The following is a 288358-nucleotide window of genomic DNA, read 5'->3' on the forward strand; positions in this document are numbered from 1 at the left end:
TTTGTACAAATCCACACATTTAGGGTACCTGTGGACTTATACAAAAAGTTTGTTTAAATATTCTTAAAACTGAAAGGTCAAACACCAGTTAGAAAAAACAGAAATTAAGGTGGCCTCTTGCACCTTAATTTAGCAAACCTGCACGCATGGAAACAAATAGCTCCTGCATTTATGTGTCCGAGTTGAATTTCCTTTAGTCTAGTAAAAGGTAAAAATCACCTTGAGAAAACATCTCTCATTTCTTTTAGTCTGGTAAAATGCAAAAAAATACATTGATAAAACATCTCTCTCATGCACTAAATCACATTGTTAGAGCCAAGGAGCACAAACAGCTAAACCTCATTTCTTCAGGAAACCAACCTACAATTGGTTGATGACCATGCAATTAGGCGCTTGGGAGTTTAACACTCTTCATTGTTAAGCACTTTATTTTGTAATCTTAAAAATAAATTAATAAAGTTTGCATTTTTTCCCCTTAGGAAGAGACCAAACCCCATCAGTTTCTTGACAGTTTCACCATTATGTGACAGGCACAGGGATCAGCAACCAAGCTGGCACAGGTAAAGCTGCAGCACAGGCACCTACCCTTTGCAGTAACCAACACGAGATGGAGGTTGCCACCAATGTGCAATTGATTTTAGAAAAGGAAGTAAGAGACACTCACAACAGCAGAGTACGGTCACAGGAAGGAAACTAAAACTGTGGGAACAGCAATTCTTACATTTTTTTCAGGTAAGCTTCGTAGCAGCCATCTCCCCACAGCACTAGTTACCCAAAGGCGTAATCCACAGTCAATTCTGCAGTTACTCAGGGAGAGGAACTGTGCAGGATTCACGAGGCAGAGAAAACAAAGGCAAACAAAACACACGAGTGCTACAACACCAGCGCTGGATGACCAGCCTGCCAAAGGCCCTTGAGAAACCAAAGCATTCACCACCTGCACAACAAGAACCACCACCGGCTGCTTCCTCTCTGTCCCTTAGAGTTTCCAGAACATTCTGGGTTGCTAGGCAGACTTCGTCTCAGAGATGCCCACTGTGCACGGCGCCCGCCGTGTTCAACCAATCCCGCTCGGGTTGGGGAAGGCGCGGGTTTTTTCGATTGGTGCATTCGGACCCCTCCTTTCCCATGCCTCACGACCACTGCCCCCGCCCCCCCCGGGCCTTCCGCGCCCATTGTCCGTCGCTTGAGGCAGCGGCGGTGTACCTGCCTTCGCGGCGACGGCCGCTGCCGTTACCGCTCGTGAGGGGAGAGGCAGCGGGGAGTGCCGCTAAAGGAATGTGCCCCGGCTGCTCCCTCTCCGCTCCTCCGCATCCCCGAAGGTGAGACAGAGGAAGGCAGGCAGGAAGGGAGAGGCTGTAGGCATTTGGGGGACGGAGGGATGTAAGCCCCCTGGCAGTGCTGTTCTGCGGGAAAAGCAGAGCATGGAGCAGGGACAGCCTTTGTCACACAGCCTTTTTCCTTTCGTGTCAGCCTGTCATCCCGTTGTGTGGGAACACAGTGCTAGAGGCATGTGCACATGCCCAGCTGCCATGGATTGCTCTTGCTTTTTCTTCTCTGGCTTTTCTCTATGGCGTTTCTGGGGCAAAGAATTTTTATTTTAGGAAAATTCATACAAATGTTAAGATTCCAATGGTACCTCCTAAACAAGAAAGGAGAAAATATCCAGTCCACGTATAAGAAAGATAGTACTTTCAAAGGAAAAGATTGCCTTTTGTCCCTCAACGCAGGCAAAAGCCCACTTTAGGAGCTGCTTGATAAACCTTTTGTCCTGTCTTGTCTCCTACTCTTCTCTCATCCCCAAAATCAGAGAGAAACACGCAAGCTGGAAACCTTTTAACTTACGTAATTGAAACTTGCTGAAGTCAAAACCAAACAGAAGTAGTTTCTTGTAGAGAACAATGCCAGAAAACTTTAATGATAGGTGACTATGTCTTTCCCTGAAGTAGATTTCATCCTGCTGAAAGATGTAGCAGCAATGACAAGTGACCAATTCTCTTAAAGACTTAAAACTATTACTTGAATCCGTGAGGAAAAAAGTTGAGAGAAGGATAAATAGAGAAGGGGAGGAAAATCAGCAGGTGTTAGGGTTAAAGTACAGATCACTTGAGGGGATTGTAACTACTTGGCCTCTAAGTGAAACTTAAAGGGATTTCCAAGGCATTGGTCCCAGTTTTATGTTTGCCCATTAGATGTAAGCTCAATAGACTGTGAAGAAAGGAAGCAGAGAGGCTGTCCAACTGCTTTTTCTATCAGAACAGCAACAGTGGGGTTAAAAGATCAGTACAGCCTTGGGTGGAAACATGGAGTTTATGAAACTAGAGGAATTTCAAACCTCAAGTGAAGTGTATGATTTTTGTCAAATATGCCAGTGCAGAAGATATTATAAGGTAGGGCTTGATCAGGCAATGTGCAGCTCAAGAATGAGGAAATGGCCACGCCACTTCTTGGCTGCTACTCAGTACTGAGAGGACCAGAAGGCAGACAGCTACTCCGAGTTAAGTCAGCCTTCAGACAAACAAGAAATCCGATTCCATCATTCTGCAAACATGCAGCTCTGGGGGTTCACTCTGGCCTGTCCTTTCATATTTGTATCCCTGTAGTTGAATAGTTCAGAGCCACAGAAAAGGGCTCAGTGTAGAGCCATAAGAAGGGGCTCAGTTTCACAGGTAGACTTTTCCTGAAAATTAACAGGGCTTAAGCAATACTAATAGATAGGTAATTGTGTAGTTACAATGGAATCAGCTAATTAAAGTGATGCCAAATGGGAAATATCCACTGTTCTGTTTTGGCAGGCAACACAGAAAAAATTACCCACTGCCTGTATGTATCCCTTAGCCATTTATACCTCTAATTCCAGACCTTTTCTCTGTCTGAATTAAGGATTAAAATCTCTTACGAAAACAGTGTTAACAGGAGAAAAGCAAATGGGAAAACTTAGTTTTGAGATGGCAGTTACATTCTGAAATTAGTCTGGGAAGTGGTATCCTCCCATCCTGATCAGATTTAATCTTTACAGTTCTTCAGCACATGCTTGTTTATGGCAAAGCCCAAGTTTCTTTTCACCAAACAGTGAAGTCAGAAACCAAATTAGAATAAATTAATATTTAATTGCTTTTTATGGTGCTAGCCTTCTAAAACAAGTATGAAGGAGTAAATGGGATTCTGTCCCATCTTCAGACTCAGTATCAAACGTTTACTGAATCAGGGGTACGCAATTTGTTGAGGATTACTGAAGATGCAAAAAAAAAGTAAATTTATCCCGTCTTTTTGCTACTTAGAGAATATTTGGGACAAGCATGGTGCTGTCCTGCTTTCATAGAAAAACAGAAATTATTTGACTGGACAACAGCTCCAATCTCTGGGCTGTGCATCCTACTCATCTCCACTGGTGTGAAAGATGGAGCAAAGACAGAATAGATGAGAAAGCAAAAAAAGTAAAGACATTTATTCAGTAAGTTCACTCATTTTTATGAAATGCTATGGTTTTTATGAAAACATGTTGTCATGCATTTTTGTTATGCAAAAAATTTGAAGTATGATTTTTTTCATCACTTATATGATGGGGAAAGGGAGTGATCACCGTCTGTTTTAACTTGTAGAGTTTTTAGCAGCAAGAACAGTCTCTAGAAATAATATGATGAAATTAAAAAACCCCAAACAAAACAAAAAAGAAATCATTTAGTGAAAGCAGAAGGTATAGGGATAATGTTGAAGAAATACTGGAAATCCATTTTCTCAAACTTTTTAAAGGTAGCCAGACAAGCCATTAGTAAAACTAATGTAAGGCATAATCCTACAATAGCAAAAATGACTACATGACTTAATGCATCCTTTCCATTTTTCTGTCTCCCACAATTCTTTTGATAATCTTATCATTGTGTAACCATCACAAGCAGCATCACCAGAAGTAATGGTTAGCTATTCTCAGACCACACTTAAATTATTCACAGCAGCTATGTTTCCATTTCTCTGACTCATTCTTTTAGAAATAACAGGAAGTAGAAAACATGGAAATGGAAGAGTTATGACATTACATTTTTAGAAAAACAGAAAGCTAAAAATTATCCAATCTATTATTTCTTTTCTCAGCATTGCAAGAAACATTGTCATCTTACTGAACAATGACCCACTGAAGCACTAAAAAAAACCCCCAACACCAGAACTTGCTCAATGCTGGACAGATCCATAGGTTATTTTCTGCTACTCTTTTACAGGAGAAAGGAAACAAGTAAAGATGAAGCTTTGCTAGGAAAGAAACAAGACTACTTTTTAAATTTTATTTTAATATTAATATTAATCAACATCTACGGTAAGAGTACCCCCAAAAGGACAATCTTGGCAGGCACCTTTTAGTGCATCTTGAACAGGAAGAATGCTTTTAAATGTCACACCCCTCCCACCCTCCCCAAATACTTCAGTACTACTTTCTGCTTTAAAAAAAAAAAAAGTTATCAAAAAAAGGATAATAATTTCAATTTATGCTTTTTATCAGAGATCTCCAAGTAATTTACAAAGGTCAGTTTCATTATCCTTACTTTAGGGAAGAGAAGGCTGGGGCACAAGGAGAAAAGTCTTGGCAAAGAGTTCCAGGCAAAGAACAGAATTGAGGTCTGAACCCCAAAAGCCTACACACCAGCTCTCACTACCGTCTAGAAACTGGGCAGGTTTAAAAACAGAACAAGTTCTCCGCAATGCATTTCACTGTCCTCATTATTTTTATTCCTTTTTGATAGTATTATAAAACAAGACTGTAACAAATAAGTAAGTAAACTGATATTTCTAGAAGGTACAAGAGAAGGAGAAGACAACAAACATGACAAGGGGATGGGGACTCTACAGCCCCTGTCTGCCACAAGAGTTTTCCCTCTGTTGGAAGAACTCGTCTAAAGGTTTTGTAAATTGGCTTCAGGGCTGCTCCCCCTTACAGAAATATAGAAAAATACAGGGGAAAAAAGCTTCTAAAAGGATGATCTGGCTCAAGATCTCTATAGTAATAGACTATTGGACAGAATGTCTTACACAATCTTCCAAAAGCAACTCAAAATGACTTGGAAACAAGCCAGCTGGACTGGAAGCTGGCTGAAGAACTGCAAACAAATGGTGATGTTACACATTAATGTATCAAGTTGTCTGCTCAGACACCAGAAAGAGCAGTGTTCTGTCAGGTCTTATTTAAAGCATTGCTCTGCTCTGGAAAGTGACAAGATAAAATGGCACCTTCTTTCTCAACAAATCTGATCTATATATGTATCCAGTCCTATCTAATTAGTGACAAAAGTTTATTCCTATTATTCCTGCAGAGCCAAAATAGTTTAGAGTTAACTGAAGGATATTGCTGCCAGTACATCATTGAAATAGTTTGGTAGGTTCCAGTCAGTTACAGTTTACAATAGGGGTTACAGAGGTCCCACTAGGGGCTTAATTCAGCAAACGGGCTCTTTATTACCAGTAGTAATGCTTGAAATGGGAAAAAAACCAAACCAACACCTGTCTGACTCTTTGAACACAGGCGGAGTTTTCCAGACTGGCAGCCAGCTCCCTCTTCTTGAGGGATAAGTACATTCAGTAAAGACTCACCAAGGTGGAACAGCTACGGATCCCCATAATACTACATTTACCAAGAAACTTCACAGTGAACTGAAATAGCAAGCTTGTTTGTGATTAAAAAGTGGCAAGCTATGGGAGTTCGTCCCCAGGGCTAATGAACAAATGCAAAATGATGACCTAAAAGGGAAGTTAAAAAACCTTCACAAGTTTAATTGGCCTTTAAGCATCATTTCAGAATTTCAGTAATTCTACCCTTGAATCCTCTTAAAATATTTTTAACATTCAATTTCTTAAAGTGTACATAAGCTGCTTTAAACTAGAATTATCTTAAGTGATAAAAAAGAATATACATTGTGTTTGGGCACTCCTTAGCCACAATGCTAGTGAATGTCTTGGAAACAGTATCAAATTCAGCAGGTGGTATTGATCTATCTTAAAATAAACTAAGCTAAATAATAAAATAGTGTAAGCTAAACACATACAACATTAAAGGCTGTAGCATACCACATATAATGGATTTCTTGTGGTTCATGAGTAAGCGTCAAGTATTGACTGCTCAGAATAGAATCTAGCAGAAATTAGGGATGGACAGGAGTCTCAGTAGACTCCAAATGCTAAAATACTGTGAATTTCCAAAAAGTAAACAGGAAACTTCCTTACAAAAGAACGAAATAAAATAGAGTGAGAAATAAAGAGAATAAATTAAACAGTGGTTTCTGGTAGATTTTGATACAATGACTAAATACATCCTAATAGCCATATGGCTGAATTTTGCACTTTAAATCAAGTGACATGCTTACTTCTATTACTTGAAAATTAGTCCTAAAATCAAGATCTTCTTTCAGAAATCCAAAAGACACTGTCAACTTACTCTAAAGAACACCAATTTTCTTAATTATAACTGAAGCCCAGTAAATTCACCTTATTCTCTCACTTTGTTGCTTGTCAGTGCCCATGACAAGAACCGCATGGTATAAAAACAAGTTGTTGTCACTGAAAATCAGTAAATGTGACTAAAGAAACAGATACAATGGGTAAAGATGCTGCAATTTTTATAACTACTTGTCAAGTGAAATCACACTTTAGAACACCTCACAGTGATGTTTTAAATATCTCTACAAATAGGTACTTCCATTGCCTAATTTTTCTCGTTGTTAAGGATTTTTTCCCTAATGTCTGATTTAAATGTTTCCTTTTATGCAGTAATTTCACGCTATTGCTCCTTATTATGCCATTTTCAGCCACTGTCAATAACACAACAGGGATTCTTGCTGCTCAATTATTTGTAGACATTTATGTCCCTATCATAGTCCACCTTTGACTCCTTTTCTCCTGGTTGTGCATATCAAAGTGTGGTTCTGTCTGCAAAGTGTAAAGTGTATATAATGGGATATAGTATTTATCATCCATCATTTGCCTTTGTACCAAAATGATAAAAAATTTGCATGTCAAAAGCCTTTCTCCCACTTCTCCAACTGCTAGAGCAGCAAACAGTCTGGTATCTGAAAGTCAAGCTGTGTTCCTTCTGCTTCAAACATCATCTTTCTAATAAAAGTTCTACAGTAAGACCCAGCTGCAATTCTGCTGATGACACATGCAACAAAATATATACCAGCTCATAGTACCATTGGCTCGACAGTCATAACAGAAGTAAAAACGAGATGCCGCTCAAGTGATTGTGAGTGACTTGAATTAATCACCTGCGACAGAGTGATGTCAGTAGCTTATGCCCAATATCTAGCAGAAGTCTTTCATTTAGATGTAATTTCTGGAGCTTAGCATTGTGTACAAAATATTATCATTCTAGAATGTGGAGTACATAATCTTAAAACTTTTTCACAGGTTTAAAGTAGTGATTCATATTTTGCTATTTTCTATTGAATTGTTTTCCAAAAGTCTTAAAACTGTCATTAAATGTAGTTCCTTCTTTAACATGAACTCTCACTGTGGGATTTAGACAATGTTCTTCTGACATGTGAGGGAAAAAAAGAAAATTAAAAGCTAATCATGAGTTTAACTGAGTAACAGCTTGTTTATTTTAATCCATTTGAGAGGTATCCAGAATTAAACCCCACAGTATAGAACACAGGTCCTTGCATAATCTTTCTACCAGGGTGAAAGTTGCCAGCAGCCATCCACAGCTAGTGTTCAACCCATGACAAAATGGTATTTCTCTTCTATAGGTCTTAGGGGCCCTGCGTTGTCTCCCAAATTTTCCCTTGCACATCAGTGTATTAAAGAACTAGACCTCCTATCCATTCTGTGAGAAACTGTCCTGAACACACGATTGGGAACATGGTAATTTGTGCGATTGTCTAGTCCATGCTAAATATATCAGAAGGTAGGTACAGACCACACTCTTCTTGCAGTGAAAATTCCATGTCCTCCTTGATTTCTTGCCAGTCTAAACATAGATTCATCTTTTCATGGAAGCCCAGAAAAAAAGTCCTAACTTTTGTAGAGCCACTACCCTGACAAAAGCGCTCTCTGCAAATAAGTGGGCTTACATTCATGCTGTGTGATGAATTAGAAAAATTTTATGTAACATTGTATGTCCTGCAGGGCATTTTTTGTATGTTTAGTGTGAATTTAAGCATAAGATCAGCATGTAGGCCTGATGTTGGTAGTGTTATTAGTTACAGAGTCACCAGACTTCTCAAAAATCATTGGCTTTGATTAGATTTGTGAAGTTAGTCTGGCATTGATTAAGGTCATACAGGAAGTAAGTTATTGAAGGTTTGCTGACTTGATTGGACTATGGCACAGATAGTTTAATGCAGATTTCACAAATTACATTTAGTTCTTATGAAAAGTGAGCATTGTTTCATTTGAACTTACAGTATCAGGGTTGGCTCTCCCCTACTCTACCCACCAATGTCTAGCAATATAGACTAAATATTAAAGTGTGGAAAAGTTTGTGGCGTTTTGTTTCGTTTTTAAGTAAGCACTTGGCTCTGGATTCTGTTTCTTTCTGTTTCTTTTCCAGAAAGAGTTGACTGTAAGGAGTTCAGAAGTCCTGAAAGCAGCTTTCTATTTCTCTGCCTATCCATATGCAGTATAAAGAGAGGCCAGAACAAGCACAAAGCACAGTGAGTAACAGAAGAAGCTTTTCTTTGGAGTTGTCTTGATACAAACGTTTTTCAGGCAAAAATGAGGTATTGAAACAAGGGAAAATGATAAATTAGGACTGGACTATGTTTCTTTTGTAAGGACAGAATTTAAAAAAAATGCACAAAAGTGAGGTAAGTTGAAACACACAATGGAGCAATGACTTAGACTTCTGAAAGCAATAAGCAATTTGATTCAAAACAGAACAATTAATAGACTTTGTATGAGAAGACTAATACTTAAGGCTGAAATACCTGAAAAGATTAAGGCAGAAACAGCAAAACATGTAAAATGAAGAGCCCCTGTGATAGTACCTAAAGTGCTTGTACGCTTAAGTTTGTCAGTGCACAACAACATCATTAGGCATGCTAGAAATCTGGTCTACCTATTCTTTAAGAACATTGAACATATGATGCCACAATGTATTTCTTTATTACATCACATCATGCTCAGGCTGACAGGTTATTTGAAACAATTGTACTATTTTCAAAATGCAGAGATGGAAACCTTTCCAAAAGCTATCTTCTCAGATTATTGCTTTTTAAATATATTTAATAAAACCCGTTAGTTAATGGAGACTGTAAATGCACTACTGAGCTACTCTCTATTTGTGGTATTTTAAACTTGATTGAAAACAATTAGCAGACGAGAGAGATGCCTGTGAGCATTCATTAAAATGAGGCTTGTGGATTGTGACTGCTGAATTTCACTGTGCATCTGGAGCTGTTTACACTGATGGCACAGTTTTCCGTCATAATAAAAAAAGGACTGTTCCCTATAAAGGTTATGCTGGCAAAAAATAAAGTGTATTAAATTTTTTCAAAACTTCCCATTGAAAAAGCAGCAGCTTGTTACCCATGGGGAATTTCTATATTGGATGACGATGGCTCATGGACAATTTAATTTGTTGTTTAGATTAACAGCTTGTAAATCCCTCTCCTATAAATAACATGCAGTTGTAAAAGCTGACTGCTAATGAGATGATTGACCCTAAAGGTCATACTGGCAGAATCCCCCATTGTTTGCTTAAGGATATAATTTTCATTTCATCTGACTGAAAACTGACATTCAAGCATAATGCGATGAGAAATTAAACAAAAGTATTGCATTACTGGATGCTATTGTTTTATCTTTGAGAAAAAAAATTGTTAGCTTGGACTGAAATTCTACCAAGGCAGTCAGCTGATGAATATGTGGCTCTCAAATGGACTGTAGGAAGAAATGAATACTCTGAAAAATGTCTAGTGAACAAGTACAGTATCAAAAGCGAGCATGTTCTGAACTTGAACATTCAATTTTATTTTTCATTAAAACGAAGTTCAAATCCAAAACTCATCTCAAAGTGAGATGAGTAGGGTAAGGAGGTTTTATTAAGGTTTTGCTTGTTTTATATTAGAAATTTTTGTTGCTGCCTGCTTTTTTGATATTGAATGGATAGAAGAATCTTAGGCAAGATTTAAACTTAATGCACTAGAGGACGAATAAAATGGACAACAGTCCTAACTTGAAAACGATTAATACAGTAAAAATCTTTAAACTTGCTTAACCTATTCTATGTACACAGTAGTCTGAAAAAAGCACAGAATTAAGTATGAGGCTGCTATGTTACCTTATACTTTCTTAGTATCTACCATAGTAGATGTACTCATATTTCATTCTTTCTTCTGCACTCTGAGTGAAACTCATGCAAAAGAACTCCAAATTAGTCTAACATTGTTTAGCTTCCACCAGCTGTACATCATCTCCAGCATTGCTTGTGTGATTTCAACTACACACAACTCAACAACTGGAGTTGTGAAGAGTCAAATAAAAATACTAACAAAGTTATCTTTTGGGGCAAGATCAAGATCCCTCTTTAACTTAGATTAGCATTAGGAGCTGTCAAAAATTCTAGACATACAATAATGTGTCATTACAAAATAACTACTTGGAGAAGTCTGGTATTTAACTTATTTGCTCCGACGCATCATTAGTTCACATACAGTTTAGTTACCATTTACATATAGGGAATATTTTGGGCTTTTGTGTCAGTGTGCATCTTGAATCATGAATTACTTGGTTAATGTCTAACAGTATACCCAAAAGTGAAATATTTAACAAATACAGGAGAGAACATGCATTACTCCTCTGAGTTAATCCAGTAAGACTAAATAATGTAAATGAAGTGTGCAATACATTATAATTTTCAACACATTAATTTGGGATAATCATGATGATTACATAACCAGCTATCTGATCAAGACACACATGAACAGATCTGTAATAATACCTCAGATACATCAAATATATTGACAGGTATCTCAGTACTTTTGTAAACCTCTGATATCTACTAAGGAAAGCATCTCCACAAGAAATACTGTTAGTATTCATATATCGTTCTTATCAAAACGTTAGTTATATAAAAAGCTCAAAATAATACACCACTTGTAAAAAGTATACTGATTTTACACAAGATAACTTTGTGCATTACTCCAGCTTCTGGGTACACATTTGAAAATTCAAGGTACTTTAAAAGGGCAATCTCTGCCATTTAGTCCATAGCAAACGTAACGTATACTAACAAAAAGACTAAAATTAGCACTAATACTCACAAATCAATCTGAAGAAAATTATAGGCTGTGTGTAGGTAGATGATACCTCATTTTTATATTTATGCATATTCAAAACTTAATAAAAGCTATGTGCTCTACTTGTCCCATTTACATCTCTAAAGGTTCAACAACAGGGTATTCAGGAATTCCAAGGTCTCCATGGCAGTGATATGGGTTGAGCATCTGTTCCCTCTGAATAAAAAGTGATGACCATATTTTTATTCTACTTGGCATTGGTTATCTTTGAGTATAGTCACAGCTCAGCTCTTTATAAGATCTTCACATTCCATCATATTTTCCCCCATTCTTAGAGGAGAAGTGGAGAGGTCATATTAATTGATAGGAAGAAAAAACAAAGGTTGCTTGCTGGACAGAAGAAAGAGTGAGGATTACAACAGTTTTCAGAAAAGATCTGGTTATACCCTTCAGTTTCTGATTAACAAATAATGAAATATTCAAATATCCTTAAGTTTCATTCTACTTTGGAATCCTGCACTGACAAACAAGCAGTATCAGCAAGAATGAGTCATCATCTGCTTAATGTTCCATTCTTAAGCCATTTTATCTTTTTTTTTTTTTAATGAAAGCCAGTTATGCTACTCTGCAGACATCAACCTAATATTCAAGAATTTAGTTTTCCGTGTATATCAGGGCATTTTCTATAGCATCACCTGTTTGTACTCTCCCATAAGATCCATGTTCTTTTTAGCCTACAGCACAGACTTGTACCATCTTAGTTAATACCGATTCAAACAACACAATTTTCTAGTGTAGGGAAGCTGTCAAGGAATAATGAGGTAAACATCATTTATCCACTATAGACCCTACTATTTGTCAGTTTAATGAAATGGAGACTTTTTCAAAGAAATCAAAGACAAGGTAAGTTTTGTGATTTGAAAAAATCCCAAAAGTAGTAGTTAAATGTTAAGCATCTAACACCCAGCCCCACAAAAAGTGATAAAGCATCGCAATGGTAATTCCAATTACAGATGCTTCAGGATTTGCCAGATTCCTGTACACAAACATAGTGTTTAGAGATTACCCATCTAGAATCATTCCATTTTTTTGTCTACTGATCAGCAGCAGGGCTGCTGATTTCCACTGGTATGTTCTCCACATTGGCATTTTGTTTAGAAAGTCTGTAGAGATGCCTTGAATAGTCATAAGGCTATTTTATTAAATGTAATTCCTAGACCCTGTTATCAATTTGCTTCTTAGCTTCCTGGTGTCATGCACAGCCAAGATCACTCATTGTTATCATTCTGTTTAGGGCATTACAGTTCCCTCTCTGAAGACTGCTGCTTATGATTAGCTAGCTAGCACTGGAGCATTCATTGGTGTTTTCTACTAAAAAGGCTAAATTTTTACTCCCCTTCTCAATCACCAAAAAAAGCCACAATCCAAAAACCAAATCTTGGTCTTTGCATGAACAAAGGCTTCACTGCAATGTTTTCAACAGCCAACATCAGTACAAGAAAGATGTCATGCTGTCCACACAACAAAGCTGAAGCTAAATGACAGACCCCATCATCCAAGCAACATTTCACATTACCGCTTGATACATCCAGCCTTTATATATAATTACTTTGCTGATACAAGAGGTAAAATAGTGTTCCTCCATCCTCTTTTCTTTCTCCTTAATAAATTAAAAACTTTCTTATTTAATCCTTTAAAAAAAAAAGAGAAGATGACAAGGAGTTGAGGAGGTTAAGTGGCATGAAACTTGTATTTTGCAGCATAAGACTGCTGAAAAGGGAATTAAATATTTTTTATTTCCTTAGAATTTGTCACAGTTGACACTTCCACTGCTGCAGAAACATGGAAACAAGGTTTTGTGGACTTTTGTTTTGGGGAGAAGAAGTAAAGAGCAGCAGGTGAAAGTATTGCAGGCAAACATACAGGTTTTCACAAAAGGGTAAAATCTATCACTTCTTCCTCACATTTGACTTCCAAAAAGTTTTGTGTTTTCTATCAAAAGGCTAAAAAGTTTCAACTTTGAACAAGTTTCTGAAACTTCACTTGTGAATTTTAATGGAGCACTGATAGTAGTTTCCATTCCTCTGCTATTGTGAATATACTGTATACGTGCCATTTTTCATTCACTAGCCACTTAATTAAGTATCTGCATATGTGTTTGGAGTGATGAACGTGGATGATTGCATTTATGCTAGTACAGGAAACAATATATAGTATGTTTGTTTACACTGTCTAGGAAACCACAAACTGCTATGCATTATATTTATGGCAGAGACTTATGATTCAACAAAGTGCCTGCAAACAATACTTAAATATCTTCAATAAAGAGCAATTGAAATCTTTAAATGACAAGAATTAATTGTTTAATGTTACTGGAGAGCCCAGAAGAATTAGCAACTTACTCTGTAGAACTAATTGTTTAATAAATATGAGAGACGGCAAGGTGCAATGAGAAAGAATTGAACACTGGATTAGTATGACATACTGGTCTTATGATCCTTTGCGGTACCAAAAATTTACATGAAATTCCAAGTCACCAGAGCTTCCCTTTATCCTCCAAAATGGAAATTAACTCACCTTTAACTTCTCTGTCCAATGTATATCTGAAGATGCTCCCATGTCTTAATCATACCAGTCCCTTCCTAGCAAACATTGCACCTCAACAGTTTCATATGGCAGTACTTGTAGACAGGAGTATATAAACAGAAGTACAATAGAAATTTCACTCATATCACAACTGTAGGAATATGATTTCCTTGTGTAAATGCAAGTCAGATCAAGATGGGGGTCATATGCCAGCTGTGTAGGCACATTGATGGTAAGTAGAAGGACCCATCTAGTAAGTTGAGCTTATTTTAGTCACTCCACTCCTACCAGTTGGAAGCACTGCTTTGGCTTATAACAACTCAGTAGAACAGGCAATTTCAGATGCTGATGTGCAACATAGCTGTGCAAATACTGCGAACTGTTCACAGAGCTGTTCTTTGCTTTCTTCTGAAGGAAAAGTGTCTACCAGTTAAATCATACTGCCCATGGTCATTTGGGAGCAAAAGCTGTCCAGCTGTTAGCACTTTTTAGAGTTCAATCTGTTAACTGCTTGTTGCCTGCTGAGGAATGCATGATCATTCTCAGGTCAGAGGTTGGATTTCTAGATCAGAATTGAATACTAAGAAACGTAAAAGAGCACAGTAAAGGCATTTAAGGCTCGAGCATTGTGTATCAATGAGAAAGTATCTGTGGCTAGAATAATTTTACTTTATTCATAGGCTGGCAACACAGGGTAATACTCTGTCTGAAAGAATTGCACAAAGGATTTTATTGGACTAATCGGAGCCCCTGGTGAACAGACCTAATTACTAAACTGCCATGGAAACATCAGCACAGTTCCAGGTGATCGATAACTTTTGTTATTTCCAAAACACAGAGAACAAGGAGAAGGAAATATTTAGATAAGAAATAATGCATAAGTGTGAGGGGAAATTTTATACCTTTAAAGTATGTTGCTCTTTTATGGAACTACTGTTATCTCATCCTTTCATCCATAATCATCATAAAAAGCAAAACAGAAGTCATCTGCAGACATTCTCTTCAGGCCTACTGTTTTCCTTAAAACACTGAAGGAAAAAATGCCTAGGACCTCTTATCATATGGGACAAATAAAATAGCAAACAAGATGAAAGCAAAATTGCTAACGGGGATTGTTACACAGATGTTACCAGGGATCAATGTCCATATGTAGGCATGATTACTCTAGTAGAAATTGAGAAGCAGGATATTAGGCAAACCCAGTGATGTCAGTTCTTTTCACTGGCTTCAGCTGGCTCTGGATTACAACTTCACTTCACTGAAATTACTGCAGATTCACATTGGTGTGAGAAATGGTTAGGAATCTGGATGGATAGTTTATGGAATGTCATTACCTAAAGCCTTCTGGATCATAACTGTTACAAAAAAAGCTCGTCTGTCTAAAAAGCCACCCTGTTTATTTAGTTGACAGCCTGACACATTATGTTGTAATAAAAAGGAAGAGTAACAGGGTTGTCAAGCATATTGCATTTCAAGGATTTGAATGAGAAATCTGCAAACTTTCGTCCAGTTTTACAGAGAATGTGTTATTTCCTTTCACAAGACACACCCTTCCATTTTTTGCCAAGATAAGGCCCCCTGTATTTCCTCCTTGCAACCCAGCTGAGAACAAACCATAATGGCCATTTGTCCAAGATCTCCACCTGTCAAAGCCGCTCATTCAGAAAAGTAGTGCCTTGCTGTGTATGCCAATCAACTTCAGAGCATACGCTCAGCAGGGCCAAACTACCCAAGGGTACACCACACTCACAGTGCGTGCAGCGCAGGGCTAAGCTAAACATCACTGACGTTTAGAATCCTCTCCCCTAGTCCCAGCTCTCTCAGGAACGTGAAGAACTAACCCATAATAAGTACATTTATTCCCTAGCTTGCGGACAGCACATTCCGAATTCAGGGCATGCTCAAATCACTACTTATCTCTATCTGCTTAGATCTAGAAGTACAAACATATCATTGAAATGTAAAATTTCTGAGCATGGGAACAGCAGCCCGTGCCACATGATCTCCACTGAGATTGCTGTAGAGTGAATAAAAGCCAAATTCAAACTAATGTCAGAAAGAAATTATTTTAAACAGAGCAACCTTCATCTTCATTTCATCTCACTGATGTGATGCAGAAAAGGCCTTTTATGAGGGAGGGATGATTCTAAAATTTTTGAAGGTTCATTTCAAAAGCTTTTTGAATGATTATCCAAAGCATCCCTTTGGTATAAAAAGCAGGCCAGAGTAATTTTTTCATCTCTCGAGACTACCATCCCCTTTTGGACTACGTAGAAATGCCTTTCCCACATAGTACTTCCATTCCACTCATAGGTACCTCACAGGAGTACGGAGACATGCAAATTATTAGTTTACAGACCAAAGAAGATCAGGATTTTGAACTGAGTAAGAAATTCTAGATTGGTTAATTTAAAAATATTACTAAGGAATGAGGCAGCTCACTCATCTGAATGTCGAGAAATCATTAACTAATCACACTGACATTAGACTCAATGGAAGGTTCTTGTTCAGTAGAAGATGAACAACATCACAACTACATTAAAAGAAGAGATTGTAATCAAATGACAGAAACATGAAAACTGGTATTTTCTGTTACACTTTCTTCAGTTATAGTGTATTCTGTTAACTTGTTCAAGCTACTGTATAGACTGCTTTAATACAAATGGGAAAGAAAGCTATCCTGGTCTTACAGGACATGCATAGGTTTTAGGTTAAGGTTCCTAGTTTATTACATTTTCTGTGTGGTCTTATACAAGTCCTTTAGCGTCTCAGTTCCTTAATTTGTGCAAGGTGGTTAATAGCACGTTGTTACAACATAGAGGTGTTGTGCAGGTAACTGTTAAAAACCGAAGCATTCAGCTACTACAGTAATGGAAACTAAGAATGTACATTAAAGAGACAGAAGTATACACCTCCCCTTCAATTCTCTTAGACTCTTGATGGAATCAATCTCTCAAGAAAAAATTCTTACAGTGTCTTGAAATCCTAGAATCTCTGAAGTCTGGCTATTAATTAAACTATTAATGTGTTCTTTCTCTGTTCCACTATGGAGGCAAATAATCAGGCTAATGCTTTAGGAACCTCCTGTGAATAACAGAATTTTTTTTTAACCTCCATTATTATTTTGTTTCTCACCAATCTAGTATCATTCGCTCCTTTTTTCCTGCTTTTCTACCTTTCCACTAACCTCAGGCAATATAAGGGCAAATTGCTCATACTCTTTCTTTATTGATGAGATAGACTTCAGAAATTATCTAGCTTGAATGTCACATTTTAATTTTTTTTCAGAGACTCTGTAATTTAAAACAAGTTCATCTTCTGTTCTTTTCACACAGATATCCATAAACACAGTACCAGTTCCTGAAAAGGACACTATTTTGGCACATAACATGCCTGTTTAAATGAATGAAGTTATGATTAAAAATCACTTATTACCCAGAACTCAAACATACCTCAAAACATGTGATGAACAGACAATTCATCTATACCATACCAAAGGGGGTTATAATTAAAAAATGAACTGACTAAATGGTATTTACCTTAGTAAAATACATGTACCTTCTTGTCAGAAAACAGAGTAGAGGTGGGAGAGGAGAGAATTGGCAGGAGGGTTGATTTTTTGTTTCTGGCCACCCCATATTAAATAAAAAGTTTGGCATGCAACACATTCCACAGGAACATCATCAGCAAAGCACACAGACATAAGTCAGGAATATTTTTTTAGAAAATAGCACATAAAATAAGACAGGCACAGAGTAAAGGGTAATGAGAAATTGACCATTGTTCTGAAGTATCCACTTGGGTACTATATAAATCCTCTTTATTGATCCATGTATTACAATGACAATTCCTACTCAAAAATTCAAGTTATTTATAGTATCATATAACTTCTTTAAGCTTATTGCATATTTTTACAAAACAAAATCTGAAAGCCCTTTTTTCTTAACTCTCAAGAGGAATTAATCTTGCAGGGGACTAGATATTTTATTTCTAATCTTTGCCTTTTGTGGTTTTGATTCTAGTGCCTTTCTTTACTCATACTTATTAATATGTTCAGTATTACAGTGAGAGAGCAGAAAACTCATACTCTGGTCCCCTGATGAGACAGAGTAACACTTTCTGATAAACCTGAACTCATTTAGGCTACATCTAAATAGATAGTCCCAGGAATGCATCCAAGGCTCAGTATCCTACCTCCATATACAGTTCTTCCTCATACAGTGATTTTTATGAAAAGACATTCGAGACTCACAGGGGGAAGGAAACCACTACAAATTTTGGACTTAAAGTTCTAAAACTTGTACCAGCAGGGGATTGGGTCTCAGGAGGTCCCCTCCAAACTAATTTTTTCTATGATTCTATGGAAAATATGAGAATGCTCTCTGGCATCATGCTTCTGTGATAGTCACTGCCTGCTAGACAGCTCTGCAGTGTGGATGCTCATTCCCGGCTCAGTCAGTATTGTCCACAATGTGTGTATCACACTGAAGGATTCATTGGCAATCAAATTCAGGATTAAACCTGTGACTTGAAGAAAAACTTTGAGTTATCTAGCTCTTTTTTAGCAATTATACTAACATTATCAGGATCACTGTAGTTCTCTCCCTAATACATGTAGAAATTAGTGGTGATGGGGAAATCCATCTGTTCTGGAAAATGGTCTCCAAAGAAAAAAAATATTACTACGTTCCTTTGTTGCTGTGAAATTCTACCGAACTGGAAGAAAATAATTTCTTTACCCAATGCTGTTTCTCTGAAATTGACCACTAAGGATGGTTCCTTTTTTAAAAACAAGACAACCTCACATATCTTTCCTTCAGTTTGCAACAGGCAAAGGAGCTGTATAAATATCATCAAATCAAAGAGATGAAATACTGCAACATCAGAAAGAAATACCGTAAGATGTTTGATTGCCTTTCACCTTTGGGTGAAAGGCAATCTGAAATACAAAATTCTATTTAAGGCATAGTGAGATGATCAGACGTATATTATTGCTCAGATCATGTGACTCTGATGATGATTCCTTTTATAACAAGAAAAAATAACGTTGCTTGTGTTGCAGGTAAGAGCAGTGAAGAAAATAACCTGAGTAGGTGTATAAGTTTTCTAATAGTTACCTCACCAGAATAGAAATGCTGAAGAACTGTATAAGCTGGACCAATCCTGTTTGTAACGATTGAATGTCAGGGTGTTAAATGTCCATGTTTGCAGAATCTTTTTCAAAATTTTGATAATTTCTTTGTCATTGTCTCCCATATTCCACACACATACTCTGTCTCATGTTTATAACATATTTGGGAGAAATAAATTCTGGGTTTTTATTCTCATTTATACTGTTTTCTGCTCTGCCACTCATCCCAGAAATCACTACATTCCCAATCTGATTTGGGGTTTACTGCATACACACTAAAAACAATTATACTCAGACTCAGATTGCAACACAGTGATTTGATTATAAGTGACACCTTATGTTTTAGCTGCTCATTCACTTTCAACTCTTGTACATTATTTGAATTCTCACCAGCTGACTGGTACAATTTTGAACATTTTCAGCTTACACTGCACTACAGAATTGTAAAGCCATTGGGTACAGGCATGAAAGTTACAATGATGTATGAGACTGCCAACACAATGGCAGTAGCCTGCAAGTTTGAAGCTTATTCTCTATGTTTGTGTCCTCAGAGAAAATCACTGCAGTGCTGAGGGCCATATTTTGTGGGTTTAAGTGTTAATTAAGTGGTGTATAGGTCTCACTCTGGTTCCCTGCACAGGGGAAGCTTTTACCCTTTGAGCTAGGTGAACTATTCACAGCAGTAATTTTTTTTTTCTTTTTTTCAGCTGTACCCCTTTTTCATCATTAGTCCTTCACAACTTCTAGAAACTTGTTTGAATGTGTTACGTAAAGCATCAAGTGCTATGAATACAAATGACATTCTAGAAGCACTTCTAAGTATTCATAATTTGAATTTCAGCTTTCAAGGAAAAATGTTTAGGTTCCTAGGACAAATATAAAAATGATTGCTACACGCTTACGTGATCAGGTATTAGGTTAGATCAGGATGTGTTGTATTACATCTGACTTAGTGCCTCAGTTTGTTTCTTGCTGACTTTTGTGCTTCACCTTCCACCTAAAAGCAATCAAAACAAATGCCAAAACAAAAATAGGCAAATTAGCCCTTCTCAGTCTACAGCACTCATGCCTGGTGCAGCTGGCACTTGCTAGGACTAAGCAGTTCATTATCCCTTTACTCAGTAGTGCATTCCTGTCCTGGTTTCGGCTGGCGTAGAGTTAATTCTCTTCTTAGTAGCTGGTACAGCATGTTTTGGATTTAGTGTGAGAATGTTGATAGCACACTGATGTTTTAGTTGTTGCTAAGTAGCGCTTATCCTAAGTTAAGGATTTTTCAGTTTCCCATGCTCTGCCAGCAAGTAGGTGTACAAGAAGCTGGGAGGGAGCACAGCCAGGACAGCTGACCCCAACTAGCCAAAGGGATATTCCATACCATGGAACGTCATGCCCAGTATATAAACAGGGGGGAGTTGGCCAGGAGGGGTGGATCACTGCTCGGGCATTGGTCAGCGGGTGGTGAGCAACTTCATTGTGCATCACTGTTTTTTCTTCATTGTTTTTTTTGTTGTTGTTATATTAATTTTCATTACAATAATTATTATATTTTTATTATTATTAGTTAGTATTATATTTTATTTTACTTCCGTTATTAAACTGCTCTTATCTCAACCCATGAGTTTTACTTTTTTTTCCCAATCCTCCTCTCCATCCCACTGGGAGGGAGGAAGGGTAAGCGGCTGTATGGTGCTTAGTTGCCGGCTGGGGTTAAACCATGACAATTCCTTACTCACAGAAATCTCTACAGTAACATATCAGACTGTATGGAGCCCTACACACTTCCTCCTCTACCTTAGTCTACTATATAACAAAAAAGTTGCTTAATTCCCACCCAGAGTTTGTGTGGCTAGGTCCACTCTCTGAAATGCTTATTCAGCCTACTGTTTTGTAGTCTCATATGAAAACAAAAAATTAGGATGAAGAAGCATTTAACAGCATAACACTAAAACCTGGAGCACAATCTCTGTCTTCCCAACTTTTCTCACACCCTGTAAACCTCCTGTTCACTCTGAAGTTCTCACATTTTTTACCTGTCATGATTTCCAACAATTGAATATATCCAAGCTCTCCATGAGGACTACAGCTCCCATAATTCCTTGTTGAAAAATAAATTGATATCAGGCCATCAAGTTTCATGATCCATATGAAAGGACCACTTGCAGCAATAATATGTGTTCTCTTAATAGAAATAATTTTCCAATGACTGTCAGCATATGTATTTGTTTCCACAAAGTATTCCACAAAACACACTGAAAATATTACTGAAGTAAAATGCTGTAGCCACTGCTCAGTTTTCATAAGGAGAAGCAATAGATTTCAGTTTGCAAAAGAGTTGTAGGTATATTGGTCCTTATAATCAGGTTTGAATGATGTAGGAGAAACACAAGAACGTTCAGCAGTAGAGACATGGTTTTCAATGTAAAATGTAACTTTCTATCAAAAAAAAATTACCTGAACTCTCATTATATCATCTCCTGAGTGGAGAATAAGGATTTTATCCGTGTATTCTGTTCCACAATGTAAACATTTGGTGTAGCATTTCTTGGGGCTAAATCCAGCACCCCTTGTCATGCAAAGCTAGCTAGCAGACATTGATTTCAGTGCAAGTACCTTTTGGGATTATTAGAATCTATATGTGGGAAATGAAAATGAAAATTAAAACTAGACTGAATCATTCTGAAAATTTAGGAAAAGATATCTGGGTTTTTTTAATTATTATTTTAAATGTCCGTCTTTTTTCTTTCTATTCTCCACTAGAAGTTGGTTTGTGATAACAAAACTCTTCATTATGTGCTCATTCGACCATCATGATAACATAAGGGGAAGTAAATTCTCAAAATTAATAGATTCTGTTTGTGTCACATTAGTGTTGCAAAAAACCCCACTCACCTAGTTCTTTCATGCATCTTTAAGTGATAAAATTTATTCAGAAACAGAAACTGTGGAAAAACTTGAAAAGCAGTTATCAAGGCAATCACAGGTTCATAAGATAATACTTTTCTTCCCTATCTGGTATTAGCACACTGCCTGAAAGGAAAGGGTTCTTACTAGAGTCTGAGTCAAAAAGCTCTCAAACTGCCACATGGACAAGACCAGACACAATGCTAAATTTAATTAATTAATTAAACAAGCCAAAAGCATTCATGAGGATAGGACAGAAAGAAGAGAGTAATGTAGTCTTCTGCTCTGGTCAGATATTAGGCTGGGTCTATAAAATCATGGGCTGAAAATTTCCTGTTTGTTTTGTACATTATAAAAAAGAACCAGCAGACATTATGACAGTCTAAATAAAGCCCCTTTATCATCAAATGTTACTTTTATTTAAGGAAGAAATATTATATACAATAAAATAAATGGCTGCTGTTTCATGTGAAATAAGATGGTTGGAAAATATCCATTAAAAACCTACAGCATTTGATGATTCATACTTGACCTTTTTCTGCAAGGATTAATTGTATCTCCTGCTCTGTGTTGCAATGACATTTTACCTAACAATACCCTGCCTTTATTTGGTATAACAGGTTATACTGGGTTGCTACAGCTTGAAACAGTTAAGACCTGAAACTGCAGAAGTTGAAAGGAAGCCAGTGCTGAATGGAAGACTGTAAAAGCTGTCTTAATACAAAGACTATATAGCTACATCTGCCCCTCTGTAGATGACAGGCTCTAGGCCACCTTCACCACTTTGCCATGGAACTTACCTGGCAGGAGGCTGGGATAACCCGCTGCCTCGGATAACCTACAAAATAACCATGTGCTTGATAGTTGCAACAAGACCCCTTGGTTGTGTGAAGGAGGGAGGTCATATATATTGCTGAAATAATCTGTTACTTACCTCTAATCAGCTGTCCACTTGCCTGTATCTCACAGCTGAGACACTGGACCAAGACTTTGAATTCAGCTCTGGATTCTGCTTGTGCATGTGTTTTTGAGTACAAAAACCTATTCTTTCCTTGTCCATAGGTTTAAATCATGACATACTTTTTTGATAAAATATAGGAAACTTATTCCTCAACAATGTCTAAAGAGACTGAGGTATTCCCTTGCATGTAAAACTCATACCAACTGCATGTGAATACAGGCGTACCAGTGTATTTGAAAATGGGTCCAAAAGTGGTCACATCTGTGGCTGAAAATGTGGGACTGCTGGAGCTTATTTTATAGGTGATTCAACTGGTTTTGCATTGCTTCCAATTATATAAATCATATTTCAGTTAAAAAAATGCACATCTTTTATTTTCATATTAATTGTTAAAACTGCCAGCTTGTGAAATTTGGCAGAATGAACTGTGTCAATGTTGCCATCAGTGAAAGTTCCATTAACAAAGAAATGACAAAAAGACCCCTCCCCTCCCTCCCCAACATAAGACCTGTTTTAAAATTCAAAAACCAAGCTGTTATGAAGAGCAGGGAATTGCCTTTTTTGCTGTTAAAAAAATATTTTAAAGGTAAAATATCAAGGCTAGACTTAGACCTAACACAAAGACCCAAGTAAGATACAAAATGAGGACCCCTTCCAGAATCATCCATCCTTTTACCATCAGTTATCTATGCTACCTGCCTTCTGTCTTACTGGCTGTTTATTCCAAACTTCACAAATCAGAACCTTTCCACATCAGTAAAGAAACAAATCTATGTGTTCATAAGCACCATGGAGTGAGTCTATATACAGGTATCTCCCACAGAATAGCTGGAACTGTGTTCATTTGATGAATAGGAATTTGAGATGCCAGTATTGGACTTTAAGTAGTTCGTTGGAGTGCACAGAAAAAGAACAGTTCTATTTTGTATACATTGAGGAGGATCTTTCCCTGGATATATGTGGCGTGATGAGAACTCCCTAGAGGAACATCTGCAAGATTTTTATTTTGACAAGACTTTGAGGAGAGGATACTACTGCCCTCATACCATAAATGCTTTCTCCATTCATGTAATAAACCTGATAACCTCTACTCATCCCTTCTGTCTGTCTGTGATCATCACACAGAGTTCATTCAAGCAAGCATCTGAAATAGTGGAAGGAGAAGAAAGGGAATTTTGTAAATTATTACATATCCCCTCTGAAGGGAAGGCTGAAATCTTCATTTTGTTCATTTCACTGGTTTAATTTTTGCAATGTGGGGGGATAGGAGGAGAAAAAAGAAGGAATAGTTGTGTCGCAATGCTAATGAGCACATTTACATAGCTCTGCTAGAAACTGTGCTTCAGCTTGCTTTTATTAGCCATTTTGGAAGATGTCTTAGTTGCAGTTGCACAAAAAGCATTGTCAGGGCTTTTATATTTTCTCATTTAGAATACTATGACATTATTTGGAAAGGGACTAGTTCTGCAGCACATAAGCCAGTATCAGTATTGTATCATACAGCAGCTACACTCATTTTGCAGTGTGATTACAAAACCCATCACAGTGAATTATACAGCAAGTTAAATTGGTTTCCACCTTCTGCAGAGCCAGAATATTATCTTGCACAAATAGTGTACAAATGTAGAAATAATACAAGTCCAACTTATCTGAATGATAGACTACAGAAAGCTTCCACTGCTCACTCTATCTGCTGCTAATGACACCTGCTACATTCTGAAAGCAAACTCTAATAATGGTGAATACTCCCACTTTTTTTTTTCCTTTTACTAAGCTTTAATTTACTAGGACATCCTGCCACTGCTAAAAATTTTCCAAATCTGAAAAATAATTTTTTGAGTAACCTCTTTTCACTTCTCTTGATCAGAAATACTTGTGAATGTGTGTTGCTACTGAACATTCTCTTTATTAACTAAAAAGCACCATGATTGGCTTTAGATTTTTCAGCGTAATTTAAAAGACAGAAACAGTCCTTTGGTATAGGTAAGCCAGACTGTTCACTGTAAGTCTTCCTATGAGAGGTTTTTATATTGCTTCTAGTCACGCTTCTTTTTTTCTTTATGCAGCACTTGAACTCGTTCAAGTAACAATACAGTCCTCTGACTACATCTGAAAAGTCAGCCACTTGCATACAGGTGTTTGTTGGTTTTTTGTTTTGTTTTGTTTTAAACACAAATAGGTTAATAAGAGAGAAGGAAGAGAGCTTGGTGAACTTAACTATCCTGGCCTACCTGTTTGTTTCCAGTCACTGAACACACCAGTTGAAACCAGCTGAAAAAGAGCTATGTGGTCTTAATGAACTTACTTCCTAACATTATGTTCCCAGTATTATAGCTCAGGATAGGTCAACTGGTGGAGAAAGGGGCAGGGAAAAGGAGACAAACTGTCAAATAGCTCAATTAACACTGAAATTATACCCCAAGAAAATCCTATACAGAAACAGACCACCTGCCAAGGTTTCCTCCAGTTGGACAGACCTTGGAGAAGCTTTCTAAGCCAGTTTATCCATTTCTAGAATTCAATGACCATGCAGGCTGTTAAAAAAATTTGCCACACACATATGTAGGTACATACAACTGCATGGATATAGTATAATTGATTTATTTTTCTCTGCATATTAAAATCACCAGATCCATCTCTAGCAGAGCTGTACAAATGAAGTTATATCAAACATACCATTTTGCAGACATTCTGTCTGTTCTCCAGATTGAGAATTGTTACTGCTGCGCTGTGACATAGTTGATGGTATTTAGAGTTGACATAGTGTTAAATGTTTCTCCTGTGATCAGCAACTGCTGATTTAAATGAAAATCTTCAGCCATTTTCTCTCCTGTGTATTTCACAGTCATTTCAAATTCATCATAGACAAAAAGGTATAAATGATACTGGGTAAAAAATGTATTGTGTCTAAACGAGCTTTCCATGATTTGATTTCAAGGTCACAGCACACAAATAGCATATGCTTTCAGTACTGTAAAGGACAACATGTTGAAGACCTTTAGTCATCTGAGTTATAATTAGTAAACATGTACACACATTCACTTCACAGTACTTGCATATTTAAATGACTGAGCTGAATTTTGTGTCTGGACAATGTCCAGGCCAAAAACTTAGAATTCCAGCTTTTATGTGTGGGATGATTTACTTTAGCAGTTCTCACAAATGAGCATGAGACATAGCTAGGTGAAGGCAAGCCAGAATCAATGGGTCTCTAAGGCGCTTGGCACTTGTAAAAGATTTTGAGAATTTAATTATCAAATTTATCAGTATTAATAATTCTAATTTAATGCATTTTCCTTGTCACTTACAATGAGTCAATTGCTAATTAAATGTTGTTGAAAAAGATGAATTACCATTTTACATGCTTAAAAAAAATGTCACTAATATGTCTAAACCTAGATGTGAAATGTAGAACAATATGATTCTAATCCCCCTAAATACTGTTGTTATCCAAAACAATTTTATACTGAATTAATTGCATTGTCAAAAAAGGAGGAAGTACTGGAAAACTGAATGATCAACATTTAACCCTCTAATATGTATTGGCATAAATTTTATATTCAAATTACATGGAATTAATTTGCAGAATAAATCATTTCCCTTTGGTGGGGTAGCAATGACTTCAAGAAATAGCACGTCACTATTGACGTCACAAATTCATAATTTTTTTTCTCCCCTTTGCATTGTAGATATTTGTGTTTAAAACCTGTATAAATGCACCATTTACAGCTATGCCTAGCAGTAGTAGCTACCATCTCTTTTTGACTGACAATGATGAGATTTCTGTCATGCTTTGCCTCTCCTGCAGTGCCAGTGATGGGATTTTTTTTCCTGGAAATCTTATTACTGAATGTGCTGTTGTGGTCTCAGATGGAACTTTCAATCAAAAAGGCAATCAGAAGGTTATCCATTTGTGAGTTTTCCTACAAAAGGGCTTTGCAAAAATCTACAGTATATACTATAACTCATAGTCAGAGCTACTTGCCCTAAACGCTTATGTGACTATAGACAATAATGTGATCCATATCTCACAGCACCTTCCTTTGCTCCCAGGATTGGGATGTAGACTAGAAATTGGCTCAGTCTAAGTTTCGGATCAGACTTTTCCATTTACACTACTACTAGATTTGGCATGGCAATTCAGAATACCCTGGCACTTGGTGCAAGTGACTAGTAAGAATGTGTTTGGCTGTTATTACAGTCTGTTACATAAATACGTTTGATTTCATTGAAACCTTGATGAGTGCTTCTTTTCTATCTTTAGATGACTTCACTGTTTGGTTTATAGTATTACCAAAATTGCTAGATAAAGTTCTTCAGAGGCAATTTTTTTTAAGCCAGTGTAACTTAAATGAATTGGATACTTCATTAATTTCAATAAAATCTTTATAGTACATATAGAAGTGGTGTTAGTGTACTAGTTGTCCACAAACTGTGGTCATTAAAACCAGCCATGCCGCAGCTAAAGCAAAGTAAATGTTTCCATTTTGAAATACAGGCAAAATTGGGGGTGATGCATTAAGACATTTTTGTTTGCAGAACAAACATTACTGAGGAGCTTAAAGAGAGGGGATTGTTTTTACTAGCAATACTTTAATAAAAAAAGTGTGAGGTTATTTTTCAGCATGGCACAGTGAATTAGACACACATAACTCCTGTGGTCACAGGCTGCTGCATATCTAATTCTGCAAACACAGTCAAAAATTGCTTCAAATATTATTCTTTTTTATTTTGACTGTATTCAACTAATAAATAAATGATTTTGAATGAACTACATTCCTCAACAAACTATGAAGTTACTCAGGCAGATTTCTTTCTGCAGTGTACAGGTAAAACTGAAAGAAAAGCAATAACAAGAAAAGTATTTATAAAAATATATTTCACAAAGTAGGAAACAATACAGGAGTTTCTCTGAATACAATACATGGAGTAAATAAACAAACAATAATATAGCTTCAAAACAAAGTAGAAAATTAAAATGATTTGCATGTAATACGTAGTTTTATTATACAATTGCTACTTCTAAATGGCAAGTTTGCATTACAAATTGAGTATGCTTGCAGCTTCTAGTGTTGTTCTTTCTCTGTGTGCAAGAGCCCTGGTGCATCACTATGAATATTATAGAAAAGAAATGCTAATAACATAAGCAGTAAAATGATGTACACACTGGTTCCTGCTCTAATACAGTGGAGAACTATAAGCATGTTTTTTACTGTACTGTGTTATGTGTGGATTTCTAAAAGTCTATAGTTTAAATATTCACATGAACCAGTTTACTTCCAGCTGTTTGTGCTTGTATTAAAAACACCAGGTACTAGATTTATGAAGGAGATATAAAACTGTCAAAAGTTTTCTCTGGGAAAGTTTTATTCCTGCCAGCATTCTCTTAAAATTCAGCTACTGCAAATGGATAGGTTACTGCTTTAACCTGCAACAATTTGTCATTTTTCTTTTCAAAATGTACATGTATTAAACATTCATTATATATAGAAAAAAATCTAACGGATATAATTTAGTTTTCTTTATAATCATACTCTATAGCTTATCGGTCTTAATAAATAAAAGCAGTAATGGACATCAATAAAATATTTATTTCAAAGATTAAACAAATAAATTCGATCTTTAGCAATAAAATCAGCAATTCTTTCATATATGTAAGTCCATCCCCTTTCACAGTTTTTTCTTTCCTTTCAGAAGATGAAGCACGGGATTGATTCTTCTTCTAGAAAAAGATCCTTTTGTCAAGCAAGGTTTTGTAGCCCTGCCTCTGAATCTCTGCACGTTAATAGGATTTATTACCCATCACTGGAATGGATTAAGAACATGTGAATATTTTAAGGCTTGACACAATATTTAAAGATGATATTCAGTCTGTGGTTACGTGGCCAACAATTACCGTATGTACAACGTATGGTCACTGCACAGTAGAAGCCAGTAGGAATTTACAATGCTATTTCTATTCAGCATTGCTAAGAAGACCAAGATATTGCTTTTAACATTTCTGTGGTAGGCTCTTTGTTGGCAATGCAGAAACAAACCATTAGCTTTACACATACTGGCAGGAGCTACTGTTCAACAGCAAAATCCCTGCAAGTCCATTTTCTAAGAAAGCACCGATTTCTTTTTGTTCTTTTCAATTCACTGAAGATAATCAAAGATCCAAATCTCCATCTTCAGAGTGGTCAAGTGAATATCAAATATCCAAAGACTTCTAGACACTCCACATACTTTACTTCACACTCCACAAGACTTAACCTCCTAACATATACTTTTTTTTTTTGGTTCAACATTACAATGTAGTTGATTTTATAGATGACTGGCGCTAAACTTGCCTCTAAAACAAAAAGCCACATTAGTTTTAACTAACAGCAGTGGCCCTAGAATATTACATGATCATTAAGTCAACAGTGAAAAAGTTTGTAATCCACTGTCAAGTTTCTTTGTCACTTTCTCCAACTGAGTAAAGTTCTCCAAGTCTTTTAAAGCGAGGACCCCATTCACTGAGGTAGTCAAAATTCTGATCTGAGTCTGACGTAGAGGACTCCAATGAGCTAAGGGAACCAGCCGCTGACCCTCTTCCTTCATAGCCATAAATCTGGATAGAGTCATATGGTGGAGCTGTGGGATCATTATCAGCTTCATGAAGCCTTACATTAATAAATTCATCAACATCAACACCATTAGGAACAGGTGCAAGACCCTGCCTGGGCATAAATTGAAGATCAGGCTTAATATCCTTACGAGGCAAAAATCCATTAATTCCATCTGGATTTTGCAAAGTTGCAATGTCAAAAGCTTCTGTATCTTCTTCTCCACCTCCTTCATCATCATAGCGAATAATATTTTCCCTCACATCTTCATCATCTTTGATGATTAGAGGCTCATTCTTATGTCTTCTTAGTGTTACAAACAGCACCACAATGACTGCAAGAAAGCATCACAGGCTGATTAGGTAAAAAATTTCCAATCAAAGCACTACATGTTAAGCGCAGTTGTGGAAGGTGATAGGTTGCTTTTTGTGAAAATAAGAGTAATAAGGGTAGTGAAAAGCTAGAAGATGTATAAGTTCAACCCCATCCAAGTGATGAAAATTTGATCAGAAGCTCTGGTTAGTCCTCTAGTTTTCTATTATCAGCTCATATTTACATCTGAAGCTCAATTTTATATAAGCAGTAAGATTTCTCATACTTCCATTTTTGAGCCTCGAATTTACACAACGACTTTTCCGTTTGGAAAAGTTACAAACCTAGGTGAAGTCAAGTTATCATCATTCACTGAACGCTAGTCTATAGTGATCTACATTATGGATGGAGTTTTCCAAAATTAGAGGGTGTTTTTCTGAAAAACATAGCCCTGATGACAGAAGGAAATTGGTGTATTTTTTTTTATGTGTTGCAAAAGCCTCACACTATATAATTGAAAAGAGAATGAGACAGTAAGGGAGAAAGAGAGCGCTTAGATACATCAGTTTCAGAATCATGGACAGATGCATAAAAAGCTCTAAATTGGTTACACTTGTTTCTGTGGCTGAATGCTGAAATCTCAGTGACTGATGTAAATCTCAGTTACAAAGTGAGGCTGCAAAGTGCAGAAATAGGCCTCTTCCTTCACTGTTCTCTCCCTCGCTTGATGTTGTATACAAATTTTGTATGTTTTATTAAAATATACAGTGTCTCTTATCTTGTAGAACTGGAGCGTCTCTTATGCCATTACAATCCAGAATAAACTCATACAAGTCTTAGAAGATACAACAACTCCATTTTCCATCATGTGCAGTATATACTGTGTTCACCTTGCTGCTTAACATACCTGATCTGATTTTTGGTTTCATATTCCATACCTGTTTATTATGTAACTTGTGTGTAAGACTACTTCAGATTGGGACTTTGCTTTATATGCTTTTGTTCAGTTCTTAGTACAGTAGGGATGCAGTCCTGACAGGTCCCTCAGTACTGCTGCACATTACATTGTATTAGATTGTATGTCCTTCTATATAACTTCGTTGCTTACTTACAGCCACCCAGGAATCAGAAAAATTTTGAACACCAGGCTCTGAAATGAATACATACCTAGCAGCAAAATGATGCATGCTAATATTGCAATTAGGGCTCCCATACTGAGTCCAATGGGAAGTATGTATGCTTCAACATTACAGGACTGCACAATACCATCACTGCTGCAACCACAGACTCGAATAGTGAGAGTGCTAGTGCTGCTCATGGGAGGATTTCCACTATCGCTTATTATGATTGGCAGTAGATATACTTCTTGCTTCTGCCGGCTGAATCCACTATGCTTTGCCAATATGCTGAGAGTATTATCTGGAAGAAGGAAAATTTGCATTGTTTCACCACATAGAATAACTGCTAAAACCACAGCTTTTTCTTAATGCGTGCAGAAAACCTCCATACAGACACATATGCACTTTATTATACTCATACCGGTAGCACGTGACACAGAAATCCTTCCCTATTCTGTCGGGCTGCCCATGCCCCAAACGAATAAGTGCAACATATGCATTTTCTTGTGTCATGTGGTATGATCATAATGGCAACCCCTCAATTTCTTCTCTGCATACATCCCTATAGATGTCTTCCCATGATGATTCATCACTGTTTTTCAAGTCACACAGTCATAAAAATTCAACCAGTACAACAAAGAGAGAAATGAAATGTTAAAGTAACCCAAACTTAATAAAGCACATTCATCAATTAAAACAAATGTTCCATGCATTATAAGCACAAATTGCAAAATATTTTGCCCTGCTATAAAAGATTCTTCTTTTTTATTAATGAGCAATATAAAGACAAACAAAGCAAAAGCTGAATGTATTAGAAGTTGTAGGCCTAATTTTCCACATTCTAAACATTTATTGGGCTTCAATGATGAAAACAGAACAAACCAAAACAGAACGTGTCTCCTATGAAGGCAGCCACAGGAAAGGAGTCTAGGACATTCTTACCTCTGCACACATATGCAGATACTTAATTTTAGAAACATATAGAGGCATCTGACTCCATGGCATCCTACCCAGACATAAAGTTACTTCTTATCAGCTCTTACAACGCATGTCAAATATGCAAAACACTTTGATTTATTTACATACTTCAACATTCACTTTAGCTTTTAACTGTTTTATTGTGTGGAACAAAAAAAAATTAATTCAGTGTTATGAGTTATATACTAACAGAGTGCATGTTGACTTGTACTAGTTTGTTTTTTGTGTTCTTTCATCAAAAATAACACCACAAATTAATAAAAAGATTCCAACAGGCACACAGAATAGGAATGTGTGTGTTACTGAGGAATCCAATGACAATTTAAAAATAAAGCTGCACATCATATTTGGGAGAAGGAGATTGTAGCTCCTTTCATTAACCTCTCTTTCCCTGTGCTACCAAAGTTAATTTTCCTGAAGTATCATGAACAAAAGTAAGCCTCCTGATATTTTATGCTATAAAATGGGCACATGCAATCACTAAATGCCACTCCATGGAAGGAAAGAAAATTACTGAGAGTTATGCGGCAGCCATAAGGAAGAGAAGACTTGAAAGACAGGCAGTGTTCACATGACAGATACAACAAAGACCCAATTCTTGAGTTTAAACCAAAAAAAGGTACCTGAAGTGCATGACAACATGTGTATGCATAAACATATAGTGACTGTAAGAAAGCTTTGTATCTACTTTGATCTTGGTACTGGTCAGGTACTCACTTGAAAACATGAAATAGTTTAGAAATGCTTAATTTGTACTAACTGTGATCACCAGGAACATTTCTGACAGCCCATGGTATTTGTGCAGCATGTATCACTGCCCCAACATAAAAGACACATGTATGCTGGAAATAGGCGGCAGTCTATGAAGTACAAAAGACAGAGGAAGATGCAGAGAAGGAAGAAGGGGAAAACATTCATGAAGCCTATACTGTAAAAACATTTTCACATCCAAAAAAGAAAATTTAAAATGCAGTGTTTTATTCTTGAAGTCCTTCTTAGTAAGGAGACATATTAATAAGGAATAAAGGTAGTTACAGAATATAATGATTACAGAATGAAACATTACTAAACTTTATCATGTCCTGAACTTATATCAAGATATCCATCAGTAGATAACTCCTATAGTTAATTCATTACCGCCATAAAACAAAAGATGAAGAAAGATTATTTGATATTTAAGCACATGGGTAATTGTCTCATACAAGAGAACAAAGGCTTGTTTTCCCATTCAGTGACTAAGAAATTGAACTTCAAGTAGTCTCCTTCTGAAGTTCAGGGTCTTTGATTTTGCAGTCTTACTGTATCCCTTCCATGGTGGAATCACCTACCAATCACACTTAGGCAGCCTAGACAGGTTCTTACTATAATTTATATGGCATGTTATGTAACCATTTCAGCATTTCTCATAGCGTTTAGAGCACATAACACATGAAGATCAACCTAAAAATCCACTACTTTATAAAGCAGTATAAACATGGTCACTTCATAATACCTTTGCAGAACAAAAAGGATTCCTAACGATTTTTCTTTCCAGGAATCCTGAGTTTTTATCTATTCAAGTTAGAAACAGTCACATCAAAACGCATGGCACCCTGGAGCTAAATAAATTAGTCTAGTCCTTCCTTGTGCCCTTCTTAAAATTAAAGGAAGCACATGTGTTTACTGAAGATAAATTTCAGATATAAGCTCTTAAGAATTCTGACAACTCAAATAGGACCAAACTCCTTGATGATACTCAGTGTCGTATGTGCCACTATGATGCAGTGGAAAAGTCAAGTATGTTTTAAGTCAACAATTAGCACACATTTAGAATTAAGCAAAAACTGCACTCCTTCTTGGTTGAATGTGTCAGAGATTTAAACACACACGTGTGCAAGTTAAACCACTTCCAGTGTCATACTTGCTCTCTAGCTGAACTGCAAGGAACAAAGGGAAATGTTATATTAGTAAAATAATATTGTAGCTAAGTTTTCCTGAATATCGGTGTGTATAGCTTTACCAAAGTAAGAGTCACTACCACACCTATTGTAATGTGTAAAAGGTACATTTTTAATCTGATAGCATTCTTTTCCTCCTCTGCACCTCCCCATTTTCAAACACTGAAAAATAAATTTATCTGCCTATTTGACTTTCTCCTGCAAAATTAAAAATATTTCAGCATAAGTTGCATCCTTAATTCTTTTGCTTTAACCTTTCAAAGGAGAAAAAAAATACGTGGGGCTCCATTTCCACCTCTTTCTGTCTTTGAGACAAATCCCATTCAGAAGTGTCACATCTGTAGTCATTTATTCAGAACTCCAGAGACTTTTACAGTGCTCTAGAAATCTGTACTGATACAGCCTGTTCCTTCCTATAAGCCTGGCACAGTCCTTCTCTATCCAAGCTGGAGGAAGGGATTGATATGCTGAGCCCTAGCATCCCTGCCCTTTACAGATATGCAAAAGAGGTAAGGCACCTGCTTCAGGAAGAAATTAAAAAAAGAAGCTGCTCTTGTTGGTGACAGCTTCAGATCCCTTCTATCTTTCTGACACACTCACTGCTACTCTGCCTGGTTCAGAAAATTCTAATAAGCCAGAATCAGAGAGTAAAAACAAAGTAAAAAAGGAGGAGTACTGTAAAGAGACAAACAGAAGAGGGCAGAAGAAAACGAGAGGAAGGAGGAGGGATGGAGAAAATAAAATGCCCATTTCTGTCAATCAGTGAAGCTATGCTGAGTATAAGAAACTACCTAGTACCAGCAATGGTTATCAATTCAAGTTTAAAAGATAAGCAAGATACTTGGGACAGTTAGCTGAACTATTTAAGTGTAAAAGAAGTTGTAATGGCTGAATAGTTAGTACTGTGTAAGAAGAGATACAAGACAAGGAGAGAAGAGAATAACAATTCTTTTTTTACAGAGGCTATTTTTTTGTTAAAAACTGCTGTGTTAGACTAAAGTTGAATTTGTTGTGCCTGGAAAGAAACTGGCAAACAGAAGTAGTCAATAGGAAAAGCAAAATGAAATGACCGAATTGTTTTGCCAATGGATGGCAAGTACTCCATTTTGCCTTGGGAATTTTGTTTAGCAACAAATTCCTTCCGCTTCTTTGCTATGTCCTAAAATAAATATACCTTGGTGTTGCTGGAGATGTGACTTGAGTGAAGAACAATGACTCTCTAATTGACATTTTAGTTGGTTCCTAGAACTTGAAAATAAATCCTAGCAGCTGATTAGCAATAAACTCAATTTATCTGATTTGCTTTCTCCTCTCTGTGGACATTCCCCTTACCTGTAGCTGACAAAACAGCAGGAATCTCCTCCAGGAACAACCTCCAGCACTGCTGCATGAATTAACTTGGCAGCAGGTGCTCAGCAGGAGAGGGGACAATCACTTTCCACTCATCTTTCCAATTAACCCACTGATCCTTCATTATAGCGCTGTTCAGGTTATTTATTTATTCATGTTACTTTTAGCAAAACAAGGAAAATTACATGCAGGAAAAAAGAACTCCTCTCCGTTAATAAAGCTCTGAGGTAACCTGCCACAGGCAAAGAGAGACACTAAGTCTTTACCTCCGGTCAGTGAGGTATATTCAGGAGGTCCTTTGACATTCTCAACCAAAATGAGCTTCCCCGAATTCTGTACCCTTGCATGTGGGGAAGGGATTGAAGAAGTTCATTGAAATGGCAGAGTCCAATTAAATGACATTTCACTGATGATGTACCAACTATACGGGACGGACTAGGAGCTATATTCTGTCCTGCAGGCTTAAGGAATAGCGTAAGATAAGTGATCTTAATAATTGTCTTAACTCATCAAAAATTTTTGCATCAGTGTAAGGTCAGAGTAACACAGCTCCAGGAATATATAACTACGATTTAGATCTGGAGCTCATTTTAACCTTTTTTTAAGCATAAAACCAAATCAGTCATTTAGATCACCGGATCACTCTCAGTTTTGGAAGTTTACAAGCACATTTGCAAAACAACCACGAAAGAGACCGTTATGGGAATATCTCCCTCACAGCTGAAACAAAGAATGACAATGCAGAAGGTCTTTACAAGATGTCCAATGTGATTTCTAGACAAAAGTAGTTTGAATAACCACAACTGAGGACATGCTTACAACAGGGCCAAGTGCTTCCTGCAGATTCCCAACTGTTCTCAAGACCCCCTATCTCTTTTGAGGTTCTTGGATGAAAGATTTTGAGAAAAAGTAAATGTAATAATTTTAATACAAAGCTGCTTTTGGATTTGCTGGACATGAGTGACTTTAATGGCATTGACATCAATCTGGATGTGAAATTAGCAGGCAGGAGTCAACTTCTTCATCTTCCACTTTGTACGAGAATGCATGTTGCAATTTTAAGTCAGACAATAAAATGACAGAACAAAAGTAAAAAACACAAGCAATCAGTTTACATCCAAGTGTCATTTTCTCTGCACACATTATTGCAATTCTTTAATTCCCTCACAGTCTCTTTAATATTTTGAGATCAGTGGGCTTCCCTGCTGTGTAACCTTACACCTACATAGCTCTTTTTCTGTCTTTCTTTTTCTATCTCTTTTATAATGTTCTCAGAAAGATCAAATCATTAATGGTATTAAGGACTTTGTGGTAGAAATCGTTATCTATGCTGGATATGTTACTTATGTGAAGAAAGAATTTTAATTGGAAACTTTACAGCTGGAAACACTAGAATGACAGAAATATATGTTTCTTCATGTTTATTAGAGCTATCTTTTTGTGTACAGTTTTTAGTTTAAAACAGATTCTCTGTAATGCAGAGTCCTTTGGCACAAATACAAGAGCAGCAAGAATATCCTTACTGTGATACTCCCTGCTTTTTTTGACAATGAAAAGACAAGGACAGCTCATTCATTTCCTTTCTCAATTCGTAAATGGCATCTATTCTCACATAAAAACTTGAAATAACTAAGTAATTAAGTTATTACCATAAAGGTTTCAGTGGAAACTGCCAAAGTACAGGCAGAAAAAACAAAAGGTACGACATTCTAAGAAATGTTAGTTATATAATATTTAGCAGTCATCTGCAAATGCACTAGAAGAGAACATTCAAGAGAATGCTAAGATAGCATTTCAGCTCTTTGCATAACTATTAATTCATGTACGCGCCACCTGTAATACTTACTATTCAGTACTAGAGACCTTACAATGTTAAACACAGATTTTCAAAAGATCTGTAGTAATACAGATAATAATTTTTGTTTTTCTTCAAAATTCAAACCTAATGACAGAGAAATAGTGGAATATAGGAAAGATTCCAACCCCCATTTTAGAGACTGGGAACTAATAAAGTTGTCCAAAGACACAGAGGTCTCTCAAAAAGTCTCTATGTACGCTCCATGAGCTATAAGCCACACCTTAATCATTATTCTTTTGCATATTTTATCAATAATACATACCTTTCTATGAAAGGATTTACAAATAACACATATTTAGATTGGTAGTATCACACTGCAGAAACAAGACCAATGAACGCAGCCCCAACAGTTCACTATTCGTAGTCCCACATGTGATATCTCTCTGTCAACTCAACTGTTGTGAAATCTTTATTCTTGTTATGACAAAAGCAGTGGGAAAGAATAGTCAGGACCTGCTTTCTGATCTAGCACAAAAACCAGAAGCAGCAACTCAAAGCATACCCTCATCAATGTTCACCTTATAAAAGAACACTATTCATAAGACGGGCCCTGAGCTGAAAAACCGATTTGTATGTTTCAGACTACGCTTAATTACAAGTTAGAAGCACCAGTTTCTTGCTTCCAAAAGAATGCCATTAAAATGCTTTGAGAGATACACCCGTGTTTATGTAAGTCAGTTTTTTGTGTTTCTGCCTTAGGCTGTAACACTTTTTAAAGGAATATCTGATTAAAAGAGAACAATTTTGAGTTTGCATGTTATAAATTTGCCAATCATTAGATGAAAAAACAATCTATTTGTTCATCAGTATTAGTATAACAATTTTGTTTCATGATTAAACTTAGTATTTTCAACATGGATGTATTTATGCACACCAAATACATTTTTTTGAGAACTCATATATGTGTTAATACATATACACAGCTGTGTCGTGTAATATTTTACACATGTACTAGATCTTCCTTGATGACTGTCTCAAACAAAATCCTGTTGAACAGCAGTTTACAAGAAAGACCCTTTGCCTAATCTGTATGGTAAAGGCATAAATGTTCTATTCAAGTAGAAGGCTTATAAAATAATCTGAAAATAAAAAGAGGCCATTTTTATAGTACATTTTGTCTGATTTATGACAGTCAAACCATGTGGGCACTGAAGCATTCACAGGTATTTCAAACTGACCTGCTTTTCATGAATGTCAAAAATTTGTGATGTCTTCAAAAAAGCAGACGGATGACTGCTATCAAATTTGATAGCAGACATCAGGTTCAAAAGAAAAAAGTTTCTGTGCTACAAAAATTCAGCTGACTGATCAAACTGTGTCTCCTGCACCATAGTGAGTCACATGCCATACTGCCATATATAATGGCAATTCACCAAACACTCCTATGACACATTAGCAAACATCTGAATGAATTTTTATTTTTCTAGAGACCTGGACTTTCTGGAATCCCTTAAAACACCAATAAGAACACAGGAAAAAAAGTATGTCATGGGAGAAAATGTACTGATGAGAAAAAGAATTGGAAAATGTCACATATTTTGTATCTTTGATTATTTTTTTCTTTACCAATTGGTCTAAATAATAATGGCTTATGCCAGAATTGAACTGCTGAATCAACTAATGAATAAAAAACCTAAACACATCTCCAGGTCATGTATTCCTTTGCAGAAACAAAAAGTGCTGTTGGGAATTTTGAATCATGCACTTTTGAATACATCACTCTCATATGTTAAAATTTCTTGGAAAAGGGAATAATCATGTAAATACTACTGTGATGCAGAACTTGTAGTAAATAAATTCTTGACAGAATAAGAAAACCCAGACAAATTAACAGCAAAGTGATGGAATAAACATTTCCTCCTACCTTCTTCCTTTGAAAAATGTGAACTTTAGATAATAGTCTGTATAATTTCTAGTTCTATTCCTTTGGAAAAGTCTGAACTTTAGATAATTGTCTCTTAAGTATTCTAAAACTTTTCTTTGACCTTTAGTCCAGCAGAGCTATAATTAAACATATCTATATGGTCACTTGCAGTCTAGCAGCAACTCTTGTATTTTGTACCTTGTTTTTTTAACCCATTGAAGGAAGGACAGAAAATCCCTACTGATGAAATAATGATGTAGAAGCACGCATTAAGCCTGAAACAATACTAGTTTTATTGTTAACGGGGTAGAGAAATAATTAGGACATAGTACCTCCCTCTCTTTTTAATTTACAGATACTTATGGCACATCAAACCAGGAAACTTTGGGCTCTGGGTATGTTTAAGCTACATAGTTACCACAGTTGCCTGAACTGTACCCAACATACCTGATTTTAATCTCACCCACTCTGATGTTATGTCCATTTATCTCTTCTGAATCCCCTGGTGCCAGTTACGATTGACACTCCCATAATCTGAAGCAAATTCAGGCCAGTGAAGATGTAAGATATGCTAAAACAGTACTGGCTTTTGCCTCTCGTTTTTCTCTTCTGTATTCAACAAGCCAGCCACAAACTTGTTTACTAATAATCCCATCGCTTTGACATGCTTTACTTTATTCGGATCACATCACTACATGGCATGTGCATTGAATGTTACATCTGTAAAGTGTAAGAATTAATGCTGGTTGCCAAGCTCTAGTTTAGAAAGAGAGATGAAATGGCTGTCAAATGTGCTTAGCATTAAAAATACATTATTAACACAGCAATTTGCATAGACTGATGGATCATTTTTGAAATCTACATATTCTAGTTAATTCTATTATCTTGTTATTTTAACCAAAAAGTTTCAGAAAGTAATACTGTGTTTTATAATGCTTTGATAAAAATAATGGCTATATTTTGCATTTGAACCAAGAACTTTCCATTACTGTGTTACCAGATTCCAACAAAATGCTGCAAAGATAAATAAAAAAGCCAAAATATCCCAAGGCTTTGCCGTCTGTATTTCTCTTCAGGGATAATGGATTCTTATTCTTATTCTTTCTATGAATGCATACTTACAAGTGCAGTCTAGGAGGTGAAACTAATGAAAGACAGGTATCTAAGCCCCTTAGGTCACTGTGAGATTTACAGTTTTACACATTACATTGATTTGGGTTTCTCTCATGTGTAAAGTTAAATCTCAAGCAGATTCAATGAAATTTATAGTACTTTCGGTAGGGGATGGAAGAGTTCCAAGAATTCCATCCTATGTTCTTTACCTTCCTCACTTCACACACATCCTTCAATTCTTGGGTCTGGAAAAGTTCAGAGTCTTCACGACTATGATGACAATCACAGATGTTTGAAGTGAATCTTTCTAGAATGTAAACTATAAATACTACAGTATGAAAATTAAAACTTAAGCAGGAACATTTTGGTTTTTAAATGTGATGTGTTCTTGGCATTTAAGTGGGTTTCACACTAAGCAATTTAACATCCACTTCTCCATGCCATGATGATTGTCTTTTCTGTTCCAATACTGTATGGAACATATACATGCACACAGTAAGAATTTAAAACAATTTACCAGCAGATTATATAACAGTCCTTTAAAACTGAATCTGGAATCATAGAATCAGAGAATGGTTTGGGTTGGAAGGGACCTTAAAGATCATCTAGTTCCAACCCCCCTGCCATGGGCAGGGACACCTTCCACTGGACCAGGTTGCTCAAAGCCCCACCCAACCTGGCCTTGAACACTTCCAGGGAGGGGGCATCCACAACATGGTTGAATTGGACATAGCAACCATATTGAAGTTTTGTTACAACAGTTAGAGAGGCAAATTCAAGCCATACCAGTGTATTTCTATTATGCTATTACTTTTTTTATAATGTTCACTTTGAAATACAGTGGCAGAAAGCAACCACCAGACTATAAAAAAAACAACCAGCATTTATTGGAATGCCACCTATTTGTACTGGTCTAATAAAGGTCTTGTCAGCACTTCCATTACAAAATGCCAATTTTCAGGGGTTTATAACTCTGACATAACAACTTGCTATGAGAAGAAATTTAGAATGTGTACTCTCTGCCAAAGAGCACTGAAAGTTAAATATGACTTACATTGGCTGAGGCATTTTAAGTCAGAAAATAAATTAAAAAAATTTTTGACATAACATTTTCTTGAGCTGGTGCCACTTAAGAAAAAATGTGGCTTTGATTTTAAAAAGTGCCAGATCCTGCAGTCTTATATACGCAGAACTCCCTTTAACTTCACTGAGAATAATTTCCGTGAGAGAACTGAAAGGAATGCCATTATACATTTTTGTAAATGTCATCAAGAGCTATGTTAGCTTTTTGTAATTTGAAAGACTGAAATGCTATGGTATAAGATTGCCCCTGGGCACACAGGCAGTATGATAATGACTTTTTGAAGACATTCTCATATGCAGATTACATATAACAATAACGATTTGTTATCATCAGGCCATTAATGGCAGTAATTTATACCTCTGTCTTACACCCAAAGTATACACATAATGTCTTATTATATGCATACCTCTCAATGAGAATGTCTCCTGTGGTGAAGACTAAGGGTCATTTGAAATGCAGGGAACAGCAAAATCCATCCAGAGAAGGAATCTCAGTAAGTGAAAAAAACAATTACCTGTCTATAGAGTGGAATAGATTGTATAAACTTTTCAGATGAAACATTCCAGATACTCTTGGGAACATTTCTGCACATCATGTAAACATTACATAGAGAAAGCCTGGCATAGCTCGAAGTTCCAAACTAGCATACACAGTCAGATTACATAGTATACACAGATTAGCATACACAAAAAAACTTCCATGATCATGAAAGAAAACTTAAACAGTCAAAAAGGAGACTAGAAAAAACCAACAGATATTTTGAGAAAGATACACGTTTCCTAACTGGGAAAAAGAAAAGAAAAAAGATTAAGAAAAACAATTTTAATCTAGAAAAAGCTAAGTTTTTATACACAGTTTTGAAGCAAGTAGTTCTGCTAGACAGGCTGCATTAGAACTCTATAAAGTTTTTAGCAAATACATCTTTTGGTCTTGCATGTTAGCAGAAGACAAGCACAAAATAAGAGAAAGTTGATTTGTTACAAAAAATTATTTTTCTCATTTAAAAATAGAAAATAGTAGTACAAAGACAGAAGTTGTAATATTGTGGGATAGATGCAGATGATATAGAAAGAGACGCATGGTGTAGAATCGACTCTAAACTACCTTCCTCTATATTTAGTATTCCAGCTTGTATCAAAGATACAACAATGCTTTTGCTACAGCTGTCATTAGACTGGGCTCCACCATTTCCTTCCCTGAGGTGCAGAATAACTTCTACATGTTTTCTAGCTGGAAGTTTCAGAAGAACCCAAAGAGACACCGTAATGCACTCTTGAAAATCTCAGTCTTTACCAATCCATAGGGAGCTGCTAATAGGTGCCATTAATGTCTTACGTGAGTATCAGATGAATGTTTTAAAAGAACGTCTGTAGTGTATGCATGACACAATGACAGGCACAGTGATTAAATGACTTGTCCAAAATCATACAGGAAACCTGTAACCAAGCTAGACAAAACTATTCTGAACTCCAGAACAGTTCCTTAACCAAAAAACCATCACTCCTGTAAAGTGCTCTTAGATCACAAGGGCTTTAATCTTTATTGGGGTGAACACTGTATAATTTACAGAAGGGTCATATATAATGGATTAAAATGTTACAGAAAGTGACATGACAGAGTTTAGCAAGGTTAGGGAGTGACAAGTTCAAAAAGGCTACATGAAACATTTTTATCTTATTTCTTATTATTTCCTATAACCTCAACTTTAGCTTTAATTTTAGCTTAGATTGAATGAAAGTTTCCTAACAAAACACAAACAAAACCAAAAAGCTCTATGTGTTTTTATGAAAGCAATGTGAAACTGTTATGTCATTTATTACATTCTAAAAACTAAAGAGAAGAAAGTCAGTGTTTGTGTTCAAGATAGTCCAACATTCCATAGAATACAGCAGAGTACTTTCATCAACATTCAGTGATTATTATTGATGCTCCTTTTAAGTTTTACGACTGCAATACCTAACTCCATTCAAAACTCCACAGATAAGACTTTATTCCTGACTTATCTCTTGTTATAGAATCAGATGTATGAAAAAAAATTACTATAGTGTTACAGTTACTGCTCAAGAATGTACATAGCCCTTAGCCCATAGGAAAAGTGAAGTTCACTTACTTGAGCCCACAATTAGTTTAGGCCAAGCTGGGGTGATCTGAGTTTGCTATCTTAATATGGGCAGACAGCTACCACTGCTTAGCTGATTCACTGTAATCTGACTATGCGCCTGTCCATTTTACCTTCGAAAAACCCCACTAGCTCTCCCTCTTCAACACCATCAAGCAGGCATCTGGTCCTTTTCTTGAAGTTCTTCTATTTATCTCTCCCTAACAAGCTGGCTTATTATCTCACTTCAAACAGGGGCCATCTTCACTCCCTCTACAATCAGCACTGATTACCAAGTATGCACATCCTATCATTTTAGGATATGCAAACTCTCTCCTCAAACTGGACAGGTCAACTTACGCGTTTCATTTATTTTCTGCAGTTGGCTCAGCATGCAAGATCTTTGCCTTCAGTAAAATCAAGTACTCTACCTCTTTTCTGGCCTCTGAATGGATTGCCTTCTAGGCATATTTATTATATAAATATTAAATACTAATAATTACATAAATATATGACTAATTACTGGATGCTTGCCAAATAGAATACATCCTAATTAGATAGAATTAAATGAAGACCAACAAAGTGACTCATTTTACAACAGACCACCCATACAAATTACAAAATCAAAAGTTGATGGGAAAATATCATAAGTGTACAAAAAACCCCAACCAACAGAAAAAAAGCTTTGTCTCCCTTATTCCTTAAAGCTTGATGTGAGAAGCTCTGGTCAAAATGATTAAAAATTTCAGATTTCCTTCAGTTTGTCACTGCTATATTTGCTCTTACCAGAGAAATACAGCCCATTCTTCAATAGTCACCTCCTTAAAAGGAGTAAGGAGGAAATGAAAGGGTATGGAATAAATGTGACCACACCAGATAGGTTCAGGAGAATGTATAGACATAGACTTCAGATAATAATCACTGTAATGGTCACCTCATAGGAAGAATGACTGTGATTCCAATAATAATTACTTCCTTCCTGTACACCACTTGTATAATTGGTTCAAAACAAGATGCAAATTGGAACATGGTCTTTGTCTTTTTAATTCACATTATAACATTAGTTGTGCAATAGTTTATCAGACAAGCCTTGAGGCTAAGTGTGAAAAATTAATACCTTCTATTTTAATGGAGGAACCATGTGCAAATAGTCTGTATACTTTGTTATAATGACAAAAGGAGATTTTTACTAATCAAAGGAAAAGTTAACAGCTAATATGTGATGATTCCTGCTTATATTGTTTTCATTTTTAGCCTGTTTAGATTCTTCCTCTAGAAGAGTGTTGGTGTTCTTTTAATCATTACTACAACTGAAACTTTAAAATGGGACTCCTATCTAGTTTCTCATTAATTGACAAAAGAAAAGTACAATTAGAGCAACTACTAAATTGTTATTGCCCCTCAACAGCCTATATTTAGAACATGATAAACCAAAGAAACATTCCATAATGAGAGCAACCAATAAATTTACAAGGAGAAAAAAAAGGAAGAAAAAGTCTTGTGCCATAATTACCAATTAGGTACTTAGGGAGAAAATCCAAATATTCAAAACAAACCAAAACCTAACAATGAGGTGAAAACAGAGGGGGACTTCTTAAGATGCAATATGTCTCTGTCAGGTAATATATTGAGGTGGTGAAGGGGCACAGGCCCTACCAGAACCTTCAGCTTTAGGACATCATTCCTCCTGCTCAGGGAATTAAACCCATTTACAAGAAATCAAACACAGTGCATTGTCCACGAACACTTCCACTACAGGAATTGTTTCTTGCAGAAAACTTGGAGGAATTAGGTCCACCCATGAAACCAGAAGTGGTACTTTGGCAGAAATCTCTTAACAACGTATTTTCAGAGGATGATTAAAAATCTGGAAACTTATCTCCAAGTACTCCATATTCACTTAGTTATCAATACTACTATGCAATACTTTTAAAGTCCCAGAATATAATTATCATGGATGCTATTAGCTTTCAAGGGGTTATGTTTTTAAAGCACTTAGGAAACCTTTGAAAATTAAAGGGCTATTGGAACAACGTTTCATTGGAAGACAAATTCCAGAGAGATGGTACTGCGGATCTTACTGTTGTCCTGATAGCATTTAGTTGAGAAGTTTTGTACTCATTAAGAACAACGCCTTTCTGTCTGCTAAGCAGTTCAGTTTTGAGACCCTAACTGAATGTTTATTTTCCCCATTATGTGTCTGAAATTAAGCCACAGTGAAGATTCAGTTTGTTCTTATCTCTGTTATTTCTTTCATCTATGTTCCATATTATTACTAAAATAGATTTATTTTCACGCTAATTTCCTGACCAAATTCTTTTCCTCTTCTGTTTTGTTTTCATAACCTTTTATCCCTTACTTAGTCTTTTAAAGTCATGGCACTGTTGCTCACTTTTCTTTAGTTTTATTATGAAATTAAAGACATAAACTGGAAAAAGAGAGATAAGCATGTTACACTATCTGAGCACGATGAAACTCCTACAGCAGGAAAATTCACAGCTGTCCAATCCATCTCCTCATCATGAGTAAGCACTGTCATACATATGGTGCACAACACTGACCTCAGATCTTTTTCACTCAGATTGCATCTGGTTCTTAATTAGTTTGATTTATAAAATGAAACATAATTGATGCCTTGGCAACATTATGTTGCTAGCAGCACAAATAATAAACTAAGAATGGTGAAGTAAAAGTCTCTTCAATCATGTATGCATAATGGCATGCTGCATATATACAGTATTATCCTGTATTTCATCACTCACATTTTATGTTGTTTTGGGCTGGGTCATGTTTACATAAATATCCTGAAATAGTTATGTAACTGTGATTGATTCATATGATTAAAAAAAAGGCACTCTCTGCAAGGATGTGATCCTGTGGAAATCAGTCTTATTTTCCAATGTGCATATACAACTCTTCCGTAGTTGTCTGAAAGTTTGTATTTGTGAGGCTTGGAAAGAAGTCATCACAGCGCTAAACTAAAACAGGACTGAAAGGTTAAACAGCATTTGGAACAGAAGTGCTCCCAGAGAAACACTTTGCCAGCTACAAAACTATAAAAAGTACAGTCGTGCTGGGGAACACAGCAGAGCTGAAGAAGAGCCTAAAGATGCCTAAAAGAGGACAATCGGCTTACCAGATGGCCCCCTCCTTGCTGGTTCATTCATCAGGTTGGCCTGTCCAGTCGAATGAAGACTTGATGGATCACATCTGGCTTAGGGCGGAGGAGAGAGGGAATCTGTCTGGAGCCCTGCATCCTGAATACAGGAGAGGAGTGAATAAGGTTTCAGGTGGACAGAATAGACAGAATGGTCAAAGTGTGGAGGAGCTTGGTAGCTGAGTTAGCCTTTGAAGAGTTGATTCTATTTTTCTGACATTCAGTTTCAGCTAGAGCAGCTATGTGCACCAAGAAGGATTCATCTCTTTAGCCTATCGAAGTGGTGAAAAGCACATAACCATTGTAAGAAGGTGTAAATCATCCAGACAGGACTAAAAAGTATGTTTGCAGAGGAACTGCACTTAGCCTTCACCTGTTCTGTGGTTCTAATTAGAAGGGAGTCCAGAAAGAGCAGTGATCTGCATGCAAGAAGAAAGATGGGAAAGACAGCAGAAGCAGGTGTCAGTGAAGGAAGTGGCACACAAAGGACTGGAGTAGAAAAATGCTGGTTTCCCATCTACATTAATGTAATCTTCACTTCAGAAAATAACATCACATCCTTCTATGCCAGGGACGTTGTTTCAAATCACACTCAATTGATATTCAACGTCAAGGAAAAACAGAACACCAGGGAATAACAGAACATAGTCAATAGTGATGATAGTAAAGAGAGAAGGGGGAAAGGAAGCAGAAAGCTATCAGGTATGAAAGATATATACTGAGAATATTTTCACCGACATTCTCAGACTATACGGGACTAACATTACTGTACCATGGAAAACTGTAACCTTGCTAGGACTGCAAAATGGTATAGTAGAAAGGAGTTGAATATATTACTTCAACTGCAATGTGAAATCATACAATGGAAATGGAAATGCATTCAGTGCCTGGCAAGACAGAACTTCTGAGCATTACTGGAATGTATTGGGGTCCCTTGGTAATATTATCATTAACTTGAAATTCTACCAGTCTTCTAGAATTTGAGAATAGTCTAAAGATGTATAGTACCGATTTCCACCTCACGTTGCTTATCACTTTATCACCAGCAGAAGGGCTCATCTTTTTGAGTCTTTAGACACAGCCTATTACTTCACAGGATGACATTACATCTTAGAATTCTGTCAGATACGTAAATAAGAAAATTGATTACTTTTCCTACAAAGAATGATCTAACATTGAAACTGCTTCGGATCAGAAACTATCAGGTCAATTGTCTAACGACTAAGGATGAAGGAACCCGGGTATAATAAATAAGGAACTGCATTTCCTTTGTTATAAAACCAAATTATTTCAGGGGCTTGACACCACCTAATGCACAACCAGTCGCTCCAGGAAAAGTATTTGCACTAGCAGAATACCGCTTTTCGCATATTAATCGAGTGGAAGCTAGAATCTGTCCTTTCCTTTTTCAGGCCATGATATCCCTGCCTGCCTGCTCCAGGAGTGAGGGAGGTAAGGTAGCATAGTGTTCTCTTGTCACCACACAGCCGGATCGTAATTCTTACATGCTTTTCAGCACACAGACCAAGACACACTTGAGACGTTATTCTTAGAAAGGGACTCGGACCCAGCAGTGTAGTATAACTTGTATATCATAAGTAGAATGTGGTAGTTCAGGCCTGTAAATCACATTTTGTTTTTAACTGAGAAAGGCAAGTATGCATCTGAGTTATAATTAAGAGTTTTCTGAAATATGATTTCATGTCAGAATAGTCTAAATCCACAGGAACTAAAATTTTTCATGGAGCTTAGCTACCTTAACTATCACATGATTTGTTTTGATAAAACTTAGACCCTTCTACTCAGCGAAATATCAACATCTGCTTTATGCTTTCTTGTTTTAACTTCTATAACTTACAATTTATAACATGAGCAAAAAAGAACTTATTGGACAAAATCTTTCAACCACAGTAAAAAGGAAATCATTCAATAATTTTATATTAACCATTTCATTATTAACTATATCATTCATTTAAAAAAAACCCCAATAATCTGAGGTTGTTCTGTTATCCTCAGTTTATAAAAATGTTGAACTTTGCTATTTAAACAGCTCCAGTTTAATGCCATGCTGAGAAAAAGACTGATAGTATGATATTTATAATACGGTTTTTCACACTATGAACACTCCTGGAGAAACATGACATGTGCCTGTGGATGGCAGATTCTGGCACAGAAGTGCCAGATTATAGGTTAGTTTGTGTTTGTTGTTTTTTAATACATTGCAATAATTTATTTTTAACTCTACTGCTTTCACACTGAATGCACCTTGCTATGCAAGTATTCCCTGTGATTTCTGGTGACAAAACTATGCCTATTAAGAGAGATGCTGATCAACGCTGTTTCCTAGATTATGCAGCATATTCTTTTACAATTTTAGATGCAGTCTTCTAGATGTTTTTCCATACCGCTAATATTGACAGACATGGTAGAAAAATATGTACTTACAGGATGCGAGACACATCTCTGATCACCTCACTTAATTTTACTTTTCAAGAAAACCACTAACAAGGATGTGATTTGGTATGTTTTAGAATTGTACTTTAAAGTCTAAATACTGATATATAAAAGAAATGAGGATGATAATTAAACACATTAGAAGTATATAAGCATGTGCTTTCCCTCGAGAACTGCCATTGTGAAACACCCTCTGGCGTAGATGGCAGCTGGGCCACAAAGTTCCCCAAGGCTCTTGAAAAATTGCATGAAACTGCAAAAATGTATGAGGATTTACTGCTCATATCCAAGGGACCATATGGGTGCTGTTATTCTATATGTTCATTGTACATCCATCAAGAAATGATGGGTTTAATGATGTCCTTGATAAGGCAATTTGTACCTGAGGTCAGTGGGTTAACTTTGAAATTGGGCAAACTGGAAGAAGGGCAATGAAATAGCAGTGCCACCTCTTAGCTCTCTGAGGTATATGTTTGGAAAGAAAAGTCAATCAAAAACACAGAAGGAGCTTTAGCTGGCAGCTGAGACAATGGCAGAGAGACTTATCGAGAAATGCAAAAGGAAACCAATTCAGGGAAAGAAACTCATTTTAACACAAGAGTTACTCTTGTGGGAACAAAAGACTCACCCTCCAGGTATGCATTTGACAGATGCTGCTAAAAATATTTTCAGGCAAAAGATGCGGAAAAAATCTGGGAGGTTTTATTACATTAAAAACACAGTGACACACAAGTACTTTCAAAAATGAAGTAGTGCTGATCATTTGTTTTTATTTTTGGGATATCTAAAAGAGAGGTTGCATGTAATTGTCTTTGGCTATTTCTAAATAGTTTAGAAATATTTGTTTATTAATGCTAAACAGGTGATGAGAAATAGCAAATATTTTAAAATAAGATGTGCAATAGTATACAAAGGCATGCAAGCCGGTTAGTGATTGAAGTGATTATACCAGGCTATTTCCTTTTAAATACATGACACATTGCCTATACTTTCAAGGCAGCACAATGAGGACATAAGTGACATTAAACTTGCTAGATGGAAAGAACAAAAGAAATGGACATTTAAGCATGAACATTCTTGGAGCTATTATAGGTATCGTAAGTATAATAGACTAAGCATGGCTGAGAATAAATATTAAGTTCATTATAGAGAACCAACAGAACAGTTCATCACTGAAGTATATATAATGCTTCAATTTAAAAAGAAAAAAACCCTCTTTACTATGTACTCACTAAAATCAGTTTGGCCCACATTCAGCGCTCAAATCACCAGATGGACATTGAATATTTTGGGGAGAGGGGAGGCTGATTACTTGTGAGGCTGTTGGACTTCTGCAGGAACACAAACACATGCCATTAAGATGGTTCTCTTAACCCAAAGATAAGGCTTGCCCATGCCAAGCAACCCTGTGATTGCTTCTACTACATAAGCCCTAGTAAGAGGTATGTAATATCACATTTATACAGTAGAGATGCACCATTTCTTCTGTCAGAAGAGTTACTGCATCCAAAGGCACTGCAGAACAATTGATTCGGGGTTTATTCCATTAGGAAACAGAATTTGGCATAAGAAAAATGGAATAGCAATGGAAACATCTTTTGGGAAAAACTTTAAGTCTCTTTACTTTATGGCAAAGATGTATTTGCTAGTTTTTGAAAGTAAAAATTACATTGGCAGCATATCAAAATGTTTACATCTGTGAAAATGCTTTTATCACAAAATTCTGTTCTCACTTGAACAACCTAAGGAAACCATGAGAACATTAGGAATTCAATGCTGAAAACAGGTATTGCTGTGAGCGTATTGTTTGGGATGCAGGAGACGATCCACGTACTGGCATTAGATTTTAGGTAACGCTTTGTGAAGACCACTCACCTGAAAAAAGACTGTCAACAAATGCTAATTCCATTTCCAGAGGTCTCATTTCAATTTACTGGTGCCATGACAGTACAAAATCCTTATCAGTTGTCTGAATTCCTGTCAGTTTTTTGTCATTTATTGTGATCCTACACCTTTTTGGAAGGGTTAATTCCATTCAGCTAAGGAATCTACAACACATTGCTAAAGTGTATCAACACCTGTCTAAACATCACATATTTTCATCTGAAGTTTTAGGGGGTTTCCGGTTTGAAGTTTGTCAGAAACACTACACAAAACATTTATTTTCATTTTTCCCATTTCTGCTCCTATGCAGAAACCCAGCACAAAGACGTGTGAAAAGTAAGTGACCAGACAGTCAGTCTATATGAGTTTATGCAGTCAAGGATTTGGTATGTCAGGGAGTCACAGGTTTTGTCACCAGGACTAACATAGAAAACATTACATGATTTTCATGTTGCATTAACTTCTTATATATTTCTTACACAATTTTATTATTTCTCTTGTGAAGGGATAAAGGTTTATGCATCTGGTAATCTAAATGATCGGTGTTCCTTGCATTACAGTTTGAGAAAGTAGGATTGCTTTACTTCGGATTATCAGCAGCTGCCCATTTAGCCAAGGCACAAAGCCTAAGAAAAACTACTCAGTAACAGATATTTGAGCTGGGAAAAAACCAGAAAGAATAAGAGATATGAGAAATAAAGATTTCTAAGAGATGATCTACAGACATTCAGTGAGATGTATGATGACATTTAAATTTACGGTTTTACATTACTTACATCAGAAAGGCACTACAGCCTCTGCAGTTTTGGGCATCCTGTCTACAGAAGGGATTGTAAATATGCAAATTTAACAGACCAAACCGATAAAGAATACTGGCATATCATTTCAAGGAACAGATTCTGCTGTGATCACAGGACAATTTCTATAATACATAACATAATCTTAGGAGAAGTGGGATTTTTTTGTGGTTTCTGATGAAGATACACTGTTGTGTCACTCAGTTAAACATATTTGGCAATAACAACGTAGCGGATCATAATATTTGTAGTACATTTGAGCAGCACAGTTAATTACTGAAGTATCATGTGAACTTGCCTTAGGGCAATCTGGAAAGTTTAAACAATAGAACTAGCCTGTAGGCAACAAACTAAATTAATTAATGGTTATGCTTATGTTCCATATAGCAAGAGAAAATTCCAAAATACATGCATCTTATATATTCTTTAGTATGAGGGACAGAAACAGAACATCACAGCTTTCTTCCCATGGCAGATGCCAAATTGCATTTTTTGCATACTAGTGCCACCAGATCAGATAACGTCATTACTTTGTGAAGTAGAGAAATAATTACCAAATGCCACAATGTTATCTAAAGCACAAAAGAAGAATCCAAAAGGGTAATATCATTTCACAAATGCTCTTGAGGAGGGGTACTTTTGTTTATCTCTGCACTTGAGAGAATTTTGGAGAAAGGCAAGATATGAAAAATCATTTAAATAAAGGAAAAAAATTACTAATTCTAGTAAATAAAAGATTGGGTTTCTGTATTAGGTTTCCAGAGAAAATGCAATCCATTTATAATATCCGTAAGATGACAGCATTTCTTCAGCAGCCATCAAGGCAGTCTCTGCCACCTTGAAGAATTTACCAGGGCCAAGAATATGGGAGGAAGTTGCGGCTGAGGTCACAGTCAGGAAGATGTCAAGGATTTTGCTCACCAATATGAGGAAATGTTTTTCTGTTCCAAGCCTGAGTTGTGCACTGATCTGATCCTCAGAAACGCAACTCTCCAGAAATGAGAGTAGGGTTTATTATAGACATTTTCTTACACTGCTTCTAATAAACCATACCAAACTGGATTTTGGACAGCCCAGACACTCATTAGTACAGCTAAGGAGAAATTTGACTTGTGAGTTCAGGTTTTTTAGGAATACTGGATTTTTTTCAACAAGAATAATCACTCATGCTTATCTAGCCGATATATGCAAAACAAAGTCATGGTCAAGTTCATTGTTTAAGTGGCATAACTAAATAAAGACTTACTAAAGATCTGTGATGTTTAAATGACATGAAACCTCATCTCAACCAAATTATACCCTGATTCTGGCTTTGACAGGAATATTTGCTTCCTGTGGGAGATCATGTTCTAGCATCAACCATTGACTGCATCCCTGGCTGAGCAATCTTGATAGAAAAGGATGGTATGCATAGTTGGAATTTTATTCTTGGATACTGAAAGATTAAATCAGAAAAGTCTCTTCAAGTGGATTTTTAATTTCAAGATATTTCAGTTGGTTGTTTTAAGAGGATTTACGCATTTAAGTGATTCAAATGCATTAAAAACTGTGTAAAACTGAGTGGCAATGTTGTAACAAAATAGGACTTGTTTTTCTAAACCATGTTATATAGAAAGGTTCCTCACTCCCAACTCGGATCAGGAGTCATTTTGCCGTTGGCTCTGACTGGGAGTAAGAGTGGGTCTTAAATGGGTAACAGATTGGAAGGACAAGACTAATTAGTGATGTGAGCTAAGTATTTAAACACGAAGAGGAATGCTAAGACCTTTTTTACTTTGCCATGCTGTGTAAAGCAAACCACCTCCCATTTAGAATGCTTAATTCAATTTGCGTTGCACTACTGATGATTATGAAATGCATTTTGAAGAGGTTTGTTTTATCTTCTCCTGTAAGTGCAGAAAACGTACAAAGACTTATTTCCTACATGAAAGTACAAATATAAGTAGAGACACCCTTTGTGAATACTATAAGAGAAAAACATATGTAATGAAAAGAAAAATTCAGGATATATTTAAGCAGATTTAAGAATTTAGGTTTTTATAGTATCATTTAACAAAATGGTGCCATCATTCTTCTTGGTTGGAACAGCTAGAATAAAAAATGAAAACAGCGTTTTCTTTTTATTTGACATTTCATGTATTACTTTTACACTCATGCACATACATCTCACACTTACATCTTCCTATTAGTAATGGACTAAATAGGGATTTCCTTCATTATCGTTTCAAATCAGAGAAAGAAGAGACTGAATTTGACTAAAATTCCTTACAGGGTAGTGTTTTATTTAAAAAAAAAAAAAAAAAAAAAAAGCCAAGATGGAAAAACTTTGCTGAATATTCAAGTAAGTACTAATACATAAAGCACTATTTATAGCATTCTTGTTATCATTCCTAGCTCTTTCTCACATGACCTTCAAATATATCAGTGTGCCAAAGAAAAGGATCTGTGTGCAAAACTGTATTGCTCAACAATATTAAATGGGTCTTTTTCCATCACGCATGAAATTCCACTTCTATAGTGCTACAAAATGACATTATGCCCTTCCAGAAGTGCTCTAAAGCATGGTGATACAAAGTGCCCTTCTGGGCTTTGCTGATCTAGCAGATTTCTCTTTCTAGTAAAAGTGCCTAACTGAAATACTTTGGAACCTTTATACACACAACGAACAGGCTTACAGGGTGTTTCCTTTGGGGGATTTAGTAGATACTTAATTTTATGCTCCCATCTATATCCTGTCAGCATAGGATCAACATTTGTTTATCAACATAGTTTCAGATTTTCATCTTACAGCATATGTCTAGAATTTCAAATTAATAGAAATATAACAGGCAGTAAATCCATCCTTTCATTTTATTTAAGCTAGTGAGCTGTCTTCTGGATCTAAATTCAGTATTCATTTTACTTTCTTCTTATCTACTGTAAAGATATTGGAAATAGCTTAAGAGATATATGAAGGTACCATTAAACTGATTATCTACATTGTAATTGCCCAAGGGACAAACTGGTAAAGTAACTGGAAGTCAACAGAGCAATTCAAAACTAAGTTGTCAGATACACATTATATGCATTTTGTATTTACCTTCATTTTTCTTGATGGTGAAATTTGGATTGTTGACCATTTCAGGGAGAAGACTGTACAGGAAATAATGCCCATTTTTAGGATCATCTTTGTCAACAGCACTGACAATCTGAATTACCTACAACAGAAAATGCTCTCATTAAGTATTCACACTCACACACAGTATTGAAAAAAACATTTCATTCTATTGGACACATTCTCATTTGTCTACATGCCAGATTAAAAATGCTAATTTATAATCTTGCAAGGCTTTTGCAGACCTTAGACTTAAAGTCTGGGGAACAGGGACTGTATCTGGCCCACTTAAACTGTTTCCAGAACAAGGAGGCAGAGAATAAGGAGAGACAGGTACATAACAGAGGCCAGCAAAAACTGCTGCTGATTTAGGCAAGTAATAAATTATTCAGCAATAAAGAAGAAGGAAAACTGTGTTTCAGAAACACTCATGATGCCTATGGTAGTCTTTCATTCAGATAGCCATGCTTCACACTGGATGAAAATGTATCATCTATCTTTAATCCTTTCTCCTTTCCCCCACCACCATTTTTTACTTCATTGAATAATTTTTTTTTTTTTAATTAACTTTTGGTGTGAAGTTTTATACGATAAATAATCTAATCAGAAAAAAAAAAGAAAAATATCTAAGGCTATATTTAGATTTTTTCCTTAATTTTAATAAACCCTCAGTTATTCCTGTACTAGGAACATAGGTTTGTTTTAAAATATCATTATTAACAAATGATTCACAGAATAATGCAGGATACTAAGGTTAGAAGAGGAGAGAGTGTTTGGATAAGCTGAATAACTTTGAATAATCGAATAACTTTGTATGAAGCACCTCATAAGATTTATGTGACCAACTACAGTATCTGCAGTATCTCCATTTACCTCTTTTACCTCCAATATTACTCAGAAAGATACTGCAGTTGATCATCTTCAAATCATACAAAACTGCATAGGAATATGAAAGGAAGAAACATTATTTTGAAATAATCAGGAGGTTTGAATTTGTTTTTAATATTTGATGCAATTACTTTTGATTCCAAGTATTTTCCAGAGAAGTAGAAACAAAGACAACTATGGATCCAGATCCTGCACTCAGAGCTGAATTTCAGTAGTAGTTAGCTCATGCTAGATGAGGTTTATAAGAAATTTAATGAGAATTATTGACCTTTCCCATGTCCGTTGAATTCAATAACATTTTTGTCTTATGTAGTTATTTTTGTAATGCCTAAAGCAACTGACCAATAGCTTCCTGGACAATTAAATTCAGATTAGGAATCACTACAAATTTCATTTTTAAAGAGTAGACTAAAAAATGGAAACAGGGCCTGATGCTGTCCAAATTCATAGACTTATACTTTAAATTTTCAAAGCTTCACTAACAAAATGCTAATAACTAATATTTTATACTGGTTTTACTGCAAGCAAAAGGACTATCAATCTGGTTATGTTACGTATACAGTAATAGTCAATATCCCATTCTTTCTTCTATGTTCAAGAGTCAAAGAAAGAATAAAATCTTACTAGATAACCACAAGGAGCAACATCAAAACATATTTGAAATTATGTATGTAAAAAGATGTTTGAGCAGGTGTTGATACAGGCATACATAATTTGTAAGACAACCTAGGAAGGAGTTTAAGACCATTAATTCCTTGCCTAATCATATTCTGGAGAGGTCAGATTTATTATCAAAAATCTACTGAAAAAGTTTTAGATTGTTTAAATACCACATAAACAGATTCTTTTTTTTTGATAAGTATATCTGCCAAGGTGGAAACTTGACTGATATGATTTCAAGCACATGTATTAGAAGAGATGGACAAAAAAAGGCCTAACATAGCTTTGGCTTAAAGAAGTAGGTCTCCAATTTAACAGCTGCATAATAGATCCTAGAGAGCTACGCAGTGTGAAAAAATATAAACAGCTGAAAAATATATAAGCAGATGTTACCTGTCCCACTGCAGAGATGGACCCGTTTACAGATGTGGAACATTTTCAGCTATCTCTTTGCAGAGGTGTAAGGTACTAAACTATCGATGTGTGTTGGGCCCAGGGCTGGACTAGGTACTAGTAATTCTGCATCACACGTAAGAACAGTTTAGAATGGAATCCTGAACAAGTATCTTTAGACAGATGTATTTTATGATTGTTCCATTTTTCAAACACTGCTAGAATGGAAAAGCAATAGGGAAAAAGGATAATGGCACAGTGAAGTCTGGAAGGTCAACTGCACATAATAGGTGCAGTTTAGCAGATGGTTATGCAATTTTATCTCTACTGGCTACAAAACTGTTAATTCTTTCCAGCATTATGTAAGAGAGTTGACTGTAAAAATTCTCACTGTCTCCAGGTTTTCAATTAATATACCTGACACCAGTAGCCAAGAGCATTGGTAATATTGGTTTTCAGCTCACATAAAATTTATGAAATAGGCTTAGAATATCATCTAGATTGGAAATTTTCAAGAAATAGAAACCGGGCATATTCTTTCTCCTTTTTTTTTTTCCCCAGGAACTATAGATACCTCTTAATGTCCTATAGAATTCTTTCTTATATTTCAGTTCTTTCCATCCATTCCCTTCATTGTTTACCAAATCATTCTTTCTCTGAAAATGCACCGAAAATTATATGCAAAAGACAGGCTTAGTGGAATACTACATTTGTTGTGTTACATGCACACATCAAGGAATTAAGAGTTAGTGTTCCCATAGCAACCTTATTTCTTTGTGCGTTTGCGTTAAAATAAGCTCTTAAAAAAAAAAAAGAGCGTAACATATATACAGTGATACAAAGCTGCTGTATCTTTTACTCCATAGGGGTGAGAAAAGTCCAGTAATTCTCATTACCACATTTTTATTAGTATGCTGAGGAGCATACTTCATTGCTCAGTGTTGTGTGATCATGTAATGGAACACTATTGAAGTAATTCTCCAACTCTTTAATTTGTGGTTCATAACACAGTAGCGAATCTTCCAGGGCTGACCTGCCTTACCTATCACTACAGATGTTTTTTCTTTCCTAGTAATAACATGCATAACAAAGGTGTTCCATATAACAAAATTGGTCAATACTAATAATAAAGAAAACAGGAACTGATTTTTTTCACTACATATCCATAAGCACTACAGTGAAAGTTAATAACCCTTTGGCTGTTCAATCTTGAAATTTCTGAAATTCTTCCATGTAAAATTTCAACTTTGATGTTGTATTAAAAATTCAGGCATATATTTGATTCTGTACATATATTTAGTAGAAACATAGTAAACCAGCATATTTTGCTTAACAGGCAGCTCTGGATTGAGATTAATAGTTAAACGATCCCCTATGACAACTCGGCATTATAGTCTGCAGGTTTGTATTGCATTTCTACAAAGCCACATATGCCTGAAATAATATTTATGAAAGATTACCAGTATAATCATAATGAATAATGTAGAAGGATAAATAGCAAAACAAAGTTCTTATCAATGTATCATAACTATCTATGTGTGATACTGTTTAAAAGCCTTTCCCTGCAATGCAACTTGTTAACCTTAGAATGGTGCCTTATCATTAGTAACCTGTTCCCTACTTTCATTAAAACTGTTCTTCCAACTCTGAAAAAACTTTTGCAGTTACATTGGTGTTCATGGTTATTTCTGAATTACTTTGCAGCTTCATAATACTATAAGCAGTACACTCATCACAGTACAATTTTAACTTTGCCTTTTCAGCTAGAGCCAGCCCTTTACTGCTAGAACCTGCATTTTGCCATTTGAACGAGCTTTGACTATTCAGAGACAAAGACCTAGCTGAAGATTTCTTCCATTAGAAAAAGACAATTCTATTAGGAGAACTGAATAAAATAGAGACAAATTGTGAAAGACTGGAGGAACATGGTATTCAGTTTTATATTGCTCTAGTTTGAACACTGGCTTGAGTGTCTTGATACATCATTGTCTGCACTACATAAGTGTTTGAAAATTTTGTAGCTTTGTTTTGAGCAAACAGCACTTCACTGGAAAAGTCTGGGTATGGACTGGGGAACAGTGAGTGAGGCACTTTTCTTACACAACAATACAGATGTTCTGTTCTAGGAGCATGGGAAAATAATTTAGCTGGGCTGGAGAACAATCAACTGTACAGCTATAGCCAGCAAAACCGTGCATGTTCTGGCTTTAGGAAGTGGAATTATGCAAAAAAAGGAATAACAGAGAAAGGCATGAGCTGGTTTATGGTTTGCTTAGAGGTACTGTAACAGTAGGTTCAAATCTTTTTTTTTTTTTTTTTTTTTCTCCCTTCCCTAAGACTGACAAAAAACATTTCTGGCAACTTTCTGTTGTTTGTAAAAATGTGCAAGGAGCACATAAATTTGTGCATGGACAAATACATTTCCTCCTCCTCTCCCTTTGCTCTCCTACTAGCTGTAGTACCTCTACTGTTAGAGGTAGGTTAAAGCAAAGAAAATGCATCTGGCAATGTTATACATCAACAGTTTTTAATACATTCTGTCACATCACCAGCAGCTGCACTTGCCACTTGCAATTATATCAGAACCCAAAATAGAACACTTAGAAACTGAACTGGAATAGATGGTTCAATATATTTAGGGGCTGCAAATAAGGTTTCATAAAAGGTTCAAATGTAATCTCCCTTACGGTAATTCAAATTTGATTTAAACTTAGATTTAAGTTGAACTGCAAATGTAAATAGACTGGAACACCATAACACAATTGCGCCTTTCCTGCAAATGTAACATTCAAGTTTAAACTTTGGAGAACTATCCAAATTAGGCTTTTGCTACTATGTAAAAGAGTATTGTCTTCATAGCTGAGACATATTTAATTTTTTTAATTCCACATCTTGACTGATTAATATGATTTCTTCCAAAATTTGAATATAGAATAACACGCATAAGAAAAACCGATCAGGTAGCATAGATACTAAAATCTTTATAGGGGCAAATAATTTTTGAATGACGACTTAAATTTAGAACCTAACCTTGGTGACTATTCTGGACTGGTTACTGTTCCAATAATGTTATTTGTTTAAAACACAGAATAAATTGCAGGATCAGTGCCACCTCATCCATGCTGACAGCCAAATATTTAATAACCATCTGTAAAGTTCACACAAGGATTCATGCTCAAGAGTGACATCTGCCATCAGATCAAGAGTGTAAGAGGTGATGGTAAGATGAAGAATATCATGGTTTAATGAAAGTTTTCCATCAGTGCTTAAACAAAAGCCTCTTCTACTAGCTGACTCTTAATCATCTCATTTATTGTTTTATTCCAGAAAGAAATGCGAACATTTTTCACCATCTCTTAAACCACCTGAAATTTGATAGCAATACCTAGATAAAGCAACATAGCTTTCTGATTTCAGGGAAGCTTACTGAGCCCTGAATAAAGGTAAACTCATTAGAATTTAATATATCCTAGAAAACGTAACTACTCAGCATCTGAAATCCACCCTGAGCTAAACAGAAATCCACTCTGAGCTAGAAGAACTTAAATACCAACGGTAACATAACTGTCTGCCCATAAGGGCACATTTCAATAATCTGCTTTTCAGTGGTTAGAGAGAATTCTCATTTCTTAAATGACGCATTTTTGACACCTTTTTAGTAAACAAAAAGGGGTGTTAGAAGTCAAATCATCTTCTGTAACAATCCAGTCTTGGCAGAGGTAGGTTGTCATATACTACTACATAGGTTGTCATTTAATACTACTAAAAGCAAATAATTTCTAACTCTACTGTCAGGTAACTTTCTTTGGAGAATAGTGAATTTAATGCCTAACACCCACATGAGACACAGGAATAGCTGGATTAACAAGACTAGTGTCATGCTGTCAGCTGCTGTTTATTTAAATAAAATGTCACAATCTAGAAATAAATTAGAAAGTTTAAAAACAGTGAATTGTTGTAACATACAGTGTTTCTCAAGCTGGACAAAAGTTAAATCTCATTTACACTGCGTTACTTTCTAAAAGTCTGTACATTTTCTTGAATCTTGTCATTTATGTGGCATATGAGATATTCTCCCCTATTTCTGTACATTTGTCTTTCAAAATGGATGCCTTTTAAGAAATCTGTTTCATTTTCTTTGAAAAAGGCTATCCAGGTTAAATCTTGCTTCTGATACCTTGCTATGTTTATTTCACCTTGTAAAGTGTTGTGCAAATTCCTTTGCCAATTCTTTTATTTCATTAAATCAAGAATGAAATAACCTGTTAAATCTTTTTTTTTTTTTTGTGAAGTATAATGAAAACTTGAACTCCACTTCTCCAACACCCCATCCCTCTTTAGATACTTTAAATACAGTTACAATTTACTTGACTTTCCATCAAGTTCTGGCTTGCTTTCTTGTTTTTTCCCAATTGTCATAGGAAAGTAAGAACTAAACAGATAGAGATTATAACTGAGATATGGGTAAGGGGAAATGGTTTTATTGTTTTAAGTGTTTCTTTTAAATTATACCTGGGCCCAGCTGCAGTATAGTTCAATAACAGAAATGGAATTCAGATTGGATTATACTTTTACCTATTAACACACATGAACCTATGAAGTGATGAGCTCCATTAAACAGAGTGGAAACAGTGGGAGCTGAAAGACACTCAGCATTTTTTCTGTCCCAAGATACCTACCCTTAATTTAAAACCTATACTTTAAAAAACATGTATGTCCATATATAGAGAGATGTACCACAGAATACGATCCTAGGTTTATTGTAAATGAATGTTAAGAGTTGTTAGCATAAACACATAGCCACATATTTTGGGAAGAAAGGTAAGATGGCAGGGAGAAACTGCACCCCATTCTCACACACCGAAGTACACAACATAAAAACATCGAGATACTTACTTGTCCAGGCTTCCCATTCTCACATAAAAAGGCTTCACGCTCTGATGCAAACTCAGGAGCGTTGTCATTTACATCAAGAACTTTGATAGCAACGGGCACCCGGGACACTTGACTGTGGTTCCCTAAGAAAAGAAATCAAAGCATAAAAGGTAAACATATTTAATTTGGGACTGATGCATAAATGCTTACATAGTAACCATACTCTTCCTGTCTTCTGTCCTTGCTTAATTAGGTTGTCGTATCTGTAATGGATCATAGAGTTGGAGCATGAGATAAAGAAGAATGGCCAGTATTTTATGGTTGAAAAGAATAAATAGATCCCTATTGCAAACAGCATTTGTTGGAGATTAGCTCAATGAAGACCTTTCTTGGACTAAATTGGTAAGATTTTTCTTTGATGAAGTTTGTATTGTTTTATTGATAAAGTCCATTATACATGGAAAAGGGAAGGCTGTAAACAACATAGATTTATTTCTTAATTTATCTTTGGCAGAGCACAAAGCATTTTACTCTATTAGTTGTTCTGACTGCACATCTATTACTTCTTCATTACAAATACGATTAATGTGGAGACCAACATTGTGAGAAAGATAGATGGTAGATTGACATAGGCAAAGCTAGACAGTACTTTGGACTATTAAAGCACTTTGATTCATCTGCCACTGACCAAAAATATGACCTGTGAACTTCTTTCTTCACTGAAATAAAGCCTTTTTTTATTTAGAGTATCGAGCTATTTTGCATAAAAGTGTTTATCACTGTAAAGAGTTGAATAGCCTTGTTAAGCTGTAAGGAAAGAAAAGCTAAACCAACAGTTCGCATTCTACTTTGAACAGATTTCACAGTCAGTTTCTAGCATCCTTCCTTCAACTCAGTATAGCTAATTTATTTTAAGAGACTATTTATAAATATTTTAGATTATTTTTCCCCAAAGAGCAAAAACATGAATTCAGTTTAAACTGAAGTGACCAGCTGATCTGGAGAGTTTAAAAAACTGTTCTATAGCACATGTCAATACTAGTTTCAAAATCCATCTTAGTGAGTATTATTTTACAACCATAGTATTTTAGCTTGTTTATATCATCAACATTTTGAAGAACTGCATACTGTGTGAATTAAACTCTGGGTCTGACTTGTAACTGAACTATGTGCTTTTGCCTAAATTATTACTGCAGGCAAGTCTGCGTATCAACTTCCTCACAGTTTTTGTGACAGCTTAGCAGCTGTCCAAAGCTGTCATCAGTCCATGTGGATTCTGTCCTCTGGCAACACAGAACTGGCGTAGGGGAAGGCAGGACAGAAGTTCCTATTGCTTGGTATTCAATGTACCTCTCATAACAAATGTCTACAAAGTAGAAGTACATCAGGCTCCACCAGTGAGCAGGTAGCAACTGGTGGCAGCCCTACAAGTGGTAGAGATGATTAAAGGAAGAATCACTATATACACTGTGTTTTTTGTGTTTCCATCAAAGTTAATTGTGTTGTGACCTAATCAAACTCTACCTCTTGTATCTTTTTTTTTCCTTGTATGCTAAAGACAGCCATAATTTTTGAGGCTCCACCTATAAATCTAAATGTGTAAATTTCCATTGGTCTACTAACATGACTTTGAAATAGCATAAAAATAACTATTTCAAAAGACACAAAACCAGACTATCACCAAATGTACTAGTGCTGTAAACAAAGGCTTTATGTTTGCTGAATAGCCTGAAATATTAAAATTCTACCTGTATAGGATATGCAAGATTACAAGACATCAGACTTTAAATGCTTCCTATTTGAAGGAGTCAAAAGTTTTAGTTCAGAAAGAAACACAGAAGAAAAAGAAACCCCCACCAAAATATTGTAAGAGTAGCATGTCCATTTTGCATCATATGATCTTACTTATTAACAGGCGAGGTGAACACTTATGCCGTGAAATAATAATGTATTTGAAATCAAATAAAAGTTAATATGCAAATCATGAATCCCAAACATTTTAAACACTTTTTTTTATCTTAACTTGATAAAAATACAGACAATGAATCTTGAGCTTATCAGAATTCTCAGCACTAGTGTCATATTTAAACACTAAAGATTTACTTTTATCTAAATTAATGAAATGATGGCAGTTCAAATTTTTAAGACATTACAGAGAAATGTAATTAATTAGATAAGCTTCTAAAGAAATTATTCACGTCCCTTGTGACTGCCCCCAAAATGTTTGTCTTTCATCAGAAATACAAACATTAAATTTAAAGATATTATAATTAGAAACTTGATGAGAACTCATTTAAAAAATTAATTTACTAAACACAAGAAAGACCCAACTGGCTTGGAAATCTCCAGACAAGGGGATATCCACTGCCTATTAGGGTTCTTGTGACTATGGTAAAATTTATTGTTGAGAGAGAGAGAGAGAGAGATGGAGAGGGAATTTTATCTCCTGCTTGTACTGCCCACCACGCTGAATACAATGCATTATTTTGTCATTGCAAACTTTCAATGAAAATTCATTTTAGGCTAAGTGTTTTCCCTGTAAATAAAAATCACCCTAAGCATACCTATTCAAATAACTTAATGAATTCTCACTAAGCAAATCCAGATTTCACTCGTAGATGAAAACACTGTCAAGATAAAATAGTTTAATCTGTCCATTTTTATACTTCTAATGTCTGCGAACTTCTCAGTGGTAAAACACGTACACAGAGGATGTCCCTCTCAAGTTTAAATCCGTCTCTGTTGGCAACGCCCAATATCCTTCAACTAAAAGTAGAAAGTGATTGAAGTGGATCCACTCCAATCCACAGAGTGCACAAACTGTTACATTTGCATGGGCAACTGTCCTTCATGAGGTTGGCCTTCATACTGATTAGTATTCAACGTTCAGAACTTTTCCTCATTTGTATGAATGGAGAGTCAGTTCTTTCTAAACTAGTGACAAAACTGAGTTTTAATTACTGGAGGCTTTTTGTTTAGTTTGGTTTTTTTCCCAATGAACCACCCAGTCAACAGAATTAAGGGAGACTGAGTCTTCTTGCATGTACCAGTGTCGTGGTTTAACCCCAGCCAGCAACTAAGCCCCACACAGCCGCTCGCTCCCTCCCTCCCGGTGGGATGGAGGAGAGAATCAGAAGAGTAAAAGTGAGAAAACTCGTGGGTTGAGATCAAGACAGTTTAATAGGTAAAGCAAAAGCTGCACACGCAAGCAAAGCAAAACAAGGAATTCATTCACCACTTCCCATGGGCAGGCAGGTGTTCAGCCATCTCCAGGAAAGCAGGGCTCCATCACATGTAACGGTTACTTGGGAAGACAAAATGCCATAACTCTGAACGTCCCCCCCTTCCTCCTTCTTCCCCCAGCTTTATATGCTGAGCATGATGCCATATGGTATGGAATATCCCTTTGGGCAGGTGGGGTCAGCTGTCCCGGCTGTGTCCCCTCCCAGCTTCTCGTGCACCCCCAGCCTGCTCGCTGGTGGGGTGGGGTGAGAAGGAGAAAAGGCCTTGACTCTGTGTAAGCACTGCTCAGCAACAATGAAAACATCGCTGTGTTACCAACACTGTTTCCAGCACAAATCCAAAACACAGCCCCATACTAGCTACTGTGAAGAAAATTAACTCTACCCCAGCCAAAACCAGCACAACCAGGTAGATAGTAAGACAGATTGCTTAAGTTCCAATCAATTATCTTATGCAAAATCATAAAAGAGTGTAAAGTTAGAGACCGTCTCTCTAAGGAACAAACTGAATTTGTAAAAGCTTCATCACCTGTATTTATTGTAATGTACAGTTTAAAAAGACCTACCTTGAATCTTGCAATACAAGTATATCATTAGGACTGTCACTTGAGAAGCAATGGCTTGGTTTGAAAATTTAGCACACTGAGGTGCAAGATTAAAAAATATTGAGAAAATTTCCACTAGTCTAGTTTATCAAAACTCTTTTCAGAGTAAGGCTGCACAGAAGGACTTAGTTTTTAATTTCAAATACATTCAATTGGTCATCTGTGGACACCACTGCCACAGCACAGCATGTAGCTATAAGAAACACTCATGCAAATTGTGTACATAATTTCCTAGTACAGCTCTTTTATGTCTCCGCTGAAGTCTCAATTACTACCCACAGTTCTAAGATCCAGTAGCCTGCTGTAGATGAGCGCAGCACACACACAAAGAAAGGAACATCTAGACAGATATAAGGAAAGGATGACTCAATGTAAAAATAACTAGTGGAACTTACTAGTGATAATAAATAAATTTCCAAAAATAATGGAAAGTCCAGCTGAGTTTAGAAATGCGTATGAAAGGTTTACAAGAATTATAATGACCTAAAAAGTTCTTCTACTTTTCTCACCAGTTCTCAAGATTCTATTGGAACATTAAATGCTTGAAATACACACCTTGCTGGTACTCATCTTTGAGTAACATACCCATTGAAACTTACTCAGGATTAAAAAAAGGCTGCAGAGTTTGATACAAAAATGAAGAGGTAGATGAGATAATCAAAGTCAAATCTTAAAAAACCCCATTATCAAGCCATTTAGTGTCTCCAAACCTGACCTTTTGGAGGCTACAGACCCACGCCAGTTCTTATTGTGACCACATTTTTTCCTTCCTGAAAAACCCTACGTATCTGAGATGTGCATGTATCACTGGAAATCTGTAATGCAAAGCACTAAGCATTGTTAGCATTGTTACTGCATGCAGCAAGTAATACTAGGAGTAACTAGAGCTTATAAATCAAATTTTTGGTCTTGTGCCATAACTAACAGAACATAATGCAGCTATTCAACTCCCATAAACACTTAAACACTGTCTTTCCTTGACAGATACACATACAAGTGGTCTTAAAGAGCAGTGGTCTTTAAGAAAGAGAAGTATTGGCTGCACAAAATGAAGTTCACCATTTAACTCAAAGAAATACAGTTTAATCCATTTTTCCTTTATTTAATTAAATCACCCAAAAATCACTTCAAGGTTCTCTTTAAAAAGTCATAAGCTGTCTTGCATTTTAACTAAGTACCTGAAGAAGAAAGTAGACTCCTAGAAAATAACACATCTTTTATTATTATCATCATCACCATGTGGCTTGGAAATGGCTATTTCATGCTTCTCTGATTCAGTGAAACTTCTACTATAATAATATCTTAAAATTAGAAGTAGAGGAAATCCTAGTTCTAACAGAAATCAAAACAAAATCTGAATCACTGACTGAATAAAAACAACAGCACTTGTTTTACATCCCTTATATTTCAAACTTATTAAGTTGTATTTTAACAGATCCATTCCCCATGACTTTATCGAGCTTTTATCTGATGACTTGACTAAGATAATCTACATGCAGGACAAGTTTATTTCTCCTGTTAGGGTTTATGTTGTTGTTTTCTTTTTGCAATCCTTTACCTATATAACACCACAGCTTATAACAATTTTTTTGCCATATAAAACTGACAAATCTAACTTCAAGAATCCTGAGAAACAGAGATGCTATTGTGAAACTGAAGTGTTATTTATGTTGAAGTTTAACTATAGAAATCACACACTGCCGCAAATACTGTGTTCACTTGTCTGAAGTGTTGTGTAATGATCTGATTCAAGAGAGACTGAGTGCCTGAAACTGACTCTGAAATTGTCAGGAGAAGACATCAGTAATTGGCAATATTTCTGATAAAAATAGCAGAACATAAGCTATTTCTGAATTAGGATAAAATTCAAGCAACCAAACAGGATTGGTCATCATGAAGCTTTAGATCCCCCCTGAAATTCTTGTATTTTATATATATAAAGATTTATATAAAGAGATATATATATAAAGGATGAGAAAATACTAAGAGTCGTGGAATATCTATAAAATAATGTAAACATATCAGTGCATAGCAGAAAGGCTTCTGTACAAGTTGCTCAGACAAGAAACAAACACTGCTTCAAAATTAGTGTTCCATTTATATTTATTTCAGCACACTGGAACATATTAGAGGAGTACAGATTGCAGCGAGTCTCTGCGTGTACATGTGTGTGGGAGGGAGGCAGAAAGAAAAAGATGTGAAACATATTTCTCGGGTTTGTTCCTTAAGTCATTCTTTGGGAGAAAAATAATAATGGAGTGGGAAAGTTTTGTCTCCTTTCAGTGGATCACCCGGTTTATTTTATTACGGTCTCCAGAAGAAAGATGAACAAGTCAAGAGCAAAGCTATGTTATGTTCTATTTTTATTTCCTCACTGATAGACTGTCACAAGTTTAAACAAAGACTCGCTCAACATTTTCCACCTCTTTCATTTTTGTCCACTTTTCTACCTCTCATTGCCATGAAAAAGATGTCAGACTCTTGCAAAATGCATGCTTCCACAGGCATGGACAAATGCAGAAGAACCATACATACCTGCTAACCAGGTGGAGTGTGAGGAGTGTATTTCGACTGCATATCTTGGAAAGGAGGACAAGGAGGAGGGGAAACTGAGGACAGACTACATTTTCAAGTCCTTGACTTCAAAGCTGAATTTGTAGTTAAGAGATTTCCAAAGTTCAGCAACTCCGTCTGAAAGGGGCGACTAAGATAGGCCACATACCTACCTTTAATCAATATATAAGATGTATAGCTTGGGACTAAAGGACAGATTATACTTTCAGGTTGCTGACAATACCAAAAGAAAAAAAAAAAAGAGTAAAATTTCTGTGACAGATGCACAAGCCGTGCCAGAAAATGTTAATTAAATAAAACCATATTCTTCAGGCCCTGTTCCGACAAAGTTTTCACTCATTTTCATTTTCTGTGGGGTTTTCTTTTTTTTTGCATTAGTGCATGTAAGACATAAAAATTGTTTAATATAGCCCAGAACCAATATGAATTTTGAATCAATTACCTAAAATCTGCAGAAAAATGGAACATGCCTGCAAAAAGACCAAAAGGATCATTTTTTTTAATCACAGAATCATTTAGGTTGGAAAAGATCCTTAAGATCATCGAGTCCAACCAAATCAGTGACATTCCACCTAACCCTGCACTGAGTTCTTTGCTCACCATTGTAGCAGCAAAGTAATGTAAACAGACTACGTTGGTATGCATTTTTCCCTTTCACTTCAAGGCCTGATTCAGCTTCCACTGAAGTTAGTCAGATCTCGTCTATTCTGGAAGTTTAATCTAGTCCTTGTCCTTAATATTACATTATCTATTTCCTACATTTAAATTAAGATTTAAAATGTAAATACAATTTAAATTAAACCAGGGACTTAAACTGGGCACTTTGTTAACGTCAAAGTATCAACACTGATTTATACAACTTGATAATCAAACTACATTTTAAAAAAGTTAGTATATTCTTTTCACACAGATACAGTACATACTGATGGAATCAGTTAGCCCTCATTTTGCTTATCTGAGGGCAGGCTATAATTTGACATTCAAATGCAACCTCTTTGTTATTTTTCATACCATTAGCTGTACAGTTATGCAGCAGCCTAACAAATAGCTACTCTGTAATTACCTCTGATCCTCTGTGAATTGAAAGATCCATTTGCAAAACTGGGAAATGTTTGCAATTTTTTGCAGAAGTATCATATTTTGGTTGGGGTATGTGCATGATATTGTCTTGTCTGAATGCACAGATAGATCAAAAGGCCTTGGAAAGGCAAAACTAGATTGGAAAAGCAAAACATCCCCTCAAATGTAGTTTACAGCTGTGAAGAGGGTCTCTTCTACCATAACCCTGGTTGTAAGGGAAAATCAAAAGACACTGTTCTGCTTAAATTTAGCCATGCACAATAAGAGAGGAAAAGTTATCTGCTGCTGCAGTGTGATTGAGAACCACAGGCCATGGCAAGCAAGCTGTAATTTTGTCCTTGAGGGAGCAGAGGATGCTGAAACTAATTCATATCCACCTTTGAGCTGGAGGGGAATGGGAAGCATAGGCAACCCCCACCCCTCGTGCCACCCTCCAAAAACCGAACAATCCAGAAAGTCAAGAGTTTCTAATTATGATAAATCACTTTAAATGGCGGTGTCCCTTTAATCACAATGTTTGTGTTTTGAAAAATCCTCCTTAGTGTCACCACTTCTTATTCATTTTCATGGACTCCAAAAAGAAAATGCTAGAAAACATATTAGATACTAGATGTACTAGGTAACACATGAGTGCTCATTACGTGTAACCTACATACTGCATAAGAGAGTGATCAGACTGCATGGGATATGCACTAGGCGAGAGAAGGGGGGATATTAAAGAAGGGGAAACAAAGGGATGGGATGAGGCTTGAAAAGAGTTAGAAGGGGCATCCTAATCAGAAACTGTAGCACCTTTTCAATATTTGAGTAGCAATTATGGGTACTTGTCTCTTGTCAGAAGCTCTAGATGCAAACAGCATGTCCTTAGAGACTGTACTTCTGCGTATCTAATTTTGACCACAGTGAGCTTTATATTCATAGTGACACATAATCAAGATATATGTGACACATCAATATGAGTAAACAAATACATAATTCAAAATAAATTATTAGTATAGCTGCTGGAGCGGGTTGTATTGGAAGCTGCTGTAGTCATGTCAGGTTTATGACAATGAAACCAATTCTGTTTTATTCACAGATTCTAAGTAAATCCTTAAGGAAAAAAAAAAAAAAAGAAAAAAGTACACTGCCAACATCCTTCCACCCACACATCTATCCAGAGACCAAACTGAAACAAATGCTGGCAGAAAACAACCTGTATTTCTGACACAGTACTGTGTTATCGAGCCTTATTTGTCTCTAACGAGGATGCAAGTCAGGCTGCAGTTTGCAGTTATGTCACTTTCAGTAAATGAACTGTTACGTATTTCAGTGGTGAATTGTTATGAATGCAAAAATTAAAAATATGCTTTAAGTTTTAGCAACTATTAGCAGTGGACTTACAAACTATAAAGAAAAGCAAGCTAGAAATGTTTGAGCTTATACAGTTACATTTTTTGCAAAAATCAATGCAAATTAAAAAATATATATACTTAACTTCAAGAATAAGCAATAGCAAAACAGTATTTGTAATCTCTGGAAGCATCTGCAACTAGGAAGCACTATTCTACAGACCCATCATTTTAGCAAAAGTCAAGACTCTACTAAAAGGTTTTGAAAAAAGATTTTTCCACTTCCTTGTGGCAGCTACCAATAAGAAGGAAAAAAGAGTTATGAAAACAGGGAACCACAGAAAACCATAGGGAACCACATCTTTCTGTTACCTTTATTATACACACCAGCAATAATAACAGTGTGATGAAATGCTACTAGATCTTTACTTCTTGTGGATCACAGCACCACAAACCTGATTAGGATTCCAGATTTTCTGAGGCAGTGTAATGCCTTAATCATTGTGAGGAAGTAACAGGTTTTCATTTCTAAATATAACAATGAGAAAAAACTTCCAGAAAATAATATGGTGCTATTAAGTGACAGAAAAGGATTTGCCTTAAAAAGTAAACCAGTGAACAAGCAGGACGAAAACTGATTCAAGAAAAGTTTTGAGACACAACAAATGTACCAGGGCATGATTTGCTGCTGTGTTGCTCAATTCCAGCTTAATCAAGGGAGTTGCGCTAGCATAAAACAGTCAGGAATCTGGCCCACACTTTAGAGCAATTATATTGTTAATATGCTAATACATCATGCATATTAAAATGTTATAAAATATTGACTTAGATATGCAAGGTCTTATTGTCAATTATAATTACCTATGAAATTTTATAATGATTAGCAGCAATAATAATAACAACAAGCAGACTTAGTGAGGACAACATGTCTGGAATATTTTGATTTTTTTATTTTAAATTATTTTGTGATTAAAGTAAAATAATTAATAGCTCAAATGAAATCCCTCTCTTCCTTACTGTTAGACAAAACATCAAAATGCTTTAATAAAAATTTTCATTAAACAAGAATTTATTATAGAAATACTTAAATGTCATTATTTTTAGAGCTCGTATTCCTTTCTGGATTTCTTAACAGTGCAATTTAATTACTCCTATGTTTCCTTCACAGATAAAATTGCTGGATATGCTGGATTTGAATCAGGTTATAGGAGTTTAGCATCAAACCATTCTTACTTGTATACCTTCAGCAATAAGCAAAAAGATCTCCCTAGCATATCAGTATGTACCTTTAAAAAATCCTCTCTGTTTTTCAGCCAGAAAATACTGTCATTCTTTGCTATCCAACAACTTTACCAGAAGCTCAAAGCATGCTACTCTGAGTAGAGTCTTTATTCTAGAAAGAAACGTGCTTAAAGAAGATTGACTAAAACAATATTCAGTTACAAACCTCTACTCTGACCTACTCTCATGCTTCAGCCTTACAGAAAAAACAGTGGAGATTTTAGATAGTCACATTCCGCTTAGAAGCAGATGAATTCCGCTTATCAACCTAAATGAATACTACACAGTATTTTTAAGATGAATAATATTTTCTTCAGAAATTCTAATTCAAATGTTCAAAGTACAGATGGCCAATTATTAGTTGTTCAGTTCAACAATGCACTCATTTTGCTAATATAATATCTATATTGTCAGTTTAACAAAGTAAAACGTCCAGTTTTCTCAAAGTAATTAAGAAGCATACTTCACAAGAATTAGTCAAGTATGTTTTCAACTAATGACCCTTGTATTCCTTACTTGAATCCTTATCTGTTTGGTGCTCCAGAAAGTCTTATTCCCTTCTAAAACACCACTTAGTATCCCAACCTTTTGTGTTTTAAGCTTTGAACAGTTCTCAATTCTAGTACGTTTTTGTGAAATCAACATTTGCAAATCTAGAACTAAGATGTCTAGCCTGGCTTTATAATGCCCTGAAACCAGAAATAAAAGAAGTTAGACTGTTGATGCAAATCTCTCTCCTTTTCCTTACCATAATTATGTTGTTTACCTTCTCTGACTTTTTTTTTTTGCACCGAATTACTCAGATGCTTTATTCACAGCTGCCTTACATGCTTTCCTCTGAAATCAGAGGTTGCTAACTTCTATTCAGCATCCCATACCTGAATTTTAATGCTTGCTCCTGAACTACTGAGACCGTTTTATATAGAGATTGTTTTGTAAGTACACTCCATTCCCATTCATATTTCCTCATAATATGGCCACTCCCATGCTATTATCCATGTGGATAACCTCTCCTGCTATTCTTGAGCTGTGAAAAACACTAATGGGAAAGTTTGTGATATGTCTGAATGCACTTTCATAGCTGAGAACTGCAAACTAGCTTTACATGACATACCAGCCCTCCACTGACCAACAGCAAATGCTCTGTGACCCATTAGAATCTATGGAGTTCTGTGTAACCCTGTATTTATGTGCAAATGAATAAAAACTACCTTACTAAATTCTGTGTTTCCATGCAAAAATGACAGATTATCTAGTTTGAGTTCCACTAAGCCAGAGAAAAAAGGGTCAAGCGAAAAAGGTTAATATTCCCGAGCTTCTCCTGTTCAAACCTCCATAAAGGCTTATTTCCTTCTCTTTCTAAAACTTACTGAAATTTACTCAGCCCTAAATTAGAGGTAATTATATGATGCACCAAAGTAACTTCTTAAAATGTTAGAATTATTGCTAATAATGCCTATAGTCATTTTTACAATAAAAAGCTAAATAAAATTAAATAAATGAAAACATGAGCAAAGGTATTCATGGCATTAAAAAGCACGTTGTAGCTGAAGGCTTATTCTGAAGAGTAATTATGTCTCTCTTCCTTTTTAATTAGTGTCCTTGTATTTTTTTAAAGGAATATACAACATAGATAACTTTAGTAGAGCATGTGCCAGGTGATGATTCAATTATTGTATTTATATTCTTGGTAAACCATGAAGTCTTTCTGGCTTTATGCCCTTTCCCATTAGGTGATAAAATTGCCTCATACTTCTTCATTTCTAAAGAATGCAGTTGGTATGGGTAATTACCTTTGTCAGATAGAGCCCAGAGCTTTGTCCTTGAGATTCCTATGCTCTATGCCTTGAAAATATTTATTGTGGTCAAATCACCATTTACATTTCAAGATCTCATCTATATTTTCATCTATTGCTTTGACTAATAATTCACGAGAATTTCTACTAGTTGTGGCAGTTCTGGTACTTCGCCAAGTACTTGGGTGGGGGGCTTAGCTAGCCACTGGTATGCTTATTGTTTGGCAAGCGAAGCTGAATACCAAGAATCATTTGATAAAGCAGTCAGTCAAAATGAAAATAGCAGCTCCGTGACTGCAGTGCCTGGGGAATACGGAAAACAGAAATTCCATTAAAACCCTTCATTCAGAGATTTAAAACTTGGCTAAAGGCATCACTCTAGGCTAAGAGAAATATCCTCTCCCAGGCAGTCCTGCACTGGCTTTGGAATTCCCCAGCGGACTGATTCGTTGCATGTCTGTGCATGTGATGCAGAGTGTGAGAAGAGGGAGAAGTTTTAGAAGAGCCTTCTTGTAGCCTGACGCAACAGAGCAAACGGATGCACACTTCATCTCTGTATTTCCCAGTATGTCTGAAAAGGCTTGCGTCTATACTAATTATAAAAGAACCTGTCTATGCTCGAATATGCTCACGGTAGTACCTCACAAACAGTAACTGAGATTTGACCTGAATGCAGTCTGAGGAATCCAGTGCTGCACATAGTCATAGGAAGGCTAGGAAGAAAATATAAATCTTGAGTAGCCCACTCAGTGTTATATCAGGTGAAAGAAAGCTTGGGGACTTTAAAGGGATCATAATTCAGTTGTCTTTAAAGTTTATGAGCCGTGGTTTCTGTTATTTGTTGGTGTGTTTTTCAAAAATCTCAGAGGCTGCCAAATGGAATACATTTAGAAGTTTTTTCTTGTTGAAATCTATGGTATCATTCAATGAATTTCTACTACGTAATACACATATTCTTGAGAAAAGGATTACCTCACTTTTTAAAGAGAGAATTCCAGATAAGCATTGCTAATAGTGAATGCATTATAGTGTACTTTTTGTTTTCAAAGAATTCACTAGAATCCTGTCTCTCAAGCAGATCTCAGCTACATTTTAGAATGGATGAGTATGCAAATATCAGGATATCCATATTTAATTTGGAGGAATGTTGTGCAGTTAAATTATGTTACTAATACACTTCTTTCTTGCCTAAGTTAAAACAGCTTCTCCGAGATAAGTCTTTGCTTTGGTTTCAAACTACATTAGTTCTCCATTTATTACTGCTTTTGTTATATCAATTAACCAGCAATGACTGAAGTATAGGGCATTTCCTTAGTATTAATGAGACACACGGTGAGGATGCTAGGGAAATATCTGCACTGTGGCTGTTACAGCCATTAGAAGATGGAAATCCATGGAGCTGGAGGCAGAGAGAAGATAGAGTTTAATTATTATATGCCTTATACCTGTATGACCATCTGATAGCTTGAATGATCAGTGATTCTGAACTCCACTCAGAATCTGTGCAAACTGTAGCAAAAACGTTCTAATAAATAAATCACAGCTATTTGATTTTCTTTTAGTAGCCGAGTAGCATTAACAACACATAACTCAGTGAGTACTGCAAAACCTGTACAAGAAACTGAGAGAATACTGAGGAGGTTAGCCCAGCCTGAACTCTGCTCTGCTTCACTGCCCAGCAAAATTGCTAACCAGTTAATGCAAGCAACACAGGCATGTCAATGTGGACAGTAGTTATAGCTATAATTGTAACTTCTACAAAATAAAACGTATTTGTCTGTTCATATGAATGGGATCATGTATGACTATTAGGATCCTGACTTTACTAGATTTTACTGAATGGCAGAAAATTCTATTTCAAAAAAGTACAAAAGAACCAAAGATGTGATGAGCCTTTGTACATACAAAGAAGATGCACCAAAAGAAACGTCTGTAAGTTAATCATTCATTCTTACTGCACTGCAATTCAGGCTCTCAGAGAATACTTGCATATGCCCCCAGATTCCTTTCCTGTTCAGAGCATAGTTCCAGAGGGCCCAAACTTATAAGCAGCATAATCAGCCCTGACTTATAAAGCAAGGCTATATCCATTCCCATTCTTTCAAGCATCTAGCTAAAATAAACCTCCCAACCTTGGCATACAATTTTAAGCTCACATAAGTCTCAACTACACCACAAAACAATGAGAAATCTCATTAGTCCAGTATTTGAAGTCCAGAGTCAGTGACAGAAAACAGAGTTCACCTTCTACATCCACAGACCAAAAGGTACGCTCTCAGGGAAAGGTCATTTTGCCAGTGAGCCTGCTTCCTCTAGCCTGTAATCATCTAGACGTTCCTGCTCCTGACTCATTCAGCAGGGTAAACTTGGATGCATGGCAATGTAGAACGAAAATTTAGTAATCAATTCATAGGTGCAATAGCTTTCAGTATCCCTCTTGCCATGAGTGTTAACACATATATTTCTTCTGCGAATCCTAAGCCTGTATTTCAGAGTGATCTTTCAAAGAGGTCAAGGTTCTTTGTAATACTCTCTTCTCTTAAAAATCCATGTGACGGAATTCTTCAACATAGAGGAGTCACTACATGACCAGAGAGGAAAAAAGCTGAACACCAAAGAAGCAAAAATTAATTTGACAATATAAGAAAGAAGTATAAGAAATCGTACAATAGAAAAAAATGTGCAAAAGGAATGGAACATTTAAGAGTAGACAGATTTAAGGGCAGTAGTTGAGAGGATCAAAGCTGCAGAAGGAATTATCTACTGGTTTTTCACTAAATTCATGGAAAATGTATAACTAAATCTGAAATACTGAAACTGTCACCTAACTATCACCTGGACCATGTTAATGACTTTCAGTCCAGTCTTTTTCACTGATTGCTCTTTGCATTGTTTCATCTTTAGTAACTGAAAAAAGATTCAGATGGATGAGATATTTGAAGAATTATGCTCTAGGGGGCATGCAACCAGTATGCAACGCAGTCACTGTGATTTAAACAGGAGGCATAAAACTATATGAAACTTGCCTACATATTTTGAGAACCAGAACATAAAGGCAACACAAAAGTTTGGGCAACTGTCCAAGGAAGAGCCACTCAAGGCAACTTTTCCTTAGTCTGTCTGGCGAGTTTAACCACCCAAGAAGAAAGGCTGCAGACAACTAGAAACTCCTTCACAGAGTCTGGAAGGAGCCTGCTGGTGATCGGAAAGTGAAAGGAGGGAAATGCCACCCTCCAAAACGTCTCACTTTGTACAGGTCTCAGAATACGACGGTAATACTATTTGTCACCAATAGCATGAATTTGTTCTGCATTAGAACTAGCCAGACGCTTGCCTATGAATAGGAAAAGAAAATGTCCTTCTTCTAAAAAAAAAAAACCAAAACAAAACCCAAACCCTAAACTGGTCTTTTGCCTGTTAAGTACTTACAGAAAAGTCACATTCCCCACTGGCTCATGCTTTTGTGTTTCTGCTCCTAGTTTTGCTGGACATGAAAGGGTTAAGTTCACATTTTGGGCACTCAGATTAAAAAGCAGCAGCATGTTTAAAATTATCCACACACATTCTAAATCTGATCGCTTTCAAAGAGATCAGCTGGTCTGAATCTAAAAATCTTCATCCTCAAGTCAGGTGAAAATACAAAAGTAGTTATGCTCAATTCAGCCAGACCAATCTTGTCTTGGGAGATTCCCGCCTGAGACAGCAGCTGAGGGATGATACAAAAGAATAACTTTGTCACGGTGACAGCAGAAAACTGCCAAAAATTACCTGTGCTTAAAGCACAAATTTAGCTGCAGGTAACTTAGCAGCGTGAAGTTCTGAAATAGTGATTTATGTTTTGGCAAAACTTGGTGTTTATCTCTGAAAGTGTTGCTAAATCAGGGTATATTTAGGATCTACCATCCTGGAAATCAAGAAGAAAAAAACCAATATCATGGCTTATGATTAGTAAGCAAGTGTAATGGCAATGAAACGGTCTGATCATTGCCCCACAGGAATAGAGGTGAGCTTTGAACTGAACCTGGAAAGCAGCTAGCCTAGGAAGAGAAAATGCTCCTGTACAAATGATGCTGACATATTTATTTTTATGGGAGAGATCAGCAGTCCATTAATATTACTGTCAGTGAAAGCATCGTAATGACACACTTTGTATTTTCATTTGCTGCTTGTGTCTGCCTCCAACAGATTTCTGTTATTTTATAACAGAGATTTTGCTTATTACTGTGTTGGGAAAAAAAAAATCTAAAAATGTCCATTTTACCCTGCTTGATAGTTCTATGAACAAATTTAGTTTCTGCATGAGGAGTTTAAAAATAATTTCTCTTAAATAAGCAAAGATAGTAGTCTATGAAATTAAGCTCTTGTTTTATGTAAATGTCAAATAATTATATTAGGAATGCGAAAATAAGCCATCAGCAGGAACGCAAACGCTTAGAACAAGATTGGCATTATTATTTTCATAGCCAGTCTGCTAAGAGGCAATTTTACAATAGCGATAGATGGTGAGGCTCCCATGAAGTCTAATGACAAGGCTGATTTCTTACAAAATTCTTGAGTATAATTATGTTTTAAAAACCTGAAGATGCAACAGGCAGACTTGATTCTGATGTGGCTTAGTAAAGTGCACTTCTGTTAACTTTGCTCTGATACACACATATAAAGGAGATCAAAAAATGAATTGGAGGAATTTCTTGAAAAATTATTGTTTCTATTTGGTTCTTTTTTGACTTTTTGGAGAAAACAAAATGTAAAATTACTTCACTTTACATCTTACTATTCCAATGTCTGAAAACTTTGGATCACAAACTAATAATTCTGCTTTCCATGCCATCGGTAAATCTCATGATCTGACATTCCTCATGTCTTGAGAAAATCGGTATGGAAATTTTATATCTTTCTCCTTTAAAACGATGAAAATTATTTACTGGTTTGATATTAACCTAGGCAAAATAGGCCTTATGAAACCAGAGATTACTTTCTTTCCTTACGTAGTTTGATGCCCTGTGTCGGCTTGGCTTTCCTGCAAGCAGAAAGTACTCTTGCTAATTTATCAAAGTAGTGTTTGCCTGCAAGATTTAACAGTAATTAACAGGGCACTGTTGGCACTACCGCACTACTGGCAATGAAATACACGAATTATTAAGGTAGGTCATAGGAATACAGTTTACAGGGGTTGTAAGTTGAGAGCTTAGGTTATACTCAGACCTCTCTCGTTTATGTATGCCATTTCAGTTACCTGTCACAGATTCCTAACGTGTTTGCTTTTGAAAACAAGTACCACAGAAAAATATTGGACAACAAAAATGGGCCAAATAAGCACATTTTATCCTCCCATTCATTATGTTCATAGCTACAGTATTATGAAACTGAGCATTAAAAGCTCTGTATCATAACACTATATCATTTAAAAAAGATACTCTGGGGGAAAACCAAGCATTAACAACACTGTTTTCTACATGCAAGAATTAGCAACACTGATGATCAGGCTCTGAAGACAAATATTCTTACAACGTGTCAAGTGTGTATGCACGTATGGGAATTACGCATATACATTGATTGCAGAATAGGTATGTCAGCAGAAACATTTTCATAGTTTGTGTTTCAATTAAGATGATGACATGGGATGACAGACCTACATTCTGAATCTGTTCTTTTGCTGTAATATGTTTATGTCAAATGTATCGTCTAAAATCAGTGCTAATATTAATAATGAATTATATTGTCATGTGATCCTGTCAGCAGCGCTTACAATTCCAAATTAATCAAGAATTCTTCTTGATGAAAATCTGGGACCTATATTCCCAGAGAGTGTGACACTCCTGGCTCCCAACGACTTAGGTGTACAGATCAGTCACAATAGTTTTGTGGATCTGGACAATCCATGTTCTTGGCTATAGCTGTATATGAGTAAATTAATTCGTATGTATCAAATAGGACTACTTTCATGCAACATTACCCATGTGCTTAATCATTTATGGCACTGAAACATAATATCACTCGGCATTAAGAACTTCTGGGTTAAGTTCACAATTTACTTCTACAACAGCAAAGCTTTATTTTTTCTGTTTTAACTTAACTAACTAAATATAAGGCTTTGGTTTTGGGTTTTTTAAAACATTTTTTAACATTTACCCTATATACCCCGTACAAATGCACTCCTGTGTCTCTTCAAAATCTATACTACTGTATTCACTGAAAAAAAATGCAGTTTTGAAAACTAAAAGAAATGGAACTTCAGCAGAAATTAAGTTTTCTTTCAAAATTCTGTAATTTAAAAATGCAATGTTTTACTTTTTACTGAATTATATACAGTTTCCACTGCACACGCTGTTAAAATTAATTATAAACCCAACAGAACTGAAAGTCCGTATACACAAATACTTACTAGTTTCAGTAGCTACAATAGTTATGTTGTGCCACATATTTGTTTCTCTGTCCAGTGGTGTTGCCAAAGTTATTTTCCCATCTTCTGCATTAATGTTGAACTGTCTCTCAAGGTCAGTATGCCGATCAATGGAAAACCTACAAAATAGACATCCCTGTAATCTACTTAATGAAGTTGGTGTAATCCATACAATCACAAGACAATCTAGGGAGCCCTCTGAGAGCTGCAGTTTTATAGCCAAATGGATTGAGAAGTTCAACAGCATAATAATTTCTAAGACAAAATGACAAACTGAGACAAAAAAACCCTTAATAATTATTGCCCAAGGAGTAATTAGCTGTATACCCAGTGTGAAGGTCATAAAATGCCCTCAGGTTCACTGGGTAACATCTTTGAAAAACAGTGCCGATCAAGAGTTAATTACACAATCCATCACATTTATTAGACAGTTTCTATGGTATTTCACAGCAACTGATGATAATTTCAACAGTAATGTATTATGCACACAAAAATGGTGGGCTTCACAGTTATTTTAAAAAGGGCTGAATAATATTATTTTACCAATAAATTTCAGATTAATGAAGCATGAAGTATTCACCAAGCATATTACTTGGTTATGGTTCAAGCAGCTCCATGGGCAGAACGCAGTTAATGAATCGCCATTTTCCTATAAAACACTTCGAACACTGAAGGACTGATTGTTTTATGGATCGACATCACTGATTTTTAACAAAACAAGTTTCATCTGACAGGCAGGCAGAGTTTGCAAATGTGAATGTCCAGGTAAATTATGCAGCCCAAACAGAGCCAGCCTGACAACAAGGGCGAGCTGCAGTAGATTGCTCCAACGGTGCATTAAGCAGGATGATGATTTAAAGCTCAGAACAGGATCTCCAGGAAAGCTTTTATGTTTGTCCATTTTCACAGAGTTATTTTATTAATGTATTATTCGCAAAAAGAAACTAAATCACAAAATTAAGCCTTCCAATTTTTTGACAGGAAAGGTACGAAATGAGAGAGTTTAGTGATAAACTATTGATATGGTTCAACAAAAATTGACTTGAAGGGGTTTTACTGAATCCTAATTGTGGATTTATATAAAAGCCTGTTAAGCCTTTGTGTCTGTGTATTACAGAACCTAACAGCATGCACTGACAATTTTTACATCTGTTCTGCATTATATCTAGGCATAATAGGGTGAGTTAGGATACAGTATCAGACTGGATTACCTTATCTAGTGGTCAGAAAAGTGACTCAGTCAGTCAGTTTCTCATTACGTTTCTACAATAAACATATTCTGATGAACTCAAACTCATTCCAGCATAACACAATTGATTTTGATAGGCGTAAGCATTAGGATCTGATTTCAAAGCTTAGGATTATGGCATTCATCTTTTTTTATTTCAGTGTCACATACAATTCACTTTCAAAAAATCAGTTCTAAATTATGACAATTTGTCAAAATCTTAAAGTATAAATGTTTAAAGAGTGTATTACTAAAGATCAAGGCTAGCACGATCACACTGGTAAGGTACTTAGCAACTAATGGACTTAAGAGTGAAAGCCCCTGTCTAACTAGGAAATGGGATTTGTTAGACATTTAAGTTTTCTGTTTTTAAACTCTGAGAGGAACTAGTTTTACTCACTTAAAAACGAGTAGTTTGGTTAAGAAGAGTACCAGAAAAAATATGAAGTAAAATTCCAAATATATGTGCCTAAAGCTAGGCACATGCATCTATATTTGGACATTTAAGTAAACTGATTTTCTAGTAAGCTCCACATACTCGGTTCTCAATGGTTTAATGGGAATTGTGCTATCCTCAGCATTTCTGAAAATCAGGTCACTTGTGTGGAAGAATAAAGCTGTAGGTGCCTAACTTCAGGCAATCTTTTCTGAAAATGTATCTTAACCTTATTTTGATGTCTCCCAAGTTCCAATTAAAGTACTAGAAGCAAAATTCTGGTAGTAGTGAAGTTAGTAAAAAATATCTTACAGACTTTCACAGGTTTAAGATTTCACTCAAGAAAATAAAAGAAAGATAGCAATCAAGATAACTTTTTTAAGATGTCATCACTTAAAACTATCTTTTAATACTTGATATTTATGTAATGACGCAGAAAGAACTCTTCTGATATCAAACATTCATGAAATTTTCACAGTCCACAAACAAAATAAAATATGAAATGCTTATATGCTATTTAATGTTTAGTTGACCTGGGCTTGACATAAGTTCCATTGAGATAAGACACAGTTCTTCTCTAAGGATCGATCCTTTTTTAAACTTCCATTCACAGTCTTCCTGCAGTACATTTTTTGAAGTTATAAAACGGGGACCGTAACGTCTGTGAGTTTATTACATTGCATTTCATCTCATCCCAACAGTACTTATTCACAATGCAAAACCAGCATTCAAAATGAAACAGTTTTAACATAAGTTATATGGCTTTACAAGACTACAAAGAGGTAAAACCCTCTCCTGATTTTAATGCGATAAATATTTGGTACAAAAAAAAAAAAAATCTGCAGTGTCATAAACCTGGGAAAACTAATAGTACTTTTGCAGTTTCCTTTTCATGATAATGGTATTGTAACTCTTTTTAATGGGAATGCATTGTCACATCCATAAGCTATACATAAAACATACATTTCTCTAAAAATGAGAAAAGAATATCTTGGGAAATAATATCTTTTGAAATTGCCATAAACCCAGCACAGGTTATTGGGAAGTTTTGGTTAGTTTATGGGTCTGCTATGGCAGTTATAGGAACAACACCATAGCGGTTTAACAAAAGACTTAAAATGATTCTCAGTCCTGCTCCTGCACTATTGCTATTGCTGTTATGAGTTATAATTTGATCTATTCTTTATTTGCACCAATGTAAATAAGAGCAGAAATCCTTTTTTGCTGCACCTGCTGAGATTTGAATCACAGTACTGACACCTCATCAGTGGTAAATCACCATTGTTTGTTAATGCCATGCAGATCGGACATGCTACTTAGTGACAGATAAACAGCTGTACCATTAGGGAGGCGGAAAATATCGTATCTACGTTTTTTAAGGCCTGCGGTGAATTAAGAAAATGATCAACTGCTGCCAAAGATGAAATCTCTGTCGATACGAATGGGGAAAACCTGCCACAGTGAAGCTTATCTCTCCACAGAGAAAGACACTGAAGGGCAGTGATTTATAGGAGGGCAGATACAGTATAGGAAGAAAGATTATTACTCATGCTCTTTTCTATGCACTTGGATCATGATTTATCCAAGATAACTTACCGCAGATAGACAGACCATGGTTACAAAATAACAACAGAAACATGAAATAACTACTACTGGAATCAGTAGATTTGTATGCTAATAGATAATGATCTTTCAAGCCTAATTATACTATAAGCCAGAATGTACCACCCTTACTGAACATACTACAGCAAAGCTTTACGACTAGCTTAGCTGAATTCACTGGGTCTCTTTCCCAAGAGAGATGCACGTAGTCTAGATGTGGCAAGATGTGAGCCACTGACGCATGCTTCTGAAATGACTAGGCTGGAAGAAGACAAACTACTGAGCATGTTTACAATTATTAGCCAAATTTGTAAATCCTTTTCACCATCAGGCTTAAAAGTGAGCCAGGCCCTGAAGCAACATGCACAGCAGAATAGCAAATAAAGATAAAAGAGAAATTTTGCTGCTTACTTTAAAAATACTGGGTTATGAAAGATACGCTGTAGTTAGACTAACCTAACAACCAATATGAAGAGAGAGTTCGTATTCATTGGAGAAACGGATAATGAAAGCATAATTCAGTTGAATATCACCTTATCACTTAGCCATTCAAAGATGCCTTTGCTTATCCACAATTAGGGCTCAACAACAACGAGAAAAGTCCCATACAACATATGTATCCTTTAGTCCCATCCACCTAAAGGTGTCTAAATTTCTTTAGATTTCAGACTAATAACCACTGCCAAAACTCTGCATTTGACACAAGACATTGCTAAATAACCTTCTTCAGGTATTTCCATAAGGTGGGCACATTCAGAATCAGATTGGTAACCCATCTATACACCTACTTGTAAATCTATGATAGGCTTCATACCTTTTAGATCAAGTGATGGGAAGATCAGAGAATATGTTTCATCTCTTCTAAGCAAGGATAAAAAACAAAGTACTATTGTATTGGATAGAAATGAGGTTAAACTTGTTTAAAAAAAAAGAAAACATAGAAGTTTCTTTCCAGGCTGTTTTCTATAATAATTTTTCTAAATTCTTTAATGTTTTGTCTCATGACTCAATTATCAGACTATTTCCATGTTCAGAGATATCCAAGTTTTATTTCATTTATGGTACTGCAATACTCTGAGTTTACTGAGTCTTTGTGTATAAGACTAATGTGCAGCAGATGTGGTATTGGTAGCACATAAGGTGATTCATATTTTCGTTTGTGTTGCTAGGGTTTTTGTAACAAATGTACACAAAAGCTCTAACCAAAATATTGATAGAACAGACAACTACTGAAACATATAATTTCCTTGAAATGCAATTGGTTGTTGTCTCCTAAAATTGTGTTTTAAAGAAAAAAATACATTAAAAGACAGCCAGGCAGTATTAAAACAGTCCATTATTTTTAGAACAAAATGTTTTAATTCTGTTTTTCAAATTTTTAACTTATGTTTAATATTTTTTGAAAGTGTATCATAGAACATATACCTAAAATATACATCACATATATGATACAATAACAGAATAAACACTTGAAATGCACAATCAAAATGAACCATTCTAATCCAACAAAACAATGCTTCCACATATTTTTGTTAAAACCTGCCATGTTCCAATTTTGTTGCAAATTGGAAAGAAAGTAACTGCATTTCTTCTCCCTACTTGTCTCTGATGAATATTTTTGCTCCTGTAAGAGTAGAATTACTAACTTGAAATCTCTTTTTTTTGCTTTAAAACATTTTTCATGCAAAAAATGAAAAAAAGGAATTTGGACTTTCCAGAGCTTTCCCAGCTAAAGCCAAATTAATCAGGTGAACAAACAAGGAAAAAAAAAAGTTGCATAGAAAATTGAGCTCTGTATATTCCTTAATTAGCTATCAAGCTAATACTCTAGAAAAATTAAACCTTATAAAGTACTGGAAATGAAGTAAATATTTTAGTTCAATTTTTCAGGCTTGGACAGAATAAAAAGGCTCAATTTTAGGACATAGGTAGGATTGTAGCTTGTCTAAATTATTAGGAGTTTGGGGCAGGACTAGAAAAGAATACCAGGGAAACAGAACAAGACTGGAAAAACAGCCAAGGTAAAACTGCAGCAGAGTTGAAGCCAGGCTGAGATGAGGAACAAAGGGGACACAATCAAGAGGCAGAGGAGCACAGGACCAAGCCAAGAGCAAAGCAGAACAGGGTAGAGGGAAGGAACTAAGGTTAAATTGAAAGAGAAATTACTATCGAGCTGGAATAAAGGGAAGAAAGCCAACTTGCTGCCACCATGGCTGGTTTCACACACCTTTCAGAAGACCCTGGCTTTGTAGCAGCAGTACAAGCCTTCTTTCACAGAGCCAGTGGCCAGCAGTAATAAAACTAGGGGTGGAGCCACTGCTTAAATTGTGATAGATCAAACTCTGTGCATTCTATATTACTTTTTTTCTGTTTACGTAACATTTTTCTAACCTGGGTAACTACCCTCATTTATTTCCTATTTCTATTATCAGATTACCATCTTTGATCATCCTGAGAGCTTCTTTGGTAAGAAAATAAATTTGGTGCCTATTAACACTGTCTGGGTTGCATGCTGCAGTAGAAAATATGTGAATCAATTAATTTGTATAGAAATCTGTGATAGTTAATGCTACATTTAGCTAGTTTTGAAAGGATGATTTAGAAATGAGAGACTCCAACGTACTCTCCAACATCTTCATACAGAAGTTCTAATACATCCAAACATGTTGGAAATTCTGAATTTTTAATTCTGAAAATACTAAAATATGATATGCAACATGTAGGCCCCCTAAATAAAGGTTTAAAGTTTGGCTCTGTGACAAACATGATGTAAATGACCATGATTAGAAAATGGTCTTAAGTGATAGATTATAACAATTAGCATCATCCTCACAATGCTGAAGACTGCTTGCGTAGCTTAAATTCCCTAAGGCAGTAATCCACAGTGATGATTGTTATTAAATAGACTCTCTCCAAATACACCTTTACTATGAATTTGACATTTTGGTGTTTGTTTTCATAATGCTTTTAGCAGGCAGTACTATACATAGCAAAATGTGTTTTGGGAACACTCGCATTATACCATACTAACCATTACAAAGGGGGAGGGGAAGATGTGTGCTCATCAAAATGAGATAGAAAACACTGATCTGATGAAAGTGGAATAACAGATTTTGTTCAAGTAGATCAAAAAGGGAAAATACTGTAAATCGAAGATGCAAAAGTCATACAGGCATAATCATCTCTGACTTTCTATCTTTAAACCAGGAATGGGTTTAGCCAAAGGAACACAAAATATGTTTTGACAACCTTACAACTACATGGAACAAACTCAGTATTGTTAGTGCAGACAGTAGTGGATTATTTAAAATAACTGCAGAGATACACACTGATGATTCAACCCCAGCTGACCTCATACACCCTATTTCTTATTTTCATTGCATTCCTACTGTTTCATAAGACTACTCACGTGGCAAGGACCATTTTTGTGATTTTGAAAATAGGCTGACCTGATAAATCTAACATCATAAAACAAATCCTATACAAGTATTTTCATAGAAATAAACCAGCATGAGAACAGTGTCATAAAATGTATGGGAAAATATACTTAGTATTCTGCCAGTAGTTTTTTCAAAGAGAACTTTAAAACAGCACTACCTTATAGGACTGGAAGACACGTCAGGGTCATGGGCAGTCACCTGACCAATCACAGAGTTAACAGCAGCATTTTCATGCACTTCCAGTAGGTAAGTAGGTGATGAAAAGATTGGTGGCTCATCAGCATCCTCTACTACAATTTTTACCGTTGCTGTATCCTTGAATGGTCCTCCACTGATGAAGCGAGGATCAACATGAACATTGGCTGCTTCTACCTTCAGAGTATAGGATTTTTTGGTCTCAAAGTCCAGCGGCTGTTAAGAATGACAAAGATAAATGTCTTTTACTAATGGCCACAGAGAAAGAACAAGTGAATATAATGCTGATGGATGAAAGTTATGTGCTTTTAAGCACATTCAGTGAGTTTTAATGCAATCACCTCCCACTCCCAGAAATCCAACCTGCAAATTTTCTAGGCATATATTGATATCTGTTTATTAACCAGCCTCAGAGAAAACAAGACTTTTTGTTTTCTTGCCTTTCACAAGAAATTTACCAGAATATTCTCTCTCAGGAATTATACCATTACAATTACATATCAAATAAATACTACAAATTTGTTGGTGATGACAAGACTTGCATACTAATCATGCACTTTATCAGTGCTTTGTTAGCTGGAGATAAGAAAAAAAATCATACTAGCTCCAAAAAGAATAAATATTTTATTACTTCCAGAACAATGTGAGAAATGCAAAGAACTAGCAATTATTATTTGTTGGACATGAGAGGCATTCTGTGGAAAAATATAGAGCTAATCATATAAGAAAGTACTTCAATATTATTGCGCTTCAGGTAACTCCGCATTTCTGCTTATAGGGCTAAATGAGGTAGACATCTCTCAGGAATTTCTTAAAACTGTAGCAATTCCTATTTCTGTACCTTTTTTTTTTTCCCCAGAGACAGAAACACTAAATCAATTACTTTATTCTATCAATATACCTGCCATGTCACCATTGTTTTTACTATTTTACAGTTCCATATTAAAACATAAAAGATGAAAACATAGTGGATTTAAAGGAATGAAATACCAAATAAAAACCAAATCTGTGACACTTTTGAATAGCAGAATTTTTCATTACAGGAGATTCAAGTTTGTGTCTTGAAGCACATGAGTATATTCACTATACAATTCTCTTGTGTCTCACAATGATTCAAATTTCAAAGATGCAAATTGCCAAGCATTGGAAAGATATTAAGATTTGCATTACAATGTCCCAGGGATAAAAAGAAAAGGACATAGAAACTCCAAATCTGCAATGCAAATACCAGCAAGAGCACAAACAGGAACCTTCAGGAAGTCTGTCAAAGCCTTCAATACTTTCAGATTTTGTTGATTTTTTTCAGGTATGAATCAAGCTGTAATGGGATTTGCTCTTTCTCACAAATTCTAGTAAACATGAGAAAACCTTGGTTCTTTAGCAGCTCTTAAATTAGTAACCTTTTGTAATTATGAATGGTGATTTATAAATCAGCATATTCACAATTTGCCAATCATAGCTCCTGTATAATTTTTTCAATTGCTTTTCATATGCTTTACAGAAATGACAGCACCCCAATACATTTAGTCATGCTTAATCAGAATATCATGTTGAAAATTTACTCTGCATTGTCTAAACCCCATGAATTTATGCTGGAGAAAATCTGTTGGTGAACAGTACCCCCCATACATCATCTACTGTAGTAGAACCAAAATGATTATTTGCTGTCAAAATGAATATATGAAACAACATTATGTTAGAGACTCAGTTATTAAATAAAGCCAAGGGAACTGGGGCAAAAGGCTAATCGCCTTAGTTTACAAAAGAGGCCACAGCATACAATAAATAACAGTAAGGAAGATCAGGGATGTATATCATAATTTTCTCTTTAGGAAAACAGATCTAAATTTAGATAAGTATACATAATTTTATTATGCATCTACAGCGCTGACCTACTCACTGAGAAACAGAAAATATAAACTTTTGACAGGTACTCTGCCTGACCTCTTTAATTACAGGTACAAGTTGAATATTAATTACCTGTACTCACTGGATTCTTCTTTTTTCACTGGAATGTCAATGCTGTTTTGTTTTGTTTTTTTTTAAAAACAAAGATTCATTTAGAGTGCTCTATACTACATATTTAAAAACTATGCCAGTGTTGTAAGTTATATTCATATCCTTTTTCGGAACACAGCATGAGAATTGGCTCTTTTCTCCTTCCCCAGAAAATAATGAAAATTAAATCTGCAATTAATGTTTCATTGACGTTACTAGCCAAGTTTTGTTCTAGATATGCTGTCTCTCCCCATATTTCTGTATATAATTGGGTGGTCCTTCTGTTGTGTACGTGCAAATACCTCATCTTGCACACATCAAGACTGTACAAGCATAGAAAAGGTAACAGAGTTGTAGCCTTCTTTAGGGCTCGAATTTGGCACTTCTCATGTGAAACAGTACTGATCTCCTTGATAAGGTTCACTGAAATCACTATTCATTGAGCAAAGAGAGTTGAACATGAGAAAAGGTGGAAGACTAAGCCTCTCACACATCAGGTAATTTAAATAATATGCTATGGTATTATTTTTTTCCCTGAACAGTATTTGACCAGCTATAGAGCAAATCAAAGAATAGAGAAAAGGTATTTGATGAAGACTCAGCCAAGATTTTATGGAAGTTTACACCACCAACAAAGCAGATTCTAATCTACTCTTCTCCTTTGGAACCAAGGAAGCAAAATCTGTATGATTTGACCACATGGAAGCCCAGATAAGATCAATACATTCCTCGCACTGAAAATACTTCCTTAGATGTCTCCCCAGTTGTCACCTAAATGGCAATTTTGTGGGACGTGGCTAATACATCCCTTTTTTATCACTTCACTGGCTTGACATCTCATCCATAGATAAAAGAATCTGTGGAAATCCAGCATTTTCTCACAGAGTAAAGTCTGGCTGGGTAGTTTTATGTACAGTAAACATTTTTTTTTTTTAACAGAGATATCATTTACCTTTCTCACTCTAATAATGCCGTCCTGAGTTTGGGCATCTGTAGTAATTTCAAATATATCCATTCCATCTCCTTCAATAATATCATAGGATGATTTAGCATTTTCTCCAATATCCAGGTCATTTGCTTTCACCCTTCCTATTGGTTCACCAAGAGCAACATCTTCCATTACTGAGAAGTGATACAGACCTTACAAATAAGAGGAAAAGACTAAACATTACACCTGATTCCAGTATCTCTTGTGTGCTCTTCATTTGTTTATACTTCCCCAATGCAAACTCTTGAGATGTGCAACTGATACAAACCACATTTACACAAGTTATTTACTGAAAGCAGCAAAACATGTTCCTTGTACGGGAATATTCAGTTTACTGTATGTGAATGTTCTTTTCATTCCAGTAGTATCCTGATTCTTCCTTGCAGGGATGCTTAGTGTTGGCAAACATAAATGTTAAGCTACTTTCAACACTGAAAGTATGCAACGTTCTCTACTGCAGACACTGTTGAACTTACCGTTTTATTTACAGACATGTAGTTAGAATTAAACTATGAAACAGTGGCTTTTACCCTGTAGAAAACTGGTCTAGTACTTTAAAGATGCCTTATACAATTTCAGGTCTTTACTACTTTTTTGACTCTTAATTTGATTTGGTTTTGTTTGTTTAACCCCTTCCACCTCCCTTTTGTAGTAAGAAAATAATTAAGAAACATTCAAGGAAACTCCCAAAATTTATGTTTTAAAGGAAACAATAACTTTTCATAGCAATCATTACTGTATTTACTACTTGGTTGTAGGGTTAGACTAAAATCCACTAGAAAGTGCTATTCAAATTGTTAGCATTTTTATTTTTTGTAATACTCGCTTCAAACCTTCCGACCTAAGAAGTGTCAAAATTCTATTTAGAACTTGCAATATATTATTTTAGGTAAGCATTTTATTAAGAGAAAACTCAAAATACCCATTTTACTATTATATCTCCCAGTTCTTAACAGTACTCTGAAAAACAGAAGACACGTGCATGCTTTACATTAAAAATTCTTTATGGACTGCCTATTTTTTTGCCTCTTGGTAATTTACACTTATTGAAGCTACGGTGAATACGTGACCTAATCCATTGCAGTGCTGCTTAGTAGTTAAAATAGTCAAAAGGAATTCAAGGTTAGCAGATGAGACCATTAAAACAGCTTTTGACAAAGGGTTCTGGACTTGTTCTTTTCTGTCCTCACAGTTGTTCTAAGACAACATGCGATTTTTACTGTTACGTGCAGCTAGTAGTTTTCTAAAAACAAAATGTGCTGGAGTTGTTGCTTTACCTGTTTGTAGGCTGATTGCAGTAGCAACAGTTGAAAGTAGGAAGGAAACTGTGAGGAATTCACAAATACATATATTAGCTATACATATAGTCTGTCCCAAAGTGAAATATTTTTTTCTTTAATGGTTCTAGGCTAAATTATTAGAGATAATTTGGAGATCATGAAGATTCCTCAAGAATATTCATAATGGCTCACAAACAATGAGCAGCCAAAGCAATCAAGTGCCTCAGGAGACTAAATTATGTGTTCACAATTTATACTGCTGTCCATGCTTTGTGGTTTGAATCTCCAGACACAGTTGATTATAATTTTAATTTGGTATTTTTCTCTCAGATTTATTAAGATAGTTTACAAAATATTGTAAAAAAAAATTATTATGATGCAGCTGACTTGTTTATGCAAACTGCTCTTAAGAATTACAAATTGTCCTGTCAAGATGTCGTAGTGCAGAGCTGACCAAAAATCCACATTATGCACCTTTGAAACCATTTGGTTTTCACAGCAGTGCAGAGTTGTTCTCAGTACAATCCTGTGGTAAACTGCCTGGTTAAAAACTTCTGTGACTTATAAAATGCCTCTAAAATTATTTCAGAGAGATCATAGAAAGTTCATCTTTTTCATTTCTAAAACCCAGGAGGCTAACACTCTTTGAAATCAAACCATAAATATACATTTCTGTCCTGCCTGGAAACAATAAACTGATAAAACACACTGCTTTCTGAGTTCATTACAATTTATTGTGAAAGCAGCATGTATTACATCTTATGAATTTCTATTTCATTCTGGTTAGGCTCTATTGTAAGTTTGATCCTTTCTTATTTTCCTTTCCAGGCAAATGCAAACCATGCTTCAGTGGTGTAAAAAAATGTTAAAGACTTGATCAGCTGTTGTATAAGGCCAGAGTCATGACTAATCTGTAATGCCAGGCAGCATGCTATGAATACTTAGTTTTAAAAGGCAGAATTTGTAATAACATCCAGTTACAATATTAACTATGGCTCATTCTCATTAAATGCAATATATACATAATACAAAGTTATAGTACACGCGTTTTTTTTTCTAATGAAGTTGGATAATGGTCAGTGTTATAACAGGGTGGTTATTCCTAGATGGTAGCTTGAATTCTGCACTGGAATGCATTAGCTGTAACAGCTTCAAAGACAGCAACTCACTCTTTGTTGAAGGAAAACTAATCTACGTTTTCCATATAGAAAAATATATTTCAGGGATCAGTCTTCCTCATGCTATCCAGTCAATGCATCACTGTATCCAAACTACAGGAGAACAGGTAAGAGTAAACTGCCCGCCCAGGGAAAGTACAGTTTCATCTCCATATGCATTCAGTCCTGTGCTGCCTGCTGAGACCTCCAGCAAATGTACCAATTAGCACCAGTGGTGTTGCTGATTTTCTGATCAGCTTTTTTCATACTGGCAGGCAAAGGCTTTTTGAGACAGAAAGCGCTGGTACAAATATAAAAGCCAGGTGAGCTGGCAAAAGTAGATCTGTAGTCACAGAGTTAGAGCTATAGTACATTGCAGGTATAAAAGAAATGTCCCTCTGCATTCTGGTGATACAGTTCAGCCAGGAGTCTTATCTATAGACGTTTACATTATTAGGGAAATTGTCATCATATGTTGGAAAACACTACTGCACAAGTGCAAGCCATGCAACGCGATATGAGGTAAAAAAAAAATATGCATTTCTTATTTTATGAGAGAAAACCTTTTATTATGCACAGAGTGTTTATCTGTTAAAAACCACTAAGTTGAGGTAATAAAATATATATTTTGCAAATAAGCTTTTCCCTCTGCTTATTTATTTTGTATTTTTTCTCTCTATCTGTATGTGCATTTTCTAGACTATAGGAGAGTATTTATCACATGCTGAGTACTAGGACAAACCCATTTCACTCTGTGTGTCTTCAGAACAGGGCAAAAGTGGACTTCAAGTCAAACATATATGGAAAAGAATTTTACATTGGGTGCATAAGTACGTTGTTAGAAAAACATGCTTCTAATAAAGTAAAAATGATACAAAGTCTAGATGTGAACATTCTCCAACCCCCAAACAGACTCTAAATACCTTACAACTTCAGTTTTTCAGAACAAGCTGGATAAAAAAATACATTTCTAATAGAGCATTAGGTTGAGATTGCACCTGTTCCAAATAAAATTGATCCAGTCATTATGCTCTTCCCTCTTCTTTTTTCGTCTTCATCTTTGAAATAGACTACAAAGCTTGTAGAGAATCTCAGCAGGATGCCAAATCATTTTAACCTAGCCCAGCAAGATATCCATTGGAATCACAGTAGTAAATATGGATTTTGAATTAAAGTTCAACAATTATCTAGACTCAGACTTATTTTCTTTGTTTTCTTCACTATTACCTAATTAGTCAAACCTTTATTTTGTTTATTAGTTATATATGTCTTTTACTGGTGGTGTCACTTGTCTGCATGAGATGGAAGCACATATAACAGCAACTAAAACTAGCACTCAGAAACAACTCCACTAAAAGCAAATAAATACATTAAAAAAAAGTCCCCAAGCCCTTTTGTGTGGATGTAAGAGGGGTAACAAGCAAGACAGAGAGCTGTGTACGCTGTTGTGGACACAATTCCCTCTTTCCTAAGCTCTTAATCAGGCACAGGACTATTAATCTTTCTCTAGTAGCAGCTACATATTTTTAAATTACATTACAAACCCAGGCAATATGATGATAAAAAAAGAGCTTGATAAAAAAAAGCACTATATTACTTTCTTATATAGGAGAACACGTACACATAATGGCACTTACTCTGTGCAAACTTAGGAGGATTGTCATTAACATCAGTGAGTGTAATTGTCACTGTTGTAGTTCCAGAGAGTCCACCCATATGTCCTCCCATGTCCTTTGCTTGGATGACCACAAAGTATTCTTCTTTGGCTTCTCTGTCCATGTTGGGAAGAGCTGTTTTAATTATAGCTACAATAATGGGGGGGGGAAAAGGTCAGGTACAGATCCAAATTCAGTTTTGCAGCTATTTTTATGTAAGTATTGGTATATGTATACCATATGCAGCAGGATATATGTAAGTATTGGTATAAAAATTGAACTGCTAAAGGTCCAGTTAAGTTGCCTCTTAGTACCAAGGATAAAGAAGTATTTGAGATTTTCAGAAAAGTATATTAGAGGTCACCTACCTTGATTTAATTAAAAGTGCAATGAAATTGTGGTCCAACACCCGAGAATTAATCATACCTGCGATACATATTAATTTTTACATTTTTTTCCTGATAAACTTTTTGGTTTCTGTCCTACCTCCCACAGAAATCCATCGTTTCCCCACAGAATTCACAAATAGAAGACAACCACATAGTAAACTTAATCTGTAAACACTGTTAACCGTATCTGTCAGATTGTTTCAAATATTTTAAAACCAAAACCATTATTTAATCTGCTCTTATATATAATGCAGGCCACAGTTGTTCCCTTAAGTCCTAAACAGAGTGCCTAAACTTCTACTGGAGAATGACAGTATGTCTTTCAGAATGTCTTTCAGCATAGTCACCAGTACTGCAAACTCCTAAAGTCACTCCATTGTCCCTGCTCTAGGAGGGTCACTTGTTGGACAACGACCTCAGTAAGCTGCTATTACTGACTTTATTAGGTTAGAAGTTTTTAAAGATAGAGAAGTAAAATGATCTGTAGTATATCAAAATATAAAATGTCAGTGGGCTAGCAGGAAGATATCTGCAAGGGACAGTCCATTTAAATACTGGGCCAGATCCACTGGAAAATCCTATAGATTTCATGGACATCTAACAGAAGAAATAATAAAATCTTTTTTTATTTCCAAAACTTCTCCACCTGTAATGTGCTATTATATTCACAACATTCAGCATGGGAAGTGCAATACTAAATCTTTAATGGTAAATTTAAATGGTGTTCATCACAGTCTAGTAATGTCCACCGTAATAAAAAGGTAAGAATCAGCTAAAGAAGCCCACTAAACCTAGGGAAAACAACTCTAAATGTTAAATTGAAATACAGCATTTTTTTCTTTTAATCCTGTTTTTGAACTCTATTTTAAAAAAAATCATTTGTCTGTGAAAAGAGAGCACAAAGTTCAAGTTACTGAATTATCTTAGTGGTTAAGTGAAGTGTAAGATTACCAAGGGGAATTGAATGCACCATTGCAGTGGTTCCTTTAAACCATGGTGCTTGAGGGTTCTTATGAGGCATAAAGAAAAGTGTCTCTTTTCATGGGCCTTTACTTACAGAGCTGAAGGACACAGTTTATGGACAGACATTGACAGTAACTCACCAAGTCTTTGGCATCCATTAAAAAAAGAAGGTAAGAATTCTATCTTGTACTGTATATTTGTTAAGATTTGCATGTTGAATAGAGTGGCCAAGTTCACACCCTGGATCACACATACCTGTTGCTGGGCCTGATCATACATTTCATTAGCTCTCTCGGTGTATTTTTTTTTTTGACCTGTTCTTTTTTAAGTATTGTCAGGAGTTTTTAGATGTCAATCAATACTTATTGCAAATCTGTTAGTTTTGATTTCTCTATTGGGACTAGTATAGCTGTGGAGACTTCAAATAGCTCTTCTTCTTTCACATGGGATAGTTTCTATTAAATAAGCTTCTTAGAAATGACACTCTGGCTGAAATGCCGAGATTATCTATTCATGTATTTATGGTGAAAAAAGAAATGTTCCCGGTCTTCATAATAAATAGAGATGCATTTTAGTATATTTTAGAATACATTTATCCTTAATATTGTAATACTAAGAATCTGATCAGACCTTCTTTTCTTGGCTGAGTACAGGACCAAGCTAAGAGCAAGGGGGTGTAAGGCATTTAGAATAAAGCAACATGCTTGCTACATAAACCACCAAACATAACATAATAGCAGTCTTGTAACCTACACTTTTGTAAATTATTTCCATAAAATATTTTGAATTGTTGTCTTACGTATTTTATAAATATAATTCTGGATGAAAATGAAACCTCTATCTTATGTCTGCAACTGCCAAGCCAGAGTAATCTCTTGTTCCCAAGGAACTCGATACGTAATCAGTGATTTTTCATTCCGACATGGGGTAAGCGGGGTTAGGAGCAGCAAGGCCAGCTGCACTGCAGTTAAAGGTGAGTTGGGAGCAGAGTGTGGAAACAAGGCAGGCAGGAGCAGTGACCTCACCAACAAGGAGCCGGACTGCAGAGTGGCAAGTCGGGCTGCCGCTCAGATCCAGAGACAGTGGCCAGGCTGAGCCACAGTCTGATCACCCAGCGAGTCCACAGCAACAAGGCAGGTCTGAGGCCAGGCCAGGCAACCCGGCTGGAGGGTCTGGATCTGGGTCAGAACTGAGAAAACACGAGACCGGGCGCAGATGTAGCACAGCTGGGGGCCAGCAGTAGAGCCTCAGCCTAAAAGCAGCTCCCAAGGAAAAGGAGGGGCAGCCCCTGCATGAAGCTGTCTTCACAACAGCTCCTATCAGCAAAGGAGCTGACCTTGGACGCAGCCAGCTACACTCCTAAACTTAACCAACTAAACTCCTTGAAGGAGGTTGTGCTCAGGACCTTGACAAATACAATGTAATCCAATGCTTGTAAAACCAATGAAGCAGCCTTAAAGTACAACATTTGTGTAATTTAACTATTCTATACCACCTATGCGAGGGAACATAAGTTATTCTGCAAAACATTGAAGAATATGCTTCTGTTAAATTTTTTGAATGAAAACAGGGGAACAGTAAAACCCAGAAGATAACAATAAACATTTATCAGATGTGATAGGTGCAAAATACATTCAGTAAAAGAGTAGGGCCATTTCCTCCACAGCAGCCTGGGTAAGGAGAGTAAATGATATTTATTTCTAAAAGCATTTGACAGTTGTGACTGGTTTGGACTGATTGGTTTACTATTTAGAAATAATAATGATACATTCTGAAAAAAATTCTATTGTTATAAATGAGATGACTCGTAAAAAGGATGCTAATACAAACTTAGGGTATCAGAATTTGGTCCACATTAATTTTTTTCACTAATAGAGCTGATCCAAAGATCAGTGAAACCTTATTTCAATGGGTTTTGTATTAAGTCTACTATAACTTTTTCTCCATTATTATTTTTAGGCAGAGTTTCCCTTGTTTGTTTGTTTTTTAAACCTAATTTACATAGTTAAGTCTAGCCTACAGATGACTTATATAAGATGCCACATTTTGTATTCTGCAGTTTCCTCTGAGACAAGTTAATTATTTCAATAAAGTTATGTTTTTTCCTAGACATGTATTTTAATTTGTCTCTTAATGTATGGAACAGTCTAGCCCTTGTCTATGGTTTGAAAGATATCAGGAAGATTAAATACCTTAAAAAGTGCCTAAATCAGAATTACAGCTTCTGACTTTTAAGACATAAAAATTGAGGGTTCTTTCTGTATAAAGATACTAACACAACCTGTTATTTCAATAGTTTTATACATATTTCTATCTGCTGTCTCAGTCCATAAGCCATTTGCCATAAGCTAAGAGTCAAAGTCAAGTTTCAATTTCAAACACAATAAAAAGCTAAAAAGAAGTTTACTGTTTTAATTACTACAAGAGGAGCTGAAGGTTTTTAAACATCAAATATATCCAAATTACACAGGCTGATTGTTACCACCAGTATTTCTACATTCAGAATCTATAGAATGGAGGTCAGCGAAAGAGAAGTGTTGGTATTTCTTATGAGGCAAATTAATAAACACAAAAAGGCTTCATCCTCACCTAATTAATGTGGCCGAGACAAAGACAGACTAAGAGAGTTATGCATAGAGAATTTCAAGGATATTTATTTGTTCTTTTGCTTTATTCACCAGTTCTCAGGCTGGGCTCACAGGAAGTACTGAAACTTTCGATCTATTTTTAGAAAACAATTCAGTCTCACCAAATGCTAATACGCATACAGCACACAGAACATTAACTCCTTGAGCGTTCAACCTGTTCTACTTCAATTCAACCCAGAAACAAATCGAGAATAAAAATATAATCACTTTCAGCATGCTATGATGGATGAAAATGATGTGTGCCAAACAGGAGAGTAGTTTAAAAGCAAGGGATGAGAATTACCGTAAACTAATGTGAGGCAGGTAGATGCTTGTTGTAAGATTGTATTCGGAGCAGTTATCAATGGCTTACTGTCAAAGTGGATAGATGGATGAAGTGGTTCATAGGATTTGTTCTGCTTCTAGCCTTGTTCAATATTTCCTGAATGATGGAAGACAGGAAGAACTTATGAAGCCTTTCAGATGACACAAAGTTGGGAGCCATTGCAAGTACTGGAAGAACAGGATTAGAGTTCAAAACAATTTTGACAAATTGGATAGTCTAAAAAAGCAGGATGCAACTCAATTTGGCAAGTAAAAAGTATTTTGTGTGGGTGAAACAATTAACTTCACAATTAGAAGAGAGCAGATGACTCACAAGACAGAAAAGAATGGGGAGTCAAAATGAGCTGAATATGAGTCAACAGCGTTTTGCTGATAAAAATGCTCAAACATTTCCTGGTATATTAGTATGTTATTTAGAAGAACTGTGGAATAATCCTTCCAGTTCACTCATACTGGTAAGACTGCAGCCAGAACGGTGTGTCCAGTTTTGAAAAAAATTGGTTTATATATTTAGGGAAGTATGAGGAAAGACTTTACAGCCAAATATGTAAAAATTACTGGGAGCTACTCTCCTTTTCCACTGGGGATAAGAGAAGAAATGATGGGCCTAAAACATAAACCACAAAATGGGTTTAAATTGCAGCAAGAGAGATTTCAGTCAAACATTAGGGGAACACTTTCTAACAGAGAAGGTAAGCATAGACAGAGAAGGCTGCCTGTAGAATTTGTAGTCTTTCCATTACCGAGAGTTTTTAAGAACCTATCAGAGAAACATCTGTCAAGAATGAGAAGGGATAAACCTGATCCTTTTTTGGGGGCAAGAGCACTCACTGCATTCTCACTTGAGGTCCCTCCCTCCATATTGTCTAAGATAAGGCTTTATCTCTATGTATTCTAAAATATTTCACAAACCTTAGTCCTGTGAAAACATTCAATGGACATGTAGTACAACCACTGAACAGATACCTGTATCATAACTTGGCTACAGACCCTCTGACTAAAGCTGGAAAGTGGGTTGGAAGGTAAAGAAATCAAGAAGTAATCAATTTCTTCAAAGAATGAAAACACCCCCAGTATTGGAAGTACCTGGTTGTTTTTTTTTTTTTGGCTGAGTTGCTTTTCCTAAACAGCTATTGGTGTCACACTGCTCAATAGCAAATAAAACAGCTGCAGAATGGGATTTACTTTTACAGTGGTCCTAAATGCACACACTGAGCAATTTGCACAATCTGCCTCACAACCTGAATCGGTTCAAATGCACCCCTGTGGACTACTTTCAAAAACCTATTTGGAAGAATATACACTGTCTCACACTGAAAAAGATCAGGGGAAAAGCAGCAATGTGTCAGAGGCTATAGCTGATGAAGAGAAAGAAGAGAAGCAAAATGAACAATAGAAATAAGGATCTGTTTTTCACTTTTCACGTTCCTTTCCATTTTTTTAAGGATCTCTTTACAGTAACGCTATAAAACTACACATAGTAATAATTGAGAACATGGAACAAAACCAAGCAAGCACTATGCAAAATTGGAATCTGGCCCTGAAAAGCCTTTCTTAAGCATCTCATTCATCTCACACATTTTGATGAAGACTTCCTGCTATTTCAGCTTGCATACTTTGGAACTTCCCCTTCGTCATTTTGGAAGAGCTAAGTAATTGCTTTGATCTTCCTTCCATGCTAAAATCTTGGTGGAGATTCTTATTAAATATAACAGTCATTTAGGACCCAAACTCCTGAAAAATCAATCTTGTAATTTCTTCAGAGAGCTGTGAGATGCATTCTTTGTATTCCCATGACTTCAGTGATGTTTTAGCAGTCCATAAAAAAGGTTCACTTGGAGATCTGTGGAAAACCTGTACCATAATTCCTAAAAAATTAATAGATCACAACTAACTTTCTTGAAAATTAAAAAAATTCTAGTACTCTGATGATGTGATACAGGCATACCGATCCACTATTTTTAATTCAATTTACCCTTCATAAAAATTATCACCAAATATTCTCATTTCTTACTTAGTTCTAATGTCTTAGGATTTTTATTTTAGCAAGACAAGAAAAATATCTGTTGTCTCTAGCAAAGTTGGCTAACTTTCTAGAAAAATTATCAGTTACAGGAGTTGTCTGAACTGCCTTCAGATGTAGATATATTTCAGATGAAAGACATTAGCCATGATAAAAATAATCACTAGGTGAGGAACTGAATACTACGTTATACCATTTTATGCGGAGTGATTCTGTGCCATTTCTGTATTTTTAAGAGAGAAGCTAACAGTGTACATATCTTATTGCCATGTTTATTTTTTAAAATTATATGGGGAAGATTGCACTGCCTGCCTTTCTGTTAAGCAGTGAGATGAAGGTTGAATACCATTTTATTAATTCTCTTGTTTCTTGTGTAACCTACAATCTATTGTATTTTCTTTTTCAACCCATATTACTACCATTTTTGTGTTTTCTGATCTTGCTTTCATTCTGAAGTAGACCTTGCAAGTTTGCCGTTGTGCGTAAATTAACACTAGCTACCTTTCACTATATGTATTCTGCATCAAGAATACCATATAGGATACGATTGGATAACACCTATTATACTACCGCTTTTTTAACTCAGATGAACTTGTATCTAGGTTTTATAGTATGGGTAAAAAGCTTTCATCTCTGCTTGCCAGCCATTCCCTTTTCCTTGGGACCAAGTTTCACTGGCATAGTGAAAGGGTCACCCTCTCATCAACTGAGATTGAATGCAATACATATTCTGCACTGCGTTTATGACCTTGCTTCCTTAGGATTTTATTTGTAATGATCCTCTAATACCTATAATTATACTAGACACTTTACAGAAAGTAGCCTTGGATTTTTTTTCACATACTTTCCAACTCTAGCTGTGTAGTTCAAATTCCTCTCTCTAATTCAGTCTCTTGAAGCACAACTTTATTTAGATATGTAGCCCCTGTTTCCCTACTCAGCATGAGGAAAATGCTTAAGTCCTAACTATCTCACTAGCTTTCTAAAATGACAGAGGTATTGCTCTGAAATGCAAGAAATATGTGTGGTATCAGCTTTTTGTTACTACTATTATTAGATAAACTCTAGAAGCAGAAATCACCTTTTTTCAAATGCCAATCTGTCTTGATCTTAAGCCACTCATCTTTACCAACTACAGACCATCATAACTGTTTTCAAATGTCTCTGCAGTGATTTTATACTTCCTTTATTAATCGGAAAAGACAGCTCTCGCTGCTACTGAAGGACCCAATCCTACATACCTTATCCATAATAGTTGCACTTTATACTTCTAAGTAAAAAGCAAGAACTGTAGGACTGACCCTCGGGTCTGCTGCACTAGCGGTTTGTCAGTACAACTCTCTCTCCTAATGGGCCGTCACCAAGACAACTCTCAGAATCACCAAAGAATCTCTGTACAAACACCTTAACGCAACTCCTAAGGTTGCACAGTATACTTAGTACACAACGACAAGAAAAGGCTTATACTAGTTTGAAAATAGACTCTATTTTCTAGCATTGTGCCTAAGTGCATCAAACGCTGTCAAGACAAAGCTAAAGGTGCTGTAACGGAAGCGACCAAGTATAAACTCCAGAAATCCCTGCATGCACTGGAGCCGATTCTGCTGCCTTGGGGATGTTGCTATCCAGGCTGCATGGACCTACCTTCGGTATGCTGTGGCACCCACCTGCCTTCTCCTCTAGGGAAGGAGTTCCTACACCTCACTTGCTAAGACAGAACAACATCTACCCATCCCAGTTCATGCCTCTTAAAATTATTTCAATTAAAAGTTTAGTTAACTTTAAATCTGTAGTAATTAGCAAGGATATCACAGCAGCACTAGTTAATAAAATGAGCTAGAAAGCAGCAGTTCAATCCAGGCTCTGAGTAATGTCGAACAAGTCCTTTCTCTACACTAATCCCATCAGGGTTTAAATCTAAACTATTTAGAAACTGAACTATTTAGAAAGGCTCTGTTGAACACGAGTTAGTTCTGTTCCTAGCAGCTCATTACTTTCCCCTTACAGTTGCAGATTACTTCCTGTATCAAAACTGTTTTCCCATCTCTCTCTAGTTTGAAAAAGCTACCTTGTCATTTTATCATGAGTAATTACAGAAACAGTCCCCGTGTCTCTCTTTTATTAACACCTCTCAAATATTTGTGCAGTGATTTCATATCCTCCTTTAATCACCTCTTATCCAGTTTATACAAATTAAGTTCAATCAATCTTTCATTATAAGTAATATTCTTCTTACCTTAGCTACCCTGCTTTGAACTTTCTTCAGTATTTCAGTAGTCTTTTTTATGATAACGGGTCTCATCAGTACTACATGCAAGATTCTGAGGGCAGTTTGTGTTATCATTGATACGCACCGTTACTAATAAACTGGACATTAACAACCAGATAGAAGAATTAGTCTGTAACATCACAAAAATGTCTGTGACTCAAAACTTGCTGTCATATATCCTCTCGCTACCTTACTCGTTTTTATTCTGCTGGACTGTATTTCAAGGTCCAGATGGAGGAAGATAATAAAGACTGCAAATTAAAATAAAAGATTCAAATCTGACTTCTGCTGAATGCCGTTTTCATTCCTCCTAGGCCTACTCATTTATGTTCTGATTTCAGAACCACATGGTTCAACACTGTGGTGCAGAGAGGTCCATATACTAAATCATTAAAAACTCTGTTGATTAAAGCATGTGCACTTTCACCTGAAAGTTAAAGCTAGGTATAGAAAAAAAAAAAATCAATTATTCACTCTCCAAAGAAATATCCACATTTTATTAGGAGAGTCTTTAGCTTTCTAGGTCTCCTGACTCTTCTATTCATCTCAGCTTTACTAACTTGAACTTTGGCTTTGTACCAAATGACCATATCCAAGATGGCAGTGTTTAAAATCTATTCTTTTTCATATATAGTAAGGGTTTATGCTTGAATAATACAATGTGTTTTCCAGTGCAGTAGGGTGTTTGGCATAATTGCCTTGTTCATGTAACTATAGTTCAGGTATGTGTAGGAGTGACATTATTTAAGTTCGTGTGAAATGTAAATAAGTCAGACACAGCTGAAAATGTATTTTTTCTGCCATTCCTATATTGTAGAACACAGTGTCACTTCATATTACGTTCCATTACGACAATCTTATTTTAAAGCTGACAGTCATGACTTAGTATCCTTGAAAAAGCTTAAAAGTGAGAAGTGTACTTTAGCTACTTTTAGCAGTCTTAAGGAACCCCCTTCCCCAGAATTTTGATTGTCATTATTTGGATTATGAGAGAATACATACAACTTGTATACCTTTATAAATAATACACACTAGTCAGGAAACCTGATGTCAGTTAGTCAGATGTAACGATAATGATTTATGGAATATATTTTAGTCCACCATGAGTTTTGTTACTAATCTGATGTCATCACATTGTAAGTTTAGCCTCTCGTAGAAAATCTGAATCTGTATCTTTGTAATGTATTATTTATGTTTACTCTCTATCCAACAAACCAGTGGTCATATTAAAATTCACCTATGAAAAGCAAAAAATATTCAGAAGCTGCCATCGAAAAAGCATTTACCCTAAGCCATATTCAGAGCACTGAATGAAAAATAACTTCTGAATTACCTTCTTTCATGTGTCTATAACTCATACAGAAGAACTTGCAAACTAGAACTGCAGAAGTATATGCATTTTTCATATAAGGTAATGGAAAATTATTGTTTTATGGGTCACTTACCAGTACTTATTGCTGTGCACCCAGAATTATAGAATTGTTTCAGTAAGGAGGTTGAGAATAATGTCAGAGTTTCAACCAAGAGCGTGATTCAGATAAGGACTAAATCTAAGTTAATGTTAAGCTAATAGGAACAAAAAAGCAGAAGAGTAAGCAACTGCTTTCCTCAGGTTTACCCTCAGGTGCAGCAACCCTTTCCACCATAGGCATGAGGCCATATCCTACACCTTCACTCCCTCTTTTTGTTCAGAGTACTACAGAAGAGAGAGGAATCAGGAGGCATGACTGGGATTATTCCTGATGGTCAGCTCTCAGCATACTGTTAAAACGAAGCAGCAAGGTCAGACAATCTTTAGTCTGAGCCAGAAAATGAAAAAAAATTATAGGCAGTACAGCCTATCTATAGCTGCCCTGGTGCTGGTAGCTGCACAGATCTAAATTTAGCCTTAATTTCTAATAAACAAAGCTAATAAAAGGCCAGTGATGTAGAAAAATAGTAAGTAGATCAGCTCTAAGTAGCTATACTTTTGATAACATTTGATACACTCCCATGAGTGACAGAAGATATTTACATTCTGAAGTGGATCGCTTTAACATAGCCCATTTCTTAAAGCAATGATTCCATTTTGGGAAAGACACGATTCTAGACACAATATCTGTGTTCAGAAACAATTCTGTTTCAAATTTATTGGAAAGGCTTTCAACTTAGCAGCAGCACTAATGAAATGTAACCACAGAGAAAATGTAGCTATACACACATCTACCCCCTCCACCCCCCCCCCCCCCCCCCCCCCCCCCCAAAAAAAAACCCAAAACCAAAACCCCAAACAAACGCCAAACCCTCAAATATCTACCATGCTTGGAGGATCGCCTTCAGGTTTGATTTGTTTTGGATAAGACACTACTATACCTGGCTGTTCTGCTTTAATTCGTACACTGTCACAATAGTATCCAAACATCTTCCCACATGAAAAGTTTCACTGAGATTCCTGAGTACTACACACAAATGTGTAAGATAACGTGTTTTCCTGGCTTAGTTACTAAGAGGAAACAAATATTAGTTGTGATAGTTCACATTGCTAAGGTTGGATAAATATAAAGAAACAATCAAACATCTACATATTTTCTATTTGCTTTAGACATTTTCTTTTTGTTAAAATGCACCTTCCACTCTATCTGTCCATGGTAACAGCACTACTGTCCAAATTATATAGCTGCTAAACTAGTGTGCATGTTTTATGCACCACTACCTCTAAAAGGTGAAATACATAGTGCCACAAGCTACTGCAAAATTGTAGCTATCTTAGCATAATACTATTGGCGTTTTGAGACTGCATGTAACAACCCATAAAACTCTCTCTGGTCTGTAATAAGCATTATCGTACCCTTGCTCCAAAATTCTGATATTACGAAGAAAATCTGCTGCATAGTTCCTTACGTTTTCTGAAATCAACACTTCTCTTCAGATGAACCACAACTATAAGGCTGCTGGGTTTTAGAGCAATCTTTTTCACCCTGTATAATATGCGGCTGCAGTTTCTACATGACTACCTGCATCTGGTTTGCCTAATGACTAGACTTTTATGTATATTTATTGTTTACATATCCTGAACAAACGTATGCTGTGGGGCTCTATACAATTTACATTTAGTACGGCCAAGATTTCTCTAAGTGAATGAAGACACATCTCATACACAAGAACAAATTCTGCAAATTTTAAAACATTACAAGCAATGGATAGGTCCATTTAATATCACAGAAACAACTGCATACTCTCCAGATTTAACAAACTATTCGGTGGGTAGCTGTAAGAGTAGTATGGTAGTTGCATTACAGATGAAGGCCATTATATAGAGATGGCAAAGAAACAGAGGACAGCCTCAGTACATAAACTCATTCAGTTGTAATAGTTTAGAGAAGAACATAATTGATGCCCTCCACAGATCTAGAAAAATGGGGAATCTGAAACCACTTATTTATTCAGAAGCAGCTCCATAATATGAAGCCACTTACTCAGGGACTGTGGCAAAGCCACAGTTGAATTCTTTATGATTACATTTCCCTTTAGAAACTAACATGTCATTTTCATGGTAACTGAACTGCTACTCAAAGGAATATTTGTAACTGGAAATGAAGGTAGGAGGGGGAATTTAATGCTAGTGAAACAGGAGAAAAATCATGATTTTCAGGTTCACCAAAAAGCTTTTGAATTTTCTCTGGCTTTCATGATAACGGAAATCACTTTTCTAGGTGATGAATAGTTACTTCATTGGATTAAGCATAAGGTTTTAATGCAACACAAATAATAAACCTGAATAAAATTAAACAATTTTTTACATTTGGAATATTTCTTTCAGGCTATTTGTATGTGAAAGAAGTGAAAAATCTTCTGTGTAGGTGGAGAATACACTTCTCAGCTCCTCTGTGAAAGCTGATGTGTTCCCATGCTAAAGCACTAACTTTCCGTAGTAGAAACTGAGAAAAAGCCTACAGCTAAGCCCCCTCTAATTAAGACAGCTAACTCAAGTCATTACTGCATACAATAATTTGGAATATTAAAGAAAACCAAATCATGTATTTTGATACTTGATGGTCAGGGTTCTGTTCAGAGTTATATTTCCACATGACTTGTGACAAATCAGCCAGCATGAACTAAGGGGCTTCACTAGTAACACTCTCTTAACATACTTATTTTTGTAACAAGCTACTATTTTTCCATTGTGCTGTGCTAGAGTTATTCTTTGTAAAACTCTATTTTACATGCAGCATAAAATAAAATACTGCATCACATTCCAGAGATTATTTTCACATTTAGGATAGCTGTTGTTCAACCAGAAGAAAATACTTTAATGGATTAATCCATTAATCTATTAATATATATCAACCTATACTATTTACATAAAGTGCCTGTAAGTTAGGGCATTTCTAGGAAAGGGAAATAATTTTCCCATGCAATCTCACCAGAAAGAGTTAAAGAACTTCTGGACTTTAAAGGGTCTAAGAGTACTCTGATTAATATTGGTGAGAAAACTTAGCACACTTGATCTATCAAAAGCATCCTTTAATAATTTCTCCTAGCATTTATTTAATAATTTTGTTAATCTGCATGAGGACAAGAATTTTTACTCCTGCTTTACTCCTTTATGGTCATATAAATTCAGGTGGTTTTTTGTATGTTTTAAAATGAGTTATAGCTTTCTTCTCCTTAGGAGATCACAACTGCTTGACTCACAGTGATTAAAACCAGCTTCTAGTAAAAGGTGAAAGAATATAAGAAATAATATCAAATCACTTTAAAAAACACTTCTCAGACTTAACTAAATTAATTTGCTGTAAGTACAACATATGTACAGAAAACAAGAGAGAATGGATTTATTAGCACTTCTTTCAGATAACTTTCAAGACTTTAACACCACAGAGAAATAGTCATCCTAAACGTATGCTAATAAAACTTCATACCAATACACAGTATCATGTTCTTTCTTTCTCCTGATCCAGCCAATCAAGAAAGAAAAATAATTTTTAATGAAAAGACAGAATATATTCACTAAAATTCCCAAGCTAAACTGTACTTTTCTTTAACTGGAAATACTACAGTCTCATATTGAAAATGACATTATGCTCATTAAATTCCTCAGGCCAAGTCTTTCAATCCCTAATCAGTTATAAGTCACACAGCACTTCCACTACCTTCGGTTTTGCTTCAGTAACTTCTGTAACATTAGCATCACCATTACTTACATTACCATTAATACAAATTTTTCTTTGTCTTTTCACATGATCAGACTCTAATGGAATACAAGCGAGACACATGTTACAACTTGGTAATACTGACAGACATCTACTTATGTTCCCTGTTTAAGTATACTATATGAAATACGTAAGAGGCACGGTCACTTGTGTAAATATAACCCTGGGATTCATATTCAGAGTCACCTACCTGTATGTGGCTCAATAGAAAAGTAAGGCTGTCCTTCCAGAATGCTATAAACCAGCTTGGCACTATTTCCATAAACTGGATCATCTGCATCTGTAGCTGTTACTTTAGTAACAAAGGTGCCTAAATAAGAAGAATATACACAATTACTGTTTACGCTTTTACTAGAAATTTGCATAACTTATTAAAAAAATAATTTGAAACAAAAATTAATTTCCTTGTGATTTGTATGACAATAATAAAGGAAGAAAAAACATCAGTAACAACTTAAAACATTACTTGTGGAACACAAACAAAACATTTTCCTTCAAGATGATATATGCCAACAAACTGAATTTCTGGGTAAAAGAAAAACCTTTTTAGTAGCTGTATTATTTAAGGTTTCTTTGTAGAATGCATTTAAAGCTACCTGATAGATCTGTGTAGACTTCAAGCATTTGCAAAGGAATCATATCAAAGGGATACGAAATACAAGGTTAATAATACAATATAATATGTTCCATTTAAGACTTGCAAAATCACATTTGAAAGAACCTTGCCAAATTACAGAGACCACATAGAAGAGCAATAATAAAAAGGATTCTTTTTTCTTCTCTTGGCTTGCAGCCATAATAATGGTTTGATGTGGCCACAGCGGCAGAGTTAGGACAACATCTATTGTCTCTGAAATGAGTCTCTGCCACTAAGGGGGCCATTGTCTAGCCAAAGTTATAAATTCCATACTCTGACCAAAAAAAATAGATGAAAAAATTAAGGAAACTGCCCTTTTTATTTCTTAGGCAACATAGCACTTGCCATTTCTGTAAAGAAGCAAAATCGAATTAAATTCATTCGGTCACATTAAGCTTGCTGCAGAGACTTTTTTTGGATGACTTAAAAACATAATGATGACATTAATTAGGCTAACAGTAAAGACTACCTACAGAGAGAGAAAAAGCAAGAGTAAGAGAGAGGTTAAGGGCTGAATTATGTTTCTTATGTTCAGAAAGGAAAAGAATTATAGCACCCACCAAAATACCCCCCTTTCTGGATATGTCAACAAAAATAGCCTCCTCTTCCTTCTCACACTTTGTGTGCTGCTGAACCCAAATTACATGCCACTTCAGGACAGGAACAGTAAACTAAAGGGGGAGGAGATCCCTTTGGCATGTCCTTGCATTGCGCTCTCTTTTCTTCTTTCTCTGTACGGCACATCGCTGCTATGGCTTTGGGCAGTTTTGTGCGTTACAGTACATGCAAATTATTTAGAGGAATGTTTGCATATTTAGAGATAATTTGCGTATCACCCAATAGCTTCCATTTCACGCTTTCCCACCTGGCCACTTCAAACATTAGGGCAAGATATGGGGCTAGCAGGATTTGGGAATGTCTAGAGAGATGGATAACACCTCGCTTATGGAGGGGAAGTTCTGCAGTGCCTGCAGTTGTGGCAGGTTTGCTGCATGGGAATAATGGGATAATTCCCAGGGAAGTGAATGCGGGTTTTAGAAATACATCTCACTAGAGAAAAAAATGCCTATGGCTTGTACTGGTCATTTATTTTGTCTACTGGCATAAATTTATCCATTCTTACAGGGGGAGAACATCAATGAAGGGAAGTAGATCAGCTGGCTGTCACGCAAGCTCTACCATGGCCCCATCTGGCACGAAAGTGCCCCACCAGCATCTCTCCTGCTGCTCAGCAGGGTCCAGAAGAATCCTCGTGGCTGCAGCTGATGCGTACCACATGGAAGAGGAACGCAATGCTGATGAATGTTATGTTGCATCTATCTTTGACAGACACTTGCTGAACCTGTTCTTATAAACAAGTAAATTGTTTATGTTTTGAAGCTTAACTATGTTTGATGTTGAATGGTGATCTTATATCTAACCTTTAATATAATAATCTTCAAACTGCCACTGGGCATGAGAAATGGACTTTATCCTCAACTTGATGGTTGGTTTGTAAGGAATTAACATCAGAAATTTGTCATCACACCAATTACAAATTTCGCTGTATACCCAGATGCTAACAGACAATGCCTGGTAGCTTTGAGTGACAATGATAACGGGGATAGAAGACACAAATGTGGTCCCCAGCCTTGTAGCAAGTACAGCAGCCTCAGCCTATAGATGATATCCCGAATGACCTCCTTCACATACAGGAGAATAAAAACAGTAACAGGGAAGCAACCATAGGGCACACTCAGAGGCCATGGCGTAGGCTACAGAAAATAAATGAAAGAGGGAACAATGACAAGGAAGTATGCAGGAAGCTTGAGTTTCGATGTTGCAGGAACAGAGGAACAAAAGGACCCTTTGTGGCTTGCCCACAGTAGTTACAAAGCATGAAAAGATGTAGCTATTAGAATTGTCTCACATATATAAGTTTTGTTGGCTCACCTTCTGAAACTCATACACCAATTACAAGTTCTCTATTTTGTTGTTGCTACAGAAAGCAATCTCTTAGCCAAGCTGTACCTCCCCTCTCACAGAATTTAGGCGATAGCCCCACCATCCCAGCAGGACATCCCCTGCAGTTTACAGCTGCTGTCCCATGTGTGATACCAAATATGAATGTAGACGTCAGTGCTTTCTTCAACCGGATTCAAACTGAAGTAGCAAGTGATGTACTAGGTTTCTGTGGCTGCTATCATAAAACTTTTGTTTTGTAATCTTCTAAGACAGAAGAGGTTTGTGCAGAACATCATACAATGGGACAGGGCTGGAATAAGATAAGGCTCATCACAGAACAGTGAAAATTTTTGTAAGAGTATTTTATCTAGGCTGTTCCATTTTGTTTCCATGATATACTTTATACATGAAGGAAAATAAAGAAGTGAAACTGTTGACTTCTTTGAGATTGTGTTTGATTTGCCTAGCTGGCTCTCTTTTCAAAGGACTTCAGAAATAATTACATTGCTTGTTTAGAAAGATTTGATATATAACATCTATTCTTTTCTTACTTCATTTGAGAACTCCTGAAGACTGACTTTATTTCAAGATTTCAAAACTTAAATGGGTATGCTGATTCTTTGATAAACGCGTCCTTTATCCCAAGCGTTCATTAGACATTAAAGTTGAATACACCTTAAGAAAGAGGCAATCAGTGTCTAACATTGCTTCCAATCTTTATGCTCAGCTCTCAAGATTTTTTTCTTGTGATATAAAATAATTTAATCACTTATTGAGGCCCCAAGTTTATCTGAAATTTATACATACGTTAAAAACACATACATAACAGTCAGTATTCCCATTCACTGTTTATATACACAAAAGGGGAGGGAAAATGGCACACCCTTCTTTTTCTTTCCCTTACACGTCACTTGACATGTGACTACAATCTCACCTAATAAAACTAATGAAGGGAAGGGAAAAATAAAATACTCTCCCAGCTCCTAGAAATCAACTTTTTACACTGCCAGTCTCTGCCACTCAGCACTTCATTTCCGACCATCATAAACAGTTCTGAGAAGGTCTGTCAAATTCAGTAGTTTGCTCCCAACAATCTTATTGATGAATATTGTTTTTGAAAAATGTAAGCAATCATGAAACAGAAACAAAACAAATTACTTCCACTATTGAAATTAGTTAAGCTTTTACACAGTTCAAATTTTATCACCTTTAATATGAATTTTTTTGTTTTATGCCTTGAGTCAAATCTTCTGCAGGTGTGAAACGTGCCACATTAATATGTTCGTGCTGGCAATAAGAAGTATATAAAGGAGCAAACTCCGTCCCTTCTGCAGCTGCGGACGATGTTGCTAGATCAGTGCTGCTCTGGTTCCACTGCAAGATGCTAAGGGTCCAGAAGAAGTAGCAACCTATCCCACTCCCACAAGTGACAGAACCCTTTTCAACTAAGCATGAACAAAAGATTTGGAGAACTGAGAGATTCCTGAGGGTGAAAAGTAATGCAGAAAAAAAAGGAACTTGCAGCCACCATGGCTGTTATTTAGGCAATCTCCCAAACACAGCAGAACTCTCCGTGCTTCGGTCTAGAGCTTTGGATTATCAATATTTAAGTAGGATTTTACTCCACTACAGACACTGCAGTTATAAACTGCATGTACATAAATAATTTTTACATGCATAATGTGCTTAAAGTTTTAAAGATAAAAATTTTGCATTGAAAAAGCAGTAAGAATGCAGGGAAGAGCATTTATTAAGTAAATGCTCTTAGAAAAACAACATTCTGGGTTCTGCCTAGCAAACAAACAGCTAAGGTTTATGTTTGTGTTTAATTTTGACCACATTTGGCTTGTGTTTGTTTCTTTGTCAACGCTACAACAAACTCATTTAGCTAGAGTCTATAAATTTGAAATGGTGCCATTTTTACAAGACATCCACTATTATAGTCCAAGTCACTGTTGTCGTAATTACAATAATATAGCAGTTTTATATAATCTGGCCCAACAACATAATCAGTTTCTTTTTTTCTTTAAGTACCTAATATTGCCTTATGTCAAACAAAATCATTTTTTTGATAGGTGAGGCAAATTTTAAGATGTTCAGTTAAAAAACTTTCTACATTTCTTTCTGAGGTACACTTTTGCAATGCTAATGACCCTGCGATTAAATATGGAGTGCCAAGAGATTCAACAGATTTTAATCAATGAACGCTTCTAATGTGATTTAGCCATTAACCATTGCTGATTGTTTAACTCTGTTAGTGTCAGGTTTCATAGCTTCTCTTTGCAACAGGCTAGCTAGCAATCAGAGACGCAATTAACAATAAAAGTATTTTTATACAGCTAGGTAAGAAAGCCTGTGTTTGCTGGCAAACTAAGATTAAAAGCCATCATAAAAATAAGATGTGTGTGCTCAGCTAGTGCTCTTCTGTTGTTTTGGCTGTGTTTTTATGCGCAAGTCAGGGTACAGATTCTGCACATTAGTCAGAAAGAAATATGCATATGCTGCCACAGGGAGTAGGAAAGCAAATTTTTTGGTGTGGCAGGGAAATGTGCATACTGGGGGGAAAAAAAAAAAAAAGGAACTTCTGTGTTCTAGAGGAGGTAACGCATAGTCGGTGCCAGAAATTTACATGAATCCATATTCAATGAAGCAACCATTTTGTTGAAACATTGTAATGGCTGGTAAGAATAAAAAAGTGACCGTAATGCAACCTAGTGAGACCATGTTTTCTCATTTTCGCAGGGACTTCTGGGTTTTTTTGCTTTTCTGATGCCCTTTGTGGTCTCCCTCACTCTTTCTCTCCTGCTCTTCCCAAATCTTGACAGGCTGAAACCTCTATTTCATTCAGAAGATCTGATTACCAACCTGACAGGGCATTAAGAATATATTTGCATGAAAAAGACCTACCATTATTTACAAACTGTTTTGTTTTTCTGAAAGGATCACTGTGCTTCAAAATCTCTAGCTAGATTTTGAGTTTGGCTGATAGTAGCCCTGCAGTCAGAAGTGGTCAAAGCAAAGCATTGTTTGTATTCAGCAGGTCAGATAAGCATTCTTTCCAAAATGAAGCCTTTTCTTCACTGTCCTTCTCTGCTATAATCTCACAGGTAGCATGACAGTTGTTGTCATGGTAACAATTTTTTATTGAATAAAACTGCAATAATCTCATAAAAACCTGTATAACTTCTTGACATGTAAATTATTACTGCCTCAAAGCTGAAGAAACTTATTCTTATTTGTTTTTCATTGTTGCTGATTTTTTTAAATACAGAAACGTAGTTTTAAGCCTTATCATCCTGTATTAGTCTATATGAGACCATTTCTAAACACAAAATCTATGAATTAGAGATTTCACTAACCAAATAAAGAAAATGTATATGGAATAGTAATCTGTGTAATGCACTTCAAAACTTGTTAACATATGCAAAATACACACATAAAACATTATCACTGGTATTTTAAATTGCATACCTTGGTGTCTATGCAGATACACACACATGTATACGTGGGTATGTTGTATGAGTGTTTTAGGGTTCTTTCGCAGATCGTACGTTATTTCACTCCAACCTTCTACATCAGTATTTGAATGTATTTTTATTATTATTAATAGCTATTTTATTGCCAAAGCTCTAAAAGCCCAATATGTGGATCAGGTCTCACAATGCAAGAAAGTCCTCCTCTCAAAGACTCCAGGAGCCAAGTACCAGGGAAGACAAATGCAGACAGACAACTGAAGAGAGACAAGGAGATGACAAGAGGATGTAAATCATCCTGGGAAGCAATGCTGTCATCACGCAGTGGTGCTGCTGCCTGACCTAATTGCTGTCAGGTTAGCACACCTACGCCACAGTGCCTACAGTACGTAGGCATCATGGAAGAGTTTTAAGGAGTGCTTTGAGAACAGATGACAGAGGTCTTGTGTGGGTTTTTCAGGAGATCTTCCCACACTTAAAGGAAAGCATGTGAAAAATAGAAAAATATTTGCTTTTTAAGTGTCCAGTGGACCCCTTTCAGTGACAAAAAAATTAATGGAGGTAGAAGATGACATCCTAAGCAGTCGTAAGGGGTAGAGATATGGGCCAGAATGGTCCACTAAAGGAAAAATGGGCAACTTATGCTTGACATGCTAGAGAGACAGGAAGGCCAGAATGTATTCTACTATATCTATAGTAGAATCCTGTATACAGCCACTCCTAGAGGGAGAAATGAGAAGGAAAATTTGTGTACTTTACAGATGTAATACTGGTATGTGCGTGATGAGAACCATATAAATACATAGATACAAGACTTCACTTAATCTTCTGCAGAGAGAAAAACAACAACAAAAGCTTCCTTACAATGAGAAATTGTACAAGGAGGAATAGCTCCCCAAGGGAAATAACAGAATCCTCCTCACTGAAGAGTTCACTCTATTGCACAGGATGCTAGATAATGTATTCTAAGGGAAAACCCTAGAAAGACAGGAAGATTAACTAATAGGGTAATTTGTCTTTCCCAGCTGTAATTTATTTGACTGTAAGTAGTGAAATACTGTGATGCTGTCATGATCTTGTTTATGATGATTAAGGTAAGGAAGAAGGAAAAGAAAGTTATTCATACAACTCAGTTTTAGGCTCAACTGGCTCAATTAGATACCTAGTTGCGCTAGCTTTCTGCTCTATCTAAGGGAGGAAGACAGAACTGTCCTCTCATGGGATCCTTCTTTCTTGATTGACCAGAGACGAATCCAAATTAAATTAGCCAGGTAATGTGAATGCCTAAATTTCAATCATATGACTATTCTCTTATGTGTATGTACTCAAAATAGGCCATACGAGTCTATAATACTAACCTTCCAGGAACTTCAAGCATGTAAGCTGGCACACCATCTTATAGGAGAAGTACAAATCTTGCAAGACTTTTCTTTTCATTTACATTATTTTCCATATATATAAACACCTATGTGCACTTATATACTCATACAGACAATTGTATACACTTTCTGAAATAAACTGCAACTGATACCTTTCATATTCATTTTTTTAAATCTAATCTAAAGGATTAGAGTAACAAAGCATTACTTGTTTGTTTTGCTAGCTTGTTTTATATAAGTAGTCGTATGTCATGTCACTGAAATGCACAGAAGAGACTGGAGAACCCAGCACTCTACAGACCTACAGGAAATAGCAGATGCTGCCCCAAAGAATTGATAGTCTAAACCAAAAGTCTTAACACCTAAAATATCTGGCTTAATAAAGGGATCTGAAAGAATCAAACAGGAGCAGCTTGGTCAACAGTAGGAAATAACCACTACAATAAATTATGAAGTACCATGCAGGAAAATGCAAGAAACTGTTTCCACCAGGAAAATAATCTTTTCGTATACCTCTGATATAGTAAGTCAGGTTTAGCTCCATAAGCAGAAGAGGAATCTGAGTTGTTTCTTCCAAGCGTTGTATATTTCTTAACGCAATTTTTAGAGTAGATAGTTCAGAAAGTTAATGAAATCTTTAAAAAAATGTTAGTATCATGCAGTATGCGTATGAGTCAAAACCTCTGAACAACTGAATATCCTACCACATGTAACACAACAATGTTTTTAGATTGCTCATGTGTCATTTTAAGGACTTTCTATCATGTGAGGGAAATGGGAAAAATATATTGTATGCAAATGTGTAACTGCAGAAGTATGAAAGGTGCTTGCTATGCATAGGAGAAAAATGCCTTCTGTACAGCCCACAGACAATGGAGCAAGCTGGCAGCCTTCAGCATTTTACAGCTGTATAATGAGGACTGTAGGAAGCATGGCTGTGAAATCTAATAAGCTGCATATTTTACAATTTTTTGTGCATAAACTAATTGTTTCAGCACTCATGCTGCCTTTTTAACATGATTTTTGGAAACAAAAATGTTTTACATCAGAAATACATATTCAGATCTAGTGCTATAGATAACTCTTTGGCAATTATCTTTGCTGATGTTATGTACTGCTTGGATTTAGCTTGTGTGAATCTAAAAAGAAAGGACAGTGCCTTTTCAGTTTTAAGGTTGGCAATTCTTTCTTGCTACAACTTATAAGATGGTGCCATTAGAGAGCCTGCAGGTATTCCTTTATAAATTCCCCTGGGTGGCTGTTTGTTAGTATTAGAATATAATAATAGAATAGAATATGTCTGTAACATCACAGGCAACAGTAGAAGGGTAAAATATATTTTATGTTTGGCTTAAAGAATTATGTTTTCTTTTCATGTTATTTTTTTATTCTCCCTTTAGATATCACCCTCACTATGGAATATTAATTGATATTTGTGAGAGATGTGGGAAAAAGCTACCCTTTTGTTCAGGACTTTTTGAAAGACTGCTTGTCTCTAATCAATTGACTATTTCATCAGCATTCATTCTGCGAGGTCCCCAGGCAAACACAGTAAAATTGGATGATCACTGTACACTGTATTTCCAAGCAGGAAAAAAAAAAGTACTGTAAGGCTTGTTGATTTCGATGGAAGTTTCAGGTTATGCTCAGGTGTATTGTATAAAAATATAAATAAATAATAAAGTAGCCCTGGCTGTTTACTGCAGAAAGTCTTTCATTTATAACTTTCTGTTGTGAAAACAGAAAACGGCTGGTACAATCTTGCAGCTTTGATGCTCTGCTTGCTTTGTTTGGTAGAGTGAAGCCTATAATGCCAGCAACTGTAACTCAGGTTGCAAAAGCAGCCTCTGAAATATTGCCCCCTCAGGCCACTGCGGAGCAAGCATATGGCAGCAGAGCCCGTTTGGGCCCCAGGGAAAGGGTACAGTTGAATCAGCTGCCCAGCAGTACTCTACCGGCTGATTCATGAGAAAGCCGTATTGACATCAGCTCCACAGGCAATTGCTTATCTGTATTCATGAAGAAACATTAAGTGCTGCAGATTCAGCAACTAAACAAAGACAGAGGTACCAATTTGGGGCAGGGTGGGGAATGACCAGTGCCAGAAAAAAAAATGGATTCTGAATTGGATCTGAATCTCATTTTCCCAAATGTCAGGCCTGTCCATCAAAGAGATGGCTAACACAGGCCATCTGAATTAACAGCATTTGAGGAGTATTGGTCCCCAGTGTTCTAAAGCTAAATCTTTTGTGTTAGCAGAGTGATAAGTTACATTAATAAAAGTTTCTGTGAAAATATTACTACACTGAATTTAATTTTCTGACCTAGCACTTTCTACCTCGTGGTCAGAACTTGTCTACATTTCCCACAATTGAAAAAAGAGAGAATACGTTCCAGTCCAGTTTTGTGGCTTTTCATAGAGCCTCAGTGTGGCAGAAATCTGTTTTCCACATAGGCATCATCCCCTGGCCAGCAAACGGGCTCGTGTCACAAGCATAACTGTTTGGAAAAATGAAATGGCATGCTTTCAAAGCCAACAAAACAAACCCCCTACCACTGTTTTAAACATATTTTTCTTCAAATTTGAAATTTGGGAAAATTGTGAAAAATCCTTGCTAAGAGTAGATTTAAACTTGTAAACAAAAGAGAATGTATCAGAAACCTGAGTCAAAGACTTATTTTCATATAGTCACACAACAGAAATATGACGATGTGTTTGATATGTACAAATGAAAGCAACCACAAAGAATTTCAGAAGCAGAATATTTGCAACAAGAACAAGATGTTTGTGACTATGAGACAAGAATCATCTGGAAAAACGACAGTGGGATAGATTCTCGTAGATTACATAGGTGCATGCTTCTCTAGTCCTAAGACTGCCAAAATTTTCTCTGCTCTGCCCTCATATGATCAACATACAGCTATGTCTCTGTCCTCATGCTGTGAAACAGGAACATCATAGGAACATGTATTCCTCTATATGGAACTCCATAAGGAACTATGACTTCAATTCTGATCCAAATGGCTTTTTCCTGATGAGTTTATCTTCACTGTCATTTGCACAACCTTCCTTTGCGCAAAGGGAATGCATGCGTGCAAAAAATGGAAAATTTGTGACAAACTGCTGACTGTTAATGGAGAGGAAAAAAAGGCAGCTTCTGTCTAAGAAACCACTACACATTAACAGCTCCATACTTTGCACAGGTAATTTAGGGCTTATTTCTAAGAACCAGACAGTGTCTTCAGAACCTGAAACATTCAAGTACTTGCTGCCATTGGTACGAAGTATTTTGAGCAATCCCACCGATTTTAACAAATTTATATAATGTCAATGAACTAGCTGCATATACTCAGGACAATATAGGTCAGTGCAACTAAAAGGTCAGATTATAAATCCCTAAAGAGCAATATTATAACTTCATCCATGGTCCTTGAGCTCATAATGGTCATTTAACAACAAAATAAAAAGATAATGACATTTTCAATCAGACCTCATGAGAGACAGAAAGTACAAAAATAATAACACATACTCAGAAATACGTTTTTTCAAGGCTCAATAACAAGTCAAATTAAGGAGAAGACTGTCTTGGTTTTGAATACAGCCTAACCCACTACTTAAGGTTACTTACAACTTTGCTTTTGGAACCGTTGTCTCAGTCACGCAGAATGTACAGAAGATTTTAAACACATGCACAAATAAATCTCTCACTTAAAATGCTCTTCAGTACCACAGCTAGTGAATTTGATTATGCACAAGATGAACAAGTAGAGGAACAAGACAACATGAAGATATGCATTTTCTAACATTGTTGCCATATTTTACAACATCTGCTGTTTTTTTCCTTAGCTTTTGCACTGCCTTTGCATTTACCCTTTGGGCTAATTTGTAGTTGACCCCAGTAATATAGTCTTTTTACTCTACAATTTTGTGACAAACTATCATTGATTTAACAGTCATGCTCAGTGCCTTAAAAATCAATGAATACATAGGAAAAAACCCAGTAAGACAGTGTGGTTGATCTTGATAACATTTCAGGTCAGGTTTTTATAGCAACTTTCTAATTTATCAAGTTATTTTATCACTATTTATATCAGACATTGCGTGTTGATTTCATATTCAGCAGATTTTGTCCTTTTGCAAACAATCTCTAACTGGAAGAGAACTAGTATCTTCGGGAGAACTGGAAAGAAAAGCTACACTGTGTACAGTGCACTTCTACTATACATGGCTATACTAAACAACTCTGTTCTGCTTTTGGAAAAAAAAAAAAGATTGAATGATTTCTTATTTACAGTGGTGTAATCAAGGGCAAACTTTGATCCAAAGGAAAACATTGCTAAGTAGATGTGCTTGTGCCAAAATTGGAAATTGATATTCGGACTCAACTGAAAGCCTAAACCCTTTCCAATAAAGACCTTTTTCCTCCAGTAAATAGTTTTCATGGAAGCATTTAAGGACAAAAATATTACTTTAAGCTTTTTCACTTTGTTAATATTTTCAAGTGTTAAAGGCAAAAGCATTTCTAGAGCAATGGCAGACTGAATTCCACTGTATGTACCTTAAGAGGGGGTTTTTTATGACTCTTGGGGGAATTCTTAATATTTGGAGATTATTAAAGTTTGTCTGTTTACCTTAATTCAGGCAAACTACAAGAGAACTGTCTTCCTTTATGGCTTTTGTTCTTTTTCCATCTGTGTCCTTTTTTATTTCATCAACACGTTTGTCACTCTACTTCTGTCGTCTTCTGTCTTTCAACATGACACTAGCTGTCTAAACACTCTTGGTTTCACTAAGAACGAAATCAAGAAATTTCACTCCTCATTCCTCTCCTGAAAAAAAAGTCCTGAAACTATACTGTTGGGAGACAACATCCACTTTTGCTCCCATTATCACCTCTGCAGCATGCTTTCAGGGAATTCACGAATCTGTGTGTAGTTGAGAAGGCAACACAGAAACAGAACATACTTGAGGGGGGGTGTGGTTTCTTTTTTTTTCTTTTCTTTAAATAAGCTACAGGACCAGTTCCAATTACCCTTGTGGATCTTCTAAGATTGCTCATTCATTTACATAATATGCTATCTTCATTGCAGGCATATATACAGACCTCATAGACATTCTTCCTCCCAGAAGCTTAGCTGAATCTCTTTTTAAAAGGTTTTAACTGGGTTTCATTCCCAGTGTGTCCCTTTACATCTAAAAGTGATTAAACAAGATTTACAGACAAATTAAATTATTTCCTATTTATGAAATGCAATACTGTTACAATGAAGTGATTCCACAGATTTCACTTTTTGATCTTTAATTCCTTAAGAAAATTAGTATCAGAATTAAAAGATTAAAGTGCTCAGTTTCAGCAAAGAACATATTCTCCATGTACACTATATTAGCTTTCACAAGCAAATTCATCATTTTGGAGTTGGGGAACAGGGCTTACGATAGTAGATTATATAGGAATTACGTAAAAAAAGAAAGGAACACAAAGATGAAATAAGGGAAAATTCAGTTTAGTTCTCAAAACTTTTTCTGGCATGTGCTCCTCTCTTTCCTCAAAGAGAAAAATAAATTATTTCAAAATAATTCTGAACACAGTGACGATACACAGCACTCAGTACGTGTGTGGGTGTGTGTTCTGTGAAGACAGCTGAAAAGTGAGCATCATTCCTACCGGAGATAACACAGTGTAATACTAATCGTCTTTGCACCAAGTAGTGGAAGGAAAGCCATGCAAATCCTTTTCTTGTGTTTTAGTAGGGAAGCAGGATTTTCCAGATATCACCGATACATAATGTAAAAATCAAACAGGCTGGATTGTGGCCATATACGTGTGATAATCTCATATATTGGTATCCACACACATTCATACATACCACATACGGAAAGTTTGCACGTACATTGCAGTTTTCACATCCTCATAGTGTATCATTCATGTTCTAGACAGTCATGCAAAAATACCACTGACATTCATATAATACATTTCTTCTAGCAAGGAACATAAGACCAGTATCTAATGCATCTATGAGAAAAACTGCATTGTGTTAGAACGTCAACATTATGTTACAGAATAATGAAAGGTTAATGTGTTCATCTGTATTTTATGCATTGCTTTCCACAGAGGTCCAAAAATAAAATGCCTTGTACTGCATCCTCATTACATAAGTACTATATATATATAGCATATGAGTTCCTCTTCTGTTTCAGAGCAGTCAGAATTGGTATAAGCATTTCGAGGAAAGACGAGGTTTAGTAGAACTTTGTTTTATGCTGAACACTGCCTAGTAATGACTATATTGTAGAAATGTCAAGGCTGAAATTAGCAGTGGGTGGAGATCTCTTTAAGGGGAATTAAGTAAGTGGATAATGGAAGTGAAATACTCTTAGTGTGGCAAAAAACCCAAAAAATTCCTTGAACTCTGAAAGGAGATCGTTTTCTTATAAACGTTATAGAGGAATTAAAGTCATTTTAAGAGCACTAACAAGACTTAAAGAAAGCTAAAATAATTTACGAAGCATCATTTAGTACACCTCTTGATGTTGCTACCTGTGGGTTAAAAGAGGAAGACAGAAGGAAACAGTAACAGCAACATTAGTGAAGGGGTAACATTCTCATCTTCAACTTTCCAGCCTTGAAATTTGGTTCCATCAGCGATTAAGACACAGACTTGACTGCATATGCTGCATAGATTTTACAGTCATTCATGACCCATGTAATGCAATGGTAAACATACTCTGAGTTTTGAAGTGGCAGCTGAGAATTAGGTTTTGTTTTTCAACAGAAGAGCAGGAGTGTATGTGCTTCTTCAGAAGCTTGTAGCTTGAAGTACATGCACCCCTAGGAATGTCACATAAAAAACATGCAAGGTCCAGGGATCATAAGGGATAAATGTGCAAAACTTGCATAGTTTCAGTAATAAAGGTAATAAATGGTAGACCTCTGAGATAATCTATAACAAGTTTCTACCTATATTTGTGTTGTTAGAATAAACTCATTTTGGACCAAACTCTTCCATGCAGCCTAAGAATATGTAAAAATGTGGAACTACATGATTTCAGAGGCAGTTCAGTGAAGAACTGTTTCTCTTTCCCCCACCATGCTAGAGGAAACAGGTGAAATAATATCCTCCAAAAGCCAGCCCCTTTCACTATTCCCTAAACTGACATCTATGTCCGGGCATTGGTCATTTCTTCTACTATAAATTTTTCCGAGATAAAGTTTTATCTTTTAATTCATCTCTCATGACCTTCCTTTACATTTTCCCCTCCTCTTTCACACTAACACTTTTCTCAATTGTTTCACTTTCCCTCTCTTTCGTTAATATTTTACTTTTTATTCTCTTGCTCTCATTGCACTTTTACCATCTTTTAAACCTCATGTTAACCAATTCATTAGATTTTTATTCATCTGATCTTCTGACTAGTTTCCTGTCAAAGTTTTTGGGTTTTTTTTTTTTTTTCCCCCTCATCTTCTTTACAGTGAATACTCCTTGGACAGGGGCCATGTCTTTACTAAAGATTATAAATACTGCTCATATGCACAGATATAAATTATTTTTATAGTAAGCTTTGTGATCAGAAACCATCTTTTCTTGTCTGCATATATCTTCATTTTCTTTTTCCTAGAATACCAAACAAGTCCCAATCATATAAGGATTAACTGCCTTCAATTTCCCTTCCTCCTTCTCCTACTCCCCCCTTTTTTTTCCAAATTTATTTTATTTAATTAAGCCATTTTCTTGCCTAGAGCTTGGCAAAAATATCTTCTGAAAGCAGGTCCATATTATGTTTGTGCTGCTGTATAATTAAAAGTAATTTAACAAATTAAAAGTATGTTTTGGTAAAAGAACTGACATGCAGGCTTGAAAATTCACATATCAGTTTTGGCACAAGCAATTCAATGCAATCAAGATATCAAAATCTGTTGGAGAAGTGCTGATAAAAAAAATGAAGCCTCAGGTATCACCATCCAGTCAGCACACCATGCTTACATTTAAAAATGACCTGGTACAACTCATTGTACTGAATGTGAGTGAGAGGATGGTTCTGGCTCCTCACATTCCCCCTCTTTTTAACTAAGACAGAATGGTGTTTTTGAAACTTTTTGATAGGGTGCTGCTTTATTTTACAAAGTACCTTGGCAATCCTTCGTTATCTTGCTTTGACAGATGTAGACAAATTGCTGAAAAGCACATTATCCTCAACCTAATACTAGAAAGCGTTAGAATTTACTCTGCATTTCATGGCCAGATTTTGACGTCTTTGCTTATACTGAATTCTTCTATTACCCCGAAATTGACTCTTTTGGTTTGATGGGTTTACTTCTCTTTTGCTTTAGTGAGAGCTAAAGATCACCTGCACTCGATATGCATGTATCAGTAGCGACCGAGGACCTGAGTACATACATATGTACCTCTGTAAGTACATACTTACACATTTGCAAATACAGAACAAGGGACAAACTATGCAAAAAAAAAAAAAAAATCTAATATATGAATCCATGAGCAATAGATTTACACTAATCCAACAAAATGAATAAATATAAGTAAAACATATTAAGAAGATTATTTCCTACTCCTTTCTTTTTCTCCCCTTTCACACAATTAATTTCCCTTTTCACCATCTTTTTCCACAGCTTTCTCTGTTTTCCCCTTCCATCTTCTGCGCAATCCTATAGCTAATTGGTTGAGTCCACTCTAGAGTCTAACGATCAATTCCCAGACACAGTATCTTTCATTTCAATGTTTTTGGCTGATTACAGTTGCACTTAGAGGAAAACAAATAAGTATGTATCAACATACTGCAAGTGCTACATCTGTATATGAAAATACACAAACAGATAATTAAACATCAACAAAAGAGCAATAGGATTAGAGTGTCACGTTGGAACAAATCTTGATAAATCCTTCTCAATAACAATACTCTAACTACAGCGTAATAAGGGGAATATAAATCTAGCCCATTAAAGTGTTGTTGGACAAAGAAAGACACATTAATACATCTGTTAGTCATTTTCTTACTACTAAGGGACTCTACTATTGTGCTGCAGATGAAAGCTTTGGCCAAGAAGAGATTTGAAAATATGCAAATTAATGCTAACAACGTAATAAATATCTTATTATTCATCAACAACTCAATGGCATACTGGCATAGTTTGAACTGTGAGTAATCAAAGTTCATCGATGTTTAGATATACATACCTACAACAGACATTTCTGGAACCGTGGCATGATATGGACCATCAACAAACTCTGGGGCATTGTCATTGATGTCTTGAACCTTAATAATGAATTCTGAAGGAGGCTCCAGAGGTTGGTTTGTGTCCCTGTCGACTGCTTGTGCTGTTAGAGTGTATTCAGCTTTTTCCTCACGGTCAAGCCTTTTCATTGCATGAATGTCTCCAGTCTTGTCATTGATCACAAAGATTGTTCCAGCTCCATCTCCTGACAGAATATACTTGATTTTGCTGCTGCCAGGATCCAGATCTGTGTGTAACTAAAAGAAAAAAAAAAAAAAGCAGCATTTTAGAGACAAATATTACACCCAGGTGTTTTTTTTTTTTTTTTGCATTGGTCTAACCATACATTTTGTCAAGCTATTCTTTTGTACTTTAATCTTAGTACCAGTGATGCATATCTCAGCTTGAATACACAAGGAGAGTAGGGATTTGTATGCATACTAATGAAAAACGAATGTAATCATAGGCATAATTAGACTTTCTATTTAAGAAGCAGCTGTTATATATATTTTAAATCCTTGTTCTAAAATGTAAATATCTTCAGAATTATTATCAGCCAAAATGAACAAGCACAAAATGCCCTCACCCTATCAGATCAAAGGGCAAATGAAGGATTAACAATAATAGATATTTTAATCTAGTTTCTTATTTTTAGTTATTACTTTCAGCTTATTTTCAGGTGACTGAAAATGGCTGAACACTGGCATCTGTGTAAATGTTGTAACGGACAGCATTCACAGAAATTTAGAATTGTTTCCTAACTCAGCTGTTAGCAGAACTTAAAAGGTTCTAAGATCTTTATTCTAAAAGTATTTCCCCTGAAATAAAGCTTTGTTAAAGCAAGTTTCCATAAATATAAGAAGAAACCTTACACGCATCTTCCTGTTCTCCTCAATGCCCCATTAGAAAAAATAATACTTAGATTGTACTTGGCTTTTCAAAAAACAAGATAGGATTATAATAATTTGAAACAGTATGGGAAAAATAGGTTTTCCTCTTTACTTTGCATTTTTTTGTTAATTAAAAAGCCTGAACTGAGGAACACTGGAGACAAACAAAGGACTTCCATTGATTTTTTTTGTAGGCTCAGAGCCAAGTACTAAATACCAGATTATCTCCAATAATTTTTAATTTTTGAGGGCGAGCGCACCAATTGGTGGACCATATGTATTAGTGTCAACACATTCAAAAATACAGGATAATAACTTAAATATACAGTAATAGTGCTTTAAATTCTATTTACTATTAAATCTAACACATTCAATATGAGCAATAAGAAGTGGTGAATAACACATCATTAAAAATGTAACTTGCATTTATTATTATTTATCTCTGTCTCGCAAAAGATAGTCTGAAGGAAACACGTACAACGTCTTTCGGGTAGCTGCAACATGATTTACAACGACTACTACTAGACTTGTTCCTGTTTGCTCATTTTTGTGCAGACAGCTCAACAGGAATTGTTGCTGGTTATGCATTTTACTCTTCAATAGATAACAGTGGTTGCTAGGGCCGAGCAGCATTGTCATTTGATATAAGAACCTGTATTAGGATATTAAAATAGGTGTGGAAAAAAGCCTTGTAACACTGGCTACAGCCAAGCCACAAGTAGATTTTTATGACATACCACAAGTAGGCTCTGCAGGTTCTTCAGTAGATAATTGGTCACATTCAGTTATATCTGCAAATTAGCTGTTCAGGAATAAGAGCTTAGAAAACTCATTAACAGCACCTTACAAAAAAGGAATCTCGAATTGTTGCAATGAGCACAGTGGACAACGGCAGTCAGGTCTGATTTTCCAGCTGATCTGGTTTATTATACATACAAAATCCTGGGCCACCAGTATATTCTCTGCTCTGCAATAATAGCAGAACTCCCACTGACTACAAGAGGTGTAACTTCATCCTCTGTTTTGCTTGGCAACTTATTATTACCACTCCAGCTATTACCACACCATTGCTTTAATAACTTTTAAAAAGCACTTTAACTGTCTCTGTGAATATGAATGACTCAATCCAGTTCACTCTTCCTACCCAACCCACTTGAACATACACATAGACATCAAGTGACAGCTGAGTCCTTTTTCCAAAAACTCAATCTGTTTTTCTTTTTGTAGTTGCCATCAGCTTTTACTTGAGAAGAATCAGCATAATTTACGTTATGTTAATTTAAGTTAACAGCACTCTCCTGTTCATTGGTACTGCAGTTTTGTCTGCTCAGTAAGACATGTTAATAGAACTTCTTTTTGTCTTAAAGATTATTGTCCTTATGAGCAGGATTATATTCAACCTAGGTGTCAGCAACATAAAAAATTATTTTCAGGGTCCCAGAGCCTATCAAGATCAATCCAGAATCTGTTTGTGTTTTAAACAGATTGTTTATACTTTAAGCATCTGTTTGATCCCTGAATAAAATCTATATGTTATTAACATTGCATATGAAGGTTTTGGCAGAATATTCATAGCTGAATTACAGTGATGTCATATCACAACATTGTCTGGACACACACAACTCAGCAAAGCAATTGGGAACTCTCAGTTCACCCAACTACAGAGCCTTACAGTGAAAAACTGTAATCCGAATTTCTAAGACGGTACTGGCTGGATAAACTAGATATCCCACACAGATATTTGAGAATGCTCAAAGATTCTCCACTTTGCTGTTTGCTAATAAGTAGGAGAGGCTGTCAGTATAATCTTCGGTGTAAGTTTTACCCATGTTATCCAACAGAAGTTATGGTTCATAAATCAGTTCTGGTACAAATTAATGTAGAGCTATAAAACCTTTACAGTGCTAGTAAGATACCAACAATTAAAATGAAAAAAAGTCTAAGATTACTATTAATTGTTTCTTCTAATAAGTTAAAGTCCTTTCTATCAAAAGAAAGAAATAGATATTGCTATTTGAAACGCTATAAAATGAAGGGCTAAACACTAAACAAAAAGTGGAAGAGCTAGAAGCATTTTATAATCTTAAAGTTGAAACTGAGTCCGATTAGCGGAAGATCAGTTTTTTACCCAAAGATTAATAGTGGTAAAAATGATAGTAAATTTTTTTTAGTTCTTTAATATGGCTTGTTTTTTAAATACGGCATTTACTGAAATCATATGTATTTTTTATGGTGAGCATCCAGGCTGATAGATTAAAATATCTTTTCTAGGTTTTGAAGTTCTTACTATCTAATATCAAAATATTATAATAAATGACCTATGGAAGAGCCATTTTCCCAAAATTATTTCATTGTTTGGATTTAGGATTAAAACATCATCATCTACTTACAAAGTTAAATCACAGACTGAAGTGAAATTCTAAGCCAGAAAGCATAGTGGTTTTTTCCAAGTAATATTTCGTCTCTTCTACCAGATGTGAATGATAATTTACAGCAATCGTCAAGCTTCAGCAAGCTGTGTTCATGTGAAGGTTAAAGATCATTAAACACATAATTATATAGGGTCTAGGTGAATGATAGAGAGACGTAATGACTATGATAAATGAATATCAGTTTCTGCTGAAAAAGCCTCACAAATACTGTAAATGTGAAACTGCTTTCCACACCTGCAGCTTTATTTGTTGTGCCTGTGCTTGAAAGCTGACCTCTTATTTTTCAGAACAATATCGAGAAATGTAAAAAGAATTTCTATTTTAAAAAGGAGACACCTATAGCTAGTCCCTATGTCCCACTACTAGACAGCATCCCAAAACAAACAGAAAAGCATGTTTACTGGAAAACTTAATCATGTTCGGAGTGAGTCAAACTCACTTCCTTTACGTGAGATTCAGTTAATTAGACTTCAAAGGAAATGAAATCTTCTTCCTCCATCACTGCCCTGCCTGTGGGACTATAAATTCAAACATCTCTCTCCCTTAAAGTAGCAGGTGCACCCAATTCATGCTGGGATTTATGGCAACAGGAGAGGTTTTAGATCCTCTCCTAGTTTTAATGGTGATGCAGATGCCCTGTATTAATACCCTACTAAACAGCTCCCACGTACCCTCAGCACAGGTCCATTCCTAAAAAAATTAACTTCATTCAGAATGAACCCTCTGAACACTGCAGTTTCTAATCATTATTAATTCCTTTGCTATTCTACGTTATAATACAGATGCTAATCAATGAAGCCAGTATTAATGGCAACAGCACACAAAGTGTACTTCCACAAAACTAACATTATTTTCACTAATAATGAATGCATATCTAAAAGTATTGCCAACACACTATTCTAATATATAACATATATTTATAGTCTCCCACGTACATACATTACAAACATGCATAATTACAATCAATGCAAGAGAAATTGCGGAGACGAAACTTATTCAAAGAACCTCTATATTCTGTAGATGTAAAAGTGCTACTCTGCAGTAAAAAACAAATACGTGAGCATGTTACTGATATTAAATTCTCCTATTCCATAGATATTTGTTCATCATATTTTTAACCACATTTTCTTAACAAATACTTGGTTCAAAACTATGCATGCAGCCAAGGACTTAATGTATGGATGAAGGCTGCAGAAGCTCCAAGCTGGGTTTGTGAAGTTCTTTTCCAATTCTGAGTACATGGAGAGATTTATGAGTCTCTTCTGCAGATGGAAACTGTCTCACCTGCTCTCAGTCTGCTACCTGGCAAATCAATGGTAGTCACAACAGTAGCTTGCTCTGCACAATGAATTTCATGTTCAAGCCATGTGTTCACCATGAGGAAAGTACACAATGCACTTGGGTCTGGTCCATACCCAGAATTAGCAGAAAGCTCTTGACTGGCCTTTGTAGTAGGACTGGGCACTTCAAGTCCTCTCCAGGTGTGTTGTTGATGCACAACTAGATACAGAGTAGCCCGTAATGAGACGCACCATCAAGGTGAGGATTTGTAACCCTAATTTCCTCATATTAGTAAAAAAGCATAAATATATCAATAATTCACAAGAAGGGAGAAATCTACATATTACAAAAATGCTCCTGGACATTTTTAATTAAGAAAAGAGAAGGCGGTGTTATGTAGTCAAGTTTTTATTTGAGTTTCTTAGAAAATAATTAATTCATCCTCATGTAATTACAAGGGAATTACCCCTTACTTGTTTCAAGGGAAAAGGCATAATCTGCCCTTAAAACTTCATTTTAAGATTTGCATCATTCTTCTCCTTCCTAACTCTGGAATCTTTTTTAAGGGATTAACTACTGCATCACTAATTTTCACCTGATGTTACACAGATACGCACACAACACACCAACACTATCCTAATGCTTCCGGTTCTTCTATTTTTTTACCTATGTCTTGCAACAAACCTCCTCGTTTATGAGGCAGACCCCATTTAAGGAACTTAGAGACAGAAGCTCTAGCTCATTCTGTGAAAGTATGGAAGGATTTTAGTGACTGTTACCATCATTTATATATATGAATGCTTTCAAAAACTGTAATGCACCTTACTCATCATGTATTTCTTTCTGTATGTGACTTTGCAGGTTTTTTTTTCCTAAAAATATGAACATCATTAAGTGTTACAGAAGGTTTTTGTGTGTATTGTTGACGTGCTCTGACACATAATGGACAATGAGCACGTTTATTGATGACCCACAGTTTAAAAAATCATTCATAATTAAACTATTATAGACAGATTCCATTCATTTGGACACAACGCAGAATTAATAAAGTGAATATAATTTCAATTTAATAGAATCTTTCATTTTCTCCATGGATAGGCTGATTCCATCTTTAGTAATGGGAATTATAGCTGCACAATGGGGAAGAGGAAAACCAAATACTCTGCGTTATTATTCAGGGTAATGACAAACTGGGGCACAGACTTGATGTATCTGACATAATGTCAGTACTTGGAACACTTTCAGAAAGGAAACAGACATGTCCATGGATGACAAAGGTTTCATTTAAGGTACGAGAATCATGTAACTTGAAGCCTCTGGAGTAACTGTCAAAAGACATTACTGCTCACACTTCTCAGCTGCAGTTTCATAACCATATTCAAAGAGAATTAAAACAATAATATCCCTAACACTTTCATTTAAGAGTGTAATCTCTGCTTTTGTCTGCCTCAGTTTCCTACCATGTCATTTGAGCATCTTTGATTCTAGATTGCTTCTTTTATGTTTCTGTTCATTCTTTGCTACTGCTTTTTTATTCTATTTGATTTGCTAATTTTGTCTCTGTTTATATTCATACTGCAACTGTGCGCAAACTGCTTTTCATTGCTTACCTTTTGGTATCATCTTATAATACACTAGAGTGAACTGTTGTTTAAGAACCAGAGACAAGATTGGGATCTAACAATCTGTTTGTTCTAATTCACTGATTATGACCAACTGATGTAAGAAGAGAGCTCAGGAATGTGACTGAGTCTTGATCTAAGTCCTTCCTGGTTAGAGCACCGTTGGTCCTTTCTGCACGTGTCATGTATTGCCTTCCTCACCATGCTGAATTAATAATTTTTAATATCTATTTTTGCTCAATGTCTTGGGAGAAAAAAAAAAAAGACAGCTATACTTGTTTTTACAGATGGGAGGAACAGAGGAAGAGATAAACCCATGTTCGGTCTCACAAAGATCCATATTAGGAAAAAATATCCAGACCGTAGGACTACCTAAACCATTCCTAAACAGCTCTACACATTTATCTCCAGTTAATCACAGTATTAATTTTTAATTAGAATTGTTATGTATTGCTGGTGTTGTTTCAAAGAAGTTGTTCCCCCTGCCAGGGGAACTCCCTAAGAGGCAGGAAACCATGCACGCAGATGCAAAGTCTTCCCCAAATCCACAATCACATGTTCATCTTCAGTGATTGTGATGGCAACAAAGACAAGGTAATTTGTTTCTACTCTTTGCTATCTTCATTCCAAAGCATGGTCTCATGTTGATTTTTCTGTACATATTTCTTATATACCTTGCTTCTTCTGAATCCTTATGTCAAGCCAGATGATAGCTGAAGCTTTCTGTTTTCCTAGTTCTGGCCTTGGCCCTTTCCATTTGGGAATACCATCTGTCTTCCCTTCTGTCCTGAGAACACCGCCCACCACATATGACCTGTGTCCCACTGCAGCTTGGACTGCCGCCTTTAGTCGCTGCTTTCTGCAGCTATTTAACACCCAAGTGTCCTGTGTCAAGTGGCCTCAGATGGCTGGCACCTTTTTGTAGTTGGCTTTCTGCCTAGCTTGGAGTTCGTGTAACTGTTTCTGAACCCAGACTGCTGTTCCTTTCTCATGTTCCAGCAGACGCCGCTCCTGTAAAAAGGTCTTGATTTTTTTAACCCAACTGTTTCTGATACTTGAAAACATGCAATGAAATTGTGTCATATTGCCAAAGAGGAATCCTTTCCCATCTCATTTAATTCTCTATTATTTCATCTATAGTGTACTGTGGTTCATCACAGGAGATCTGAAAGCTGGGTATAGAAAGCCTCAAAAATTGCATGCAGTTTTAGTCTTTTAAAACATATTCCCTCTTCTGTACCTTTATGGGGGAAAAAAAAAAAATATCTGTCTGTCATCTCCTACTGTTTGGAGTCAAGTACTTATATTAACAATTCCAGTGCTTCAGGCACTATAATTAACAGTGCCTCCTGCACTTGTCACTCTTTCCCAACTCAGTGAAATAGCAGTAAAGCCATTTACTCCCTCTTCCATCTTGTCGGTCTTGGACACAAACTATGCTGTAGTTTGTACTACCTGTAAGATTGTGTTAAGTCTCCAAACACGACTTCAAAAGACTGTTCCCCTTTGGCTGTCAATTTCTACTGCCAGCAGAGTCTGTCTTGCCGCTCCTTCCTCAATATAGACAAAAGACAGGGAAGGCTGTAAAAAAACCATAAGCCATGGGAATTTCCCATTCAACATGCTAGCCAGAAGTTCGGCAGTTCCTATATTCCAAATCCTTCTCTTTTGTTCCTTTAATCGTCATCATCTTATTCACACTGTTCTGAGCTTTTCTTCCATGTTTGAGCTGTATTTTTTTCTTTCCTCTTTAAAAGCTTATTATAACTTGCTAGGCTTCATTCTCAGGCACAGAGTACATTGCACTTGAGCGCTAAGACCTCTTAGTGTTTTTCAAATGATTTTCTCAAGTGAATGTCAGAGCAATATCTTATAATACATACTCTTAGGATTGCAGAATAGGAATAAAAAAGTTAATCACTACAAACCCACAGCAGTAATTTGAAGGCTGCTTACAAAATCTGTCAAACTAGACAAGCTATAGCCTAGATCAGTGAAGGCAGAAAAAAGTGCAATAGGCCAGTGTGGTCAAAGGTGACAGGATATTTCTATTTATTTAAGCATATTGAAATTGTCATGATTTCACAATCCTTCGACGCTCTGCTTTCGGCTGCTTTCACCACACTGGCTTCTGATCATGCTTTGCTTACAATAATTAGGAGGATCCCAGTGATAATATATTTAATCTATCTTCCTTCTTAATAAAAATTTCAAATCCATGCAGAATGCCATTCTGTTACTTAATGTCTTCTGTTATTTACTAATATTTAATAAAACAAACCTGAAAGCATTAAAATACCTTTTTTGAAGGTAATTTTTCAAACCTAAGTTGACTGCTTAGCATACTTCAGTGTCTGAACATAAGGAAATAAGTACTGTCTAAAACTACCACATAATGTGTAAAGCTGGCAGTGCAAATAGAAAGCTCTTTTCTAGCAATTAGCTGTCAAACACATCCACAGTGCAGAAATATAAACATCAGCTATGCAGCCAGCTTTGAGCTAAAATTGAAAACTGTTGAGAAGGTAACTGAGCGAAATAAAGTGAACTGAAAAATTAAATTGTGAGTACTTACATATTGATTATCTTGTAAACTATCTGCTTACATGTGATAATATAACTTATTTTAGTGTACTTACACTAAGCTGTGAACTGTGCACATGGGTACAAGTATAATTTTTTCTTACTAAAAATATTTTTCAAGTTACTTGGAATGTGAAAATAAACACAGCTAGGAAATGCTACAAAGCAAATTCCTTATGAGATGTCAAACAAAACATTAGTTCTTCAGAGTTACTATGTTTGCAGTTACATAGTAACATCAGTGTCATATATCAGAATAAATAGATATAACATGAGGATAATTTGATTATTTTTCCCTATTTTCTTGCAGTTAGATGTTTATTAGGGATAACTCATGCAGAACTGTAAGTTATTCAGAAGAACCTGGTTGAAACTAGTTATTATGATTTCATGCAGTTTCACAAGAAATTATTTGCCACATCACTTGTGTGGTTTTCAAAGCTTCCTAATGTAATTTCCCATGCATTTCCACTAAAGTCATGTGTTCCTGTGAATTTCTTACAAACTGACTTGCAAAGGTTATGTCTCTCATAATGCGATCAATTTGCAATACCATTAAATTTGAAATATTTTTTAAACCACTAGAGATAGATCATAGCTTCTGCCTTTGTTAATGCTTCTCTGAAAGAATTGACAGAGGAGAGGAGAACATAAACCATTACACATAGACAATATTAAATATACAGAAATAAACAACTGTGCCCACTCCAGCAGGGTTTGATATTTAGTAATGCATTACCTCTGATTCTCTAGCAAGTTGCATTGCGTCCTGCAGTCCCCTTCTCAGTACATATGGAGACTAAAGTCTTAGTGACAATGACCACTTTTTTTGGCACATCAGATACCTGACCTGTTTCCAAGCAGGAAAAAATAGGAGTGCTATGATTATAAGTGTGGGCACTGTTTGGAGTATTTATGTCATTTGCTGTAAACACCTAACCTATCTGTGATTCAAAACATCCAAAATTTGGGGTCAATGTCCCATCAAAAAAAGAAACTCTGGCTCAGCATGAATACAGACTAATTGTACACAAATCAGTATCACAAAAGCTGTAAGTGTGTAACATACGTCAATCTCAAAACAGCCAGAATCCATAGAGACTTAGCAATGATTTAGTCTAGACCTTTATCCAAATTGTCTGAGCTCATGGTGAAGACTATTGTGGGAGGCTGCAGGAGACATCTGTACGAATTTAATGATGGTTGAATCACTGTCGGTTTTCTTTACCCACACAAGCTTGGTAGTGCTCATATCACTCTGTGAGCACAGAACAGCCAAACCCCCATATGGTCCTCTCCCCATTCAGCTGTTCTTTGCATTTCTCTAATGGGACATTCCTCTTAGAAAGGACAGGTGACCAGCTATCCTGCATTAATATCTTTTGGGGTTGTGAGTAGCAGAGAAGATGCACAACACACACTAGACTGAAGTTAAGAGGCAAAGAAACATACCATGATTTCTCAGGACCTCTTTTCAAAAGATACGTATATTCCCCCTCCTTCAAAGAACCCATTATTGGGTTGCCCACTAGAGAACGTAATGGCCATAAAAGGAACAGCAAAGGAGGGAAACAGCTGCATAAGGGAGATCCTTGAAGATCTCCAAGGACTCTGTTGAGGTTTCTCTAATAAAATGAGTTCAGGTACCTATTGGAAGGGCTCAGAAAAAAACAAAAAAACCCACTTTAAAAAGATGAGAAAGAGGTACAATATTGAGAACTAAAGTTTTTAAATGATCCAAATGATACCCTAGATACAAGAATGACACAAAATCCAAATATCTTATGTACCTTCCTGCTATTTATCTGAAAGAACTCTACTGAGAGAGCCTAATGACAGCTGGTTAGCTCGGCAGCTGAGAACTGCAGAGTCAGTACTCATCTATAAATAATGATTATTAATTACTTGTATTACAATAACACATAGAGGTCCTTGTTGACACAAGGGCTCTGTTATACTGAGTGCTGCCACCTTCACCAAGCTTACTTCACTATCCTCTGCTTATGGTGAAATATCAAATGGCTTTTTTTCCCCTTCCCTTTTTCTGAAAAAGGGACAACGAAGAATGAACCCGGAATACATAATTTTAGAAATGAGTTTCTAAGACATTGGCTGATTTCTACAATTACCACCTATGGATTCAGTATGGCTCAAACTCAGGGAAAAAATGGGGCTGAATTCTTGCATAAATTTCTAGTCCTAAGATGATTATTGGGGTTTTTTTTTGGTTTTTTTTAATGTGAAAGGTTTTAGGATCTGATATAAGACCCAGGAACTCAGTAGAAGTCTCTGTCTCCAATTTCAAGGGACACCGGACAAAACTCTTTATTTGAAACATATATAGATTTATAAAGAAAGATATAGAACCAAAGACATCTCCCCAAAAAGAAAAGTCACAACTGACATCTAGTTATTAATTCATATTATGACTCCATAATTTATAGTCCAATTAAATTCCAAATTTACCACTAGCCTACAAGGTTTTTTTTATACTTTTCTGATAACTAATAGATCAGGCGTAACTAACTTTCATATAAACTAGATAAATAATCTCAAATATTTTACTTCAGGGTCTTGCTATTTTCAACACTTTAACAATTATCTGACTGTGAGATAGTCAAGTCAAGGAATCTGCCTTCTCACATTTACTCAGGATATAGGAGATGGAATATTTTGTTTGCTTATGGAGATGGGATCACGGTATTGTTGTGGTTTAACCTCAGCCAGCAACTAAGCACCACGCAGCCACTCACCCTTCCTCCCTCCCAGTAGGATGGGGAGGAGAATTGAGAAAGAAGGTAAAATTCGTGGGTTGAGATAAGAGCAGTTTAATAATTAAAGTAAAATAAAATATAATAGTAACAATAATAATAATAAAAATATAATAATAGTAATGAAAAGGAATATAACAAAAAAAAAAAAAAGAGAGAGAGAGAAATAAAACCCAAGGAAAAAAACCAGTGATGCACAATGCAATTGCTCACCACCCGCTGACCGATGCCCGAGCAGCGATCTGCCCCTCCTGGCCAACTCCCCCCAGTTTGTACACTGGGCATGACGTTCCATGGTATGGAATACCCCTTTGGCTAGTTGGGGTCAGCTGCCCCGGCTCTGCTCCCTCCCAGCTCCTTGCACATCTGCTTGCTGGCAGAGCATGGGAGACTGAAAAATCCTTAACTTAGGATAAGCGCTACTTAGCAACAACTAAAACATCAGCATGTTATCAACAGTATTCTCACACTAAATCCAGAACACAGCACTGTACCAGCTACTAAGAAGAGAATTAACTCTATCCCAGCCGAAACCAGGACAGGTATGTAAACAGACATTGATGGCAAAGTTAACTGAAAAGATAATCTGCTGTATGATGTTCTTCAACAAAATATTAGCAGTATAAATGCACTGTTGCTCAGTTCTGTTATGGATATTCTGACACAAAAACTTATACACTTAACAAATGTATCTTGGCTTATCAAATGTTAACTCTTTTTTGACACAAATTGGGATTGTGGCCAGTCAAAAATCACAATCACAGCATGATTAAACCAAACGTTTTTCCCCACCCATGCTGAAAATTCAAAGCCATATTAAATATCTCACTACTGACCACAACGGGTTTCTGAGTTTGTCTATGTTTATCAGCTGGACCATAGTTCTCTGTCTCAGCTATGTCAACTCCACTAATAGGTAGCTTTTCTCAGAAAAAGACAGAAGCCCACAGGACGAGAATGCTTGGAGCCGTGATTTTGTCCAGTCTGGTGCATAACTGCTTCTAATTACACAGCATCAATGTTAGCAAGGTGGCTAAACAGGGAAACCCCATGGGTTCTCCAGTCTCCCTTTCTTTTTCCGTATGTGCTATGAGAAAGTATGACATAGTGGCAGAACAGGCTCAAATGTTATTTTCAAGAAGAAATAATTAGCCTGAATATAACCCTCCCCTTCTAACCAGCACAAAACCCAAGCAATCTCAACCTGACAAAGAGAAAACACACAGCAATTTTGGGGAACTGCAACACTTACATTTCCTATAATAGGATAGAAACTCATAAGAAAAGCAGAGTTCCTGAGTGAGCTATATATTCTGCTTCTGTTTTGTATATTATTAATATGAGACTAATAAGACTGAAAAATTCTTACGTTTGTGAATTGTTACAAATAGGTCATGAACAGTCCCTTACAGATGAGTCACATTCATGGAGATTGTAGTATGCATAAGTATTGCTAGAAATCATCATTTAAAGATTCAGATCCACTTCTTGATCTGTGAATATCATGGATTTCTTACAGTTGACCTATAACTTTAAACCTTTGTATGCTGTTTGCCAGTATGGTCAGTCTCTACTCAGTCCGATTCTAACAGTTTAGATGAATACTACATTAATTCCAACCATTCTCTAGACCTGAACAGAATGTATATTTGTAAGACAGAACGGAAGATAGTAGCGAAGTTGTATTATATACAGTGTACTTACTCTTTATACCTTGAAAATGAACTTCAATATAAGAGTTAAATAGTTAAAAGTCTGACATCTGTCATTTACCAATAAAAAGGAATGAGGTTATACAGATTAGGTGATGGATAACAGAGAAAACGTGAAAAGACTGTAAAAAGCCTCCATCTAAAGTAGGCTATATTGTCACAAGAAAAAAAAAATCCTCATATTTCAGCTTTCTTCTATCTGCTGAGATATAGTTCCAAAGGGACAGTGGTAGTGAAAGTCAAAAACCGAACATCAGCCAGTTTGGAGAATGAAAACAAACAAGAAATAGAAATATCTAGAGTAAACAAACAGGAAAGCAGGAAGAAACAAAAGGAAGTAAATACCAAGCATATGGCTCCTAAAAAACACGTAGAAAAAGTTACATGGATGTTAGGCAATTTAAATCTTGCCACAGAAAATTAAGCTGAGAATATTTAACTTCCAGATGCCAGTTTATTGATTACAAGATGGTTGGGTTTGTTGGTTTTTTTTTTTTTATTATAAAAGACAAACAAACCACAGCCTTACAAAATACCTAAAGCAAAGAGGAAAAAGCCCCCAACAATCTATGTATGCTTGTGATAATATTCACTTTAAGGGTTACCTGGAGAGTTTTACATTTGAGAAATACTTTTTCTTTCCTGTTCCTGCTCTTGTCTACAAGAGATTTGACAATAACTGAATTTTTAAGCCTGCGTGAAGAAACATTGGAGAAGCAGTCCCTCACCATCAAAGGGATGGGGGAGTTGCTTGATGGGAAGCTCTTCCAAGAAATCTGCATGAGAAAAAATTAGAATAGCAGCTAGTTAAAATAAAGGAGAATACAAGGAATTACATTCCTGAAAGGTGGGCCACAAGTTGTTTGCAAAGATAACATAGATTTCAATAGCTTCTTTGACTGCAGATGATAGCTAAATAAATGGATACAGAATATGAGATCAATAGAAAGCCTCTGAGAGTTGTTTTGGGTTTTTGGGGTTTTTTTTGTTTGTTTGGTGTCCCCCCCCCCCGAACTAATACCCGATTTGGATCTCATTATATTCAATAGTGAGTGTATTTCTTTGCTAAGAATACTCCCAAACCTTATTTATTCTGCCTGGAATCTTACTGCCAAGCTCATTTCTTCTCAGTCCCTGTGGCTAAAGCTCTCTTCTGGCCTGATTCTCTTCTAGAAGTGACAGTTTATATTGATAGCCCAAGCAAAGAGAGTCATCATCAAACTGGCCGTGTCATTCAGCCCCAGGGTGCAATGCTGAGAGTGATCACACATCCTGAATACCAGCGATTCACTCAGAGCTTTGCACAAACCAGAGATAACCTTTTATTTGTCTTCCTGCAATCAAGGTAACGTTATCATCATCTAAATATTAATACATGGACATCACGTACATTACTCCACAATCTGAATGTATCACCACAGTAATTGAATGAGCATCACCACGCCATTGCAGAGCAAAAATTAACTTTTCTTCCTGTCCTGCTGATGGGGAAACAGTCACAGAAACAGAGGCCCAATATTCAAAACAAACAGTAGCTGAAGGTCCTAAGGACAGCTGCTGAAGACCACTAAGAAGCCACACCCAAAATACCAGCCTTACCCTTGTAGCTGCATATATTTTTTCACCCTTTTTTTTTTTTTTTTGGACAAGAATAATGATTCATTGACACTCACTTCAACCATCCACCTGCATATTACTGAAAAGTTGATTTAGGAAACAAATACAGGTTTGGGAAAAGACCAATGCAGTACTTTTTCTGAACATTTCCTGATCAGAATGCTTCAATGTTATTTTACAGTCAAAAAGTTTTTATGCCTGTATATGCATTAATTTCATTCTTTTAAAGTATTTAACTTTTTAATATGTTCAAAATATAAATAAAATGTTTCCTTTTAAATTAATTTCATTTGTTATTGTATTAGGAGTTTCTTTTCATGTAACAAAAATACTATGCCTAGGCAAAAACATTTTTTGATATTCCAAAAATTTGTATTTGGAATGACACAAAGTATCTTTTCTCCCCAACTTTTCAAAACTGTGCATGAAATGAAAATCTGTTACTCATCTCAGAAGCAGCACTCAAGTTCTAGGAGAATTAAATTCTTACTCGCTTTAAAAGCAAAACTCTTCCTGCTGCCTACACAAATCCTCCAATTAAACCTTTACTTCCAACAAAAATAAAGCTATTTCATTCCCTTTGTTTATCATAATTATTTTCCTTACTAGAACCAGCTTTATTTTAATGTTTTTTGCTATGACTCATTCTGTAGATACTAGAACAGCTTTCTGCCATGCCTTTACTTCTGCAGCATCACAAACATAATTAAAAGACATTTGCTGTGATTATATTTGAGCATATACAGATCAACATATATTTTGCTCTTAGGTATAGAATCCCTATTGTTCACGTAATTACTATGAAGAAATAATGCAAATGAGCCTGCTGGAGACAATTATTGGACTTTCTTTTTAACTTTATAGTGTTATAAACAAGAATTGGCATTCCACTCAGGGGTGGACAGCAAACACTCATTTTATTGAATGCTTTAAGGACTTCAAATTAACAGAAGCTAAGCAACCATTGTAATCATTCATCTAGTACATATTAATATCTCTAAAATCAGATCTTAGATTGTGCTCTAGAATTATACAGATCAAGATATCTCTGATTAGTATATCTTAACGAACAAAATTAAGTATTGTGCTTCTGTGATAAAGGACATCACATCTATGACTTGGCAGCTGCCTGCACAATTTGAATAAGTAATCACAGCAGGACGAGTTAAGACTGGAGTAAAATCCACATTTATAGTACCTGCTGAGAGCACTTCTTAACTTGTGTAGGATTTAGAAAGACCTTTAAATTATTTAAACTTTTTTTGTAGTTTGTAATGAAAGTCATTGAACTATATCACAGGACGATAAACATCTACGTACTATGTTCTCCTAAATTAGTTTCCTCTCATTCCCAGCGACAGAATTCCCTTCCAGATACTCAGAAACCCACAATCAACACAGAGAACTCTCACCTGTGAAGACAATTGTTTTCCCTCAGTAAACAATCTCTATCAGTCACGTACACATGTTGTCATGGTCCAAAAGAACATGGAGGCACAAGGCACTGCAGAAGTCTACCTCTGAAATGGATGGGCACAATCAACTCCTGCCACTAGCACAACTGACAGTATTCGGAGACAGGGAAGTGACAGGGTCATCCCACCCTGTCAAAGCCTCAGATGTTCAGTCAAACCAATCTCTCAATTTTTGCTTTCTCCCTTTTTTTTTTCCCCCCTAGTGTGCCTTTTCTTTACATTATTTGGGGTAACGTGCATAAAGAAATATCCTGCTGCTTTATCTAACACCCATCTAAAATTTTTGTCCGGTACTCTGCTGACTAGGATGTGCAAACCACCTGCACCAAAGGAAAAGATGACAGGGGCCATTCTAGATGAATGATCCCTTAGACAGGGTCACCACTGGTGCCATCTGATTGATCTATAAGGCACTACAGGCAGTTCCCTGGACTTCATCTCTTTCCTCTACTCTCATCAGCCCAGGCTGAGTCCACAAATACTACAAGGGATCCAATTGCTTATTTTGTCCAGGGATCAGAAAATTATATTTTCAAAACATACTCTCATCTTATATAGGATATCATTATGAGGAAAGTCAAGTTTTCATAAATAGCAAATACCATATAGGAGCCTGATAAACTTAACCTAAGGTGAAAGGTCAATGCATAAGCATGCCTGAAAGCTGATGGACTGAGTTTTGGGAAAGGAAAAGACATGATTAGACCTAAGATCTTCTTAGTTCTTCAACAGTCTCTTCCTAATAATTTCTTCTTGCTTATCTTTCACAGATCCTAACGTGGCCAAAGGCTTTTAGAATACAAGTTTTGACACGCAAACCCAATCATTCCTGTGCACAGCCCTTTCTGTTATTGCTTTGAATATATTTTCCTAGCAAATGAATTAGGCTGAGTTTGCTATGGCTTTTTGAAATCTCCAGTCCTAATTTTTGAGGCTCTTTTTGAAAAGATATTTGTGATGCGGTCCATATTTTTGCCCTTTCAAAAAATGCGATCAAAAGAAAGGATACCAACTTTCCTCTGAATGTGCCATGATGTCTAGCTGAAGTACAAACTACCAAAAATGGAGATGCAAACAAAACAAAACCCAAGGTTAAAAAAAAGCTGTTTTCATCTATGCTGCACTGGTAGGCTCTCCCATCATTTCAAATGCAGAAATGTAATTAGATATCTCATTATGCTATGTAGTAGCAAATTTTTGGCTATCCCTATGCTGAACAGAAATCCAGTATTATAATTATGCCAATATTCTAAGAATCTCCCCAAATGCCTGTATTGACAAAGTTGCTTTTTGATGCTAAATTTTGATTTATATTTTAGCGATTTCTTTCTTTTAAGCAAGAGAATGGGGGAATAACTCAAGTTATATTTGTTCACATGGAAAGAAAAAGCATTTTTGAGAAAACTAAAATTAACCTTCAAGAGCTTTAATGCTTTTTTTTTTGGTACCTCCTTGTATTATAAAAATGGGAAAGAATTTTTACTTGATGCATATCTACACTCCTTCAAGTTCTGTAGTACGTGAGTTTGAATTAAGTTAGCATTATTTTTGAAAGGCTAAGAAGTGCAACCACAGTTTAGCTCTGTTCAACCAAGCAGTGTCTGTGCTTTGAACTGACAGAAGCCTTTAAGTGCAAAAGCTTAGATAAGATGATAAAGATGAAACCAGCCACATCTGCAGTTACTTAGATCCAATTCAATTCAGCCCTATCACACCACAAATCTCAGATATTCTTGCACATTTTAAAACAGTATTACTGTGGGGTAGTAAATAATAAGCTTGCACAGATAATGAGATCTCAGACAAAAAGAGAAAAAAACCAGAAGATTATTTCTTGGTTCCTGCTCCTCCAGAATACAAGTTGTTACTACCACAATAAATTCACTATTGTGAATTAAAAATCCCAAACAATTTTACTGAGTTATTAGTTAGAAATTTCCCCTTTAACGTGTGTCCTGGTTTCAGCTGGGATAGAGTGAATTTTGTTCCTAGCAGCTGGTATAGTGCTGTGTTTTGGATTTAGTATGAGAATAATGTTGATAACGCACTGTTTTAGTGGTTACTAAGTAGCACTTATCCTAAGTCAAGGACTTTTCAGCTTCTCATGCCCAGCCAGCAAGAAGGCTGGAGGGGCACAAGAAGCTGGGAGGGGACACAGCCAGGACAGCTGACCCAAACTAGCCAAAGGGATATTCCATACATGTGAGATCATGCCCAGTATATAAACTGGGGGGAGTTGGCCAGGAGGGGTGGATCGCTGCTCGGGAACTAACTGGGCATCTGTCAGCGAGCGTTGAGCAATTACATTGTGTATCGCTTGTTTTGTATGTTCTAATTCTTTTAGTATTATTATTGTCATTTTATTATTATTACCATTATTATTATTTTTCCTTCCTTTCTGTCCTATTAAACTGTCTTTATCTCAGCCCACCAGGGTGTTTGTTTTTTTTTTCCCCGATTCTCTCCCCCATCCCACTGGGTGGCGGGAGTGAGCAAGCGGCTGTGTGGTGCTTAGTTGCTGGCTGGGGTTAAACCACGACAACATGGAAAGAGCTTTCCATTCCCAACATAAAATTAACCAGAACAGAAAAGCAACATATTTTATACATTACCTTGCTGTTACATTTACATTTGACTAAGATCAAGCACTGTACATACAGGAAAAAGAGCAACAATGGCACTACCCCACATTCAGTCCTCCCTATGCTCAGATGAAATATGGAATGTGGACTACTACAAATTAGAGTTTACTTTCCAGCAAAAAACCCAGATTGTTGGGTCCAATTCCCCCACCCCTGAATTTGAAGGTCATTGGAATTAAATACACTGGTCAGATACCTTCTTTTTAGAAAGCTAAAGAGCTCTCTGCACAATACCAGAAAATAAGTGGAATAGGAAATGCTACATCTGTGCCACCTGAGGATTCCCAAATACCAGGGCAATCAGGACAGAAATGAATCCACACCACCATACTGGCCCATGGTGGCCAAATCAGTTGAGTAAATGTCTTTTAGCAATCTGTCTGGCATAACATAGTCCAGCTGCATTTTACCCTCCTTGTGGACACAAATGAACAATATAAACTCTAGATGTAATTGGCCCTGCCGTGCCCTTACCAAAGTCAATGCAACTCTGCAGTGCCAACAAGTTCTGTGACAGCTTTTAATTAAAACAAATAAACAATGAGATTAAAATGTAAATTACAAAAAAACCATTCAGATAATTCCATGTTGGTTAAACTTTTTTCTATGTGGACACCAAAAGCATACAAGGTAATTTAGTATTTTAAACTGATTTTGCAAATAGATTAGCTGTTAATGTAAAATTGTTAAGCAAATCATTTCAGGAGAAAACCATTCTGGGATATAGTCATGGGAAGAGGTCACATATGCAAAACTAAGCTTTGCCCAATTGATTTCTAATTATAAAATCAGAGGCTCTAGAGTTTGTGGTTAATAGTCATTCCCTTTAGCCTGAAAAAATAAACTTACAACATGCTCTCATACACAAATACACATACACATAAAACGCTTCTCATTGTTTTAGTAAGCAAGTATGTGTCCTGGCACTGTTCAGCTAAGAATGAATCAGACGATGCCTCACTGAAGGCCATCTATGGAATTAAGTCTACAATGCCTCACTGATGGCCAGCTGTGATACAGCAAATTGTTCCTTATAATAAAGCTACAATAATGTCTGTTTGGGGAAAAAAAAGCCACGGGCAGATTCTACAAAGGCTGAATAAATTTAAATGCCAATATTGTATAATTACATAATTTTATGTTTTCCTTTGCAAAAAGATAGTGGCTAAGAATTTCATATATTTAATTCATTCATTCTTCAGCACCAAGCATAGACTGCCAGGACATCTGAGTCTCTTGTCTCATTTCATCTTTGTATGAAACTGGACAATTCTCGAGATGAAAGAAAGCCAAATAGTACAGTTCTACTTATTAAGTGTGCTCAATGTAAGGATGCTGAGTACATTCTGCACCTTCATCATAGACTAAAGTGGCATGAAGGTGAGTATACTTTGACTATAATAGAAACAAATTAGGAAAATCTTTAATTAATATATGATGTGCAAGAGCATTTGATTCACAGGTCTACCTGTCTATTTTATACAACAGTTGTACTCAGTATACATGCATTACATTTTAAAAATTGATGATTTCTTCTGAGTTCATAATTTTATAATGATAAAATGCTAGTACATTCATAAACATTGTGAATCTTTCTCGGGGACTCTAAATTCTGTGCTGTGCTGCGTGATTACTCAAATAATAAATTACTACTCCTCATGACAAGAAGAGAAGAATTGTGATCTATATAACCTGTCATCTCCATCACTGATATTTACAAATGAATGCATCTAATGATTTGGCTGCTAGAAATTTCACCCTGTAATATTTGCTAAAACTTAGTCATCTTCATTATTTTTCTCTCTAAAGCTGTAAAAAAACCCCCCACAACAAGAAAATTACTTTTTAAAAAGAAAAATATTTTCTTAATAAATTATTGCTTTCAGTCCTGGGCTTGATTTTCTGCTGCAGTATTCCACTTGCACATCTATGAGAGTCAGCAGAGCAGAGATGACATTTCTTGAAGAAACAGGTATCTCCTTGCTCTGCTCCAGTCCCCTTATCACCCATTCAAAGTTACACAAAGTAATCTGGAAAACAGTGCCACGAATCAGTTGCATATCCGAGTAACAGGTTTTTAATCATGTATTGCTAGTAGACCAGCTTGCAAGCCAGCAGTCAAATTTTGTGGTGGCATCACCCACAGATGTTTCACAGAAAGTGAAACACAGGGAGTTGTCAACCCACTGTGAATCAATTTATTCATTCTCACCAACTCTCCAGTCAATTTCATCCTTCAAGGTGCAAATTAGAAATACAGATGTATTCTCTGAAAAGCTTTCCAGATTCAGGTTTTTAAAAGCAAGTTTAGAGCCTGTTGGCTCTCATCCAGTGTAGTAGTAGTATCAGTTTAACACTGGAGGAATACTTCCACAGGGTGCCACATCCCCAACTTTGAAGTGAACTTTATAAACACGTAATTACATCAGTTATTATGTCTCTGCAGACCTAAAGTCCTAAGACTTTGTAGCCACAGCCAAGACCTGGCAAAACGCCTTTCGACTTTCAGCCACTTCTACCACAAGTGGTAAGTGTAAAGCTCTAAGACTATGCCCTTGTCTTAAACTACATGTTTGACATTGTTAGTACTGGGGACCAGAATTTGGAGGACAGCAGCTACCCAAGACGGCTGCACGAATGAGAAGGAGCTTCAGTACTTTTTAGCTATATGGAACAGTGAGATATCTTGCACTAATTCAAGATACATTCCATCTGCAATGACCTGGAATAGAAGGTAAAAGGAAACTAGAAGCTGAGTCAATAAACTATATAATAAAGTCATTACAGGTCTGTGATGTGATGACATGAACAGCAACAAAGGATAAACAATGGTGTTACATCTGTTGCATACACTCTAAGCACTGCTGAGTGGAACTGTGTTCTTATAATTTGTATTTGCTGTCAACAGATAAATTAAAAAACAGAAGTCTGTCAGGTTTTCTACTACCCTAATATTTAAAGATTTTTTTCTAACATTGCAGAATGATATTAAATAATGGTACAATATTAGTTTGACTGATAGAAAGTAGATTGAATTTACTTGTCTAATTATGCCTCACTTTGTCCTAACAGTAAGCACTATGAAGAACAGGCAACTAACCCCAGCAGGCTGCTCTACTGGTCTGAGTTATCAGCTGCAACATTAGTTCCTCTTGATAATATATTTCAGAGGATGAAAGCAGAAGACTATGTAGGTAAGAAGCAGCAATGAAAATGTTTCATTCACAATATACTTGCTATCCTTTTTTATTTAGCTAAGACTGCTTGGAGCAAAATACTTCATTCTAGCTCAGGGATACTGCTAAAATTTTTATTAATATGCATTGTTCTTTCTTTTTAAACCTTACAAAATTGAATCTAAAATAATATTATTCTGGATTCTGAAATATGATTATAGCTGAGAAAGCACTGCCATTGTGACTGGTAGAAAAATCATACTATCTCCTTGTTTTCATATTCACCCTTTATTTTAATATGCAGATAATAACAATCCGTAGCTACCTAAACGTAAATACCAGAGAATCCATTTTAATCAGGACACATAAAAAAAGGTATAGAAGTGTAGAGACAAAGCAGTACTTCACAGAAGTAGGAAGTCATACACATACACAGTTTACACATTTATTATTGCCAGTGAATTCTTGACTTGCTCTTGCAAATAGCCATAGGATAGTGACTCAACCAGGGTGAGCATCAGTCAAATCCAACCAAAGGAGGAAAAACAAGGCATACATTTTTCTTTTTTGTTTATGGCACCAGAATGAGCACTCTACTCTGACCAAGACTCTTTCAAGAGTATGAAAAATGTGTGCTACAAAGGCTTTAGGGTGCTCCATGAATGACTGTTTCCTTTTGAGCTACAGAAAAGCTTGTAATGGACTCTTCTGTCTCTAGGGAAACTTTTAAAGCCTAAACAGAATTTCAATAATATTTTGCAGATAGTATGAAATTGTTGCTATAAACCTAACTGCAGATGCACAGATCATATTCAAGCCATGTTTTTAGAACAAAGAAGTCAAAAAAATCAGTTTTGAAGGGGTAAGCTTTTATCCAAATTAATAGGGCAGTGCATGCAGCTGGTTGACTTACAGCTAATGTGGTACTTTTCAGAGCTTTTAACACACTTTGCTGATTGTTTGCTCAAGGCATATGGTTTGAATGAGCTGGGCAGTGCACAGTACAGCTGGCAGACTAGATATCAAAATCTGGCAATAAGCCTTAGAGTTATGTGTGACTAGGTATCAAATCTGCCTGAATTTTATGTTATGATTTCTACCATATCAGTGTAAATTTGAAGTTACTTCAGATTCTACTACAGTAGATGCCATTACTTCATTACTTCCAATCTTGCAGCAATTAGATGTAGCTGACCCACGTTGTGGAGGAATGGTCTTAAAAAGGGCAAAAGCTTTTTTCCTAGGGCAAAATAATTATGAAAAGCTTTTATTAAACAAAACCAGTATTTTCAAAATGGGCAAGTATCATTTTCTCTAGTGCACAGATTGGGAAACTGTGACAGGTGCTGTTCCAAATACACATTCATTTCAATCAAGCAAAAAATGGGAAGTTTTTGGCAGCTTGTCCTGTTTTCACTATTACCATAACCTAAGCCAACAGTTTCAGCCTCAGCTCTGACATTCAGGAAGGTCTAACAAAACTCTCCAGCCATATCTGAATACAATTTTTGTATTAATTTAATAAATGAAGCATCATCTTTAGACTCTCAGCATAATAAACTCTCATTTGCACCGAGTAGACTCAAATTCACGCTGTTAAAAACTGTTTTCAGCAGAAATGGGCCAGCCTCCCATAGTGTCCATTCATATTCCAGTTCTGAACTGCAGGAGGGTGTTTGCCGGTCACAAGTGTTCAGTTAGTATTACAGAGTTTCCTTTATTGCTGCTTGAAAAGCCAATATAGATACTAAGAGCGACACTCTCATCTCAGGGTACATACAACTGCGTATTTCTGAGTATATATTCACAGTTTTTCAGTGAAGTGCATCACATTTTTATGCCACATGAGCTCAATGTAATGAACTAAGATGAATACTAAGAGAACTAGAGAAGCAGCAAGTTCCCTGCTACAGACGTGCATGGCTATGTAAAATACTTTGTAATAAAATGTGTGTTGTAATGCAAATGCTTCACTGAACTCAAAGAGCATTTCAAGAACAATGGACTTTTTCAAGCAAAATAAATAAAACAGCACATAGCCTCTATTCATCTCAAATATTATTCTCTTAAGTTTAGAAAGAAATTAATTTTTGGAAATTCCCATTTCCAACACTAGTAGTCTCATAAATTTGTGAGGTTAACTAATATCTTCAATAACAATGAGCAGCTGGACAACTTTGTGAAAATGTATTTCAGTAAAAGTAAAAATTCATTCCTTTGATATCTTCCTTTATGTTATTCACACAATCCTTTCTTCCCACTCCCTAATCAGTCCTAATGATAACAATATTGAACATGCGGTCAACACAGATACACTATACTTGGACAAACTGAAAGTAAATAGTAAAGGATTTTTAAATTTTTTTTTTTTTACATCTCTCAAACTTCAGTTTCCTTATCAACATAAAGGAATATAGAGGGAGAAGAATAAGTATAAGGAAAAAAGGTTGCACATTCTTACAGTAGAAGTACTGTCACTAAGTTCTTGAACCTTCTGCAGATGACCCCGTGAATAATGAATAAGATGTGCAAAGGAGGCTGTTTTACAGGCCAAAAAGTTCCAGACACAATAAAAATGTCAAATATATTGAAGTGAAGTTTGTGGAAGTTCATTTCAGTAAGAGTGAAGCACAATACAACTGGAAAAGATGCATAGTACCATTTCTATATCAGCAAATAATACAATATGCTTGTACAAGTTCACGGAGAAGCTCTTCAAGAAAGATTACATGGCATATGTTCTGACACATGTAAGCGAGCATGCCATACCTCTGACTTTCCTGCTGTGGCCTTCAGAGTGTCTGTACTCTAAGGTTGATTTTTCGTTATTTTTAAATTGTATTTTTAAAACTGAATACATTATCCAGCCCTAAGACATGACAAAATGTACAAATATGCATTTCTTTACCTGCAAGGCCTGATTTATAGACATGCTCAAAGTATATGTAAGCTTCACAAGAGCAACTGAAACACTGAATAATATTAAAAGCAGTTATATACAAAATAGACTGAAGTATAGTTCAAAGAACATTGAGAGGAAATAGGAATGTTAGAGGTCATCCCACATACAAAGAAGTGTCATCAGAGGATTACAAAATTTTATTTCCTAAGCAACTCTCAGGTCAATTAGCTACCAGGTCCATTTCAGGTCAATTATCTAGCATTAATATGGACATTAGCTATGGCTTCTTAGATTCACAAAGACTTAGAAATCTACCAGCAGCTTTAGGCAACTATATCTAAACCCTCTCTCTAGCCCTGAAACAACTGAATGCCTTTTTCCAGGTTTGTGCGAAAGCTGACAGCCGTCAGTTTGCATATATTTCAGCCTTCCACGTCACTTAGATGTAAAAATAGACACACCCTCTCACAGAGGGCCTGATTTATAGAATCACATAGCTAACTTTCAGAGAACACAGGAAACATGACGACAATTTCCTCATCCTGCATTTTACCCATATAATTAGGCAGGTATTTGAAAATCCTCTCTCCCAAGACCAGAACACTGAACAGCAGCTTTCACCCCTCTTAATTCCCTTCCCCTAGGTTATACTATTCCTCTTTATCCCTATTCTTTATTTTGCTCATTGATGTTTAATTTTTTTGTGCAAAAGGAAGAACTTTAAGAACAGACCCACCTCAGACTATCAGGACCCCTTGAATGAAGGCCCCTTCTCTTCTGGAGGAGGAATACTGGCCTGAGCTATGAGCCTAACGCAGGAAAGGATCCATACTGACACTGCGTTAGAGGTACTTTCTGCCTGGGCTGAAATTCCAAGCAGAAACAGATGATCTGAGTTTGTTCTATCAGCAAATAACTGATCAAAACTAATATCAAAACTGTTAGCCAAGTTACCTCATCTCCATTGCTGTTTTAACTCAGGTTAAAAATGTAACTTTTGTATTGAGGGCTTTTGTTCTTTCTTTTTTTTTTTAATCATACTTGCACCCGATTTAAAAAGGCAATTACTGAATATCCTATTTTTAACAATGTTTTCACAGTAAATTAAGACAATCATTAACAAACAAGTCACTAAGCAAATTATCTTAGAACTCAACTGTTAGAATTGGAAGAACTCAGTGGATATTTTCATGGTAACGGCAAGATAGAAAAATCTTGGCCCAAGAACATAAAAAAACAAATTCAGACCTTAATTACCAAGCTTTACATATGATAGCCATGGAATAACCTGGCCAACTGAAAGTAGAATTTAAAATAATCCAAAATTTCATCTTGGAGAATGAACATATTCAGCCCACAAAATTCTTAATTACCAATATAAGCCTACTATTGCATTTAAATATGCAACTAATATCAAGCCAAATCTTTAAACTAGAACAGGGAGGGGCAAAAAAAAAATCTTCACTGAGAGAGATCTAACATCTCCTTTAAAACAAGCATTGTGAAAATGGCAGCTATCTTGCTGGGTTACACACTACCACAATCCTGGTAAATTGTTTACAGCTGGAGAGTCATATCTTTCAGTATCATCTTTCTCTGGGTTCTGTATTCACAAGAGCCCTTGATACTGAAATGAGTGAAAATAGAAATGAGAACGTTCAATTCCACAACAAAAATAAGAGACTGAAAGGTTTCGTTGTAGGTCTACCATATACTAGCCTTGAAAGTGTCTGCACTGCCTGAAATCAGTCCTTCGCTTTGTATCTGTGATTCAGTATGGCTTTCATTGTCACCCACTTCAGCACGATTTATGTCAGAAGGTTTGGAATAAATTAACTGTTCTACAGTGTATTGCAACCAAGATGATTCTAAAGACATGCTGATTGCTTTTTTCCCCCTATACATTTATTTTGCTTAACCTAATAAGATAAAACCTGTATCAAGACATGGTTTTGAGTCCTAAGTGGGAAAAAAATAGAATTATTTAGAAAGGCAGTAAACTCCTGCTATAAGCCAGTGTTTAAATAATGTATTAGACATATCTATATATACACACACCAAGACACATATGCATACACTTAGACTAATACATATATTCCCCTGCAGTTCTATATTAATCAAATGGAATACCCTGTAGTAGAAATACAGTACTAATAACTCAAAATAGCACTTCTGTTCAAGTTGCCTTGTACAAGTTTATTTGAGTTCTAATTGTGTGCTGAAATTCTCTCTTTTAATGCCTAGGTCTATTTGAAGGTTAGCTTTTGGTCCCATGGAGATAAAGGAAAATATGCCAACATTTGAGAGATTTGATTACCTGTATAAAATTATGCTTGCTCATTTTTCCTAGGCAAGATACTCTGGGGTAAAGTTATATTAAAGAGGGAATAGAAACAGTGTACATCCAAAGAAAATATTTTCCAATTATGCTTCACAAGATGCAGAAAATATTACTTGTTATAGAGGATTATGAATGAGATAATTACTGAGAGCCTAATGTACCTAAAGCTACAATAAAGGGGAGAGAAACACATTCATAAGTGATTATTGACTGTTCTTCCTGCTCCTTGTAATAAAAGGCCAGAACAATACCAAGGACAAACCTTTCCACAGTTTTGCTGTGATACGTTATATACAAGAATACCTTTCCTACTTACACGGCCCATCATTAATTCCTATAAATGAAACCATATCAGCTTTTATTTAACACCCAAAACACTTTATGCCTCTCGAAACAAGCTTAACAAGAAATTTTTCATATTAAGCATCAATTGAAAATAATAGAGATTTAGAAATACATAGGATAAATGTTTCCTCTTTTAAATTATTTCATTTCACACGTTCCTAATGAGCAAGCTGCACTTCTGAAAGAATCCAGACTAACATTAGGTTGGTAAGGTACAGAATGACAAAAGACTCTGACTTTTAGAAATTAAAGTATGACTCATTACCACTTTTTGATTCTCCAATGAAATAAATAACTCAATTATTTCTGAGAAGCCCTAACAAAGAATATTTGAGCTTCCACATACAGTATTTCAATACAGGTGTGATCAATAGGAAAGATCATAAAAAAGGCTTTTTGAGTAGCTGCAGCTCTTTTCCTGCTGCAAAGCAGAACTCGGTACGCCATGCAAAACTACCTTTGGTGCTTTTTTTTTTCCCCCCACTTTCAGCTCACAATACTGCTGCATCAAGTGTGAAGGTACAGTCACTACAGGAAAGGTTAACAGGATTTCTAAAAGAATGACAAAGGACATGAACGTTACAAGGGTCAATCTACATGGAGAGGAAGCTGTGTGAGTGCTGTGGCTTTCTTATGTTCCTACACTTACTTAATTCCAGAAAAAGCAACAGTTTCACTAACAAAACACATGCCCTACTGATTATTGTGGTCCCCTCTTATTAACAGGAATCCTTTTAATATTCTCTTAGATACACATACCAACCTATGCATACACGCAACACATGCACACCAGTTTTCATCTCAGGGTAGTCATTGCTTTTTCTTTCACCTCCCTGCCTCCACCAGACACTGCATGAACTGTAGATAAGGCTTTACATTAATTACATTAAGACAGATTCAATGCCTAGTGACTTTACTAACCAAATTTGGAATGAATTTGACCTATTGGATCTGAAACAATTCAAAGTATCTGGAAGGCTGGACCCCTCAAAATTATTTTCATCAACTAAAAGTAGTACTGCAAAGCATACAGCTTCACAAAGCAGAAATTCAGGCTCTGCAACAGAACATATCATGGGGCATAATAAGGACAAGTGACATCAATTAAATGGCTGAGAAAAGAATAAATTAAGGATTAACTCTTACTGGATTATTGGTCTCCCTGAGAATTCTCAAACAAATGATCCCGAGATTTCTTTTGATAGTGTCTGATGGGGACAATGAAATACATGAGTGCCTGAAGACTGTATCATGGTTATTACAGCAGGAAGGTCACCAAAAGAGGCTCCTGAGGTCAGTTACTTTGTCCTGCACCAGCCTAGATCCTCCTGTGCTGTGGAGGTTCTCAGAACTAAATACAAAGTGGACTGTCAGATGAGTCAGTATTTGTATTCTTCCAGGCTGACAACCTGCCTTCCTAAAGTGACATCAGAGCTTTCCTCTCACAAAGAAACTATCCTTGGAAACTGAGCCTTAAGACATTTGCCTGTTTTAGAGTGGGGAAAGTACCTCTTATGTTTTCCAGTCTTTCTGCAATTTGCAGAATTTACAAATGTATTCCTGATTCTGGATAGGAGATGTCAGCTGGAATAAATACTGACTCAGTCATACTATGGTTTTTTTCACTTCACAAGTATGAAACATACATTTCATAACACATTCAAAGCACTGCAGTGAACCTATTGTCTCAGAGTGGGCCTCCAGCCTGACTAGTAGAGCAAAATTTTGCTTCACTATCCATCAGACTTTGTCCCACAGAGAATTGTGTATTACAGTATTTGTGCAGAATGCATTTGATTTAGACAGACACATTTACTCAGAAAAAGTTCCCTTAAACATCCAAGTATTTATTTATGCATATATACCGCTCAATTCCTAGCATTCCTTTGCTTATCGGTAATTTGCAGTAACTAGCAGGTGGTCTTCTGGAGTGACAGAATTTAGATCAATTACAAAATGATTACTTAATGGAATGATCAGTGGAGTTGCTTTCTACACAGAACGAGAAGCCTAATTCTGCCTAACAATTTAGAGGGTTTGTCATTTTCTTTCTTTATTTTTGAGGTACAATAACTCCACTGTGTCAGTAAGCCTTATGTTCAACATATTTAAGTGTACATATATTTGTTATTATATCACAATTAAGTTATTAATAAATTGCATAGGACAATTTATTGCATAGGACAATCTTACAGAATGTCCCACGCACTTGAAAAGTAATCACGTGGTTTCTTAGACTTTCCAATAATATTCTGTCTTTACACCTTGCGATACCATTACTGGCTAGTGGGAGACAGCACTGTCTATGGAAATTAACAGAGAACCAGAAAGCTTGTCCCCTGGCAATGCCATGGACTTGAGACGCAGTTGTGCACATTGAAAATTACTTCTCTGCCCATGCCATGTTTCTGTGTTTATATCCTCCTCCTCAGTTACAGTCTGCATATCCTATTTAGACAGTAACAGCTTTGACGCAGGAATTGTCTCCTACTCAACAAAACGGATCAAAATTTTAGCTAAGCCTTCTTAGTACAAATGGCAGCATTAACAGCTTTCACATTTACTGTTACTTGGTGTACCATTCCTTATTTGCTATAGTGCAGTTTATAAAAGTGCCCTTCCATGTATGCTTTGAGGGTATGTATAATATTTTAAAAATTTGCACAAGAAACAAGTCCACGCTGAGATTCCCTTAAAAAACTCATAGCTTAAATCTCAATTTGGTCTGTAAATCTTTTTGTGCCAAGTAAAATCCTGGTATATGCTTTAAGTGACTTAAGTAACTTCTGTTTATTCATATGAAAACTCAATAAAATGTCCTTGTTTATTTAGATCAGCACCTGCGCTCAGTTAATCAAATATTCTAACAAGTATGTGGGATATCCAACAAAATAATCAAGACCCATTAATTAGCAGAAATAAATGAACAAATTTGAAATATTGTGTTGGCATTAAGTGTTGTTTCAGATGATTTTGCATGAAGGAAGAAACAAACATTTTGCCTCTGGACATTGTATTTTCTTGTCTGTATGACAAGACAACAGGAATTGCAAAGCATGCCAATGGTCTACATTAAATGCTTCAGACTGCATAATAATTAGAGAACAGGTTGCCTGCAAAACAGACAATTTCAAAAAAAGGAGTGAAAAGGGAATAGCAAGTATGTCAGTAATTGTATTTAGAAAACTTATTCTGTAAAATATGGTAGATTTTCATTAAGCTATTTGAGTAATATCAGATTCTGAGCCTTTTGCATCATGCTTTAATATACAGGATCATGTTGCATCAGCTATGTTGCAGGTTATCCCAAATTAATTAAAAAATAAGGTGTTTTTTTTCCCCATTCACTTTAATATTCTAATTTCTTAGGTTGGGTGTATAACATGTCACAGCTCTTAATGATGCTTGTAGCTTGATGACCTTAGAAAATATGATAGAAGAGCTATGGTTTGGTCCAATTCCTCTATCCTCTGTGTACTTCACGCCTGGATGCCCACCACCAGTTCTGCATATACTAAAATTCACCTTTTCTCACTTGGTAACAATACCCCTATTGTATGTAAAGAGTTCTCTCAGCCAGGGAAAAGAAAATTAGATAATATGGTTTCTGGATTTAAACCAGCAGATGACTAGGGCACTCTGAACTGCTAAGAAATATCTTCTGCTGGTTCTACCTATAGCTGGGCTCCTTGCCTCCAGTGATCCTCTCTGAGTCAGTCTTTTATTTCACTACATTCCCCCTCACTGAGGTGGATCTAACAGCAATGCGCAGCACATCAAGTTGAAACACAAACCCTCAGCTTTGCTTCTATTCACCAGGGGCTGGGTGCGTAACAGTTATTGAGCTCAGACCCTGAAACAAGAAAAGGGATTTCTTATGTTGCTCCTAATGATTCCTCCGGTTAATTCAGGAATGGCATTGATAGTCTCCAGGGAGAGCTACACTTACTTTTTCTTAGCTGCTGGCATGACTGCTGTAAAATAAAGGCTTTGAAAGAAATTATTGAAGGAGAATCTTTACACTAATAGAGAGTCCTGAGGAAAAAGGAAAGTTATATATTACTCTATATCACTACAGGTACTTCTCAGGGATCACCAAGAGGCTACTCAGATACATAAATATTGGCTTAAATATCTTTAGGAAAATTATCTACATTTATTTTCAATGCCACATGCCCCACACATTGCTTTCAAATAATAGTTACCTTTAAACACTGCCTAAAATACTTATTGCAACAAATTATTTCTGTAATGAAGCTCACTGCTTCACATCCAGATTAAATTGCACAGCATCAACATCCCTGGCTTTGTCAAAAAAAACCCACCAAAAACCAAAAGACCCTCAGCTGTGAAGTCCTTGATCTGTTGCACAACACATTATGTCTTCCTTTTCCTTCTTTCACTTTACTAAAATAGGAAAAAAAACAACTTTTAAAACAGAACTTTGAAGAAACAAAATTTATGCAAACTCTTTCCCATTATTTTCACGTGCAAACTAATTTTTCTTGTGATTAGTGTGAATATATATTTATTACATCCTACAGATACAGAGCTGTCCACCTTTCTCAGATGTAATTCAGTTCATGAGGTATCACACACTTCAGCTCCAGAGCTCTTACTGGAAGCCTGCAGACACTAAGGGAATTAGTCCCAAAGCATTTCTCATTTTAGCACAAAATTATTTTTAAGGTTTTCATTACATGAATCCTTGGCAAATTGAGGAACATCATATCAGGACCTGAAAACAATAAATACACCCTTTCACTTTACTGGTCAAAAGGCAACACGTTCTGTCACTTTTGGGAAGTCACTACTATCTGATAGCTTTCCCGTGGCCTATGGGAAATATGTTTGTCAAGTTCAGAAAGGACAAACTTTTAGCAAAAAACCACCATCACAATTGGCACTAATAGGTAGTTAAATTGACAACTGGAACTGAAGCATCCTGACAGCACCAGAGGTGGGCCCTACAGGTAGAAATTGAAAACCATTTACTAAAGCAATGTTGGAAAGACTAAACGATCATAGGGCATCTGCAGAATATCAAGTGGAAGGCTCTACTTAATTTTTCATACTGTCATTTCAGCATTTTGCATGCATACTTGGAAAACATTTCAATTCATTGTGAGAAAGATAAAGTGTTAGATCAATATATTGAACAAAAGTACACAAGCTTCTAATTCTTCACAAAAAAAAAAAATCTCAGTGTTAGCTAGTTTTTTTCAGAAGATTAGAAATCTTTGTGGCTTTAGAAAAATATGACAGGGAAATTTAAGCAAATAATGTTAAAGTAACATCAGGGGATCCAAATGCCTAAGCACACACAGTGTAATCATGTCCACCATATATGTAATTGTTTTTTTTCAAAACACAAACGCCAAACAAAACCCCCAACCCAACTCTTTGAAGTTATTCTACACTTACTGTCTATGAAGTCTAAAACTTAACATGCAAATCACATCACAGAGGTGTTCCCACTTCAGTAAAGAAAATACAGATGGCTCAGAAGGTGCCTGGTGTTTTGCAGGTTGACCCTTTACTATGCAGGATTCATAAGTAACTTGACATTATAACGCATTCCTTTAAGTGCTTTCCACATTAGTGGCCCATACTGGTATGCACCACTTTTTTACTCTGTTGCTTTAATAGTGTGAGGCAGAAATAGAGGAGGCATCTGATGAAATGCCTCTTTGAAGTTATTACCAGTCCAGTTGTATTAACTGACATACAAGCGTTTTAAGTTGTGACTCTACTTAAATTGTGTTTATATCATGCCCCCAGACTGGAGATGAAGGAGCATGAAAGTGTTCAACCTTACTCAGTGATAATCGCAGAAATATACAGAAACAAGATTTTAGAGTCTGAAGATACATCTTGTTTGTTAACTCTAAGAGAAATCAGTAAAATGATTTTTACACTGTATTAGAAAATGTAGATGCTGTTGGCTCACTTCAGTCAAACTGTCCTTGTTTAAATTTATACGTTCCAAGAAGAAATTTATTGGAACTTGTACTTAGTTAAAAAGAAACAAATGAAATTTGTGCAGACTCAGGAATATTTCTTTAAAAATCACTATTTTTATCAGGCTTCTATAAAATGTTGTATACTATATTTATTGTCTTTGCAGCAACATTTAATTAAGAAGAGTTTTTCTCAGAGCTACCTACACTCCTGCTTACTAAGCTGATTTAGACCATGTAAACTGGAGCATTCTATGAATTAGAGAGTCATTTCTTCTCCTTCAGAAGCACACAAAAGACAGGGGGAATTAGTATTTTCCATGAAGAATACAGTAGCAAAATAAATGATACATTTCAGCTTCTGGGAGTTTATTAAACATAAGCAGGAAAAATTAGTGTATAATTATGGTTGCAAAACAACAACAAAAATCTAGGGCTCAGAAAGCAATGTTGACTTCACATTTCAGATATTGAATATTTTATAGCATGCATTTCAATCATAGACAGCAAAACATACAAATGCATATTAGAAGGAAAAGAGGAGAATCTGTATAATATGGCATTCTGATTTCTGTTGTTCTAACTGTGAAAACTTTAACAATGCATTAATGTAGGACCATGTTATACCCTATGAAACCTATCCTAGGGCTATACTACATCTATATTTCACAATGATTTCTTCCATTCAGGGAAACAGCATGCAATTCATCCCTACAGTAATGAAAGCCTTAGTTATATACATTTCTGGTTTGTGTCACTTAAGTACAACAGTATTTTCAGGCAGCCATTATAATCACAAGCTCAATGCAGGAATAGAAAGGAAAACATATGGAAAGAACTTGTTTAATTAAAACCTTGTTTACTTTGCATATATGTATCACTTGTACTTCAACAGAACTATTTATAATTTTAAACAAGTTAGATTTTACCATTTCCTTGTTAAGAGATAAAATGTATGTTGGCAATGAAATCAAAGATTGCATAAAGCATGTATAATGTAGAACATACAGCTTGAAGCTATTTATAAGTGCTCTCTGCATTTCCAGGTTCGTTTTTACAGTAGCGCAGCCTGAAGCACTTAACTGTGAAAACATGATGCCTCTCTACTGCTCCTCCTACAGGAAAATTATTTCTCCTCTAAAGGCCTGAACCTAAGCCCCATACATCAAGGGAAAAATCTCCATTGCTCTAAAAAGGAAAAGTTGCCTAGCTCCCTCATCCTACACGCCATACAAAAAAAAAAATCTGCATTTAACAGAGTGAAAAGACACATACCATGTAAGTCAGAAGCAAGGAAGCAAAACTCCAGTCACAGATAAAAAATGTCTACCTGAGACTCCACTACACTAAAGACTTAACCCAGCCACATTGTTTCTGAGTGTCAGTAACTCAGTCTGGTTTGTCTCCTCCTCTGTCCAGGCTTTTCAGAGGAACTTCAAGAGCTAGCACAGCTCTTCTACCAACCACTTGCCACAGATGTGACACAGCAGTTGTGCATGTGACAGCTGCTGGTCTTCCCTGGCCCACTCATTTTACAAATCTCTCAGAGACTGTGCAAAATATGCAATACCTTACTTTGGGACTGGAAATAGGTAAATGCAAAAAAGTCTGGGAACGGTTGTGGGAGAAACCAGGCAGTACTGCCAGAGGAGTGATATCACAGGAACAGCACCGTTCTGACTGACCGTTAGTTGTTTTTTGTGTCTGGACCTAACTGCTGATTCACTTAGTGGAAGGTCAGGGAATATAAAAAAAGAAAGAATCCACAAACTTTTGTCACCTTCATTTCCTCTTTTGTTCTCTCCATGCATCGTACTTAGAAATGACAACTGTGAACATATTAATTATCCCAGGTTTTTGCTTAAAAACATCTATTAAACCAAGTCCTATCCCATTTAAAGCATCACAAATAACACATGTTCCATAAAACAGGAGCTACAATTATACACCCAAAACCTAGTTTCCTAATGCTTTTTAACTCTGTTTCATTGTGAATTCGGCAGCTGTCTCCTGTGAAAGAACAGTGGCATTTGCTACACCACAGATCTCACAGCACATCTGCCATGGTGCTATAAACACATGCAGAGGAGACTGAGAAAATGCAGCAGTGTATATCAAGTAAAAGTTCTATCTAACTAATCAAGTCCACAGGGACAGCATGCAGTGTCACAAGACATATCACTCTACACTTGAATGAGGTTGTCAGCCACTGGGAGGCCTGCAAACTGCTGACAGCAATATGCAGTATACGGAGGCTTCTAAAGTAGACACACAGTAGCTTTGTAAAGTACATACCTGTTTCTATGGATGAAGCAAAAAAAAAAAAAAATGAAGTATGAAAGGGTATTTGTAAGTCCATCTTTCTGTATCGTATTGCTCTGAACAAAACCAAACTCATTTGAAGCATGTCACACGAACATGAAAAAGGTTATTTTCTACGTTTCTCAAAATGCATATATACATTTCCACATGTACAGATCAAAACAATATGGAATTTGTTACAATACCATGCATCAAAAAAATGCAATATTAATACAGACAAAGAAGAAAAACTAGAATGTTTGTAGCATTTTTTTAGAGAAATCTCATAAATTCAGATATCACCCTAGGAGATAAGTATTCATACACATTTTTACAGATGAGTGAACTGAAGGAGAGCTGCTTATTTTGTTTGAGCTTGATCCTACTGAACACAATGACGAAAATTTACATTAAAAGTGCATATTGTTCAGACTCATTGTAAGAAGTTCAAGAATGAAAGCAAAAGATTTTTTCCTGTCCTTTACTTGAGTCATTGAAGAAAACCACCACGCTTTAAGAAAGAAGTCACATTAAATCCTCCTATTAGTCTTATCCCAGATTTTTTCATTTATTAGAGCAAATACATTGGGAATGCATTTATTAATACATATTCATGCAGAACAGCAATGAATAAGTACCTTTGAAGAGTGTGCAGTTGTGTTGAACACTTAAAATTCTGAAGAACAGTCTTTATGCCTAGAAGCTGTTCCTCCTGGAAAAACTGAGCAGCCTAATAAAAGATATTACGTATCTCTAAATCCTGTCTTGCTAAACTTTCTCTGTACTTCAGAAACTTTGGTATGAGATCTTTTTAATTACCAGAATGAAAGCATAGACTCTATATTCAGGCTTTTATTTAGAAAGTGATTTGTATTCTGTTTATATTTAATTAATCTGAATTTTCAGTTTGATTTTTCTGATATACGTTTCAATTCCATTAGAATCAAATGCTTCTACTCAGTGCCTTTCCACCCACTGACATGAAAAACATTATTTAAGTATCAATATTATTCTGAGCAGTTCTTAAGAGCTGAGTTTTCAGTGAGCTTTAAAGGTATATTTGAAAACATACACCAAATTCTGCTTGTGTGTATATTATTTCTGTTTGTGCAAAAAACTTATTTTTGTATTTACTATCTAGAGAACCTAATTACATGTTTGTACAAATCATACATGACCATGAAAAGTACCATGTACACTCTACAGTAGCATAGAAAGAGACACAAACTGCAACCAAAAGCTACATAATTAGATTTGCTTCAAGAACGTTCCCTTTGAAGCAATTAACTGTCAAATAATAAATTTGTTTGGCGATTATACTAGTACTTTGAACATGTAAAAAGCACATACAAGCAATATTGCCTCTATAATGGCACAAAAGCCCATCTATGTCCAGAAAATGCAGCAAATAGGTGGCATACATGTTTGGTATCATTCTCTCCACAATATTGAGCCTCTCTACATTAATTCACTATATCATATTTTACCGAGTGCTCTTCATTCAAAGTCGGGAGAGGGGAGGGGGAGGGGGCGGAAAAAGGAAATCAAGGTAAGTCATAGGGCAGAAAAACAGTTGATAAAGAAAGCCACAGAATGAAGGAGATACCCCAAGCATGCAAATCCTTTGGCAAGGGGCAAAACTGAAGGGTTGGAGGAAGAGTATAAGTAGAAAAGAGACGAGAAGGAACCAGGTAAGTGCAAATCTACTGTGAATTCTGAAAAGGAGGTTATTTTTAAATTGCAATGGATAAGAAACCAATGAGGGTGACAGAGGACAAAACCATAGCGCCCAGCTTCATGGAGAAGGAGAGCATTTTGCTCGTGACATTCTATACACCTTTAAGTTTTAGGAACAAGGATTGCCAAGAACTACAATTGAGGGAGTTGCTGCTTTATAGTCAGGAAGGGTTAAGAGCAGCTCTGAAAGATGTGGAGTACCTCTGTTCCCACTGACTACAGCAGAGTTTGAAAGCACCCACAGTACTTGTAAACCTTAGGAAAGAAAAATAAGTCAGAAATACGGATTATTTTTCTAGAGAGAGTGAAAAAATACAGACAAGAATTACAAGAATATTTTAAGCCATTTTCATGAATAAACCAAGGATTTCTCCCTATGGGAGCAAATTTCACTTTTTGCTTGTTTCCATCTATATCATGCAGTGTTTTAATTATGCAGCAGCCTCAACAAACAGATTGTCACAGCATTTTAGAGTAGCTAATTCTATTCAAAATGCCAGCAGAAGATGGGATAATGTCTTTATTGGTTTGGCTTAGTTTAACCCACCCACTTCTATTCACCAATAACCTGAACAATTCAGGATATTATATCCACCAAAAAACCCTAATATTGTAGAAATATTAAGACTTGGATACACCCTGAAAATCGAAGTACTACAAGGTACAAACTCAGGATTCTCCCCAGCTACTCAAAAGCAACTCAAAATGATTTTAAAAGCTTGACCAAAATATTCTAAAAAGAATAGGTTGGAGAAAATATTTTAAGATCTGAAATAAGCATATCACTGTCTCTCTGAAATTGAGATATGTTACTAACCACAGAAAAACAAACAAGAACAGATATATAATACCTGATATAAATGTAAATTAACACAGAGCTCAAAAGTCACTGGATATAAAGCTCATTACACCTTCTGACCCTAAGTTTCGACTGGAAAGTGGCTACACTAGGGAAAATATAGGAATGCACCTGATCCACATTCTCTTCAATAATAGATATAGCTATTGACAATTCTTATATTATACTATATGCTATTCATTTACCTAGAGAATTTCCAAAATTATCATGAAATTAACTGATATCCGTAATTTCTGTTCTCTAGAATTTTTTACTCAATTTCAGTAGCCAGGTAATATGACAATAATGTACCTGATTATTCAAAGGGAACTGAACTTTAGTGATAAACAATCAAGGTATTTATTACTGCTCACTATAGACCAAACATGCATTTAGGAACAGATAATTCTTTTCTAAGAATAATTCTAAAGATAATTCATTCCTGATGAATGCAGATGGCCCATGATCTCTTTTTAGAGAAAGTGCAAGGCTGATTCACTGACTGGGGGTAATACACCTAGCTACAGAATAAGCTAATACATGGCAACAATCAAAGGTGTAAGGCAACAGGCAAGCTAGGACACATAGAAAAACATGATTTTCCTTGTGTTATCTTCCTAACTTTGAAAGTAAACTACAAATTCTGTGGCAATAATGTTATTTCATATGTGTGCATATCAGGACCTCCCTATAAACTAGTACCTTGTAATTTGCTGTATATACCACATTTCCATTTTTGTTTTTAAAAATTCTCAGAGCATAAATAACTTCCGTGTAATCATACTGGAGACAGAAAATGATCTATAGGTGTAACAATCTTTTTGAATGAATGAATAGGAACATATTTTGAATGAATAGGAACATATTACAAAAAGCTGCTTTGGTGAAAATCTTCAGCTGACAGAGGTGAAGAGTGGTGACTAACGATATTAAAGAAAGGATGTGTACATGCTTGTGTATTTTTGTCAAACGGAATACGTATAATTTTGTTGTAAATAGCAGGTTAGCTAACCAGGAAACCATATGCTTGAAATGAGGTACTTTTAAAGCATAAATGTATGGACATCAGAAAATTTCAGAATAACAGAGCACCTCAGATATGAATTTCTTAGAAGAGTTCAAATGACTGAAGACCTTCACATGCTATACATTTACATACTGGGAGAAAAAAACAAATCTTGCCTTACCCGGCCAACTAGTATTGGTTCAGGTCCAGAAAATTCTTCTAATACAAACATTTGATTCCAAACCCAGCCTCTCTTGGAACGGTTCAAAACTCTTTGTTCTTCAGTTAGTCTTTTTAGTCCTGTACTGGATCCACTTGGTAGTACTTGAGATTGATTCATTGGAGCCATATAAATGGAAGGAAGGACAGTAATCCATAATATTATTAATGGAGTCCATGTATCCATAAGCATTTCCGTTAGTCTTTCTGGCATTGTACCACAAGCTACGCAAATCACCACAGAACTGAAATTATTATTTTGCTTTCCTCCAGACTGTAGCAATCCAATTCATCGTGCAGTACAGAACATTTACTTACAGCTCCTCCATGTGTTTACAGCACAGTCAACGTAAAAATAGCTTAGATTATAAAAATATGATCCATTGAGTTTTCCAGTCATTAAAGATTCCTGGTGGGGGGGAAAAAAAGAGGTCAAATCAGTGACTAAAGAGCTTAGGAAAGCATTCTGAAAGATCTTCTTTACTTTTACATCATAAACAAGCCATATTAGGTTTTAAATTTGTAGTACATAATACCAGTGCATATTAAATAGGTTAAAACACAAAAAAAGTGATTCTGTGAATTCCTTCATTGCCTGAAATAGTGAGAGAAGACCCAGAGAAATGGGTCACACTCAGGAAAACATTTTACTTGGAGTTTGCCTTAGGGTCTGAAGAAGCTCCTGGCCTTCTTACTAGCCTATACTTTTTATGTAGTCAACTATAAACACTTAGCATGTCAAATAATAAAAGTCAAACAAAATAATGTTCTTGCATACAGACTTACTCTCCTTTCCTCCACAAGAAAAAAAAAAAATTACTTCTCATAAGTGTACAAGGCTTCAGCAGTACATTTTCATTTTGGTAATCATCTAGCTGCAGCAGCACACAGCTTAGCAAAACCTTCACAGCCCAGCAGACGAACAGGACTGGTAAGTCCACTGTGAAATCCATGATCCCCAAACCAGACCACTACCAGAACCTAAGTAAGCTTATTTATGCACGTCTGCACTACAGGACTCTCAGTGTCTCTCACTTTCAGAGAAAACACACAGTCTGATTTTATTTCAAAGACGTTTTCCTTGAGGGACACTTGGGAGCATTTTGTCTTTCTTTCCCTACCCACCCTTTTATGTATTAGAAGGCCACATCAGGTTTCATCTCAGTGTAAATATTCCTTGCAATGGACAAGCAAGTTAACATACTAGGGCTTACTAATGCCACAGTGATTGGCAAAACCTGAAACGCAGCCATGGATCACTGAGAAAGATAGATGGGACATGGCTCAGGGAGAAGGGCTGCATTACAGCTACTCTAATGAGGCTGGAGTTATGTAACAAGATTCCTGATACATTTTCTTTGACTGATTCATATCCAATCACTCTCATGAGAAACCACTATATACAAGATAGGTAGAAATGTCTACTCTTAAGCTTACACTGTGTCCTAGGCTGGTTTTTTTTCCCACTTTAAAACAAGTTCCTAGTGTTGCACGTCTATGAAAATCTTGTGGGTTTGGGTTTTTTTTGGGGGGGTGGGTGGGTTTATTGGGGTTTTTTTTAGGTTCATACACACTCATGGAAGAAAATATCTGAAAACATGAATAACGTCAGTAAAAGTCAGCTATTGTTTTAAAAGCAAACAATGTAAAAAGTAATTTTTTTTAAACTTCAGTAATTGCCAAAGCAACTGTAAAATCTGTTGCATGAAAATCTGAAACTGTGAGAAACTTGTCTTGTTAAAAGGGGAGAAGAGCTGTTATCAAACTAAAACTCAATATCTCAAGTAGCATGGAAGAATGGTAAGCTAATAGCGCAGTGCTTTGACAATGCATCAAGAATGAGATGAATATCCATTACAGAAGTAACTGTGTGGCTTAGAAACATTGTTTAGGCCTCATTGCCGGCTGAGATGGAAAGAAAGAAATCACGAGAATACAGTATGCCCTTGCATATGTATTTCATATGCAATGAAATTTTGGGAAAAATGTGAGGCAAGCAAGAGAGGCCTTCAATCTCTTGGCATTCTCTCAATCCCAGAAAAGGGAAAAGGACGAGGCGCAAACGGTCTCATTGCTGATGGGAAGGGTCTGTCAAGTCACCCTCTGAAAACCCTCTCCAGTCAAGGGAATTTAACAGAGGTTACTGCTGCTGTTTTCTGGCACATGTTAAAAAGATAGACTTCCTTGGGCATGTTTGGTGGTAGAAGGTATCAAAAAGAGGGAAACAGCCAAACTTGCAATGAAAGCAGTTTGTTTGTATGCGATCCTTGTGCATATGTGAGTGGACTTGTGGGTGCGTGCGTCTGCCAGGGGACAGATTTTTCTGATTTCTTCAATGGAGCAAGAATTGAAACACAGTAGAAATAGAACCATAGTAAAACAGAGTAATAGACATCATCTTCAAACAATATCCAGGATTAAATTCAAAACTGGGGGCATAAACTGAAAACCCAACTTGAGAGTCCTTTTCTGTAGCTGAGTTTTCAGTTTTTATATACAAAGTGATTTTTGACCCAGAAAGAGAGACCCACCAGAAACAGAATAGTACGTTACACCTTTGTCCAAGAAAGCCTTAAAAAGAACCCAAGTGGGCCACAACTGACTTTCTTACTCTTCCAGTACAAATTGGTATAGTCCTTTTTACTCACAGGACCAAGTAATAATAAAGTAAAGCACTTTTCATATTCAAGAAGCTTTTTGAAAACAACTCCTAATTAATCTACACAGGCTGCCTTCTAAAAGAGATGAAATAAATGAGATAAAATAATATAATGATCACAGAAACATTTTTGTTTGAAGAAAGAACAGGATATTTGTTTTTCAGACTGCCACTCTGAATCCTTGGCAAGCCTTAAGTTCATTTCAGTGCATCCCTCCTCAGTTCCTCCCCCAGACTTCCTGCCTGTTACTCTTCACTTACTCCAATCAAATTTAGGTCCTATCCACCAGCACTAATGCATAAGATTCACTGTGACCTGACCGTCCTCACAGGAGCTCCCTATTCAGCAAAACTTTAAAGCAAACAAGAGTCAGAAGCACACCAAAAATTAGTAATGCACACACCATGTCATTAAACCTAACTCGATGAAATAACCCTGTGAAGAGTACAGTTACACAAGCTCAATGAATACAAAACTGCGAGATTCTCAAGTACCGACAGGAAAGTTAGGCAAGTGTTAGGCAGTGCAGGATAAAGAAAAAACCTGATGGGGCTTTTGCATGTATCTGTGTACTGCAGGGGAACATGATCAGTGTTTAACAGTAGAGCTGGATAAATTTCTTTACAGTTCAACCTAGACTGGTGGAGCCTTTTGAGATTTGAGAAACAGACTCTCATTTGGGATTCACTGCTCTATCAGTGAATTGTAGCATTTACTTTGTGCAATGCATGGAGATTGTACTGTCCCCAAATTTCTTTACCAGATTTGGAAATGAATTTTCTTCTCCATTCCTGGGAGCAGAACACCTCTTATATGGCTGGGAGCTGATGGAAGGCATTATTAAATACTTGGCCCTGCAATTTTCATATTGGCCAATATGAAAATCAAGAAATGCCTGGTAGTTAAATTACAATCCTCTAGATTAGATGTGTAGGAGAAACTGATACAACTCCTGAATCGGACTACTATGATATGAAAAATCCACATGTAAAGGGAGATCTGGCAATCAGGGAAGACTAGCAGGTGAGGTACAGTGGCATTTTCCCTTCTTATATTATGCCAGGGTCTAAAGAAGTGGTGAGTATGGAATGACAGCAAAATTATTCCAGTGAAGCCAGAACTACCTTTTGCTAAGCAACCAAAAGAGGACAAGCACGCAGCCCTTAAGGAGCATATTTCCACCCTCAAAGATTTTGTTGCTGTTAACAAAAGCATAATTTTTGCTTTGAATTTCCACGTATTCAAATGGCCTTGGGCTGTTTTCTTTAACAAAACTTCACTGTTCTAAATGGTTTCCCTGTATAGAGTATGATATATACAACTACAGATACAACTCTAATCCAGCAAAGCTGTTTACAAAACAGCTTTAGTTCTTCACTCATCCCTGAGAGGGGAAAGTGATATTTAAAATATAAAGAATTTCTTTAAAGTAGCAAATAGATGAAAGAAAATGAGACACTATGTCAGGTAGCAGAGATTCAGGTAACTGTCTTATGTTTCAAAAACATAAGATTGTATTCATAAATTTGGTTCTCCATGCACAATCTATAGAAAAAGACAGATAAGGCTGAGTGGTTTGTTTTCCACTTACTGTATGTGCTGGTATAGTTTTAGAAAAATATTATTCTATTAACAGGAACACACGTCCCGGAGCACTACTCGTACAACTCTAGGCCATAGAGTGCATAAGTTTTATACAAGTACAACACAAAAAGTGCTTACAATGAAGTAGAAGTTTATAACCTAACACTAGAACATAACTAGCACACTAACTTCAGAAATTAATGTAATATACATTGCAACCTCTTCTGGAACTAAAATCTATGTAGGTTACTTGTATGAGTTAATTGCCTGCATAAAGTTAGAGCCAGGTATGACAGTAGATAGTTATAGTAGATATACTAACCGATGACAGTTCTCACTTTGTATATGAGTGGTGGAAAGCTTTATGATGGCTAGCATCTCTGATGTAACTAATTTTGCTATGATTATTTTAGAATCATCTTGTAGCCTTAAAAGGTGACCACTGGAATGCAGTAGATTTGTTAAGAAGTTTAATCAAGTTAATCAAAGTAGTTAATATATAAACTTCTTATTGAAAAAGAAGCAAAGTAAGATCATAAAAAGCTTTAAAAAAATTAATTTATTTTTAGGTTTCAAACCACAGAATACCTATCTGGTCAAGTAAACCACTTTATTACAATGCTAGTGCATTGATTTACACCATGATCTTAGTTTAAAAGATTTTAGAGCCACTCTAGCATTTCTTCACGTAAAAGACACAGAGGGTTGTCTTACGAATTGCAAGAAAGGTTTTTCTTTATTTTACTCTGCACTTATCTTATCATTCATAGTGATGATACGCAATAGCTAAACCCTTTGACCTCACTGTTTCATTAGGGTGGATTTTATCAATTCCTAAACAACTGTTATTAAGGTAAAAAACCCCTTGAAGTACCAGTTTATTTAAGTAAGTTACACTAGAGATGCCAGCCAAAAGTTGGTGATCTTTGCCTAAAGCAGGTTTTTTTTGGTACAATTTTCACAATCTTTTGTATTTTGTACATTAAATGACCCCTTCAGCATGCGTTCAGAAGACTAATATCAAACTGCCCACAACATGAGGAGGTAAATGATACATAAAGGCAATGGAGTTCTAGTGAAAGTGGTTTAGATATCTTTATGCATAATCTCTACCTTCGATGTTAATTCAATATAAGCAAATCCACATGACAATACAAGCGGCCTTGAATAATTCATGAGAGGCGTTCATTTACTGATCACCTAGAGAGTGCCAACTAGCCCTGTGCGACAGCAGGCAGATAGCCTGTGCATTCTGCATGCTTCCTTTGGAACCTCGAAATTCCACCTGACCCATGTGCGCTTTCGTGTCCAGAAGAATGAATTTAATTTAATTTCTGCCAGAAATAAGGATCCTTATTCCTGCAAAACAGAACTATGTGTAATAGTTTTAACATAGGTTAGGAGAATAAAATAGGAAGGTTAATCAGGTGTCCTTGACAAAAATTTGCATCTTGTGACTTCCTTTATCTTAAATTCATTAAGCAACATGAGTTTCTCTTTACACCATCACAGGTTTCTCACAGCTTATGATCATTGCGATCCATTTTGGCAGCCTGTACACAGGTATAGGTATTTTGTACCTTTTAGCGTTCCCTTTGTTAACATCCAAGCAAATTCCTTGTTATTGTTCAAATTATTGTTTTTTTCTTCTTTTTACCTCTGGCCATTTCTCTCCTTCCTGTTTTTTTTGTCCGCACAGTAGCTACAGTATCTTTTAGGGTTTTTTTTGGCTTCACACTGTTCTTCCTGTTCCTTAAGCTCTTTAGGTTTACTTTTACTACTGCAGGTATTGGCTACACTACCACTTATACTTCCTAGTCCCATTTCTCAAGGATTCAGACAGGGTCCTTTTCCATCAATAGCAGCAACATGATGCAAAGCCTTCCCACGGTGGGAAGCACAATTATCTTTCCTTCATTGATCCTCTTTTGGCAGCACAATAGAGGCTTAAGTTTTCAATAGGAAACATATAAGGCCTTAGCACTCCAATCTCACTTGTAGGAATGATTCTTACTCATAAGAGAACTGCGGCAAGGATTTTAGTTTGCCATTAAAGCAGAACAAAACTGAAGTCCATCAGAATAGAACTATCAAGATGCCATAACCAACAAATAATCATGTCATTCTTGCCTACATAACTTTGCTACATACTCACTCTGTTTCCAGTACATATCCATTATATTGTACCTGAACTTGATTTTAAATTACCTTGAATAAGGCAGCATTCTCATGTTTCTGCTGCAAAGGACTAAGTACTTCTTGCCATAAATAATAACTATTATTCTTCAGTGGATTACTCATTTGTGTAAAGATTACTCACATACCCCCAAAAAATTCAAATTAAAAAGTAATTCTCCACCTTACTGCAAGATGAAGAGGCGCTGAAGTTGTAATCAGAGATGCTACAATGGCAGTAGCTAAGATCATGCTTACAGCGCCCGCTGCAAAGTGCCACTTGCATGCCCTGGCTAGACTTTACTGCCTCTTATCTGCCAGCATAACTGTATGTGTAGTCACTCCTTAACCCAGTTCTGTCAAGATGATCTTGTTAACTTAAACACTTTTAATAGTAAGGTGTTTTTTAAACCAAATCATTTTGACAGAGCTGGGTTAGGCCATTGCTTATGCTATTCTTTCACCAAAAGCAATTTTAATTTAAGAGGTTATTGCCCCTCCCGCCCCCGCAACACACCAGCTGCATGTTTCCAATAATTCTTCTCCATTCCCATTCCTTTTTTCACGGCAGTTTACTGTCCCTGCAGTTGTGCTATTTGCAAGGCAACACTGTGAGCCAGATCAGTGAAATGTGGTTTTAAAAAAAATTGCAACAAAACCCTGTTTCAAGAAGTCTTTTCCTTCAAGTTTATAACCCAGATCATTGCACTGATCTAGTTTACAGCATGGCTGCACAAGCAGTTGCATCAGCACAACTGAAGAGCCTATGAACTAAGGGACAACAACAGAAAGTTTTGAAAACAGCTGTGCTGCCAAAGAGCATATGAAGTTTGACTATATGCTTTAGAGAGCAGTCAGACAAATAGTTGAATCAACAAAAGTGAGTGGAGGATAACTTCTGGAAAAGAGGCGAGAACAAGCAATTAGGGACAGTGAAACTACATAAATAAAATTGATGGACTCCTAGTATATAACCATAGCAATCTGATGCAGTTCTGTTCATTGATGCTGGCAGATTTTAGGGATGGAAACCTCTCCCACCGTCTCAGCTGCAGCCAGGCAGCAGTCAAATATGCTGTTCTGAGGACAGCCTCCGTTAGGAGGGGAACCCCCAGTGATCCAGACCACAAGCAGCACACGCCACTGCACAGCAGAGACAGGCTGAAAACAGCAGCGAGGCAGCAGCCAGATTCTGGGCCACACATGTTCTAGGCATTGCCCCAAATCATAATTATACTTTGTAGCTGCTCTAAATTTCACCAACTAACGGTGATTTTAAGGGACTGTTATGTCACCTGGAGTTAACTGTAACATAGAAAAGCATTATCCACATGTCCTTTCCTTTGGCCAAGTACCTGAAATTTCATAGGAAGAAAAATGAGATGGGAAATGTTACGCTAACTCTGCTATAGCAACAGGGTGACATACACTTGAAGTACACTTTGTGCTGTCAGAGATGTGCAGGAGAGGATCCTGCCAATACAAGTGCAAATCAATTGTCCAAGTTTATTTTGACATATGACATGTGGCAATTTGCTTATGGCTGCTTGGAGAATCAAAGGCAGTTATGGAAAGAATTACTTATTTCAGCAACAATGGTAACAGACACTACCTCTCTCTTTCTTTTGGTCTTAGATGTTCTGTCCTACACGCACACACACAGTAACTCAATGTGCAGAGATATACCACTTTATTTTTTAAGCTTAGTCGTGCATTGCTACTCTTTACAATTAAAGATATCTGAACAGTTCTTTAGGTTATTAAGTGAGTTCTTAAGCTTGTATCAAATACTAAGGGACTGTTTTAAGTACAGTGTTCTGTGCTTTGCATCGGACGTGTAGCTGATGGAATCCATACACTTGCACTGAGGAAATACAGACGTGCAGAAATACACATGCAAGTACAGAAATCCAACAGTTCCTTCAGTATTTAGACCTTTAACATTTATTGGGGGATTTATTCATCTATCTACAAGATTATTATTAGCAAAAGCAGGTTACTTCAGTTTTAGGGGTCTGTTTCAGAGGCAAAGGGAAGGAAGGGTTAGAAAAGCTTTTCTAAGATAAATTCCTCTTCCTTAGTTTCCTTACTCTTTTGCTTTAACTAGGAAACACCATGACTGGCGTTCTCAAGTAGAGATGAGGCTGCTGCAGGATATAGGTCATTACACAACTTGACTAATGCTTTAGGATAAAGAGAAAATGATGTGTACATCACATTGAAATATATCTTCTTTAATCAAAGTAATATATTGTAACAAATCGTCCATTATTCTGTGATTGCTTAACATGATACTTTATCATATCTATAAAGTCTATTTTATGTTAGCGACTACTTAAATCTTTTATACTTTTTGGCAAATATTTACTTTCAGGAAATCCTTTTTTTTAAAAAAAAACAAAAAACAAAAGAGCATCCTGGCCCTATGATGTCATGCTTATTGTTTAACTTCTATTGGAATCAATAGAATTTCTTATTGGGGATATTTTTGTTACTCTTCAATAGTAAAATCAACGTGGGCCAACTTTAAAGCTGCCAAGGCTCTGACACTTTATATACAAAGCTGTCAGTCTTTCCAAAGTGTTTGCTACAGAACCAGAATGCATTTAAAAAACCACCAAGTGTGTTGTTAGCACTTCCAAACTATTTTTTCTACTTTATTATTACTTACATGGTGTAGTGCTCAGGAATTCCAGTCATGAATCCAACTGTGCTACACATTGTACAGATACAGGACAAAGAAACAGTATGTGCTCCACAGTTTGCAATTCAAGTAGTATGACTTGTTTGATTGCATTTCCTCTTCAATGAAATGAGTATCTACAACATTTTAGGGCTGGGTTTTTTTTGTTGTTGTTGTGGATGTTTTTGGTGTTTTTTTTCTTTTTCATGACAGCTCATACCAAAAGAATAGGCATTAAAATGACAATATAGCTGTTTTAGATCTACCACAGAACAAAAGGTATTGCAAACTTCCCTTTCAACCTCTTATACTTAGGAAAAAAAAAAAAAAAGATTTGGGTTTGGGTTTACAGGAGTCAGATACTCCACTGATGTGTGTCAAAACATCACTTCACCTCACGCCATTGTGCTGAGAAGCTCATGATGCAGGCTCAAAACGGAGAGGAAGAAAGTAAAAATCTGTTTGTCAAAACAGTCAAAACCAACCAAGACGGTCCAGAAACTTAAACATGACAAAGATAGTTGTATCTGCATTGTTTTCATTCTATCATAAGAGGAAGAAATGAACTGAAGTAATTTTTACTCTCTACAGTCCACTGACTAAAGCGATTTTCCTTTGACTAAAATAGAACTGCATTACATATACATTTAATAGCTTCAGCTCACGCCAGCCTCTTCTCTCAAACCAATGCTCATTTTTACGAGGGTGTATTACATAATTTGAACACCTATATCACTTTTAAAGGGGAGAGGAAAAAAAAGCAAGTTGTGCATAACATCAAGAGAGCTCATAAAAAGGCAAACAGATTGGCCTGTGACTGAGAATTAGGTGTTAACCATGCTCTGCCTAGGGCATCGTTTATCATGAGAGTTTCAGCAGCTGGGATGTGATTATCCTGTTCTTGCTAAAAAATGTTTAAATATTAATAGAGCACACAAATATCTTGCTTTCTGGGCTCCTTTTTCAGTCTTTTTTTGATATACAACAGAGCTTTCATTTTCATTGGTTTTCTTTAAAGAATATTAGGTATTCTCTACATAATTAAACAAAACATAATAATTCAGGAAAAACTCACAAGTTTTCCTGACATGAATTCTGATTAAACTAAGAATATAAAATTATGACTGGTCATCATGATTTAGTGAAAGCTATATAAACTTTCCAGCCGTATGCATAAATGTGTGTGTACACATTTAAAAAGGAAAATGTGAACATAACTGGACTTTTCTAACTACATTCAGTATTTCTGCAGTAAACCTACTCAAATCTTTTTTGCTGAAACACATGAAATTAGAAGTGAAGGTCTTTAATTTTGCATCATTGAATTTGATGGCAGTTTTACCATCAACTTAAATGAGTTGTTTGGAAAGAATTAGGGTCCTCCAACATGAAACTTATTTCTTTTGCAGTTGCCAGGTTGAGGTTTTTGTTTTGGTGGTTTGGTTTTTTTTTTCCATTAGTTTGTTTAAATCTAACTTTTGGAAACGCACAAAAAAAAAATAAAGCCCACAGACTAGAATACAAACCTCAATCTAAACTTCAGCGACATTAAGAATGAAGTTGTGATGATCTTTTACTTAAAAGGCAATCTTAACTGTTACATTTAATCTATAAGAGAGGTTCACATCTGAAGTGTTGCTCAATTGCAAACTCAATGAATGAATTGCACTACCTCTGAATGCATAGAGTCCATTTGCATTAGTATTTAGGGGCTTCAATATAATGATTTTTATATATATATTAAAACCCCATAAAAATATAATATACACACATGCATATGATTATGATAATCAGTGACTGCAAAGGAAACGGATTTAAATAGTTGTCCGAGTTCCTCAAATTAGGCTGAGCATTGCTTCCCAGGAGTAAGCTACTTCGACCGAATGTACACCATATTAGAAAGTTGAAACTGTGAACTAATGACTGCCAAGATTGACTGCTTTCATAATGTTTTGAACTCCCACATCCAGTTGCAAAGACCTGAGCAAGATGCACTGAGAAACACCTTTCTGTCTATGACTTAGGCACTGCAGGGTACAGTACACACTTTTCATGGAAGGTTTCACTTACATCTAGGACTGGTTGACATTACTAATTTCAAATCCAAGCCAAGGTGCTGATCATTCTCAATTTGAAATGATTTTCACAAGACACATCATGTTCAACACCTTGGAAAGTCAATTCTATGAGTATTATCATTGCAACTCATGAATAAAGGCTACTCTCATGACTAAGGCAGGTAGAAATCAGTCTCTTCCCTAGAGTCAGATGCTTTAAACTATCTGTTGGTAACTGAACTGGTTCAGAAATCATCTTTCCTTTTCAGCTTGCACTTACCACTTCAGATACCATCAGTACCCAATGTTATTAATATAGTTGAAATGTCACTGTGTTGACGTTATTTACTTGGTTGACAAAATGAGAAATGTGCTGAACAGATTCCAGAACAAAGGGTCTATCAGGGGCGGGGGGAGGCAGGGGTGTATATATACACACACACACACACACTCGAAATCTCAAATTAGACTTTATTTTCTTCTATGTCTATCTACTGCTCAAATAGTTATGTTCAGAAAGCTACGAAGTGAGCCACCTTTTCTATGGCAACAACACTAAGAAAAATGTTGAGTTTCCATCATCTAATTTAATTCTATTGATGCGATCTTATGGTAGCGACGATGCTTAAAATGTTCCAAGCTCAGAATGCCTTAGCACTGAAAGAATTTAGTCTGTATTATTTTAAACTCATAGTTGAAAGACTCTTATGATACAACTATAGTGTATACTGTAAGCACACAATTGTCAGTATTAATAGTATATCCAAAAGGTCAGGCTCTAATAATATCAAGATGAAAAACAGAATAGAAAAGGAATACTGCTAAGATATACAGTATCTCATGCTTATTGGATATGCTATAAAAATACCTGTTTATACTATGTAGGATGAGCAGTTGCTTTCTGTTACAGAGTATGCATAATCATCACTTAGAGATACACAGCACCAAGAGCTTAAAGTACGCGTTCGTATTTCCTTCTTGTTCATAAACTGAGAGGTCAGTATTTTTTCCCCTTGAAAGTCTCTCAAGTTTTGGAAGTGAAATCACTTGTATGTATCAAGGGTCAAGTGGGTGGGTTCCAGGCCCCTAATTTCAATAAGTGGCTGAAAGTCCCAGCTAAAGTCTGTAGGGCACTTAGGTCTTCTAAAATGAAGATTTTAAAAGATGAAATCTGCAACTGTATGAGAAGAAACAGAAAGAAAATTCAGGAAGTACTTCAAGGGGTAATAGACCTAAATCTATAGCCATGGCTGACTGTGTGTTCTTACTTGTAACAGTTCTATATCCTGAAGAAGGGAGCACAAGTATATTTTTTCTAGCGAAGATGATGCAGCATATCTTAACAGTCATAGAAATAAAGTGTCCAGGGATCAATTAATTTATTTGGCAAAGGTGCAGTATTATTGGAAAAATTCTGAAGATTTCAAAATGACAAAAAAGTGAATTCAAATCTGATTGTGGGACTACTTCCCCCTTTACAACTCTGTTTTGGACTTCAGTAGCAGGAGCTGACGGGAATGACAAAAGTATATTGAAAAAGCACTGAGTAACTTCATCTAAGGAGGATTCTACCTCATCTCAGAGATGAAAACTTTTTTTTTTTTTTTTTAAACAAAAGGTGTAAAAGGAGTAGATGTCCTATACGGGGATACTTCTTATTAAAACCAGCTGCATTTGTTAAGCAGGCACATGTACTACTTATTGATTTTTTCATATTGAAGAAAATGTCCAAAGTTAGTTTCTTGGCTAGCAGCCTGCTCAGTTAACAAATTGCTCCTCTATATAACTTAAGAAACAAACTTTTATGAAATACTTCAATCTCCAAGGAGACTGAAGGCCCTCAGCTTACAACTATGCACGGAAATCAAAGTTCTTTATAGTCAGGATGCAAGTTTTAAAAAAAGAAGGGAGAGTTAATAAATAGCAAGCCTAGGAGGAAGCTAGCAGAAAGCTGTGCTCATTCTGTGTGCAGTAAGGTAGAACAATAAGGCTGAATGGATGAAAACCTTAGACTAGAATATCACATAATAATCACTTCCCTTTCTAGGGTTTTTCTGTCGCAAACATTCATACAATTAGGCTGGGAGGTGACGCTACAGAGAGCTTTTGGGTTCTGATGTTATCACATTTTATGGGTGTGAAATTTGATAATTTCACAGGTACGCAAAATACTAACTTCTTCTAGCAGCTTTATTTTATTTAAGACAGGTAAAATGTACACTAGGGTAATATTTCAGTCTTCTGTATGTATTTATTATTTATTTATATTTACTGAGAAGCCTATTGTGAAGTCTCTTCTTGTTCATAACAGTCTGGTATTGAACATAGAGGAGGAATATCATTCATACAAAAGTACTGCATATTTCTCTTTATCCTTATTGCAGAGAAACTCTTGAAGAATTCCCAAGAGAGGATGAGTGAAGTTAAGAGGATTCTTTATCTATAGCTTTGGTAGTTATCAGCTCTATTCTTTAATTGAAACTGAAGTGAGCAACTGTTAGCTTCCCTTCTATTAAGCACTAACATGGTAGATTTGAAACAATAAACAGTTAATGTTATTTGATTTCTTACAATCAGCACCCCCCAAAAAACATCTGGCTGTGATAGCCAGAGACACAAATGGCAAGCCGTTTATGCGATCAAGTTGGTTGTTTAGAAGTGTCAGCCTTTATGGAAGTTGTACGCGTATTTATTCCTACTTTCAGAGGAAAGAAAGACAGACTCGTTTGCATGAAACGGAGTGTGTGTTTGTGCCTGTCTAAAAGAGAGGAAGAGGGAGGGAGAAGTGAGGGTATAGAGTTTGATACCTGTTGGCAGCATGAGCAGGTTTGTGTAACGCCGTTATGTGCCAGGTTGGATTGATTCCACTCTATTTAGTCTGGTACTAAACGCAAACTGTTTGAATTGAGACAGATTCAAGACATGGCTGAACAGCAACGAACCACAAAGGAATTCCTGCCTACGTTAAGTGGTGTCACCTTCATGGCGGTAGGCAGTGTCTAAATAAGGATTTGAATTAATCTCTTCTATAATATCCACATAGAAACTGCCATAGGCTTTCTGTGCTGAAGCTTTGCAGTGCCTCCCAGGCTCCCCAGCCAAGCACCATACACAGGTCTGATACTGTCTACCAGGGATGCTGTCTGACAGCTCGGGGCTCCCAATTGGGATGCTGCTACCCAGCAGATATTGTAGCCAAGCAGAATGTAAGGACGTGTTACTCCTCTGCCTTCTTCAAAGAGAAGATGAAGCATTTAGTGGAACAGCCAGCTTCAGGGGTCGACAGACTTCTGCATTTCTTCTCCGGGAGCCTTGGCAATGATGCAACTAACAAGTGACTGGAGCTAAGGGGCTTTCTCCCTCTCCGAAGTTTCTGCTGGGTGCATTATCTGTTTAGTCAGCCAAAGAAAGGGAAGGAAAACAACTTGTGGGACAGGGATGACTCCTGGCTAGTTATGGCTAAAGATTCATTCCCATCTCAGCTTTTAAGAGGAAGAGCAGTATTTCTGGGATGCTTTCCTCTCTGAAAGTAGGAAAGGAAGCTATCATACCATTCCTATTTATTTATTTATCTAGGGGGTGCAAAGCTTTGGGGGGAGGGAAGCTGGTGAAAAACCAGGAGGATTTCCCCCCCTCATGGTTCTTCCAGCCTCCTCCTCCCTCATTTACATATCTGGCTGGTGGGTGATTTTTATTCTCAGCACGAAAACTGCAATCTATTTCAATGCATGAATGCAGCCCTGCATCAATTCAACACAGTGAAATAGCCCAGAGATTTATCGTACTAAATAAGAAAACAAGAAGAAGAAACCGGTTCTCCAGCCTTGGAAGCAACCCTCTGTGATCCAAAGTCCTTCCCAATCCTTTAAAGCTGGGGGGGGGAGAAGGGAAGGAAAAAAAAACAACCTACCCCAAAAAAACAAAACAGGAGGAGAAATAGCCACACCACCACCCCCCCCCTCCTCCCAAGGGAATAAAAAAAAAAAAAAAAATCCTAACTAGCATCCCACGACATTTTCATTATCAGGAATTTCAAAACATCTGACTTGATGAGCCACTATAGTTCAGCCTAATACCGCATCTATTAACGAGGAAGGCACTCACACAGTGCACCTTGCAAGAAGACAGACACTAAGTCAAAAAGAAATCTACAGAGACACAGCCCTCTGCCAGCGAGACATAAATAATATTAATAAAATGAATACTCACTCTTTCAAGGACCAAGGAAGCTGCTTGCTGACAGCCACTTCATGCACGGATTGAAAGGGTGAGGTAAAAAACATTAGCCAGTCCCTGTGAACAGGCAGGATTCTCCAGATTTTCTTTTCATGCTCTTTGAGGGTGCTGATGCTGGAGGAGACGCTGGTTACTTAGCTTCTCGGGTTTCTGTGCCTGCATGCTAAAGTGCAGTTATTAATTTCTCCCTTTGCACAAGCCAGCGGCAGCAGCACGTCTCCAGGAAAGCAGGGATATTCCAAATAAATCCACTAATTCCGTGTCTGAGCGCTCCAACGTGCCTGCCTGCCAAATGTAACTGTGAAGTGATGTGGAAAAGTGAGCTGGGAGCCTCCCCTGACAGCTCTTATTGGGCTGATCTCGGAGGCAGGTCTAGCGCTTGGAAATTCATGTAAGCAGCTTTGGGTGGTGGTTTTTCCCCCTCCCTCTCCTTCGCGCCCCCCTACCCCGCCTTTAACCCGGTAAGCACACAACTTTTCCACAAACCGCGGAGCCACTCGTTCCCCGGAGCCGTGGCAGGCGCCCGCACCGCCAACTCCGAACCGGGGCATTTCCCTCAGGCCGGGCGGGAAGGGCGCGGGGGCGGGCGCCGAGGCGGCACCCGCCGAGGGAGGGGGGAGGCTGGCCTCTGAGGCGTGAGGCCACCGGGGAGGCGCCCGCCGGGGCCGGGGCGGCGGAGCAGCACGGCGGGGCTGGGACGTGCCCGGCGCGCCGGCAGACGGGCGGCGAGAGGGCGGAAGAGCGGCGGTAACGCGCCGCGGGGGCAGAGGGCGCGGGAGGCGGCGGGCGAGGAGCAGCCCCCCGTCCTCTGAGGCGATGCCCGCCACGAAGGGGCGGCCGGGGCCGCCGGGAGACGGCAGCGGCCGGGCTGCCGGCACAGCGGGTCGGGATCGGGGCATGCGGCGCGGGGAGGGCGGCAGGACCCCGGAGAGGGCTGCGGAGGGATAAGGAGCGGGCGGGAGGGGCAGGAGGCAGTTCATCTCCGTGACAGACGCTGCGGGAGAGACAGTCGGACGCTCCGGGGACAGGGAGGGCATCCTTTAAAAACCCTTTTCCAAACAAACCCCAAAGAACTGCAGGTATTTAAATTTTCTCCTGTACTGTTTTAAAGCCAAGGGTGGCAATCAAATAAGCAGGAGCCTGCACCAGCCTAAACACAGAACAGAGCCAAGACCTCCACCCAGCAAGAGACGGCTGAAGGGCAACCGCGGTACAGTAAGTTGTTGAGCATCGCCCAGTTTCCAGGTCCTCTTTGTGACTGACAGTGCTGGTATCCTGCACAGCCCCAGCTTGTGAAGTGCTGGAAAGAGGCTAAGGGACCCTAAGCACTGAGTATCCTCAACTGCCTTTGACTTTTAAGAGCTGAAGGTTCCTCATCCCTTCTGAGGGCTCAGCACGGGTCCAGGCAGGGCTGACAGCAAAGTGCCCCTGCAGAGGGCTAAGGAACACCACAGCCAGCGCCATGTGAGAGGTCAAAGTGACCCCTTTGCCCACCTTCTTTATCAATTGAGTTTGAGTTTTCTTCCTTTTTATGCTGCATGTATTATCTAAATGTATTATATTTAATAATTGCATACATCATAGCTCTAAATGTTACCACCACCTATATTTTTTCCCCAAGTTTAATGTTTACCAATAGAGAAGGGGTCAGTTTTGTGCTAGGAGCACAAGGTATAGACATGGTCAGGTACAGACAACTCTTAAAATGGAGGACTGATTCAACACTTAACTAGTACTGTTGTAGAAGCTTAAGTGCACTCAGTTCTATCCTCATTCTCCAACTTTCCTTGACCAGTATTATGTTATGTTTAAGATGAGCATTCAGTGTAGTTCTGTATTATTAAAGCTGGTTCATTGCTCAACTTTATTTTTAAATGGCTGGTCATCTTAAATTCATTTATATAATCTGAAAACCTTTTAACCTTAAGCAAAAAATAAGATGACTACATTGTTGAAGATCTATCTAGGATTACAGAAAGTGGACCCTAATATTCCTCTATACAGTAAGAATACCATATAATTTAGTTTCATGATTGTTAATCTTATTTTTCATGCTGATACTATGTGTGCATGCACACATGTAACAGTGAATGAGAGAGACCTGCATTTGGAGCTCTTATGTGCTTCACTATTTTAACTAAATGCAAGTTATTGTAGCTAACAGGTGCATTTCTTCTTGCACAAATATTCATTCTGAAAAGTCTCAAACTCATCAGAATGTAGCAAAATGTACCCAGAATTTGACATTTTTCAAGGGCAATGAAGAAACACCTAACTATTTATTTGCTTTCCTCAGCCCAAACATTTACTTTCCAAGCTGTGAGCCTGGGATGATTCCTTGGAGAAGGATGGATATAAAATACACAATACTTACTGGAAGCAGGCAGAAAGCCTTGAGGGAAATACAAAACACTTTGCAGTGCAATAGATAACATCAGAAATGTGACTTCCCTTTACCTGGGGTTCTGCTGAAGCAACAGGTATTTTTCTCCCCCATTCTTCCACCAACTGAACACCACAGTGAGAATATAGATGCTGTCACAAGGAAACATGAGGATGTTTAGCCTGTCTTTACTCCTGGTAATTAATGACAGTTTTCAAACTTTTTTTTTTTAAGGTTTCAGTAAGAGTAGTTGCATACCTTGTTTTTATTTCTATTAAAAATACCTGATGGAAGCAACCAAGAATAAAAATTCTCACTAGTAAGAATGGGTTAGATCCCTCATGTCTGTGCTTTAAACAGGCAGTACAGTTGTGTGTGGGAAGAAAGCTAATGGTAGAGGTTGCACCTCCAAGTACAGCTTAAAAGTTTAGTTTTTGTTTTGATTTCAACCTTTGGCTTTTGCCATTTGTTCTATGTGACCTTTCTTGCAGTTGGAAATTACTGGGGCAAATGCTATGCTCTTTCATCCTCAAGTTGTTGTAGGAGAGGGTGGTAAGTGTCTTGTTAAAATGGATTATGTCATCCATGGATTCCCCTGCTGGAAAGCCTTGCAGATGATGGTGTAAGTCTAGACAGGAAGAAGTGTATGGATTAATATTTAATTTAAAAATAATCTTGGAATAGCAAAGGAACTTTCTGCATCCTATCGAAATTAAATGATTTAATGATATTTATCATAGTGATTATACATACACACACAAAATATCACATTGCACTGATGAGTATGCTGGCTAAAAATTGTTTCCTCTTAAATATCTTAAATACATATTATGAGGAAGATAATTCCTCTATCTCCTAAATGATCATTTCATTTTTTAAGCAAAAAGCAGCTCTGCCTCCAATTGAAATGGGATAAAGATTTTTAGTTTAATAACTGTAGTGAAGAAAAAAATCATCTGCAAAATGTATGTGACTGAATGCATCCTGGATCAAACTGGAATTCAATTTTTAATATTAAATATTTGTACCAGAAAAAAAAAGAATTATACAGAAGCATCACAAAATGCATTGGTTTGTCATGTGGGGGGTTGGTTTTTTTTGTTGTTGTGGTTTTTTTTTTTGGTTGGTTGGTTTTTTGTTTGTTGGTTTGGGTTTGGGTTTTTGTTGTTTTTTGGGGTTTTTTTTGCCTTTTTTGTGTCTTTTTGTTGTGGGATTTTTTGGTTTCTGTTTTTTTTTGTTTGGTTGGGGGTTTTTTGTTTTGGGTTTTTTTTGTTTGGGGTTTTTTTTTTTGACTGATTGTGACTCATCGGGGAAAAAATTAACCTCTGCTTGGAAGAGAACCTGGAGATTTTCTTCCATATTACTTTGCTTTTATGAGTAAGAAGGATTAAAAACCCAATGTGACTTCTCATTCACATACAGGCAGGAAATATCTGTCTATCATCTAAAAATGTGTGGCTTAATGGAATTCAAGCATCTTTTCACCCTTTTATATTTTTGTGAAAACAGTTGTTGATTATCATATAATTCTTTGTTCCTCAGCATTGCAAAGCAGTGCAATAAACTGTTTTCTGAAGACAGAGAATTTATACCTTACTGCTTAAAAATATTCAACAGAAGTGACTCAAAATGAGCTCTTAAGGGGCAACTCAATCACAACACAGCCTTACAAAGGCTGCTGCTGATGTAAATGTTCAGCGTCATCTCATTTAAATAACAATGCAAAAGTCAGGAACTTGAAAGAGGTGGGGAGGAGAGTGAAGGGAAGCACGCCTGGAAAAGAAACCACTATGTTAATTCCTCATATTCAGATTTTATTCCATCAGATCACCTAGTAATAAGATATTTCCCTCAAAGTATCAGTAGCTGATTTCAGTTTTTAATCGACAATATAAGGCCTGATCCAAAATTACCTGAGGTTAATGAGTCCAATGTGAATTACTTGATCAAGATAAATGACTTTACTGCAAGCTACTTTTGCTTACAGGGATTACCACTAGCATGCCACTTCAAAGTAATATTAATAATATAAAATTAATAACTGATCTGAAAGTTACTAAAGCAAGTTTACAGAATAGTGGTATAAGCTATCATTATTCTATAAAAGCTTTAAATAAATTCAATGCTGTTTTCTCAGGCAATATCCAAACACTCTACCTAGTTTGTACCTTTTGCTCAAGTTATGTGAGGGATTATTCCTAAATTTAATTTGCTTTGAAAGGCTAAAATTCATATTCCATAAACTAAGAAGAAACAAGAAGACTTAAGTCCAGAACATTTCTGAATAAAATATGTGCTTTTATCAGTTCACTATGCCAGTACAGAGACATAACTACCTTTAGAACATAGGTTCTTATCACCATCTTGCAACCTTTAAATCCTGCTTGTATACAGTTATCACAAGTTGGTTATGAAAAACAATGATCCCTTGTGTTTGGGAAGTCACTGAAGACATCTGTAACTTGAAAGAGTTCCATTACATAACGCTTACAACTGATACTATAGATTAAAACAAAGGAAATGATACAAATGGCCCATGAGATAAAGGTATATGGTTTGGGGTAGGTTTCTTTTTTTTTTTTTGTACTGACAGAAACTCATGGTTTCATTTTAACAGGGAAAGCTAGAAACACTGAGAAACTTAAGTGAGGAATTTGCAAAGGAATGCTAGATCTCCTTAGAGAGATCAAAAATGGTTAAAATTCAATATCCAACACTGGAACAAAAAGCTTGAAAAACCCCACTGACGAAAAAACAGACCATAAAGCAGCAGCATCCCTAAGTGACAAAAATGATTCTCAATCACCTAAAAATACTTGCTTTCCAGTCCGGCCTTCTGGGAAGGACATCTAAAGTCCATTCCCTTGTTACTCTATATATGAGAAGAAATAAATGCATTGATTTTAACTACGTTACTTTTGCTTTGATTGGACAAACATTCTTATAACCATGCAAATTCCATTTCCAGCCCACAGACTGTCAAACAGAAACAAAAGTTTAACTCGACAGCAGCACTGGGCTTTTGGGCCCTTAGCAAATCCTTTTCCTGTCCCAAAATTACTCAATTTAGTAAAATAAAACATAACTAGTTCTGAGCCCCCTTCACTCTCCAGAGATTTTGAAATATAAAAAACCCAACTACTAATTAGTGTACCCTGTGCACCAATGATATTATGGAGTACATAAAAATAACAACACGTTATCAGGTTTTATTATTCCTTGGGTACTGTTTGCAATTTTGATTAGTTGCTGTCAGGTTGACTACTAGAAAAACAAATATTTCTTTTGTACATCAAACACTAAGATAAAGACAAAAAAATTATATCAAGCAAGACAATCAACCTTTTCTTTGTACATTAATGTTCTGGATACAATTTGGAAAGTTAATCTTTTGCTTTTAGTTTCCAATATGCCTTATGAATATAGGTAACTGGATTGGTTTCAGTGGCTGTGCAAATATTGTTTGCTCTACCTCAAGTGCCCTCTAGTGTGCAGTAATTAAGCAGGTTAAAATATTTTTTTTCCCCTCTTTTTCTTAACAGCCACTCTTCTAAATCCCAAAGTAACATGTAACACTACTTTTCTTCTCAGAGGAAAGAGAAATTCAATGTTCACTGCATTAATTGTGTGGCTATAAATGAATTATGTCTGTATGTATCTCTCTATGTAAAATCAAATCACTTCCTTTGCTGTCAAGTTTTTATTCTCAGAGGTATTAGTTAAATAAAGCCCAATAATTCTTCCGGACATTGTGCAAATGTTGTTGAGATACAAACAGTTTACAGTGTTATCAGAATCAAAACAATAGTCTTCTCTATCTGCAAAAGGAAATTAACATATTCATCAGCAAAACACGACCCTAGAACAAGATTTAACAACAAAATTCCTAATTATGCTTCTAGAGTTTTGTTGTTTAGTTGTGGGCTGTTTGTTTTTTGTGTTTTTTTAATATATTTTTTAAAGTGCTGGACACCACTGATAATCCTAGCTTTGAAAATTATTTTTAGCTATTCTAGGCAAACACAAATACCCTCTAAAAATACACACTAATTTGTGAAAAATGGAAGTCCTCTTACATAGATACCTATATCCCATTCTGTATCAGCAAGTAATTGAATAAGGCCATAATGAAAGCACTTTTTGTCACCAGTTTAGAAAATAAGTAATTCTACATGAATATAAATAAAAAGTTACTGAGGCACACATGTAACAAGTTCTGTGTGTTCTCATCTGTCCTTCCGTTACGCTGATGTGCTTGGTCAAAATTCTGACATTACTTGGCTGGACAAGTTGTGTCACGTCTGTCAGCGATAGGAAGTTCTGTAAAATGCTGCTTTTGGCTACAGGAGGCAATGCATGCAGCCAAGCAGTTATAGCTGTTTAACTGCCACATCAGCAGGACAGAATGTGGCTACCTGACAACAGATAAAGAGAGGATGGGAAGAGAGAGGATGTTGGGAGATAATAGTCTGGAAAGGTAGAATTACCAGGTGCAGTTCCAAGAACAAAGAATGAAAAATATCAGTAAATGTACCTGCAAGAGGTAGTTGTTTAAGTTATTTAATTATATTTCTAAGGGGCTCCCCTGTATTTAAAAAGCAGACTTAACGCTTGAGTTACCTGACTTTCTCCACTGCACAAATGAGTTAATTTTGGGGGGAACCATCGAAGACTTTTCCCCATTCCTCATTTCATTGTGGTCTGACTTCAGAGCCAAGTATTCACTTTCAAGCAGGATTTACCATAAAATTCCATAATAGCAAGCTTAAGCATACTCTAAATAAAACAGATTTTTAATGGACTGCTAACTGAGAGCTGAGGTAAGAGGGATGGGTGGATCCCAGGAGAGATGAAATGCTTGCATATACTAAGGATATGCTACAAGGTGAGAGAACTGAATCTTTTATGAGTTGTAAAATCAGTAGGACTTCCTATAAGTGGAAAGGGTCATCATCGCTGTATCTGAGCTACGGCTGTGGTTGTAGGGTTGTGGTTTCCAAGTAAGGTGCTGAGAGAAGCCAACAGGATTGTTTCCTGTTTGCTAGCTTAGACTATTCCCTGCTTAGCATGTTGGCTCTTTTGAATGTTATTTTGGTAACTTAACTATTCTCATGCATTCCGTAGAGAACATGGTTTTCTAACATGGTTTTGGCATACATATGAGGCTAACAGAATAGAAAGCTAAACAGCACAGTACACCAATACACAGTTTTCTAACACTTAACGGCCTATTTTAATCTATCTTAATAGCCACACTGCACCCAGGCAATGTGATGGCAGTAATGCAACAACTAGATTTATTCCAGAAACAATACCAGAAAAGACTCTCATACTTCAGACCACGTACAGAGCTAATGTACATGTTAGTAGGGGCTAGATAGGTCTTGGTGGTGATTTGCAAAAAACTGTATTCATTACCATCAGATTTGAGTAAACTTATCCAGACTGTGTTCAGCCCTCATCATTACAGTGCAGTGATACAGGTGAACTGCTATTATAGCAGTAGCAAAATATATCTGCTATGGATACTAGTATAACATAATGAAAGGAAAGAGCCATTCAGTGGCAAGGATATCTCCTTGCCATAAAATGGCTAACTGAAAAATTGACAGCATTCTGTTACCTCTGTTCTGAACAAGAAATCTCTTGAGTTTAGACCAGCTCTACGTGAAGGTGCCTTCCTTAACTAGAGTAGAAATAGCATATCTTAGGTCCATGTGAAGGTGACAATGATAGCAGGTAAACAAACTAAAGGTAGCTGTGGTTACTAATAGAAGCAAAAGGAAAAGTAGCACAAGCCTCAGGTTTCAGCATATACTACCTGAAGAAACTTCCAGAAAAGTAGTTTTGCATACCCCATAACCCAAATCTAATAGCAACACAAGCTGAAATTTGGCTGCTCGTCCAAATCATATTTGTTTTTCCATTCTGAAAACAGTGACAGATTAGGAGTATATATGCTTATTTCAAAGTACTTTTCTCCAGAGATTTCTGTTTTGTTTCTTTATTTAAGAAGGTAAGTCAACATATTGCCCATAAAGTGATTTTTTCCACAACTGCTGACATCGTAGTTTGGCAGATTGATCTTTTAAAAAAAAAAAAAAAAAAGAAAAAAGAGGTAATGCTGTGGTAAAATAAAACATCCATTTCCCTCAGAAAAATATTTCCAGTGCATATGTAACAAATATTGCTAATGAAGGAGAATATAAATCATTTAAATCCCCAGGACTTAATGCTGAAGTACTTTTATTTTTCAGTAAGTAGCTAAAAAAAGCAGAGTACATAGAGGAAGAATCATTTTACTGAAAAGAACTAGTTTTAATACCAGCAATTTAGTGAATCAAGTAAATACCTCCTGAAATATGTATTCTACATTCATTAAGAACTTTGATAGGTGGTATTTATTGTCAAATAGTAGTAAAATCCAGTGAATAAGTATCGGAGACGGAGATGCTAGAAATAATGGCCCCCACAGGAAACAACATGAAAATGATGTGGCTAATAGTTCTGTTACTTGTTGATCCTCAGCTTCTTTGCAAGCCCTTTGAAGTAAAGAGAGAGTAGTAAAAGGCAGTGTTCTCCATGAATTACTTGAGTCAAATAAGCCAATTTTGGTATAACTGAAGGAATAGTAGGGCCTGATTCACTACTCTGCTAATTTCATTAAATCCAGCTTATCACTGGAGTAACACTCTGGTAAAAGACAACCCATATTTTTATTTAAATTAAAATCTCTAATATTCATCAAATATTTATAAGAATATATAACAAATAATTGTGGCAAACATTGCATAATAAAGATGAAAGAGAAATTAACCTTGTGAATTTTTAAGCTGAAGAATATAGACCATTACATTAATAAGACTTAATTATATCATTAAATATTTAAAATTATGTCCTCTAATAAATGTTTTTATTTAACATATTTCTTTTTTATCTATTGCTTTAGTAAAATGCCTTTAAGATATGAACAAAAACCCAACAGGGCTCTTTTTTTGATAGCCACGCAATTACAGAAAAAGCGAGAAGGGAGCCATATGTTACCTCTTCAGCTCAAGGTCAGCTTTCAGGACAGAACAATCTGTACTTCCACAAGCCTCAACTCCCTGCCTGGATGGGCTGGTGAGGGGCTGCATCTTTGCTAAGCATTTTTCTTCAATTCTTTTCTTTTTCTAGGACTAGCTTGGCTCTATCTGTGCTAATGAACTAAGTTAAGCTAGCACAAATAAAGCTTATCGCCATCCATGTTTCCAGCATTGCATTTAACATCTAACCCTATTAAAAATGGTATAGAGGACAGTGTGTTCAAAGATCAGCTTCTAGCCTGCACTGATGAGTCCTCCCTTGCTATCACCGACAGAACACAGGTGTAAAAGCAACAGTTGGAAACTACCAGGAAATCTTCAGGAAAGTCAGCACCTTGCAAACAAGAGGTCAGTTTGCTTGCAAAGGATTGGAGGGTACAACCTCTGCAAGGAATACGACCCACCCCATCATCCCTGTGTCTATGTCACAAATTCTTTTCCTTACATTAATTTATCTCAGCTTATTCTCTCTAGACTTCCACTATTATTCTACAGAGAGAAATCCAAGGAAGAGTTACAGTAAAAAGCTGCTGAATCAAACCAAATGCCAGGCAACAGTTCAGCTCACAACAAGGTTATAGTCCTACCAGAAAGAAATGTCTTTCTCCAGCACACCTCCAACACTTTTAATGTCTCCCTATAATTATGGCACTTCAAAGTAACATTTATGTCTCTTCAGTATACTCCAGTTGTTCTTTCTGCCTTGGCTGTACATATAAACCACACACCCAGGTAGCCTGCATGTCTCAGCTTTCTACTGAAAAACTATGCATTACATGCACTTGCAGAAACACCGATTAAAAGGCAAACACTAACAAATCAAATCTAAGTCATCGGCATTTCAGATTTATCAGAGGCTACAGTTTAATGATGCTTTAGTGGAAATTCTCTTCATTTACAAGCACACAAATATGAGGCCCTATCTGTTTAGCTATTGTGCTTTTTCCAGTTAAGCCATTCTTTCTGTTTACCACAGTAATACTTACTCCGATTTAATCCCCGCAAATTCTTGTTTATTTTTGTAATATTCTTTTGACTTGTCTTCTACAGATTGTGTGTTTTGTTGCTATGATTGTCTTCCCACTATCCCTCACCGTTTCCCACTCATCTATCCGTCATCACCCATACTGTAATTACAGAAATGTTATTTGCTGGTAGACAGATGCATAGGGTTGCTGGCAGGAGTACTACCATTATGCAGTGCAAATACTGTGCAGAATATTAAAGCAGCATATGAATCAAATCTTAGTGAAAGAGTATTCTTCAGAGTTATCAAAAAGATTGAACTAAGCCTGGTTTGCTTGTTTACACATTGGACAACTCATCTAAACTAGCTTAACATTTATTTACATTTGGCAGCTAAGAGTGCACTGGCGATATAGTCTTCTAATTAACATGCATGATGCTGCAAATATAAACAGAGATAAACACATATTCTGTTATGTATAGCTGCCCATCACATTGTTACAGTCTTCTTTTCAGTGCACAAGTAAAACAATGTTACAAAGCAAACAAGCACTGAGCTTTCACTTCAGTACCTGCCTAAAACAGTCTCCTGGAAATAAGGTATGACATTATTTGGAATAGCTACCAAAAGGAAAAAAAAAAAAAGACAAGTTTCCCAGCAGTGTCATATCCTACCACTTCATTTAACTAAGGCTCAAGAGGCAGCAGAAATAACACTAGTGGAAGCCCACTTGTTATGTTTTACTTTGCCTTAAAGTTGCCACAAATAAGGCATCTGTTTCTAACTGACAAGGTTTAGAAGAGTGAAAAGTGACACTATGCTTAGAAATAAAAAGCTTAATCTGTAGAAGAAATAAGGAATAAAATATACATTATGGGTCCAAATGGATCACTGCTGAAACATAAGGTAAAGCAGTCTTCCTAGGCATATGTACAAACCAGCACAGTTAAGTGAATGTTGAAAATTCCCTGGCAACTGCTTATCAGCTGTGTCACCACTAAAATTTCACCTGGCTGTGTGTTTCAGTGATATACAGTAGCATACATGGTCTAAAAGGGTCCAGTGCCATATCTTCCTTCTAGGTTGGTTAGGTTGACAAAGAAAATGTGAAGATACTGCCAGCAAAGACAGGAATGCTGGAACCACCAAGCTAAAGATGCTTTCTCATGGTAATTTTGCCTTTCCTTTTCACTTCAGTGTAAGTGGACGATTCTCAGCAGCATGCCCCAAGTGCTCTTTCCTCCCAAGTGCTAGCCTCATAACTGATATACATGTGTGCACATATAGAGGTCAGTGTGCACATGTGTTTATACCATAGAGGTTTACAAATGCTCAGTACATTGTAAGATCTCTTCTGAAAAGTCAGTGACTGCTGTCATTGAGAGCAAGACAGTATTTATCATTTGCTTTATGGTTCAGCCCAGACATGTTTGGACAGGTGTATAGTCTTCACACAAAGCTCTCTGTTAAAGTGCCTTCAGACAGACTTTTAGTCTCCACACCACAGTTCACTGCACACCCTTACCCTGAGTTGTCTCATATATAATTTAAATGTTTAATGCAAAGTAAAGCTGATGTTAACAATACATATTTTTGAAGACTGACAGTATAATGCTTTATTTCCTAAAGGAATAACTGGAGTGATCCATAAGCAAATATAAACTCAGGTAACACTGTCTGAACAGATATAAATTGTGCTCATCCTTGAGAAATCTAAGAGTGCATGCATCCCTTCCTCCTCAACTAGGCAAAGTGCGATTTACTGTGTGGTTTTCTTTCAGATGACGTATTAAAAGCTGCAGTGCACTCTATTCTGTATTGGTATTAATGATACCTTTGGAACTGTGATGTCTTTCATATGTATTGCGCGCTGCTGACGGACGGCTCTTTCTAGCCTAGAAAGGTACTTTGTCTTAGCAGGTTTGTGTAGGCTGAGAGTGGAGGCCACAAGAATATTTTGAAGTTGAGGATTTTAAATTAATATAAAGTATCATATCATTGAAGTTGCAATAGTAATACCCTCTAAAGTCATCCTAGACTTTCTTTGTCCATGCAGGAAATTATTAGATATTATCCTATCTTGGTTCTGGATATTCTTATTGCTATTCATTCTCAGAGTTGGTGGATGAGAACGCACACAAGCAAGAGCAGGGACAGCAGAATCATTCTCTTTGTGCACATTGTCTTGCATATTTGCTGCAAGGGCCCCCAAATTCTTTTATAAATACTCAGAAGCAGCAATTCTGGTAATTGTATGACTAATATCTTCGTTATCAGAAAGCGGTATCTTTCATGTACAACAAATGGAGATGATAGTACCATCAACACTGAAAAAAGGATTTAGGAAAGGGGAATTATTTATCAAAGGGAAAAAGATAAGATTAATTTGTGGCACATCTTTTTCTTAACCCGTGTTATAACCTGCTGCCTATAGTAAACTTACATTAAATAAACAACTTGCAAACTGATTCCACATTTTCTTGTCTATTTCTTTTACCACACTAGTAATACTTAAAATAATTTTGCATAAGAGAGGACTTATGTTCTGCTGTAAGATTTTAGTTATGCCATCTGAAGAGTGAGCAGTGGTTAAGAGCACAAAAGGTTGGAGACAGAAGAAAAAAAAATTCAGCTGGCATAGGAAATCAGATGGTTGTTAGGAACTGAAAGCTATGAACAACTCAGCTGGTTAGTGATCAGTGCAATTTCTAGTAGAGAGCTCTTTACTCTGCAGAACCACTTTTGCACTAGCAGTGAGTATCAGTCATCTCGGCAGTCTCAGAGAGGAAAAGGACTCTGGACCACTGGCTGAACTCCTCGGTCTCAGGAGCAGCCTCTCGAGGTCAGGTTTGAGAAACACCAGCACAGCAACATGGGAAACAATCGGTGCTGCTGCCCACGCTGAACCTGTTCTATGAATAGACAGCTTCATTCTCTAGGCTTGTCAATCTGTCACCAAGAAAAAAATAGAAAGGAAAATTAAAAGGTTATGATGTTATCTTCTCCAAAAATAGGATTTCAGTCATCCCAGAGAAGTGCTGTGCTTGGATATTTTCACTCAAGTTCTGCAGTCTGCTGACATCTCCCTACTGTCACCAGTATTGAGCTTCCTTTTGGTACTGCTAAAGGTCACAGAGCATCAGGGAGGTGGAGGGACACCTCCACTTAAATGACCATCAGAAAGTGTCTTCAAGATTAATGTGAAGTAGAAAGAACTGAAACAGTCTTTTTATGTTTCTCTTTGCTGTTGTCAACAACACTAAAACAAGTAGCACCTTCTGTTATTCAGCGTTGTCTCAAGTCTATCAAAGACCAAAGGTTAGTTCCTAAAAAACGATGCTGACTGAACCAGTCATTCAGGTAGCCTGGTTTCTTATATTTCTGAGCTAACATGGAAGACAAAGGATCACAGACTGCAAGAGCAGAAAAAAACTAGTGGAATACAATCTAAGGAAAACAGAAAACAACCAGTAAGACTCAAATATTACCTTCGAGAATGAAGAAAAATTAGTGAATGCCACTATGTACTTCACTTGGAAAGACAGAGTTCAATGGCATCAATATAAATTGGAAGAAAATCCTCTGGTATGAAAGCAAAGAAAGAGACTAATTCAGTTCTCAGGGCAAAGTAGAGGATAGTAACGGTAAGTCTGACCCTGGAAGGTGCTGAATGCCACATGGTAGCCTACAAGCATAGAGTGCTCAGCACTTCTGAGGGTCAAGCCTTTGGCACTCTGGCATTTGAGATTCAGTCTCTCTATAGATTAGGATTGATCTTTCCTGTCTCTGGATAAAAAAACAAAACAAAAACCAACAACAAACTGTAACCTTGAAATTGTCATCCAAACCTGGAGTCTAGCCAAAATAGCAGAGACAGAATCCCCTTGAGAAGCAGAACAGCAACCCCAGAGGTCACTATTGATGCATCAAATAGAAACAGTGGATTTTGATATAGCAAGGACTTAGGGAATTTCATTTTTATTCAAAAACTAAAAGTGTAATCATATTTTTTTTCTCCTGAAATGCAGAATTGCATCCATCTCCATTCGAACACAGATACTCGGAGGGTATCTTGATATCCTTTTAGAATTGAAAAATGCACAAAGGCATGTTCGAAAGCAGTGCAGTTATAGAAGACAACATTCTTACTCCATGGCAATAGGATAGTGTTTTGCTACCCTCTTTGTTGTTTTGGGAAACAGAAGGAGTTGCCAGCAGCTTCAAAGCTGTACAGAGGAAGCAAGCCATATTCAAGCTAGGAATGGCACCAGTCAACTCTCCAGAAGGAGGGATAACAAGTGGTCAAGCTTTTATGATCCATAGCAAAACAAATGAGTTTGGATTCTGGGGTGTTTTTTTGCTTTAGGTGAGGCAATATTCTGAGTTCAAATGAATAAAGAACTCAAGCATGCTGTAGGTTCTGTTTACTCAAAAGCCTAAAACTCTACTTCAGATTCACTGAAACTGAGGAAAGCAAAGACCACAGAATGATACTTCAAATGTTTATGCTTAAACATAGCTCATGGCAATGTGTTCATTGCATATGATTTCCTTCCTTTCTGCAACACCCAGCAGACACCAAGCAAATGTGCAACCGTACAGAAAGATGTACTCTCAATTCCCAGTGGTTAACCAAATCTAAAATTCTGGACATTTAAACTTCAGACCTGCAGAATATCAGTCTAAAAATGAGAAAAACAGGAAAGTAAATGGGAAACCATGCAATAGAGTACATTTTATATAAAAACAGCTGCAAAAAAAAAGTAAATTGAGGTCCTCAAAGATTCAGCCAAGGGAGAAGTACTACATAAATAGGAATAAACAGAGAGAAAGTGTTTTGAAGGAAAGTGCAAGGCATTTGATTGCTCTATCAGTGACTACACTGGTTACACAGTACACCTACCAGGAATGCATTTTATTATCTAATATTTATCACTTTTGACGGTCACAGGTGTTTCTACTTCAAAAAGATTTTAGCAAGTGCCCCTAACTGTGTGACATCTGGATACTGTCATCACACTAACAAGAGGTAACTTTTGCCACTAGGCTCTGCTCTGGCAGATGTGTTTTTACTGCAACTGTTCATTTCCTTCCCTGTTAAAATGCAAAACATTAGCTTTTACTTACAAATAGACATAACCTGTTCTTTTCTACACCATGAAGTTAGTCAGATCCTTGTATACTGTTAGTCCAACCAAGAAAAAATATTAAATAGAAAAAAAGTTTTACATGCTAGAATACTGGGTCAGATTCTCAAGTAATATAAATTAAAGGCCATAGAACTATTATGATTCACACTTTTTGTTAAGTATCCTTAGCATGTTTTCCATGTTGTTAAAAGAGTGTTTAATAAAAACACAACTCTGGAAGGAAATGGAAAGTTTTCTGTAAACCTGCAGAGAGAACAAGCTGCTTCGAGGTAAGGCAGAGTCAAGCTTAAAATATTTTGCAGGAAATATTTTTCACAAAATCCAACACCCACCCACCCCCCCCCCCAAATCTTTGTGAACTCATTGTTTCTGGAACCCTATATGTAGCTGAGGAAAATTAACAATATGTTAAGTCCTGAAGAATATCAGTTTTATTCAGCTGCTCAGGCACTCCTAAGGGTCTGTGGAGACATGCCCAGGGGACCTCATGTCTTCCTTTGGCCAGGAAGGACCCTTTGCCAGTTGGCTTTTTATGATGTCTAATTGGTCCCATGCCAGTGACTTCATGATTTCATTAGGATTTCATCTCCACAATAATCTAACACTGAGCAAGATCCCTGAACTCAGATCCAAGCTGCCTCATGGCTAGCTGTCTGCAGAACACAACATATCAAAGGGAGGTTACTCAGCCAACAGCTAGGAAATCAGATGCTTGCTGTGGTTCAGTGAGTCCCGTCAAACACTGTATGGTTTTGCAAGATCGCATGGTTGCTGGAAAGCTTTTTCCTGATGAAATCAACTTTGTTGGGATGAGAATACAATGGAAGACATCTAAAAATTTTTTGCAGGAGGGTTTTTACCAACTTGTACTTCATTATTATCCCTTGCAAAAGAAAAAAGTACACAAACAGAACCTAAAAAGCTATACCAAAAATATGCTTAGCTAAACAATTATCTGTATTAGATGATTGTCACATTCGTAATATGTACTGTTTTACTATTAACTGGCAAAAGACGACAATAGAATCAACAAGTCTATGATTTATGCACAACCCACCACCGAGATCTCAACAATTCAGAGTGAATAAAGAGCAGGAGAATTATGAAGTCAGCAGAAAATTACAGAATAATGTTTAACTAAACAAAATACTACCATTTGTATATTACTAAAGATGGACATAAAATTGCATCTAGAAATTTTTGAAAGTGTGAACACCAAGGATTCAACAAAATACCACATGTCTAGGAAAATTCCAGTTTTATGTAACATATTAATATCAATCTATGTCAGATTAGACAACCTATACTGACATGGATATAAATTCTATTCTCTGATCTGAAGGGTTTTTTGCATATTAAACTATATAAAGCATTCTACACTTATGCCCAATTCTGTAGGAAATTAAACCCTATGATTATCAGTTGCCTAACAGCATCAATGTTATAAATTAAAAGGCTTTGAGTAATAGCCAGCATGCATCTCAGCCATATTTCAAACTTTTAGAAAATAATCCATTTTTGGCAGACCATCTGACAAGTTCACAACTTTTGATCAAGGCTTATATTATGTGTCATCAGTATTCTTTTGTTCATCTCATTCCTATCAATTTTGTTCATCAAAACCTAGGGCTGTTTAAAATGTGGAAGCAGTTTGGCATGTTATGTGGGTCATTTATGGAAATCAAGAACATGATTTAACATTAATATACATAAAAATGACTAGAAATTATGCACCACAAATCCAGATCAGTTTGTGGCTTTTTAAACGCCATTGTATAATACAAAGCATTTTCTCAGTGAGGGACAGAAAAATTCAGGTGGAAAAAATATAATTACAAAATGGAAATCAAGCTTAGTTGAAGCTACGTAGTATATTAATGTTATTCTCATCACAGCAGGATATTGGTAAATAAGACTGACATCTATGAATGTTAATTTTTAAAAGCAAAAACTAGCACCTCTACTTCAAATACAAACTAACTCCTATGCGTTTCTGAGTTCTGGTAAAATTTACTGCAGAACTACTGCACTGCCACATATGGGACGATCCTTGCTTTTATAAAGAGTGCAGCAAAGAGCAGTCGCTATGTTAACTGACAATAAATGCAAACACTATAGAAAGTTGTCTTCATTATTTGGGAACAGCTGAAAGAGACATTTAGAAAGTAAGTGTCTCTCACTGTAATTAGGGCTATCACTGTCTCTCTGTCAGAAGGTGGATCTCTGCAGAGAAAGCAGCTGTTCTGAGACACTGAACCGCAATGTAACATGGGGGAACTGAAAATTGTTCTTTTTTGTTGTTGTTTTGAGTTTTGGAGGAAGATCACCCATTGAGCATTCAGTACATTAAGGATGACAGTTTATCTCTGTTAGAACAAATCCATACTTTGAGGCAGGTGGAGGAGTGTGTGTTTGCTTCTAACAGCACATTCAAAATTCAGATGCATTCATGTTACCTGTAGTTGCATAGCTCAAATGTAAGCCTATCCTAACCTTTAGTGCAATATTTGCTATTGCCAATATCAGAGTTTCCCCATTTTGTGATCCAGTTGGCTCTAGACTGGACCCAGAACAGAAGCCGATATATAAAAAGAACGCATCACCAGAGCACAGGCTTGACTGCATAACATGATGGTGCAGACTAGCCAAGATATTCCTAATTATTAGGGTTTAGTGCCATGCTGTCTTCTGCCACCACTGATTTATCATAACTATTTCCGTAGAACATTTCGCAGAGATTTTATTCCATGGCTAAAATGCAAAGATTTATGTGCAACAATGAACCACCACAAAATGAACACAAATTATAGGCTCCTCCTACCCTGCAATTAGGTGAGAATTCTGCATTTATGAAGATTTTCTAAAGCTAATAGAGTTTAACTTGAACACAAGACAGCACAGCATATATCGTACTAGGAACAGTAGCCTAGCATTCATTCTGTGATCTCATTTTATCCTTTCAAAAACACAGCCAAGTTGTCCCCTTTATTTTCTTCCCATTTCTGCCTTTGAATTTAGCTCTCCGTAACATTAAAAAGCTTGGAATAGGAGTGGGGGGACGACAAAACAAAAAATCCATTAACTCAGTACATTTAGGAAGGTATTTTGGTCCTGCATTATTGCTCCTTCCAGGCTTCCACAGTGCATCAATCTCCTACAGCTATTTATTCCTAGTGTGTAACCTGCACTAGCTTTACCGTGCTTTTCTTTTGCATCATCATCAAAGGCAACCTCCATAACAACAAAAAGAATGCTTTATAAAGGCACCATCAAACAGGTTAAAACTCTTCACTGTGTGAAACACACCTAGCAAGCTGCAGACCACATTCCAGTGCTGCACCAGCTGCAGCAGGCCCAACAGAAAAACCAAACAAGACACCTGCCTTAGTGCTCAGGCACCAAGGAGAGTTACCTGATTGCTCACTAAATAGCAAAGCACAACTGAACAAAAATTCCCTAGCTTCCATCTCGTGGATTGTAGATTTCAGATATGGCTCTTCTCTATAGAGACCTATTGCTCAAATACTGCATCAGCAATACGTAACTGGGGTTTTACAGACCCTCATGCCATCTGCACTGCTTGACCCTGATCCCCTCCCTCCTCAGCGTGATCAACATGCAGTGCCATATTCCCAGGCATATGAACATGTGACTATACCTCACTCTCTCTAATTGGGGGCCGACAGCCAGTACCATGGTGAAAAACAAATAGCTGAGGTGCTGCATTTGGATTACAGCTGAATGGTGCTGCAGCCCGGCCTACTGGCACTTACGCCCTGGCTGCTTAGATAAAATGCCTCTCACTTCCCAGGTTTGCATTAGAAGTTTAGCTCAAACATTATCCTTATCCAAAAAGGATCTCTGCTGCAGCAAAGCCTCAGGCTGTAGTGAGATTGCCAGGGTATTGCAAACAGTCTTTTGCAATACTGCTATCACCTAAGTGCTGCCAAAGAGACTCCAGGCCTTGCCAGAGGCTTGCAAACACACTTGCAACTAGGAGGTGACATGCAGCATTTTAGCAACAGTTGCCGGCAGTACCAACCTCACAGTTACTAGGGTGTTGCTGTGATTAATTTAACGTAAGTTTGTGCTGAAGCAGGATGACAAACAGATTTTAGAATGAAACTGTGCTGCTTCCACTTTACCAGTTATTCTGACCATGCAGGAAATTGGGATCGTCCTGCCCCCTCGTGGGTGGGAGTCCACGAAAGCTGTGCAAGCCTGCAAGCCGGGGATGCGCCTTGCTGAACCCCCATTTGCCACGCAAGAGTCTCTGCTTTATTGCTGAGCAAAGGGGGTTTCCTCTGACTGAAGCATTGTACAAAGTTAGAACAGCTCAATCAGCAGTGCTTCTGCTGTTTGGTGCTACTCCCTCAAGCGCTTTTTTAAAAATGAGCACCTTTATTTGCTGCGTTGGACAGGTATGTCTCCCTTTTTCCCTTGGCATCAGAGCTTGCCTACGAACGCAAGGCTAAATTCAGATAAAACTGTAAAGAAGTCTGTAATCCCGCTAATGGCAAAATCAATAGCTTTGCCATTAACATCACTGTGAATGAAGTCAGCATACTGAAATAACTTTTACTGAAAATATATTTCCTCAATCGCACCTGATGTAGTGATTCAGATTTGCTAATCCATGCATACAGTGTGCCCTACATCCTCTTTACACGTAACACCTCAATTTCACAGACTAGTTCTGATTACAGAAACTTATTGCCCCATATAAGAGAACAAAAGAAAAAACATGACAAAACTCTTTCAAGGGACAGTGTAATGAGATTCTAGCAACTTATTTTCTGCTCCTTACTTCCCTTCATCTAACTTTTATTTTCCTATCTCTTGACACACACCAACTCCGACTCTGACTCTCTAAGGCTCAGAAGACTAAACTCAGAACTGATGTGTAGAAGTTACATGTCTTTAAATAGCTATTGAAGTTAGTTTTATCTTTATAACCAAGTATATGTTATTTAGTACCAAAGTAAATACACTTTGGAGTGTGTTCTTATGAGTTAGGTACTGATGACGTTCTTTTTGATAAGATAAAGCATGTTTTACATTGTTGGAAAGTGTTACACTTTCATTCTTCCTAAAGAATGAAAAGAACATGTAAATGCCATTATAAATGCCGAACAAAAAAATACAAATATTTAAATAAAAGTTATAAAAAGACATGGCAAACAGCTGTAGATTATTTTCTTGGATATATTTACTGTAAGTGAGTATTCGAAAAAATTCTATAGTTTTAATAGTATACTAAATTGCATAAAACCCCCCTTTCCTCAAAGGGCAAATATTGCTGGAATTTTCCTTAAATGGCGGGTGTATGGGGATAGAGAGAGAAAAAGAATAAAACCACCGCGAACGCTCACCATCTCCTCCAAATTTAATATACTAAGGTTTATGGATTCACAAACATGAGGCGTTACCATTTCTTTGCAAAAACTATAGTTTTATTCTGAATTCACTACTGCTCATAAAACTTCTCTGATTTGGGCTATGCAATATGTAAAACCCGCCTCCTTCAACATGTACCATATAGAAGGTAGAAGAAAACCATAAACAGAAAAACATAGCTATAGTTTTATATCTTGTTTTGTAACAGCAAAATGCATTAGCAAGAAATAATCCTGCAGTCTGCTATACTGGCTCTCTTATCTATTTTTGTTTAGGTTTTGTTGAAATCAACACCTTCTATCTGGGTAAGAATTTCTGTTTCATTTGTTTGCTCATTAAGAACAAGAAAGTGCATATTCCAGAAAGGCTTGATGTACAGATGAAGCTGTCAAGAGCAATACCAATTCTAACAGAGTAGTTTTTCAAATGTGATAATTACTATTTATTTTATAGGCTTACACATGACATCCCATTATTAAAGTAACTCCCACTTCAGCTTTTATTATTAACCACACTTTTCAATCTCTTATCGACCCCAAGCAAGACTGTATTTTTCTGCACAGCAACAACAAAAAGCTAACACTCAACGTTTATTTTACCAGGAATTATTCTCAAAGCTATTTCCACATTTTAAAAGGTGCTTCATTTTGAAAATTACCGATGGCATCCATTAGAGATTGAAATTGCCCTTTAGTATAGACTGGATAAATCATCAAAGTGTAGGGAAAACCAGTAGGACTTTCAAAAGCATTTGGAGCTAGTCCAGCTGAGTTCCCATACAGATCAATGGGGGTTTTAACACCACTTTCAAGGACAATAGCAATCAGATGGGAAGAGCCAATGTAGCTGCTTCATGCAGAATCCTGTGCCACTACATTGGATAATTATGGGGACTCCACATACCTCCTAAAAATCTGTACCTGGCACAACTGGGTTGTTCAGAAACACAGTATATAATCTCTTTGTCAGTGCTTCATACAAGCACATTGCAGTCTGTCACAGGTCCCTCAGTATGTTTTGGCCGCAGATCCTCTTTCCAGCCATTGATTGTTACTACCTCCTTTATTATTTATTCTTCCATGAGTATGAAGTGATGACCTGTCACAATTTTGGTTTAAGCCAGTGTTCTCCTGAATGGAGTTTACTACTGCATATGGAGGCAATACAAATGTACCACCACCTACAAGCTCGAAACACACAGACACCAAACTACTTCAAACCACCAGGAGTAAATTTCACTCTTTCCTATACCTATGTAAAGGGATCTGTCACATAATACTGTGGCAGGAGAGCAGGGGAAAAAAAGAACTGAACCTAAAAGATGAAATTGGCAAATTCAGAATAAATTAAAAAACCCAATAACCACAACACTAGCAATAATCTCTTGCAGGAAAGAAGGAAGGAGAAGAAATGGAAATCCCATGGATTGAGTGAGAGTGGGAGAATAATCATAAAAAGGACCAGCAATAGTTAATAACAGGAGCAGAGCAGAAGGGGACATGCTGGATTGTGTCCAGTGGAAAGTGAGCAAGGAAAGAGTTCAAAAAGAGCAGAAAAGTCACAGAAACTAGTCCAGAGACCACATTTGAGCTCTGTAAAAAGGAAGGGAGATGAGATCAGAGAGTCTTACAGACTTTGAGATCTCACCTGACCTGTGAAATAAGTGTTCTTCCTCAATGGTTTTATATGTATTTTTGTTACATGGCTGGTAGATTTTTGATCATATATGCTTTCAGAGATGCAGTGCCACAGCAAAGCACACTAGCAAACATCACAACACAGTAAGTTTGGCAGAAAGCATAGATTTTAGGGGATTTTCACTGAACATCTTTAAAAAAAGTACAGCTGACTGAAAACACTATTGAGATCCATTGGAGATTCTAATAAAAAGACAGCACATATATACCACACAACTAACCCTAAGATTTAGACAGGCTGCTTTCTCCTGACAAACACTTAGCTTTTTCATTAGTAGGACAACATCAGTCTTGAGGATCCCACTGCTTTTTTTCCCCACACATCAAACAGTAGGCACAAACACACACTCGCACTGTTGCCATGCTCCTTCACACCTAAAATTTTGACAAACGTACCAGCATTTGTATATGTTCAGAGTTTCCTATAACAGTAAAGTTCCGGAACAAAGGAGCAGTAATGAATATAAAAGACCTGCACACTAAGTTAAAAAAAAAAATCCTACAAAATTTTGCTACAAAAACATGAATGCTAACATGTTGAGTTACTGCCAGTAACAGGGGAGATGACCAGCATTCAACCACTGATGTTTATACAACTTCTTTGTTCATTTCCTTCTTTTCATGGATTTCTCTTCTGCACTTATTTTGATATGCTTTTAGTCTAGTCAATTCTGCTGCTTTTTTTCAGTAATTGAAAGTCATACTAGAAATTTTAACAATGTTAATTTTTGGTGAAATAACACTTTTTTGTCTGAATTACTATAATTATATTCAATGCACTCTTTATTGCAGCCTATCGTCCAGATGGCTCTGCTGAAGAAATGGAAAAGCTAATATAATATACAAAGATGAAAATTACCAGTAGATCTGCTATAGTTTAAGTGACTGAAGACTTCCTCTCCTCCCCGCCCCCCCATCATAAATGCAGTATCCTCAAAACTAGTACCTGTATTCTGTGATACAGAAGAAAGCAGAGATTTGTAAACCCTTAAGAAGCACCTTTGATGTTTAGGTTTTTATATTCCTTTGATCAGAGATTAGTTGCTAAAATGCAGAAAAAAAGATCGCTTACTGATACACAATGAACTTTAAGAACTAATGTGGAAAAAAGCCCCTAAAATATCAGATTTATTGGCCACCACAGCTGAAATAGAACTCAATTTTAAGCATGAATAAGTAGAACACTAATCTACAATTTCACCTAAAACATTTCCTAAATGATCTTTTTTATTTAACTGAAGGGAATATGATAAACAGGTCCCAAATGAGCACTGGCATGTTCTACTATGAATTTCATTATGCCATTGAATTCTAATGTTTCAAGAGAGGTGTCACATAGAACTTAATTAATATTCACCAAAAATGGCAACTGTAACAAAATTCAGAATAGGATGTAACACACATCTCCTACTGCATTTGTCAGATGGCCTTGTCAGACACATTGGAGTCTGAAAAGTAACACAGAAATGGCAAGAAGATACCACTTTCAGTCTTAATTCTTCATTTCTTAATTGATTTAAAAAGTATTTAGGTTTTTTTAAGCAAGACATCCTAACATAAAATCACCATAGTGAGAGATAACTCACATTTAACATTACAGGACACAGGAATGGGATGTCACTTCCTAAGATTCAGTTTAAAGGGAATATTGAATTGACACTTGGTAAGTTTTTTCCTGTGCAAGAGTAAAATTATCTCCACCTAGAGAGTCATTGTACAACATTTATACTGTATAGCTCATGTTTAAACATATAACATAGCAAGGAATTGTAAAGTCCACTGATTGAAGGCTGGGTTATATTGATTTTTCCAAATTATTTCTACCCTATTTTATATGGTTATCCTGTGCATTCAGTAAGGATACATATGCATCTCACAGAAAGGTATTATATAAACATTTAGAGCTACATCATAAGATACATGAACACAGATAAAGAATTGAAAATGGAAAAAAATTCATTTGTCTTTCCTCAGAAGGTTTGACTTTGCAATTTTTGCTACGTCATTTTTCTCACAGTAAGAAGGGAATTAGTTATATCCCTTTCTTACTTCACAGCTATGTTATGTGGCTTACTTTATTACGGTTGGTAAAGCACTTTAATTTCTTGGATGGAAGCTGCTAAAGAAGTGCAAATAATTTCTATTTTTAAAATAATTTCAACCTCAGAGTTATACTTCAAAAATCTCAAAGCTCTAACAACACTCTTGTGGAATATGAAAGATTAAGAACTGGGATTTACATATGCTATCTAAAGGGAAATTTGGGGTTCTGCCTTAATTAGTGCTGAGGGTGTCAAAAACAACCACAGATTTTACTCAGTTAGGTAATCGCCTAAATACAGAATCCTTAACTACACTGATGACAACATCAAGGGCAGTGCTTTCAGACTCTCAACCCAGTGACCTCTATCCAAGCTCTCCTGCAACACACCGTACTACTTCCAATTTTCTCCTCATTCTTTTACTGGCATAAAAATAAGTCAGACCAGTTTGAGGAAGACTGGAAAGGAAAAAAATCTGACAATTTTAAAATCCAGCTCTCCTCCAGCCTCTATCCTCCATTCAGGTACAAAGAGATGGAAGCTGAATCGTAAGGCTTTAGCTCTCTAGATCCAGCTCTGGCATGGGGAATGACATAAACTGAGAGACAGTAATAGAGGCTGCTACTACTTTTTTTTCCCCCCCTCCTGTCTTTCCAGATTCACTGTGAACTACTTGAACATGCTAGCAGCTTCAGCTATGTTTCCAGTACATATGGACAATAGTTACTGACGATTACTCAATTTGACAAGCCTACCAGCAAAACAGCTGAGAAGCAAGTGGACTCCAAAGTCACTTTTCACTTCAACTGATATGTTCCGTTCTCCAAGTTAATAAAATAGAGGAAGTAGGCAGTGATGGGTAGCCGTGGAGTAGTGCAGAACCAGTATGCAAGAGATCAAAATGATACTCAGAGAAATGCTAAGAAAAAAAAAACACCAACATTTGATCTTTGATATGGGTGTGTAAAGCAGGTTAGCTACAATGTTTACATTTCACTAATTATGTTATTTTGTCAAATGGATCTCATCCAGTCTGAACTGAGCGATGTTGCCCCCCACATCATCTTACTAGCTTGATATCCAACTTCATATAGCATGACAAGGCAACATTTTTATGAACAAGCCTAGTGTCCGTGATCTGCCTTCATATGAAATTAGTTTCTTCCCAAATGCCTGTTACTCCAGTTGTTAAATTACTTTAAGTCATGCTCCAAGGCATGTATAGTATACTACAATCAAACAGGAACAACACTTTGCATATCATTAAATGTCAAATTCTTTCTGCCACTCTGGAAGCAGAACTGCAGGCAGAAATGTGTGCTTTCTATGCTTCTTTGCAATTCCAATTGCCAAGTGAACATAGGCTAGGGAAGCAGTTCTGCCAAGTGTCAGTGCTGCGTTAATATTGTTATTATTCTCTGGGAGTGAAGTATATAATGCTATTTTCTCCAAAGGCATTATTGATACCAAGGATTAGCATTACAATTTGTATAATTATTGCAGTGCCCACAGGACTTCATGTCATCAAATATTTATACAACTCAGAATAGTTGAGTGCAAATGATTTCAGATGCCTTGCTGGACCTTTGGAACAAAAAAGTGATCAGATCAGGTAGCTAATTCAAAGGAAAAGCATAATACTGTACTGTCACAGGATGCTTGAGAGATATTTGGTCTCAGGATAACCTTGAAATCTCTTCACACAACTTTTCTTAATCAAGGGCCCTCAGCTTCTGGGTTTTTTTCTCCTAAGAACCTATCTAATTTCAAGCATCCAGTGTTCCCTTGTCACTTCACATGACCTATCCCTCCCGTATCCAGTGTTTGCTTTTTCTGCTTTAGGCCTCCATCCCACAAATACCTGCTGCAGAACACAGCACATAATGCCGAGTTATCCAACTGATACTATCTGGTATCAATGTAGCCTTCAGTGACAATATTACAGGTTTGCTCTTTTTTTTTTAATGGCAACAGCAGGATTGCTTATAAAAAAAACCACTGATTCATTCTAAAATATACGTTGTAAAATATTTCTAAATTAGGAAGATCTAAGTGCACTTTGTTCAAAACTATCTTATTGGAAGTCAAAGGCAAATGTCCCTTTTCTTTTTTAAAGAGACATAAGGTAGTGCTTTACCTTTGCCAAGGCTCCAAGGCCAAGACAGATTTTAGAACAAAGATATACACAGGGTAAAAAAAAAATTAGTAGTATCAGTTACACACTTTCTCAGGATAGCTGTTCAATGAACAGGCCTTATTATGAACTCCTTGCTCCAGTACAGGCTGCACCAAATTCACAGAAAGTGCTCAAATGTACTAACAGGAGCACGGGATCCAGAGTCTGGGCCCTATGCAGCTTTCTGGCAACAGGATCAATGTCCAATTCGGTAATAAGTTTATGTGCAAAGGAAGGGTCATACAAGCCTTTAATATATACTTTAGCACTCTGAGGATTAGCCTTGATTCACCTCTTTGCTTTTCTCTATATTTGTTAGTTTTGAAGAAACAACTGTACAGAACCTTAACAGAAAGCATCAGGTTTCAAATCACAGTATGTTTACTACTGCTTATTGGGTGTCAAACTACTACAAAGTGAAAGTCTTGGTTAATTAACTAAATTATCATCAACATAAGCTGCCTTGACATCTAACAACATTTAACAGAGAACACTAAATTACATGGTATTCATCTAATAACGCCCTTGAAAAACAGTCCTTTTATTTTATTTGACTTCTCAGATTGCAAGTGAAAAGAAGGATGACTACAATGTTGCCTCTGAGTAGCTGGTATTACTATTTTTTTTTTAAATAAGTATTTCTAAAAATTGAGTTACTGTTGAACTACGAAGTACTTAACACTTCCCAAGTCCTTATATATGCAAGTATAACTGTTCTATCCTGGAAGAGCTTAGTGAATGATAAAGAGTCATTGATCTTTCCTTTGCTACATTCCTGCCCTTCTTTGGAGGCTTCTCCATCCCCTTCTCCCCAGCTCAGGAAGGTCAGCTGCTCTATCACCAATAAGAAGAGTAGAGCAGAGCCAAAGCTAACACCATGCTATTGCACTCCTCCATGGCTTAATTTGGCTTATAAAAGGAAAATTGCCCCTTACGTTTCTGAAGCAACTAAATACTCTTCAGCTAAGTAAGTCTGACGTAATAACTTCTACTACATGACTGATATTTATAAAGCCAAAACCTCTGGAAATACTAAAAGCAAGATGACTATCACAGAACACAGTCATATATCAGAAACAGCCAAAAACTTAAGACTGCTTAAAATGGCATGAGCCCTTTCACTTTTTATACAAATATCACTGCTTAATCTGATATCTCAGGTTACACCATGGCTAAAAATGTAGCCTCACGATGCGAGGATGAGTATCAGCAAGTTGGACTTCGTGGCAGAGAGAGTGAGACATTCAGAAACCAATGATAAGTTATTCTCACTATATAATGCATGTTGTTTAATAAACATACATGTCGCAAACTGGAAGCAGTGTGCAACAGTTAAGCATTAATAGAATAAACCTGTCCACTTCTATTTCAGTCTTGAAAAGAATTGCATTTGAGATTGTTTAAATAGATAATATTGAAAAGATCAAGAGCAGGACCTAGTAACACTCCATCAGTGATAAAGCAATTAGCCAGTTAGCAAGACACCATGCAACTACAATTTTAATATTAGCATTGTAGGAGAAACAGCATAATCATGGGTAGGGATGTTGGCAACACCTTGCATTAAGATTGTCAAAACCTCTATTTCCTTTCTTCGGTGGCTTTTATTTGGTCTCCTATCACAGCAAGTACAGGCAACGTTACTTCTACAAATATCTACAGTGTTCAGAAAACCTGTCTTTTCATTTTGCAGCTAGAAAAAGGTTTGCACATCAAAAAAGTCCAAGTGTAGTATATGCTGCCTTGTATTTTCACCTTTTTTCCTCGAAGTATAGTCTATTCATAACAAAAATTCTGGAACTGGAAACATTGTAACGGAAGCAGTATTACACTCTTGCAAAAACAAAGTTAAAAAAAACATGAGGGAGTAGGTGGCACATGATCTCTCTTCTGCCAAGTGGGTTCCTATTCAAAACAGACCAAGACTTTGATTAGTATTTCCTTGGAAAGTAATGGGACCTGAAAGTCACTTTGGAAGCAGCATAGCTAATAAATTTTCCAACTCCAGTGAGGTCAAATCAAGTTAACTGAAGCAGAGAACCTGGCCCACAATTTTACCACACTGAAATATTGCCTGTGTCATAAAATTCAGGCGATTGATTTAATTTTAGGTAAACTTCTGAACTTACTACCCCAACACACCTCAGATACCCTTCAACTAAATTACATTAATAAAAGCAACTGCTAAATAAGGAGAGGATCACTAGTTTCTAGCTCAATTCTCCTTTTAGCTTGTCTTAACCAAAGTGGTATCACAGTAATTGCAAATGACTTTACTATCATTAACATTACTAAACTTCATGGAGAAGTCTGCAGGGACATTAAAATAAAATCAACTTTGCAAAATTAAAAGACTCAACAACTCTTCTTTAAGGCAATGTGATACTAATTAACAACAATTGCTTTCTGGTTGAGGATTTCTCTTAGTTGTGTAAATCAGGGAAGACGCTACGTTTTGACTTACAGCAGACAAATCAACCAGCTATGGCTTTTGGGGGAAGAGAGGAAAACACCAGCACTCCAGCAAAAACTGGTAAACAATTCAGTTCAATGAAAAGGTATTGAAGTGCACACCCTTCTCATCCAGGAGACAAGATTTAGACAGAATGCTTCATGTCATATGATAGCAATTAGGGAAGGAAACACAATTTCAGAATAGTCTTCTGAGTAAACACCAGCAGTTATCATTCTAGCTTTGCATGAAGTCTTTCTTCACTGATCACAATTTTGGCTGCTTCTTACATGTGTATCAAGATCTCTGCCCTTTCTGTAACTGATGCTGCGCTGCATGAAGAACAAATGCAGAGAGCTTGGGAACAATCAACGCTAAGGAAAATAATACATGCTGCAATTTCACTATCATAACTTTTTCAGTTGTTCTCTTGGGAGAGAAGAAATAACAGTTTTACATTTTTATATGAGAAAATGTATTGCTACTATTTGAAAGGAAAGTTCTCTTTGATTCAGTTTGGAATCATGCTTTAAACTTATTTTTCCTAATTGCAAACCAAACTTTTATCCTGCTTTAGAAACAGCTGCAACATCCAGGCTCCCCTGAATTCCTTATTATATCTTCTACCTATTAAGAAAGAATAATGACTATGCAAAAAGGAAAGACACACCTCTGGAAATACACAGTACCAAACAGCAGACCTAGCAGGGAGAATTATCAGTTAGAAACCAACCCATAATTCAGACTGTAAAGGAGGTTCTCACTCCAGATGAACAAGAGCTAAGGAATGCGGCTTAGAATTAATATTAGCTAAACCAATTTTATGATGAATTATGATCATTACAATAACCAAATCTATTTAAATTACTTCCTTAAATACAGAAACAAATATGGGACTTCTCTAGAAGTAGAGTTATGTTTATTTGTAGGGTGTACATTTTTAGTAACTGATTGAGTGGATACATTAGAGTTCTTCAACTAACAGGAAAGTACTGATTCTTTGGACTATGTTATCATTATAAGATGCCTTGCTTTCAGACTAATCTGCTGTGACTTTAGCAGGTGGGGTTTCTTTGTTTTTTGGTCTTAATGTAGATAAAAAGCAATTAAGATATGGAAGATATGAAGACAGCAATTTCTAATAAGTACTTATAGCTACATAGCTGGGTTATGGAGATGCTTTAAGTTTAGGGCACACAACACTTAAATCTCACTTGCATTAAAGAAGGGAAAAAGAGTTAGGGAAAAATATTTACATAGTAGTGCATTGTCAAAGAAAGGATATTTGACCATTTTCAGTCCTTAATAACAGCACTTAATATTACCAATAGCATGTTAATTTACAAAAACAATTATTTCTTGGAATAACAGCAAAGTAATAGAAAAGCTTAACTGGCTGAGGCTGTATAATCTCCAGGAGACTGACTCAGGTTAAATTCTGATATCCTTTATAGCTTCTTGACAATACTACTAGTTTCAATGGAATGCTGAAGCAAGTGTTGGAGCATAGACAGTACAGGTCTGGACCCTGGGCTGCTACTCCTTTCAGAGCAGGTACCACAACCTCATCTTTTAGAGAGCTACCTGTCATTGTTGCCATGAAACACTTGAAAAGATAACTAAAGCCTAACAGACACCCACCTAAATATGGAGACAGCCTTTAAGAGGTGTCAACTACCATAACTCTGATGTATTACAATCTGGTAGTTGGACAGAGCCAACCATATAGAATAGAATACAGGGGCCTTACAAATGCAAACCAACATTTGCTTTTGCCAAGAAAGTTGAACCAGATGATCCTTGAGGTCCCTTCCACCTGGTACTCTATGATTCTGTGATTTCTATCGTATCTGTTTGGAAATGTGTCCATTAAAAGAAGGGAAGCTTGTTTTCTGTTTGGGTGCCTAGTAGAACATCTACCCAAAATAATGATCAGGAAGGTACTTAAAGCTGACCCAAACAGGAGTGAATGAGATATCCTCTGCCCACCCAAAACAGGTGGAAGAAAGGATTCTTCTGCCTCCAAGAACTCTGGGTCCTCTTTGTACCACCTCACACAGAATTGAGACAGACACACCTCAAGGCCGTCCTTGCTCAGTCTACCTCACTCCTGAAATTCCCCTCTCAACTGCCCCTCTCGCATCATAACCTCCCCGACCCCTTCAATATGCCTTCTGTCCTGCAACTGTGCACCTTCAAGCCTCCACCAACCCCAACTCCCTCTGCAAAAGAAACAGCTTTTCTTTCCTTTCTCCTCCACACTGTGTATCCTTCCCAGCTACTGAAAAGAGAGATGGGTAAAGAGCCATAGCCTTCTCTTACTTCAGGAAATAAAAGAGCTCAGAAGAAAGATGTACAACCAGAGCAGCAGTCCCAAGAGACTGGATTTTTCCAATTCATAACTGTGGTAAAGGCAACAGCTGAAGCTTGAAGGAGTCACAAGAGCAGGAAAAGAGCTGAGCTGGAAGCAGTCAACTCCAGCCTCCTCGGACATCAAATTGATTTGTCCTCCCATCCTAGACTACAACTTACTTTGCTTATGCATTGAGCCTGTTCTGCATAGCTCCTAGCTTCACTTGTTCTGTACCAAGCAACATCATTTCTTGAGACTCTACTAGTTCCTAATGATGTGGAATATATGTCACCACTGAATGCAGTTAAGAAATATGCAAAAAGAGAAAATGCTAAACTTTGAAAGAAAATCCTGTCTTAGCATACTATTAGACTAATCATGTGAAAATGTTTATTTGCTATGAAGTCACAGTTATTAAACAAATTGGTCCATTCTGCAGTGCCACAGTACTCTTACATGGTGTTGCAAGATTTCTTTAAAATTACGTTGAAAAAGATACATTCAGCTAATGAAATTAATGAGCTTTAATACTCCCTTGAAGTACAGGTTTTCAGCACAAATTTGCTTCATTATCACAGCTCTGTAAGCCTTGTAATGCATAATGGTCACTGATCCTACCCAGAACACAGTCAAACATGGCAAAAGTTTAATTGTACATGCACCCACATTTTAAACCAAATAAGGCAGTCTCCAAGGCTATTAATATAACAGATGCCTTTCATAATTAAGGGGATAATGTCCAAAGATTAGCTGGAAAGTATTTTAATTAAAATCAGTAAATTACTGTTGAAGTCATCACTACATGGAAACTCAATGAAAATTAGATGCTTAATTTTGCAACAGTACAGCAACAACAGTAAGTTTTCCAACATTTGTGTCACATACAGAACCCTACCTCATATGCTGAAACACCTGATTTTGTACAAGTTTTCCTCATTTGCTTAACACATACAGTTACACTATACTGTAAGGAAAAGAATCAAGCCTGGTACACCGTAATATGGACTTTATTTTTCTCCCTGCTGTTCTCAAGTAGAAGACTTAAAAATCTCATCCAAAAAAGAGTAACATTCACATAAAAAGTCATTTTAATGAGTTTATAAAAATATATTCACATAAAATACAGTATTAGCACTGGAAAACACTTTCCATGGACACCATTTTAATGAATGGGTAAAGAGACACATAAGGACTCAATAACTTTTCTTGAATGCATTGGTGGTGCAAATACAAATCCATTACAGGAAGTCTACCTAAAAGCGTATTTCAATAGCTCAATTTAGTAAAGGTTTACAAGGTCTTTGGATGGTACAAAGTGACTCTGGCAAGTACTTAACATAACTAATTATAAGAACACATTTTTTGTCTAGACAGAGAAACGATTAAGCTCATCTATTCTTTTTTATATTGAACTGAATAAGAACATACACTTTTTGTCTACCTTGTCAGTTTTATGTGACATTAGACTGCATTTCTACAGTTTGCTTTCTGTGTTGCTAACATATTTATTCTATACTCTCCAGGCCATTCACAGACTGAAAAAGGTCAGTCAAAAACCAAAGTTTAAAAAAAACAGTTACATGGATGTAGCCTTTAGAGCACTACAGTGAAATCCCTGAATGAACAGTAACAGTTTTTATGCCCATTGTTCACCAGAAGCCTGAAATTAGATTTGTAGGTGGTACCCCTCAGGAAGCAGTAAATGCCCATGTTTTTGTGCTATTAGTCAGGATAAGTGAAAGGAAGGGTTTAGCACAGTAATCGCATGCATGCACAGTTGTGGTAGAGAAGCTGCGGAACCTAGAGATGAAGACATTTTTCTTTGCTGACTAGAGACCCACAAAGTAAGAAGGTAAATTTAAAAGCGGGCAAAGACACCAAAGTTGCACAGAAGACACCTGGTGCCAAGGCTGAGTCGGGGTGAAGTGAGGGAAAATAGCCAAACCGTTGAGTATCTCCTATCAAGCAAATGCTGCTGCTGAGAGCAAGAACCCAAGAACTTCCTCCAGCCCTGAATTTTATAAGCTCTACTCTATCTAAGTTCCACAATGTCCTACTCACATATTGGTTGTCCCCTCTCCCTCCAGGGAAGGGTGGCCTGGTATTACAGGTACTAATGTGTCAAGTGATATACAGCCTGTTGCAAATAACTACTGTAATTCCACATTGATACAAGAAACAATATCCTTTGTATGTAACTTTCAAAAACAGCACAAGCTATTTGTGGGAACTATTTTATATTTTATTACTGCAGTAACATTCAGCACACCGTGCCACATACTGCGCGTTTATCCTGTTTGGTCTGGTGCTAGTGAATCTGTTACGAGCACTCTGATTCTACCCAGATTGGACAAGCGAGAGACTACTTTTGTCAATATTTCCCTTTTACTAACAGAGTCACCATTACATTTGCACTAGATATACTGCACTGAATTACACAAAAGAGAGCCCGAACTAGAGTGATCCTTGATCTGCTGGAAAGGTCATCTATGATGGCTTTCATGACATGTGGGTGCTGCACGGTTCCCAGGTGTCTTCCCTTTATAGTTTCATTAAGAAGGTATCCCTTACCAGGCTGAAGTAATCTGAACAATTGTTACATAGTTTGTATGTAGCAGGCATCTTTTGAACTGCAGTAACAGCAAGGAGTATTTTTATTTCTTGGTCTGTTCATTTACCATGAGTCAGCAGACAAAGTTTAATTCTGTTAACTCAGCAGGAAAAGCATTTTGGTGTGTGCGCTACTGGTCAAGCAAATGGCGTTTTCCATATCAGCTCATAATTGCCATAATGTGGATAGCAATTTGAAACGTGTGTTTTAAGAATAAACTGATGCACTACTTATCACTTTACCTTTCTAAATCAAAATTACTGTTCCTGCAACGATGGGCAGAGCAAAGGTTAGACTGTCAAAACTGGTTGACAAAGACAATTCATTTCAAGACAGAGTTTACTGCATGACTTGCACCTCCACAGCACAAATACCTCCTATTGAGTCAAAAACTGAGACATACCACAGAGATGAGCATATATCTAAATGCAGTGTCTGAAGTGTTATTGATTTTTACAGCCAGTCAGAGTATGTTCAACAAAATTGCTGTCTTTTTGCTGGTTTTGACCAGCTCTGTTGACTCCATTTACAAGAGTGTCTTTGCATTTCAAAAAAGTGTTTAGTGGGGATACAAGGAGGAATCCATCAAGAAAGAGCATACATTAAAACTGCTGCAATCAAGAAAACACTGACAATGCTGAAACTGCCATTCTAGTTTGTTTGCTCCAGTCTTAACAAAAATATATTGAAAACTTAAAACTGCCCCTCTTCAACTCAGCACTGTATATATTTTCTTTTTGTAACTAGACTGGCTTGGAAAATTCTTACAAGCGTTTTTAACCTTTTTGCTACTGAGACTTCCGCCCATACCTTAGTTATACCATTCCCAATTACCCAGTAACTTAAGAATTTCTACCAGTTTGAACTAATCTCATGTGCTATATTTCCTGCTTTTTTTTAATAGCAGGACACTAATTAGCACTTAATATTTATATTCTATTACAGCAAAATGAATTACAATCTTTATTAACCTGAACTGAAAAATTATGATATTGTCTATTCAATCACTGAGTATATTCACTGCATTTGTATTGTGTTGGCTTTCTTAGGATTCTACTATATTTTCCTCATGCTGGGATAATGAGTCTTCTAAATTGCTATCTGCAATAAATTTCTTGTGAAATGGTTCAGTTTCCTTTTTCCACTGCTTCATTTTCTGCTTTGAATAGAGAACCCTATAGTGAGATAGAGATTGCAAAGAAAAACAATTCAGAGAAGACAAATCACTAGAGTTTGGAAGAGGATAAAACCAACAGGTTCAGGGATTACAAATGCACCAACTGGACACTTCAGTTGTATTCACACCAAGTCTTATTCCAAAATACATTTGATAAGTTTGTCAATAATGTCATTAGCTTTCATATAATTTTTTTGCTTCTCTCCAGGTCCGAATCTGACAGCTATGTCCTATTGATGCTTTTTGTCAGAAGCACATCACCCATTCTACAACAATGACCCAACTCTCCTCTATCAAGACTCTCCTGTTTATCCCCCCCGCCGTGTTTTTTTGTTTTGGTTTTTTTGGTTTTTTTTTTGTTTGGGTTTTTTTTTTTTTGGAGGAAACCACTACACCTCCTGGGTGCTTTTATTCTGATCCTTCAAAGCAGGACCATTTTCTTGAATCTCTGGCAGTTAGCTCCTCCTCAAAGTCACAAAGCAAATGAACATGGGTTTTACTTCAGCAAATTGGTTTTGGGTTTGTTTTTTTTTTTTTTTTAAACTCTGTAAGAGTCATCTCAAGGAATACAAGGTATGGTGCAGAACTCCTTTGGAGGAAGAAATTAGAAGCCTTCTAAAGCTTTCTCTTCCACACTTAGGTGATGACAAGATCAACAAGATAGTGGGGAGAGAGACTAACTAGGTAGAACTCCCATGCAGTTAAGTGGAAAGACCTGATGTCTATTTAAAAGCCTGATATTAAATGAAATAATGTTCTCAAAGACCAAATAGAAAAAGAAGACCCAAGAATTTTGCTTTGTTGTCCTGGTCACCCACCAGAACCAGTTATAACAATATTTTGACAAATGCCACAGGACCTATGGATTTACAGTAAACTGTTTCATTTAGTCCTTATTTCTTTCAAACTAAGCTCTATTCAAGTCAGCTTTGTAGCAGCAACATTGGCCTTAACTGCAAGGGGATACATGTAAGACTTCTATAAAAGGGTTCCCCTCAACTGCTTTTTCCTTCTCTTTATTCCAACAATAAACTATTGACTCCAGCTGAACTACTGATCACATCAATAGTTACATTCATGAGAAAAACGCTCCCAAATGAGCATTTGAGCCTGAGCATTTGGACTCTCAGACATGGCACAGCTTAAGAGCAATAGCAGGCTAAAGCATGCTACAAGTAACTGCTTTTAGGGTCTTAATATATTTTGGTGTTTCCTACTCCTGCAAGAAACAAATTGATATAATACCCCCCCATAGGGCGAGGACGCCTACTTACTTATCCTTGAAATCATCACCTTACCTTTTCTTTTCTACTTGGGACAGATCTATCCCATGCTTCATTAGTGGAGGCTGACTACCAATCTGCTTTTCCTTCCCAGCTACAGATATATTCATGCACACCTACCTCTCACTTTAAAGTCTAATATTTAGCTTCTAGAACCCAAGGGATCCAAGTATTGTCCACCACACCTTTAACAGACAAGTTATGTTTCAAAGGTCAACAACAGAGTTGCATTAATTAATACCGGAATTTGGCTCTTTTATCTTTCAGGGTGTTTAATTTAACTAACATGTAGAAGGTTCATGCTCTAAAACTAGCTGGCTCATGGAAGTAATGATCTACATTAGATGACTGCAACTAATTTTGACTTGCCACTCTTACCTCAGATGGCTCAGTCACACCCCCTTTTCTATTTTTAATGTAGTACTTCTTATCCCGCACCTGAACTATTGTGGTTTTGAAGCAGATGCATGGCATACTAAATAATTGCAGCAGCTGCATAGTACAAGAACTCAAGACTCCAACACAGATGCATTTCCTTAGTATGATTCACATTATGTGGGAAGGCTAAAATACTATTCACATAGCATTTGTGCAGTGTTTTCTTTCAAGTTGTTTCTCACATACTTTTCTAACAGCAAGAAGAAAAGTAGTTTAAAAAATTTAGCAAATATATACCATTTATTTATAAAATTAGTCATAAATCTTGGAGCCACTAGTCTCAATAGTACTCTGAAGCCTTCTGATCCTTTGTTTGCTTAAGAGCGCCGTATGTCACCATCAATATTGTTATCCCTTAAAATATACTGTCCCATTATCTTCATCATGAAGGAAGAAGAAACCACCTACCTCTCTCTCCTTCAGCAACAGGTGAATTTCTAAGTTCTTTAAGAATTCTGTTTCTGCACTTGTAGGCCTAATTAACTACTTTTCCCCTCTAGTTAACGACAGCTCTTTAGATGACATTAAATGTATGCCACAAAGAATTGCTGCTATAGAGAACAAGTTATCCGAACAGTATGAATTGTTGGGGTTTTTTTTCCCCAGAAAGTTCAGCTAATAAAAGGTGTTTAGCTTTGTTCACGTAATCAAATAGACTTAAATACAAAATCATTTGTGATAAAAGGCAAAAACAATTGATCCCTAATCATCTTTCTCACCCAATTATCTTTTTTTAAAGATAGTTACCAATAAAAGCTTGTTTGGTGATGTTTATTTTAGTAACATAGCCTACTCTCTCAATGAATACAAATATTGTTTACCAAAAGTTTTTGGGTTTTTTTGTTTCTTTTTGTCTTGTGTAAGCTTTTTTAAATGATGTTTTCCCACACTTTTACTATCAAAATACAATGCACAAAATAGAGTGGAATATCCCGATATCAGTATATATTGTTTTGCCAGTAGCATTTTTGATACAGAAGATTCAGGTAATGAAACTCCATCTTTTCTTCAGAAAGAGATTAAATTGAACACAAGAAAATCTCTGAAGATATGGAGATTCAGATTTATTGTTTGCAAATGTGCAAAAGCGAATCAATTTAATGAAGCTTCTATGAATTTTCCCAATACTAATCAATTTTACCATCCTTAACTATTACTTTTGGAAGATAAAATCCAATAGTAAAAAAATTTGAAAATGGATAAAATCCAATTAAGAGCAATTGTGAGAACTCCAGGATCTCAACCATGGAGAGGCTGATCATGGAAGCACTGCAGTATGATTTTGGAGCAAGATACCTAAGCTTCACCTACATCATCTTTTAAGCTTGTAGACCTTTTCCTCACCCCTATATGATTTATAATGCGTAAGTAATTTTAAGCTTTAAAACTCAAACTGTGACTGCTCTTCCCTCTTGAGCCACAGAATGTAGGGGCAGACAGAATTTCCTGAGGATCCAACTCCCTCCATCATATAAACCCTTCTATAAACTTATATAGTTCTTTTATTGTAATGGAGTTCAGCAGTATCAGGGTAGGGAGGAAGAAGAATGAGGATCTGATTGACTTAGGACAATATCAAAGTATATTTGATGTAGATACATTCAAGCAACTCCTCCTTCCCTACCTTCCCCATTTGGCTCCAGGAAAAAAAAAAGACATTGTTAAAGGACAACAGTTCTGAGAATACACTAAGAAACACCCTTACATACAGCTATTAATTCACTGATTGTTTTCTGCTTTTTATGCCTAAAAAGTCATTCATAGAGTTGCTCTGATTTAAAGTATTGCATTAATAAATAAGGTTATTTAAAACACTAAGTTTCAATAAAGTTTAGTTGTAAAGTAGAATGACTAAAACTTATCTCATCTTACTTTCTTAAAGGATGAGCAGAATTGCATTGGATATTTGATTACATTTTTTAGTAATAGGGTGATTTCCCTCCACCTCCAAAAAAAGAATTAAGAAGCCTGTACAGTCTGAGTCAGCATTCTAGATCATTAAAAGAATTCAACACATCAGGCCATGTTTCTTATTCCATATTACTTTTTACTTGCTTGATGTAAAATGTTCTGCTAGATTCCCCCCCCCCCCCCCAAGGTCCATCATCATTTGGCTCTTTGCCTTGTTTTTGCTTGTGCTTTTGCTGAGCTAAAGAATCAATATCTGTATAAGCCAATTTTTAATTAAACAAGCTGATCCTATACAGACATCTTCCTGGTTTTAATATTTATATACATACACAAAAAATAAACATGTAATTATCCACTATAAGCCATATTCAAAGCTTTCTGAAGTAAATGGAAAGACTTGATTTCCTTGAACTTTCGAGTTAGGTCCTAGAAGCAAACATCACCAGAGATTTTACTCAGCCAAGTGGAAGAAGAGAGATCAATGTTCTTCCTTTCTCCCTTGGTTGGTCCTGCCCTGACTGCAACAGAAAGAAAATCAAATGCTAAAGAAACAGATGCTCTGATTTATTCAATGAGTGCTGTGGAAAGTTATCTGTCCAAAATTTTAGATTAAGAGTTAGTTAAGACTAAAGATGAAGAAAGAATATAGTTTTACAGCAGATTTTTTGAAGAGTCTCAAAGAGATTTAAAATATTAGAATTTTAGATGTGGTCTCTGATAGAAGGCAGAAGACAGAGTGCAGAGGAAGTGAAACAAGACTGCCAAATCCAGTTAAAAAAAACCTTTTCCCCTCAAGTTTCCTTTGCTCTCATCATTTAATACCACACTGAATGAATTGGTTCAGAATTTGGGGAGCAATAACATGGAATTCTGTATAAGTATGCAAGACCATTGCTGAATTGATGTAGTTTATTTTAAGCGGTGTCTCTGCAAGAGCATTGCTTGAAGAATAACTGCATTTTTGAATTGTAGACCACCAGGTCCTTCTATGGTATGAAATACAGGCATAGAGTTACAAATATTCATGTAGAATATTAACAACAAGCTGGGCAATCAGACTGAGGAAGACCAAGCAGAAGAACAAAAAGTGCAAGTGTTACAGTTGTCTTCAAGATTAGTATGTGCTGTAAGCACTGTAGTCATACCACTTTGTAAAAGAAGTATGGAAAGAGCAATGACAGCCGAATGAACTGTAGTTTCACTGAAAGATATTGGTGTAGGTAATCTCATCACCAATTGATACTGTAGAAGTCCACAAAAAGGAATTCCATCAGCATATTCTCCTCAGACTGTCCTACAAGCTCAAAGGCAGAAAAGTATTTCCAAAGCATTTGTCAAGAAAATGAGCGGTGCCATAGAGAAAAGAAGCTACTATAATCTCCTTTTCTTCCTGCAGCATCTGCTGTCACACTGGACTCACTAGCTAGATCCTTACCTCAAGTCTGTTCTCTGCCACAAAGGATTTAAACCCACCTGCTTTGGTCTTACTCTCAGGCTACTGGCTGATCTCCCAGGCTGTGAAGAGTGAAAGACGGAGAACAAACATCTAAAATTCCACCTCTGTGCAAAAGGTCTAAGGTCAGAATTTGAGCTACCTATGCAGCTTCAGTGTCTGTGAGGGTTAAGCAACAAGTGATTCTTCAGCATTACAAGTTTTGACTTGGGCAAAAACACAGCTTCTGGTTTAGGATGCTGCATCATGTTTCTGTAGAGAAACCCAATGGCAGGGCACAGCTCTGCGTGGCATTCTGCAAAGGTGCTCAAATCAGGGTCTACTATGCAGAATTTAAAACTGTCTTTTTATCAGATTTTCTCCTTAAGACATACTGTGCAATGGAAGGGAAATAGTTTTGTGTCAATTTACACAGGATTCAATAAAAGCAAATTAAAAAGTTGTTTCCTATTAAAATCTACACAAGTTTTCTATTATCATGAGTGTTATTAACTGGAGATATATATGCCAGATCTTCTTTTAATTACAGGCATATAACTTACACAAAAAGAAGTCATATCTTCCAAGTAATTACAGGCAGCTCTAAAGTATATTATTGTATTATTAAATTAAAAAATCTGCTAGTAGAAAGATCAGAAATTAAATATAGAATCATCCAGCATAAAAAGAAATAGTAGGCATAGACAGAAGTAAAATAAGCTAAATTATTCAGATTTAAAATATAGTTTTCACACAGAAAAGAATTATATGCAGTAGTGTTTTGCTGCAGTTTTCTAAATCAGATGTAGCTACCAGCAAACTACTCAGCTCATTAAAATGAGCAAAGAAGCAAACCCAGTTTATCCTGAAGAGCAGCCAAAGAACATTTTTTCCCCCCCATTGAAATAATTTCCAGAAAGATCCCCCATGCCTAGTAAGATGAGGAAAATGAACAACAGCATCATACAGAGCATAGTGCATTAAGCAATATTGTCTAACCTCAGTTCTTCAGAACTTGTATGTATGTATTTGATTTATGCCCTCTTTTTCAAGCTAAAAACTCAGAATCCCTTATACTGTCCAATGGCAGCGAGACATAGCCTTGAAAAAAAGAGGCACAGGCCCTACTCTGGATGGAATAAGCAGGCCTGTAAAGTCCTCATTATTAAGATACCAACAATCCAAGTCTGAATATTTTATCCACATCTTTGTTCAGCCCTCAGGAGACCAATCTGGCTGTGTAATGACCACAGAGGACTTGCGACTCCCTGAACTCATGCTTCTTCATTTACCTGAGTCTAAACTGCCCCATAAATTGTACTACCCAACCATAAACCAGTTCAGCTTTCATTCTACTCTAAGTCAGCAAGGCTCACCCTGAATTAATGATGAGCCTTAATAAGATGGAAAATAGTGCAGATTAAAAAGGATCATAATACATAAAACTGCATTTTGAGGTTGAGCTGGATATAGACTTTAAACTAGCTGTTACATATTTTACAGTAGATTTAGAGCAGGATATCCAGGAAGCATTTCAAAGCTAGTTCTAAGAGCCTTTATTATATGACCATGGAAAGGCAAACAAGTTAGGTAAAGTAAGTGTATGTACTAGACACATATCTAAAGGGTACATCTATTTTTATGCCTAAACCAAATGTTTAAGGTCCAAAATATTTAAATGTTGTATCTTTTTTCCACTAACAGCTTCCAGTAGTGAACGGAACCAGAACTGTGAAAGCATTGCAAGAAAGATTATTTTGATCAGATTTCCCCTCTGGTTTTGTAAGCTTAAAAGGTTTAGAAATTTGTGGTAAGTTCTGAACTTCTGGATGCTTATCTAAGCTGAACTCAAAGCAACTGCTTTTGAAATCTGCCCTGCTATACTTGTGTTCCAGTAAGATCACAAATTGACTACTGCTTCGGAGGCTAAGCCAAAGTCCAGCTACTTTGTGAAGTGTTGAAGATCTGCCTTAAGGTTCTGTAGCTTGCATGTAAGCCTCTTAACTTTGTATTTTTATAAACAACTGCCACTGGTGAGTTTTGTCATGATGTTGTAATTATTGTCTTTTTCTTACATTTGTTTTCTTGTTAATGTAGATAGAACTCCTATAAAATAAAGCAGAACATTTTCTCTCCCTACATGTCAACAGCATGCATATGAATGCCTTTTTTGTTGATTTTTTTTTCCCCATCATCTTTACACAGTGGAGTAAAAACTCCAAACCAAAATGCCCGAGAGGTTACTCAGTCTTAAACTATGTGAGAACCTTTGCAATTTTAAACAAGTATCAACTACATTCATAGCAAGATTAAAAATCAGTTTTACTAGTAACCTTAGCAAGTACTCTGCAAATATAAAGGCTGTTAAATTTTATAAGGCACTAACACCCTAGAAGGTACTTGAAATGTCTATCCACCCTCACAATGACTAGCTGCCTTTGGCCACACCTCGGTAGGGAAATACGCAAGACGTATTAGTTGGACTACATAAGACAAAGAGTGTGCTGGTTTCAAACTCTTACTGCACAAGCGTTTTTATTCTGGCTAATTCAAAAAGTGTCATCAGAGTGGATTAAAGAGAGAAGGAAAGAGAAAGAGCAAGGGAGAGAAGGTAAATGAATTCCTTCATACCAGAAAGCCAACTTTCAGTCAGCTTTTCCCTGGATGTTTGTATCTGCAAGCCTACTGAGGATTCCAGCAGAAGAAAGTCCATTAATTTTCCATGTACTTGTTGACGAAAAAGCTATCAGGATTATGGGTTGAATATTTCTAGAGTAGGGAAAGTAAGGGATGCAATTAATCTCTGTGAACTAAAATATACCTCTTTTCATTAATCTTTTATTGTAAATGAGCAAAGTAATTGAACCAGTACCACACTGTCAGAATAAATGCAATGCCAGTGGGATATGCATGAGAGCGCACATACTGATTGAGTATTAAATATCTAACGGCAATAATTTATGGTTCATTACCTCTTTTTGGAGTTCTTTAGTTGCAGAGTGCTTGAATTTCAAGTAGACAGACTTTCAGCAGAAACTGCTTTCAAATGCTGAACATAGCAAATGCACAAACCCCTTAGCAATCTACTTCATTTTAAGAGTTTTGTACTTAGTTGAGCCAACCTCTGTACTGCCAGAAACATGCAAGCTACTTGCAACTTGGACTAATGCAATTAAAGATGCAGTGATGAATACTTCAAGGATAATATGCAAAATGAAAATTAGAGATTATGAACAGAACATTATATATAAGCAGACCTAATGTAAAAATGGTCAAATACCTTGTTATATGTTTTCATATAAGGAGACTTAAAAAAGGCTAAATTCTAGAAATTGGAGCTAAGCATGGCCACTTAAATGACGATGTTACATGGTATAATTTAGTTATCAAAGAGTAATTGCTCCAACTGTTCAAGGGGAAAAAAGTCAGACATCCACTTGTATAATTTTATGTATAAATAATGTTATCTCTTTATTATGACTTGAGTATTCCTGAAAGCATCAGTTTTACAGAGAATTGTGGCAATGGTAAGAGCTAGTAAGAATTTGGCCTCTTGCCTCCCTACCCCTTTCTCAGACTCCTAGCAGAATCACTTGCAGGGGAAAGATGTCACTTTTGCTAAATTGACACACCACGACCTTCTTTACCAACAGGCCTCCCGACAGATTCAAACTGTCCTGCTTTGACAGAACCTTTCAAGGATCAAAGAAAAGATCAAACTGAAAGTGGAAATAAATGCCTCAGGGTTTTTATACCCTCTTCATATTGACTTCATATGAGTGTAACTGACTAAATCTGAGGCAAAACAGACAAGAGTCAGTCCAAACACACAGATTTTAATCCTCTTTCTGAATTTTACTCTTTCTGTTGCCTACTGGAATTGGTCCTGGAATGCATGCAGGGCTTTGTGGACTCCTGAGCCTATCTGTTCCTGGTGAATTCTGCTCATCTGTTGAAAATTAAACTGTCCTATTCAGACATTGCTCACTTGGCAACAGACTGCTCTATGTTTACTGTTTATTGATTTTTGTTAACTGGGACTATAAAGAAGCATTTCAGTTTCAAAGTCGTCCCAGAGGACACTGGCAGGTTACAATCACTTATACTGTAAAAAAGCTTCATGTTAATTGACTCTATATTTACATATTATGAATGCATATTTTAATCTGTTTTACATGAATAAGTCCTCCACAATGAAGATTTCATTTCCTTTTTTAAAACAACATAACTACTTGCCTTATTTGAAGAGACAAATCTCTTCTAAATTGTTTTGACCTTTCCTAGTGTCCTTTCTTAAAGTGGAAGTTGTATCTGCCTTCTCAGTTCAGGAATTTCTTATCTTAAAAGCAAAGGGATGAACTCAACTTCAAACTGAAACCATTCCATTGTGCTCTTTCTAGTTTGGCAAGTCACTCTGTCTATATTTGAAACAGCCAAATTCTTGACTAGCTCAACTAATTTATTTTTAGTCACAATAGACAAAAGGCTGAGAATAGACCAACTTCAGCAATACATTGGAAAAGGTCTCTGGTCAAAACCAGAAAGACATGGAGATATCCTAGACTAATAAAACAGGAAGGTCAGGACATTAATCTTGTCTAGAGCAGAACTGACCGAACATGGCACTCCTATATCTCAGAGACACCTGTGGCTTCTGAGTGTCCTGCTATTGCTGTTTAATATTTTGTCCTCAATCTTGACAAAGTTTTGTTCTCCTCCTGTACAAATCTTTTGTTTGAGACTTTCAGAGACAATCTGCATTAAGATGAAACACCTTCTTACCCAGCTCTAATTTCATCATCATCAGATCAGGTCTCAGTCAAGACAAAACTAGGACTTCAATAAAATAATACCCACTTATTCAGCACAGTCTCCAGCCTCAATGCTTCATTTTTAGGCACAGAAAGATTTTAGTAGTAGTCTTCTCTGCCCCCATCCCCCAAATATTTATCTATGCTCTGCTGTTTTCCAAGACCAAGTAAATATTAAAAGCCAGCTGTGCTAGGTTCTGAAAACAGAGCAAGTCAAAGCTTTCCTCAAAGTACCTGACTTCCTTTGCATAGTATCCATGCATTTTCATAAAGTATGAGCTCATACAGAACATTGCTACTAGCAAAGATAAATGCCCCCATCTTAAGGCTTCAGGTGAAACCCTAATAAGGAAGCATCTTATAGATTTGTGTGTCATGCACCACATTTAAAGCATTGCAATAAAACAATTAAGCATATTCACAGATGTGAACACTGCAGCCCTGAGTGTTATTATTTCTTCATTCTCAAATCACTCTAATATTCCTTTAGTAAATGTGTGTACTCTGGGGCTTATCTGTTACTGTTCTATATCTTTACAGCACCTTAGTAGCAATGTTCTTTTGTGTTCTGAATTACACCCTGCAGAAATTGCTTCCTGCCACTGAGACAGACCAATTCATTTCATGACTACAAATCTATATTAATGTCTTTTCTATAGTATTTAACGATGCAGCAAGCCCTTCCACTTGTTACTCTTAAGCATATCAAGGCCTGTATTTCTGGAGACAGTAGCACATGCAAAGTTCACAGCAGTTTTTATTGCAATTAGAAACTACCTGATGTTCCCATGATCAATACAGTGAAAACATATGTGCATTGAATTAAAAAGTTAAATATAGGCAAACAAACAAAAAACAGTGACGAGCAAATGCAATGGAACAGTTACAAATAGTTACAGTTTATATTTTTCATCTAAAAGCCATTCTAACATCATAGCAGCAGCAAAACGGAACATAGTAGCAGAGCGCATATGGAATTTAATTTTGAGTGATATTGAAAGGTCAGTACAGAATTGCTCAGCTCATATTTTTGTGAAGATAACATGTGTGAACTAGTTATTTCCTCCTTTTAACATATAATGACCTTGTCCATTGATTTAATGAGAAAATTATACATGCTGCACTCAGATTTAACAAACTCTTCAGAATTAAAGATATACCAAAGGAAGAAAAAAAAAATAAAAAATGAATGAGATTGAGACCTCACACTTGCAACCCAACCATCTGGCAGAAGAAAGCCCAGAGATACCAACACAATGACCTGTGGAGCCTTCGTTATGACACATGCTGGAGCTGAGAGGAAAAAGCTGTGCAATAGCTCATTCTGCCTCAGGTGCACTGACCTTATTAATGCGATATAATGTGAACAATGCATATGGTTAAAGTGCCAAGCCACATATGTGCTGCTGGTAGCAATGAATGGAAAAAAGATGACACTGTCTAAAACACTGAACTGTAATTATAACTTGAGAAGACTTCTATAATCTTAATTACACTCAAGTTGCTTAACCTGTGTTAGGGCCATATGTCACAATCCTAAAGGTTCCAGTAGTATCCCATGTCAAAGGAACATTCACTTGCTCATTAAAAATCTTATTTAAATTTTCAATGAATTTTATCATTTAAATTTATCTCCTCAATTCCTGTAACAAATATTGAGACCTGACACCATTAAAGAATCTCTTCTAATGCTTAGAAGTGGAGGAGTGAATAAGAACTCCTAGTTCTCTTTCTAGCTCTGTTATAGCCACTGTATAACCCTGACTATGTTTCTTTTATTGTCTATGCCTTTAGGCATCTGCAAATTGTCAGCATTCAAGATTTGAAATTTGTGTGATTAGCATTCCTAGGCCCTGTAAGACAGAACTAAATAATGTAACAATGTAATGATCTGCACTTGCTTTCCACTGCTTCCTAGTCACAGCTGAAGTAATCAGGTTTGAGATACAGAAGTTTGAATAGATTGATAATTGCTTGAGTATTACTTTTCTTGCTGGTGAGATAAATCAGCGCTTAGGACATGGGAGAGAACTACTCCCAGATCCAAAAAGACAGAAAACTAGTTACAGTGCCCTCACTACAGGGTATGTTTCAAAAGTTTGGTCCTTTTGTTTTATTTTGGATCAGGCATGACCAGGCTTCCTTATCTACTAGCCATGTACCAAAAAATGTCCTCATGTGGCACAGACACAGCCCTGGATCAAAGGACATCTGCACTCAGGTGACACAGGTCATGGTCCCCATGGCTGATCCCACCACGCCAAGGTAGAACAGGGCTGAGCAGAGCATGGAGCTGTGTCAGAGACAGGGTGACACCCATGCTGGATGGAGCACTGCCTTGAGACAGCACTAGCATTGTTCACAAACCACGCGCTGTTTAACAGGCACAGCCTGACGACTCTCTGGCTTGGGCCACAGATACTTAGAGAAGAAGCTTGAAAACAGTGGTTTGTCTTTCCCTCCCAGCTTATTTCTTTGATTATGTGCAGGTTTTTAATTTCACAAGCACATTGAGTGGAGAGACAGATGACATCAGAAAGGGACTTCTGAAGAGGAACAGTTCCACAGGGAACCCCTAAGGGAATCCATTAGAGGCCCTAATGGCAGATATGTTTTTGAACAATGAACTTTAAGAATTGTTTAGTGAATATTAGATTATATTAAATATACAGGTTACATCTGAAGCCTGACTAAAACAACTGGATATTGAAATTTATTTTGCTTTGGAAAAAACTGAAAACAAGAACAAACTGAAGACTACTGAATTTATGTTGGTTCTCATAATATTCCCCTCTGCTTACTTCAGAGCAAGTTACAAGAATATGAAAACCTCCCAAAGACAAGTGCTGGATTCAATGAAACATAAAAGAAAAACAGAGGAGACAAACAGTCATGCTGATACTCTTTCGTAGGTATCAGCCTTATGCAAACCTGTCTCATCTGAGTAAGAGATTAACAAGGCCCAAAGCTCTGTACTACGGTTTTAGGGGTCCACAGATGAGTTTCTTGCTTATGATCAATCTTCCAAATAACCACAGTGTGGCAGTGTGGCATTCCAACTGCAAATGTCTATTTATTTCCCTAGAGCCAGATGACAGCTAATGAAAAAAACCAGAAAAGCACATATGGTGGATGACAGGTCCTCTAAAACAACTATTTTGTTCTACAGCTCTGCTTCCATCAGTCTACATCACTTGCAATCATAGACATGGCCAGGCTCCCATTCTAGAGTCTCCTGGGGTCCCATTTTGCATGAATGCTTGTGAAAGCAAGGGTGCAATAGCAAGTGCTGGGTTACTGACAAGAGCTACTGAGGTCTGGGTTTTGGGACTGTGGAAAGGGAATAAAGCAAGCTGCTTCTCTAGTTCTGAAAAAAATCCATCCTAGCACTAACATTTTATATTCAGTGAAAGACTTCTGACAAACCAATATTTTTTTAATCAGAAAAAACAAGAAAAATATCAAAGAGCTGCACCCTCAACATCCATGTGTGACACAATAAAGTCCTGGTCTGCTACAATGAATATTTCTGTACCGTTGCAAAACATTTCACAAGGGAGCCTTTAATTTTGAAGCAAATTTGTACTTGAAGGTCATGGGATGAAACAAAACAATCACTTAACATTCAACAAAGTAGTTTAAAAAAAATATTTCAGCCTGTAAGACCACAAGAAACTGTTTAGTTACAGAAAGTGTTATACAGATTTTATTGACTAGTGTGTAACCAAACCTTCCAAAGTTGTTTTTTGGTTTTTTTTTTTCATCTTAAAATAATATAAGATCACGAAAAGCTGCAGCAATTCAGTCCCTCTCTCTGAAGGTCTCATGAATTGTCATTAAGCTGTCCTGGGGCCTGTCACCAGCACTACTTCATGCATCTCATGGCTTTCAATTGAAATACTGATCAAGTCTGGCCCTACTGAATTTTTACAATTAAAGTTTCAAGGTGACATGCTATGGCATAACATTAAGCATAGATTTCATTTGTCCTTCATTAATAATCAACCTTACAGTCAAATATCCATTAACATGAACTGCATAATAAAATCAACAACAATTTCAAATGAATTCCCATATGAACAAAACATTTCAAATGCTTAATATTTTACACTCCTCTTTCAGCAGATACAGTTCAGTAGCACTCTAGGTCTTTGAAATCTTCATAATGCTTTTTATCTTTTGAAATGAAACATTTTACTTAGACTTTCATATCATCCTTATTACTTTACATCAGTGCCAAGACAATTCCCCTTCTGGATTACATCTCCTCTCACATCTCCTTTACCATTTAGCAAACAAAATCCTTCCTCTGGATCTTCTCTGGGTATTTACTCACAGAAAACTGACACTGTTCTAAACGAAATTAGCAGAATATAAATACTAAGGCAGCCCTCCTCTGCTTCATAGGCTGGCATGTACAATAAGTAAAAATCCAGAGATAAAATGTGTAAAACAGGCAAAATTAACAGTTGGCTTGCTATATATAGCTTGACTTGGCAATGTTGGCCCTTTAGTATCTCCCATTGGTGTACTGAATTATGAAAATAATCCTTCAACAATGTAAATTTATGTCTTTTTCACTGTCCTTTAGATGTGGCTTTTTTCTAAGCAAGAAGAATTTGATCTGGTAGGCACATGTCACCTGGTGCTATTCTGTTCAGAAACATTAATGTTAAGCTCCAAAGAACAAAACTCTCAGCCATTATCATTATTAATAAAGAAAATTTTACCAATTGTGACTGGAACCTCTCAAGATTTCAGATTTAACTACTTTTCATGGGTGTGAACAGTGTGATTGCTTATATTCTGCACAGTAGAGGTGACTTTGTCATGCTCCAGATCTGTGCTTTTTGATGTTAACTAACTTCCTACAAAATCCTGCGAATGCAAGATAAGGAGGCTTTTACCTGAGAGCAGCTAAGTCTGATAAGTGAGGTGTTTGATTAAGCTCAGCTAAGATTAGGAGAAAGTTATTGATGCCTTATCTCAAAAGGACTATATAGTTAGACAGCTATCTCAATAAGAAGCCCTCCTTTTTCTCAACTTCAGACAAAGCCAGAATCTAATCATTTTTAATCCAACCCACTTACAGAATTCAGACAATACTATTCATTTACTACAGTTCAAGTTGCAACATTTCTATGGCAGATTAGAGACAATATTTATGACAAGATCCAGAGCAGTACGTATGGAATTCTCAAGCATTAAATATTTTAGACAATAAAAATTCCCTAACATTTCTCCATCTTGAGATGGAAGCACATGATTTCTAAAGTACTGCTTCCATTACGTAGTACTCCTCTGAACATAACGCAGAGCAATTTCCCAGTACTTTATGACATCTATTCCTTTAGATGGAGATCATTAATATTTAAAGTGGGACATAGAACTTAAGCAACTGAAAAATCTGCAATCATAAAACACACTCCCCACCCCACCTGCCTTCTTATATGCCATTTTGCAGCGGAAGTAGCTATGCATCCCCTCTCCCCACTGTTGGTTTTTGGGGGTGGTGGTGGTTGTTTTTTATTTTAAGTTTGAAAGTCTCCTGTTGCCTAGACAGCACAAGCAATACCTGGAGAGAATAGTCCTGGATCCTAGGACTGTTTTGTGAAAATATTGACACTGTTGGGAATGGAGAACAGAACAGAGTAAGAGACCCTTAACCACTAAGTTGTGCGACCAAAACGCCTGCTCTCCTCCCTGCAGCCCACGGTGCCCTAAAAATGAATCTAAGAAGTGGTCTGCACACCTCCATGCTCAGCACTCCTTCCTTGTCACATCCCTGCCCCTCTAGCTCCCTGTTCAGGGTATCTGCCTGCTGCATATTTCATACTAAGGTGCCTAGTTCTCAAAATATTGCTCATCTAATGAGCAGTTCTCGATTGCAGACTTTAGTATGTCTTTCAGTGGCCCCAAACTTCTAGGGAACTTGATTTATTGTTGTTGGACTGATGTGAGACCACTCTTGGCCTTTTACTGAATTTGACCTTCTCTCTCTCTCTCCTTCTGTAAATTGCCTGGCACATTGTTGTAAGTATACAGACTTAGTCAAGAAATTGTAATTACCAAAATGCATGCAACTGGAGATATAATTTGCACTTGTTCATCACACCATTTCATTTCCATACTGTTGTATTTTTTTCTCATTTTAATTGACTTACTATGCTGCAAATTAGTTACGTAGCATTCCTGCTTTGTTGTTCTTGCTTAAAGCAATCATCTATGAGGTATCCCACTGAAATAGCTAAATTCTTGCTGTTAGGGATACTTAACTTTTCTTGCTAATCCCAACTGCATTAGCTAATTTAACAAACGCTTAGCATTAGCTCTGAATTATCTTCCAGACCATGCCTACTTCCAACATACAAACGTGAATGTTAAAAAACCCTAATATTGTAGCTATCTGTTCTGAATAGACTTTTGAGATCATAATGACCAGTACAAAAATACAGATGTGATCTCTGGAAGTTGTGCAGGTAAGCAAACTAAATAAAGCTAGGTAGTGCTGTATTTATCTAGCACAAATATGTATGTTCCTCAAATATAAAAAGAAAGTATTGATTTGCTACTGTTACAAGATCCGTTTCCTCCAAGCGCTACTGGCTTAAAGCCCTTTCTGGAGTATACTATTGTTGATCATCAAATACAGCACATTCCTACATCAGCAGCGTAGGAGGTAAGATTATTCCTCTGAGAATTACTGTATTCAAAAGGCAAGTGATAAAATCATCACAAAATAGACAAGTTACATTTAAAATTAAATAAAATAACATACCAGGGGCTTCTGCACCTACTAATGCTTTTTTTATTTCCCAAACTTGTCTCCTACTGGATCAGGCAGAAGAGTGTTTTACTTCCATGAATTTTTAATTTGACTTTATCAAAACTGTGGTGAATTCTTCCTACCTCTTTCCTATGCAGACTTAAAAACAGCTTGCTGAATTTGTACAGCTATACTGACTAAAGGAGGCTCAAAGCTCCAGATGAAAGCATCTATTTTACCTGTCAGTAAATAAGCATGCTTTGCTTAGAGCTCATATTTTGGCAAGTTAGGAAATTCACTTGTTTGCAAATTTCATTCACTCGTTTCATTCATTTCATAACAGGTTGTAGCGCTCACATTCCAGCAACTTTATGCCTTGAAGAAAAAAAAAAAATCACCCACAAACCACTTTACCATGACTAAAAATCTGCACTACATCCAGGTCATTAACTTCACATGTATTAGAATTGTACATCTAGGTATTCTCCAAGAAACGGTCATTCTGAACAGCATATTATTCGTTCTTCTGCACTGAACTGGCTGTTTCCTGATACAAAACTTTTATATAAAGCAACCATTCTTTTGGCAGAATCATTGTGGTGACAGTTTCCACTGTGAGAACTACCAGGGACTTTGACTTTCTACACAGTGCAGGATGGTACTAAAGTGCTGCAAAGAATGCAAGAAATTTCTGTACTACTTATCTGATGAATACAGTTCAGGCTTAATTTCTCCATTCATTCTTTTCTCATACTGGAGAGAAAGAAGTTAATTCGTTTTGCATGCAAGCAGTAACCATTTTGGTTAGTATGAAGAAACTATTTCGGACTGTCAACATGCATCTAGGGGAGCCTTGAGATAGAATGGAAGACAAATTGACCAAACATTGATTTATAACAACAGTCAGCCAAAGAAGGCAGAAATGTGAAAACAGTGCAAGCAGAGTGTGAAACAAAAACCTGAACTGTCAGGGAACTGAAAGAACAACCAGATGCTTTCTGCAATGACATAAATTGAAGTAGAAGTCACCAGGCAGAGATATAAGCAATGCTACCACAACAACACGTAAATAATCTGACTTACTCTAAAAGAGTTGTTCTGTGGAGCTGAAACCAACTGCTGGTTGCATAAATCACATCCACTCACAGACACTAACAGGCTAGAACATGCATTCTTCAGAGAATGGAAACTATGTAGCAGAGTTGGAGTATTCTCTTCTGCTAGAAATGCAATGTAGAACAAAGAAATTGTCCTATTTAGGGTCTGAAACAGTGCCCATGGATTAGAAAGTAGCTGTTTCTGGCACTACTCTGTCAATTTATCCTCAAGTATCAAATGAGCATTACTGTTACTGCTTTCTTTCTGCATCAAGAGATGAAGAAATTTGTTATACACCAACTAGAGATCATTCAAACAAATGAGCAGGCTAAAAACTACAGAAGCAATAACTCTGTAGTGTACATACCACAGCATTACATGATGCATGAATTTATATTGAATTCCGCAGATGACTGATTTTATTGTTCCTGTAACTCAACAGGTAATCATTAATTAATAATTAGTTAAAATAACCATAGTCTTCTGTGTTTCAAAACATAAACTTGACATATTCTACGCACATATCACATTGCCATTTAATCTTTTTAATTGAAGTTTATATACAAGCACCTTATGAAGTTTTTTCTGAAATAATAGTATCACTACTAAATACTCAAGATCAAAGCTTTCAAGTACGTGAACAGTGATTTTGAAAAGAGCATCTCCAAAAGCCAAGATCTACATGAAACATTTCCGGGGTCACCATGCACTAATTAAGTCTACTTAACCTCACCTACAGTATTTTTTAAATTTTTTTGAAAAGAAATTTATCTTCGATATTATGCAAGTTTTAGCATCTCAAATGCACCTAAAAATATCATCCCAAATCTCTTTACAAAGGATAGCATACATTGATTAACTGAATTAGTTACTACCTGTGTGTTTATGTAACAAGGCAAAGGCAAAAAACCCACTCATTTTCCCCAAACAATTCAAACTTGGAGAAAGGCATTGGACTCTGCAGGGAAACATCTCTCAAAGCAAATACCAATTCAGTCAACGAGAGAAAGGAGTAATATAATACTTGGATATATCTCAGTTTCTTTTCCACTTGTTTACTTTGTCCATGCTTCAATGCAAGAAATAACTGATACTTTCTCTATATGCCTTTTTTGATATAAAAATACAAATATATACAAAGCATTATTGGAAAAAGAGAACATGCTGCAATCTAAGTGTATTTTAGCACTATAGAACCTTTTTCACCTTCCCAAAAAATATACACTCCATAGAGACAAGCAGCAAGATAAGGGAAAAAAGGGTACTGTATTGAGGTGTGAGATAAAGGGCAGTAAATCACATAAGCATTCTTATGTCAAGACTGAGTCACAGGGTAAATTACTCCGAGTCCCATACAGTATCTACAGAAAGTTGTTTAGAGATTCTAAACCTGTACAAACTAGTCTGCTGGAATAGGGTGGAAATCAAAACTATGAACTCAGTCACTCCTAAGTAGATAATCATATAAAAAAAATCCCAACATAAAGCTTGAAAATATTCACAAACAGAAAAGAAAAAAGGACACACTCATTTTGCCCACTTCCTATAAGCAGCCATTTAATATGCACAAAACTTAGTGGAACTCAGTTTTCCACTGAATGGAAGCTTTTCAGAACAATCATATCAGAAACCAAAGTCTCTCTCTACCCCACCACCCCAAATTAAAAATAACTCCACCTACTTCTGAGACAGCTTTGCACCGTTTCTTGTATTCCTTGTTGTCTTCTTGACTGCTCCAATTTTGTTGCCAGGGTTTTTTTGGCAGGTAGATCCATTTACAACTTTGACAATAGTTTGTACTGTTTTGTTCTCTTCCCCTTTCTCAAATATGTTGACAGATTTGCTTTTAAAAAAGGCTTTATGACAGCATAAAATGGTGATCTTACTCTAACACTCAAAAGGGATGAAAGGCTAGTACAACATGCCTTAACCTGAAATTCAGCACAGAAAAAAACAAATATAAAAATCAGCAGAAATTCAGGCTTTTTGGCACTTTCTCTTCACCACCATTTTGCCTTTCATGTTTTATCTGAATCCGTTGGGAAACAGGGGAGCACAAGATTCAACCAACTAGACTTAACATACATTTCAAGACAAGACTAGGTAAACAAATAGTGTTGATTGATAAATCATAGTTGCAATGTCCACACATGCATACAATCTGAATCATGAACAATTTTTTTTTTTTTAACAGATCAGCTGGGAAACACTGCAACATTATTACATTTTCTAGGAATAGCTAAGCATCTGAGGTTTCAAGAGACAACAGAACATATGAAGGCTAGAAAGACATTTCAATATTGTTATAAACATTTCCTTTTTTTAAAGGAGCAAGGATAACTTGAAACAATGCAAAGAATAGATCTTCAGCTTCTGTTACTTTTAGAAGCACAAGACAGACTTTGTGTTGTAGTATTAACCTGAGAAGAACAGCTCCCACTAGACATTTGTGACTTTGTCACTGTATAAGAAAGTGTCAGGATTTAGGATTCATGGCACTGAAAAACACACATAGTATAAAGGCATATTTTGGAAAGTGGTTAAATATACAAGAGCTTCATGTCTTACTCCAAACATACAATTCTACACAAAATGAAAGGGTCAGCGATGCTTTCTACTTGGTTCTCTGTTTCTTTTCTTACTACCTTTTTGACCACTGCAGCACACAAGCTATTACTCAGAAGTTTACTGCAAGAAACACAAAGTCCCATCAACATCCGTTCTTCACTATTTCTTTTTGTTTAGCCAAAGAAATTACTTAAAAACGCAAAGATCAGTGGATCATGCAATTAAAGAAGTACCAGATCACATTACAATGAAAAGTGCTTCAGGAACATGGCTGAGCTACTTCACATCACCTCAGCTACAATAGCTGTCTGTGTATGTGCTCTTATACAAATATACAGTAAATCAGCTCAGTTTAGTCTGAAGTGAATGACTTCATTTACATCAAGGTTTTCTTGCATTTGATACTGGCAGGCAAGTATCAAGCATGGCAGGGACAATTATCTTAGGTCAACATGGTAGCTGTATTAGCGGTAACTCTCATTTCACAGAAGGACATCAGAATCTAGAAGCCAAAGGTCTTTTGGAAAAAAGTAACAGAAAACAGACTTTCCTTTTCTTCACATCTTAAGCAGCTTTCAAGGATACATATAACTCTACTAATGGAAAACTAAAAACTATCTGCCAATTTACTGAGAAAACACTATCACTTCTACAGTTTCATTCTTTCTTTGCCTCAGTATCAAAGTGATTTTAATGTCCCTGAAAAAATTATATAAAGATGTTTTAGGCTTTTACATCAATACTGATAGTTACTACCCAATCCGTACTTCAGTACAACCTTCAGAAAACTCCTGGCGCTGCTCCATATTCTCTATAACACATGGTAAGAGCCTGTTGCATTTCAGGCTTATTAAACCTATATTATTTTAGATGAAGTGTAATATGATCAATTATTTCAGTCAATAATCTTTTTGTCTTGAAAATACAATTCATATATTTTTCCTTCATAGCAGGTAAATGAATTACATTAAAAGAGGTGGGGGGTTTTGTTTGGGTTTTTTGGTTGTTTGGGGTTTTTTTGTTTTGGTTTTTTAATAACTTGTTCAGAATTATGACTAAATGATTACAGGAGAAATAATTCTGAAGCCTCAACTTTTATTCCCCAGACTACAAGATCTGCCACTTAACTGAGAGCTGGAACATTGTTTGTGAACTTACACAAAGTATGAACTTCGTGCAAGGATAAACAACATGCATAGCAATGAACAGATCTGTAAGCAGAAAGAAGTGGATTTAAATAGTCTCCCACATTTCACTCAAGAAAAGAATGACTTTACAAAAAACCTTATTGTTATTGGATACAGAATTCATTATAGAATGAGTTATTCTAACTATAATTTTAATTAGTCTTAACCTATCATCCAGATTAAAAGGCTGATGTTAATTTCACTCTTCTATTTAACAGAAAATTATCATTGTTTATTCATCAGTTATTAATATATGAGTTCTATCAAAACATAATATACACCAAAAAAAATAGGGTAAAGGGAAACACAGAGGGTTCATTTTTTAAAGCAGATACAACATTGCTCTGCTTTCCTAAATACTAGCCTCTTGTAGTAGTTCTTTAATTTCTGCAGTGATCACAACAAAACTCCCTATGTCCCTATATTGGCAAATTAATTCTTGCATTCTAATTAAGAATATCTCAAATGTATACTTTTATCTGGCTTTACTGTTGTCAGCACCAATTTGCATTCCCATTGTGCATAGCTACTTTTTCTTCATTCCCTTGACTATAATCCAGGTTGTTCATGCACAGCACTAAGGACAAGATTATAGGGACTTCACTTACAACACTTCGTATCTTAATCCACAGCCATTCTTTCAAAAAGGAATTTAACTACTCAGAGTAGGTACTTCACAGTTTTTCTAAGGATACTGCAATTTCTTTTCTTTCCTTTGCTCTCCAAACATGATACTACTCAAACACAATAACATATTTCACCAAGTAGCATTAAGTACTATGCTTTCTATTGTCCCTTCAGCAATTTCCTCACTTTCCATTAAAAAAATATTTTAATGATCTAGCTTTTGATACATAGACATAATTTATACTAAGCAGATTCAGATCATTTAAATTACATCTCTTCACTCTGAAAAGTTACCTGGAAATCTTACACAACCTTTTATTAGATTTCTACTACTGAAATAATTAAAGTAGTGTCTGAAAGGCTTTCACTACTGTTGCTTTCTCATTTACCCTTATGTTTACTATTCCCTGTTTTTCTTCAGCACTTATTAATTAAAAAAAAAAAATCAATTTTGTGAATCTTAGAAATTGCAAATTTGCAAGTTTTTTTTTTTAATGTCTAGATTATGCCTAGGAACAGACTCAAAACCACCAAGGTGAATCTTAACTACAAAATTTGAACACATCTTTCAAATTCTCTAAATCTCAGTATTGCTCCCGTTTGTTTAAAAGCAGGAAATCAGAAATGCAGTACATGTTCACATGCAAAGGTTTTGGGGTTTTTTTTGAACCACTTCATTATTTTAAATGAAAGAAAGCACCTAGATGAGTGCTAACAATGGAAGAATAATTTTGATCTCAGTTACTCAAACACTAAAAATAACCATTTTGCCTGAAGTCAATTATGTAAGATTACAAATAGACACACATTCAGAACCTTCTAACTGCAGCTAATCAAGGAAATTGGAAAGGTATGATACTTCTCAACTAGTGAAATCAAAACCCATAAAAAACAGATGGAGGCATAAGATCTCATAATACAACAGTTTTCACCATATTCTGAGTTCTCACAGACTAACAGTTCCAGACAGCATCAGGCTGTGGGGCTTTACAAACTGGAACCTTTTTATCAGCAGACTTTTGTTTGAGAATGAGGCACTTTGGTTAAATGTTTTAGATATTTTTGTGGCATTATATATATTTTTTTTCAGTGATCTCAGGAAACAATGTTTCCTCCTAGAACTTTTTTTTTTAGCATGATATATGACGCTTTCAGTCTTTCTCTGCCTTAGAGCATTCCCTCCTGTTGGTTTTTAAACAGAAAAAGAGCCTGCCTTAGAACCAAGTATCCTAGTTTGAATTAGATCATCATTAGCAGAATCACCTTGGGAAAGCTGGATTAAATCAGGATAAAAAAGAAAACCACTATTTCCCTTCACATGCATACCACTGATTTGTGAACCCATAAAGCTGTTGAAAATCCAGGCAGATACAATCACTTCTGAAGATTTTTGCCTCGGTCACCTGCCTAAAAGCACCATGAATCTATTCCATGGACAAATGTCTATAAAAATAACTAATTATAAGAATGCTAGGACAGTCAAAATACTTAATCAGTCACCCATCAGCAAAATTAAATTCACATATACAATAGTAGATACCATCATAACTTCTCTGCCATTCTATAAACAGAGAAATCTTACCCTTGCTTATTCTGCAATTGAAGCAATTTTCTCATTTTGGAACCAGGCTATTGGTCAAACAGCTTACATTTAGAAATCTAAACTTTGGAAAAGTTATTTTAAGCTGAATTCTATTTAACAATATGAAGTTAAAAAAAAAAGTGTCCATACAAACTGCAATCATCACAACTGCTCATACTGCCTGATGCCCTGGAAAGGACATCCTATACCTCTGCATCATTAACTCCTTCAACAGTGCAGTCATGGCCAACACACTCATACTCCCTACTGCTTTCTTCTTCCATGAATTTATAATTGCTACATAGACACACATTTTCAGAAACAGCTGTTCAGGGTACCCCAGCTGATTGCATACGGGGTCTATAGTTTACAAAACATACATCTGGATATCTTCAGTGTAAGGAATTAAAATTTAGCAGCAAGAATGTTGCTTGAGCAGCAAGCAGCCTAACCAATATGATATTACAGAGTATGGCATTACATAAAAGATGAGATAACTGTAATATAAGAAAGAAAATGGTGATGCTCAGTTCTTTCAGATGTTTTTCAGGCATTTACTTTTAGGATCTGGCACAAGTCTAGACACCAGAAGTGACAGAGTTGAGATTTACTACTATCTTTAGCGAGCTATCAGGTTGCTAATAGAGTGCAATTTACAGATTGCCCTCTAGAAGCAACCAGCTCACCCTTCACATGGTAAAGTAAGCGAGGCTCCTAACTCGACACCATTACTTCCACTTCAGGCAGCAACTATCATAAAACTACTGGAATTCCCCCTTCCCCCAAGCTGAGCTCAGATGTCTACATGGGACTGGGGACTTAATGGCAAACAGTTTTCTGAACTACAGCCTCCACAGTTACATACTAAAACCAGCTTAAAGTTGTGTGAAGGTTTTGGTTCTCTTGACGTGCACAGAGCAGATACAGCATACTTTCCCCTTGGCATGCATTCGCCTTCTATTTACTGCTTCAAATAGACTATGAAAACTTAGAACAGTTGTTCACTGCAAAACCTTACCTATTTCAGAAATCTAAATTCAATATTTGAAAGAGCATAATTTTTTTTTAATTTTAGCAAGAGAAACAAAAGAGGCTCTTAAGTTTTCTCCTGTATCAGCACATAGTTAATTCTAACAAAGAATAAAATTTATCTCAGGGATAAAACCTTTTAACAATAATAATAAAACAATAAAACCTCAATAGTCCCAACTCTAGTTTCAGATAGAGAAATATAAACAAATCAAGTCACTTCACTAAAGTCAATTGGATAAAAATAAAAATAGAAGCATATTCAAAGTCTTCCCAATCAGTCTCTGTTATTAAGATCAGCATGCTTGTGTAACATATCCATCACCTCTTTTTTACATGAATTCCTAAAAAAGATTCATCTTATTCTTACTGACATTCTTATTTAATACTGAAAACAAATACTAAATTAAGATCATGACATTATGAGAAGGCATTGAGCATTTGGTTTCGGATTTTTAGAGCATAGCTATTTAGCCACCTTGTCCATTTAGTCTTCCTGTAGAGCCCAAAGGTGTATTCTGATTAATCAGGACTCAGGGAAATTTACTGTATCCAAAACATACTTTAGACATAGGTGTATAGGAAGAAAAGCTACTTTAGTGAACTCTCCCCTTATTGCTTACCTTTTCTAAGTGAAAAACCATTTCTAAGTCAATAGGTATCAGCAACAGATTTTAAGTTCAATAATCCAATTCTAATGAAGATTGATTTACTTTTCACTTCTGTGGGCTTCTTGGATACAAGTCTTGCTTCCAGTGGAAGCCAATTGTCAAGACTGTCACAAATTAGACAGAGAAGTAAGCAGCAAGTTCATTAATTACTAGGATTAATTTAATGAACTTACTCCCATTAAGCTTTATGAGCCATGCTGGCTATAGGAGTGTGTGAAAGTCCACAACAGTAACACAGTGATGTCATGAAGCAATTAAGGACACTGACAAGAAATTTTGTAAGGGGGGGAGGGGAATAGCAAGGCAAATGTTTTGTGGAAAACAGCATTATTACACAAACTTAAAACCAGCTAATTGAAAGAATCAAATAAAGATAATTTTAGTCCCAGGAAGTTATCAACAAAGTATATTCTCTTCTGAAAACAGACAAGCATACACTTCAATCATAATGTTACATGGCAGTCCATGCCACTCCTCAGGTGAGAAACCGCATAACAAAGTTTTCCCACACCTTAATCCACTTAGTACTGAAACCTCACTACTAGTCTTTCCTTTAGATATCAAAGTGAAATCAGCATTCATGTAAAAATATTACTACAAGAACAACATTTAATGAAAAACCACAATACAATGTTGCTTCCAAGCACTTTTTAATTTAAAAATATGTGAATTTATAAAATCATGAAGTACCACTTATAAAACAAACCCTACTTCTCCCAGTTAATCAAATTTATACCAGGAAGGACCCGCACTAACAGAGACTGAAATCGCTACAGTTACACAAGGATGAAAAACATTTTTTTTCCCGCTTTAACCCACATTATAACCTCCAAAAACCTAAGCTCCAGGTGATTGGATTTGACATACCAGAGGAACTTTCAACTTCCCCAAAAGATTTCAAAAAACCTAATGTTTCTAGAAAAAATAACACTGTCCTACCCTCTCTAGAGAAAACACCTCAAGCATATCATCGGTTTAAAAACAAATAAAGATTATTTTGAACATACCTGTGCTCTGAAGGCAGTAGTGAGGCCATCCAACGTACTCCCACACCCTGCTTAGAACTGAAGACTGCCATTCTGGTGCTTTCACCTGCCACAACAGCAAAACCTCTCTAACCCCCTCCTAGCACAGCTTTATAGTTTTGAGTGCAGCTACATTAATCTAGTCCAGCTGTGAGTCTGACTTCAGCTGAAACATATAACTAATTAATACACATATGCATTGGGTTTACCAGGTAAGGTTTTGGTAGTGGGGAGCTGCAGGGTGGCCTCTGTGAGGAGAGGTCAGGGCTGCCCTGAGCTGGACACGGTCGGTTCCAGCTGGTTCTGTAATGGACCTGTCACAGCTGAGCCAATTAGCAAAGCCAGTGGTGCCTCTGGGAAAATGTATTTAAGAAAGGTGAAATAGGGTCCAGGTAGTGAGGAAATGGTCTTGTGAGTACCAAGGCAAGGAAGGCAAGGAAGGCAAGGAAGGCAAGGAAGGCAAGGAAGGCAAGGAAGGAAGGCAAGGAAGGCAAGGAAGGCAAGGAAGGCAAGGAAGGCAAGGAAGGCAAGGAAGGCAAGGAAGGCAAGGAAGGCAAGGAAGGCAAGGAAGGCTCCTAGTGCTGGAGCAGAGATCCCCCTGTAGAGAGGATTATCATGGTGCAATGTTTCTCTACAGCCTGTAGGAAGACTTGCTAGAGCAGATACCTACGCTGCAGCCCACAGAGGGTCCTGTGCTAGAGCAAGTGGATGTTTCCTGAAGGAACTGCAGTCCCTGGAGAGCCCATGCTGGAGCAGGTTTATCCTGAAGGACTGTGGTGCATAGAAGGACCTATACTAGAGCAGGAGAAAAGTGCAAGGAGGAAGGAGCAGCTGAGAGTAGGTGTTATGGAGTGACTGCAGCCCCTATTTGCCATCCTCCTGTGGCACTTGGTGAGGAGTTGGGAGTGAAGGACTTAAATGGAGCCTAGGAAAAGGATGGGGGGGAGGTGTTTTTAGTTTTGCCTCTATTTCTCACTATCCAATTTAATTAGTAATAAATAAAATGAATTATTCCTGAGTCTGTTTTTCCTGTGAAGGTAATTGTCAGTGATCTGTCTTTAGCTTGACCTGCAAGCTTTTTTGTCTTATGTTTTCCTCCTGTCTTGTTGAGGCAGGGGAGTTAAGAGCAGCTGGGTAGGCACCTGGTAGCCTGCCAAGGTCAACCCACCACAATATATAATGAATAAGGTACTAAGACACGAGTGCAATATTCTTGCCTGAATTGTATGTGATATGCCAAATACATTGTGGCTTATGTATGTAGCTAATTGGTACACTCACCATAACTTTAAAAAGAAAATAGGCAACTGTTCTAATAACGTGCTTAATTAGCATTTGCAGTAGCAATTACTATGTGGAAATTATGCACAAAAACCTATGTATTCCATTTCCTTGAAAAGCTGTTTATTATTATTTATAAAGCTTTCAGATTTTTTTTTCTTCTGGGGAGAGTATTTAGATGAAAGTAAAAAGGTACTTTTTCTAACTTCTCCCTCTAAATAATTAAGGCTTGATATTAATGTTTGGATACTGAAGGTTTGCTGTTATCTTAACTAAGATATTCTAGCTATCTTATAGTGCTTTTTGAGAGCTTATGGTATGAGTGTATTGATACTGGTTAGGTTGAACACAGTAGGAAGAAGTAAGAAGTGGTTTTTAGTATGAATACAAGAAAATGAGTGGGTGGTGGAAAATAAATCTTTAAAATGGCTACCCTTGGGGAAGAAATAGAAATACAGCAGCATTTTTCTATTTGTCTAACATACGGTATAGATAAATGTCTGATGCCATTAGTGAAACTGCACTAATTCCCTACAGAAGAGTGCTATCTGTAGCTTTGATCAGCACACAAATATTCCAATATTAAATACTGAGAAAAAACCGGACATGACAAGTGCTACTTTTGATGTTATTTAAATACATAACTTCATGAAGTTAAATAATTTCAAATAAAAAGTCTTTTCCAATTTCACAGATAACTAATAATTAGCTACTCAAATACACTTGAAGAGCATGGTATCTTCTCCCTTCTCCATAAATTATTCTACAGCTGTGTTGGATTCCAGTAGGGCTTTTAAAGTATTTTTTTTAAATGCAAATCTGATTTGTTGGCTGTTTTGAGCTTCTGCTGGATGTGTGGGTGGAATTGAGGTGGACATATCCCAAAGAGCATATTTTCTTTTTAATATTAAACTATGGAAAAAAAGCCATGGAACATAAAGGTCTATCCCAGACTGTTTACACAGTAGGTTTTGATTCTGCTGTGACTCAAAGAAAACATCCTTTTAGATGATTATACAAGTTGAAATAGTACATTCATTTTAAAGGTTTAATGTCAGAATTACTATGATAATCACATTTTCTCTGGTAAAAATACAAAAATAGCTGGGTACAGCACTTGAGGATAACACTGACAGTATATTTCAAACAAGTAGGTAACATTAACGGAGTCTGTTTCAAACTAAAATTCTTCATGCTGTGTGTTTCACCACAGCCAGCTCAGCTTGAAAAGTGTGGATAGGCTCAAAGGCATTTTGTATGCTTCTTCCAGAACTGTCTCTGAGAACTGGAAGGAGATTAAATTTGCATTGCTATTTGTTACACATTTGAACAAAATGTCTGGGTGTCTGATGTCAGAGCAAAAGGTGGTTTCTGGTGTTTCATCTTTGTTACTGTGCGTTATACTATTAATTAATGAGGCAAAGCATGCAAGTAAAAATAAAATACAGGTTGAGACACATTTCTGAGGTGAAATCCTGTAGCTCCTCAAAGCTAATGGGATTTCTGCCTGTGGGTCAGTGAAGCCATGAACCCTGTGATTTTCATTCCACATGTATCTGTTAATATGTGTGTGTGTATGCATGTGTGTATATATATGTAAAATGAAGAAATACTATGGACTGCTTTCTTCCCTCTGTGCTCCTGAGGATATTAGGTATTTGTATATTCACAAGCACTATGAACAAGATAAAGAGGGATTTGGGGTCAAAACCCTGACAGTAATAGTTCAAAGCAATCCTTGGCACAGTGGAAATATGAACATGATCACATCTTACTTCTCTACTGATGCTGGAATGTTGGAAAGCAAATACTAAAGGAGGTCTGTGAATTTTGTATTCATAACATCCTGCAAGAAACAAATAATGGTAGAAAACTACCATCTCTAATTTGAGATGAAATAGAAAATGACATTTTTCCCAATCTGTAGTGAAAGAAGAAGGCTGGAAAACAAAAGGCTATCAGTAGATGTGTGTATACTTTTCCTTATATACATACTTTTAAAAAATAATGTTTAAAAATCATTGCGTACACTAGAATTTCTGTGCTAGTCATAGGTATACTGAGTCCATCTATTCAGCTGTGATGTTATTCTTGCTTTCTATGAAAATCCCCTGCCTCTAATAAAAAATAATCATCTCGCATTATTTAATGAGTCATGCCAATCCTGCTAATTATCTCAGCAAAAGGTTAGCATGGTGATTTATTTCTACTCTTGTCCTGCTGCTCTGAAACTCAGGTGTATTGCAAGCATTTGATGACAGAAATGCTTCTTTCTGAAAATAATTTGTGTGTGTGTACTCATATATATGTACATTCTGAAATTGTCAGAATTATAACAAAGGACTTCATTTCTAAAGGCCTGATGGGTTTCTGCACAGCTGCATGCTGCACTTCCCATCTTACTCACAGATGTCACACTACCTTGTAGGAATTTCTACATCATGATTAATGCAATGATTTTTTGTGTGAGGAAAAATCCTGTTATTTGTTGTTGCTCCAAAATAATTGCAACACAAACTGAAAGGGTAGGAGATACTGCTTGTTTGTTTGCATATGTTAAACAGTGCTCATCTTCACAAAAAGCACTTTAAATCCAATATAAAAGTATCTTATCAAACAGAAGTTACTTTCAGGACTGCTAATATAATTGTGATTTCAAAAGTTCTAAGACTCACATCCTCACCTAGAACTGTAAGTCCTTAAAAGTATGGAATTACGATTTGTAGGAAAAGTACCTACAACTCTTTCTTGGCAATTAAAGATTTTTTTTTTTTTCCTGTTTGATGTTGAGCACAACTTCCACTGAAAACGTGACCAAAACCTTCACAGTACTACATCCTCAGTGTTTAAGATCTGCCCCAGGAATGGTGAAAAAAGTGATGACTATGGAGAGAAAATGTAGCTAGGATGACAGAAAATAGCACTGCTGGAATACTAGTAATAAGATTTAGATAAGGAGCTTCAGTAAAATGATGGGGGACAAAGCTGACAAGTCCTAGATTTTAAAACAGGTTAGGTGGAAGTCGATGAAACGGCTCTTAATTTACTTGTGTACTGACATCTAGCTTGAAAATGTTGTTTATTTATTTATAGAGCTTTTAGTAACACAAACATTTAAAGCAGTAAAATGGCTATAGGCAAAAGTTGCCTACTCAACTGATATGTTAACTATCTGTTTGCTAATGAAGGTATGAAGAAAAATATGTAGAATTTCAAGACTGGGTTTCAGAGAAACTAAATTAATGTTTCAATAGGTCGTTTTCCATTCCTCCTGTTCTTTCAGGATGGCCTTTTAGGAATACAAACTGGCTTTTGCAATATATAATGGTGCCTTAGACTTTAGAACATCCTGAAGTCATTAGAATAAGTAAATGAAATGGACAGAGAGATAATATTCTTTTAAGAAAAAACATAACCTTATTTTGTTAGCGGAAAACCACCTTTTATCTAACATTTTACAGTAGTTTACAGGGACATAAGCATAAAAAATTTTAAGACTGTAGTAGAATTAGTGGGGAAAAAAGGTGACAGCTACAGAAAATAAATATCACAATGCATATATTTTAGAGAGAGAAAGTACCAAAAAAGCATTTTGGGGTGTTCCTGCTCAAATGTTAAACAGAAAAGATCTGGAAACTCAGAAGAATATTACTCTAAGATCAACCATAGGGTTGTTTTTTTTATTATTGCTCTGCCTATCTATGAAAGTCTTCCGATATATGGTCCAACAATGGGAAAAAACTAGTTAGTGCTGTATTGCTGTTCCACAACACAGGGGACAGAACTGTCACAAATTAAATTTCTTTTTTAATCCCTTACGTGTCTGTCAGTACACTATGGGAATAAAAACTTCCAATAAGATAAAAAAGGAAAAGTAAACTGTATCAGAAAGGGGACTATCCAAGTAAAGACCAAAAAAGTTAATCTGAGAACAATGACAAATCAATAGTAACCTTCCATTGTACTCTTTATGTTTGGATTTACTAAGAAAATGGCACTGAATACTTCTGTAAATGATTGGCTTTAAATAGGTACTTGAACCATATTTCTACCTTTTGTTAAGTGTGTGTAATGATTAGTGACTCAAAATCATAAAAAGTATTTAAGAATAAAGAAGGTTGGTGCTGGTACATTTTACCTTCATTTTGAGAAGCATTTTTCATTTTTTACTTCGGTCTATTTTTTATCTATTTCTTACTTCTGGCTCCCTTTCCACAATAATATAAATAGTACTTCTCACAGAAGCGTAATGATGTTCATTTCTGTAAAAAATTGTTAATAAACTAATTAAAGATTAACATTAGGAAACAATCTATACTCAGATGAGATCTGTTTTTGTTCTCTGAAATTGTTTTGTCATACTGGAGTGCAACAAACAACTCAGAGAATGGATATTCATGTGTAAAGAATATAGGATCATTGGTTTTGAATCACACCTTTCAAATCTTTCCCCATCTTAGACGGATATAATAGTTCCAAACGAAAAGTTATTTTCTGGTTATGAGCTAAATTAGCCATTATGGCAGAGAATAAAAAATGCCCATTAAATTCACAGGGTTTGTCTTTTTACATTTCCAGAGAAGTTTTACAGGCTTTCATATTCAGGTTACTTTTTGCACTGTCACCTGAACTTTTCCAGGCTTCTCTCAACTAAAACATCAAATCTTTCAACATTAATTCATTAATAACTAGCATGCCTGTGACATAACCTCCTTTCTAGTATGTTGCTGTTACTGTCCTGCCCTTTGTATTGACCATCCTGCCTTGGATTTGCTTCCTCAGCATATTTCTTTGCCTTACTACGCATTTCTTCTTCCAAATTATTTATAATGTAAATCAGCCAATACATTGGAAAATCGGTTAGGAACCTGATTTTTCATGCACCTGCATTTATATCTCTTAATTCCCAAAGTCTTGTCATTCATGTTTGCCCTCTGTCACTGAGGTCCAATCAAGGTCTGCATCTTTGAGCTGCTCATAATTTGTAACTTACTGATCTTGCTGATTAGTCATTTGTATTTTTAGATTGATTTAGATAGATTAATCTTTTGAATATTTTCACCGTATATATAAAGTGATTTTTTTAAATGCCCTAGTAAATTGCAACTAGGGATTTCCCACTCAATGCTCTTCAAAAGAAGAATTTATAAAATGTGTTGCAGTGATTTCTCTTTGATAAATGTATCCAGATGATCCATAATCAAATAATAACCCTCCATAGGTTTTCTTACCATAATATCTGATAAACTTTTCTACTCTTCATTGTATCCAAACTCAAACTTTCTTACCTGGTCCTTTTATATATAAAAAAAGGAGCGTTCTCCTTATTTTTCCTCACAATTTCTGAAGTGAAATTTTATAGCTCCTCTTATTTGTATCTGGAGCTAGGAACAAATTTTGCATCATGAATTTCTATAGCAATGCAAACTTCCATTGATTCTTGAAAGGGCAAAGTGATTGGGCTAGGAGATCTAGATTAAAAAGACAAGGTAATTCTGATACCTTATTTTTCTTATAATAGGATATGCATTTTCTTTAGGTAATGAAAAGCCTGCACTTTGTTCTGAGACACTACTATTAGAAATGACATCTACTTCCCGTTCACACTAACACCTATGAAAGTAACATGGCCTTTTGTTACGGTTATTCCTAGTTTCTTGAAGCCTTGTTACTGTCAGCCTTCCCCAGTCTTCTTGAAGGTGGCCTAGTAATGTGAAGCATCTTTCAAATGATTGCATTTTTAGCTCTTTGCTGCTTGTTCATCATCCTCATCCAAAATGGCTGACCTCATACAGGAAGATCTCCTGACACCTACTGAACGACAAGAATAGAGTAGCGTTCCAATGCCGATTTTGCTCAGGGCACTACCGACTTTGTGCCATCAACTATAAATAACAATCCTGCATTTATGATGAAGAATTTACAACAGGTAATGCAGCAGTCATATTAATCTGCCAACCCAGTAGTCAAAGCAATCTTGACTCAGTGGCCCATCAAAAAATGGATTGTAAAGTTGATAATCTTGTGTAACAATGACTGTGACCAGACTGGGCCTGTTTTTATTACCTCTATAGATAGTATAAATGTGCTCAGCACATAATGTAAATGTGAAAAATGTAAAGATAAAATTCAACACAAATTAAGATAAAGGAAAAGGCAGCTAAAAAGTATTATAACAAGAATCCAACTATGTATTGGGTCTCTTATTACTTATCTAGGTTCACTTGCCTTGAACACAGAGCTGGACCAGATGTTCCAGAATCAACACACTAAACCACTGAGAGACCTGTTACAAGAACAGGAAACTTCTGGTTTCACCTAGCATAAGCCATACATGTACTCCATCAGTTCTGTTTTTTCTCCAATATTTCTACCTAATTTAATTCTTTTAAAAATTTTTCTTCTCAATCAAAGATGACCATCACTTTTTAAAAAATCTGATTATTATCAGTACCACTGCCTGTTTACACTCTGTAATCAGTACTACTTCTCTCATGGTGCTAAACTTTCATTTGACCATCACGGCTGCTGTTGTATCACTAGCACAACTGAAGTAATGCATTTAGTTTGGGCAGCTGGTAACTAACATAGGATAAATCAGAAAAGTAATTACTATCTGCTATCTATTCTGTGTAATTCTCTGGATGAATATTTGTACTCAATTGTGAATATAATTCTTTTATTTTTTCCAAAATGGTCTCATATTTCCAAAATTGTTAATTGCATCCTTAAAAAAGTAACCGCACAGCACTTCAAAGATTCTCATTAAAAGTCTGTATGACAATTTTAGGAAAAACGTTTCTTACTGTCTTTAGCTGACCATTTTTGCAGCTGAATAGTATTATTGCAAAAGTCATTCCAGTTTGCTAGACTATGAACATCAAAGAAAGTTTAATCCTTTAGCAGACAGATACCTCACTCTTCTCAATGATTCCTATGTCCTTTCGTCCTTTATAAAATACCGGAGAATGTATATATAACCATGATTTTTCTCATGCCCGCTTTTTCCAGTACATTTATTTTCACTGAGCTAGCACCAATGTCCGTTTCTATTGCAATTTCAGCCACTATTACCTGTCTGTTTTCAAGTACCAAATATTCAAATCCACACATATTGAGTTTGAACAAATCTGTCCTATGCAGTCCTTGTCCTCCTGGACTCCTTTACATACAATTATGTGCTTTTTCCTTTCCCTGGATACTATGACAATGCTTAATTCATGTTCACTAATTCAGCCCCAAAACAATAAACTTGAGTTAAATGACTTTCTTTAATATTGAATTTCTTAAGCCAAATTCTCCTGAGAAACAGCTTTTTCTGCTTTTGGAGTCTATTTCTGTTCCATCCCAGAAAAAGGATAAGCCTATTCTTAAACCAGTGCTCAGATAAGTTCTGACACATTTTACCCATCACTGATCAAGCACTTCATCTAATTAGCTCTCTAATGAACTACTCAATTGCAAAGCTACAGGTATGCTGCATCTTTTTTCTAAACTCCTCAATAGGAAACCTTTTAAAAATATACCACACAAGTAACAAAATTCCTCTTTTTTCTTTTCTCTTTTACTATCTATGGTCTACCAATGTGTATTGCTCCAGGTTTAGTTGACCCTCTCTCCTCTTACACAAACCCCTGTATGCGTAGTAACTGTTCTCAAGTATCTAGCTGTATGTCTCAACAGCCTCCGTCTACAAAAAAGGGGCAGATATAGACTAGAAGTTATAAATTGGATTAAAGTAGGTAAGATAAACAGCAGTATTCTTCACTTGCTGTTGAACAGCTGCAATGAAATGTTATGTGTGATCATTCAAAGTTGGCATTTTATGTGCTTTGTGTATAGCTCTGCAAAGGACTCGATTCCTCAGCTTCTTCAGTAATCACTTCTTTTTGTTGTGACTTTATATCAATCCATTAGACCAGCGACAATAAAGACTAGAGATAAAATGTCTAAACTCCACACTTCAATGGAAGCCCATTAAACTGTAGCACACTAGTAGACTTTACCATTTCATGCAAATCATGTCTTGCAAAATACATCTGGCTTGCACAATCATCAGCTTACCCAGTGAGTTCTGATGGGCTGTTAGCTGGCCTGCAAGGAGCCAGCTAAGCTGTCCTCTGCATATCTGACTTGATGTGTCTGCCAAACTACATTATCCATCTGGCTGTGCAGACTTCTCTGTGTATACTGTATGACACAAAGGCAATAGGTCTTCCGTAGAACAGCTACAGTCAACAAACTTTTCTAATAAGAAAAAATAAAATTGTGAGCATCACCAGTTGCTATGAAAGTTGAAGAGTACTCAGAATTTCTGAGAAGCAGGCTATTATTTAAAATTCTAAACATGAATTTCAGTCTGACTTCTGACTCCTTTTTAAATACCTTATTTTTTAGAGTACTAATAGAAAAAACTGGCCAAAACATCAGAATGTGGAAGTATTATTTAGGTGATTAATACCATGGAACAGTGCAAAAAGCCAGTCAAAGGCAGCTATAAAGCACACGACATGTTTAACAAGAAGCCACAGGCAAGCTTTGAGCGCAAATCCCCTAATCCTATTGATCCTGCTTCTGAAAAAAAGTGAAGCTCTTCTGTGACTCAGAAGGGTGACAATATACAGTAAGCGCACACGGCAGGCAACGTATGCTTCAGGAAACTTAATCACGTAACCTTCTTCATTACTTGAAAAATCACTTCTGTCAATACTCAAGCCACATCCTCACTGACTGCTGCTGTTTAAGATGCTGTCAATCTTCCCATATGATTTTGTGAACCAAATAAATTCCAAGTCATTTAAAGGTGTTATTACCTCTGCTGATAACGTTACTCCATTCAGGAGTTGCAGAAATAGGAAAATAAAACTTATTTCAATCCTTTTGTTCTGGCAGTTTCTCAGTCTCCCAACATAAAAACATAAGGTTTCAACCTAGAACTGGAGACTGAGTAAGTATTTAAACATATTCTTATAGACATAAATCTGCTTGTAGCATTCAACCAGGAATGTATTTCTATTATTAATCAAAGAAAAAGTTATTTATTTTTTTCTTTATAAACGCAACTATCTTTGAAAGCAGGCATTTCATTCATACAGATTATCTGACATGCCAGAACAACCTGTTTGGTAAATTTTTCTGTAGATTTTACCACTTGGGTTTATACACATTTCCCAGAAGAATGTAAATTCTCCTCCCTAAAGCGATTGTTATTACTCATGTCACAGATTACTATTACTTTACATAGTTTGATATATCACTCAAACCACAAAGTCATAAAAAAATTTATTGTTGATTCTGATTTGATTAAAAGTGTGTTCAAAAACTTCTTCCTTTGTGAGAAGAGTTTCATCAAAAGCTTTTTTCCACCTGTACAGTGCTGTTTTTATTTTTCAGAACTTGAGCAATACAAAATGCTTATCAAAATGAAGGCTGAAATTACTGTGTTAATGGCAATTCCAATTTTTATTCTGGTTCAATTGGTAAGCTATCAGCAATAATCTACATTCCTAAGTGGCTGTTTCAGAAAAGAAGATTTTTAGTTTATGGAGGAAATCTAGGGAAGAGATTGTAAATACATTCTGGCCCTTGAATAACAAGCAACAATTATCTTGTGTTGTCGTAACAGCAAGGAAGCAACGAAAAGTGATTTTGATAATCATAAAATATCCTTAGCTCCCTAAGTCTCAGAGAAAATAATCCGCCCTTGTGTTTCACATTCTTAATTCTTTGTGTCAAAGTCAAGATGGGTGTAAAAAATAAAAGAAAAAAAAAATCTCTGCCCTTTGATGCCTCTCTACCTACAATGAGCACACACACACAAAAAAGGGGAAAAAATTGTAGTAATGATGAGATACTTGTTCTGCCAGGTATACTGTGAGTAACTATTGGAATAACCAGCAAAGAAACTGGGCAATTAATTATTCCCACTTACTGTCCTGGAAAGAACAGAGAATCATAAAAAATAAGGAGAGGAAAAATTTGAGATGATGATTCATCTGTTTCTTGACTCAAGGCACAATCAATGAGTGGCAAGCAACAATACAAAATATGCATAAAACAACATGACTAAAATTATTGTTCATCTTGTTGCTGCATGTTCTTTTTTACCTTGCATTAATTTTAACTATAATTTAAATAAATATAAAATGCAGAAAAAATATCTGCTTGATACAGTGGAAAGATACAAGTTCAGTTGCAGGAATGGCAAAGAAACTGCAGTCTGCAAAAGGAACGTGTTGTATGTATGGTTTTTGCACACTGAGAGAAACGGATGGACCCAGAATCAAATCTCTCAGGTGAAGAGTGCTGTCATCAGAGACTGGTGGGAAACTAGGCTACAGAAACATCATCGTGTTTCCAGAAGATGGAAGATTATTAAAGAAAACACCAAGTAGCAATCTTCCATGACACCTCACTATTCTCTGGAGCACGCATTACATCATAGAATTATAGAATCATTTAGGTTGGAAAAGACGTTTAAGATCATCGAGTCCAACTGTAAATCTTACACTGCCAAGTCCACCACTAAGCCATGTCCCTAAGCGCCGCATCTACATGTCTTTTAAATACCTCCAGGGATGCTGACTCATCACTTCCCTGGGCAGCCTGTTCCAATGCTTCACAACCCTTTTGGTGAAGAAATTTTTCCTAATAGCCAATCTAAACCTCCCCTGGAGCAACTTGAGCCCATTTCCTCTTGTCCTATCGCTTGTTACTTGGGAGAAGAGACCGACACCCACCTCGCTACAACCTCATTCAGGTAGTTGTATCATCCTTCACTGGAAGATCTGATTTGCAGTAGTCAGATGTATAGACACAAAATTCAATTAGTAATTTCAGCCTATTCTGAAAAGGCACCAGCAGCTTGCTTCAGTGAATCTCACATAGTCCCAGTGTTCACCTATGCTGCTGGTAATAAAGAAGTGTTAATACTTCAAAGACAGGAATCCAAAATGCAAAGGCAAGGCATCAGGAATGTTCAATGGCACAAGAAAGCTGAACATCTTGGAGATGCCTTTCCCATCCTTTTCATTTTGCATGTGAATAAAATATGTAGACTTCTTTTTTTTACATTTCCTTATTTCTATATTTCTCATATAGTCATATTGATGATTAGTTAAGCATGTAAAATTGGGTGACAATTCCCCTGAGCAACTGAGGACCTTCATTCACCACCACCACAGTGCCTCCTCCAGAGTGGAACATAACAACTGTTTGCATGACAGAAAACATCATGTAAAATAAATGCTAGAGAAATTCTGGGTAAGTAGGCAACTACCAGAGCTGGTGGATAATTTGTGAGAAATAATCACGTAGCAAATTTAACCTATCTTCAAGCCTAATATTTTTCACTGGTTTGCAATAATTGATCGTTTTTTTAGCAAAGCTGCAAATTACAGCAGAAGATACACTGCAAATAGAAATTAACTCTTACAAAACGTTGAAGTTTAAAGTTTGACATTTAATGGGCATTCTAATAAACTTTGAGTGCAAGGATGCTTCTAGAGATTTATTCAAAAAGGTCATCAAAAACAGTCATAAATTTGCCTTGAAATTTAAATGAAAACTCACAGCTTTATTTTTGCACTGTTCGCTCACTGATTGTTAGTGCTAATAATCACTTGACATGAAATCTGGCTATGACACTAAGGCTAACAGTCAGGCTCTTAGAAGAAGAGTTCAATGAAAACTCCAGTGCCTACAAGTGGCTATTAGTTTAATGTCCTGTTGGAAAAGCAGCACCTTCATTGCCCTCTAATGCCAGGGTACGACACTCTCTTCAGAGTTAAAAATGGCACTTATTGAATTACCATTTTCTACAGTCTATTTAATGACTATTCCCTGCACAGATTTCACTTCTGTTTGGCAATCATGGACCAAGTGTCTTAGAAATGCCCTGTGCTGCATTCTACACCCTACAGAAACTCAGTGTGTAGTGAAGCTCTACATGAAGAAACAGGTTGGAGCTAAGATGGGCCAGGAGAAGTTGACTGGGTCAGAAAGGAATCATCTCCATCATCTCATTTTAGTCCTGTACTGTTTTGGTTTTTTTTTTCTTTTTTTTTCTTTTTTCTTTTGTTAACAGACTGTCCCAGGGGAGTCAGACGTTTCTGTAACCATTTAAGACTGTTTGGTAAAGCTGCTCATTGGAGCTGAAGCTGGATTCTAACTCTACAGTAATCTCTTCACTATCAGCACTGAAATGTTTTTGAAAACTCTATTTGCAAGTCCTTTATACTAAAATGAAAGCAACCGTACTAAGGTAAAGGAAACAAAATGGGAAAACAGCAATTCAACAGAAAATGCATGGATTTCAGGTTTCTTTTATTTGCCCCTCTATTTCATTTTCAAAAGATCACTCCCTTACTTAGTCTTTCTAAACTAAGCTTCACCCCAAGTGGAATTTCCAGAGAAGTAATAAACCCCTGAAAAATGGGGTTTATAACAGAAATGTTGACAGCTGGCTCTTAACAGTAGCAGTTACCCACCACTGCTATAATATAGTAGTCTCTAACTACTCTAATTCTGATGAAAAGTTACTGCAATGTGACTCCCTATCTATACTAGGCCACATCATTTTTCTTCTTTATGGGCCTTATTATGGTAAGGAAAACGCATGTCGCCCTAGAGAAAGCTGGTAAAAGAGGATCTAAGTACTTATAAGCTATGTTTCTTTTACATCAGTGCCTGAATATAAGGCTAGAAGATCTAATGTGCTTACTGTAATGAGAAACATTATCAACACTCCTCAGAAAATGCAGACTTAGATGTGGTACAGAATTCTAACATAAGTTAATCTATAGTGCCTTTTATCTTGAAGGATTCCTAGGTGTTTTTATGAATAATATCCCTGGGCAACATTCACTCATTCCAAAAAACACAGCTGCCTGTAGCATGGACAAAGCATCCTTTCTCCATCTTCAATACTATAACTCTCTTCATGCTCACAGAGGAGGAGGGAAACAGAAAACAGGTTCTCAATTGAACACAAACCTATACACAGAATATATTCCTAAAATTAACTACCAAGTCGGAGGCACAACAGTTTTGCATCAAATGGTCTCCAGATACTTCCTATAGGTACATCAAATAATTCTTTATAGTGAGCCAACTGCATATTTGTTTTTATTAGAAAACAGAATTCCTAGTGTTTATTCTATTATTCTTTTTATGGAACAGCATTACAATCACACAACGCCTCTATTCTAACTGTGCAGTTGCACTTGTTATTTTTTGTGCTACCAGGGGGAAAAAAAAGGTGAAAGGATGCAGATATTACTTTGCAAAATTTAAAATGAAAAAATATATTTTACATGAACATTTCCAATATGTTTAAGTACTCTTTCTTCACACTTGTATTTTTCCAGTATTAAATTAGAGATTTTTGATTTAATGTTTGTGTTCACGAATACTATGTGTTTATATGTGTGTTAGAGGGAGGGAGAATTTATGCACATAAACTGTCATTTCAAGGTCAGATTGTGAAATGCAATTGCTATTAATGATAGTAAACAACAGAGGTGGATAAATATGGGTAGCTTTTAGCAGATGAGGAGCTTAGAGCATTGCTTAATATTTTTTAGAACAGAAAAGTTTTTGATATGCAGTAGAAAACAGTAGCAAAGACAGAGCAAAGTCAAAGCTATAATCAGACTGTACTGTGATTAAAAAAGAATAAATCAGATGGATATAGGAGATTATGACCATCTGCATATTTTTGCCTCACACGTCACTCATACCCTTGCTTAAGGCCCCAAAAAATCTCATCCCCAATGTATTTGCCTAGGAATATACCCCATTTCAGCCTTGTGGGGTAACTTCCATTCAACAAAACATGCAGCTCCAAAAAACGTTAATCAATATTAATAGCTAGTCAAAAAAGGAATTACTAGAAGGAGATGGAAGGTGCCTTTTTTCCACAGTACATCACCTTGCAAAATCCTCTTTTGCATGAGGCGAAACTTTCTTAAACGTGAATTATCTGACAGCATATTTGTAACTCACTGGTCTGGCCTGGTCAAACACATGTGATAATACTTGGTCAATACTCAGATGTTCGTATCTAACACAGAACATGATAAATACCTGTACAATTCAAACAGAGCAAGATGTAAGTATAACGTTAACTGTATTTGTACACAAAACACATTAGTTATCCGTTCTGGCCAAGAATCAAATTTTTGCCCATAGTAAAGCAAATACAACTGCTAATTTTATTTTGTCTTGTTCTGAAAATGGAGCTAAAAGCAAGCTAACTCTGTCTTCCCACCCACTTGATGGTGCCACTTCCAAAATACATACTACATAGTGAAAATGAATAAATGAAATCCATAACTTATTTTACTCCTAGAAAATATGGTGAATAATGAACCAATTTTCTTACAGTCTGCTTTAGATACAAAAGCTACAACATCCTATCATTCCAGTGTTTCCTGCATTTTCAATTAAATGCAGAAAATTTTTTACCCTCTCCCAATGTATGACCAAATCTTTTAATCTTTTCTTAAATCGCATAGCCATGTGACACAGTTAGTAAGGTCACTTGCATAATGAGGATGACTCATCTAACAAAGTTTGGCAGATCAGCATGTTGAATGGAAGATTTGAATTTTTGCCAGAAAAGGAGACTGCAAATTTAGACCCTGATCTTCAACGACTGAAATACTTGAGAACTTTCATATGCACCCTCTCCTTACACAAAGGATCAAACCATGCATATTTGGGTTGCGTCTACATTTGGGGGAGTATCAGTGGCCAGCTAAAAGCGTTAAGAATATAAGACTACATAATGTCAGCAGGGCACGTCAATGGTGCGGTCAAATAGATTATCTAAATAGGATGAATTATGCAGCAGAATCAGGAGGCTTATATTGGAAACCATGCTGTAATAAAACACATCTAATGAGCTAGAATTAATACAATGTAACGTACGCATGCACAGCATAATGGGATCTTGCAGAGATCAAAAAAATATGAACTATTTGTTGTGATTCCTAGCAATAGAATTACTTCCCATAGATTTTTCTATAGCAAGAGTAAAAAACTAAGGTACTTAAATTACTGAAAACTTGGTATGAAGGTCCACATAAACAATGGTTGCTTTTAAATAAAATCATGCAAAAATATTTTTAGATCTTGGGTACTTTACATTTATTAATAAATATTTTATGAAATTGCACCACAGACACTATTTAAACATGTGATAAGCCTGAATAATTAGTCTGCAGCACACATCACGAATAAAACAGATTACTTGGAAAAAAAGCAAAAATGCCAGGCTTGCCTAAGACACAAAATGAGGATCTGGGATGAGGCACTGAAATGACATTAACCTTGATTAAGGTTACTGCCTAAAATGGATTGTCAACACAGGATCTTTCAATGCATTACTCTTATTCCTGTTCCTATATTTCATCTTAATCTGAATGAAATTTTAATGCACTTTTAAAAAACGCGTTAATAATTACATGGAAAAAGAAAGTGTCAGAATCAAATATAAATTCTTCACATGGTAATTTTCTCTTCACATTACTCTCCCCTCTGCAGTGGCTTTATTCCATTAAAGCAGGGCTTGTTCATGACTGTCAAGCTACGTACAACAATTTCAGGAAGAGTTTTTTGGGTCACTCAGCTTTGACCATCTTGGATCTTGTTGTTTTGTGTGAGAGCTGGGTATCTGACAGGCTGACATGATTACTGCTGTGTTTTCTTCTGCCTTTTTTAAGCTTATCTGCAAGACACACTGGCTCTGAGACCCTGCCCTGCTAACATCAGCCTGAAAAAATCCATCCTGTTAGTGACTGATTACCCTCCCTGCCAGGCTGAAATGATCAATGAGCGGATGGACTTGTCAGACAGTTCTTTAGAGATCTCTGTGGTAGCGTCTGCAGCAAGCATAACAGCGGAAAGAAAAACAGTCTAGGGACCTGCTCCTTCTCTTCTAACATGCATGTGTGGTCTTTTACTACTCCAGAGCCAGTGGCTCTTCAACCCAGTTGGAGAACTAGCTTTAGATCTTCGTGCTTTAGAACGCAAAGTTTATGCAGTAACTTTGTAGATGCACACAAAACTTAAATGCATTACAAATCTGTCCAGCAACCAGAAAGTACAATCCCATACATTCACTACTTTGTGCAACTGTATTAGTACTTTAGTTTTAATCATGACTGCACTTTTGAAGCCCATCTCCCCGGAGTCTTCATTTACCATGGACAATGGGAGCAGTCATGGAGAGGACAAACTTGACTCCTTTCAGTTGTACTCCTGGACTGCATTAGATGCTACCACTAATGAATATTTAGTCCATGGGACCAAATGAGAACTAGTCTGAAATAAGGCTGCTTGAAATTCCCAAAATGTGGATCAAGCTTTTAGCACCAACTATTTGGCTTCACAGACATGGTTGTGTTGCATCACACTACTTGCTAATGTAGCTATAATGTGTGGCTACTGCTGTGCATTAAAAAGGGAAGGGAAAACTGAAAGCAGGAGTAAAAGGATAGAAAAAGTAAACTTCAAAGTAATTTTCAAACAATGAACCCTGAAGGGAAAAAAACAAGAAATATATTACTAAAGGTTTTTTTATGTAACAGCCAAGGACTTTTACACTTTTGTTGATGTTGATGGATAATATCTCACATGAGTAGGATCATCTATGACATTTAAACCATATTAACTTTTATAAATATGCAAAGCATTCATTGTTAAGTGTCTGAGCAACCACGCAGTTGCTACACATACACTAAAAATAAGTTTCCTGGCAGCTAACAAATTGGCAAAGTTATATTGCAGACTTAGAACTGTAACTATTTTGTTGTTGTTTAGTTGTATTTTGGTAGTACTTGGAGACCATAAACAAATGCAGGCCTTGAAATGTAAATAGAGAAGAGACAAGACTATTTAAGAAACACCACATAATCCCCATTCCACAGAGTACTTGAGGCACAAAGAAATTTATTGACTTGCCTAAGTGTGCACAGCCAGTTGGAAATAGTGAACAATTGCAGAGAGTTCCAGGTCAACTCATTGCAAATCACAAATCTGAATTCACACTGGGGCTCTGGTACTGATGTGACATAGACATGTCCTAAATGCAAAAAAAGAATACATATGGCAGTCCATATCTTAACCAGTGCATTATCCTTCTCAGACATAAGGTGCAGTTGTGGTTTAACTGTGACCAAATTTTAATGTTAAAGTTTGTTGCGAATTATGCCATTGAATTCTGAATACATCATTGTTGGTAACCAGACGGTGAAAATGTTAACTTTTAAGACAACCATGGAAAAATACTAGCTTTGTTATTCAACACATATTACATTACAGGATTGATATAACCCAGTTTTGTATTTACATTGTAAACCTCACAGACCACTTTGAAAGAGTACGAAGTATAACTCTTGCACAGTACATGAGTTTTGCACTAGCAGATGGTAAAGCAGGAGTTCCATTTGGAGATGCTGATGCCAAACAAGTGGTACAGATTCCTCAGTGGAAAGAACTGTGTTGAAGTCAAATAAGAACAAAAGGAAAGTGCTGCAGTAAGGAATTACTCTATTTCTATATCCAGAGTTGTCACCTAGATATGCTTAAAATACTTCACTGTAGATGTTTGCAGAACTATAGTACCACAAAAGCTATAGGCTTGCCAGATGTTGATAAAAAGGAAGACACGTAAGAACAGGACTAAGGACATGTTAATTGTAGTACTAGTGAAGAAATCAAGCAGTGAAAAACATTGGATTTGACTTTGTGATGAATAGTGAAGTCTTAAACAAAGGCAGGATTGCAAAAATAGTACAGCAAATTGGGCATATTATTACAAAACATAAGGCTTTCTCTGTAAAGATAACTGACGGTATGTGATTTTCTTTTATGAACAAAGTGTAAAAGGTATTAGAAAAAACCCAAGCATTTTGAAAACAGAAAGGAAAAAAGATATAACCTTGTGTCTGCAAGTAGTCCTTCTAGAAATATCTTTAAACATTTATAATAAATGGATATGAAAATATCCTACTTTTTTCTTGTGCTATTCTGCTGGAAAAGACTCATACCTTTGCTAACCACTTTCACAAAAACTTAGGCATAACTTAAATCCTTCTTTAGCCCTGAAAACAGGACATAAGTAGAATAGTCACTTCGCTGGTCCTCCACACAGAAATTATAATAATCCAAATTTTTTTTTCTTAATCTTAAATGAAAGGAAGAGAATTAGTACTCTAACTTGAACAAAGTCTGAACAAATACTGTAATCAACAAATGTGGTCTTCTTTTTCTGTCACAAGTCCTTGAATAGATCATAGATTTACTCTTTAAAGCATCTTGATGACGTATTTCAACATAAGCATTTGCTTTGCGGCTTGCCAGTCTTGTTTTGGTTTTAGAATTTTGAGATTTATTGCTTAGATGTGATTATCCATTATCTCTGGTTATAGGAGAGTATAGTGGCTGAGACAGTGAAAATTAAGCTGTATGGAGTAATATGAAGCAGTAGATCCCAAATTAAAAAAAAAAAATTAAGACCTCTTGTTTTGCATTGTTTATTGCTATTTTGGTTTACGTTTTTTAAAAGTTTTTTTTTCAATGTCTAGTCTTTCAGCCTATACTGCTGACATTCCTAAAACTGTTTGATATTTGTTAGCATGGCAGATCCACAAGTATCTCTGGCTATGAAGGCAGGGCAAGCAACCCTGCAGTATGGTGAGTACAAGGATGCTCTGGGGCTCTCTGACTACCCATAGCATCTCTGGGACATCCTGAGAATACTTCGGCTGAAATGCCAAGGGTAAAAACTCAGGATCTGGTAGAAAAGTCTGAAGAAGGCTTCAATGAAGCAACCCTCCAGTACAATATAATTTCTGTCACCATAAGAGAAGATGGATCTCATCAGAAAGAGAAGACGTGAGAGGATCTGGCAGACCTTTCAAGTAGGTGTAGACTCCTCTCTACACCTGAGTTTGAGTGGCATCTTACAGTAAGCTATAAAAGCTTACCTGAGACCTATCAAACAGAGGTCTTGAAAAGGAAGAAGAAATGTCCTTCCTTGGTTCTTTGCTTCTGGGATAATTCTGGGACCCTCATAATCACTTGATGAGCAGGAAGAGAACATCAATTCATCTATTTCTAGATTATCCAAACTTTGTTACTTGAAAGTGAGGGTACCTGTTCTACAGACCCATTTGTCCTCCAGAAGCACTCTGTTTCCTAGGCATCTTAAATGTTATCATTGAGGATGGAGGTTGATCCAGTCAAGCTGTGGATGTTGATAGGAGAACATCTATGAGCCTCTGCTCCTTAAACCACATCACTGAGCACAGTCCAGGCTACTGGAAAAGGAGGACCTTCCAAAACACACTGGTAGTCAATACAGCCAGTACTCTGACAATATGGATAGCTCACCCATGGAAACTGGAGATGCCTAGAGCATAACAGAATGATATCCTACAGGATTATAAGGTTCCTTTTGAGGAGCACTGGGTAAAACTGTGTGTCCTGTCAATGGCTCTGGCACAACTGGAATGAATTACATTCAGAATACAATTATAATGTCATTACAGATGAATGAAGCAGATGATTTATAAACTTACAACCTACCTAAATAACAATAGCTGCAACGGGCATGCCAATGCCAGACTGCTTTTGCCACAGATTTATGGAGTCTGGCAAGCCCACTGACTGCTGGATTAGGATGGGAGCCTGGAAACAAGAATCCAATATCTCCTGGTCCTGTGAGTGGAGACTCTGAGATGAAACAACAGGATGGTACAGATCAATGTCTGGGTATTTTATTTTATGTGGTTTGAAATGAAATAGCAGTTCCATAGTTAAATGCACTCATTCTGTCAAGACTACTCCAGGTTCACTTTTTTCTTCATGACTGTAAAAAGATCCAATTTCCACTATGAAGTCTGGAAACTTATATCAACTACCAGGGTAGAATTAGACCTGATAGAAGCTTGGTGATCTTAAAGAATACAAGATATATCCATCTTTCATTGTAAGAAGATTTTAGCTTTCCACTGGGCTTTTTGCACTGCTATTGTACGGTATTCTATCTATTTTTAATAAATAATGCTAATGAAAGACCTTTATTGCAAATGCATGTGTACACTTTTATTTCTTGACTTGTTGTATTCATTTTTAGCTTCCTGATGTATTTAGCTTTTTTATAAAATGTACAGGGAAATAAAAGGCAAGAAAATCCACAGTACCCTGTTCAGAGGTAAAGCAAAGAGTAAATACATTCATTGCTTTCCTCAAAAGAATTGTATTGTGCAGTTCCTGAGGAATACAATATTGAGATGAAAATGAAGCTGCAATGGAAATGGAATGAGCAATAAGTATTTGCTTCTGGGTGAACACAACAAACCTATCAGCTACATAGTTAAAAAGCAGCAGCCCCATCACACCAATTCCTGATGACTAAATAAACTACAGGTAAAAGGACAGGGGAATAAGACAGAAGGAAAGAAGGGAAATGAAGCTGCCAAATGAAAGAGAAGTGTTTCTGCAAAGGTCAGTAAGGGATAAGATTAGTTTGGAGTAAGCCAATAGTACAGTGTAATTTGCAATATTTTCAAACACTTCAGAATAAGCATTCCTTGCTATTTTTAATACAGGCTTTGAGTCATGACTATCTAAATAGACAGAGTAGGCATTAAAAGTTCATAGGGCTTGATATTGCTTGTAAAGAGGGAGCCCCTACAGAATTTTATTTTATTACTAACCTTTATTAGCCTTGTAGCCAATGCTGATTAAAGTGTTGTGGCATATCTGTCAGCATGCATGAATGCATGGAGATTATTAGCAACTGCATTTAAAAGTCCAGGAGCCAAGAGGTAGAGTCACAAGCCTGGAATACTAATTCTTGTTTTATTCCGAGTAAACAAAGGGATGGATAATATCTTACTTGTCTCCTTTTATTGGCATGTTTATCTATCCTTTTGCTCTTCCCTGTCAGCATGTAACTAAGACAACAGAAAATAATACAAAATATAAGGTATCTACAAGTATGGATCAAACTGATTTCAATGCAGAATATCCAAATTTGGCTGGTCACAAACAACCACTTCTAGCCCCTATAGGCTAACAACTTCATTGGAATATCTCCTCTCAAGCTGCTCACAGGCAGATTTGGACTAAATATTAATGGAAAATATGTATTCAGCAAAGGTGCCTTTTAGTATTATGCATGTAGACACATTCCAGACCTTTACTGAAGCATTTTGTTGATCGTGTGATGAATCTTTTGTAGACATAACTTCTAACCCAGTTGACTCAAATTTCTTCACTAAGAATATTCAGAATTCACAATTCAAATTGAGCTGCCTGAGCAGTTACTTGAGTCACACTGCATTCTTTTGTCTTGGGACTTAATAAATTACTGTAATGCCATATTCATTTTTGTGATGCTCAAAACAAATTTTTTCCATGACTAACTGGGTTTTAGTTACAGCAAAAGCCTGTTTTGGTCAATGTTCAAATTAACTTATTTTTTTTAGTATGAATCCAAACAAAATGTGAATAATGAAGTTAACAATCTGGTTTGAAGTGAAACTCCACTTGGAAATGGCTAAATGTTTATGAACAATATCTTTCAATATTTATGATGCTCCATTCAATGCTACAGTTCAGAAAATCCTGAGACAAGTTAGGCAAAATTAGACAGAGCTCTACTGATCATTTAGGAAAACTATCTGAGTACAGTTCAAGTAATAGAATCTCTTTGTTGATGGACATCACAGCGAAAAATCTTGGAAAGATTCATCTTTCCTCCCTATGACAGGAAAACTCTTCTATTTGGCACAGAACTAAAACCAGAGGATCATAAACCACTACTGAGCATTAATTTTAACGAACAAAGAGATGACTTCTACCCAAGACAAATATGGTGGTAGACCTGAATAGGCTATCCAAACAATACTCATGGTAGTACCTGGAGATATTGAATCTCACTTCCCAAACTTTAAACATCCTAATATGTCAAAGAAATTAATATAATGAATCACTATTATTTCTCTACTGAAGCAAAAAGTAGTTGAATTAAATTTCCCCAGTGTTTTCCAATCCTCTGCAGCATCCGTATTATGCTAATATGGATTACTGTGATTTTTCCGCTCTCTCTAAAAAGTCATCTGTGTTACTGTTTTTCATATGCTACTTCCCTTTATGCTGTACTATTTACAGTCCCCCTTGTCAGCTCTTCATGAAACTTACTGTAAAGCATAGATTTATAGTTACTGTGATTCACATTTTTGGTGCAGGAGGCCCTGAATATCTAAGTAAATTCTATCCCACTCTCTGACTAATAATGTAATACTTGTAGTGATATTGTCTTGTCACGAAGTGTGAAGACTTTGTTTCACGCTTTTGCTTATTTGACTGTTGTGGTTTGCAGTTCTATTCATCACCTATTGGTTTTCTTCTATTTTACTTCTTTTGGACCAATTTCCTAATGGCTTTGCCACCTGGTCCGACCTGATAAACTGACAGTACATACTGTAAACTCTGGTCTAAGATTAACTTTTCCTAAGACAGATATACCTTTTTTGTTCAGTTGGTCAATGTTGCTTTCATAAATATTCTGGATTTAAAGTGTTGCAGAACTATGTTTGTCAAAAAATGAAACAAGTGAATCTGTATGAAGATGAATACCAAAACAGAAGTTTAAGTAGGCTTTAATTAATACACGTTGATTCAGCAGTCTGGCAACTATTTCAGTTTAGGCATAGTAGCTAGGAATTCAGAGGAAGCACTGATGTAGCATAGCCTGCAAAACTCAAAGTTGCAAAATATTTTCTATATTGCAAAAACTCATGTTAGTCTATTAACTTTGTCAGAAAAAACATCTGAAATTCTGAATCCATTTCAGTGCACGGAATAACGGCAAAGATCATGTCTATTTTCCTCACCATACCAGCTAACAGAAGTTTTATCTACCTGCTTTAGGTCCACCTAGCTATTGCTGTTTAACTAAGATTTTCTGGTAAGTTTGCTTAGCCCGCAAAAAACATCTTTGGTCTACTGAGAAACAGAATTTTTATTTACTGAAAAAGAGAAAAACTAACATTTTGATAAGCACAAGCCTCCACCAGGGCATACTTTTACAGAGGACACAGAACATTTTCCAACAGTGGCTTACTCTCCAAATCCTATACCAAACCCCTCACTTATATTTAAGTAAAATAACACATTAAGTTACCTTTAATAACCTTTGAAGAAGGTCTGTTTCCGGTCAAGTCTGTCTTTGGTTGAGTGGTAAACACAGAGTTTCTTCTTCCACAGTTCTTAAACCAGAACTGAATCTATACGCAATGCTGTTCTAACTGGGTCTCTTTAAAGCACTTATCTCACTTCTAAATGCATTTTCTATGAATTAATCACATTTTCTACATTGCCAACATGCAAGTGTTAATGACCGTAAGCGCTGTCCTTCCACCACAAAGCTTCTCTGAGCATTAGCTATAGCAAAAGAATGCAACATCTGAATTTTGTTTCTTCTGTGAATTTAGAAGTTTAGAAACAGAATACTGTAATGGTTTTAGTGTGCTTCAGTTCTCAGCTTTTGTCTTTAGTTGAGTGACTAATAAAGCAAAAGAACAGACTTCTACAATTCTTCCTCTGTCTAATAAGCTTCTGAAAGTCAGGTCCTTTCCTTTGCTCAGTTAAGCAATTCAGTGGTTCCTATGCAACAAACTCCACACGTTTCCTTACCAGCTCTTAGGAGAAGTCTTCCACTGTGTCTGAGGCCTGGGCTCTGTATCAAACTCCTGCTCTTTTGAGCCACCACCACTGCCCACCTTCTCATGTTCCTCTGCCTTCAGTCCAGAGCTTCTACCACTGAGCATGCTGTTCTTACCAGGAAAGAACAACCTTACCCTCCCTCCAGAGAGATCCACGTGACCTCAGATACAGCAGCAAGGACAAGGTAACCATGCAGCTTCTTCCTCCATGACCCAACTATTGCTTATTTCATAGAATATGAAGTACCCAGGCAGTGACCTGTAAAACAACAAACAAAAAATACTATCATCTGTCAGTGCCCTGACTAGGTTTCAGTAAAAGACTTCATTGTTTCTGAACCTGATGAAACTATTGTTATGATTAATCACGCCCTAAGACATGTTCTGTCCCTGGTAACTACAATAGAACTGCACTGAAAGACAATAGCAGTTAGACCCCACAGAAAATAACATTCTTTGGGTGTCTTCCTCCTGATCCTCCAAAGCTTTGGCTGTGGAATGGTAACGTTATCTTGACAAGTCTGTCAGGGAGAGCTTTGAGGTATTTCTGAAAATCTTGAGCATGAGGTTAATCAAAGCTGAAATGGCTCCTAGAGGCATTAAGGAGGGAAACAAACTAATTTTGTTTCTCCCAGTGGCACCTTGTGAGAAAATCCTGTATCAGTTAACATCCACAACATATGACTTAGTTATGTGATAAGCTACTTAAGGAAGGCCTGAATCTACAGTGGACAAGAATGAAAGCTCTGTATGCCAGAATATTCATCACTGCAGCTGTAAAGTACCTTGGAACACACACACACACACACACACTCACTCACTCACTCACTCTCTCTCTCTCATTAATTGGGGAAAAACAGATGAGGGAAAATATATTTGTTTTTCAAATATACTGAAGTTACTACGAATATCTAAAAGAAACTTTCATCATTACTTTCCTACTAAATGGTAAAATTAGCAATAAGATAGTTATCATCAATGGCTATATTAAGAACTGTCATAAATCTGAGGTTACTTTTTTACATCAGAGATTAGCAATTTGAAAGGTAGCAGAAAGCAGACCTGTTTAAAATGATGATGTAATTTCATAATCTGCAATAGGTCCACAGTTGAAGAAAAAACAACTAAGGGTGCATCATTCCGAGATTCCAACTCACTGCCCAAATTTGTTCAATTTATTCACTTTTTGTATTATTCGTTATCTGTTTTTGATATTGAATAGTGCTTTCATGTTCAAACTGCAGTTTTGTCTGAGAATTGCATAGAAACTACGTAGACGGTATCACTACCTCTCTTCTTCAGAATATAAGGAAAAATGTGTTTGCACTTTGCTGAGGGTTCTTATCACAGCACATACACATGCAGAATACGGAGGAATTCCACATGAGAATTTCAGAGACTCTTAGCTTTTAAATATCTCATGAAAACAGAATAAGGTTTTCTTCCATTTGTTCGGATTCCATAACGTATAAGGAATATTTCAACTATAACATTTAGGTTCTTATGTAGAGTCATAATTCATTCAGCATTTATACAGCACAACTCCTAGAGCACTATAGTTAGCCCTAGTGATATTTGTGTATAGAATGTAAATTTATATATCTATAGACAAATGTAAATTGGATCATGTATTAAAAATGGATTAAAAATAGAAATATAATTATACTAGCACACCCTTGAAGATGATTGCTACTATTCACTTTAAAAACACATGACATGACAACATAATGTGCACTTTATTTGGCTGTTGTGAGAACAGCTGTCGTTTAAGAGACCTAATAAGAACATATATGAAACAGGTTTTTTTCTCAGAGTAGCTCCAGTGTATATAAGATTATTTTTAAAAAAATTTCATTTCTGGTACTTGACTTGACTCAAATAAGAAAAGATCCTTCTCAACCTTAAGCAGATACTAAAATTAGATTTTATTGCTACTGTGGCATCAAATCTGAGATGTACTGATGTAGTTCTTGTGTTGGAGTTTTATCAGTAGCTTCAGCATTTCCACCTTCTGCATTTGTTAAATACTCTAATATCTATAGCTGCATGTTGACAAGGAACTTTCACTAAGTTTGTAATGATGCATTTGTTAACATTAATCAGTCACATTGCTCTCTTCAGCGCAGTTAAGACCTCTTGATATGCCTTCCTGGACAAGATGAACCTAAACAGATTTGTTTCCTGTTCAGCTGCCTCTCCACATAATACATTAAACATTGGTTTAAACTGGAACATAATCTTAGTATCAAGCTGTTTGTTCTGTGAAATTCTGCTCAGTTATTTGCTTTAAGGCATGGACTAAATACATGTCACGTTTGGGTACCTGATGTCACATCTGCTTTTACTGGGAGAGACAGAACTGAGAGGTTGTAATTCTGGAACATTTATAGCTGAACAATTATTTTTTTCAATCAAAAAAATAAAGATCATGATAAACAGACATTTTTAACCTTTTTCTTGGAAAACTGGATTCAGAAGACAAATAAATATTACTGTTTTATCCACAAAAAACAATGAGCCAGAAATTAAAAACTACTAGCACTGCTGCTGAGGTGTTTTGCTAGGTAAGGTAGTTTTAATTCAGTACTTAATGTACTGTCAGGAGACAGAAGCTAAACAGGACGTTCTGGGCAGGGTGACTGTTTGAAAAATATACCAGAAATGTGCAGCCCGCTGCAAAGAAAACTCCCTCTACTATAAATTTCTATTTGTGTATTTTATATAGACATACATGGAAGCGTATATATATAGTGTATCACAACCCTGGGTCAAAATTCTCCAACCAGCTCTGAGGAACTCATGTTAGATTTCCATATTATACGTACTGCTGTTGCCCCTCTCTCCAAGTGTTTCTGGTCCTTAAACAGACAAGTTTTCCTCTGAAGTTCAATAGAAATTTGTCTCAATATAAATCAGCATTTGAACATGTTACACAGAGTATATTTTAGTATTGAGAGATTTCTCACACTTCACATAAGCTATAGGACAAGTGACATTTTCCAACCATGCAGCTTAGATCCAATGTCTAGTTATTTGAATTAAGGAAAAAACACATTTTGGGTACTCTCCTGACTTCTACAAAGACTCGTTTGTTCCCTAAGTCTTCAAGTCTATGTCCTACCAGCTGGTCTATATCGGTAAGCAGATTTTCGACTCCAAAGGTAGATTTTCAGAAACTGGGATTTAGAAGTCAATTTTATATGCTCTGTAACTACTAAACATGTACATCTAATGACTCCTCGTAATTTCAAATACCACTGAGGACTCCATACGCCTCTGCAGTCAGTAAATAGCTGAAAAAACCATGCATGCAGAGTACTTCAACATTGTCGAGCGGCTGGCCTGCATTTGATTACAACCTACCATTGTTCGCAGGCTCCTCATTATTACTGCCCCTGCTCGAGAAGCATATGTCTCTGCTGAATCATATAGTGGTTGGCAAGGTTGCATGTGAGAGAATTTCTGTTTTGAAAGTAGAGAAAACTTTAACCCTAACATTCAGCTTTTCATTAATAGAATTACATTAAAAGAGCTTTTCAGGTAAAGTTTAATTCCAGCACTTTGGAACTCTCAGACTATCTTTGTAACCTTAACTTTCTTCTAACATAGCGGACAGGGCTGTGTTTTCACACGAAAACTAGTATGTCTAAACCACTCCATCTTTCTTGTTTCTTGGATTGACACCTGCACAACTCAGACCACTGTTTCTAATTTGCACAGGCCAGACTTCAAAGTGCCACAGTATTACACAGAAAGGGAAGGATCATTTATTTGTTAATTTAGGAGGATCAGAACAGCTGTGAACTGTACAAGCTTTGGGACATGATGTATCTTGGGGTGAGGGGGAAGGGACCAGGAATAAAAAATACTTACCTGGGAAGTTAGCCTTTGGAAGGCAAGGCTGCAGAAAAGTTAAGCCAGTCTAGCATTTATACCATCTTTTCATCAAATACAGATTTTTTAGATCACAAAGTATTAAGTCTAAAACTGGAAGTGGACTACAAAAATATTAATTCCCAGATCTCTTGTGCCAATAATTAATTATGTTCCAGGAAAATCCCACTTTGAGCACAAATGGATTAATACGTATAATGGCATGCTCCTGTTCTAAAAACTTTAATATGGAAAGTGCTATGCTAAGCCATAGTCTACTTAAAAATAGACATTATAATGAAAGAGCTTCAGTTGTAGATGTACATTTCCAAAAATCTCTTTAATGCACTTGTTGCAGGGTTTCACAGTAAACAGCTGGTGATTTTATATCCCATAAACACACTTGCCCCATTTTTAAAAATGTAAAATACCATAGCACGCTTTTCCACTAAAAGGTAACACTGGTATCGTGCTTTTAAACAACCTTCATATTTATCCCTACAGCCTTACACTGATAACTTACATGGAACAGAAATAAACACTTATCTTCACACCAACTGATTAAGAGAATGAAAAGACACTTTCTGGCAGACTAATTTTTTATTTCCCATCTTCTAATGTAGATGATTTGGAATATTTCATTTTATTTTTAAAGTATGTGGCTGAAAACACAAAGTGAGAAATTGCCCTACAATTTGTCTAGAATAAATGGATGAGAACAGGGAGGATGCAGTATCAGTGTTGCTACAGTGCATATATTTACGCAAGGTTATGCAGGGTTTTAGAGAATAGTAGTGTTTAAAGAATTTCCTGATGGGTTTGATATATAAATATGCCTAAGTCTTGAAACAATAAATAAGAAAATACAATCACAAATTAGAAAGTAATAACATACCCATGGATAATATAAGAAGTCCAGGAACTGATTCTAATATTGTTCAGTTATTTCTGAATAATTTGTTGTTCCATCAATAGTCATAAAAGAGGGTAAGAATTGATCAAATGCTGTACAATATGAGAACATCTTGGGAAATACATAGATACAGATCCATTTTTAATTTTAGAGATACTGTAATCTATTTTTATGTCAGTATGCAATATGTTGATGGTAGGTTGCAGGAAAAAAATGCTATTAGGATTACTTGTTCATACAATTTTCCTCAGTTAAATGAATTGATTTTCCTACTTATTCGACTTGTGACTTTAGAGTTCTCTGTGGTTTGTTCAACAATGTAATCTCCAAATTTCACAGAAAATTTGGCACTTGGAATGACAGTGGAAATAATGAAAAGCAAAAAAACTTTTCCCAGCATAGTTTTGATGGATAACATAATTACTTTGCCTTGTAGTAGATGAGTAAGAACTCATCTAAAGACATTCCTAAGCCCTGTTTTCAGTGTTCTCTTAAATGAATCTTCAAATACAGGAGGACTAGGATTCCAATCCAAGTAATCTCCAGGCTTACCAATGTATTGGGTGATTACGACCATCGTATCTGAGAGTTATAGGAACAGGCATAAAAGCAGAATTTCTGATTTATTATCATTGATCCTTTGGCATAATTTCCAAATTCTTCTCTTTAAGAATGACCAAAATGTACTTCACAAGGATGACTTAAGGCTATAAATGTACCAATTAAAAGGGAAAAAAAAAAAGGGTAAAAGTGGAGAAGGAATCAAGACAAAGAAAGAGGACACAAAACATTTTCAAGACTGAGGCTTGTACCATCTGAGCTTACAAGAGAAACTGAACATGATCAAGAATGCAACACAATACAATCAAGAGTTTCAGACTTATAAAGGTGATTTATATTAGTACTGTTAATGATGAACAACAGAAAAGAAAAAGAGATAACATGGTTAAAAACAAATCTTTTGTGAATTAACATCACTTTGGGGAAGGAAGGTAAAATTGAATCTTCTGAGGTAGTGCTGGGAGTCTGCTGCTGACAAAGTAATAATTTTTATATGGATCTGCCTAATGCTAATATAGGACTCATTATTTCCCAACATAAACTTCAGAACAAATGCTCTGATCTATATTATCATGTCTTTTTACATATATCAGCTATCAAATTTCTTCAGTGAGTGCTCACTGAAGGAACTTTGAAGATTACACATATATGCATTTGGGTTAGGCAGTGGTGAGAGCCATGCAGAACAGTTCAGAGAAAGAAAACCTCAGGTAAAATTATGACACAAGATATCAGTTGTGCAGAATAGTATATAGAAGTAGCTTTCTAAGTAAGTATGTGTATTACAAAAGCAAAATACTGAGAAACAAAGAGAACAAATTCTGTCTTGTTACTAAAGACAACTGGTGCTGAAGCATGTCCAAAGAAGGCCAGCGAAGCTGGTGAAGGGTCTAGAGCACAAGTCTTATGAGGAGCAGCTGAGGGAAGTGGGGTTGTTTAGCCTGGAGAAAAGGAGGCTGAGGGGAGACCTTATCGCTCTCTACAACTACCTGAAAGGAGGTCGTAGTGAGGTGGGTATCAGTCTCTTCTCCCAAGTAACAAGTGATAGGACAAGAGGAAACGGCCTCAGGTTGTGCCAGGGGAGGTTTAGATTGGATATTAGGAAAAATTTCTTCACCAAAAGGGTTGTCAAGCATTGGAACGGGCTGCCCAGGGAAGTAATGGGTCACCATCCCTGGAGGTATTTAAAAGACGTGTAGATGTGGTGCTTAGGGACATGGTTTAGTGCTGGACTTGGCAGTGTTAGGTTTACGGTTGGACTCGATGATCTTAAAGGTCTTTTCCAACCTAAATGACTCTACGATTTTATGATTCTACAAAGACCACTAGGATTTGGACACAGAGAATTCTTGAAATTTTCTGGTCAAAGGTGCAAGCTCTGTGAAACCCATGTACCTAGCAATACCTGTGGGTAAGCCTGAAAGTCTCTTTGAATTAACTGAATTTCCTGTTATGTTCTTTAGGTGATGTGAATTTGGGAGAATATAAAGGGCAGAAAAGGAAGGATTATTCCATGAAAAAGGTTGTCTTAGGGCCCAAGAGATACAGGATTAAGTATCGCTCAAAGTTAAGCAAGGAAAAAAAACCTGAAACAGTACAAGAAGTATGGATGTTATGCAGTGAGGATGGGAGAGATATTACAGTCCAAATCTAGTCTGATACACAGATAGGCTCTACCAGTTTACAGCAGGAACAGAATGGCAACAGTATGGCTAAAATGCATTAAGGTTCAGAAATGGAACTATATCAGAGATGGAAGCAAATTTTAACGATCATGACACTCAAATCAGAATAACCAAAGAATCTCAGTTCTTACATGAGAGAACTGATTCATGATGACAAAGTCCATTTAAATACATTTACACAATAAATAAATTTACTTGGTATGGTAAAAGTTGAGAATAGTAACATAACCAGTAAGACGTGGTTAAAGACTTTTCTACTAGTCTGATCTGAGCGGAATTCAAAGCTTGCTATAAAGAGAATAGGAAAAAAGGCATATATATGTAAGGAGAGAACAGGATACAAAACACACTGTCCCCACCTGTTGTGGGGATGTCCTGTTGGAGAACCTCCTCCAGTTTGATTGGTATAGCAGCCCACTAGAAATTTTTTTTTTTTGTGACAAACTTTTGTATGAATAAATTTTTAGCAAATTTAATTTCTCTAGAAAAATCTGAATTCACGTTACTAGAACAACTTGATTGTAAAATTTTCCATAGCAATCCATAAGTCTTAGGAAAACCAATTGCATTTATTACTGAACAATAAGCACTAGTTTTGAGTCTTCACAAGATTCCTAGCAATCATTACTCCAAAAGCAGCAATTCGAAACTGGAGGTTAAAATAACTACTTTGACGGAAAGGATTTTTTTACCCCTGAAGAATAATAAGCTAAAACTACCTTCTGCCAGACAAGGTGCTAGCCTTTTTTATGAAAGCTTGAAAATGACTAAACCTGAAGCCAATAGTGTCAATTACATATAAATGTTCTGATCAGATTATATTAAGTACAACTGAATCCTCATTAGTGTCCAGTCATTGCTACCAGGGCATTGAACAAGGTGTAGAGATTCTGCAACACCTTCTCCCCCAAGTGGATTTTAGCTGCCTGTCTTCAGGGCCAGCTCTGATATAGTGCTGCTGCGTAATCTTTGATCAGGCTTCTGTGAAAAAGTGAAACCATGTGAGAAAAAGCTGTAAGAAATCTTGCTGGGGGCCCACAATTAATCTCAAGCTTTCTGCTCCCTTGTCTGAGCTACAATGTCATTATGTCTGTGCTTGGCCATGCACACTGCTGATCCTGACACTCACCTGCTGACAGCTTCAAACCTACCTCATCATGACAGACACATCTGGCAGTCCCTGGACTGTCGGCCAACCTTGCCATGCTAGTCTTTTTTGGGCACTGAGCCTCTTTGTGGCTCTGTGTGACTGAGCCTCTTCATGGAGATCACTGCCCCTCCCTGCTTTTGCTGCAACCCTCAGCTCCTGGCTCGCCTTCCCTTGCAGAGCAGCCCACTCTTTTGCTGCCTCCCTGACACTGAAGTGGTATCTCGGTGAAAAGCTATTTTGGTAGATCTACATTCTGCCCGAAATGGGTCACTACTTCCAAGATAGTAGTACTACACATTACACTGGTTTGTAGTTTCCAAAACAGTAAGAACTGGAGAAAATTAGTCTCTATTCACTGTTGTTTGGGGGGCAGAGGGGTGTTTGTTGTTCTTGGGTTTTTTAAGGCCTTGGTGCCATGCAAGTGTTACAGTTACAGCTGGGAAGTCAATTTGTTTTGGAATGAGTAGCAGGAAACTGCAAAGCACGTTCCTATCCTAATTGCAGCTTATGGGGAAAATTGTCTGGGACAAAACCTCTGGATGTTGTATAAATACTGAAACTGCGGAGCACAGCAAGCAAATACTCAGCTGTTCTGGAGAGCATGGGAGCTCTTTGATGTCCTTATTCTTAAAGAACAACATTTGGGCAACAAAGAAACAACACAGCCAATCAGTACATCAACTCTGACAGTATGTGTATGTGTTTGTGTGTGCATGTGTATGTTGAGAGGGGATATGTGGAAGAAGGGTGAGAATGAGGAGGATCTCACTATCTAGAGTCCAAGCAGTAAAGCCTCTTATGAGCCACCTCTTACAGAATTGCAGAAGAGAAATGATAAATTGGGAAAAAAAATCACCAGAAGACAAAAACACTAGCTGTGCATAAAGGTATTACCAAGTTGAAGCGAAACTGCAGACTTTCCTCACATGGCTAATTTCAGTCAATGATTCTGTTATATTTGGAACAGCCCTTATGACCTTCTAGAGATTGCTATATGGTACTGAAATTGCCAAATTTCTTTGGGAAACCAAACACTCCCTCCCCCAAACCAGAATCTTACACTCTGAATCCCAATAGTGATCTTATTTACACAATATATACCACAATGTATCTGCAGATTCCAAACGCAAATTAATCAACTCCAATGGCACCCCTCTTCAATAACCTTCTTATATTTTAAACACCTAGTAGCTACACAGTGTATAAGCCACATGCTGTAGGATAATAAAGTCTTTGATCCGAAAATAGTCTCTTACAAAATAGGAACAAAGAAGGCTACCTCGCTAAGGGGAAAAAAGTTAAGGTCATTTTGTTACTTTATCTTTTCATCACTTCTAACGCCTGAGTTACTTTTACAGAAAGACTGTATATGTCCCTGTCTCTTTTTAATGGATGCTCCTGCAAACCTTATTGTCAACTTTAACATTTTTTCTGTTCTTGGAAATACGTATTTTAATACATAGGAATAGAAATGCAAATAATTGTATTGATTTAAGAACTGCATTTAAGTATAAACCTGAGTCTATCCCTTAATCCAAACTTGTCAATGTTGGATATAAAACCATGCTGGTGAGTGGTTTGAGGCAAATGCAGGAATGCCAGGATGAAAGCTTGGATTTGTGCTACCTTTTGGTGTAAGATCAAATACGTACCCAGAGGGAATGTGAGCCATTACCACATGCCCATGTCGTATGTTTGATATCTGTGGACAGACATGCCTGTCTGAGAGACATGTCTGAGAGACATTTCTTATAAAGGCTACCAACATATCTCACTTGTACTTGGGGCATACAACATTGTAACTCAAGTTTAGGATGACCTTACAAACCATAGATAACACTAACTCCAGGCATTTTCTATCCAGGCACAGAGTGACATAGAACTGGACTGCTGTTAGCTGAAGCTGACCCTGCTAAAATACCACGCAAATGTATGTGGAACACAAAATGCAGATTTCTATCTGTTGTAAAGCTTATATATCTGGCAGAAATTCATTTTGGACCCTTCTCTAGCTATTTTTTACCTTCACCTCATGGCCTTAAACACAGTAATAAACACACATTAATACAATGGGCAAGAAACAGGCACTGTGACTCTAGCAACCTCTGCTAGGTCATGTTTGTAGTTCATTACTCTAGGACTTCTGTAATTTATTAAGCAATGTCCAGAGAGATCTAGTGAGTTTTTTCATAGCTAACACAATTAAATATTAAAGGAAAAAATTATCTCATTCAGCTGAAATAGAAATCTTTATGTAAGTTAACTTATTGATATCCAAAATACATCTTAACATTCTACTTGCTATTTTTCAGTGAATAAAAATTGACTTACCTCTACACTAACCGACAAATTTATAAGCTGGCACCACATTCCTATAATGACAGAAATGAATTTGGAAAACAGTTTGTTAGTTAGTAAAACGTTACCACTAGCTGTATAGGCAGTACATTTCTCTGCAGAAAAAATAATGGGAGAAGGAGAAAACTTGCTACAGACCTTTGGAGTGGAAAATGTTCATGAGGTAATGTAAAAAGCTGTTCTGAGATACCTTCGCATATACATCATCAAGAGGGAATTTAATTTAGATATTCAATATAAGTGTCAAGCTCTGAGAAGCTCTTTGGATCACAACAGCAGCAATTAACAAATATACTGTTGGCAGTCAAATTCATCCCACAGGGCATAAGTTCAGAAAAAGCACAAATCTCCCAGCTGTTTTACATTTCATTTTTAGTGACCTAATTTTAAAACAATGCCTTAATTTGTAGCTGGGTTTTTCTTTTTCACCTAAGAAAGCCTCTGTACCGAGTCTGGAAAGCGTAGGTCTGCAAAATCCGTAAATCGCAACATTTTCGTTTGTCTGACACTGCAGTTTTGACAGGTCTCAATAGGTATCTTCTCTTAGGTCAAATTACAATCGACAATTGCATATTGAGCTTAGCTAGTCTGCACGTGCTTCTATCTACATTAACTACTGGGACTTTTTATTGTCTAAACACTACAATGAAGCAATAAAGTTTTGCTGACATATCCAGCATAGTGAATACACAACTTTAAAAAGAACTGGTATAGCTCCAGTTTAGGTGCCTGGGATACATTAAGTGTTACAAGTAGCCAATTTTCTCTCACAATTATGGATTCTATATTGTTTGATACATCAATCTTAACTAATTAATTCTAGTTATTCTGTCATTTCAACTAAAATGCTATAGACAAATAGAGGTAAAAAAACTTGCTTTTCTGAAGTTCATTATAGAAAAGGCTTTTTACTTGTAAGCCAATTAAAACAAAAAACAGCATTAAGAAAATCCAAACTACCATTTTATTTAAAAGGATTTGTCAAGGAGTAGTTCTGAGAATTTTTTGTTTGCTCCTGAAATTTTAATCAACAAAAACTTAAGCTTCAAAGGTTTCTTTCAGCTCCTTCTTCCCCCTTACACGAAAATAAAGGAAAAGAGAAAATGATAAATTGTTATAGTAATTTTCCAGTCATACTGCTGGGAAAAAAAAAAAGATCAACACTCCTAAAAATTTTAAATTACTTTTCCTCATATTTTTATGTATTAAAAAAACCCTGCACACTGGGAAAGAGCAACTGGGAAAAGCAGTAAGCCTATTGTTTTAGAAGTTCGTTTTTCCTTGGGTTTTGGTTTAGTTCCTTATAGGAATGTTGTGTCTTTTAAGAAGACTGTATTATGATTCAGGCTCTGACTATAACAGTATTGATATGGCAAAATCACATCCTAACCCCTCCACAGACATTGCCCTGGACCTCTCTTGAGCATTGACTGCCTATTGTGCTGATCTGCCCCAAACTGTGATGATGGCTAGCCAAAATTCATTAAAAAAAACACAGACACAGGACAAAACTGCAGCCTGCCCTGATCAAGGAGACAAGAGCAAATCCTTGTTAAGGAAAAACTGAACAGATGTAATTGACTATCTCGATGTTATTGTGCTTAATGTGTAAAGAAATGAAGGAATCTGATTTAACTTTTAGTAAGATCAATCAAGTCAACAGAATACAGAATGAACATCTCAGAGGAAGTTCTATGCCACACGTAGCAACGGCCCACTGGAATGGCATGGAAAAACCTGGATTCAATTTCTCAGTCTTGCACAGCTGGGCAATTACAACCAACACAAGCTTTAGAAAGGAGATACTGTGTCCCGTTGTCAATGCTATCAAACATGAAAAATCTTTTCAAATAAAAAATCAGGCTTTAATCAGAAAATTGACACTTCAGTAATTTTGTTTTTGCAAAAACAATCAAAAGGCTTTGCATTCCATGGAAAAAGAAACAATGGCAGAATTTCAAAAGCTGCTGCTAAATTGAAGTATTCTCTGAACTTCTCTGCTGATAAAGGAGAGGAGGTTACTTTGATTCAAATAAGATCATGATGAGATATTTTGGAAGACAAAACACATTAATGGTACTAACATAGATTTGTTCATTTCTGAGGTTTTGAAGCTTTACGGTTGAAGAAAAACCTTGTTCTGCATCCTGGCATTACATTTTCTTTGGGCACTTTTTTACACCCCTACGTAACATGGCAGGTCAAGAAGGGAAAAGAAAAGTTACCTGAATTAAATTAGTACAGCCAATTATGTCTCTTCTTAGAGTATAAATAATGAAATTGCTGGAAAAAATATCGTATTCCGCTAATGCTTTATTAGCAGGTTCACGTCCTCTGTTAATTACCAGAATCACTCACCTAAAGTATGTGTGTTTATTTCTCCCACAAGTCTGAGGAAAAAAGTGAGGAAATAATAATATCTCCTGGAGTTGTCAATGGGACTTCTGCCCAGCAGTGGAAGAATAACTCCCTGCAGGGCTTCATCTTTTCTATAAACACATGATTCCTGCTCTTTTTGTCAGAACTGATGTTTACTCTGTCAGACTTCTTTTAACATTTCAGTGATAAATTAAAGGCCCTAATTATTGCTTTCCATTCTGTTCCTAAGATCACGACTTTATGTACACCACTTGAAAAGACAATACTGAACTCTGTTGGGTATTCATATGTATTTGTTGCACCCTTCTACTGTGGCAGTAATTGTACCTGCTGTTTCTTTGTGGCTATGACCTTTCAGTTATCCAAAATTAGTCTAGATAAGGCTGTGCCTCTGGCACAAACAGTACTTTGGCTAACCCCTTCAAAAAGGGCTGCGCCAAGGTAAGACACAGTCGTGACAAACTTGAAAGAAGCCACAAACAGAATAGGCTTTTCAAGTTAGGAGAGCGCTGACTAATATATATCTTGATTTGGGGGGACTGTAGGAGAAACAGTTTTGCTGAGTAGTGATTTAGGAACTGAAAAGTTATGGGAAATTCTTTAATGACAGAAAAAAAAAATATGCAAAATGATGACCATTTTACATATTATTGGCTTTAATCCACAGTATCTCACATAACCAGTAATTAATTACCTTAATAAATAATGCTTAAGTTAAACATCACCCACCTCAATATGTTTTTTGCTTTTAAAGTCAGGGCTCTTAATGTTGTTGTTCTCCTCATTAGAAGGGTTCTGTGCTTACCACTAGGAGTTGTTGTATTTAAATCGTTTTCCTCTCAGGAGTTTTAGGAGAGCTTGTACATCTAGTGCTTTACCATAACAGTCCAGATTTTGTTTAACCTATTTATATTGTCTATTTTGCTTTCACAATTTGTTATCATACTAGAGGAAAATCATCAGAATGAAAAATAAAATCTTTTCTTTCCCAAAAACAATGTTCTCCAAGTGCTACCTTTCGGCATTTCTTTGAAATACCAGAGGACAAATTAACGTACCAAGACTTCTAGATTAAATACTGTGAAGGTGCTCTTGATACCTAGTTGGGCTGCCAGAGGCCATTGAAAAGAACTCTGCAACTCAATAATGCCTGAGCGTGTGTCTTTGAATGTCTCAGCACCTCAGGTACATACCCGTGGCTTTACTTTTCCTTAAACTAGAATTTATGCAGTCTAACTCTTCTACATTTAGTTCACTGATTCTCATTTAAACTGGTATGTGGGAATTGTCCCATGCTGACTCAAACTACAATTGTGGAAGTTACATATTAAGGTGATACTGTCCTTATCTTGAGAAGGTTGATTGCAAAAACAACAGAAAATTTATGTTGATGAATACTCCAGGCACATGAAAAGCAACTGACAGGGATGGAAAGGATGTGCAGTAGATTAAATATTTAAAAAACTAAAGGGAAATATTTAAAAAACTCAAGGTTTTTTTGGTTTTGATACTAAGCTTAAACTGTAAAGAGAACAGCAAACCTCAGTATTTATGCAACAGACAAGTCCCAAACCACTTCATATAACAATAATAATTAAAAATGCTCATTGAAGAAACATGTACTCTGTATATCTGTTTACCTGAAATACTGCAATGAGATAATCTTCCTCTCAGCATTCTCTTCTCTAAGCCAAACAAACACAGCTCCCTCCTCCTCCCCTCATACATCACATGCTTCAGCCTCCAAAACATCTTAGTGGCCTTCCACTGGACTTGCTCTTACTCACACGGGCCTAAAACTAGATACAGAATTCCCGATGGTTCCCCAAAACTGCTGAGAACAGGGGAATAATCTTTTCTCTAGAACTCCTGTCTATGAACTTGCCAGTAGGTGGGTAGCCTTCACTGCTGCAACAAACACTGCTGACTCCTGTTCACCTTGCTGTCCATCTGCCCCCCCCGACCCGTTCTTCTCTGTGGATGGCTACCCACCTTCTCAGGCACTAGCTGTACAGCTCCATGGGCGTGTTGTGTCCCAGCAGCAAGGCTTTGCATTCCTCTCTAGATTATCTTTCCAGAGACTTCTATGAGACTGCCAAGCCTGTATTTCGCCACATCCCAAATCTTGCCTGGCATAATGTTTGCAATTTTCCAGTCATTAGGCACCTTCCCCAAATGTCGAAACCTTTCAAAAATGATAGACTCTTGCAAGGTAAGGAAAAAAAAAAAATTCTTCCCTTAGAAAGACAACGAGTTTTACTAATACTAATGCTGATCTGGAAGAATCGCCTTTCACTGTCTATTTTCCTCAACACACGATATTAAAGTGAACAGTCCACATCTCTAGCTTAATGCAACTTTTTGACAAATTCTATCCACTTCATGCAGAACACATTAATTTACAGAGCCTCAAGTAGACAAACTAGCCTTGGAATTTAGGTTCTAGCTCTTCATCATTCCATCATCTAACGGTGAACATGCAATTAGGTGCAACTGTTGTGCAGATTAATTAGTATGTGTCAAGATGATGATGGTTTGTTGTGCATGGAAATTTTGTGCCTGAAGTAACTGGGATCAAAATCTGAAATCTTTTGTTCTGGATAGGAATACAAAAGCAGAACTGGCAGCTAGTAGGCTGAGTACTCTTCAGTGAATAATTCATTTAATGATGACAGTACTGTCCTAACTCATTTTCAGTACCTGTTGCTGGGATCGAATCCTTCTGCATGTTCTTCTGGATTATTCTTTTTCTTCTTCTTATGGCAAGACCCTCTAAAGTAGATTTTTCAGTTGTAGAGATGAGAATTTCCAAGATTGTGATTAAAGAAATAGATCAAAACCACAAGAGGGAGGAGAGAGGAAGGTGAAGGTCACATTTTCTAAAAAAATTGTCTCTAGCTTTTGTTTTGAATACTTTCAAGTCTTTCAGTTCTCCTATCTTTCTCCCCTCTTAACCCCAGACTCTTTCCCATTACATATATCTGTATTTTTAAATTCTGTTAAATAAGAGGAAAGAAGATAAGAATCTTTACAGCAAAAATGCCTATTTACTTTAAGAAAAAAATCTTTAGCACTAGTTCTGAAATACTAGTTATGTAAAGCTGGATGAAATCTGCTGGTGCTGCTTCAAGAAAACTGGTGTAAGAGTAGTCTGAAATGGTAACCGTTGAAGAAGATGGAGCATAATAAGCCATTTACCTTCCTTTTATGAAGTCTTTTGTATGAATGACTGCACAACTGAAAAATACATTGATTTAATTATACTTCTATACACCTGAAATACAAGACAATACTTTCACCCTGGAAAAACAGAGAGTTGAAGTGTGTGAGTGTATATATACTCACAGGTACACACATACACATACATAATAATTGATCACAAAAATTCTCAAGTGACTACTTGAGACCATTCAAATGCTAACTTTGTTTTTTTAGTCTTAAGTCATTAAAATATGCATGAATGCAATTGCTAGGGATGCAGCATGTGCATATGTCCAAAATGGTGCTCATACATTATATCAACAAACAGAAAGATAGGATGTGGGCTGTATTTTTAGAATAATGAACATGATGAAAGGTTAGGTCTTTTGTTATATTTCTTCTGAAATATGCAATTTCTTACAAGTTATATTGTCTGTGAAAAGAATCCCTACTGCAACTCTAATGTGGTTTTTCTAGTATCAAAAACATAAAAGCACATCATAACACATCATGTGCAAACCATGGCATTAAACAGATTAGAAAACTAAATGTCATACTGTAACATGACCGGGTTTTTTGCAGTTAATTTACAAGAAAGGCAGAAGAGCTCTGCAGGAAGCACTTTCTCCAAATATGCACCCTGCAGCTAAAATATCTCATATACCTTATTGTTCTTACAGGGGAAAATAAAAAAAGGAAGAAAAAAAACCTTGACTAAAGTGATAAATTTAAAGCTTATGTGGATTTTTAAGATGACTAAATGAATTCCATGTGAGATTGTGTATTGCAAGCAAATTAAAAAAAAAAAAATCACAGTACTCTTAGCTATAAAATACTTTTGTAATCTACCATTCGACTGTTTGTACTACAGTTGTACTGAAATACTTGTAATTTTATGAATGCTTCAATTACCAGTAAACTTTTTATTGAATTCCTGTTTAATTGTATTTTCTTCTGTGCCCCTCTGTGACACTGCATTTCTGTTAGTACCCTTGAGAAAGCAGGCTGCTGTACAGCCACTGTAGCCACAAAGACGCTGTTTTGTTTTACTTACTAAGAAACATGTTGGAACGTCAAATATGGTTTGCTACTGGATCTGGAGGAGTTAAACAGGACTCTATGCTCTTGAAGAGACTTAAGTAAAAGGCCATCAGTCTTCTTAATTAAGGCTTTTCATATAAGCACTGCCTGAAATCACCTCAGCTGCCTTTTCAAGCTCTCACCTGATTCTAATTAAGCTCCTTGGAACATTAACCTGGCTTTTTCCTCATGATTCATCTCATTAGGAAAAAAAGGTAAATGACTTGCTTTTATATGCTACTTTATATAGTGGCCTTCTACTGGAGTTGGTGAAATCCTTGAACAGTGACTTCAATAGAAGCAGGATTATTGCCTTGGAAATTAAGTGACCAACATGTTTAAGCAATTTCCTAATGAAAAAGAATACTCCCCTACAGAAATTCATTGTATAATAACAGTGCCCACTCCATTTTACCTTTAGACAATTAACCACGTCAACAATTGAGATCACTCTTTCAGTAGGCTAATGGCCTGGTTGGGCAGTTATCAAAAAGTATACTGTATTTCTAACTTAGGTACTTAAGACTTCCTGCAGAAGACCTATGTTCCCAATACAAAATCAAGTATTTGGATGATACAGTAAACTGACCTGGAATACATGCTGCCCTGGTAGGCTAATATACAGCATACGTTTGCATTTTGAGGAATAGTGTGGAAAAGCCTTCTCAAAGCTCAAAGGAATGGGAGCATCAAACTGTATTGTATCATGGAAATGAGATATGCTCATTTTCTCCTACTTCCTTGCATGACTATGCAAACACTGAAACAAGTTAAACCCTATATATATTCATATGTTGTTTTTTTTTTTTTAGTTTGTTCCATTAAAATTTTACTTCCTTTAGAGACTTCTTGAACAATAACCATTTAGCCAGCTAAATGATAAAACATAATTACTTCCAGCTGTTGCAAAAGAAGAAACTATAGTCAATCTGAAGAAAAAAATTAAAGAAAACTTTTGGACCTTGTCAAAATACAATAATTTTCAGAGCTGAGCAAACACTACTCTTCAGTTTGATAGCTGAACAAAAGGAACAAAAAATAAATTAATTGGGCCAAGCTGAAATAGATCTTGCTTTTTCCATCAGTAAATTTGTTTCAGGTCTAATGAACATCTTATTGGACTCAAAAGGGTGTGCTTTGTTTTCATACAAGAAAAAAACTTCTACATAAAAAGGATGCTGTAGTACTTTTCTTTCCCCATCACCTGTATAGAATATTTACTCTAACACAGGACATGTGAATATACACCACCCATCTGAAAGTTCTGATTTGAATCAGGGAAAGAATAGATTGGAAGCAAACACCTTTCACCTTGTTCCCAGTTCTAAGAAAGTTGTCCTAACTACCAGGTGATGAAGCCATTCTCTCACTTCAACAAGTGAAATCAGCAGAACAGACTAGGAACAATCTACCCAAAGGTATGCAATAGCATAATTAGCAGATGGTAAGGACATTCTGCACAGAAAAAAGGTAAGTTCAAAAGACACAAGTGGAATTTCTTGCATCCATTGGTAAGTTGGCACATAAACGGAAAAATACCAAGCCTCTTGGTGTGACACTTACTTTTACAAAAAGTTTGAGTAGTCTCAGATGCCCTAAAATTCTGTTTATTTGGGATTAAATGGTTTGCCCCTCAGCCTTCGACTGTTTTACTAGCAAGTGAAAAAATTGTTTAGTTTCACCATTGAAAAAGATGTAACAGATAAATCACCATTCTCAGACTAATCTATTAATGCCAGGGGTAGCTGTGATATAGCTGACGGAATTTTCATAAACTTATCGATGAACATCTTGGTTATAAACATCTTGGTTTATACCAGGTATTTAACAACCTGCCAGGAGCTCCTGATTACAAGGAAACCAGCAATCTTTTTACTTCTTATGTTCAAATAATCTTTTTCTTACTACTTCAGAAAGTGTTCTAAAGCAGAGATATTTCCCAGAGAAGAAATGGAGAAGAATACCTGCTCTTAAAGTAGGTAATTTTGCTACCTCTCAGAACAAAAGAAGAGTTTCTCTGAGACCCAAGAGTAGTGCAGAGCTGATAGTAGTGGAGATAATTATTTGTTCAACATACAGTATGATGAACAAATTCCAAACACTGTTTCTCAAATGTATACCAGCATTCTAGGAGACTAAATCTCTCACTGTTTTTTGTTTCTTCTGTGGCATGGTATGCTCCAACCACCATTTCTCTTTCTTTGTTTTCCCAGGTCTCCTTTGTACTTACTTCTTTTTCAATGAACATGTTCTTTCAGTGTAAAGTGCTGAATAAGTTTAGAACAGACTAGGACATAAGTGAAAATTATTTCTACTTTTTCTTATTATTAAATATTACCTCCTGAGGAGAAAGTACGATAAACATGCTTGTATTTAAAAGCTAGTTATGAGCTGCTACTGCAATTTAAAAATTTTTGTTCTAATTCTGAGACAGTAACATGAAAAATGATGATGGTAGTTCTCAAAAAAAAAGTAATTCCTGGTTTTTCTTAAGTGTTATGAATTCTACTGAACAGTGTAATATATCACCTAATAGCTGCTATACCTGAACATGAATAATCACAAGTTGACAAACATATGTATTCGTAGTTAGACTCATCACTATGCAGCCTTGAATATAAAGTAACAGTATAAATAGCCACAGGTCAATTTTTTCTGTATGAAATCCTCCTGAAATTAAGATCAGATGGGATCAGATGTGATATCAGCCAAAACAAAATTCAAGTATCACTTGCTTTTGTTTTCACCTTCCCTCAAAAATCAAGTTTCAAACAGGATGAGAGAACTATACTTCTTTAGTTTTATCAAAGCCAAAACCCTTTCCTCATTTGATTTGGTGGAAAAATAGACTGACCTGTTCAATCACACAGTATAAACAAATTAGTAACATAATATCTTGTGTGTAAGCAGAATTCAGGTAACAAAGTAATAGGAAAAAATATTAAAGAACAAAAATTTAATTCAGAGTCATAAATATATCAAAAGCCCAGAGGTTTGTAAAATATTTGGTGCTTGTGCATAAGGGCATTTTTAGGAACAGGCAGATATCTAGCTGCTGAGTAGTTCTTCTTCATGAATAGCACTTCTGCATGTCATCGTGGTGAAAGTGGATTCTGAGCTTTTTGGACAAAAATAGTCTGGATGTTGCATTAAACTTCAGCAAAATAGTAAAGTGGGATAACCAGACCACAAATAAAAGTGTCACATAATTTTAACTTTAATCTTTATCTTACTTTTCTCACCAGGGTAAGATTAATTAGCTAAACAAGAGTTATCGCAACTACTGACATTTTGCAAGCACTAGCTTGACTGAACACTGTGATCGTGACTGAAAATCATATTCAAGTGCTACTCCAATGCCAGAAGCAGCAGAATAAAGCACCACACTTTTGTAGGATAACAGTAGTGGGTATGTTTATGACTGATAGAAACATCCAAGGCATAGCCAAGCCAGCTGCAATCCATTTGCTCATATACCCTTAAGAGTAAGAGGCTGGGGATTAGAGTACAGTATCTTTTAGGGTATTTGAATATACACCATTCTTGTATTTTGAACATCTTCACTAGTTCCTTATGCCGTTACTGTAACTATTGTTCTATTAAATTTTATTTAATTTTCTAATGCTGAGACTGAATATTCATAAGCTACCCACCAGGTACATGCCATGAGTAGTTTAGAATTCTCACTATATGTTCCTGTGTAAATAGCTCTCACTTAAGTACATACCAGCTTAACCATGCAATCTAGCTGTACAATGATTACCACCCTCAGCTGTAGTTACTATCACATTCTACAAACAGTCTTCCCCCAAATTTAGCAAACTTCTGTAATTTTTCTGAAAATCTCAGCTTGAAAGAGCCATCAATACCTGCACCCCTTGCTTGTCTAAGGATGAAAATCATAGCAATAACAAAGTAATTTCTAAAAGTAGTTCTGGTTCTTATTGATGCCTTACTGTATCTGAAATAGCCTAATGAACTTTAAAGTGTTTCAAACTATTGTCACGTATTTATGGGGTTGTCTCAACTGATAAGAGGCATTTCCTCACTTTACAGTTTCTGAAAGGGCAACAGCAAAGTAAGTAATTCAGAGATGCCAGATGAGCAAGTGAAGATTTCACAACGGAACATGAAACAGAACTTCCAACTGATTACATGAGACCTCTTCACTTAGATATGGTTCTCAATGTTGAACTGATTTGCAAAAAAAACCCCAACCTAGATGATTTGCTACCCAGGCTTATTTTGACTCCACATTAAAACTTACTCCTTCAAGTTTCTTGATCGTAATTTCAGGAACATATATGCATAAACACTTGTAAGATGAAACTGTTATTTTGCATGGTTTTAATACAATAGTTTTGGAGGAGAAAGTTCTAAAATAAACAGAAATTATTTGGATCTCCGAGTTGAGAGTGGGCAAAGAAAAAAGTGTTTTTACAACTCATTAAGCATGTCAATCCAACTAGAGGCTATGTTGCAAAGGAATAAACACTTAAGCTGTTCCCCAAACCAAACTGGGTTTTCAGGTTTTTTCCATTTTATGTCTTGTTATAACTGACAGCCAAGAAATGCAAAGCAAGGATTTAAGGTGCCACACTTAGTGTAGTTCATAAAACACTTGTGTATAATTCCTCCATTATTTCCAAATAAACTCTCCCCAGGGACACTATGAGGTAGACTTTTAACTTAAAACATGACCTTGTGTGATTCATGGGATCCACTATTTCCTTCATGTTCATAAATAGGGAACTCAGAATTTTAGAGATGGAACCTGCAATTCCAAACACAGTTAAAAAAACAGTAGATATTTTGTATTTTCTACAGCTAGTTACACCAGTAGATAATATGCATATAAAAAATACATGCATACATATAAGTACATACATATTTATACATTTTATGT

At 36.4% G+C, this 288358-nt stretch overlaps 1 protein-coding gene across 2 annotated transcripts; it reads right to left on the reverse strand.

The window, feature by feature from the left end:
- Positions 1-29126: 29126 nt before the first annotated feature.
- Positions 29127-241274, reverse strand: CDH8 (cadherin 8). Of its 2 annotated transcripts, none has more exons than XM_050903802.1 (13): positions 241213-241274; positions 164236-164326; positions 163880-164142; positions 124030-124324; positions 107595-107714; positions 93579-93746; positions 89469-89656; positions 86481-86734; positions 79600-79736; positions 61327-61448; positions 54475-54592; positions 30871-31122; positions 29127-29725 (listed from the first exon to the last, which is right to left on the reverse strand). In XM_050903802.1, exons 2-13 carry the CDS (start codon positions 164315-164317, stop codon positions 29232-29234), a joined length of 2493 nt encoding a protein of 830 aa, XP_050759759.1. In that variant the 5' UTR covers positions 164318-164326; positions 241213-241274; the 3' UTR covers positions 29127-29231. The 2 variants fall into 2 exon arrangements, with proteins under 2 accessions (XP_050759759.1, XP_050759760.1); XM_050903803.1 differs by lacking the exon at positions 241213-241274 and adding an exon at positions 67688-67731 and having other exon boundaries at positions 79596-79736; positions 164236-164329.
- Positions 241275-288358: the final 47084 nt, after the last annotated feature.

This window comes from Gymnogyps californianus, chromosome 12 (genome assembly GCF_018139145.2).
Source record: "Gymnogyps californianus isolate 813 chromosome 12, ASM1813914v2, whole genome shotgun sequence".
NCBI lineage: Eukaryota > Metazoa > Chordata > Aves > Accipitriformes > Cathartidae > Gymnogyps > Gymnogyps californianus.

What these genes read in the sequence shown, in the direction of transcription:
- CDH8 (XM_050903803.1), bottom strand. Translation starts at nt 164,317, where the DNA reads ATGACTGGAAAACTCAATGGATCATATTTTTATAATCTAAGCTATTTT. An exon ending in GTGTCTTCCAGTCCTATAAG is followed by an intron (nt 79,737 to 86,480) that starts GTAGTGCTGTTT and finishes TCTATTTTGTAG; the next exon opens with GTTTTCCATTGATCGGCATA. An exon ending in ATGCATCATTTTGCTGCTAG is followed by an intron (nt 29,726 to 30,870) that starts GTATGTATTCAT and finishes GCTTTCTTGCAG; the next exon opens with TCATTGTGGTGCTGTTTGTA.